The 217590-nt window shown below is 44.6% G+C and overlaps 6 protein-coding genes across 6 annotated transcripts in view; all 6 read right to left on the bottom strand.

Moving 5' to 3' along the window:
• Positions 1–13090: 13090 nt before the first annotated feature.
• On the bottom strand, positions 13091–58324 carry mri1 (methylthioribose-1-phosphate isomerase 1). The gene is given in 8 exon segments (XM_034187818.1): positions 13091–14187; positions 24260–24484; positions 38691–38867; positions 38944–39056; positions 39058–39111; positions 39413–39537; positions 39539–39637; positions 58080–58324. Coding segments are annotated over 8 exon segments (1059 nt in total). The 5' UTR covers positions 58212–58324; the 3' UTR covers positions 13091–14053.
• Positions 58325–58853: 529 nt separating this feature from the next.
• On the bottom strand, positions 58854–135591 carry cc2d1a (coiled-coil and C2 domain containing 1A). Its single transcript, XM_034187729.1, has 28 exons — positions 135405–135591; positions 135022–135073; positions 132467–132599; positions 131963–132078; positions 131561–131803; positions 131142–131466; positions 127727–127836; positions 126088–126160; positions 124285–124377; positions 124063–124190; positions 112322–112394; positions 112108–112241; positions 96261–96348; positions 96090–96166; positions 95926–96021; positions 94747–94869; positions 94547–94605; positions 91808–91924; positions 88861–88934; positions 88730–88788; positions 88502–88653; positions 88322–88412; positions 86974–87129; positions 75844–75975; positions 75424–75550; positions 75268–75344; positions 61105–61152; positions 58854–61016 (listed from the first exon to the last, which is right to left on the bottom strand). The coding sequence occupies exons 2-28, from the start codon at positions 135061–135063 to the stop codon at positions 60984–60986; spliced, it is 2979 nt and encodes a 992-aa protein (XP_034043620.1). The 5' UTR covers positions 135064–135073; positions 135405–135591; the 3' UTR covers positions 58854–60983.
• Positions 135592–149151: 13560 nt separating this feature from the next.
• nanos3 (nanos homolog 3) lies at positions 149152–149979 on the bottom strand. Its single transcript, XM_034188441.1, has one exon. It carries the CDS (start codon positions 149856–149858, stop codon positions 149244–149246), a length of 615 nt encoding a protein of 204 aa, XP_034044332.1. The 5' UTR covers positions 149859–149979; the 3' UTR covers positions 149152–149243.
• Positions 149980–154547: 4568 nt separating this feature from the next.
• On the bottom strand, positions 154548–159330 carry si:ch211-286b5.4 (afadin- and alpha-actinin-binding protein). Its single transcript, XM_034189151.1, has 7 exons — positions 159137–159330; positions 158629–158897; positions 158409–158559; positions 158198–158301; positions 157965–158126; positions 155645–155959; positions 154548–154673 (listed from the first exon to the last, which is right to left on the bottom strand). Exons 2-6 carry the CDS (start codon positions 158782–158784, stop codon positions 155852–155854), a joined length of 681 nt encoding a protein of 226 aa, XP_034045042.1. The 5' UTR covers positions 158785–158897; positions 159137–159330; the 3' UTR covers positions 154548–154673; positions 155645–155851.
• Positions 159331–181917: 22587 nt separating this feature from the next.
• LOC117526694 (sodium-independent sulfate anion transporter-like) lies at positions 181918–197475 on the bottom strand. The gene is made up of 7 exons (XM_034188745.1): positions 197141–197475; positions 195716–195771; positions 183422–183562; positions 183204–183331; positions 182912–183011; positions 182707–182840; positions 181918–182485 (listed from the first exon to the last, which is right to left on the bottom strand). The coding sequence occupies exons 1-7, from the start codon at positions 197473–197475 to the stop codon at positions 182384–182386; spliced, it is 996 nt and encodes a 331-aa protein (XP_034044636.1). The 3' UTR covers positions 181918–182383.
• Positions 197476–217120: 19645 nt separating this feature from the next.
• The window catches only part of LOC117526692 (guanine nucleotide-binding protein G(o) subunit alpha-like), a 21116-nt gene continuing 20646 nt past the window's right edge, over positions 217121–217590 (bottom strand). The window contains exon 4 of the mRNA XM_034188744.1: positions 217121–217306. Within this exon, the coding sequence (XP_034044635.1) occupies positions 217121–217306 (186 nt within the window). The remainder of the gene's footprint in view (positions 217307–217590) is intronic.

Below are 217590 nucleotides of genomic sequence, written 5' to 3'. Positions count from 1 at the left end.
TTCGAAATTCACGCACAAATCATCACGCTGATGGGCAGGCATGCACAAACCCAGTGTGAGTGTTTGTGCATGCACCGGTGTCCATTGAGCAAGAACAGTGCCAGGTGCACCACTTATGTGGAAGAAATAAAAACCAGCTGGTACGTGTGGGACCACATCGCACTGCTTATGTGGAATAATTAAAAAAAAAAAACACCATCCAGGATGCAAATTTGCGAAAAGCATTCAGAGGCTAAAAGGGCGAAACCTTCCCTACCATCCTGGGATTTGCACCTTTCAAAGCTTCTGATTCCCAGACACTTTACCACTGAGTTACGGAGCTGTTCATTAAGAGCTGCAGGAAGCTGCCTCATATCAGGAAGGACATGGAAGTATTACAAAAAAAAATTAAAATCCAACACCATATAAAAACACCACATTTATCATGCGAGCAATACAAATATGATCCGTCTGTTCCTCTGGTGATGACCCATGGTCACAGACATACAGTCAGAAAATGACATGAATGAGAAGTCCACATCTACTGGTCAGGTGCATCCAGTCGGCTGCGCGCGTTCTGCCCGAAACGCATGTCTTGTGGATGGTGCACCATAGCACAGACACCACGTCACGTGGAACAGAGCTCACGTAGGTGACGTGATGGTCAGATCGCCCACTGCGTGTTCTGATCTGACCGTCCGTTTCAACCTGGGGGCTGTCAGTGTCTGCTCTGTGCGCACACTCACTTGCTGCAGCTTGTCGCCACCACGGCAATATATGTTTTTTTTCATGTCCAAGTAAATACAGCAATCAGACACATGGGCCTCACAGTGGACAGTTGTTAGTCCATGACTGTCCAAACACAGTAGGTGTTGTGTAGCTGGAATGTCCAGAATGACAGATCACCACAGATGCTTCTATCGGAAGCCACGCCTCCTGTCAGTGGAGCGCACACACCCACGTGTCAGTGTGTGTGTGTTTGCAAAGTCACACTCGTGGGAAACGTAGACAAATTTCACAACAGTACAACAGTGATTGTCTGCAGTCTGCTGTCGTGTGAAGAGTGAGACTGGCCACACATTTTCTAAGTGCCATGTGAGTGGTCTTAGGTGTTCATGCGTGTCACTTGGAATTTGGCCGACACCTGCCGTCTGAAGAAGAGTCAGAGCTATCTCTACATTGCCATTTCTGTCTAAAATTTTAGAGAGTTTTAAACCAGGCCACAGCAAAGCTGAGAGTTGTTAATGATCCAGTGGTAACTGCTGACTCAGAAAGCCCTGAGTTGTTGGTGCTCCTTCATTTGACAGCTGCTTTTGATACTGTGGATCCTCCTGGCATGAGTGGCACAGTGCGTGGGCATTACAGGCTCCGCTCTCTCATGGTTCCAGTCCTACTTTGCTGATTGGAGTTTTGCTGTGCAGCTGGGTGAATTCATTTCCTCCTCAGCCCCTCTTGCCTCTGGGGTCCCACAAGGTCCCATCCTTGGGCTGATTCTTTTTCTATGGTATATGTTACCATTTTTGAGAAATACAGTCTTGTTATGCAGACGACATCCAGATCTACCTGCCTTTAACATCGCCATGCAATGACTCCATACAGACATTGCTTGATTGCTGGATAACTGTAAGCTTTTTGAATTTAAATGAAAACAAGACTGAAATAATAATGTTTGGACGTGGTCCATCTGAGTTTCCTGCTGGCTCTCTGACACGAAACATCCGGTCGTCAGGGAAAAATCTTGGCGTCATATTTGATGATAAGCTGAAACTTGATCGCCAAGTTAGTTCAGTTGTGAAAATGAGTTTTTTTTTCATCTCCAGATTTTATCTAAAGTAAAAGGATGCCTGCCACATGAAGATTTTGAGACTGTAATCCATCTGCAGCGCCTGCAGCTGGTACAAAATGTGGCTGCCCGTCTCCTTACTGGCAAACGTGAGCGGGGCCACCCTGTCCTAACCTGGCTGCTCTGGCTTCCAGTTGCTTTTAGAATTGATTTTAAATTGTCATCATTTGTTTTTAAAGCTCTTAAGCCCCCCAGTATTTGTCTGAGCTCCTCCGTGTCTACACCACACGCTGGTCTCCCCTAAAATGAGGCTAAAGGTCACATAGCCTTTGTGACAGCGCCCCCTATAGGTTCTGGAACAACCTGCCCTGGCACATCAGTTCTGCAGGACACGTTGAGGTTTTTAAATCTTTCTTAAAGACTCACCTGTTCTCTCTGGCTTTTAATCAAGCTTAGTGGACTTTTGGCAAATTTTAAATTTAATTTTTGTTTGTTTTATAGCACTGTGTTATGTATTTTAGTCTTTGTATTTACTGTTTTGCTGCGTTTTATTAATTATCTTGTTTGACTGTACAGCACTTTAGTCAACTCTGGTTGTTTTAAATGTGATCTATAAATAAAGTTTGAGTTGAGGTTGGAAGGTTGATGGTTTATTCAGACTCAGTATTTTCTTGTTTCAGGGTTTGAAGAAGAGTCAGCTGATACTGACAGGATCATTCATTTGCAAACAATAAATCACAATCAATACTCTGCCCAGTAAAGGAGGCGGGTCCAACAGGGTCCAAGCTGGTCAAAGTCAAACCCGTCACTCGTTTGAGACGTCCGGTTCAAATCAGGCGAAAACCAGATCATTTTGTTCAAGTTTCCATGTTTAGTTGTAATTTGTTCTGTTTGTTTTGTGGCAGGAAAAGTTAAAAATAAACAGTTTGACGATTCCTGACATCACGGACCTTTTAGTCCACGTCTTCTGTCCAGATCCAGAGTCTCTGAGCTGCTCATGACAGAACAGCAAATATTTCCCATCTCCGATAAACTCGGTTTAGGGTTGATGGCTTGACTGTGATTCTGTGAGCAGACATTTGGGTCTCAGGTTCAGTAAATCCTGGTTCACACAGCAGGGTTTTAAAATTATCTGTAGGTTTCCAAAACCCGAGCGACCACACACATGGAGACAAAGAAAATCATAGATCTGACAGGTTTGGTGGTGCAGTGTGTGGTGTTCAGTCACACGGTAAAAACACCACACACCAACAGATTTCACACACCAACATTCTCAGCTCAGACAGGAAATCTCACAAAATCTCTCAAGATTAAACGTGACTTCAGAGTAAACAGACGGAGATAGTCTGTGGACTATTTAAAACGGGGGGAAAAAAATGATACAAAAAGGCGTTCTTTAAAGGAGTGGAGACAGCGCCACCACCAGACTTCTGTAAGTCAGAACAGCTGTTTTGATTTTATTTTCCACTCCGTGTGTCTGTCACCTCGCTTTCTGATTGGCTGCATGTCACATTCATCAGGCTGCTCGTTTGTGGTCGGAGGACAAACACACACTGTGATATCAGGCCAAGACGATCCAACATGTTGAATATCCCCGATTTGTGTTCAGAGCGCTCTGAACACAGCACACACAGCAGGAATATCTGATAAGATTATCTTTAGCGTCATCACGCTAAAGGGGCGTCCTTAAGATTGTCGGAAGGGGAAGATCGGGTCTGATATCGGCCTAATTATCTTGCCGTGTGAACCAGGTTTAAGAAGTGTTCGATCCCGAGTGATCCTGATCTGCCTCCAGACTGAGCATTTAGGATGTTTACTGCCCCCTAGTGGTTGTAAGAAGACTGTGACATTTGGCAGCCCTTCCTGGGCCATTAAAGAGACATCACACACTTTGATTCTTTTTACTGTATTTATGTGAAAAAAAATCACCGATGAACTTCACAGCTTCATGTTCAAACAGATAATTAAAAAAAAATATTTTCAATGTTACAAAATCAAACCAGATCAGTAACAACCAGAAACATGCACTTAAAGAGGCCAACCAACCTTCAAACTGCAGCTCCATCGGCACAAACAGCACTTATTTATTGATTTAACCAGGTTAGTCCCGTTGAGATCGAGACTTTTTTCGTCAGGGAGATCAGGACAGTTCTAAAGTTAACAGTCCACTGAACCTGCATGTCTTTAAATGTGGGAGGAAACCCAGACAAACATGGGGAGAACATGCAAACTCCAACCAGGAAGGCCACAGGTCGGAATCGATCCCACGACCTTCTCGCTGTGAGCCACCAGTCTTCTTCTTTTTCTTTTGGCTGCTCCCGTTAGGGGTCGCCACCAGTGCTAACCACTAAGCCACTGTGCTGCCAGTTGATTGATCTGCAGGAAGCAGTAATTATCAATCAGCTGGAATAAATATCAATCAACAGGAAGTAATAATTATCAATCAGTTGGAATCAATATCTATCAGCCCATTGGAAGCATTAATTATTGATCATCTGAAAGCAATAACTATCAATCAGCTGGAAATAATTATCAACCAGCTGGAAGCAATAATTATCAATGAGCTGGAAGCAGTAATTATCAATGAGCTGGAAGCAATAATTATCAATGAGCTGGAAGCAATAACTGTCAATGAGCTGGAAGTAATAACTGTCAATGAGCTGGAAGTAATAATTATCAATGAGCTGGAAGCAGTAATTATCAATGAGCTGGAAGCAATAATTATCAATGAGGTGGAGGCAATAATTATCAATCAGCTGGAAGTAATAACTGTCAATGAGGTGGAGGCAATAATTATCAATCAGCTGGAAGCAATAATTATCAATGAGCTGGAAGCAATAATTATCAATCAGCTGGAAGTAATAATTATCAATCAGCTGGAAGCAATAATTATCAATGAGCTGGAAGTAATAATTATCAATCAGCTGGAAGCAGTAATTATTAATGAGCTGGAAGTAATAATTATCAATCAGCTGGAAGCAATAATTATAAATGAGCTGGAAGTAATAATTATCAATCAGCTGGAAGCAGTAATTATCAATGAGCTGGAAGTAATAATTATCAATCAGCTGGAAGCAGTAATTATTAATGAGCTGGAAGTAATAATTATCAATGAGCTGGAAGCAATAATTATCAATGAGCTGGAAGTAATAATTATCAATCAGCTGGAAGCAGTAATTATTGAGCTGGAAGCAATAATTATCAATCAGCTGGAAGCAATAATTATCAATGAGCTGGAAGTAATAATTATCAATCAGCTGGAAGCAGTAATTATTAATGAGCTGGAAGTAATAATTATCAATCAGCTGGAAGTAATAATTATCAATCAGCTGGAAGTAATAATTATCAAGCAGCTGGAAGCAGTAATTATTAATGAGCTGGAAGTAATAATTATCAATCAGCTGGAAGCAATAATTATCAATGAGCTGGAAGTAATAATTATCAATGAGCTGGAAGTAATAATTATCAATCAGCTGGAAGCAGTAATTATTAATGAGCTGGAAGTAATAATTATCAATCAGCTGGAAGTAATAATTATCAATCAGCTAGAAGCAGTATTTATCAGTCCGCTGGAAGCAATATTTATCAATCAGCTGGAAGCAATAATTATCAGTCAGCTGGAAGCAATAATTATCAATCAGCTGGAGGTAATAATTATCAGTCAGCTGGAAGCAACAATTATCAATCAGCTGGAAGCAATAATTATCAGTCAGCTGGAAGCAATAATTATCAGTCAGCTGGAAGCAATATTTATCAATCAGCTGGAAGCAATAATTATCAGTCATCTGGAAGCAATAATTATCAATCAGCTAGAAGCAGTATTTATCAGTCCGCTGGAAGCAATATTTATCAATCAGCTGGAAGCAATAATTATCAATCAGCTGGAAGTAATAATTGTCAATCAGCTGGAAGCAATAATTATCAATCAGCTGGAAGTAATAATTATCAATGAGCTGGAAGTAATAATTATCAATGAGCTGGAAGTAATAATTATCAATCAGCTGGAAGCAGTAATTATTAATGAGCTGGAAGTAATAATTATCAATCAGCTGGAAGCAGTAATTATTAATGAGCTAGAAGCAGTATTTATCAGTCTGCTGGAAGCAATATTTAGCAGTCAACTGGAAGCAATAATTATCAATCAGCTGGAATAAATATTTATCAATCAGCTGGAAGCAATAATTGTCAATCAGCTAGAAGCAATAATTATTGATTGGCTGAGAACAGCACCACCATCAGTTTGGAGCTTCATATTTTGTGATGAAGGTTCTTTCAATGCTTTGAAATGTTTTAGCAACTGACAGAACACTCGAGTGTTGCTCGAGCAAACTTTAGCAAACGGAAAAACTCCAGGAGAGCTTCCAGAACCTTCTCAGCCCAAAGGATCTTTGTGGGCGTGTCTTTGTTCTGACATCACACTCTTTAATCTCAAAGTCAAAACAAACCTCTAAAACACGATCTGGACGATCTTCAGCTCCACAAGTCACGTTAGACACGTAAACATCTTGGGACCTCCATCACAAAACCGCGACTGGTGCAGAAACTGACCAACGCTTGAAACCTGGAACTGCTCCAGAGCCGTCACTGCTGTGGCGCGTCGTCTTCACATGCACTGAGCAGAAGTGGGAAAACCCCGACTTCAGCGAGGAAACGCCCTCCCATACATACGTTTGTTCCATCCACTTGATTCCAAACAGTTCAACGCTTCAGGCAGGTGCACAGGTAGAAACTACACGTGGGCGGGGCTTCCTGCTGCTGGACCTTAGCCTGGTGCAGACACATTTACCATTCTGTGTTGAGCTCTTTATATCGCAAAGCCTCAACACTCACCTTGTCGTAGTGATGCCAGGAGCTGTAAGGTCAAAGGTCAAGCACCACCAGTGATTTGGAGCTCAGCGCTCTGGCTCAAGGACACTTTGAAAGGCGTGTGCACAGTAATCCTCCTCCGTTTACATTTACATCCACAGCAAAAAACACGAAGGTGTGACCTTTTTATTAATGGCCACAGTGTTTTAGCGACACACGTTCGTGGTGTTGGCCAGGTGTTTGATTGACACGCTTTTGCAGCATTGGCCAGGTGTTTGAGTGACACGCGTTCACAGCGTTGGCCAGGTGTTTGAGCGACATGCGTTCACAGCGTTGGCCAGGTGTTTGAGCGACACGCGTTCGTGGTGTTGGCCAGGTGTTTGATTGACGTGCTTTTGCAGCATTGGCCAGGTGTTTGAGTGACACACGTTCACAGCATTGGCCAGGTGTTTGAGTGACATGCATTCGTGGTGTTGGCCAGGTATTTGATTGACGCGCTTTTGCAGCATTGGCCAGGTGTTTGACTGACACGCGTTCACAGCGTTGGCCAGGTGTTTGAGCGACACGCGTTCACGGCTTTGGCCAGGTGTTTGAGCGACATGCATTTGTGGTGTTGGCCAGATATTTGATTGACGCGCTTTTGCAGCATTGGCCAGGTGTTTGAGCGACATGCATTTGTGGTGTTGGCCAGGTATTTGATTGACGCGCTTTTGCAGCACTGGCCAGGTGTTTGAGTGACACGCGTTCACAGCGTTGGCCAGGTGTTTGAGCGACACGCGTTCACGGCTTTGGCCAGGTATTTGAGCGACATGCATTCGTGGTGTTGGCCAGGTATTTGATTGACGCGCTTTTGCAGCATTGGCCAGGTGTTTGAGTGACATGCGTTCACAGCGTTGGCCAGGTGTTTGAGCGACATGCATTCGTGGTGTTGGCCAGGTATTTGATTGACGCGCTTTTGCAGCGTTGGCCAGGTGTTTGAGCGACACGCGTTCACAGCGTTGGCCAGGTGTTTGAGCGACACGCGTTCACGGCTTTGGCCAGGTATTTGAGCGACACGCGTTCACGGCTTTGGCCAGGTATTTGAGCGACATGCATTCGTGGTGTTGGCCAGGTGTTTGAGCGACATGCATTCGTGGTGTTGGCCAGGTATTTGATTGACGCGCTTTTGCAGCATTGGCCAGGTGTTTGAGTGACATGCGTTCACAGCGTTGGCCAGGTGTTTGAGCGACATGCATTCGTGGTGTTGGCCAGGTATTTGATTGACGCGCTTTTGCAGCATTGGCCAGGTGTTTGAGTGACACGCGTTCACAGTGTTGGCCAGGTGTTTGAGCGACACGCGTTCACGGCTTTGGCCAGGTGTTTGAGCGACATGCATTCGTGGTGTTGGCCAGGTATTTGATTGACGCGCTTTTGCAGCATTGGCCAGGTGTTTGAGTGACATGCGTTCACAGCGTTGGCCAGGTGTTTGAGCGACATGCATTCGTGGTGTTGGCCAGGTATTTGATTGACGCGCTTTTGCAGCGTTGGCCAGGTGTTTGAGCGACATGAATTCGTGGTGTTGGCCAGGTATTTGATTGACGCGCTTTTGCAGCATTGGCCAGGTGTTTGAGTGACACGCGTTCACAGCGTTGGCCAGGTGTTTGAGCGACACGCGTTCACGGCTTTGGCCAGGTGTTTGAGCGACATGCATTCGTGGTGTTGGCCAGGTATTTGATTGACGTGCTTTTGCAGCATTGGCCAGGTGTTTGAGTGACACGCGTTCACAGCGTTGGCCAGGTGTTTGAGCGACATGCATTCGTGGTGTTGGCCAGGTATTTGATTGACGCGCTTTTGCAGCATTGGCCAGGTGTTTGAGCGACATGCATTTGTGGTGTTGGCCAGGTATTTGATTGACGCGCTTTTGCAGCATTGGCCAGGTGTTTGAGTGACATGCGTTCACAGCGTTGGCCAGGTGTTTGAGCGACATGCATTCGTGGTGTTGGCCAGGTATTTGATTGACGCGCTTTTGCAGCATTGGCCAGGTGTTTGAGTGACACGCGTTCACAGCGTTGGCCAGGTGTTTGAGCGACACGCGTTCACGGCTTTGGCCAGGTGTTTGAGCGACATGCATTCGTGGTGTTGGCCAGGTATTTGATTGACGCGCTTTTGCAGCATTGGCCAGGTGTTTGAGTGACACGCGTTCACAGCGTTGGCCAGGTGTTTGAGCGACATGCATTCGTGGTGTTGGCCAGGTATTTGATTGACGCGCTTTTGCAGCATTGGCCAGGTGTTTGAGTGACACACGTTCACAGCATTGGCCAGGTGTTTGAGTGACATGCATTCGTGGTGTTGGCCAGGTATTTGATTGACACGCTTTTGCAGCATTGGCCAGGTGTTTGACTGACATGCGTTCACAGCGTTGGCCAGGTGTTTGAGCGACATGCATTTGTGGTGTTGGCCAGGTATTTGATTGACGCGCTTTTGCAGCATTGGCCAGGTGTTTGAGCGACATGCATTCGTGGTGTTGGCCAGGTATTTGATTGACGCGCTTTTGCAGCACTGGCCAGGTGTTTGAGTGACACGCGTTCACAGCGTTGGCCAGGTGTTTGAGCGACACGCGTTCACGGCTTTGGCCAGGTATTTGAGCGACATGCATTCGTGGTGTTGGCCAGGTATTTGATTGACGTGCTTTTGCAGCATTGGCCAGGTGTTTGAGTGACACGCGTTCACAGCGTTGGCCAGGTGTTTGAGCGACACGCGTTCACGGCTTTGGCCAGGTATTTGAGCGACACGCGTTCGTGGTGTTGGCCAGGTGTTTGAGTGACATGCGTTCACAGCATTGGCCAGCTGTTTGAGTGACATGCATTCGTGGTGTTGGCCAGGTATTTGATTGACACGCTTTTGCAGCATTGGCCAGGTGTTTGAGCGACATGCATTCGTGGTGTTGGCCAGGTATTTGATTGACGCGCTTTTGCAGCACTGGCCAGGTGTTTGAGTGACACGCGTTCACAGCGTTGGCCAGGTGTTTGAGCGACACGCGTTCACGGCTTTGGCCAGGTATTTGAGCGACATGCATTCATGGTGTTGGCCAGGTATTTGATTGACGCGCTTTTGCAGCATTGGCCAGGTGTTTGAGTGACACGCGTTCACGGCTTTGGCCAGGTATTTGAGCGACATGCATTCGTGGTGTTGGCCAGGTGTTTGAGTGACATGCGTTCACAGCATTGGCCAGGTGTTTGAGTGACATGCATTTGTGGTGTTGGCCAGGTATTTGATTGATGCGCTTTGCAGCATTGGCCAGGTGTTTGAGTGACACGCGTTCACAGCGTTGGCCAGGTGTTTGAGCGACACGCGTTCACGGCTTTGGCCAGGTGTTTGAGCGACATGCATTCGTGGTGTTGGCCAGGTATTTGATTGACGCGCTTTTGCAGCATTGGCCAGGTGTTTGAGTGACATGCGTTCACAGCGTTGGCCAGGTGTTTGAGCGACATGCATTCGTGGTGTTGGCCAGGTATTTGATTGACGCGCTTTTGCAGCATTGGCCAGGTGTTTGACTGACACGCGTTCACAGCGTTGGCCAGGTGTTTGAGCGACACGCGTTCACGGCTTTGGCCAGGTGTTTGAGCGACACGCGTTCACGGCTTTGGCCAGGTGTTTGAGCGACATGCATTTGTGGTGTTGGCCAGATATTTGATTGACGCGCTTTTGCAGCATTGGCCAGGTGTTTGAGCGACATGCATTTGTGGTGTTGGCCAGGTATTTGATTGACGCGCTTTTGCAGCACTGGCCAGGTGTTTGAGTGACACGCGTTCACAGCGTTGGCCAGGTGTTTGAGCGACACGCGTTCACGGCTTTGGCCAGGTATTTGAGCGACATGCATTCGTGGTGTTGGCCAGGTATTTGATTGACGCGCTTTTGCAGCATTGGCCAGGTGTTTGAGTGACACGCGTTCACAGCGTTGGCCAGGTGTTTGAGCGACACGCGTTCACGGCTTTGGCCAGGTGTTTGAGCGACACGCGTTCACGGCTTTGGCCAGGTATTTGAGCGACGCGTTCACGGCTTTGGCCAGGTATTTGAGCGACATGCATTCGTGGTGTTGGCCAGGTGTTTGAGTGACATGCATTCGTGGTGTTGGCCAGGTATTTGATTGATGCGCTTTTGCAGCATTGGCCAGGTGTTTGAGTGACACGCGTTCACAGCGTTGGCCAGGTGTTTGAGTGACACGCGTTCACGGCTTTGGCCAGGTGTTTGAGCGACATGCATTCGTGGTGTTGGCCAGGTATTTGATTGACGCGCTTTTGCAGCAATGGCCAGGTGTTTGAGTGACATGCGTTCACAGCGTTGGCCAGGTGTTTGAGCGACATGCATTCGTGGTGTTGGCCAGGTATTTGATTGACGCGCTTTTGCAGCGTTGGCCAGGTGTTTGAGCGACATGCATTCGTGGTGTTGGCCAGGTATTTGATTGACGCGCTTTTGCAGCACTGGCCAGGTGTTTGAGTGACACGCGTTCACAGCGTTGGCCAGGTGTTTGAGCGACACGCGTTCACGGCTTTGGCCAGGTGTTTGAGCGACACGCGTTCACGGCTTTGGCCAGGTATTTGAGCGACATGCATTCGTGGTGTTGGCCAGGTATTTGATTGACGCGCTTTTGCAGCATTGGCCAGGTGTTTGAGTGACACGTGTTCACAGCGTTGGCCAGGTGTTTGAGCGACACGCGTTCACGGCTTTGGCCAGGTATTTGAGCGACATGCATTCGTGGTGTTGGCCAGGTGTTTGAGTGACATGCGTTCACAGCATTGGCCAGGTGTTTGAGTGACATGCATTCGTGGTGTTGGCCAGGTATTTGATTGATGCGCTTTGCAGCATTGGCCAGGTGTTTGAGTGACACGCGTTCACAGCGTTGGCCAGGTGTTTGAGCGACACGCGTTCACGGCTTTGGCCAGGTATTTGAGCGACATGCATTCGTCGTGTTGGCCAGGTGTTTGATTGACGCGCTTTTGCAGCATTGGCCAGGTGTTTGAGCGACATGCATTCATGGTGTTGGCCAGGTGTTTGAGCGACATGCATTCATGGTGTTGGCCAGGTGTTTGATTGATGCGCTTTTGCAGCATTGGCCAGGTGTTTGAGCGACACGCGTTCACGGCTTTGGCCAGGTGTTTGAGTGACACGCGTTCGCAGCGTTGGCCAGGTGTTTGAGCGACATGCATTCGTGGTGTTGGCCAGGTGTTTGATTGATGCACTTTTGCAGCATTGGCCAGGTGTTTGAGTGACACATGTTCACAGCGTTGGCCAGGTGTTTGAGCGACATGCATTCATGGTGTTGGCCAGGTGTTTGATTGATGCGCTTTTGCAGCATTGGCCAGGTGTTTGAGCGACACGCGTTCGCGGCTTTGGCCAGGTGTTTGAGTGACACGCGTTCGCAGCGTTGGCCAGGTGTTTGAGCGACACGTGTTCACAGCGTTGGCCAGGTGTTTGAGCGACATGCATTCGTGGTGTTGGCCAGGTGTTTGAGCGACATGCATTCGTGGTGTTGGCCAGGTGTTTGATTGATGCGCTTTTGCAGCATTGGCCAGGTGTTTGAGCGACACGCGTTCGCTGCTTTGGCCAGGTGTTTGAGTGACACGTGTTCACAGCGTTGGCCAGGTGTTTGAGCGACATGCATTCGTGGTGTTGGCCAAGTGTTTGATTGATGCGCTTTTGCAGCATTGGCCAGGTGTTTGAGCGACACGCGTTCGCTGCTTTGGCCAGGTGTTTGACTGACACGCGTTCGCAGCATTGGCCAGGTGTTTGAGCGACATGCATTCGTGGTGTTGGCCAGGTATTTGAGCGACACATTGTGTTTGTGCATGTAGCAGAGTGCACGTGAAGCAGTGTGTTGGGTTATTGCCGGACTGACGGCCTGATCACATGACAAACTACAAAGAAACATCCTCAGAGTAAACACAAAGTTGCTACATCAGTCTGCAGAACGAAGGCTGTGACATCACAAATCATCACTGTGGTCGTCCAGAGGTCAAAAGGTCAGCTGTCACTGAACCAACAGGAAAATATTTATCATGAAACAGGCCAATAATCTACAAAGACACACCTCCTTCAGGCATTTACAAACTGTGACTGATTCATCTGAAAAAGCTGATTTTGTGTTTTACTTTTATAAAGATCAATATGACAATAGTTTTTGTTTGTTTTTGCGTTGTGCGGCGTGACGGATGGGAGCGCACACGGCGAGGACGACATGTGACTGTTCAACATAAATTAGAATCAGGAGGCAGGAACCAGTGCGCAGTCAAAGGTGTCAGCTGACTGCCACCGACCCATCAGGAGTCCCGCCTCCTTCACATCACAGTAATGTTCTGATTGGCTACGAGCTACATCGTTATTCTACAAAAAACATCTTAAATGTTAATATAACATTTGTGGTGCCGGATTTCACTGTAAATAACCAGTTATTTGGTTAAAGTTCTACATATTTACACACTAACGATGAGGTGATGATTATTTACAGGAACTGAGCAGCACGCAGGAACCAAACAGAGAACTTCCTGTTGGTAATGAAAAATCATTTAACAACAAATGTATGGATCAACTTTTAGTATTTAGACTAAGAAAAGAAAAATGACATCAGATATATGAGTTCTCACCACAGGAACCTCCCAGAGGACCCTCCTAAAACCCTGGAACCTTCAAAGAGGGCGCTCCTAAAACCCTGGAACCTTCTCGGAGGACCCTCTTAAGACAGGCAAAAACCATATTTGAGCTTCCAGCACAGGAACCAGGGCCAAAATGACAACATGCCATGACACTGTTGTTTTTTGAGTTCATACACCACAGTGGTACTTCTCTGTGGAGCAGGAACTAAAGGGGCAGAGTCTGCAGCTGTAAGGAGCAGTGACTGGTTCAGGCATGATGTGTAAGAATGCAGGACTGGAACACAGAGTTATCATTACTCAGAACACAGCGACGGTGCCACATGGTACTGCTGAGGTACTGCTGGTACTTTGTCCTCGGTCACTAAGTGAACAGTCCAAAGAGAAAATAAGGTTCTACTCATTAATATGATCAAGGTTCGGATGATCTCTGCAGACTGGGATTACATGCAGCCATCGTTTTGGGGTTCTGAGTCGCTGCCAGAACTGGTACCATTTATGATCTGTGAGAACCAAACTTAAAAAACAAAAACCATTATTGGACTGATTTCAGTGTCCGTGTGACTCCTGCATCTGCGCTCAACATTCACATAAAGATAAGGATCCGTCCAGACTGGAAACACAAACAGGATCTCAACCTGCAGCTCAGGATCTGGTTCCTGTGGTGGAAACAGGAAGTGGGTTCTGCAGTTCAGCTGTATGTGGGGGTGAAAGGTCAAAGATCAGCTTTCTGTGTACAACACAAACATTTAACACTGTCTGCAGTGTCAAAAATGAAAGTCAATCACAACCATGTGTGCCGTGATGAGGTGGTGTGGCGGTAAGGTGCAGTGGTGCACTTGGACCAGCAGGACAGCATCTAGAGGGCGGTGAGGCGTCCAGTGAGCGCTGCCTGCAGCTCGGACGGGAGGAAGACTCCGAGCTCTGTGATGATGCCTCCTGTGATGAGGTGGTGAGGGGTCACATCGAACGCCGGGTTCCACACGTCAATTCCTGAAGACAAAGATTTGGACTAAGTCAGACAAGAAGAGGATGGATGCCCGATGAGAACTTTACAGCCTGATGTTCCCTGACACGTGAACATTTCACTGCTGGTTTTCTTCTGTGTTCAACATGTGACCACAGCAGGAAGTCACAGTTTGACCTTCAGTCCTTCATCATCAGTCAAAACCACACAACAAACCAACCGAGAGAAACCCGATATCCCTGTGAGCGGAAAACAACACTCACAACAACAGTGACGCAGCAACACCAACATGATTTTAAAAACCCACACCACGAGAACCGTTTGTTGTTTGTGTGTCTGCTGTTTGTCTTTGTAGTTTTGGTGTTTTTTTGGGGTGAATCCACCTGGTTTTCCCCAGTGGTGGGCACAGCTAACCAAAAAGTTAGTTTTGATAACCATTAACTGAAAAGTTATATTTTATGACGCTAAACAGATCGTAAAAAAGTAAGTCCCTTCGGCTGCTCCCTTGTTTGCACTCGGGGTCGCCACAGCAAATCCAAGGTGGATCTGCATGTTGAATTGGCACAAGTTTTACGCCGGCTGTCCTTCCTGACGCAACTCCACATTACATGGAGAAATGTGGCAGGGGTGGGATTTGAACCCGGAACCTTCTGCACTGAAACCAAGCGCAGTAACCACTTGGTCACCACCCGTGATAGACGCTAAACAGATAAACTGCTAAAACATTTATCTTTATTACAGATAACCGATAACTTTTATTCAGACGCGGCCACATCAGATTACACTGTCAGCTTCTGATAAACCAGTTTCACTTTAAGCGCCGCAGGGGCTGCTGGGTAAATTCAAGGATCACAAACACAAAGAACACATGAAAAACAAATGAATACATAAATAAAACCCCAAAAACTGTCATTACATGCATTTTAAAAACAGTAAAACACAGTATTAGAAGTCACAGTTTATCTCGGTATTAGATACACCGTCATGTACGAACTAAAAGCTGCTGCTTTTTTCACACACTTTGAACCCTGCGGCTTAAACAACTGAAATACATCCATTAATGCATTGAATGGCAGAGTAAAATACACATAGTAAATATAAATTCTTACTTGTTAGTTTCAGTGGGATTCATTAAATTCTGAAGAAAATATTCCACATAAAACGTCCTGATTATCCAAACGGTGTCTAAATGGTGAAGAGAAGTCCTTGCAGCCGTGCCGTGAGAGCTCCTCTCCCCCACCGAGTCTTGGTGATTAAATTATCCCATGCCACAAAGAAATAAAATAAAACAATGTTAAAATTAGTCCGCTTTGTTTTTGTGTTGAGTGGACGGTAACAGTGTAACATCCAAACTGAGCCTATACTACACTACCCACAATGCTTGCTGCGTCAACCGGCCAATCACGTCTTGCGCTTAATGATGAAGTCATCAACAAACCATGGCCAGTCTGCAATAAACCACTGATCTACACATGACAGGGATTAAAATGTTTGATTTTAGGGTTTACAAATGTTTTTGACTGTTAAACTTTGCTCACTTTACCAGCAAAAAAAAAAAAAAAAAAAAAACGTTAACGGACTGAAAGTTATTGGAACTAAATTTAGCAGAAGATAATTGGTCCGATGATGGTTTTAAAACTTATCTGAAAAGCTAATCCACTGACAAAAACATTAGCTTTGATAATTATTGGCTATTGGATTAGCTGAACTGTGCCCACCACTGGTTTTCCCTGTGTGCATCCACCTGGTTTTCCCTGTGTGCATCCACCTGGTTTTCCATGTGTGCATCCACCTGGTTTTCCATGTGTGCATCCACCTGGTTTTCCCTGTGTGCATCCACCTGGTTTTCCCTGTGTGCATCCACCTGGTTTTCCATGTGTGCATCCACCTGGTTTTCCCTGTGTGCATCCACCTGGTTTTCCATGTGTGCATCCACCTGGTTTTGTTGGGGTTGGGTTTGTGTGGGATTTTGAATTATCTCTGTGCATGAACATAGGAAGCAGACTCTGACCATCATCCTTTCATTTCTAAACAAGACGGCTCTGAGAGCATAATATCCCCTGCTGGCAAATACTGCTTTGGTACAACTGCTTACTAAATTCTGGTAACATTTCAAGGTATGTGAGAGTTGATTTAAGAATGCAGACACTGACTCATGAAATTGGCAGTGTTTACGCTTGTTACTCAAAGTCTGCCAAAATGTTTCAATGTTGTAGAGTATTACAAGATGCGTGTTACCAACCTATAACAAAGACTTGTACCAAGCTTACTAAAATTCATATTAAAAATGTGAGAGGAGTTGACTTCAGAACACTTAGACATTTTTCAGGATGGAAAGACAGACAGACAGACAGACAGACAGACAGACATCGCCACAACATAATCCCCCTTCAGGCTTTCAGCCAGCGAGGAATAATGATGTGTGTGATTTGACCAAACTTGTGTTTAGTTCTCAAGATCCTGCTAGTTTCTCCCCTCATACAGCAAAATACACAGCATCCAGAAAGTAGTCACAGCACTTCACTTTTTACACATCTTGTTATGTTACAGTTTTAGTCCAAAATGGAGTAAATTAATTTTTTCCCCTCAAAATGTTACTCACAACACCCCATAATGACAACATGAAAAAAGAGAAAATGCAAAAAATAAATTTGTGCAAATTTATTAAAAATAAAAACCTAACAAACCATGTGTCTGTAAGTATTCACAGATTTTGTTCAATACTTTGTTGATGCACCTTTGGCAGCAATTCCAGCCTCAAGTCTTCTTGAATATGATGTCACAAGCTTGGTGCACCTATCTTTGGACAGTCTGGTCCATTCCTCTTTGCAGCACCTCTCAAGCTCCATCAGGTTGGATGGGGAGCGTCGGTGCACAGACATTTTCAGATCTTTCCAGAGATGTTCAGTCAGATTCAGGTCTGGGCTCTGGCTGGACCACTCAAGGACATCCACAGAGTTGTCCTGAAGCCACTCCTTTGATATCTTGGCTGTGTGTTTAGGGTCATTGTCCTGCTGAAAGATGAACCGTCGCCCCAGTCTGAGGTCAAGAGCGCTCTGGAGCAGGTTTTCATCCAGGGTGTCTCTGTATGTTGTTGCATTCATCTTTCCCTCAATCCTGACTAGTCTCCCAGTTCCTGCTGCTGAAAAACATCCCCACAGCATGATGCTGCCACCACCATCCTTCACTGTAGGGATGGTGCCTGGTTTCCTCCAAACATGACGCCTGGTATTCACCCCAAAGAGTTCAATCTTTGTCTCATCAGACCAGAGAATTTTGTTTCTCCTGGTCTGACAGTCCTTCAGGTGCCTTTTGTCAAACTCCAGGTGGGCTGCCATGTGCCTTTTACTAAGGAGTGGCTTCTGTCTGGACACTCTACCATACAGACCTGATTGGTGGATTGCTGCAGAGATGGTTGTCCTTCTGGAAGGTTCTCCTCTCTCCACAAACGGATGCTGGAGCTCTGACAGAGTGACCATCAGGTTCTTGGTCACCTCCCTGACTAAGGTCCTTCTCCCCCATCGCTCAGTTTAGACGGGAGTCCTGGTGGATCTGAACTTCTTCCATTTACAGATGATGGAGTCCACTGTCGTCATTGGGACCTTCAAAGCAGCAGAAATGTTTCTGTTCCCTTCCCCAGATTTGTGCCTCCAGACAATCCTGTCTCAGAGGTCTACAGACAATTCCTTTGACTTCATGCTTGGTTTGTGCTCTGACTGTCAACTGTGAGACCTTATATGTAGAGGTGTGTGTCTTTCCAAATCATGTCCAGTCAACTGAATTTACTCCAGGTGGACTCCAACTAAGCTGTAGAAACATCTCAAGGATGATCAGTGGAAACAGGAGGCACCTGAGCTCAATTTTGACCTTCATGGCAAAGGCTGTGAATACTTATGTACACGTGATTTCTTAGTTTTTCATTTTGTTTTCTTTTCTTGCAACCAAATTTTTATTTATTTAACTTTGCAACAAATAAAACACCAAGAACTATCCATATCAAACAAAAATAAACATACACAGACCCAGGACACCTCCTCCTGAAACAGAACTCAAATCTTGCCAACATGTTGTGGTTTGCCCCTGGTCTGCTGGCCTCTGTCTGTCTGTGTTTTCAGGTGAAGCTGAGGTGGAGCTGCTGGTGTTTTGTCTGGGTGCTTTTCGCTGTGTGACATCAGGGCTCTGCTCCCCGCTGCCAGAGGGCACGTGGGCCCCGCTCCATCTGTCAAGACAGCACATGGAATTGACAGAGCGGCGTCTCGCAGCTGAACTGGAGCTACACTGAGGGGGTGCTCACAGTGGGTTCCTCACACCACCTGAAGAACCTCCGCGTTTCTCCTGGTCAGAACCAGGTTGCCATGGGTTCCCAGGTGTGCCAAGCCATCGCACCCAGCCAGTAACTCAAGCCTCTGTTTTTCTCTTTGTGTATGTTGTTCGTGTTCCGTCACCACATTGGAGCTAATGTCACTCTTCTGTTTTCCTGACGCGAGCCCCTGAGCTCCTGGACTTTTTTCCCTGCTGTGTTTTTTGGACTGAAGTCTCTGCTCTTGTTGCAGCTCCACCTCTGTGGGCTCTCATGTCCACAACAGTAACTGTCTGTGTTTTTTCACTGGCGCTTTCAGGTGCAGTCTGTAACCCGCCGTGTGTTACATGTCGTGTTTTTCCTGCCGTGTCACTCCAAGTTTCGAATGATGCTGTTATCAATCGTTTCTTTTCCTGCAGTGTGAGCTTCAGCTCTTAACTTCAGTAATGTAAAACGGTTCATACGAGGTCTATTAGAAAAGTATCTGACCTTATTATTTTTTTCAAAAACCATATGGATTTGAATCACGTGTGATTGCATCAGACAAGCTTGAACCCTTGTGCACATGCGTGAGTTTTTCCATGCCTGTCGGTTGCGTCATTCGCCGGTGAGTAGGCTTTGAGTGAGGAGTGGTTCACCCCCTCGTCGGATTTTCATTGTCAGGAAGTGGCGGAATGATTTGGGCTTTTTTCCATCAGAATGTTTTCAGAAACTGTTAGAGACTGGCAGCTGGAAACCATTTGAAAAATTTATCTGGCTTTCGGTGAAAATTTTACGGGCTTCACCGAGAATAAGGACTGTTACTACAGCTTTAAGGACGGCTTTAAGGACGGCTTTAAGGACGCTTGGCGCGCCGCGCTCCGTGCCGCCATCGAGAGCCACAAACCACCGGATCATTTCTAAACGGATGGCTCTGTGGAGCCGGACCGTCGTGTGCACTTTCTCTGGTTATCACAAGAGCTGGACATCAACCATTTTCCGGCAGATTTCACTTTTAACAAAAGATTTTGTCATGGAAAGCCGAGCGGAGGCTTCACGCGTCACGATGGATTCACGACTGGAGCGAGACAAAACCACCTCCGTTTTGGTCTCACAGGACGGCTTTGAGATGGCGTTCAGACAGCCGTCGGTGGTTTTTCCATCGAGTGATTATCCAAGAAATTGTGGATGTGTCTGGACATGCCAGAACATGTCCCGTGAGGCTTCATCACGGCGTTGCTTTGCGCCATGTGGCACCGCCGCGACGTGCGGAATTCCTCTGCACGTCTGTCTCAATGTGCTGAAAAAGTGCTGATGTCCATGTCTTTTCACAATTCCTGTGCTAGTCAGACGACGTCCCGGATAAAACACAGCATCCAGTTTGGAAATGAACGGTACATTCCACTGTTACAGGAGTTTTTGTCATGGAAAGAGGAGCGGAGGCTTTGCGCGTCGCGGCAGTGCCGCATGGTGCACAGCAACGCCGTGATGAAGCCTCACGGGACATTTTCTGGCATGTCCAGGCACATCCACAATTTCTCGGATAATCACTCGATGGAAAAACCACCGACAGCTGTCTGAACGCCATCTCAAAGCCGTCCTGTGAGACCAAAATGGAGGTGTTCCTTTGTCTCGCTCCAGTAGCGAATCCATCGTGACGCGCGAAGCCTCCGCTCGGCTTTCCATGACAAAATCTCTTGTTAAAAGTGAAATCTGCCAGAAAATGGTTGATGTCCAGCTCTTGTGATAACCAGAGAAAGTGCACACGACGGTCACGGATCCACAGAGCCATCCGTTTAGAAATGATCCGGTGGTTTGTGGCTCTCGATGGCGGCACGGAGCGCGGCGCGCCAAGCGTCCTTAAAGCCGTCCTTAAAGCCGTCCTTAAAGCTGTAGTAACAGTCCTTATTCTCTGTGAAGCCCGTAAAATTTTCACCGAAAGCCAGATAAATTTTTCGAATGGTTTCCAGCTGCCAGTCTGTAACAGTTTCTGAAAAAATTCTGATGGAAAAAAAGCCCAAATCATTCCGCCATTTCCTGACAATGAAAATCCGCCGAGGGGGCTGGACCACTCCTCACTCAAAGCCTGCTCACAGGCGAATGACGCAACCGACAGGTGTGGAAAAACTCACGCATGCGCACGAGGGTTCAAGCTTGTCTGACGCAATCACACGTGATTCAAATCCATATGGTTTTTGAAAAAATAATAAGGTCGGATACTTTTCTAATAGACCTTGTACGGTTTTCCACGTCACGCTTTTGTTTCTGGCTTTAACATGAACATATTCTGTAACTCTGTCTGGTGTTTAATCACACGCAGCTGTTACTGATCAGAGTCCGTTCATCTCCACGTTGCGTTGTGTTCAGCAGGTTTACTGCTCTGAGTTCATCCTCTTCATGGAGTTCTGTATCTGTAGTTCGGGTTGGCGCACTTCTGCGCTGTTTAGGTCCCGTGTGCAGTCATTTTGTTATTCCACGGGCTGAACCATTCAGTTACAGTATGATGTAATCCGCTGACAGGCGGGAGTGATCAACACGCAGCCGCTAAGTTCTGAGTTAATGTAACTGTGGTTCTCTGAGTGCAGTTTCCCAGAGAATGTGAGCTGCCAAATTGCTGAATACATTTAAGCCTGGAACTTGGAGCTGTCATCTGACTCTATCAGTCTGCCACATGCGCCCACCTTTAGGGTGTGTCATGCCAAACTAAGATCCTGAATGAACTGCACTTTTGATTCAACTCCAACCTGGAATGAACTGAGACTCGCTTCTGAACTAAAAACCTGAATGAACTGAACCTCTAAACTATTTAGTTTAGATTTATTTTCACTTCCAGATGTGTGCCCATATGCACGCCATAATCTCACCTGCCCTCTCACTTTCCCCCCACAGTCCCAGCAGCACCACAGGCTCACTTCTCTGGTTCCTGTCTTGTGGTCCTGTCAGTCTCGTCCATCCTCCTTTGTCCCTCCACTGCGCAGTCTCTTGTTTGGTTCAATAAACTCTTGGTTACTCCTCCTGTGTCTGCCTTACTGCTCCTGCTCTTGGGTCTAACACGCAACCCGATTCCAGACCGTAACACAACACATCAGTTTTTTTATTTTTAATGAATTTGCAGAAATGCGGCCGGTCTGCTCTGTGTCAGTCTGATCCCATCAGATCTCAGAAGCTAAGCAGTGTGGGATCTGGTTACTACTTGGATGGGAGACCTCTTTGGAACACCAGCGGCTGTGTGTGTTTCTCCAGGTAAAACTGGAGCTGCGTCAGGAAGGGCAACCGGTGTAAAACTTGTGCCAAATACCAATGTGGATCTGGCTGTATCCTCTGTGGCGACCCCAAACACAAAACTGGAGCAGCCAAATGGACAACAACAACAATAAATTTGCAAAAATCTAAAAACTTTTTCACATTGTCATTATGGGGTATTGTGTGTAGAATGTTGAGGAAATTTTTTTTTTTATCCATTTTGGAATAACAGTGTAACATAACAAAATGTGGAAAAAGTGAAGCACTTTGACAACTTTCTGGATGCTCTGGAGTTCCATCTCTGATGGTCTGTTCAAAAAATCTGAGGTGAGGCTGACAAAATTTAAAAAAATGCATACTATAAGAATGTAATAATTTCATATTTATGTTTTTTGTTGTTGTTGCTGGGTTTTTTTTTGGGGGGGGGGGTGGTAGGTTTCTGGGTTTAGGTCTCTATTTGTTCTGTGAGGTTCAGATGCTGAGACCTCACAGTTGGTGGCGCTGTTGCCACTCAGCTGTGCGTTCAGACACTTTGACTTTTGTTGGCGTCGGTGGCAATAAAAGTTTGGCTGTTTAATAATTGCTGGAGTTTCATCAGGATGATCTGTCCTGGTCGTCTCTTTGTGTAGATTGTGGCAGCAGGCACTTTGTCTGCATTGTCTCAGTCCACCCGGCTGCAAAGAGCCGCCGCTAACCTGCACTGCCCCCAGAGGGAGTCGTAGAGTCTCACCCACTTAACACTGCAGAATCCTGACATAAGCACTGGAACCAACAGACCTCAGGACCTGGACAGGACTTATAATAAGAATTTAAAAAGTTCAAGTGTCACAGAAATCTCAGTGTGAATGAAAAAAAACTTTGTGGGGCATTTCTGCCCATTTTCTCTGACATCATATTTCAAAATTACGAGATCCAAACACAGACTAAGAAGATGACATTGATTCAGAATCTTTCACTGTTATTTCTTAAACTTTCAGGGCTGTAACTGGTCCTGCTGGAACTCTGAATTAACTACGTTAAGGACCTTAGTTCTTGGAACAAGAGTATGTAAAGTTCTGTAACCTGATTTGAGCGTCAGACACACTGAGAACTTGGTTTAGGACTTCAGATTCCTGGACGGACACAGACAGAATAAATTCACCTTTTACATCATTTCTACTTGGCTCCCAACTGGACCAGAATCCAGCAGGATCAGTGGTGGGCAGAGCTAACCAAAAACTTAGCATTGATAACCACTAATCTGCTAACTGAAAAGTTAATTTTTGTAACACTCAAACGATAAACCGCTAATTTTTTTTACAGAAATTACAGCTAACCGCTAACGTTTAGTACTGTACTACTGATGAGCCAGTTCCGAGTTTAAGCACCGCCGAGGATTCTGAGTAAAATCAATAATGATCACAAACCCAAAAAACAGACAACGAGCCAGAGCTTCTGTCTTATATAGTCAGACGGCTGTGAGCCCAGTCCTCCCCCAGCAGAAGAGAGCGCTGCAGGCCGGCTGCTGTTGCCTCCAAAACCCCCCACCAAAAAAAACAGTCATTTACTTTCCACATGCAAAAAGAGAGACAGCGGGCAGCAGACATGAAAAGCAACGCACTTTTCACTCATGGTGTTACTCATAAACAACTATTCCAGACAGTTTATTGACATTAACGGTAATGCTGTCATTTTTACAAAGTGAAAATATTGCATATATCTTTTAAAGCAATGCGCTAATTCTGAAGGTTTGAGCTTTAACAGCTACACTTGCCGACAGGCATTATGGGAAAAATGAGTCTCCTTCACTGGTTACTGTAACGTGTGTTGGTTTTTACAAATTTGTAAAGATGTCATCGTTTTCATTTGAAAAAAAAGGTATTTGCAAAACTGAAAATTCTGTTTGTGAAGCATAATTCACGACCAACACAGGCTGCTATTCACACTCCCATCCAGCAAGTGGCAGTGTTCTATGCATTTTTTTTTGGGGGGGGGGGGGGTGATGGAAAGAGATATTTAAATTTTCCATAATGCCTTTTAGCGCATGTGTCTGTTAAAAGCTCCAACCTTCAGAATTTGGCGCATTTTTTAAAAGATATGTCATATGTGTAATATGTTCTCCCTGTAAAAATGGCAGAGGCGCCGTTATATTGATAAACTGTATGGAATTAGTTGTTTATGAGTAAAAGCATGAGTGAAAAGTGTTTTGCTTTTCATGTCTCTTCCCCACTGTCTGTCTTTTTGCATGTGGGAAACAGGTGACAGGCTTCTTTTTTCTGAGACAACAGCAGCCGACTCGCTCCGCTCTCTTCTGCTGGGGGAGGACTGAGCTCACAGCTGTCTGACTATTGCAAAACACGCAACAGGTAAATACCAAAATGTATGATTTTGATTCGCTATGCCAGCAAAAAAAAAAAGTTAGCGCACTGAAAGTTTGCGGAACTAAATTTAGCGGATGTGTTCCGCTGATGGTTTTCAAAATTAGCTGAAGAGCTAATCTGCTAACAAAAAAGTTAGCTTTGCTAACTGGGGGTTAGCGAATTAGCAGAACTATGCCCAGCACTGACCAGGATCCAATCCTGGACCAGAAGTCTTACCCGGGGCAGCAATGGGCACTCCATTTACACTGGTGAGTTCTTCAGGGGGGCGCACTTCAATAATGATGTCTCTGCCGCTTTCCAGACTCAGGTCACATGACGTGCTTGGTGCAGCCACATAGAATGGAATCCCATGATGCTTAGCGGCGATGGCGAGTTGGTATGTTCCCACCTTATTGGCTGTGTCACCATTGGCAACCACCCTGTCAGCACCAACAACCACCGCTAAGAGGGAAAACAAGAAGAAGAAGGGCCTTTATTTTCACTGCACACACACACACACACACACACACACACACACACACACACACACACACACACACACACACACACACACACACACACACACACACACACACACAGTGCCTTGCAAAAGTATTCAGCCCCTTGTTATTTACAAAAAGTAAGTCAGGTTTTTCAGTATAAAGATTTCTAAAATTATTTTTCTCAACTCAAACTGAAAGTAAATCTCTATAACTTTATATAAATTCCCTTCCAAGATGGCGCCACGTGAAGGCGCCCTGGTATTCTGGTGCTCCCTGCTTTGTCTGTTTTTGTGCGTGAATCGTGTGTCATCGTGCTCCTACACCCTCGAGGACCTTCTAAACATCAAATCATCAACACCCACGGTCATTACGCCAGTTTTTTTAGTGCCTGCAGCTGAACTGGTTCACTTTTTGGCCAAAAAAGTGAGACGCCGGCGGAGAGGAAAACGAGCTGGAGCTCTCGTGCGCCTCAGACAAAGGAGCACGCGCACGCCCCTACCTGGGATATTTCTCTCCAACGTCCGCTCACTCCACAACAAGATGGATGAGCTGGCACTGCTGATGAAGAAGAATAGAGATTTCTCCTCATCTTGTGTACTGTGCTTCACGGAGACGTGGTTAAATGCACAGACACCAGACTGCGCGCTCCAACTAGAGGGATTCCAACTCCTCCGCGCAGACAGAGACCGAGCACTCTCTATATCAACAACGCCTGGTGCTCCGATGTGACTGTGATCTCCCAACACTGCTGTCCCTCTCTGGAATATCTCCTCATAAACTGCAGACCGTTCTACTCTCCACGTGAGTTTAACTCTTTCATACTTTGCTCTGTATATATTCCACCAATCGCGGACGTGCACGAGGCCGAGCGCGCGCTCGCGGATCAGATTATGAGCGTGGAGAGAGACTTTCCGGACTCTCTTGTTATAATTCTCGGTGATTTTAACAAAGGGAATCTCAGTCAGGAATTACCAAAATACAAACAGTTTGTTAAATACCCGACCAGAGAAGGGAGCACGTTAGATCATTGTTACACGACAGCGAGCGGCGCCTACCGCGCGGTGGCCCGTGCAGCTTTGGGACTCTCAGATCACGTGATGGTCCACTTGATCCCCGCATACAGACAGAGACTTAAACTCTCTAAACCTGTTGTGAGGACATCTAAAGTGGGGAGCAATGAAGCTGTAGAGGAGCTACGCGCGTGCTTGGCCACCACGGATTGGGATATGTTTGAGGCTTCAACAGACAGTCTAGATGACTACACGGACACTGTGACGTCATATATTAATTTCTGTGAAGACAGCATCATCCCACAGCGTACCAGGGTGAGATATAACAATGACAAGCCCTGGTTCACACCTAAACTCCAGCAGCTCCGTCAGCAGAGGTGGCTTTCAGAGAAGGAGACAGAGACAGCTATAGAGGTGCAAAGTACAGATTTAGCAAGGAGGTGGCAAAGGCTAAATCCATGTACAGTTCACGTCTGCAGCAAAGGTTCTCTGCCAACGACTCGGCCTCTGTATGGAGGGGGTTGAAAGAGATCACCAACTACAAGCCCAAAGCACCTCGTTCTATTGACGACCTGAAGCTGGCCAACGACCTGAACGTCTTCTATTCACGCTTTGAAGACAAGGACTCACACCTCCCCACCCCCCACACAACTGGATATTCAAACACTCTGGACCTCCCACCTCTCACTGCTGCCCTCCCCACTCCCCCTGTTGCCCTCTCGGTCCAAGAGGAGGACGTGAGGAGACATTTCAAAAGGCTGAATCCACGTAAGGCCCTGGGCCCAGACTGTGTCTCTCCTGCCACCCTGAGACACTGCACTGATGAGCTGGCCCCAGTCTTCACGGGGATCTTCAACACCTCCCTGGAGTCATGCCATGTTCCAGTCTGTTTCAAGTCCTCAATCATAGTTCCAGTCCCCAAGAAACCACACATCACTGGACTTAATGACTACAGGCCTGTGGCTCTCATGTCTGTAGTCATGAAGACCTTCGAACGCCTGGTTTTATCCCACCTGAAGTCCATCACCGACCCCCTCCTGGACCCCCTGCAGTTTGCCTACAGAGCCAACAGGTCTGTAGATGACGCCATAAACCTGGCCCTGCACTCCATCCTGCAGCACCTGGGCTCCCCAGGAACCTACGCTAGGATCCTGTTTGTGGACTTCAGTTCTGCATTCAACACCATCCTTCCAGCTTTGCTCCAGGACAAGCTTTCTCTGCTCCACGTGCCCGACTCCACCTGCAGGTGGATCACAGACTTCCTGACGGACCGGAGTCAGCGTGTGAGGCTGGGAAAAAATGTCTCGAACACGACTCTGTAAAGCTCATCAAGTTTGCGGACGACACCACCCTCATCGGACTCATTTCGGATGGGGATGAGGCTGCCTACAGGAGGGAGGTGGACCGGCTGGTGACCTGGTGCAGCAGCAACAACTTGGAGCTCAACGCCCAGAAAACAGTGGAGATGATCGTGGACTTCAGGAAAGCCACAGCCCCCCCGCCCTCCCTCGCCCTCACCAACAGCCCCATCACCACTGTGGTCTGTCACCGCTTCCTCGGCACCACCATCACCCAGGATCTCAAGTGGGAGTCAACCATCAGCTCCCTCATCAAGAAGGCCCAGCAGAGGATGTACTTCCTGCGGCAGCTGAAGAAGGCCAAGCTGCCTGTCCAGCTGATGGTGCAGTTCTACACGGCCGTCATCGAGTCCATCCTCTGCTCCTCCATCACGGTGTGGTACGCCGGGGCCACAGCCAGGGACAGACACAGACTGCAGCGCATTGTGGCCTCTGCTGAGAAGGTGATCGGCTGTAGCCTTCCATCTCTCCACGACCTGCACGTCTCCAGGACTCTGGGCCGAGCAGGTCGGATCACAGCTGACCCTTTTTACCCTGCACACGGTCTGTTCAAACCACTCCCCTCGGGCAGGAGGCTACGGTCCATCCAGACCAGAACCTCCCGCCATAAGAACAGTTTCTTCCCCTCTGCCGTTAGACTCATGAACTCCTCATAACTCAGTCACCTTAAGCTTAACTCTGTCACTTTATCATTTTATCACGGGTCACTTTAGACAGTGTACTTTGGTTTTTAATTGCACTCCTCCCACTGCACTGTTGTTCTGTTGCACACAGCCTTTCATATTTCATATTTCTTTTTTTAATCTTATATTTTATCTTATTTTGACACATATGTTATATTTTATCTTAGCATTTTATCTCTTCTTAATGTTGCACCATTGTACCGAAGCAAATTCCTAGTCTGTGAATCCTGTTCACTGGCAATGGCAATAAACTTCTTCTGATTCTGATTAATTAAAAATATAAAAGCCAAGATGATGGGTTGCATAAGTAATCAGCCCCTTTGGTATACAGTGGTCCCTCGCTATAACGCGGTTCACCTTTTGCGGCCTCGCAGTTTCGCAGATTTTTTTTAGTGCAATTTTGCATGCTTTTTGTTTTTTTTAAACAGCGCATTGTGTTCTGCGTCCTTATCAGGCGGGCCGGTCGCGGCACTGGTTGGCATCACTGCAATTGCTCTCACTGCCTCCGATGCTCTTACTGAGTCTGCGGGCTGGGTAAACGCAGCAGCGGGCCACTCACACCGCCATCCTGTCTGCTGTGCAGAGCTGCGCCAAATCTGGCAACAGGTCCAGAGACTACGCTCAGTGTTTTGATCTGGATGTTGACCGCAGCCGCAGAGCTCCGTGGCCACCAAGAGAGGACTTGGATTCTTTGCGGGTCCCGCATCCGTACCTCCGAAGGCAGTGAGCGAAGGGAGAGTTCTGAGTGTGTCTGTTTATAATCTTCTCGCACAGAAGAAAAAAGAGAGTACACACAGTATGACACTCTGTGGTAAATCTGTGTGGAGTAGACACTTCTCAAAAACTGAGTGACTGTGCAAGAAGGAGAAGAGTGAGGAAAGCCACCCAGACACCCAGACAACCCAGAAGAAGTTACAGGCTTCTGTGGTTGTGACTGGAGAAATTGTGCACAGTGCAAGTTTTGCATTTTGTATCTCCAGTTATACAGCTTCACGATGAAGTGGTACAGAGGAGGGTTTCCTTTCACCAAACATCAAATCTAGGCTTCATCTCAGATGTACCTTCTGGAAAATTGTAGCTGAACTTTTAGGTATTCTTTTTAAGAAAACCATACTGTTTGTATTTCTTCATAACTGATGTAAATAAAGTTCAAGACATATTCAGTGACTTGGAAATGTTCATGTATCCATCCCCTGACTTGTCTGAAGAAAACTGGCAATAAAACTGATTATTTACAGGTATTATACCAAAGGGGCTGATTACTTATGCAACCCATCAGCTTGGCTTTTATATTTTTAATTAATTTATATCTATCAAACTTAGTAGACAGAGACGGCTGTACACAAATGCAGGACTTGAACAAAAAGCTCTGTGTGCAAAAATAGTTGTCAGAGAGAGTGAAACACCCACCACCAAGAATCAAGAGACAGACAAGAGAGACAGGGACAGACAGAACCAAGCAGGAAAAAGCCCAGCAAAGCAAACCAAAACATAAAATAAAACCAAACAAAAACTCACATCCTGACAGTACCCCACCCCCACCCCCCACAAGGGCCGACTCCAGACGGCCCAGGAGCAGCAGGATCAGACACATGAAAGTCCCGGATAACAGAGGGTTCCAGTATGAAGCGAGAGTGAATCCACGACCGCTCTGACCAAATACTGAAACCCACAGTCCCTTCAACGAGAAGCCATGAGCCGCCGCACAGAAAAAAAAGTCCTCTCCGCACGCACTGGGCGGGAGGCAAGGGAATGGCTGGAGGGCACAAAGGGCTAGACTTAAAAGGTCTAACGTGACTGACATGGAATGTGGGATGTACTCGCATAGACCTGAGTAAATGGAGACAGACAGAGACGGGGTTAATGACTCTGGACATGGGAAAGGGACCAACGAACCTAGGAGCAAGTTTCTGAGGAACACCACGTAGCGGCAAATGACGAGTGGACAGCCAAACCTTTTGACCTGCCATGTAGGCAGGAGCTGAGGACCGTTTACAGTCCGCAGCAGTCTTATGGTAAATGGACTGCATTTATATAGCGCTTTTCCATCTGCATCAGACTCTCAAAGCACTTTACAATTATGCCTCACATTCACCTCGATGTCAGGGTGCTGCCATACAAGGCGCTCACTACACACTGGGAGCAATAGGGGATTAAAGGCCTTGTCCAAGGGCCCTTGATCTTCTGGACTCAAGCCCAACACCTTAACCACTAGACCATCACCTCCCCTTGGCCTTATATTAGGCCAAGGATCGAAAAAAGGTTCGCAGAGCCCACACCCCAGTTCGCTGGCACCTGACGATGAGGCTGAGGGCTGATGGAACCGGGGACCGAAGAACTGTGGAGGAAAACAGAGAGGGTTGATGACCAAAGACAACATAAAAAGGGGAAAAACCGGATGACGCAGATGGCAGACTGTTATGGGCTAGTTCTAGCCAAAACAACTGTGCAGACCAGGTAGATGGATGCGGAGAACATAAAATTCTGAGACATTTTTCCAATTCTTGATTAAATTTTTCGGTCTGACCGTTAGCTTGGGGATGATATCTGGACGTGAAACTGGAGGTGGCCCTAAGTAAGCGGCAGAATTCCCTCCAAAATCCCGAGACGAACTGTGGACCCCGGTCAGAGACGATATCCTGAGGGAAACCATGGAGATGAAACACAAGTTAACATTATCTCAGCCATTTCCTTGGCAGAAGGCAACTTAGGCAGAGGTACAACATGACACATTTTGGACAATTGGTCCACAACAGCCAGGATAACTGTGTTTCCCTTTGAAGGAAAAAGTCCAGTGACAAAATCCATAGCGATATGAGTCCATAGCTGCCTAGGAATCAGCAGAGGCTGTAAAGAACCAGGGACTGCAAAACAGAATGGACGTGCTGAGTGTGTGTCTTAAGGTAAGGAGAAAAGATAAGGATATCATCTAAATAAACAAAAAAGAACTTTTACAAATACTCCCGCAAGACGCTGTTCACCAAATTTTGGAATTTTGGAGACGGCAGGAGCATTAGTGAGCCCGAAAGGCATCACCAGATATTCGTAGTGCGCCATCAGAGTATTAAATGCTCTCTTCCATTCTTCCCCGTTTGACGTTGTGGACGGTTGAAGTAACCGTTTACACAGACAGTCAATATGCATTCTCAACAGTCTTTTTCTTCGCTAAACAATGGGAGCGAAGAGGAATGGTGACGTCTACAGGCAAGCCCGTAACACACGCTGCTCTGCTAAAAAAGCCTTTTATCTGCTATATGTTTACCCACTTCATTGGCTCTGTGTAAATGTGTAGCACACACCAAAGGTACAGACATGGTGTCTATTGGTAATAGATTCGCCGACGAGACTGCTAAAACCGCTGCCTCAGGCACATTTGGAATATCTGACATCTATTCCGCAGAAGTTGACCCCACCTTGATTGATGTTGAGGATACTGAGGAGCTGCCAACAGGGGGCTCCATTAACAGAGAAAAGACTTTGTGTTGGGAAGGTGTCGTAGCACGGACCCACAACAGGGGACGCAAATGAACGGACAATGAGTAAGCCAAAAGGTAACAATTTAATGTTGTGACAACACACAACGAAACACACAAAATTTGTAAAGTCAATTAACACCAGGTGACGTGTGGGCAGGCTCGAAGATAGGAGACCCCGACGAGAGAGAGGCCGCGTCCCACACGGCTTCCACCACCAACGGTCTGAAGAACACCGGAGCCGCCAGAGTCCCCGTATCCCCAGGTGACCTCTGTCTTCGGCTGTCGACCCTGGTACTGCTGGCAAAAAGCAGAGACAAGATGAATGAGTGTAAGTCCTTACACTCAGTGGTCCACAGTCTGTACACAGTCAGGAGGGGAACCTCCACCTCCGAATCACACACTCGTGCAGCTCTTGTCTAACCACTTATCTGTTCAGCGAGTGAGGCGCAGTCGTCGTCGTCACGCCAAACGCCGAAGTCCCAGATAAGGCAACGTCCACAAGAATAAGGCTGCAAATGAGATCTGGCTTAGTACACACAAAGTGTCAGTTAGCAGAGAAATACCTCTCGGTAGTCGATTCTCGGCGGGGAGGTGGAGTTGCAGTCCGGCTTAAGTAATGGTGTAGATGAGTGACAGCTGGTGTGATGAGTGACAGCTGTCACTTCCTCTGGGTCTGGCGCCCTCTCGTGCTTGGAGCCCGCACTCCAAGCAGGGCGCCCTCTGGTGGTAGTGGGGCCAGCAGTACCTCCTCTTCAGCGGCCCACACAACACTTTGGACAGATAAAGGAGCTGTGCTCAACACGAAGCAACTTTATTGCATTACTGACAAGCCGGTCCTACCCCGTAGATTGTTCAAAGCAGCAGCCATTTTGTCGCACGGGCCGAGTCATGTATCCACAGGAGGGATGGTAGCCCTCATTAGCAAACATTTCGCAACATTTGGGTTTAATACTTACTCAAAACACTATTGTAGAATGTGTCCAACATGTATTAGGCACAATCCACAGGGGAACGTGAGACCAAAACTAGGCCAGTTTCCACAGCCAAAATATCTATTCCACACACTTCACATGGATTTCATTGAACTCAATCAGAGTGGACCAGGCCACATTACCTGTTGGCAGGTAATTTGCAAATAACTTTGAAAAACCATTGTGCCTATCACCCACAAAGTGAAGGGTTGGTTGAGAGAACCAATGGAACTTTTAAAAACAGACTCAAAAAATGCATGGAGATCCATGGCCAGAATGTTTGGACCTGGTTAAATTCTATATGCGTATTACACCAGCAGGAACAGGCCTCACACCATTTACCAGTGTTACCAGTGTTCCCAAAAGCCTTAGAAATTGCTGACGAAGAGACCACATTAGCCGATTATATGAGAAAATTACTACAAGAGAAAGATGTGTCAAAAGCGAATTTACTGCCATCTGATTCTTTTTCCCCACAGGACAGTCCACTGGTTCAGCCCGGTGACTGGGTGTTCGTAAAGGTCATCAAAAGAAAGTGCTGGTCCAGCCCACGCTGGGAGGGGCCATACCAAGTGCTGCTGACGACACCCACCGCTGTGAAAATCACCAAGCGACCCAGTTGGATCCACCTAAGCCACTGTAAGCTACAGCGTGTGCCAGACTGTCCAACGAGTAGTGGGGAAGTCTGACTACAAAGGGGTTTCACCGTTTAGGGGTGATTCGTCTCAACGTCAGTGAAGCAACCACCTGATCCCTACTCATTTAGTGTGAGGTGTTTTGGTGACACTGTAAGCTGAGCAACAATGTTACTGGAGGATGCTCCGATGGGACAGCGTGTTCCGGCTGGACAACAGCAGCAAGAACGTCGTCACTAGCATCGCAAAAGTAACTGTTGTGTTGTGGTCTTAGTATGTGGGATAGTGATTGGGTTTCTCACGTTGATTGGTCTTCTCACGTGGTGGCTGACCCCAGAGTGGGTGAGAAGAGGAACACCCCACGACAGGACACCGCGATCTGAAGTACTTTCTGGTGATGCTCGATGCATCGCTACAAAGGCAATATCTGGTGGCGCTTTATCAACTACACCGCCACCTCCAACAACATGACCAACTGCTATGTTTGTGCTCGTATGCCAACATCGACATCTCACCACAACGCTACACGGACTACCCCCAAGGCCGTGGAGATAGGATGCCTGATGCGATGGCTACGTACCCCGGCAGGGGTTAAGACAATGACACAAGCAGACTACTCACAGCCATGAGACAAAGGACCCTCTACTCAACCTCGAGTGCAAGAACCACGTCCCACTGTTACCAGGCTTGGCCACAAGCGACCTCACCTCAGGTGATGGAGGGTGTGTCGCCCACTATGGCTTCTATGAAGGGTGTGTAATAGACGTGGAAACAAACAATGTAGGAAAAATACCACCCTTTCTCTGTAACTTTACTTACCGTATTGTGCATACGTTAATGAGACGGCCTGCTCTATACTGGCAAGATCTCGCCTTGTTCAACAAGGTCAGCAGGGTTCGGATGTCAGACAGAGCGTGGTGTAAAGACAGCCCGTATAGACGTTTTTTGCTCATACCACTGTTCCATCATCAAAAGGTACCAGAGTCCTGTTGAACCACAATTGGCAGGTGGCATGAACATATACACCAGTCTACCTCCGAAATCTGGTCTGGAGTCTGCAGTTTGGTGATATTGCATCAGGCTCTGGTGTACATCCGAGAAACCGTCTTCTCAAACTACCCGACCAGCTCCAACCAACTCACCGGACTACCTGAGTGAACCCGAGACCCCAGCTCATTGCCGGACCAAGCGAAGTTATGAAGAAATTCCGAAGGACCACCACATCTTCTCCACAGGACAAGACATCGCCATGGCACTCTTTCCTACACTTTGAGAGAAGTGGAATTCACCAGATACAAATTCATGCAGTTCATGAATTCATCCTTGACCTTCGCAAAGGCCACTTCGGAGGAACTCACCGCTCTACGACTGATGGTGCTCCAGAATCGCATGGTTCTCGACCTTCTGACCGCACCACAGGGAGGTGTGTGCGTACTATGGGAACTGCATGCTGCACCTTCATACTGGACAACACTGCAGACAGTGGAACCATCCAAAGGGCCGTCGCTGAAATGACCACCACCAGGAACGCTGTGCTGACTACCATGAGCTCAAAAAGCTGGGACTTCTGGTCTTGGTTCACATCAGGAACTGGTGGCAACTCCCTTTTGAAAACGTGTATACCACTCATTGTTGTTTTGGTTATGTTTTGTGTTCTAATGCTCTGTGTGCTTCCATGTATTCGTAGCATGTTCTCTCAAGTGATGACTCGTTCCTTCCTACAGCACCAAGTCCTAAAGCAACAACAGCAAGAAGAACCCCGTGAACCTGAACCTGTGCAGCTTGTCGGTATCAGTGCGGTATATGAAAATGTGTGATGCTTTAATGATGTGCTTATTGAAAATGTGTCAAATACAAGTGATAAGCATCTGATGTTCTGCATTCACATACGATAAACAGGAGGGAAATGTTAGAGTAATTATGCGCCTGACTGTGTATCACAATATAATCATAATATCATTGTATTATCACCAGCGCAACTTATATGTATTATATCGTTTGTTCTGCATCACATGTCACATGCATGCATGTATCTTTTGCACCATGTAGTTTTGCATGTCTCTGTTGGGATTACGGCCTTGAAGCAAGGACAGTGTCTGTGGGAGGACAGCGAAACAATGGAATTGATGTGCACCGGCTGGCTTCACGTCATGTCGGGTGACATGATGTTTGATGGGGGAAAAGGAGTACAGGGAGACAGCAGCAAACCCACGGAAACACATATTAGCTTGCAATAGCTCACCAGCTGCACAGGATGTTTTGCTCCTATTCATTGCTTTTATTCATGATATTCACAATAACCGACAATGTCATCACGCCCAGCTTGTATGCCACTTTTGCTTAATAAAAACGCTGTGCACAGGAAGACAGTTCGACGAGAGTCGAGAGAGAGGTGGTGACTGCTCTGAGACTGCTCTTCCCGCTGCATGCAGCTGACAAAAGATTTGCTGGTCTCGTGTTCACTCATTTATAGATGTCCGTAAGGGGTGATGTGTTTTGACCCTGACACGGTTGAAGAGAGGGCATGGTGGAGTGTCACGACAGGAAGCAAGGCTCATGGCGGGGGCGTTTAGCCAGACGACGGTCGATCTGGAAGGCCAGAGTTATGAGCTCATCAAGGTCTTCAGGAAGATCAATGGCGATGAGTTGATTTCAGGTTGTCCTAAAAGTTCCCTAAAAAGCCTTCAGTTAATTCAAAATGCTGCAGCTAGAGTACTAACGGAGACTAGAAGGAGAGAGCATATCTCACCCATATTGGCCTCTCTTCATTGGCTTCCTGTTAATTCTAGAATAGAATTTAAAATTCTTCTTCTTACTTATAAGGTTTTGAATAATCAGGTCCCTTCTTATCTTAGGGACCTCATAGTACCATATCACCCCAATAGAGCGCTTCGCTCTCAGACTGCAGGCTTACTTGTAGTTCCTAGGGTTTGTAAGAGTAGAATGGGAGGCAGAGCCTTCAGCTTTCAGGCTCCTCTCCTGTGGAACCAGCTCCCAATTCAGATCAGGGAGACAGACACCCTCTCTACTTTTAAGATTAGGCTTAAAACTTTCCTTTTTGCTAAAGCTTATAGTTAGGGCTGGATCAGGTGACCCTGAACCATCCCTTAGTTATGCTGCTATAGACTTAGACTGCTGGGGGGTTCCCATGATGCACTGAGTGTTTTCTTTTGCTCTGTATGCACCACTCTGCATTTAATCATTAGTGATTGATCTCTGCTCCCCTCCACAGCATGTCTTTTTCCTGGTTCTCTCCCTCAGCCCCAACCAGTCCCAGCAGAAGACTGCCCCTCCCTGAGCCTGGTTCTGCTGGAGGTTTCTTCCTGTTAAAAGGGAGTTTTTCCTTCCCACTGTAGCCAAGTGCTTGCTCACAGGGGGTCGTTTTGACCGTTGGGGTTTTACATAATTATTGTATGGCTTTTGCCTTACAATATAAAGCGTCTTGGGGCAACTGTTTGTTGTGATTTGGCACTATATAAAAAAAATTGATTGATTGATTGATTGATCCTGGACGTCGTTAGCCAGCCCCTGGAAGAATACTTCAAGAAGGGCGGTTGTGTTCCACTCACTCTTGGTGGTGAAGATGCGGAAGTCAACAGCATAGTCGGCCACATGATGAGTGCCCTCCTTCAGCCTCAGGAGAGAGCGTGCCCAGGTGATGAGCTGCAAATAGGAAACAGGTGTGCGTGGAAAGCACCAGAACAAGGGTGTGGTCAGAGAGAGTGAAACGCCCACCACCAAGAACCAAGAGTCAGACAAGAGAGAAAAAGACGACTTCCGGTTATGGCAGCTTGCTGAATGGACGCATGTTAATTTACTCTGCTATTGCGCAATTAAATCCTGTCTAAAAGTCCTTTTTCTGGGAGTGCTGCATGCCTACAACCACCAGAAGAGCCAAGGGTAATGCCTTTGTCACAAAGAAAAGCCAGCCAAAGCTGTAACAAAACGCTACAATCCAAGCTGTCGAACTTTGTGTCGCCTGGCGCTCATTACAAGACTCCTGTTAGCACCATAGCTATGGCAGAAGCGGTGGATGCTAACATAACTCCTGAAGACACAACATCAGAGAGGGACAACCCGACAGCTAATGAGGAACCGGCTGCTACAGCTCAAACCATACTGGCAGCTATTAATAACATGAAAGCTGAATTCTCCACCAAATTCGATACTATCATATCGACAATTGATGCAGGTGGCCAAGTGGTTAATGCGCTTGGTTTCAGTTCAGAAGGCTCCGGGTTCAAATCCCACCCCTGCCACATTTCTCCATGTAATGTGGAGTTGTGTCAGGAAGGGCACCCGGCGTAAAACTTGTGCCAATTCAACATGCAGATCCACCTTGGATTTGCTGTGGCGACCCTGAGTGCAAACAAGGGAGCAGCCGAAGGGACTTACTATATCGGCAATTGATGATGTGCAGAAAGACGTTGTTGACTGTGCAGTGCGGTGGAGAGGGTGCACAGACTCGGCCTGCGAATGGAGACCAGTGCTGCTCCGAGGACAATTATTATGACGTTTCTGAACTACAGAGACATAGAAACTGTGATGAAAGCAGCCAAGGCTAAGAGGCAAGTCCTTTTTAAGAACCAGCCAGTCAGGTTTTACCACGACATGGCGGCGAGTGCGCACAAGAAGCAGAAAGAATTTGACAAGGCGAAGAGATAGCTCCGAGCTCTGGGGCTTTGGGTACAGGATGACTCCTCCTCCTCGACTCCTGGTCACGTACAAAGGATGACTGCACATTTTTTACAATCTTGGTGATGCCGAAGAGTTCATTAAGTAAGTAAAACAGGAGACTGGATCGGACTGACTGATATGTTATGAAACAAACGCTAAAGCTGCTAAAACAATCTGAAGTTAATTGTAAATAGTTTTGTTAAAGAACAGGTCATGCTAATTGTTGTATGTGGTGAGCCCCCTCAGTGCTAATTTAATATGGTACTTTTGTTTATTTATTCATTTTAAAGAGAGAAAGAGACAAACAGACCCAAGCAGGAAAAAAACCCAGAAAGAGAATACAAGAAAACAACTGAACACGCAAAGCAAACCAAAACATACAACCCCAATTCCAATGAAGTCGGGACATTGTATAAAATGTAAATAAAAACAGAATACAATGATTTTCAAATCCTCTTCAACCTATATTCAACTGAATACACCACAAAGACAAGATATTTAATGTTCAAACTGATAAACTTTATTGTTTTTGTACAAATATTTGCTCATTTTGAAATGGATGCCTGCAACACGTTTGAAAAAATATTAATTTAATATTGAGTACTGAGAAGTTATTTTGGAAATAAAGAGAACTGCACTGACAAATTCTGAATTATTGTTCATTTTGGAGGGGGGGGGGGGGGGGCACCACAAAGCATTTGTGCTTAGGAAACCCAAATGGCTGGCACCAGCCCTGTGCACTAATCCTGCTGTCTAATCAGCATCTTGATGCATGACAGCTGTGAGGTGTGATGGATCATCTCAGCAGGAGAAGTGCTCACTAAGACAGATTTAGACAGATGTGTCAAGAAGATTTGAGAGAAACAGGTCTTTTATGTAAATAGAAAATATTTTAGATCTTTGAGTTCAGATCATGAAAAATGGGAGCAAAAACAAAAGTGATGAGTTTATATTTTTGTTCAGTGAGGACACACACACACACACACACACACACACAGACATATACACACAAAATTTGTCCTCAGCATTGAACCACCCCAGTTACAGTTAAACACAATCCAACCACTAGGGGGCAGCGGGCAGCCACTGTTCCTTGTGGGTAGCAAAGGTTAAAGGTTATGAAATTCACACTCCTCGCAGCCAAAGGAAACATCCAACAATCAGGAAGTGCAGCGGGTTGTGAGGATGGAAAGAGGACGTGTGTGTGCAGGTTCTGATTTTTGTGCAGTGCTGCAGGAACCACAGAGACGAAAAATACAAAGTGACATAAACAGTCGCTGCGGAAATCAACAAAATATGAACTAGAAGCTTCCTGTTTGTGGGAGACGTGAGGAGAAGGTGAAACCGTCACACACCTGTGATGTCCATTTCTCTCATGGTCAGCGCCGCCATGCTGTCTGTGATGAGCGTGGCGGGGATTCCCTCGGAGACCGCCTCATACGCCGTCAGTCTGGAGCCCTGGTTGTACGGCCGCGTCTCCGTGCAGTAGACCCGCTTCAGCCGACCCAGCCCGTGGAGGCTACGCACCACGCCTACAACACAACAGCCAGAGTCGTCGCTACGGCAACGCCACCACAAACATTCCAGCAGTGTGTTCTGTTCACTTACCCAGTGCGGTTCCATATCCAGCGGTTGCCAGCGACCCCGTGTTACAGTGCGTCAGGATGGTCACCAGATCTCGTGGGACTCCAGACAGGATGTGCTGGGCACCGTAGTTACCATCTCCTGTTGTCATTAACATCGCGCTCCAGCATGTCCTCGATCCAGCCAATCACACTGTAGGAGGAGGAGCCAAAGGAGGTGGGATTGAGAAAAGTCTGTGTAGACTTAGGGACCCGGCCCGACCCGTTCTGCTGGCCGAGCCCGTCTCATTACCATAAATTACAACCAAACGTTGACTGAAGATGGAAGGAGGGGAAAACTGTTTTTCTCCTGAGTCTGGAACCATGAAGCACCAGAACCTGGAGACTTTGACCTTTGACCTCGTGACTCCGCAAGCTCAGTGCTGAACTGCCACATAATTACAAACCCGCGTTGTCCAAATACTTATGGACTGACGTTGCACACTTTGCCCCACCTTCCTCGTAGCTGCTCAGAGTTTTTTTCCATGCTCTCGTTCTCGGCAAACTCTATCAGCTCGCGGGCAGCGCGGCCCATGTTGACAGCGGTGGGCCGGGCTGAGGTCAGGTGACACAGTGACTCCCCTGATGAAGGTCACGGGGTCATCGTCTCCGGCTCCTGCGTGCAGTTCCACCGCCAGGCTGAGGCAGCCCACAATGGCGATGGCGGGGGCACCACGAACCTGGGAAAAGGCAGAATCACTCATCCAATCACAGTGCTCCAAACATGGGCCAAAAATATGCTTTATTTTTATAATCAACCCCAGAATTGAAAAAAACACACATCATCATTTTCAGCAGTAAAATGCAACACTCATCTGTGTTTGTCGGCGGTCACGCTGCTGTGCGTGAAAAGAAAAATGAAGTTAAAACTCAACGAGCTGAAAATCTACCGCCTTTTTGCATTTGGCGGCTGCAGGTTGTCAATGAAACATGGAACGCGTGAAAGTGTAATAAGGTCAGAGGTCAGCAGGTTGTTGGTGAAGGACACAGGGATCATTTGGATTGTTAAGGTCACACTGAGGCTCTAATGAAGAGGCGTAAACATAATTAATGAGATAAACACAATGAAAACAACAACCTGCACATCCAGAACATTTCTGTGCATTTTAGATTCGTTTGATTCTTTCAATCCAGTGTACAGGAGAGAAACCACAGGGGGCGCGGTGTGCTGACGCTGGTGGTGGATGACTGAAAACTTCCTGTCTGAGACTTCTGAATCTGCTTTATCATCATTTCTATTAAAATGATTCACAGGAAACAACTTATTAAAAGTATTAAGTTCTCTAGTTTAACAAATTGAAATATTACGACAAAAAACCCTAAAGCTGGGTTTCTATTTTCAAAAACTGCGGGTTGAAATTGTTTTTGTTGTAACTGAAATGTTTTTTAGAGTTTCTGCCTGTGTCCGGGGGCGGGGTGTCTGTGTGTGTGTGGGGACGGGGCATCTGTGTGCGGGGACGTGGCGTCTGTGTATGTGTGGGGACGTGGCGTCTGTGTGTGTGCGGGGACGGGGCGTCTGTGTCTGGGGACGGGGCGTCTGTGTCTGTGTGCGGGGACGGGGTGTCTGTGTCTGTGTGCGGGGACGGGGCGTCTGTGTGTGTGTGTGGGGACGGGGCGTCTGTGTGCGGGGATGCGGCGTCTGTGTGTGTGTGGGGACGTGGCGTCTGTGTGTGCGTGCGGGGACGGGGCGTCTGTGTGCGGGGACGCGGCGTCTGTGTGTGTGTGGGGACGTGGCGTCTGTGTGTGCGTGCGGGGACGGGGCGTCTGTGTGCGGGGACGTGGCATCTGTGTGTGTGTGGGGACGGGGCGTCTGTGTCTGTGTGCGGGGACGGGGCGTCTGTGTGCGTGGGGACAGGGCGTCCGTGTCTGTGTGCGGGGACAGGGAGTCCGTGTCTGTGTGCGGGGACGGGGCGTCTGTGTGTGCGGGGACGGGGCATCTGTGTGTGCGGGGACGGGGCATCTGTGTGTGAGGGGCGTCTGTGTGTGTGCGGACGGGGCGTCTGTGTGTGTGCGGGGGCGGGGCGTCTGTCTCTGTGTGCGGGGACGGGGCGTCTGTCTCTGTGTGCGGGGACGGGGCGTCTGTCTCTGTGTGCGGGGACGGGGGTGGGGCGTCTCTGTGTGCGGGGACGGGGCGTCTGTGTGTGCAGGGCGTCTGTGTGTGTGGGGCGTCTCTGTGTGCGGGGACGGGGCGTCTGTGTGTGCGGGGACGGGGCGTCTGTGTGTGCGGGGACGGGGAGTCTGTGTGTGCGGGAACGGGGCGTCTGTGGTCTGTGTGTGCAGAGACGGGGCGTCTGTGTCTGTGTGCAGGTGTCTGTGTGTGCGGGGACGGGGCATCTGTGTGTGCGGGAACGGGGCGTCTGTGTGTGTGGGGATGAGGCATCTGTGTCTGTGTGCAGGGCGTCTGTGTGTGTGGGGATGGGGCATCTGTGTGTGTGGGGATGGGGAATCTGTGTCTGTGTGCAGGGCGTCTGTGTGTGTGGGGAACGGGGCATCTGTGTGTGCGGGGACGCGGCGTCTTTGTCTGTGTGCAGGGCGTCTGTGTGTGTGGGGACAGGGCGTCTTTGTCTGTGTGCAGGGCGTCTGTGTGTGTGGGGATGGGGCGTCTGTGTCTGTGTGCAGGGCGTCTGTGTGTGCGGGAACGGGGCGTCTGTGTGTGCAGGGCGTCTGTGTGTGTAGGGCGTCTGTGTGTGCAGGGCGTCTGTGTGTGTGGGGATGGGGCATCTGTGTCTGTGTGCAGGGCGTCTGTGTGTGTGGGAACGGGGCGTCTGTGTGTGTGGGGACGGGTGTCTTTGTCTGTGTGCAGGGCGTCTGTGTGTGCGGAACGGGGCGTCTGTGTGTGTGGGGACGGGACGTCTTTGTCTGTGTGCAGGGCGTCTGTGTGTGTGGGGACGGGGCGTCTTTGTCTGTGTGCAGGGCGTCTGTGTGTGTGGGGACGGGGCGTCTGTGTGCAGGGCGTCTGTGTGTGCGGGAACGGGGCGTCTGTGTGTGCAGGGCGTCTGTGTGTGTAGGGCGTCTGTGGTGCAGGGCGTCTGTGTGTGTGGGGATGGGGCATCTGTGTCTGTGTGCAGGGCGTCTGTGTGTGTGGGAACGGGGAGTCTGTGTGTGTGGGGACGGGGTGTCTTTGTCTGTGTGCAGGGCGTCTGTGTGTGCGGAACGGGGCGTCTGTGTGTGTGGGGACGGGACGTCTTTGTCTGTGTGCAGGGCGTCTGTGTGTGTGGGGACGGGGCGTCTTTGTCTGTGTGCAGGGCGTCTGTGTGTGTGGGGACGGGGCGTCTTTGTCTGTGTGCAGGGCGTCTGTGTGTGTGGGGACGGGGCGTCTTTGTCTGTGTGCAGGGCGTCTGTGTGTGTGGGGATGGGGCGTCTTTGTCTGTGTGCAGGGCGTCTGAGTGTGTGGGGACGGGGCGTCTGTGTGTGTGGGACGGGGCGTCTTTGTCTGTGTGCAGGGCGTCTGTGTGTGTGGGAACAGGGCGTCTGTGTGTGTGGGGATGGGGCATCTGTGTCTGTGTGCAGGGCGTTTGTGTGTGCGGGGACAGGGCGTCTGTGTGTGTGGGGACGGGGCGTCTGTGTGTGTGGGAACGGGGCATCTGTGTGTGCGGGAACGGGGCGTCTGTGTGTGCGGGGACGGGGCATCTGTGTCTGTGTGCAGCGTGTCTGTGTGTGTGGGGATGGGGCATGGGTGTCTGTGTGCAGGGCGTCTGTGTGTGTGGGAACCGGGCGTCTGTGTGTGCGGGGATGGGGCGTCTTTGTCTGTGTGCAGGGCGTCTTTGTCTGTGTGCAGGGCGTCTGTGTGTGCGGGAACGGGGCGTCTGTGTGTGCGGTGATGGGGCGTCTTTGTCTGTGTGCAGGGCGTCTGTGTGTGTGGGGACGGGGCGTCTGTGTGTGTGGGAACGGGGAGTCTTTGTCTGTGTGCAGGGCGTCTGTGTGTGTGGGGACGGGGCGTCTGTGTGTGTGGGAACGGGGCGTCTTTGTCTGTGTGCAGGGCGTCTGTGTGTGTGGGGACGGGGCGTCTTTGTCTGTGTGCAGGGCGTCTGTGTGTGTGGGGACGGGGCGTCTGTGTGTGTGGGGACGGGGCGTCTTTGTCTGTGTGCAGGGCGTCTGTGTGTGTGGGGACGGGGCGTCTGTGTGTGTGGGAACGGGGCGTCTGTGTGTGTGGGAACGGGGCGTCTGTGTGTGTGGGGATGGGGCATCTGTGTCTGTGTGCAGGGCGTTTGTGTGTGCGGGGACAGGGCGTTTGTGTGTGCGGGGACAGGGCGTTTGTGTGTGCGGGAACGGGGCGTCTGTGTGTGCGGGAACGGGGCGTCTGTGTGTGGGGAACGGGGCGTCTGTGTGTGTGGGAACGGGGCGTCTGTGTGTGCGGGGACAGAGCATCTGTGTCTGTGTGCAGCGTGTCTGTGTGTGTGGGGATGGGGCATCTGTGTCTGTGTGCAGGGCGTCTGTGTGTGTGGGAACGGGGCGTCTGTGTGTGCGGGGATGGGGCGTCTTTGTCTGTGTGCAGGGTGTCTGTGTCTGTGTGCAGGGCGTCTGTGTCTGTGTGCAGGGCGTCTGTGTGTGTGGGAATGGGGCGTCTTTGTCTGTGTGCAGGGCGTCTGTGTGTGTGGGGACGGGGCGTCTTTGTCTGTGTGCAGGGCGTCTGTGTGTGTGGGGACGGGGCGTCTTTGTCTGTGTGCAGGGCGTCTGTGTGTGCGGGAACGGGGTGTCTGTGTGTGCGGTGATGGGGCGTCTGTCTGTGTGCAGGGCGTCTGTGTGTGTGGGGACGGGGCGTCTTTGTCTGTGTGTGGGAACGGGGCGTCTTTGTCTGTGTGCAGGGAGTCTGTGTGTGTGAGGACGGGGCGTCTTTGTCTGTGTGCAGGGCGTCTGTGTGTGTGGGGACGGGGCGTCTTTGTCTGTGTGCAGGGCGTCTCTGTGTGTGTGCGGGGCGTTTCCTTTTTTTATATATAAACTGTTTAGTTTCTTTATATTTAAAGAAATATTTTTATTTGTCCCAATCAGGAACATTTGCTGTGCAGACAACCAAACTTCCATTGATGAGCTGAACACCACGAAGTCCAGTCGAAAGAAAACATCTCTGCTCTTCAGCAACACCACCAGAGGTCAAAACTGCAGAAGAGACCTTCATCTGGTCCAGAGAATCCAGCAGAACATCACCTGCTTCTAAATAAAAGGCTCTTTAAACAGCAACTATTTTATTATTTTTTAAAAGCTGTTTCATTTTATATTTTAACAATAAATGAATGGATCATTAAAAATGTCCACAAATCAAAGTCCAAAGACATTTGCACAGGTAGAAGCTCTCCACTTATTGGGCCTCATGTATCAATGTGCGTACGGTGATATTTGAGCGTATATGGGGTGTACGCCAAAACGGCTGTGCTACTTGGCATTTATCAATGTGGTCGTTGGTGTACGCTGCGCTGAAAATATACACCAGGTCGAGAGGTGGCGTAAATTATACACCAAAATGAACCAGCGCTGGAATCCACATAAAAATGAAAATGATCAACATGATAAACAGTGCCATTATACAAATCAATGCATATGTTACATAAATAACACTTTCTTGATTATACTACATAATAATCAATACAAATCCCACCTTTGCGGGATTGTTATGGAGCACGATCCGTGGTCACAGCGCTGACTGCAAAGAAAGCGCTGCTCGCCTTTTTCTCCAGACTTCGAGCCTGGAGCCAGAGCAGCACTGAGCTTAACTTCATGTGGTGTGATCGTTTTAGACAATGAAATTGATAATTACAATTGTAATGTCATTCCCATTCGCCCGTGCTGCAACCAGGTTGTGTCGTCTCCATTCGTTTGTCACAATAAAATAAATAAATACATTTTAAAAATAAAGAAATCTGAAAAATTAGGCGTGTCTTATTAACTGAGCGAGCAAATATCCACATGTCAAGAATTATTGACGTGAAAAGAGAATACAGTGGTCCCTCGCTATAACGCCGTTCACCTTTCGCGGCCTCGGAGTTTCCCGGATTTTTTTAGTCCAATTTTGCATGCTTTTTTTTTTTTTTACAGTGCATTGTGTTCTGCGTGTCAGTTTATAAGAATCTTCTCGTCCAGAAGAAAAAAGAGCGCCAACAACTACTCATAACTGTGTTTGTCACTCAGAAAAAGACACCTGCAGTGAGGTTTGACTCAGTGGAAAAAGGCGCGGCGTCAGGACACAGAGGCGCGATCAGAGGAACTGTGAAATACTGGTCAGTCACTATTAATAATTCCTTATGTATCCAACCTCGTACGTTGATCGTTAAAATTAAATTCGTTAGTTCTAAAAGCCATCATAATTATTTATAGGAAAACGTTCTATTTTTATTTCTCAAACAAATGTTTGGGCCTGAAAACAGTTTGGCATTATTTTCCTACTAAGGTTTGAACTTTGAGAGTGTTTACACACGAGAGAAAAGTGAGAAAATGTTCATGCCTGATTGAGAAAGTGTATAAACTGTGTAGTGAGGGGTTTTACAGCTTTGAAACATTTATAATAATTGTAAAAAATAACGCTGACTACGTCGCAGTTTCGCGTATTATGGGCTATTTTTTAGAACATAACTCCCGCGATAAATGAGGGACCACTGTAACACTTTATTGATTATATACTACAAAACAATTAATACGACGGCCGCTTTTGACGCTCTATTGGCACGCATCGTGATTGGTGGAGTTCTTTTTCTTTGCCGTCTTCCTGGCTTCCATGTCGTAAAATGAGGGTGTGTCTGAAGCAGAGTCTGAATATTTATGGGCGTGTTTATAATAATTACGATTGTTTTCACCCGCTGTATTTATCAAGGTCAATCAATCAATTTTTTTATATAGCGCCAAATCACAACAAACAGTTGCCCCAAGGCGCTTTATATTGTAAGGCAAGGCCATACAATAATTATGTAAAACCCCAACGGTCAAAACGACCCCCTGTGAGCAAGCACTTGGCTACAGTGGGAAGGAAAAACTCCCTTTTAACAGGAAGAAACCTCCAGCAGAACCAGGCTCAGGGAGGGGCAGTCTTCTGCTGGGACTGGTTGGGGCTGAGGGAGAGAACCAGGAAAAAGACATGCTGTGGAGGGGAGCAGAGATCGATCACTAATGATTAAATGCAGAGTGGTGCATACAGAGCAAAGGTCACGTCGGGCGTACGCCGGAAATGGGCAGGTGCGCACTGCTTGATACATGTCACGGCGACTTTGGTGTACTTCAAATTTACATGGTAAATTTACGCCACAAGTGCGCAACATTGATACATGAGGCCCACTGTGCTCAAATTCATATTTTAGAAATTACTCTGTCCTGATAACAACATTAAAGGCAATTACATATTTTGACGTAATTACAAGTTTAAATGACTATAAAAAAATTCATCATGAGGTTTATGTCACAGAAATCCTACTTTACAATCACACTGCAGTCATTGTTAAATTATTTCCTGTTGCATTTATAATAAACATTTGTATTTATGTAGTGTCTGTTTTTCTGGATGAAATGAGATATAATAATCTACCAGACTTAAAAAATGTACAAATTTCCATGTTATTTTGTCTAAAAATAAATGTCTAAGGTTCCTTATGTTAAACAAGAAATTATCTAATTTGAAATAACAGGTGGTTTTAATTTACAGATGAAAGGTTTATAAAGAACCATTTATTGATTTATTTAGCTATTTTAATTACAAGTGTTCTAAACTTTTTTTTTTAACAGTAATCAGAAATTATGAGGTAACAAACAACAACAAAAAAACATTTCCAAGGATTTTTCTTCAGAAAACTGCTCTATAAATGAACAGTCCTGTGACACGTTAATGTTTTGTACAGATCAGTGGTTTCTGCACCGATCCGCTTTGTACAAATCAGTGGTTTCTGCACCGATCCGCTTTGTACAGATTAGTGGTTTCTGCACCGATCCGTTTTATACAGATCAGTAGTTTCTGCACCAATCACCGATTTCTGCCACTAGTCTTCCGTGTTTTGGCCTGACGCATTGTTCCTATTGGACAGTGCGAAGCTACGTCACAGCTCAGCGTGTCGAAAGTTGGATTAGACTGAACTTTGACCGCATCAGCCTGCCGGCAAGCTGCAATGTATGCTCCCGTCAGAAGCGTTGCTTTAACTCGGCTTTTGACGCAACGCTTCTGACGCCTCTAAAAAGCAACGCGTCTCACTGAAAATAATGCTTTTTAGACCGATTTTTGACGCTTCTGATGCTTTCAGTGTGAAAGGCCCTTTAAACTTGAACTTGTATCTAGATTGGAAAAACGTCTTCATGATGTATCTTGTCAATATTCCTGTCAGCTTTTGAAGTGTCATCGTTATTGCGAATTCTTGCTGTGCCAAATTGCAAATCATTGCAACATTTTTTTTTTTGTGACTGATTTTGCAAATATGCACATGGCGGAAATTTGTGTTTCCACTCCAGAGAACTAATTTCCTTTACAACCCAGCTGTATTCCATGTAAAACCCAGAGATCTTCCAGGGTACATTTTGCTCTGATGGTACCAATGTGGGCCCCATATGGGGTACATGGGGACCATGGACCATATATCAGATATTTAACTGGGTGACGTGTTGTCAGACTAAGCAAATATTTACAAGATTTTTAAAATAATAATAATAATTATGTAATCTGTATTTTCATTTATCATGAAGCTTGTGAATTATACTGTATATTCCCACCAGCAGACCAACCATGTTATTTGTGTAATCTATCTATAAAGCAAGAAGCGTGTGTGTGTGTGTGTCTGTGTGTGTGTATTTGGCTCACATATCTCTCTGACTGTGTGTCAAATCGGCCTCAGCTTTCGGATATGGCTTGCGCATGGCACGATAATGTGCATCCTTTATTATGAAAAACCTTTATTTTGAAACCTTTATTTTCATTACAATTAATATCACTTTGAGCAGATGGAATCAGTTAATCAGTGAAATCACCTGGTGGAGTCAGTGGCTGCAAAGAAAACCTGCACCCTCTTGGCCCTTTTTCAATTTTTTTTCAGTTTATTTTCATTATATAGCGCCAAATCACAAGAGAGTTGTCTCAAGGCACTTCACACAGGTAAGGTTTAACCTTACTAACCCCCAGAGCAACAGTGGTAAGAAAAAACTCCCTCTGAGGAAGAAACCTCAAGCAGACCAGACTCAAAGGGGTGACCCTCTGTTTGGGCCATGATACAGACATAAATTACAGAATAATTCACAAAACAAATATACAGGAAATGCTGTTGGTGCACAGGACAGGAGGGTCTCCAGCACAAATACCACACCCATCTCTGGATGGAGCTGCACCTTAAACAGAGAGAAAAAAACAGAATCAGGCATCAGAAAAACAAAAAATACTGTATAATTTGTCAGCATTAAACAACAAGAAAAACAGAGAAAATACTAAGGTATCGCCGGCCATAGCCCTAACTCACTAAAAGACCCAGAATTTAGGTGAAGTTGAGGCCCGCGCACGCTCCAATTACTAATAAAATGAACTGAGTAATGAGTAAAAAGAGTAAAATGAGGTAAAAAGCGTTAAAACAGAACTGTACCAGTATGCTGCCATACGAAAGGGAAATAAGTGCATCTTAAGTCTTGACTTGAAAATCTCCACAGAATCTGACTGTTTATTGATGCAGGGAGATCATTCCACAGAACAGGGGCACGATAAGAGAAAGCTCTGTGACCCACAGACTTCTTTTTCACCTTAGGGAACAAAGTAGTCCTGAACCCTGAGAACGTAAAGCCCGGGCGCGGTACGTTAAGGTTTAATTCAGGTCAGCTAGGTAGGGAGGTGCCAGTCCATGAACAATTTTATAGGTTAGTAGCAGAACCTTAAAATCTGATCTCACTGGGACAGGAAGCCAGTGAGAGACGCCCCAAAATGGGTGTAATGTGGTAAAACTTTCTGCTTCTTGTCAAAAGTCTGGCAGCAGCATTTTGAAACAATTGGAGAGCCCATAATGCTGGACTGCGGTTAAACCAGAAATAGAACACTGCAGCAGTCCAATCTACGTAGAAGAGACAATAGTATGAATCAGGGTCTCAGCATCAAGCCATAGACGGATGGGACGAATCTTCGCTATATTTCGCAGGTGGAAGAAAGCAGTCCTCGTAATATTTCTAATGTGGAGGTCAAAGGACAACGTAGGATCAAAAATTATCCCAAGGTTCCTCACTTTATCAGTGTGATGTATGACACACGAGCCGAGGCTGAGCGTTAACTGGTCAAATTGATGCCGATGTCTCACTGGACCAAGAACCATCATTTCAGTCTTATCAGAGTTTAAAAGTAGGAAGTTTTTAGACATCCAGCTTCTCACTGATGCAAGGCAATCTTCTAAGGATTTTATGTGAACGAGATTACCAGCAGTTATCAGCATGTATAACTGAGTATCATCTGCATAGCAGTGAAGGTAATCCCAAAACGCCACAATATGTGTCCAAGGGGTGCTATATAAAGGGAGAAAAGCAGGGGGCCTAAGACAGACCCCTGTGGAACCCCAAATTTCATGTCTCTAAGGTTAGAGGTAGTGTTACTGTACAAAACACAGTGAGAACGACTGGTCAAGTATGACGTCAGCCATGCAAGGGCACTCCTAGTAATCCCAAAATGATTTTCCAGCCTATCAAGTAGAATATGATGATCCACTGTATCAAATGCAGCACTGAGATCTAACAGCAGCAGAACCATAGTGGTGTCCAAATCCATTGCAAACAGAAGATCATTCACCACTTTAGTGAGAGCCATCTCTGTGGAATGATAGTTTCTTTTTTTTTTTTTTCAATCTTTTTATTTGGGGCTGTAATGTATATTACATTCACATATATATGTTAAACCCCCCCCCCCCTTTTTTTTTTACAAGAACAAACTTAGAATCAAACCAATACTCAGCAGAGATGGAATAATAATAATAATAATAATAATAACATAAAATAAAATAGAATATCATATACATTGTACAGTACTATCACAACTCGGTCCACAGTCCAAAATCAGAGGAACAGAAACGAGTCAGAGGGCATTTCAGTTTATGTGAGATTTGTTTTGCTTAAAACCGGCTGCCAAATGTCCAAAAATCCATCAATGTTGTTGTGAAGAATATATGTGATTCTCTCAAGCAGGATTATCTTCAGTCCCTCTGTGTACCAGTCTTCAATTGTCGGACAGTCACAGGAAATCCAAAATTTCAAAATGGTCTTTCTCGTTACATAAAGAAGAATTTCTGTCAGTTTAGAGTTGTAGAGGTGTATTTGATGAGAACACTTTATATATTTGGGAAATGAATCTTTTTGGTTTATTATTTATTAGAATGCGCTCTAAGAAATTCAAATTTGGGGATGTATTGAATTTGGGATATAGTGTCTGATTTGTAAGTATTGGAAGACGTGGGATGAATGTAATGAATATCTATTCTTTAAAGCCTCAAATGACACCAATGATTCACCTTGATACAGTTTGACAAGCTGATCTAAGCCCCTCTCATTCCAGAATTTGAACACAGAATCTTGATATGATGAAGTCAGAATTCCAAAATGTGGGAGCGAGTAAAGAAAAATGATCTTTTAACTTAAAATATCATAGCATTTTATACCATGTGTTAAAAGTGTTTAGTACAATGAAACTGTTCTGCAGTTGTAATTGTGTCGTCTTATAATGTGTAAAGGGGCAATATTTTAACAATACCATACCAGAAGTTGCAGATTCCATATCAATGCATGTGGTAGATACATCAGGGTTCACCTATTCATAAATATAATACATTTGTGCAGCCCAGTAATAGAGACGGATATTTGGAACTGATAAACCTGCCTGATCTTTGTTTCTCTGTAATTTGCTCATTTTCATTCGCACTGTCTGGAATGATATTTTCTAAAAGCAGACTGCAGCGGCTCAAAGAGATTATTCTCAGTAAGACTTTTTCCAGAATTTTAGAGCAAAATGATAGATTCGATATCGGCCGATAGTTTTTCAATACACTAGGGTCAAGATTAGGTTTCTTAAGTAATGGTTTAATCACTGCAGATTTGAAACATTTAGGAACAGATCCAGAAGTTAATGAGAGATTAATAATTTCCAGCACAGTCGGCCCAAGAGTGGGCCACAGGTCCTTAAACAGTTTTGTTGGTATAGGATCAAATAAACAGGTTGTGCTTTTTGTAGACGTTACGAGTTTTGTCAGCATGCCTAGTGAGATACTATCAAATTCTGTAAATCTAGGTAATACCTCAGTAATGGCACCCACCTCAATAGCAGGGTGTAGTAGCTGGATTAAGGCATGCTGGGATATGTTTAACCTGATGTCTATTTTCTTCTCAAAGTAATCCAGGAAATCTTGTGCTGTAAAGGAGAGCGAACTACAGGTGGTTGTCCATGAATAAGTGTTGCCACCGTGTTGAACAAGAACTTTGAGTTATGCTTGTTTTTGTTGATCAAATCAGAGTAATAGGTCCACTTTGTAGCCAATAATGCATGATTATAGTCTAAGATAGCATCACGACACACAAGGTGGAATACAAGGTCTGTCCATAAAGTAACGGTCCTTTTTATTTTTTTAAAAACTATATGGATTTCATTCATATGTTTTTACGTCAGACATCCTTGAACCCTCGTGCGCATGTGTGAGTTTTTCCACGCCTGTCGGTGACGTCATTTGCCTGTGAGCACGCCTTGTGGAAGGAGTGGTCCCACCCCTTCGTCGGATTTTCACTGTCTGAAAATGGCGGAATGAAAAGGACTTTTTTTCCATCAGAATTTTTTCAGAAGCTGTTAGAGACTGGCACCTTGAAACCATTCGAAAAAGTTATCTGGCTTTCAGTGAAAATTTTACAGGCTTCACAGAGAATAAGGACTTTAACTACAGCTTTAAGGACGGTCGGTGCGCTGCGCTCCAAGCTGCGACGTCGCTTCACAAACCACTGGATCATTTCTAAACTGATGGCTCTGTGGATACGAGACCGTCGTGTGCTCTTTCTCTGGTTATCACAAGACCTGGACATCAGCCATTTTCCGGCAGATTTCACTTTTAACAAGAGAGTTTGTCATGGAAAGCCGCACGGAGGCTTTGCGCATCACGACCGATTCACCGATGAAGCGAGACAAAGGAACACCTCCGTTTCGGAGTGTTAGAGGACAAGTTTGGACATGTCCAACTCTCCACAAGTTCTCTTATACTCACTTGACTGGTAAGCACTGAAAGCCGAGATAGACATGCCAGGTGCCAATCTCTAACAGCTTCTGAAAAAGTTCTGATGGAAAAAAGTCCTTTTCATTCCACCATTTCCAGACAATGAAAATCCGACGAGGGGGCGGGACCACTCCTTCCACAAGGCGTGCTCACAGGCGAATGACGTCACCGACAGGCGTGGAAAAACTCACGCATGCGCACGAGGGTTCAAGCATGTTTGACGTGAAAACATATGAATGAAATCCATATAGTTTTAAAAAAAAATAAAAAGGACCGTTACTTTATGGACAGACCACGTACTTCTAATTTTGAACGACGCCATTTCCGTTCTAGACCTCTTGCTTTATGCTTGAGGTCACGCAGATAATCAATGAACCAAGGTGACTGTGATTTGGGGGAGCGCAGTTTTAACACAGGTGGCGCAATCATGTCGAGTGTAATTTTGAGCACTGAGTTTAAACTATCCACAAGTCTGTCTACTGACTGGGTATTTGTCAAATGTGTGAAGCTAAGACATCAGGCAGTCTAGCTTCTAGTTCAGTCTTAGTTGAGGAGTTGATGCATCACTGCAGTGATATATAAGGTTGTTGTACCACGTGAACGAGAGCCAGGGTATACCCACTAATGTGTGTCAAGTCCCGAATGCATTGCCGAAATCCTAATGCATCCATAATTTCCATAAATGATTTGCAGAGGGGACTCAGAAGGCTATTTATATGAAAGTTAAAGTCACCAATGATCAGAATGTTATCTACACTAGCTGACAAGTTAGAGATGAACGCACCAAATTCATCTAAGAATTCAGAATATGGGCCAGGAGGCCTATATACAGTGACAAAGTAATACGGCTGATTTTTATTCTTCACATCACAAGGGATGTGACTAAATGTATATGCTGGTGGGCAGGCCTCATTTAAGGGGAGGACAGTTGCAGGTTTAAGCCAGATTTCACATAATCCAATCATATCTAATGCCGCATTCACACCGGGCGCGGCACGAGCAACAGCAGCGACAGTTTGCCATGTAATCCCTATGGAACGACGCGTTTTGGCACCAAGCCACGCAGCGCGAGCGATGGACGTGAATGAAGCGAAGCGGGGAAGCAATTTTGAGCGATTTGCACGTTTGTGGCGCTATATTGCGTCACGTCACATCGCGTTGCCCTCCTCCCCAAGTTGAAAAATCTGAACTTTTTCGTCTTGTCGCCCCACAATGACCAATCAGGGACTGAATATGTAGTGACGTGGAGATGTCTGGAGTTTGACTGAGTTGGATGTGAACATGTCCTGTCTCTGGTAGCCAGCATGTGAGCAGGACTTATGTCCCCTTTTGTCCTTTGTTTCACATTATGGACAGAGTTTTTGGAGCGAGCAGCAGCCTCACAGCAGGGGGAGCGGAGTTTTATTTTTTTACGTGGGCGCAGCGAGCGAATCGTCCGTGAAGATTATTTTATTAATTACTACATAGATGTATAATGAAGCAAATGGTGACTGGTTTCTAAACACAATTATGACAGAGTTTTTGGAGCGAGCAGCAGCCCCGCAGCAGGGGGCGCGGAGGTTTTTTTTTTATTGTTTACATGTGTGCGCGTGAACGGGATAGGAGTAGACCCGACCATTATATCGGCCGGCCAATATTATTGACTGATATAAGCCCTTTTCAAAGTACTCACTATCGGCCGAAATTTTGCCGATAGAATGCCAATAATTTCTCATAAACAGAACAGTTACTGAAATAATGTTTGTGTCGGCAATGTAAAATGTCCTTGCACCGTTTGTCCAGTAGATGGAGCTCTGACTCCATTCAACTGAGAGCTGCTTACACCCCTGTTTAAATGTGTTCATTACCCGCCCCCGCAGTTCCCCGTCACACTGCACTGATCGTCTGACAAAAGCATACAAGTAAGTTTATAAGGATGTTGTTTGTAACAACTGTGCGATTACATTCACCCCACATTTCTCCCGTTTCAGTTCACTCAGTTGATTAACTCAGTTTATGTAGTAATGTGCTTCATTGCGTCGGTCACGCTTTTTATTAAGCCCACGTTGTGTAGACCTTATTTCTAGCATGAAAAACCTTCGTTTACTGCTAAGAGGTTGAAACATTCTGATTCACTGGTCGTCCGGAAGGGAATTACTGCCGTTCGCCATTAACCCTCTGGGGCCAACACTGTCGTATACGATGGCTGGGACCAAGCTTTACTAAATAGTAAATAACTTTTTAATGATATGAGATAGAAACTTACTCTTTTTTTTTTGCTGAAAAGTTAACTCTGCGGACTTTTGATCCAACGTCGGCCATCTTGGTACTCCTCATAGAAGATGTGTGATGACGTGCGCAATGTAAAAGAATACTGAAAGTTGCCTTTATTTTTTTCCTTATTTGTGGCGGATGTGTGGATGGTGCCCTTAGCAATTACCTATCAGCTGTGCCGGCACCAAGCGGCTCCCTCCTGGATAGTTGAGTTTCTCATGCTGTCCAGAAGTGTAAGACCAGATACCGGACACTCATCACTCATCTTCAACCACTTATCCCAGATCGGGTCGCGGGGCAACAGTGCCAGCAGGGGAACCCAGACTTCCCTTTCCAGGGCCACATTGACCACCTCTGACTAGGGGATCCCGAGGCGTCCCCAGGCCAGTGTGGAGATATAATCTCTCCACCTAGTCCTGGGTCACCCCGGGGTCACCTCCCAGATGGACGTGCCTGGAACGCCTCCTTAGGGAGGCGCCCAGGGGGCATCCTTACCAGATGCCCGAACCACCCCAGCTGGCTCATTTCAATGTGAAGGAGCAGCGACTCTACTCCGAGCTCCCCACAGATGACCGAGCTTCTCACCCTATCTCTAAAGGAGACACCAGCCACCCTCCTAAGGAAGCCCATTTTGGCCGCTCGTACCCGCGATCTAGTTCTTTTGGTCATGACCCAACCCTGATGACCATAGGTGAGAGTAGAAACGAAGATTGAGCAGTAGGTCGAGAGCTTCACCTTTTGGCTCAGCTCCCTTTTCGTCACAACAGTACGGTAGAGCGAATGCAACACCGCCCCTGCTGCGCCGATTCTCCAGCCAATCTCACGTTCCATTGTCCCCTCACTCATGAACAAGTCCCCGAGGTAGTTGAACTCCTACACTTGGGGCAAGACCTCATTCCCTACCCGGAGTAGGCAATCCATTGGTTTCCTACTGAGAACAATGGCCTCAGATTTAGAGGTGCTGATCCTCATCCCAGCTGCTTCACACTCGGCTGTGAACCGATCCACTGAGTGTTGGAGGTCACAGGCCGATGAAGACAACAGGACCACATCATCTGCAAAAAGCAGTAATGAGACGCTGAGCCCACCAAACTGGAAACCCTCCTCCCCCCGACTACGCCTCAATATCCTGTCCATGAATATCACAAACAGGACTGGTGACAAGGCACAGCCCTGGATGAGGCCAACCACCACCAGAAACAAGTCTGACTTACTGCCGAGCATCCAAACACAGCTCTCACTTTGTGAGTACAGAGATTGGATGGCCCTGAGAAGGGACCCCCTCACTCCATACTCCCGCAACACCTCCCACAGTATCTCTCGGGGTACCCAATCATATGCCTTCTCCAAGTCCATAAAACACATGTAGCCTGGGTGGGCATACTCCCAGGCCCCCTCCAGGATCCTTGTGAGAGTGAAGAGCTGGTTGGTTGTTCCACGACCAGGATGGAATCCGCATTGTTCCTCTTCAATCAGAGGTTTGACTATCGGCCGAACCCTCCTTTCCAGCACCCTGAAGTAGACTTTACCAGGGAGGCTGATTAGTGTGATGCCCCTGTAGTTGGCACACTCTCTGGTTCCCTTTTTAAATATGGGGACCACCACCCCACTTTGCCACCCCTTAGGCACTGTCCCAGACCTCAGTGCAATGTTCATTTCTGTTGTTTGTATCTGTGTTCTTATTCTTTCAGTCATTACCAAAAGCTCATGACCATAAGTGAGGACAGGAGAGTAACTCGATGGGTACATTGAGTCTCATCTTCCGGTTCAGCTCCATCTTCACCAAGATGGTCCGGTGCAGTGTCTGAAAAACATCAGACTCTGCCCCAATCCATCTATTGAGCTTACGCTCCAATTTACTCCCACTTGTGAACAAGACCCCAAGATACTTCATCTTGGCGGCACAGTGGCTTAGTGGTTAGCACCGATGCCTCACAAAATTCACCAGCGGGTTTCCTCCTTTCTCTGCCCCTGAGCAAGGCAGTGTCTCCACATCTGGAGTTGGTCCCCAGGTGCCAGACTGTGGCTGCACACTGCCCCTGGTGGTTGGATTGTGTCTAACTGTAATTTGGACTATTAAATACAGAGGACAGATTTCATTGTATATATGTACAATGACAATAAAGGCTCTATTCATTCATTCATTATTAACTCCTCCACTTGGGGCAGTAACCCTCCGCTGACCCTGAGGGGACAATCCACCGTTTTCCAACAGAGGACCGTGGTCTCAGATTTGGTGGTGCTGATTCTCATTCAAGTTGCTTCACACTCGGCCTCAAAGCTGCTCAGTGCACATCAGAGGTCACTGCCTGATGAAGCCAAAGGAACCACATCATCTGCAAAAAAAAAAAAAAAAAAATACAGCTGCAACTCTGAGGTCACCAAACCTCCGCTCCATGACTGGGCTTTGAAATCTCATCCATGAACATTACCAACAGGATTGGTGACATGGAACAGGTCTGATGTAATGCCAAGGATGTGGACTTGGCTCCTACTTTGTTCGTATAGAGACCCGATTGTGCGTTCCAGTGGTTCTGGTACCCTGTACTTCCACAGTGCCCCCACAGGACACTGCAAGAGAGCCAGTCATACACCTTTTCCAAGTCCACAAAAACACATGTAGATTGGTTGGTCACAGTCTGACAGTTTAATAGACTTTAACTGTTATTCAACGACAATAATTTATGATAAATTTTGTCCAAATATAAGCGCCATCTTTGATCCACATCAGCTCCACACTTTACATTAAACACTCACAACCTTCAGTTTGCCATCAAGGTCACATAAGGTCAAAGGTCATGGGACCAATAGAAAAGTAATAAATGTTTTAATATTAGTAAATAGTGACTATGTCCATTCACATGCCCCATAAGCAGACCCTAAAACTGACCTTGACCTGTGGACTCAATTTCAAACATTTTTTTTTTCAAAATTGACTGATGTTCTTGGTGGGCACTCGGTCAGCCCACCAAGTTTAGCCCAAACCAGATTAAAACTGTCTGGAAATGGACACACAGGACCAAAAGTGGTCCTAAGGAAGCTAACGGGACGATTACGATACAAATAAGACATTTTTCATATTTTTGTTCTGTAATTACGACCTGACAGAGTCGATGGTGTGATTCCCGGTGCCTACGTGCTGCACATTTAGCACCGGTAGTGTCCGTCTGGACCTAGATCTCAGCCTCGTCACAACAATCAGAAAGATGTTATTATCTACAGAAACTCTCCTTTTCAAAAACAACAAAAAGCTGTGCATTAAACTGCAAAACATCTGAAATACACAAAGAAGAGTATCTGTTTTTTTTCCCAATATATATTTTTCTTGCTGTCAGACCAAAAACTTTGTGGCCATTAAACCAGCGCCCCCTGTTGGTTGCATGTAGTCCGGCGCCCTCATGTGGTGCGTTGGTGGAGTTACACCTCAAACACTCAAGGATGCATTTTATTTTTTGATCATGTTTCCAAATCCTGTTCTGATCCAGGTCAGATCTAATCTAATGAGATAATCAATTGATCCAGCGATCGATGAAGAATTTGACATCAGATCAAAGCAGAAAATGAAAAAGTGTTTCAGAACAAAAACCTCATTAATAATTCAACAAAACCAGCAGGGGGCGCTGTCCGCCGGCGGGTTCTGAAGGTGGATTTCAGAAACGGGCTCGGAGCGGAACCGGTCCAGCTGCAGGCGGCTCGGTACCTTCATGGACTTGATGGCCTGGAACGCGTCCTGAACCGAGCGGATCTCGTCGTAAACCGTCTGTTGAGGCAGAAGCAGCTGGTTCAGGACCTGCAGGGAACCGGACCGGTATCGGATCGCTTCCAGCGTCATGACCGAAACCAAAGCCGGGATCTGGATAATGTGGATCGTCTGGACCGGGTTCGGGGTGCGCGCACACGCACTCTCACTCCTTTCTCTGCCGTAAAGAAAAGGCAGGGGGAGGAGCTATCCAGGCGGAAGTGATCGCCCTGTAGGCCACGCCTACTCATTACGAAGGCGAGGACTGTATCCCATGATGCTTCACTCCCAGCAAGGTTTTTTTTTTTTTTTTTAAACAAAGAAACATTTAAAAAAAAAAAATCTGCTTCAGAATTCTGTTTCTTTAAAAGGTTTAAGATTTATTCTACAGCAGTTAAAAGATAAAAATCCATAATATTCAGTTTTAATTTCTGGTTATATTTGATCAAAAATCGCATAAAACTGAATAAAAAAATGATTTTCAAATGTGAAATTACACATACCACCACTTTAGTTTAAAAATGTATATTATCCCAGCATCTTTAACCAATAAACTAAAGTTGGAAACATCTCTCTCTCTCTCTCTCTCACACACACACACACACACACACACACACACACACACACACACACACACACACACACACACACACACACACACACACACACACACACACACACACACACACACACACACACACACACACACACTCTTCAGGCGATGACGTCACAGAACACAGATGAAATCACTTTATTTCGTAAAATATGATGATCCCAGTAAACACTTAAATTAACATCCCGTTGTTTATGTTTGCTGTCAAAACAAACAACGTTCACATCACGTGATTCTTAACACCAGAAAACAACTACCTTTCACAATAAAGCTCTTTACACTGATTAAATGTTTTATTCTGGAAGTCCTCGCTGCAGTTTATTCATGTCATCAGTTCGCCCAGAAAAACATATTTAACACAAAAGAAGAAAGTCCACAGAGAGTCTCCAATCCTGGTCCAACCCTGGTCCTCAGGGATCCAACCTGCAGGTTTTCCATCCGCCCCCCCGGCACAAGAGCTGATTTAGTGTTGTGCTCCAGAGGCCATCAGCTGTGAGGGAGCAGGTGGACGGACGCTGTGCAGGTCAGGGGTTCCGACCCACACCCAAAATAAAGAAGACAAACCCTTCAACAAACAATTCCACAAATGAAGCCAGTCAGCAAACACAGCAAAGTGTCTGAAGGAAAAATAGAGTGGGCACAAAAGTGACACCTGAGGGACGCCACCCAGAGCCCTGAAGCAGCTCAAAGCCTTGGTGGCTGTGACTGAAGAGGTTTTCTACACCAGTCACAGTTTGACAGTAGAATGGAACACAAAGACAAGAAACACCAAAGCTTTTCAGACTTTGGACAAGACTACAGGTTGTTCTGCGTCTCCTCAGTCACAGTACACCCCCCACCCATATACACACAAATACCTAAACCGCACCCTGCGGTCTGCCATGCTGAGTCAATATGATTGTGTTTAATTCAAATCACAAACTGGAGCCGCATGATTAAGATGCAGAAACTGAAGATCTTCGGGTGATATGACATCAAAGGAAGGAACTGTAACCAGGAACCGTGACCCCGGAACCGCACGGTGAGGGACATTTGCTGTGATGACTTTATTCATGGAGCTGTGACATTCAGCAGACAATCCAGTTGGACCACTGAGCAGTTTCAAACCAGAACCAAGGACACTTCCAGAAGTTAGATGTTCCGTAGCAGCACATCCTCTTCCAAGTGATGCGATCCAGTATTTTGGATTTTATACATTTATTTCATTTTCCTCATGTTTTAAAGACTTTCTGATCTTAAATCCAAAAGATATCTGAAACTTCAGTTTAATCTGATCTCAAAATAGGAGAAGCGGTTTGAACCAAACCACCACAGTGCTCCGTGTTGCCATGTCTGCTCATTATAAGCCACCTGAGTTTCTGATTTGTAAAGTTCGGAACATTTTGAGAGTTGTGGGTTTTTTTCCTGTCACTCCTGCACCTCATTAACATTCTGATATTTGGCAGAAACCTTCAGCCTCAAACTGCACACGTAGGTTTCTATTTAATGCTGAAGACAAAACTTTAAAGAACAATGTTCAAATCAGTTTAGAGGGAAAAACTTGAAGTACGCAAAGAAATGTGAAACCTGGGCTCCTGGAGTCATTTAGAAACATCACTGATTGGATTCATTTAATTATTGCCCACCAGAAAATGCCGCTGTCACAGCAGGTGAAAGGTCAATGCAGTCACATGACCAGGGGCACGTGACTGTGACACCATCATCAGTTCCATCGGGCTGTCAGATCGAGGCCTCTAACTTCCAGCAAACATTTGAGCAATGATGCCTTAAAGGTCTTGTTTTTTAATTCCTGTATCACAGCCCTCCAAATGAGCAGATTACTGTAATCTGGGAATGCTGGAGCAGAGAGATTCCATTAATCTTATTACATGCATACAATGTGGGAAAAGGATTAAAAATGCCTCAGCGGGCCGTGAGCCAGACTTTACAGGCACATCTGTGGTCATCTGTGGACACCAAGCAACCGAGTCAGTGTCCAGCAGCAGGGACATAATCCTACAGATCTCAATTGACAAAGTGGGAATGACGGGAATAACGATAACAAGGCAATTTCCTTTAGTGTTTGTTTCTCAGTGCAAATAATCACGGCTCACCTCGTCACATCACACCGTTTCTTAATTAGCGTCTAACACAGCATGCAGGCGTCACAGCCGTGACCACGCAGATTCATGATAAAGCTGCCTATAGACGGCGCTGTAGTGTTTTTGTGCATGTTTATTCAAGATGTGATGGAGCTCCAGCACGTCACTCTGTCATCCAGTGCGTTTCCTTTTCAACGATTCCATCTGCAGCAGAGACGAAGAAATGTTTAAACAGGTGAACATGAAACGTGCAGAGAAAAAAAACATGTGTGTGAATCTTTTCAAACTTCACCTCATTCTCCACCATCTTCAGTCTGCCCAGAGCATCCTTAGCAGCTTCCTACCAAACACAGACACACACAAAACAAGAGCTCAATGTGCACCATGGAACCGCCTCAGGCCTGGATGACAACCACACAGGCAGACAATGGCTCTGCCCCCACTTCCCCAAAGGAACCACCTATCTGCTGAAGCCAGGTGGAATGTGGACGTGTCCTTGGTCTTCTTCACCTGCTGAGGTCCTTCACACTGAGGCACCTGTGTCCTGGATCATGTCTGGAGAAACTCACCACGTGCACTAAATGTGGTATCTGATGTTCCCTGAACATGTTGGTGATCTTCCTCATCTGAGTCTCACTAAGTAACTGTTCACTGGACACAAACTCTTGGGCAGTAAACATTTCCTCACCAACAAAAACACCTCAGCTGCTGGTTTCCACAACCAAACCCAACACCCAGTCCATGAAACATGGTGCGTGTTATAACCAGAGCACATCCCTGAGGAACACCAGACTTCGCACAGCACTCACAGCACTGTGCACAGGCTGGATGTGATGTCCAGAGGTCTGTTGGGGATCCTGCAAAAATTCTGAGGATGTTCCAGAGAGCACATCAAATGTTTCTGAAACTCAAAGCCTAGTGGTCCAAGAAATCAGATCCAAGTCCATCCTGTGCTTCAAATGTAGAGCTGTCCGCCTGTGGTCAGACCTCCTAGCATGTTAATGTCGGGTATGAATGGAGCCGAGTTCACTGATCTGTATATATTACTGGATCTCTCATTGGTCCACACCACTGATCTGTATATATTACTGGATCTCTCATTGGTCCACACCAGTGATCTGTATATATTACTGGATCTCTCACTGGTCCACACCACTGATCTGTATATATTACTGGATCTCTCATTGGTCCACACCACTGATCTGTATATATTACTGGATCTCTCATTGGTCCACACCAGTGATCTGTATATATTACTGGATCTCTCATTGGTCCACACCAGTGATCTGTATATATTACTGGATCTCTCATTGGTCCACACCAGTGATCTGTATATATTACTGGATCTCTCACTGGTCCACACCAGTGATCTGTATATATTACTGGATCGCTCATTGGTCCACACCACTGATCTGTATATATTACTGGATCTCTCATTGGTCCACACCAGTGATCTGTATATATTACTGGATCTCTCACTGGTCCACACCACTGATCTGTATATATTACTGGATCTCTCATTGGTCCACACCACTGATCTGTATATATTACTGGATCTCTCACTGGTCCACACCACTGATCTGTATATATTACTGGATCTCTCATTGGTCCACACCAGTGATCTGTATATATTACTGGATCACTCATTGGTCCACACCACTGATCTGTATATATTACTGGATCTCTCACTGGTCCACACCACTGATCTGTATATATTACTGGATCTCTCATTGGTCCACACCACTGATCTGTATATATTACTGGATCTCTCACTGGTCCACACCACTGATCTGTATATATTACTGGATCACTCATTGGTCCACACCACTGATCTGTATATATTACTGGATCTCTCACTGGTCCACACCACTGATCTGTATATATTACTGGATCTCTCATTGGTCCACACCACTGATCTGTATATATTACTGGATCTCTCACTGGTCCACACCACTGATCTGTATATATTACTGGATCTCTCATTGGTCCACACCAGTGATCTGTATATATTACTGGATCTCTCATTGGTCCACACCACTGATCTGTATATATTACTGGATCTCTCATTGGTCCACACCACTGATCTGTATATATTACTGGATCTCTCATTGGTCCACACCACTGATCTGTATATATTACTGGATCTCTCACTGGTCCACACCACTGATCTGTATATATTACTGGATCTCTCATTGGTCCACACCACTGATCTGTATATATTACTGGATCTCTCACTGGTCCACACCACTGATCTGTATATATTACTGGATCGCTCATTGGTCCACACCACTGATCTGTATATATTACTGGATCTCTCATTGGTCCACACCACTGAGCTGTATATATTACTGGATCTCTCATTGGTCCACACCACTGATCTGTATATATTACTGGATCTCTCACTGGTCCACACCACTGATCTGTATATATTACTGGATCTCTCATTGGTCCACACCACTGATCTGTATATATTACTGGATCTCTCATTGGTCCACACCACTGATCTGTATATATTACTGGATCTCTCATTGGTCCACACCACTGATCTGTATATATTACTGGATCTCTCATTGGTCCACACCACTGATCTGTATATATTACTGGATCGCTCATTGGTCCACACCACTGATCTGTATATATTACTGGATCTCTCACTGGTCCACACCACTGATCTGTATATATTACTGGATCTCTCATTGGTCCAACCACTGATCTGTATATATTACTGGATCTCTCATTGGTCCACACCACTGATCTGTATATATTACTGGATCGCTCATTGGTCCAACCACTGATCTGTATATATTACTGGATCTCTCATTGGTCCACACCACTGATCTGTATATATTACTGGATCGCTCATTGGTCCAACCACTGATCTGTATATATTACTGGATCTCTCATTGGTCCAACCACTGATCTGTATATATTACTGGATCTCTCATTGGTCCACACCACTGATCTGTATATATTACTGGATCGCTCATTGGTCCAACCACTGATCTGTATATATTACTGGATCACTCATTGGTCCAACCACTGATCTGTATATATTACTGGATCTCTCATTGGTCCACACCACTGATCTGTATATATTACTGGATCTCTCATTGGTCCACACCACTGATCTGTATATATTACTGGATCGCTCATTGGTCCAACCACTGATCTGTATATATTACTGGATCGCTCATTGGTCCAACCACTGATCTGTATATATTACTGGATCTCTCAATGGTCCACACCACTGATCTGTATATATACTCAACAAAAATCTAAACGCAACACTTTTGGTTTTGCTCCCATTTTGTATGAGATGAACTCAAAGATCTAAAACTTTTTCCACATACACAATATCACCATTTCCTCAAATATTGTTCACAAACCAGTCTAAATCTGTGATAGTGAGCACTTCTCCTTTGCTGAGATAATCCATCCCACCTCACAGGTGTGCCATACCAAGATGCTGATTACACACCATGATTAGTGCACAGGTGTGCCTTAGACTGCCCACAATAAAAGGCCACTCTGAAAGGTGCAGTTTTGTTTTATTGGGGGGGATACCAGTCAGTATCTGGTGTGACCACCATTTGCCTCATGCAGTGCAACACATCTCCTTCGCATAGAGTTGATCAGGTTGTCAATTGTGGCCTGTGGAATGTTGGTCCACTCCTCTTTAATGGCTGTGCGAAGTTGCTGGATATTGGCAGGAACTGGTACACGCTGTCGTATACGCCGGTCCAGAGCATCCCAAACATGCTCAATGGGTGACATGTCCGGTGAGTATGCCGGCCATGCAAGAACTGGGACATTTTCAGCTTCCAAGAATTGTGTACAGATCCTTGCAACATGGGGCCGTGCATTATCCTGCTGCAACATGAGGTGATGTTCTTGGATGTATGGCACAACAATGGGCCTCAGGATCTCGTCACGGTATCTCTGTGCACGGTATCTGATGTTCCCTGAACATGTTGGTGATCTTCCTCATCTGAGTCTCACTACGTAACTGTTCACTGGACACAAACTCTTGGGCAGTAAACATTTCCTCACCAACAAAAACACCTCAGCTGCTGGTTTCCACAACCAAACCCAACACCCAGTCCATGAAACATGGTGCGTGTTATAACCAGAGCACATCCCTGAGGAACACCAGACTCCGCACAGCACTCACAGCACTGTGCACAGGCTGGATGTGATGTCCAGAGGTCTGTTGGGGATCCTGCAAAAATTCTGAGGATGTTCCAGAGAGCACATCAAATGTTTCTGAAACTCAAAGCCTAGTGGTCCAAGAAATCAGATCCAAGTCCATCCTGTGCTTCAAATGTAGAGCTGTCCGCCTGTGGTCAGACCTCCTAGCATGTTAATGTCGGGTATGAATGGAGCCGAGTTCACTGATCTGTATATATTACTGGATCGCTCATTGGTCCACACCACTGATCTGTATATATTACTGGATCGCTCATTGGTCCACACCACTGATCTGTATATATTACTGGATCTCTCATTGGTCCACACCACTGATCTGTATATATTACTGGATCTCTCATTGGTCCACACCACTGATCTGTATATATTACTGGATCTCTCATTGGTCCACACCACTGATCTGTATATATTACTGGATCTCTCATTGGTCCACACCACTGATCTGTATATATTACTGGATCTCTCATTGGTCCACACCACTGATCTGTATATATTACTGGATCTCTCATTGGTCCACACCACTGATCTGTATATATTACTGGATCTCTCATTGGTCCACACCACTGATCTGTATATATTACTGGATCTCTCATTGGTCCACACCACTGATCTGTATATATTACTGGATCTCTCATTGGTCCACACCACTGATCTGTATATATTACTGGATCTCTCACTGGTCCACACCACTGATCTGTATATATTACTGGATCTCTCATTGGTCCACACCACTGATCTGTATATATTACTGGATCTCTCATTGGTCCACACCACTGATCTGTATATATTACTGGATCTCTCACTGGTCCACACCACTGATCTGTATATATTACTGGATCTCTCATTGGTCCACACCACTGATCTGTATATATTACTGGATCTCTCATTGGTCCACACCACTGATCTGTATATATTACTGGATCTCTCACTGGTCCAACCACTGATCTGTATATATTACTGGATCTCCCACTGGTCCACACCACTGATCTGTATATATTACTGGATCTCTCATTGGTCCAACCACTGATCTGTATATATTACTGGATCGCTCATTGGTCCAACCACTGATCTGTATATATTACTGGATCTCTCATTGGTCCACACCACTGATCTGTATATATTACTGGATCGCTCATTGGTCCAACCACTGATCTGTATATATTACTGGATCTCTCACTGGTCCACACCACTGATCTGTATATATTACTGGATCGCTCATTGGTCCACACCACTGATCTGTATATATTACTGGATCTCTCATTGGTCCACACCACTGATCTGTATATATTACTGGATCTCTCACTGGTCCAACCACTGATCTGTATATATTACTGGATCTCTCATTGGTCCAACCACTGATCTGTATATATTACTGGATCGCTCATTGGTCCAACCACTGATCTGTATATATTACTGGATCTCTCAATGGTCCACACCACTGATCTGTATATATACTCAACAAAAATCTAAACGCAACACTTTTGGTTTTGCTCCCATTTTGTATGAGATGAACTCAAAGATCTAAAACTTTTTCCACATACACAATATCACCATTTCCTCAAATATTGTTCACAAACCAGTCTAAATCTGTGATAGTGAGCACTTCTCCTTTGCTGAGATAATCCATCCCACCTCACAGGTGTGCCATACCAAGATGCTGATTACACACCATGATTAGTGCACAGGTGTGCCTTAGACTGCCCACAATAAAAGGCCACTCTGAAAGGTGCAGTTTGTTTTATTGGGGGGGGATACCAGTCAGTATCTGGTGTGACCACCATTTGCCTCATGCAGTGCAACACATCTCCTTTGCATAGAGTTGATCAGGTTGTCAATTGTGGCCTGTGGAATGTTGGTCCACTCCTCTTCAATGGCTGTGCGAAGTTGCTGGATATTGGCAGGAACTGGTACATGCTGTCGTATATGCCGGTCCAGAGCATCCCAAACATGCTCAATGGGTGACATGTCCGGTGAGTATGCCGGCCATGCAAGAACTGGGACATTTTCAGCTTCCAAGAATTGTGTACAGATCCTTGCAACATGGAGCCGTGCATTATCCTGCTGCAACATGAGGTGATGTTCTTGGATGTATGGCACAACAATGGGCCTCAGGATCTCGTCACGGTATCTCTGTGCATTCAAAATGCCATCAATAAAATGCACCTGTGTTCTTCGTCCATAACAGACGCCTGCCCATACCATAACTCCACTGCCACCATGGGCCACTCGATCCACAACATTGACATCAGAAAACCGCTCACCCACACGACGCCACACACACTGTCTTCCATCTGCCCTGAACAGTGTGAACCGGGATTCATCCATGAAGAGAACTCCTCTCCAATGTGCCAAACGCCAGCGAATGTGAGCATTTGCTCACTCAAGTCGGTTACGACGACGAACTGGAGTCAGGTCGAGACCCCGATGAGGACGACGAGCATGCAGATGAGCTTCCCTGACACGGTTTCTGACAGTTTGTGCAGAAATTCTTTGGTTATGCAAACCGATTGTTTCAGCAGCTGTCCGAGTGGCTGGTCTCAGACGATCTTGGAGGTGAACATGCTGGATGTGAAGGTCCTGGGCTGGTGTGGTTACACGTGGTCTGCGGTTGTGAGGCTGGTTGGATGTACTGCCAAATTCTCTGAAACGCCTTTGGAGACGGCTTATGGTAGAGACATGAACATTCAATACACGAGCAACAGCTCTGGTTGACATTCCTGCTGTCAGCATGCCAATTACACGCTCCCTGAAATCTTGCGACATCTGTGGCATTGTGCTGTGTGATAAAACTGCACCTTTCAGAGTGGCCTTTTATTGTGGGCAGTCTAAGGCACACCTGTGCACTAATCATGGTGTCTAATCAGCATCTTGATATGGCACACCTGTGAGGTGGGATGGATTATCTCAGCAAAGGAGAAGTGCTCACTATCACAGATTTAGACTGGTTTGTGAACAATATTTGATGGAAATGGTGATATTGTGTATGTGGAAAAAGTTTTAGATCTTTGAGTTCATCTCATACAAAATGGGAGCGAAACCAAAAGTGTTGCGTTTATATTTTTGTTGAGTATATTACTGGATCTCTCATTGGTCCACACCACTGATCTGTATATATTACTGGATCTCTCATTGGTCCACACCACTGATCTGTATATATTACTGGATCGCTCATTGGTCCACAACACTGATCTGTATATATTACTGGATCTCTCATTGGTCCACACCACTGATCTGTATATATTACTGGATCGCTCATTGGTCCACACCACTGATCTGTATATATTACTGGATCTCTCATTGGTCCACACCACTGATCTGTATATATTACTGGATCTCTCATTGGTCCACACCACTGATCTGTATATATTACTGGATCTCTCATTGGTCCACACCACTGATCTGTATATATTACTGGATCGCTCATTGGTCCACAACACTGATCTGTATATATTACTGGACAGCTCATTGGGCCACACATACTCCGTACAATCCACTGAAGCAAACTGGTGGCCATCTTACCACTCCCAACTTATGCAGACCACACATAGACAGCTTATTAGAAGGTGAAGAATTTCAAGTAATAACTGAGCTGATTCACTCATTTCCTTATTTTTGTTCTTCAGATAATGTAAGATTGATCCCTCCTAATCTATGTCTGTCATGATTAGCTATTTGATTTATTTTCTTTCTTTCTTTTATTACTCATATCTCAATGGGACAAATACTCAATTCTAAAAATGATCATTCTTTAATCAAAGTTCATACAAGTGCTGTGGAATCATTAGCAAGCTTATATATATATATATATATATATATATATATATATATATATATATATATATATATATATATATATATGAAATCCCACACAGTACATGGGAAAATCAGCAATTAATCACCAGAAATCTGCACACTTTTCTCAGCTCAGTAGATGAAAGATAAATTAGTAACATAGTTAGTACATGTAAAAGTAAAATGTCAACGGATCATAATGAGGTACATATGTCCTTAGTAAAGTGAATAATTACTGAAATCGCAAAACCATTATCATATATTTTTAACAAATCATTTCAAACTGGGATTGTTCCTAACAGTATGAAAGTGGCAAAAGTGATACCTTTATTCAAATCTGGTAGCAAGCATCTTTTTACTAACTACAGGCCCGTGTCTCTACTGTCACAATTCTCAAAGATACTGGAAAAACTTTACAACAGCAGAGTGGATAAATTTATAGAACAACACAACTTGCTTGATGAAAGTCAATATGGTTTTAGAGCAAAAAGGTCCACGACACTGGCATTGCTCGATTCCATAGAAGAGATCAATAAACATGTGGACCAAAGGGTAATAGTTGCAGGTTTATTTATTGACTTAAGAAATGCTTTTGACACAATTGATCACAATATATTATTTCAAAATTTGGAACTGTATGGGATCAGAGGAGTTGCTCTGAGTTGGATTAAAAGCTACTTACAAAATTGAAAGCAGTTTGTTAAACTTGGGGAATACTGTTCTTCATGTCTGGACATCATTTGTGGGCTACCACAGGGTTCTGTGTTGGGCCCAAAATTATTTATTTTATACATTAATGATTTATGTAAAGTCTCAGATCTGGTTAAAACTGTGCAGATGACACAAACCTGTTTTGCTCAGGGGAAAATCTGCAACAATTATTAACTGATTTAGGAACTGAAATGATCAAGTTAAAGAGATGGTTTGATATTAAATTATCATTAAATTTGTCTAAAACTAAACTGATGTTATTTGGAAATTATAAAAAAGACATACAAATTCAGTTAAATATACATGGGGTAAACACAGAACGTGTCAAAGAGAATAAGTTTTTAGGTGTCATTATTGATGAAAAAATTAATTGGAAAGCTCATATTCAGCATATTCAAATGAAGGTATCAAAAAGTATTGCAGTATTAAATAAAGTAAAGCATGTTCTTGATTGCAGAGCACTACATACTCTCTATTGTTCTTTGGTTGCACCCTACTTGACTTACCGCGCTGAAGTTTGGGGCAACAACTACAAAACTACATTGCAACCATTATTCATTCTTCAAAAAAGAGCATTAAGGACAATTCAGAATGCAGGTTATCGAGAACCACTGTTCATTAAATCTAAAATATTAAAACTTAATGATATGATTTCATTCAAGACTGTTCAATTAATGCACAAAGTGAAAAATAAAGAAGTGCCATTTAGAATTCAAGAATATTTTACTGAGAGAGAAGGAAAATATAATTTACGGGGCCTGTATCATTTTAAAATTGCTGGCGCTCGGACGACCAGGAAAGGTTTCTGTGTCTCCATGTGTGGCCCTAGATTATGGAATAACCTGACGGATGAACTCAAACGATGTCCAAACATCAATCAGTTTAAAAATCAATATAAAAAAAATGATGTTTTCAAGATATGTATCTAATAAAGTACAATGAGTTTTGTGTTGTCAGTTGTAATTGTGAACTTGTACAGTAACATTCATTTGTGTATGTGCATGTATGTATATGTGTATGTGTATCTATGTATATGTATATATATATGTATGTGTGTATGTGTATATATGTGTGTGTAATTACGTATGTGTAGGTGTACGTAGTGTGTGTATACATGTATACTGTATATGTATGTAAATATGTATGTAGACGAAGACACGGTGTTCACTAGATAAGTTTATGATACTGGGATTTGAGTTTGTGTTGTTAAATGTGTTTGTAGCTTGGCCCAAGCAGAGGGTCACCCCTTAGAGTCTGGTCTGCTTGAGGTTTCTTCCTCAATACATCAGAGGAAGTTTTTCGCCTGTGTGTATGTATGTATGTATATATATATGGGGTGGGCATTTATAAGCTTTGCTTCTGCTCACCCCCTTTTTGGTCACACGTGTCACTGTGGAATTGTCTTGTATATCAGTTTTTGTTATTGACGAGTTTGTGTGCCAAAATAAATAATTTCAAGTTAATATATATTATATATATATATACGAGGTCTGTCCAAAAAGTATCGGACCTTTTTATTTTTTTCAAAAACCATATGGATTTGAATCACGTGTGATTGCATCAGCCAAGCTTGAACCTTCGTGCGCATGCGTGAGTTTTTCATGCCTGTCGGTTGCATCATTCGCCTGTGAACAGGCTTTGTGTGAGCAGTGGTCCACCCCTTTCATCGGATTTTTATTGCGAATAAATGTCTGAACAATTTGGAGCTTTGCTGCATCAATTTTTTTCCAGAAACTGTGAGAGACCTCCAGGTGGACACCATTCGGAAAATTTAGATGGCTTTCAGCGACGATTTTATGGGGATTACACAGATTAAGGAGTGCTCCAGCCAGTTTAAAGACCGCCCACAGCGTCTGAGAGCGCGGCGCGCTCCGAACTCCACCGCGACGCGCGGAGTTCCTCCGCTCCTCTTTCCATGACAAAAACTCCTGTAACAGTGGAATGTGCCGTTCATTTCTAAACTGGACACTGTCTTGATCCGGTATGTCGTCTGACTAGCACAGGAATTGCGGAAGACGTGGACATCAGCGCTTTTTTGGCACATTGAGACAGACGTGCGGAGGAACTCCGCGCGTCGCGGCGGAGCCGCATGGCGCAAAGCAACGCCATGATGAAGCCTCACAGGACATGTTCGGGCATGTCCAGCTCATGCACAATTTCTCGGATAGTCACACGACTGAAAAGCAACCCGAAGCCGTCTGAAAGCCATCTGAAAGCTGTCCTGTGAGACCAACACGGAGGTGGTTTTGTCCCGCGCCATGAGCGGCATGGTGGTGCAATCCTCCGCTTCTCTTTCCATGAAAAAAACTCCTGCAACAGTAAAATGTGCTGATGTCCACGCCTTCTGGCTTTTTTGTGAAAGTTAGACGACATCCCGGATCAACAAAGCCTTCACGTTGGAAATGATCTGGTTGTTTGAGCGGGGTTTGAGCCTGTCGATCGGTGCTCGGAGCATGCTGCGCTCTCAGACGCTGTGGGTGGTCTTTAAACCGGCTGGAGCACTCCTTAATCTGTATAATCCCCATAAAATCGTCCCTGAAAGCCATATTAATTTTCCAAACGGTGTCCACCTGGAGGTCTCTCAGTTTCTGGAAAAATTTGATGCAGCAAAGCTCCAAATCGTTCAGACATTTATTCGTAATAAAAATCCGACGAGAGGGGTGGACCACCGCTCACACAAAGCGTGCTCACAGGCGAATGACGCAACCGACAGGCTTGAAAAAAACTCATGCATGCGCACGAAGGATCAAGCTTGGCTGATGCAATCACATGTGATTCAAATCCATATGGTTTTGAAAAAAATAAAAAGGTCCGATACTTTTTGGACAGACCTCGTGTATATATATATATACACAACCCCTGGCAAAAATTATGGAATCACCGGCCTCGGAGGATGTTCATTCAGTTGTTTAATTTTGTAGAAAAAAAGCAGATCACAGACATGACACAAAACTAAAGTCATTTCAAATGGCAACTTTCTGGCTTTAAGAAACACTATACGAAATCAAGAAAAAAAGATTGTGGCAGTCAGTAACGGTTACTTTTTTAGACCAAGCAGAGGAAAAAAATATGGAATCACCCTGTAAATTTTCATCCCCAAAACTAACACCTGCATCATATCAGATCTGCTCGTTAGTCTGCATCTAAAAAGGAGTGAACACACCTTGGAGAGCTGTTGCACCAAGTGGACTGACATGAATCATGGCTCCAACATGAGAGATGTCAATTGAAACAAAGGAGAGGATTATCAAACTCTTAAAAGAGAGTAAATCATCACGCAATGTTGCAAAAGATGTTGGTTGTTCACAGTCAGCTGTGTCTAAACTCTGGACCAAATACAAACAACATGGGAAGGTTGTTAAAGGCAAACATACTGGTAGACCAAGGAAGACATCAAAGCGTCAAGACAGAAAACTTAAAGCAATATGTCTCAAAAATCGAAAAATGCACAACAAAACAAATGAGGAACGAATGGGAGGAAACTGGAGTCAACATCTGTGACCGAACTGTAAGAAACCGCCTAAAGGAAATGGGATTTACATACAGAAAAGCTAAACGAAAGCCATCATTAACACCTAAACAGAAAAAAACAAGGTTACAATGGGCTAAGGAAAAGCAATCGTGGACTGTGGATGACTGGATGAAAGTCATATTCAGTGATGAATCTCGAATCTGCATTGGGCAAGGTGATGATGCTGGAACTTTTGTTTGGTGCCTTTCCAATGAGATTTATAAAGATGACTGCCTGAAGAGAACATGTAAATTTCCACAGTCATTGATGATATGGGGCTGCATGTCAGGTAAAGGCACTGGGGAGATGGCTGTCATTACATCATCAATAAATGCACAAGTTTATGTTGATATTTTGGACAATTGAAAGGATGTTTGGGGATGATGAAATCATTTTTCAAGATGATAATGCATCTTGCCATAGAGCAAAAACTGCAAAAACATTCCTTGCAAAAAGACACATAGGGTCAATGTCATGGCATAGGGTCAATGTCAATGAGCAGATCTGATTTGATGCAGGTGTTAATTTGGGGGATGAAAATTTACAGGGTGATTCCATAATTTTTTCCTCAGAATTGAGTGATTCCATATTTTTTTCCCTCTGCTTGGTCTAAAAAAGTAACCATTACTGACTGCCACAATCTTTTTTTCTTGATTTCTTATATTGTTTCTTAAAGCCAGAAAGTTGCCATTTGAAATGACTTTAGTTTTGTGTCATGTCTGTGATCTGCTTCTTTTCTACAAAATTAAACAACTGAATGAACATCCTCTGAGGCCGGTGAGTCCATAATTTTTGCCAGGGGTTGTATATACATTAACGCTTCTCCGATTGTCTGGGACAAGTGTAAAATGTGATCAGACAAGCAATATGCTCTAATCATTATGTCTCCACCACCACCACATTTTGAAAAACTATAAGACCACAGGCCATGCATTATTTATGTTTTGTATCTTTTAGTGACTTTTTTTTTATTTGGATTAAGGCAATAAGTGCCTCCCTGTATTACCACAGATGAACTGTTTCTGTTGCCACATCTTCTGTAACAAAACTGCAAAATTTTACCACCCACACAGGAGAGTGACAGTATTTTTTCATGAAGTGATATGTCACAGCAAAGTAGACGTGATAAATATTTAATCTGAATCTCAGTCCCAGAAAATGTTGAAATGTAATGATTTTTCTATTTCAGCTGCAATTCTTATACAAACAAAAGAAGTATGACAGGTTTTTATTAAGTGACAAGTCAGAGCAAGTATATGTAATAAATATTTAATTTGAATCTCACTCACGGTTTGTCCGGACAACCAGCTTTTCCTATAGGACAAGTAAACTGCCAGGGTTATTTGTCCTATGGACAAGTACACTAAAAAGCTGTACTTGTCACTAAAAAAAAAAAAAAAAAAAATATATATATATATATATATATATATATATATATATATATATGTGTGTGTGTGTGTGTGTGTGTACTGGTACTATATGATGAACAAAAGTGGATGGATAACAAAAGTCATGATGGATAATACAGAAATAGTGGGGTTTTTTTTAAATAGTTGCACTAAAAGGATAAAACGCCACTTAACTAGCTACAGGAGAGTTTTCCCTGTAATGACAACATTTATTACATACAGCTCTATGAGCTTCAGTCTAATATAAGTAACAAAGCTCATAGCAACAACGCCTAAAGCTCCAAAACTATGCACAAGTAGACCTAATAAATGTCTTAAAAGAGTTTGTCCAACACAAAACATATGGCTACACATGTTGAGTCAATAAGTGACTTATTATTACTGTTATTATTATTATTATTTTTGCCTATATGCTGTTAATTACATCCCATTTCAATCATACTCACAGGTGAAATGTTCGTCCACAGCCTGTCATCTGGCGATTTGTGCAGTTTATAGCTGCACACGAAGGTATTTTTTAACAAAATTACAAAGAATAAAGTTGTGTGCGCCTCATTAAAGATCAATAGAAAAGAGAGTTCAGGAGCGGGACATGGGAGTGGTAATATGGCGGCCAGTTTGCTTCAGGAATATTGGTCAATGAGCGATCCAGTGTTATATAGAGGTCAGAGGGCCGAGTTAAATATCAAAGCGGTCAAACTGTTAAAAACTTGCATCCAGCTCTGTGTCGGCGCTTCAGTGGGTTTTATGTTCTGCCTCCAGGTTGGACTGTGTGCGGGTTCAGAACTGGACCCTCACAGGAAGGGAACTTCAAAACTGGACTCACCCTATTGCCTTGACTGGAGAATTTCTTCACCGAGTCAGCCAGCCCTTGAACAAAGCGGCATAACACATTCTCGTACTCTACACAAGAGGACACATATTTTGGTTAGATGCAGAAGTGAAGCTGTGTGGAGGACATTCAGGAAGCACAGAGACTCACCCGTCAGCTGCCCAGAAGACGCCCCTTCCAGCTGTGACTTCTGCCACTGAAGCCGATGACAAATCTCTTTGTGTTGATGGACCAGGTCAGAGGGCGGATCCCGCCGGTTCTTACGGTAATCTGCAATCTGACAGACAGGTACACGTCACATGGACTGGCGTTAGGATGTCTCCGTGTCCCTCGTGTCCTATCAGGTCTAACACACAATGGAACGGATGTTGACTGCATCAGAGCTGATATCTTATTATTTTGGGATTCAAACAGACATTTGTTTCAGCGTTCGTTTGAAGCTAATCTGCCACCTTAGGACTCCACCAGTAGATCCGAATCCATCATCTTCTGCCAAATTTATTCAGCAATTTTAAAAAAGCTGTTAGGCTTTGAGGGTTTAGCAGAAGCAGAGAAGTCGGGTTTGGGTACCTTTCTCTCCATCCTGTCCTTGTCGTAGTTGAGGAGGCTGAAGCTGTGGAGTTTGTACTGTGGGGGAGCGCTGCTGAGGCGACCGGTCCTGCTGCTGGTTTCGTGTCTTGGTTTGGACCGAGGAGACAGAGCCTGTTTCAGACAAACATGCAGATGTCAGTGTACAGACTCAAGGTTATTTTCAGTGTGATGAGACCTGGACAGCTGGAAGACTTCAGACAAAAGGTAAAATCTGAGCTGTGCTCGGGCTTCAAATTCAAATTTATCAATTTCTATAGCGCCAACTCATGATGACATCACCTCAAGGTGCTTTACACAACACAATACCAAAAACAGAAAAAAATTAATAAAAAGTTAAAAACAATAAAAAGACAAAACATAAAGGAGCACAAGAATAAAAACACATAATAACAATAAAACTAATGATAAAACCAGGAAAACAAATGGGTTTTCAGTCTCAATTTACAAGTCTCCACATAATCCGACTGCTGTATGTGTGCCGGGAGATCATTCCACAGAACAGGGGCACGGTAGGAGAAAGCTCTGTGACTGGCAGACTCTATTCACTCTAGGAACACAGAAAAGTCCTGCACCCTGAGAATTCAGGGCCTGAGCCGGTACGTAGGGCCCGGCCAGGTCAGCCAGATAGGGAGGTGCATGTCTGTGAACAATTTTGTAGGCTAGTAGCAGAACCTTAAAATCTGATCTCACTGGGACAGGAAGCCAGTGAAGAGATGCCAAAATGGGTGTAATGTGGTCGAACTTTCTGCTTCTTGTCAAAAGTCTGGCAGCAGCATTTTGAAACAATTGGAGAGCCCTAATGCTGGACTGCGGTAAACCAGAAAATAGAATATTGCAGTAGTCCAATCTAGAAGAGACAAACACATGAATCAGGGTCTCAGCATCAGCCATAGACAGGATGGGACAAATCTTCACTATATTTCGCAGGTGGAAGAAAGCAGTCCTCGTAATATTTCTAATGTAGAGGTCAAAGGACAATGTAGGATCAAAAATTATCCCAAGGTTCCTCACTTTGTCACTGTGATGTATGACACACGAGCCTAGGCTGAGCGTTAACTGGTCAAATTGATGCCGATGTCTCAGTGGACCAAGAACCATCATTTCAGTCTTATCAGAGTTTAAAAGTAGGAAGATTCTAGACATCCAGCTTCTCACTGATGCATGGCAATCTTCTAAGGATTTTATGTGGATGAGATTACCAGCAGTTATCAGCATGTATAACTGAGTATCATCAGCATAGCAGTGAAAGGTAATCCCAAAACACCACAATATGTGCCCAAGGGGTGCTATATAAAGGGAGAAAAGCAGGGGACCTAAGCCGGACCGCTGTGGAACCTCAAATTTCACGTCACTAAGGTTAGAGGTAGTGTTACTGTACAAAACACAGTGAGAACGACTCAAGTATGACGTCAACCACACAAGGGCACTCCCAGTAATCCCAAAATGATTTTTTCAGCCTATCAAGTAGAATATGATGATCCACTGTATCAAATGCAGCACTGAGATCTAACAGCAACAGAACCACAGTGGTGTCCAAATCCATTGTAAGCAGAAGATCATTCACCACTTTAGTGAGAGCCGTCTCTGTGGAATGATATTTTCTAAAAACAGACTGCAGTGGCTCAAAGAGATTATTCTCAGTAAGATAGTCCACGAGCTGCCCTGAAACCACTTTTTCCAGAATTTTAGAGCAAAATGATAGATTTGATATCGGACGATAGTTTTTCAATACACTAGGGTCAAGATTAGGTTTCTTAAGTAATGGTTTAATTAATTATTATTAATTATTAATTTCCAACACAGTCAGCCCAAGAGTGGGCCAAATAAACAGGTTATGCTTTTTGTCAACATTACGAGCTTCGTCAGTGCCCCTAGTGTGATACCATCAAAAACTGTAAATCTAGGTAACACCTCAGTGGTAATATCCATCCACCTCTATAGTAGGATGCAGTGGTTGGACCATGGCGTGCTGAGATATGCTCAACCTAATATCTTCAATTTTCTTCTCGAAATAATTCAAGTCCTATGCTGAAAAGGCAGAGCGACTAACAGGTGGCCATCCATGAATGAGAACAGTGGTGGGCACAGCTAACCAAAAAGTTAACTTCGATAACAGATAATCAGCTAACTGGAAAATTATCTTTTATAAAGCTAAACCGATAAACCACCCAAAAATGTATTGGAAGCTACAGATAATCAATAACTTTCAGTACTGTCTCCAGTACACTTACAACTACTAACAAGCTGATTTTGAGTTTTAACACCACGATCGCTTCTGGTAGTATCAAAGGTGACTACAGACCCAAACAATGAGTCAGCACTTCTGTTTTTGAGCGTCCCTGCCGGAAGCTCCTGTGTATTGCAGTTGAGAGGAGCAGCGAAGCTCAACTCTACTCAATAACAGCGTTGCCATGAGGCAGAGGTCTTGGAAAGTAAAGCAGTGCTGACTTATGGTTTGGTGTAAATAAAATTAATACAGATAGAACAGATAGAATAACTCCATTAATGTCAATTCTGTCATTTGTACAAAGTTAAAATATAACATATCTTTTAATGTTGAATAATGCACTAATTCTGAAGTTTTGTAACAAACACAGACAGACACCAAAAGGATTATGGGTCAAATGTGCCTCTGCTAACACTGATTGGTTGACTCATTCACTCTATGTAAACCAACACGTTAATGTGAGGTGTGTCGTGTGATGGTGTTTACAAATAAATGTGCTTTTGTAAAATATGCCATTTTTTATTTGTAAAAAAAAAAAAGGCATTTTCAAAAAACAAACAAACAAAAAAAGCCAAGTTGTAATTAGATAACCGTCTGATATAACCGGTGTCACTTCACTTCACTTTTACTTCCCTTTATTTATTCAATGTCTCCAAAGGAGCAATGAGCTGTACAGCAATGGGTATACAGAAAAGTACAAAATAAAAATAAAAGAAAAACACACCAGACATTCAGTACACAATGGGTACACAGTACAGACCTGAATCGATGGAAATGGAACCGAGTTACCTAACGCGATTTACCATCAACCCTAAGTACCTGCTTCTCTCCTCTGGTCAGCATTCAGAACAGAGACAGCCACAGGTACAAAGCAGTGCTTATATCTGTTACTCTTCACTGTAGGAAACCTAAGCCTCACTCCAGATGGCAAATAACAAAATTCACCATGGAGAGGGTGGGCCAGATCAGGTAAGATTCTCTGAGCCTTCCTCCTCACCTGTCTGGAAAACAAGTCAGACAGTGAGGTCTGCTGGGCCCCCAAGATCTTGCTGCACAATTTTACAATGTTGTGACGTGGCTTCCTTGCTTTAATGCTGAGGTTTCTGTACCAGCACATCATCGAAAAAGTTAAAACCGATTCAACACAAGATTTATAAATAGGGTCATTATTGTTCTGTCCACTTGAAAACATGACAACTTACGAAGACAAAACAGATGCTGCTGACCCTTCTTATACAGCAGGTCTGCATTGTCATTAAAGTTCAGCTTGCTATCTATCAGGGTTCCCAGGTATTTATAGTTGTCCACATGCTCCACCTGTTGGCCTTTGATTGTAGTGGTTTTGGGTGAGATCATCCCTTTCCGAAAATCAATAACCATATCTTTTGTCTTGACAACATTCAGCAAGAAGGAGGTGTCAAAATAAATAGAACACTGCCATGATCTACTGGCGCCCAGACACTCAGTATTTAAGCTGGTTTTACACTGTGCGAGTTTTGGCTCTTTTTCAGCTGATTTTTCACTCGTGTGAGAATTTTTTGGATTGCACTGTTTTTCAGCTTAATCCCGCGTCCTGCATCGTATAGTATACATGGAGTAACGAGGTGCGTTTAACCTCTCACGACCACCTCCTGATCGCCAATCGTATGGTCGGATGAAAATCAAACCTGTTTGATATTCTGGTCGGCCGTCGTGAGGGTATCCCGCTGCTGAGGAGCTACAAGTGTCCAACCTCCCACACTGTGCCTGTGCAAACACCAGAGAGCATAAACAGTGATCATCTCTTTGGGAGAGCAGCTTCTGTTTCTTTTTCCCCCCTTTCTTCAACTCATGTAAAGTCTTGTATTGTTTGTTTTTTAAACTTTGATGTCTCCCATCGAGAGTTTTTTTTTATTATTATCTTTTTGCTCAAAAAAGGCAACATCACAGTTGTATTCTGCATTTACAATTACAGTTAGTCCTTTTTCAGTTTTACACAATACAAAACAAGCAAATTAAGAACAGTAACAAACATGAACATTGTATCCGAACTAAGCACTCACAGTCATGGAACACTCATTAGAAAAGGGAAATAAAATGGCGATCAACATGAGAAATTCCTGGATGAGTCATGAAAATTCTGCATGCATAGGAGATATGAAGGCAATCCATTTGTTCCAAATTTCACAGAAACAATCCTTTTGAATTCTCAGAGAGTATGTTAATTTTTCCATTCTATAAATTTCAAATATGGCCTGAAACCAGTTTTCTAACTTTGGAGGTGCTGGGTTCAACCAGTTTCTCATAATTGCTTTCTTACTGGCTGCTAAAAGGGCCTGTAACAGTTTCACATCTCTCCTCCTTTGTATTGTTGACACAAGACCCAAGTACAAATGTTTAAAATCACCGGTCACTTGAGTTTTAAACACTGAAGTTAACACCTTATGAACGTCAACCCAATATTGCTTCAGTTTGGGGCAGTCCCAGAATATGTGCTAATGGTTTGCTTCTGTTGAGCCACATTGTGTCCAACACACAGGGTTTGTATCTTTATATTTGCCCTGGTAGGGTGACCTAAAATATCGAATGACATTTTTCCGACAGTGTTCCCTCCACATCAGGGAGTTGGTGCCGCTGGTCGGCTCTGAGGACTGTCGGCCCGGCCGTCCACGTCTTCGCCGGATTGATGTGTGCCAGTGGTGCTCTCGGAACCTGGGCTTGCTTCGCTGGGTTCCGGACAGTGAGACTGTCATCCCCACTGAGGTTCTTACCCTGGGTCTCCTGAACATCAGATCATTGTCCTCGAAATCATTGTTGATTAATGATTTAATCATGGATCATCATTTAGATATGATTGGCTTGTGTGAAACCTGGCTCAAACCCACAACTCTCCTTCCTCTGAATGAGGCCTGTCCACCAGCATACACATTTAGTCACGTCTCGTGGTGTGAAGCAAGGTGGGGGTGTGGCTTTTATTTACAAATCTAGGTTTTCTTTATTAGCTGTTGGGGGTCACAAATATAATTCCTTTGAGCATCTGACTCTCCGTTACGCCCGTGATGCTAAGTACTGTCAGGGTCATAAAACTGGAGCTCAGCTATGTTATTTTGTCACTGTTTATAGGCCCCCTGGTCCATATTCTGATTTCTTAGATGAATTTGGTGCATTCATCTCTAGTTTGTCAACTAGTGCAGATAACATTTTGATTATTGGTGACTTTAGCATTCATATAAATAAGCCCTCTGATCCCCTTAGTAAATCATTTATGCAAATTGTGGATGCTTTAGGATTCCAGCAATGCACTCCGGATCCAACACACATTAGTGGAAATACCCTGGATCTGGTTCTTGCACGTGGGTTTGCTGTCACAAATATTGACATTTTGCCTCTCGCATCTATAGTCTCTGACCATTCACTTATCAGGTTTACATTTACGCTGCCACATTTAGTGGAACAACAACCTTGTCTACTACTGCGGTGTCATATTAAACCCTCAACTATGACTGAACTTGAGGCCAGACTACCTGATATTTTAGCTTTGAATCTGGAGAATGCTAAATCAGTGGACAGCCTTGCGGATAGTCTAAATTTAACGCTTAAAACTACACTTGATAACATTGCGCCTCCTCTTTTAAGGTCACGCCCTGCTAAGTCACAGTCACCTTGGTTCAATGGTTATTTGCGTGACCTCAGGCAGAAGGCTAGAGGTTTGGAACGGAAATGGCGTTATTCCAAATTAGAGGTGTGTGGCGGGATGCTATTTTAGATTATAATCATGCACTACTGGCCACAAAGTGGACCTACTACTCTGATTTGATCAGTAAAAACAAACATAACTCAAAGTTTTTGTTTGACACAGTCACATTTCTTATTCACGGGCAGCCACCTGTTAGTTGTTCTCCCTTTTCAGCACAGGATTTCTTGGATTATTTTGAGAAGAAAATAGAAGATATTAGGCTGAGCATATCTCAGCACACCTCGGCCCAGCCATTAAAACCTGCTATGGAGGTGGGCGCTACCATTGAGTTGTTACCTAGATTGACAGAATTTAATAGTATTTCATTGGGCGTGCTGACGAAACTTGTGGTGTCTACAAAAAGTATAACCTGTTTATTTGATCCCATACCAACAAAATTGTTTAAGAACCTGTGGCCCACTCTTGGGCCGACTGTGCTGGAAATTATTAATCTGTCATTAACCTCTGGATCTGTTCCTAAATGTTGTAAATCAGCAGTGATTAAACCGTTACTTAAGAAATCTAATCTTGACCCTAGTGTATTGAAAAATTACAGGCCGATATAAAATCTATCATTCTGTTCCAAAATTTTAGAAAAGGTGGTTTCACGGCAGCTCATAGACCACCTCACTGAGAATGATCTTTTTGAGCCGCTGCAGTCTGCTTTTAGGAAATATCACTCCACAGAGACAGCGCTCACTAAAGTTATGAATGATCTTCTGCGAGCAATGGACTCAGACACTACAGTTTTGGTGTTGTTAGATCTCAGTGCTGCGTTTGATACCGTGGATCATCATATTTTGCTCAATAGGTTGGAGAATTTTTTTGGGATTACTGGAAGTGCCCTTGCCTGGTTGACGTCATATCTGTCCAGTCGTTCTCAATGTGTCTTGTATAATGGCACTACCTCTGACCTTGCTGACATGAGATTTGGGGTTCCACAGGGATCTGTTTTAGGCCCCTTGCTTTTCTCCCTGTATGTGGCACCCCTTGGGTATATACTGCAGGGTTTTGAGATTGCCTTTCATTGTTATGCTGATGATACTCAGTTATACATGCCGATAACTGTGGGAAATCTCACTCCCATAAAATCCCTGGAGGACTGTCTTCTATCATTGAGAAGTTGGATGTCTAGTAACTTCCTACTTTTAAACTTTGATAAGACTGAAATGATGGTTCTTGGTCCAGCGAGACATCGGCATCAGCTTGACCAGCTGGTGCTCAGCCTGGGTTTGTGTGTCATACATCATACGGACAAAATGAGGAACCTTGGGGTAATTTTTGATCCCACGTTGTCTTTTGACCTCCACATCAGGGATGTTACTAGGACTGCTTTTTTCCATTTGAGAAATATAGCGAGGATCCGCCCCATCCTGTCCATGGCTGATGCTGAGACCCTGATTCATGCTTTTGTTCCTTCTAGACTAGATTATTGTAATGTTCTATTTTCAGGGTTACCACAGTCCAGCATTAGGGGTCTTCAGCTGGTTCAGAACGCTGCCACCAGACTTCTGACACGTAGTAGAAGGTCTGAACATATCACACCCATTTTGGCATCTTTGCACTGGCTCCCTGTCTCTGTGAGAGCAGATTTTAAGGTTTTGTTATTGACTTATAAGGTTGTTCATGGACTGGCGCCATCTTATCTGGCTGATCTGGTGGAACGCTACGTGCCGGCCCGGGCTTTGCGGTCGCAGGATGCGGGACTTCTCTGTGTTCCCAGGGTGAAGAAGAAGTCAGCAGGTCAAAGAGCCTTTTTGTATTGTGCACCCACCCTGTGGAACAGTCTTCCTGCGACCGTGAGGCAGTCTGAGTCTGTGGACATTTTTAAGTCAAGACTCAAAACCTATTTTTATTCTCTTTCTTATGGATAGTTTTTATTTTTTATTTGTTTTATTCTTTTACTTCTGTTTTTATTTATGTATTTGAATTTTTTTTATTCATTTTTAATTATTTATTCAATTTTATGTTGACTTGTTTTATGTAAGGTGCCTTGAGATGGCTTTTGCTGTGATTTGGCGCATTATAAGCTAATTAAATTAAATTAATTAAATTATGTTCACACATCTTTGTCCTTTCTTCTCTCCACCTTGTGTTCTCTTCCCTCACTGTCTTGCACGACATAGTATCTTTGTTCATTAGCCATACCCCTTTTCTGGATCCTTTCTCTCATGTGCACCTTGTTAAAACCACCTGTTCCTAATTAGTCCACATGCATATAAACCCTCACAGTCTCACAGTCCCTCGCCAGATTGTAGTTGCTTCCAGCACACTATCCAGCCTTCTTGTTCTCTGTCTCTGTCCTGATTAGTCTTGCCATGTACCAGTACTTTGCTCTGAGTTTCTTGACCGCGCCTTTTTGCCTCAGCCTATATGCCAGTGTTTGCTCGTGCCTCAGACCCCTGCCTGGAAATTACATTTGTGCCTTGCCCTGCTTGTACCTCTGCTCCACTATATGACCACCTTTGTACCGAACCTCTGCCTGTAATAAACATGACGACTTCTTACACCTCAAAGCCTGTTTTGGGAGTTTGTACCATGGGTCCACCCACTCCTGGTGTCGGGCAGCTGCCCGTCATGACAATCAAGTGTTTTTGTAAAACTAAGAAATGTAAATAAAGTTTGAAAAAAACGGCTTCTGTTTACGTTTTGCTTCTGGAAACATGATTCCAGCATGTGATTTTTGAATGTACAATGTGAGCAGTCAGATCGCATCAGAGCATCGGGCCGTAAAGTGTGAGAACATAAATCGTGCGCTCTGAACTTTAAACCGTGCGGTTTTGTACAGTTTGAGCTGGAGCCGAATACAACGATTGAAAATATCGTACAGTGTCTGCCCAGCTTTAGGGTGAATACTGCCATGAACATTACTGGCCAGTAGATGGCAGTAGAGACCATGAAAACTTGCCAAAACAAAATTCCAGATAATCCGTGTCTGCTATGTTTAAGCTGCGTGGCATTTAATAAACGCAAACTGAATTTCAGACATTTTATATATATATATTACTCTGGAACAAAGACGAGAGACAGTGTTTGACATAAGCAGGACTCTAAATAGCAAACAGGAATCGATTGCAATGATTCCAATTGAAAATAATGGAGAAGCAACCTGAGCTGCTTCTGGCATTTTTACATACAGTGAGGAAAATAAGTATTTGAACACCCTGCAATTTTGCATGTTCTCTCACTTAGAAATCATGGAGGGGTCTGAAATTTTCGTCTTAGGTTTATGTCCGCTGTGAGAGACATAATCCAAAAAAAAAAATCTAGAAGTCACAATGTATCATTTTTTTAATAATTTATTTGTTTGTTACTGCTGCAAATAAGTATTTGAACACCTGTGAAAATCAATGTTAATATTTGGTACAGTAGCCTTTGTTTGCAATTACAGAGGTCAAACGTTTCCTGTAGTTTTTCAGCAGGTTTTCACACACTGCAGCAGGGATTTTGGTCCACTCCTCCATACAGATCTCCAGATCTTTCAGGTTTGGAGTTTCAGCTCCCTCCAAAGATTTTCTATTGAGTTCAGTCTGCAGACTGGCCAGGCCACTCCAGGACCTTGAAATGTTTCTTACGGAGCCCCTCCTTAGTTGCCCTGGCTGTGTGTTTGGGGTCATTGTCATGCTGAAGACCCAGCCATGACCCATCTTCAATGCTCTTACTGAGGGAAGGAGGTTGTTTGCCAAAATCTCACAATACATGACCCCATCCATCCTCCCTTCAATACGGTGCAGTCGTCCTGTCCCTTTTGCAGAAGAGCACCCCCAGAGTATGATGTTTCCACCCCCATGCTTCATGGTTGGGATGGTTTTCTTGGGGTTGTTGTCATCCTCTCCGAGGGAGATTGACAGTCATCTTGTGTTTCTTCCACTTTCTAATAAATAATCATAACAGTTGTTGTCTTCTACCAAGCTGCTTGCCTGTTGTCCTGTAGTCCATCCCAGCCTTGTGCAGGTCTACAGTTTTGTCCCTGGTGTCCTTAGACAGCTCTTTGGTCTTGGCTATGGTGGACAGGTTGGAGTGTGATTGATTGAGTGTGTGAACAGGTGTCTTTTATACAGGTAACAAGTTCAAACAGGTGCAATTAATACAGGTAAAGAGTGCAGAATAAGAGGGCTTCTTAAAGAAAAATTAACAGGTCTGTGAGAGAGAGAATTCTTGCTGGTTGGTAGGGGGTCAAATACGTATTTGCAGCAGTAACATACAAATAAATTATTAAAAAAATCATACACTGTGATTTCCAGATTTTTTTGTTTTTTAGATTATGTCTCTCACAGTGGACATGCACGTAAGATGAAAATTTCAGACCCCTCCATGATTTCTAAGTGGGAGAACTTGCAAAATTGCAGGGTGTTCAAATACTTATTTTCTTCACTGTAAAACAAACACAATAACGTCTATAAACCCAGAGAATATATTCAAAAGAGTTTTAGGCACGATATACAAAGAGTTTAATGCTGTTGTCCATGTGGAGCCTGATCAGAGCGTCTCAAATGCATTTCTTCTGTCATGACTGTACTGAGGTTACCCATAATGCACTGCTGGGCACAGCATGTCCACCATAAAACCTTCAAAATTAGTGCATTACTTTAAAACTAAAACATATATCTGATATTTTCACTTTATAAAACTTCAGATGTGACGTTAATTTAAATAACTTGTCCAAAATTAGCCTCTGGATGACTTGGGTGATATTGCCAGCACTTCAGTATGGGGTCAAAAGAAATGAGTTTTTTTTTTTCTTTTCTGTGACCAGTTCTCCTTTGCCTGCAGAGGACAGAGTGGTTTCTTTTAGAACCAGCTCTCCTCTGTTTACGGAAGATAGAACTACTACAAAACATTTAACAGGTAGGTACTCAACTGATTTTAGATTTCATAAATGTTTGTAACTATTCAGCTTTGTTTACCTTGTCTGCAAAAATACGTTAGCGGTCTTAAAATTATCGGACCAAAACTTATCAGAATTAGTCCGATAATGGCTTTCAAAGTTATCTGAAAAACTAATTTGATAATGAAAACATTATCTTCGATAATTAGCAGTTAGTGGATTAGCAGAACTGTGTCCACCACTGAATGAGAAATGCTACCATGTCAAACAAAAACTTCTGAGTTATGCTTGTTTTTACTTGATGATGGACCTGGATTACTGATCTGAAGCACTGCTCACCTGTTCCTTCTGTCTCTCTGGAGGAGACATATAGGTGACTGGATCCAGAACCCGCCACATTTCTTTCACAGACTGAAGATCACTTCCTGACAAAGGCTCTCTGATCTTCACCTGAACCTCCAACTTGCCTCCGGTGGGTTTGCGGCCATCCATCACCTGAGAAGACAAGGGTCTCAGCCCTGAAGGGAAAACGATGCTCACACACAGAAGACAAACATGAAAACTCCGTCTATAACTTGTGGGAGATTATCTGGTAATGTCTACATGTGACCACAAAACTGCTGATCTGTGATCAGTTCATTAGTAAGACTTTCTGCCTCACTGTGATTTTCCGGATTTTACATGTCCAGACTCTGCCCCTTTATGAGGGCAGTCTGAGACATGACAGATATTTCCACAAAGTTCATTCTAAAGTCCTTTGGACAAAGAAAGAGTCATTTTGGAGAAAGTGGCATTAGGTCGTTGATATGAACTCGCCTTTGTCTTTGTGTAAGTTGAATCTATATGCAGAATTACTGAAGAAGCAGTTTTTCCAGCAGCAAACTGAGAAGTGTGAAAAACGTGACTTCAGAACGATTCAAAGAGCAACATTCTTCTCATCTGCAGGAAGCCTCCAAAGAATCTCTCCGTAAAATTAAAGAAAAGCAGCACAAAGGATTTTCTACAATTTAATTAATTCAATTTATTTTCATTTATATAGTGCCAAATCATAACAAAGTTGCCCCAAGGTGCTTCACACAGTAAGGTCTAACCTTACTAATCCCCAGAGCAAGAACACAGGCGACAGTGGTAAGAAAAAAACTCCCTCTGATGATTTAAGTACAACAAATTTAAGTGTGAAAAATGATTTTTTTTTTTTTGCCCCTTTTGGGGACTAGATCACAGAGTCCAACAAGCAGACAGTCCCCCAGACGGTTTGTATCATAAGCGCCTTGGGGCAACTGTTTGTTGTGATTTGGCGCTATATAAAAAAATTGATTGATTGATTGATTGATTGAAATGTCAGAAAGTCAGACTTTGCCCTGCGTGTGAATGTTGATGACATTCCTCCCGTGGACCTTCATCCAAGTGGATAAAACTGGCTGAATAAAATGTCTCGTAATTTAATTCCCCCACTAAAACCCAGTATTATCCATAACTTCAGTAGTTTTCCAGTAATCAGAAACACGAGTTGTCGGAGACTGTGTTCCAGAACAATCAAGCGATGGAAGCTGAGCTTGTTGGTCAAGGTGTGAGGAGAAATCAGATTTGTGATGCGTCAGAAACACAGCTCCTGGAGTTTGTTCTATGGTGGACTTCTGGACGACACCGTTTTATATTTCATGTCTGTGCTTTGGTCATCACTCACCTCGACCAGTTCTCGGATCTCGCAGTGGTTTTCTAGAGAATCTAGTTTGAGTTGAGCCGTGCCCACGATTTTGTCCGTCTTAAAAAAGCCTCTGTGAAAACAGTAAATATGAAGACACAAAAGGATTCCATCATGTGTCTCACAGACTGACAGGGGGACTGTGTCCTCCTCTGGGTTTACCCTTTGTGAATAATTTCAAACTTAATGCCTTTGGACTGAACCACTCGTCTGAAGCCGCGGTGGGAGCGGTTGATATTCAGTCTGAACTGCTCCTTGAACTCTGGATTATTGGTGTCCTTGACTGTACTGGTTTTGTCCCTCTGAGCGTCCTCCTGCACACACACCCCCCCATAAAAACCATGTCCGAATATCAACACACAGTCCTTCCACACCTCGACACATCCTTACCACACTGGGAAAAGGAAACTCAAACTTCACACTGGCATCCAGATCGTCAGGTGAGACACCTGCAGGAGACACAGAGGACGATGTGAAGTGTGCAAGCATGCTGAATCTGACAGACAACCTCAAAGACGAACCTGAAGGAGCTGGCAGGTTGACGCCCCTTATGATGTAGAGCATCAAGTCGTTGGGCGCCAGTTTGGGGTTGTTCCTACCAAAGACATTGGTCAGTGTGACTAAGAGCCAAACAGCCTGTCCAGTGAGACACATTGTTGACATCGTACCAGAGCCACTGTGACCCTGACAACCAACATCTCTGCAGCTCAAGAAGCAGTTTTCAAAAATCAGACTTACTGCTTCTGATAAAACATGATCTACCTCAGTGATTTGTTATTTACAGTGTTACTGATTATTCTTGTTTTTATGTTTTTAACATGTCTGAATAAAGACAGACTATGTAACATTCAGTTTATTGAGATGAGCCAAGAAGAACATCTTATTTACTGTCCAGACTATAAATTGCAGAGTTTATTTGTTGTTGTTTTTAAACTGCAACTTGCATTTCAAAGAGGTTTGCATTCTCTCTCTCCATTCATCAGCTCCTCAAAATACTCCCTCCACCTTCTCAACACACTCCTTCCTTAGTGTTTATCTTCTTGTACAGCTCACTGTATAACTTTCCTTCCCCTTTGCCACTTGTCTTTTCCCCTTACGGGTGTTTATTAAACAGTCTTGTATAAAGTACCTCAAAGTGAAACTTGAGTTAAAATACAAGTATGTTACCATAAAATTACTTTAGTAAAAGTTAAAGTCTCTTTTAAGAATATTACTTGAGTAAAACATATGCACTTTAAGTTAAGCACTGAGTAAATGTAAAATCCAAAACAAGTGCAGAGTGAAACAGCGACACGAAAAGAAACTCAGTGTGGTGTCTGGATAAACCAGGAGGGGGCCTCAGCCTCCATAAACAGCTGGAGCAGTTAGTGCTGGTGACAGGATGAGTGAGCAACAGGTGGATGTATATAGCTTCCTTTTTCCTGGAAGAGCCACACACACTTTTCTGTTAAACACAACAGCCAGGCTCTTGTGAAACAGAACAGTCATTTATAGCTACACAGTTGTGCCAAATTTAAGGAAAAACAAAACAAAACAAACAATGCAAGCATCACCATCACCAACCACTGCGAAGCCACCAACCATGGTGCTCTTTGTGCTCTTGAATCTAAAATGCAGCGCCGCATTTACGCAGTGATTCTCTGCAAAAATTTCAAATAAAATAAGTAAAATGAAACAGCCACATAGGCCAGTTTTGTCGGTACTGAAGTTTTCCCCTTAACTCTGAACGTGCGCTGGACTCCACCAGGAGCTAATCCATGTGTATGTGTGTGCGTCAGTGTGCACATTTGGAGTCCAGAGTGCAGATGGTTTTCACCCTCCAGTCTCCTCTTCCTCAGCAGGGGCACAGATTCAACCTTCATCTTTTATTTTTTTGCCTTTTAAACTTGTTTTATGTCAAACACAGCACTTGATGCTGCAAGGGTGAAAGGTGTACTGCTGCGCTCAGCCCGCAGAGGACTGTATCTCTTCCCGGTACAGCGTACCGCTGCGCTACGCCCGTAGAGGACTGTATCTCTTCCCGGTACAGCGTACCGCTGCGCTCAGCCCGTAGAGGACTGTATCTCTTCCCGGTACAGCGTACCGCTGCGCTCCGCCCGTAGAGGACTGTATCTCTTCCCGGTACAGCGTACCGCTGCGCTCCGCCCGTCGAGGACTGTATCTCTTCCCGGTACAGCGTACCGCTGCGCTCCGCCCATAGAGGACTGTATCTCTTCCTGGTACAGCCCGTAGAGGACTGTATCTCTTCCCGGTACAGCCCGTAGAGGACTGTATCTCTTCCCGGTACAGCGTACCGCTGCGCTCCGCCCGTAGGACTGTATCTCTTCCCGGTACAGCGTACCGCTACGCTCCGCCCGTAGAGGACTGTATCTCTTCCCGGTACAGCCCGTAGAGGACTGTATCTCTTCCCGGTACAGCGTACCGCTGCGCTCCGCCCGTCGAGGACTGTATCTCTTCCCGGTACAGCATACCGCTGTGCTCCGCCCGTAGAGGACTGTATCTCTTCCTGGTACAATGTACCGTCGTGTCGGTAAGTGTTTGCCTGCACAGCTAACTAGAGTAGCTCCGTTCTCTCACCTGCAAAACCACCTCGACACGTTTGTGCTCCGGGTCATAAACCAGCTTTCAACCACATTGTCACTTTTTCTTTGCATTTTCACTTTATTTATGTGTAATTTGCCCAAAACCCCATTGAAAATACTGTGGTTTTCCCCCCAGAAGTAGCGAAATTACTTCATATGCATCATATTTTACCCCTTTTGTGCCCGCCCTCAAACAAGACTGCGGTGCCCTATTATGCATACATTTATGGCCTAAAACATCTTAAACTAAGAGGTTAGAAAGAAATGCACCCCTCGTACAGTTGTCATTGAGAAGGAAACTATCTACAGACATCAAAACTGGTTTTTGCACCTGGATTTAAACATGTTTATTTTTACTGGACATTTTAAAATGGATTTGAATGGGAACCTGCTCATCTTTGGAGCCTCAAGTGGCCAGTCAAGGAAGTGCAACTTTTTCGTCTGGGTGGAACTTCATCTGAGACCATCCAAGCTTACCGCTTGGTTTGCGCCAAATGAGTTAAAAAAAAAAAAGTCTTTCCATGCAAAACGGAAAATAAGGTGAACCAATAGATAAAAATGCGCAATCAAATGAACAGAAAGTCTGTTTTACTGTATTATGCCTTCTCTAGAATTAAAGTGACAAAACAAGAAGCAAAACATGAGCTGGATTAGTTCCACTCTCACTAACATTATGAGTGTTTTATGTTAAATTAAACTGACTACAAATAAAGTGGTCTAGAGGTAAGAGCAGTTGGCTTGTGATCAGAGTGCCCTTGAGCAAGGCACTTAATCCACAAAAATTGCTCCCAGTGTGCAGCTGAGACTTTGAGTGTTGAAATGAAGTTTATTTACTTTAGAAGTAAAACACATTCAATCCTGTGAGCTGGGACATGCTGCTTCTGACCTGATGGTGGTGAACTTTCTCTCCTCGGTGCGGCACTTTGGGACCGGATGGCCCTGAGCGTACGCATTCTTCAGTATGTCCAAGTTCTTCATGCATTCATTCAGCAGCTTCTCAAACCTGCAGAGGACAGACGTGGGTTCATCTGACAGAATGTCACATGTCAGAACAACAACATCCAAAGCCCACTCAGGAACATGACGCTGACACGCCTACTCACTTTATGAGGGCACGTGTGAGTAAACAGGACATGGTACAGGTCACGTGACATGGAAATGCTTGGAGTATATGAAAAGCTTAAGGAAAAAAATGCACGATGACAGCGTTCCACTGATGAAGTTTTCTGCACAAACGGCTGAACTCATGAACAGGAATGATTCTTTATTCTGATTTCCTCCTCACGGAGGTTTCCAGAAAGAACATCATCCTGTTTTCCAGGCCGCCACATTCCATCATGTAAGTTCTGTGCCTTCAGGGAGTGTCGCTGGGCACATGGTTACGCTAGAGTGGCGACATGATGAGTCGGGGGGAAAAAAAAACAAAACAGTCACGTGACTTGTGGTGCCATCTTGGTCCCAAAATAGCGTTGGCTGTTAATGTGTCTGTATGTAATTCCAGCTATTTTATTTATTTATTCTCTGAAAATGCCGGGTTGTTGTGCATATGGAGGCACAAATAGACACAAATAGGGCTTCAACATGTACAGATTCCCTTCAGATCCAAACAGAAGAAACATTTGGGAAAATAAAGTCAGTCGTGTGGGATGGAAGCGACTTCATCATCAAAGCTTTGAGAGGTAAATTTATTGTTCAGTCCCATGTCCAGTAAAACTCACCTAAACCGTCATCGTATAAACTGGATATTCACAGTCACCAGACACAAAAAAGTCCCAAAGTTTTTGTGTTGTTTTCCATGTAATAAACACCATATATAATGGATTTTCACTCACACTGGATAAAATGTCCCGTCTGATCACAACGTATTTCCATTGAAAACCCCGAGCATGTGGGACCGGAGTCATTTCAGTGATTAAAAGTCCGACCGTTTATTTTTTCAAACAGCCTGACGTGCACCTGTTAAATCAGACACAAAAGACTGTGATATGACACTTTGCTGCTTTTAATCCTTCGTGTCTCATCATATTATAACAGTTTTTACAGTGCGCACACTGATAAATGGATCAGAAAAGTCTGCAACTTTACAGCAGGAAGACGGTAAAAGAGGAAAATGTTCAGCACAACTGGAACCAAAATGGCGACATGTTCTGAGTTGACGCCACTCTCTGAATTAAGGCACTCTAGGTTAGGCCAACTGTGTGCACGTTGCTGCACCCAAACATTAAAGCATTAAAGTTTACCATCACCGATGGTTCACAGTGGGAGTGGAACTTCAGCTGGTCTGATTAATGTGTGTATTTGTATTTTCTTTCGCACATTTTCACCTTTTCTTTGCCTTTGACCAAAATGAATATCACAACCTACATGTTTGTTTGATTACAAACCACAAGAGCTGTAACTGGGTTCATATTTTTGGCTTCCCTCATCCAGAGGACCTGATTAACGGCCCCAGTGATGCTGAGCTCAGACATTACATGAAACAAGAGTTATCAGGAGATCACATGTCCCCCCGGTCCCCACAAATCACTCATGCAAAGTGTCGGGGGATCACCCAAGTACACACTGATGATAAATATGAATGAAACTGGTCAACTGGTTCTTGAGATATCACACCACTGAGCAAACACGGACGGACAGACAGACTGATATGCTGAGTGCTACATCCCCCTGTATTTTATACTGAGGGATAAAAAAAAACATTGCTTCACATCCCACTTTAGTTATGCTGAAAAGTTAAAAGAATTAAACTTATTTTTATATGACTCATCAATTAAACGTAGTCCAGAACTAAAATTTAGGCCCAGAGGAAAACTGATTTAAACCATTTAGATGTTATAGTAATAATGAAGCCGTCTGCTCTGTATCAGTCTGATCCCATCAGATCTCTGAAGCTAAGCAGTGCAGGATCTGGTTAGTACTTGGATGGGAGACCTCTTTAGAACACCAGTGGCTGTGTGTGTTTCTCCAGGTGATGCTGGAGTTGTGTCAAGGAAGGACATCCGGAGTAAAAAAAAAGAACACTGTGATAAACATTTTACAAACTCAGTGACAATCATGATTACAGAGTTCAACACTAATACCACAACACCCCCCAATGATGAAATCTGCGGAATTCCTCGGATCCGCGGAGTTTTCACTGCCCTGTTATCAGCGCATTTTACATCATATCATCCTCAGAAAGAGATTTTAGGCATAATTTGGGGGAAAAAATGGGTCTGCATTTGTGTTTTTAGTTTAACCACAGTGAGGACACTCACAGAGACACTCAGAGCAGACAGAAAATAAAATTTTAAAAATATGTCTATAAAACTCTGCTCTTTTCTCACTGTGTCGTCACCGCGGCACTGTGAGACACTCAGACACAGAGGGACAGATACAGAGGGACACACATGGGGACAGACACGGAGGGACACACACAGGGAGACAGACACAGAGGGACACAGACACAGAGGGAACAGACACAGGAACTTGCTGCGAGAAGAAAAAATACAGAGACGTTATTCTAAAAATTGATTTTTGAATGTGATAAATTTTATATTGTGTTTCCAGCCTTGATTTTGATAATCATGCTGATATTTTCACATCAACCATGTCGACAACATTTACACCCAAAGATGTTCCTTACTTTAGAGCTTCTGCCACGTTACCCAATTCTATGAACTGCTGAGAGAAGCCCAGACATTTCTGCACATGAAGACAAAAGAGGACAGTGTGAGACCAAAGGGAAAAGCAGGAACCATACAAGTATCTTTATTTTCCAGGCTACACGGCATCCTGAACACTGGGGTGGGAGCTTCCACACAAAGACAGAAGGTGTGTGCCAACCTCATGCTGCTTCCTCAAAAGTTCCATGAGGCCATGATACTGCTCGCTGGAGCGTGCAGAGCGAGGTGACGTCCGAGAATGAGACAGGGAATAATCCTCCTCACTGATGGGAATGCTGGGAATCTGGATTAGAAACACAAAGAACAATGGAAATAAAACCCTGAAATAAGAGGAACCTGATCTGCTGTCTGTTGACTCATCAGCACTTAGCAGGTTTTAATGAATACGCTGTCATACCCGTGGAGCTAACAAATATAGAACTGTGCGTAGGTTTAAGACACATTAAGACAAGTCCAATAAGTCCCCTACAGATTCTGAAGCCCGTTGGTACCACCGCTCCTCTGGATTCTGGACCGTGAAGCAGATGAGTATCTGCAACTTGCAGTGTACCACACTCCAGGCTGACGCAGGTCACTTCCCCGGCTGTGACCTGGACCCACTTTCAGCTGAGTGGACTGAGACAATAGAAATTAAGCGTCTTGTCCAAGAAAAGACAGGTGGCACAAGCAGGATTTGAACCCTGGTCTACATACAGGCAGACTGGCTCCTGATCCACCATCCACCATGTAAAAATACTGTTTTTAATCTGCTGTTAAAAAGTTAGTGAAAACACACACACACACACACAGTGTGTGGTTTTGGTCCATGCTAGTTTATGCGTGACATGACTCCACCACTAAGATGAAGAGGGTGACACTGGACATGAATGAAGGTGTTAATGTTTGTGTTGTTAAGTCCATGTGACACAGTAAGTCTGAGGCAGACAGGAAACAAGACATTTCAAATTAACGTCAGAGTAGGCGGAGTGGGGTCAGAGGTCAGTCATCAAATGACATCAAAAGGAGTTTCCTTCTTCCCATCCATTCAGTAACACTTGGGGAGGTGATGGTCTAGTGGTTAAGGTCTTGGGCTTGAGACCAGAGGATCTTCGGTTCAAATCCCAGCCTAACCAGAAAATGACTAAGGGCCCTTGGGCAAGGTCCTTAATCCCCTAGCTGCTCCCAGTGTATAGTGGGTGTGTTGCATGGCAGCACCCTCAAATCGGGGTGAATGTAAGGCACTATTGTAAAGTGCTTTGAGTGTCAGGTGCAGATGGAAAAGCGTGATATAAATACAGTCCATTTACCACCATGTTTTCTGATAAACATCTCACAGATAAAATGAAAACAAACGAGCTACCTTAGAGATGTCAACAGGTAGCCCAGCGGTAGCAGCGGTGATCATGGTGTCCAGTCCTTTGGCATGTCTGAGGTGCTGCGCTGCTGCCGTCATGTCCTACAGACGAGACAGCGGGTGAGAGCGGGTGTACAAGAAGAACAGGTCAAGCTGTGGTCAGACTTTACCTTCATGTGTTTGGAGTGCAGCGCTGCGCGCATAAATGACTGTCGCCTCAGCAACAGGAAGTCCAGCTGCTGCTGAGCTGCAGAGAGAACGAAGCAGAGGACAGGTGAGAGCTGGTCCCAGAAACAGTCAAACACGGTGTGGAAGAAAGACGCTGTGAAGGGGTCTCACACCTTTAGGTCCCAGTTTAACGGCTGCAGAGTCGCCAGGAGCCGGAGCAGCAGGAGATTTTGCTTTGTGTGTGTGTGGAGGTGCGGCTGGCTGCAGAAACACAAAGTACAAGATCGGGATCACACAAGTAAACCGACCGAACACACAGAAGGTTCATCTGCAACTCCGACACACCTCAAGAGCTCCACGACACTCACACTCCATCCGTTTAAAGGAAATAATTACTTCTGCAAATCAGTAGAATAAAGGTTTAAAAAAAAAAAATCTTATTAGTAAACGGAGCGGGTCGCGGGCTCAACTTTATCTAAAGTCTGGGTCTTTTAGTGAAGCTTAGGGCTAGTGGCCGGCGATCACCTTAGTACAGTAATGTTCAGAATAATAGTAGTGCCATGTGACTAAAAAGATTAATCCAGGTTTTGAGTATATTTCTTATTGTTACATGGGAAACAAGGTACCAGTAGATTCAGTAGATTCTCACAAATCCAACAAGACCAAGCATTCATGATATGCACACTCTTAAGGCTATGAAATTGGGCTATTAGTAAAAAAAAAAGTAGAAAAGGGGGTGTTCACAATAATAGTAGCATCTGCTGTTGACGCTACAAACTCAGAACTATTATGTTCAAACTTTTTTTTTAGCAGAACACCCCCTTTTCTACTTTTTTTTTTACTAATAGCCCAATTTCATAGCCTTAAGAGTGTGCATATCATGAATGCTTGGTCTTGTTGGATTTGTGAGAATCTACTGAATCTACTGGTACCTTGTTTCCCATGTAACAATAAGAAATATACTCAAAACCTGGATTAATCTTTTTAGTCACATAGCACTGGTCAATAACAAAAATTCATCTCAATACTTTGTAACATAATCTTTGTTGGCAGTGACAGAGGTCAAACGTTTCCTGTAAGTCTTCACCAGGTTTGCACTCACTGTAGCTGGTATTTTGGTCCATTCCTCCATGCAGATCTCCTCTAGAGCAGTGATGTTTTGAGGCTGTCGCTGGGCAACATGGACTTTCAACACCCTCAACAAATATTCTATGGGGTTGAGGTCTGGAGACTGGCTCGGCCACTCCAGGACCTTGAAATGCTTTTTACAAAGCCACTCCTTTGTTACCTGAGTGGTGTGTTTGGAATCATTGTCATGCTGGAAGACCCAGCTACGTTGCATCTTCAATGCTCTCACTGAAGGAAGGAGGTCTTGTCTTAAAATCTCACGATACATGGCCACGTTCATTCTTCCCTTAACACGGATCAGTCGTCCTGCCCCCTTTGAAGAAAAACAGCCCCAAAGCATGATGTTTCCACCCCCATGCTTCACAGTAGGTATGGTGTTCTTGGAATGCAACTCAGTATTCTTCTTCTTCCAAACACGACAAGTTGAGTTTTTACCAAAATGTTCTATTTTGGTTTCATCTGACCACATGATATTCACCCAGTCCTCTTCTGGATCATCCATATGCTCTCTGGCAAACTTCATATGGACCTGGACACGTACTGTCTTAAGCAGGGGGACACGCCTGGCACTGCAGGATTTGAGTCCCTCTCTGCGTAGCGTGTAGCCTTTGTTACTTTGGTCCCAGCTCTCTGCAGGTCATTCATCAGGTCCCTCCGTGTAGTTCTGGGATTTTTGTTCACCATTCTCATGATCATTTTGACCTCACGGGATGACATCTTGCGTGGAGCCCCAGATCGAGGGAGATTATCAATGGTCTTGTATGTCTTCCATTTTATTACATTTGCGCCCACAGTTGATTTATTCACAACAACCTGCTTGACTATTGTAGATTCACTCTTCCCAGCCTGGTGTACATCTACAATGTTCTTCCTGGTGTCCTTCGACAGCTCTTTGTTCTTGGCCGTGGTTGAGTTTGGAGTCTGACTGTATGAGGCTGTGGACAGGTGTCTTTTATACAGATAATGAGTTCCAACAGGTGCCATTAATACAGGTAACAGGTGGAGGACAGAAGAGCTTCTTAAAGAAGAAGTTACAGGTCTGTGAGAGCCAGAAATCTTTCTTGTTTGTGGGTGAGCAAATACTTATTTTCCACTATAATTTACAAATAAGTTCTTTAAAAATCCTACAATGTGATTTCCTGGATTTTTTTCTCATTTTGTCTCTCATAGTTGAAGTGTACCTATGATGAAAATTACAGACCTCTCTCATCTTTCTAAGTAGGAGAACTTGTACAATCAGAGGCTGACTAAATACTTTTTTACCCCACTGTACACACACACACACACACACACACACACACACACACACACACACACACACACACACACACACATATATATATATATATATACACACATACAGTGAGGAAAATAAGTATTTGAACACCCTGCAGTTTTGCAAGTTCTCCCACTTAGAAATCACGGAGGGATCTGAAATTTTCATCTTAGGTGCATGTCCACTGTGAGAGACATAATCTAAAAAACAGAAATCACAATGTATGATTTTTTAATAATTTATTTGTATGTTACTGCTGCAAATAAGTATTTGATCACCTACCAACCAGCAAGAATTCTGTCTCACACAGACCTGTTAATTTTTCTTTAAGAAGTCCTCCTATTCTGCACTCTTTACCTGTATTAATTGCACCTGTTTGAACTTGTTACCTGTATAAAAGACACCTGTTCACACACTCAATCAATCACACTCCAACCTGTCCACCATAGCCAAGACCAGAGAGCTGTCTAAGGACACCAGGGACAAAACTGTAGACCTGCACAAGACTGGGATGGACTACAGGACAACAGGCAAGCAGCTTGGTAGAAGACAACAACTGTTATGATTATTTATTAGAAAGTGGAAGAAACACAAGATGACTGTCAGTCTCCCTCGGTCTTGGATTCCATGCAAGATCTGACTTTGTGGGGTAAGGATGATTCTGAGAAAGCTCAGAACTACACAGGAGGACCTGGTCAGTGACCTGAAGAGAGCTGGGACCACAGTCACAAAGATTACATTAGTAACACATGATGCTGTCATGGTTTAAAATCCTGCAGGGCAGCAAGGTCCCCCTGCTCAAGCCAGCACATGTCCAGGCCCGTTTGAAGTTCACCAGTGACCATCTGGATGATCCTGAGGAGGCATGGGAGAAGGTCATGTGGTCAGATGAGACCAGAATAGAGCTTTTTGGAATCAATTCCACTTACCATGTTTAGAGGATGCGAACAACCCCAAGAAAACCATCCCAACCGTGAAGCATGGGGGCGGAAACATCATACTCTGGGGGTACTCGTCTGCAAAGGGGACAGGACGACTGCACCGTATTGAAGGGAGGATGGATGGGGTCATGTATTGCGAGATTTTGGCAAACAACCTCCTACCGACTACCAGAAATCTTAACTTCAAGCTTGATGAATTTTCAGTCGGTAGACAGTCTTGCAGATAGCCTGAATTTAGTGCTAAAAACCACACTTGATAAGACTGCGCCTCCTCTATTAAGGTCATGCCTTCCCAAGGCACAGACACCTTGGTTCAACTGTTATTTGCGTGACCTTAGGCAGAAGGCTAGAGGGCTGGAACGGAAATGGCGTAGTTCCAAACTAGAGGTGTTCCACCTTGTGTGTCGTGAAGCTATTTTAGATTATAAGCATGCTTTATTATCTATGAAGCAGGCCTATTACTCTGAATTGATAAACAAAAACAAGCATAACTCAAAGTTTTTGTTTGATACGGTGGCATTTCTTATTCGGGGACAGCCACCTGTTGGTCATTCTCCCTTTTCAGCACAGGACTTTCTGGACTATCTCGAAAAGAAAATAGAAGATATTAGGTTGAGCACATCTCACCATACTTTGGTTCAGTCACTGTATCCAGCTACTGAGCTGGGGACTACTACCTAGGTGCTACCTAGATTCACAGAATTTAATAGTATTTCACGAGGTGTGCTGACGAAACTCGTGATGTCTACTAAAAACACAACTTGTTCATTTGATCCTATACCAACAAAATTGTTTAAGGATCTTTGGCCCATTCTTGGGCCGACTGTGTTGGAAATTGTTAACCTTTCACTAAACTATGGATCTGTTCCAAATTGTTTTAAATCTGCAGTGGTTAAACCACTACTCAAGAAATCTAATCTTGATCCTGGTGTACTGAAAAATTATAGGCCGATATCAAATCTATCATTCTGCTCTAAAATTCTGGAAAAGGTGGTTTCAAGGCAGCTTGTGGACTATCTTACTGAGAATGACCTTTTTGAGCCACTGCAGTCTGCTTTTAGAAAACATCAAGAAACAGCACTTATTAAAGTAGTTAATGATCTTCTGCGAGCAATGGACTCGGCTACTACTACAGTATTGGTGTTGCTGGATCTCAGTGCTGCGTCTGACACCGTTGATCACCATATTCTACTTGACAGGCTAGAAAACTGTTTCGGGATTACTGGAACTGCTCTTGCGTGGTTGACGTCTTATCTGTCTGGTCATTCCCACTGTGTTTTGTGCAATGACACTACCTCTGATTTCCGTTCTGGGTCCCCTGCTTTTTTCCCTGTATATGGCACCCCTTGGGAAGATTTTGCGGCGTTTTGGGGTTGCTTTTCATTGCTATGCTGATGACACTCAGTTGTATATACCGATAGCTGCTGGAAATCCTGTCCACATAAAATCTTTACAGGACTGTCTCGCAGCAGTGAGAAGTTGGATGTCTAGCAACTTTCTACTTTTGAACTCTGATAAGACTGAAATGATGGTTCTTGGTCCAGCAAGACATCAGCATCAATTTGATCAGCTAGTGCTTAGCCTAGGTTCATGTGTTATACATCATACTGACCAAGTGAGGAACCTTGGGGTAATTTTTGATCCTACGTTGTCTTTTGACCTCCACATTAGGGACATTACGAGGACTGCTTTCTTCCATCTAAGAAATATAGCAAAGATTCATCCCATCCTGTCTATGGCTGATGCTGAGACTCTGATTCATGCTTTTGTTTCTTCTAGATTGGACTACTGTAATGCTTTGTTTTCTGGTTTACCACAGTCCAGCATCAGGGGTCTTCAACTAGTTCAAAATGCTGCTGCCAGACTTCTGACATGAAGCAGAAGGTTGACTATATGACGTCGGTTCTGGCATCCCTTCACTGGCTTCCGGTCTCTCTGAGATCGGGTTTTAAGGTGTTATTATTGGCCTATAAAATTGTTCACGGACTGGCACCCCCTTATCTGGCCGGCCTGGTTGAGTCCTATGTGCCGACTAGGGCTCTACGTTCACAGGGTGCAGGACTATTGTGTGTCCAGAGGGTGAAGAAAAAGTCAGCGGGCTACAGAGCTTTCTATCACTGCACCCCAGCTCTGGGGAATGATCTGCCTGCGCAGATATGACAGTCGGACTCTGTGGAAACTTTTAAAGCCAGGCTGAAGACACATTTGTTCTCCCTGTTTTATCATTAGTATTTTATATGATTGTGTCTTTTTTTATTCCTTTTATTTTATTTCTTTTACCTTTTTATGGTTAAATTTTTTTTTATTGTGTTTTAATCTTATTTCATTTTATTCTGCTTTTAAATGATGTTTGTGAAGCACCTTGAGGCAATTAGTAGTGATTTGGCGCTATATAAATTATTATTATTATTAAATTATTCCCACAGTAAGAGCATTGAAGATGGGTCGTGGCTGGGTCTTCCAGCATGACAATGACCCCAAACACACAGCCAGGGGAACTAAAGAGGGGCTCCGTAAGAAGCATTTCAAAGTCCTGGAGTGGCCTGGCCAGTCTCCAGACCTGAACTCAATAGAAAATCTTTGGAAGGAGCTAAAACTCCAAACCTGAAAGATCTAGAGAAGATCTGTATGGAGGACTGGACCAAAATCCCTGCTGCAGTGTGTGAAAACCTGATGAAAAACTACAGGAAACATTTGATCTCTGTAATTGCAAACAAATGCTACTGTACCAAATATTAACACTGATTTTCACAGGTGTTCAAATACTTATTTGCAGCAGAAACATACAAATAAATTATTAAAAAATCATAGATTGTGATTGCAGGATTTTTTTTTTTTTAGATTATGTCTCTCACAGTGGACATGCACCTAAGATGAAAATTTCAGACCCCTCCATGATTTCTAAGTGGGAGAACTTGCAAAACCGCAGGCTGTTCAAATACTTATTTTCTTCACTGTAAAACAAACACAATAACAACAATATATATATATATATATATATATATATATATATATATATATATATATATATATATATATATATATACACATACATACATACGAGGTCTATTAGAAAAGTATCCGACCTTATTATTTTTTTCAAAAACCTAATGGATTTGAATCACGTGTGATTGCATCAGATAAGCTTGAACCCTCATGCGCATGCGTGAGTTTTTCCACGCCTGTCGGTTGCGTCATTCGCCTGTGAGCAGGCTTTGAGTGAGGAGTGGTCCACCCCCTCGGCGGATTTTCATTGTCAGGAAATGGCGGAATGATTTGGGCTTTTTTTCCCATCAGAATTTTTTCAGAAACTGTTAGAGCCTGGCAGCTGGAAACCATTAGAAAAATCTATCTGGCTTTCGGTGAAAATGTTTCGGGCTTGGTAGAGAATAAGGAGTGTTACTGTCGCTTTAAGGACGGCCCCCAGCGGCTGTGGGGCGCGCCGCGCTCCGAAGTCGCCATCGACAGGCTGAACGACCATTTCATTTCTAAACGGATGGCTGTCTGGATCCGTGACCATCGTGTGCCATTTCTCTGGTTATCACAAGAGCTGGACATCAACCATTTTCCGGCAGATTTCACTTTTAACAAGAGATTTTGTCATGGAAAGCCGCGCTGAGGCTTCGGGCGTCACGATGGATTAGCTACTGGAGCGAGACAAAACCACCTCCGTTTTGGTCTCACAGGACGGCTTTGAGATGGCGTTCAGAAAGCTGTCGGTGGTTTTTCCATCGAATGATTATCCAAGAAATTGTGGATGTGTCTGGACATGCCAGAACATGTCCCGTGAGGCTTCATCACGGCGTTGCTTTGCGCCATGCGGCACCGCCGCGACGCGCGGAATTCCTCAGCACGTCTGTCTCAATGTGCCGAAAAAGTGCTGATGTACACGTCTTTTTACAATTCCTGTGCTAGTCAGACGACATCCCGGATAAAACACAGCGTCCAGTTTGGAAATGAACGGCACATTCCACTGTTACAGGAGTTTTTGTCATAGAAAGAGGAGCGGAGGCTTCGCGCAGTGCCGCATGGCGCAAAGCAACGCCGTGATGAAGCCTCACGGGACATGTTCTGGCATGTCCAGGCACATCCACAATTTCTCGGATAATCACTCGATGGAAAAACCACCGACAGCTGTCTGAACGCCATCTCAAAGCCGTCCTGTGAGACCAAAACGGAGGTGGTTTTGTCTCGCTCCAGTAGCGAATCCATCGTGAAATTTTTCTAATGGTTTCCAGCTGCCAGTCTCTAACAGTTTCTGAAAAAATTGTGATGGAAAAAAAGCCCAAATCATTCCGCCATTTCCTGGCAATGAAACAACGACGAGGGGGCTGGACCACTCCTCACTCAAAGCCTACTCACAGGCGAATGACGCAACCGACAGGCGTGGAAAAACTCACGCATGCGCACGAGGGTTCAATCTTGTCTGACGCAATCACACGTGATTCAAATCCATATGGTTTTTGAAAAAAATAATAAGGTCGGATACTTTTCTAATAGACCTCGTAGAAAAGTATCCGACCTTTTTATTTTATGCAAAAAATATATGGATTTGATTCATATGTTTTTATATCAGCCAAGCTTGAACCTTCGTGCGCATGCGTGAGTTTTTTCATGCCTGTCGGTTGCGTCATTCGCCTGTGGGCAGGCTTTGAGTGAGCACTGGTCCACCCCTCTCATCGTTTTTTCATTGCGAGGAAATGGCGGAATGATTTGGGCTTTGTTCCATCAGAATTTTTTCAGAAACTGTTAGAGACAGGCAGCTGGAAACCATTAGAAAAATTTACCTGGCTTTCGGTGAAAATTTTATGGGTTTCACAGAGATTAAGGAGTGTTACTACCACTTTAAGGACGGCCCACAATGGCGCACGGCGCGCCGCGCTCTGAGCCGCGATCGACAGACAGAAACCACCAGATCATTTCTAAACGGATGGCTGTGTGGATCCGGGACCATCGTGTGCAATTTCTCTGGTTATCACAAGAGCTGGACATCAGCCATTTTCGGGCAGATTTCACTTTTAACAAGAGATTTTGTCATGGAAAGCCGCGAGGAGGCTTCGCGTGTCACAACTGATTCGCTGATGGAGCGAGACAAAGAACACCTCCGTTTGAAGTGTCAGAGGACAAGTTGGGACATGCCCAGCTCTCCACAATTTCTCTTATACTCAATCGACTGGTAAGCCACTGAAAGCCGAGATAGGCATGTCCCATTGTGGGCCGTCCTTAAAGTGGTAGTAACACTCCTTAATCTCTGTGAAGCCCATAAAATTTTCACCGAAAGCCATCTGAATTTTCCCAATGGTTTCCAGCTGCCTGTCTGTAACAGTTTCTGAAAAAATTCTGATGGAAAAAAAGCCCAAATCATTCCGCTATTTCCTCGCAATGAAAAAACGGTGGACCAGTGCTCACTCAAAGCCTGCCCACAGGCGAATGATGCAACCGACAGGCGTGAAAAACCTCACGCATGCGCACGAAGGTTCAAGCTTGGCTGACGTAAAAACATATGAATCAAATCCATATATTTTTTGCATAAAATAAAAAGGTCGGATACTTTTCTCACAGACATATTTATATATATATATATATATATATATATATATATATATTCTCCCACACATTCTCCCACTCCTCCATACACTCCTCCATACAGATCTTCTCTAGATCTTTCAGGTTTGGAGTTTCAGCTCCCTCCAAAGATTTTCTATTGAGTTCAGGTCTGGAGACTGGCCAGGCCACTCCAGGACCTTGAAATGCTTCTTACAGAGCCCCTCCTTAGTTGCCCTGGCTGTGTGTTTGGGGTCATTGTCATGCTGGAAGACCCAGCCAAGACCCATCTTCAATGCTCTTACTGAGGGAAGGAGGTTGTTTGCCAAAATCTCACAATACATGACCCCATCCATCCTCCCTTCAATACGGCGCAGTCGTCCTGTCCCCTTTGCAGAAGAGCACCCCCAGAGTATGATGTTTCCACCCCCATGCTTCACGGTTGGGATGGTTTTCTTGGGGTTGTTCTCATCCTCTAAACATGGTAAGTGGAGTTGATTCCAAAAAGCTCTATTCTGGTCTCATCTGACCACATGACCTTCTCCCATGCCTCCTCTGGATCGTCCAGATGGTCACTGGTGAACTTCAAACGGGCCTGGACATGTGCTGGCTTGAGCAGGGGGACCTTGCTGCCCTGCAGGATTTTAAACCATGACAGCATCATGTGTTACTAATGTAATCTTTGTGACTGTGGTTCCAGCTCTCTTCAGGTCATTGACCAGGTCCTCCTGTGTAGTTCTGAGCTTTCTCAGAATCATCCTTACCCCACAAAGTGAGATCTTGCATGGAATCCCAGACCGAGGGAGATTAACAGTCATCTTTTGTTTTTCCACTTTCTAATAAATAATTATAACAGTTGTTGTCTTCTACCAAGCTGCTTGCCTGTTGTCCTGTAGTCCATCCCAGCCTTGTGCAGGTCTACAGTTTTGTCCCTGGTGTCTTTTATACAGGTAACAAGTGAAACAGGTGCAATTAATACAGGTAAAGAGTGCAGAGTAAGAGGGCGTCTTAAAGAAACATTAATAGGTCTGTGAGAGACAGAATTCTTACTGGTTGGTAGGGGGTCAAATACTTATTTTCCCCACTGTACATATGATTGTAAACATATGAATAAAGTACAGTTTAAAAAGTGGATGTAAAAAATGGAATAGGGTAGTGATTGAACACTGGGGGCACTGTCTGTTCTTCCTGAAGTCCATGATGAGTTCTTCTGTCTTATGAACATTCAGGGCCAGGTTGTTCTCTGAGCACCAGAGTAACAGTTTCTCCACCTCGACCCTGCACGCTGTCCGTCCCCGTCACAGATGAGTCCAACCCCTGTGGTATAATCTGCATTTTTTTTTTTTTCCAAATTCTTTGTTTATTTGGAGAAGCAAATGTTAAAACGCATCCCTTTCGGGTACAATAGAATGACCACACCTCGATTGGGGTAAGGAAAAAGAAAATGTATTGCTAATCCAGGTTTTTGTATCATGGAAAAAATTATAATAATAAAGAAAGAAAACAAACAAACAAACAAACAAAAAAAAATCAATAGAACAGGTTAGCGGGAGGAGGAGGCTTACCACAGTCATCCCTGCATCAGGGAAAGGACACTTCTGAGTGTGCAAGTTAACAACTGAACTGGAATGGATGTTTACATAATGCACACAATCTCACTAAACGGCTTTCCTTCAATTTACAGTGAGAACAGGTTTTACATATTCTGTCCATTTGGACTAAATCCTGAAAAAAGATTCCTTTTGGCCCTTCATTGAAAATGTCAACCTCCCCAGAATGTAAATGCTCTGAACAATTTCAACCCATTGTTCAACTGTGGGTGCTTCTGCTTTTAACCACTTAGCTAGTGATCATCTTTTTGCTTGCTGCCAACAGATTCCTGTCTTTCAGACTCCAGCTGTCCAATGGTATGTCTCCAAAGCACAGGGCTTCACAGCTGCTAGGAATGTCTTTGTCAGAACGTGTGGGAGCCCGTCTGCCATGGTGGCTGGACCCGCAATGCAAACTCCTAGACTAGGCTTAGGTGTGGGAGAAAACATGGTCTTTATTCCAGGCTCTGGTTCGGTACACATGTGATCAAGCAGCGGAGGAGAGGTACAATCAGGATCAGGCAAAAACGCAGTCATGGTTGCGTAGGGGTCAGAGGCACGAGCAAACACAGACATCCGGGATGAGGCAAGAGGCATGGTCGAGGAAAACAGAGCAGAGGTACGATACACAGCAAGGCAAAAATCAGGACTGACAAAGTGAGCTGGAATGTGTACGAGACAACAAACTGGCACTGGTGTGGTGACTGGGAGGAGATTAAATAAGTAGGGGTTAACAAGGTGCATAAGAGAAGGATCTAGAAAGGGGGCGCAGTTTATGGACAAAGAGTATGGATGGGGCAAGATTGGGAGGAAAGGAGTGTGCAAACTGGAGTGAAGTAATAGACAAAGGCGCGTGAGCTGGTGCAAGAGTGGGAGTGAAAGGAAACACAAAGCAGACAGAGGCAAAGTGAGGGAAACAACATGATGGCAGGTACAAGGGGTGGAGTGAACATAATTAACAGGGCATGAGGGCTAACAGGGAAACAATGAACAGGCTAAACATACGACAGAATAAAATAGAACAGAACAGGAAATCAATACTAGAGCAAAAACTAACCAGGAACAGACTAAGAAATCGAAACCCGATATAAAAGTACAACCGAAACGAAAACAGCAAAAATAAGCAGATGATAACTGAAAGATAAACAATGAAAACACAGACTGGCTGAACAAAACAAGAATGGAACTGAAACATGGGTGAAATATAAAAGTAACAAAGAAAGAAAGTGACAAAGCAAAAATAGAACATAGAATAAACACATGATGAAAATAACAACTAATAAAACAAAGCTGGGTCAGATGAAGATGCACTAAAGGAGCCTTGATCAGGGCGGGGCATGACAGTCTTTGGGAAAGATGTTCTTTAGGTGCTCACCAAGCTGCACCCAGAAGGGTCTGATCACTTGACAACTCCAAAAAATATTTCAATTTCAATTTATTTTCATTTATATAGCACCAAATCACAACAGAGTTGCCTCAAGGCGCTTCACACAAGTAAGGTTTAACCTTACTAACCCCCAGAGTAACAGTGGTCAGGAAAACCTCCCTCTGAGGAAGAAACCTCAAGCAGACCAGACTCAAAGGGGTAACCCTCTGCTTGGGCCATGATACAGACATAAATTACAGAACAATTCACAAAACAAATATACAAGAAATGCTGTTGGTGCACAGGACAGGAGGGTCTCCAACACAAATACCACACCCACCTCTGGATGGAGCTGCACCTTAAACAGAATCAGGCATCAGAAAGACAAAAAACACTGTATAATTTGTTAGGATTAAACAACAAGAAAAACAGAAGAAATACTAAGTTGATCGCCGGCCACTATCCCTAAACTTCACTAAAAGACCCAGAATTTAGGTAGATGAGTTGAGGCCGCGACCCGCTCCAATTACTAATAAAATGACTTGAAAATCTCCACAGAATCTGACTGTTTTATTGATGCAGGGAGATCATTCCACAGAACAGGGGCACGATAAGAGAAAGCTCTGTGACTCACAGACTTCTTACTCACCTTAGGGACACAAAGTAATCCTGCACCCTGAGAACGCAAAGCCCGGGCCGGTACGTAGGGTTTATTTAGGTCAGCTATGTAGGGAGGTGCCAGTCCATGAACAATTTTATAGGTTAGTAGCAGAACCTTAAAACTGATCTCACTGGGACAAGAAGCCAGTGAAGAGACGCCTAAATGGGTGTAATGTGGTCGAACTTTCTGGTTCCTGTCAAAAGTCTGGCTGCAGGATTTTGAACCAGTTGGAGACCCCTAATGCTGGACTGCAGTAAACCAGAAAATAGAACATTGCAGTAGTCCAATCTAGAAGAGACAAACACATGGATCAGGGTCTCAGTATCAGCCATAGACAGGATGGGACAATATTTCGCAGGTGGAAGAAAACAGTCCTCATAATATCTCTAATGTGGAGGTCAAAGGACAATGTAGGGTCAAAAATTACCCCAAAGTTCCTCATTTTGTCAGTGTGATGTATGACACACGAGCCTAGGCTGAGCGTTAACTGGTCAAATTGATGCTGATGTCTCACTGGACAAAGAACCATCATTTCAGTCTTATCACAGTTTAAAAGTAGGAGGTTTCTAGACATCCAACTTCTCACTGATGCAAGGCGATCTTCTAAGGATTTTATGTGAACGAGATTACCAGCAGTTATGAAAACGATTTGCATTATTTGTGCCACAAAGTCTCCAGCAGGTGTCTCCATTATCCTGATATTTTTTCTGGGCAGGACTTACAAACAGTTCCAACAGAACTCCCTCCGTGTGTTGGAGCTTGAGGTCATCCATCGCAATCTGTGTATCTTTTCCCACCTTTCAACTGAAATAGAGAGATTTCCTTCTTTCTCCTACTTAAGCCTTATGTAATCTGTGTCACACCATTTAAATAATTGAATACCATTATATAGCCAAGAAACAACTTCAGTGCATGAATCTGATTTCAACACAGACAGAAAGACAATGAAAAATCCTGAGTCAACTGTTTCCTGGGTTTGTCATAGATTTTGATCAAAATAGGTTCTAACCTGCAGGTATCTGTAGAAATCATCATTTTCCAACCCATAAGACCTCTGCAGTTCCTCAAAACTCTGGAACACCTCTCCTTCGATAAATGTACAGGTGTTGGTCATAAAATTAGAATATCATGAAAAAGTTGATTTATTTCAGTAATTCCATTCAAAAAGTGAAACTTGTATATTATATTCATTCATTCCACAGACTGATATATTTCAAGTGTTTATTTCTTTGAATTTTGATAATTATAACTGACAACTAATGAAAACCCCAAATTCAGTATCTCAGAAAATGAGAATCTTGTGAAAAGGTTGAATATTGAAGACACCTGGTGTCAGACTCTAATCAGCTGATTAACTCCAAACACCTGCAAAGGTCTTTAACTGGTCTCTCAGTCTGGTTCTGTGGGCTACACAGTCATGGTGCAGACTGCTGACTTGATGTCTTGTCTGGACTAAAGACAAAAAGGACTCTGGACTGCTGCTGAGTGCTCCAAAGTTATGTTCTCTGATCATTTCCTTTGGAACTCAAGGTCCCAGAGTCTGGAGGAAGAAAGAAGAGGCACAGAATCCACGTTGCTTGAGGTCCAGTGTAAAGTTTCCACAGTCAGTGATGGTTTGGGTGCCGTGTCATCTGCTGGTGTCGGTCCACTGTGTTTTCTGAGGTCCAAGATCAATGTGGCCGTCTATCAGGAAGTTGTAGAGCACTTCATGCTTCATGCTGCTGACCAACTTTGTGGAGATGCAGATTTCATTTTCCTACAGGACTTGGCACCTGCACACAGTGCCAAAGCTACCAGTACCTGGTTTAAGGACCATGGTATTCCTGTACTTAATTGGCCAGCAAACTCACCTGACCTTTAACCCCGTAGAAAATCTATGGGGTATTGTGAAGAGGAAGATGCCACATGCCAGACCCAACAATGCAGAAGAGCTGAAGGCCACCATCAGAGCAGCCTGGGCTCTCGTACCACCTGAGCAGTGCCACAGACTGATCGACTCCGTGCACAGTATTGATTACGGGGGGTCGGGGGGGGGGGGCGCTTTAAAAGAACAAGTCAAATTTTGCATGCGCACTGAGAAACTTGAAACTGGCTTATTCACATTTAAACGGTAAAATGCTCTCACTCGTAAAACAAACGTAGTGCACTGCAAGTAAACGTCATCAAAGCCATTTAAAGATCTCAATCGTGAGTCACCTTTTTGTGGATTAAAGTTACTAACCAGGACTTTGGTGCGATCAATAAACGAGGCTCGTCCACTGTGTCCCACCGGAGTTTTTATTCGTTCCTCATTAACGTGGCTTTTCTGAGGAGCAGCCAACCCTCAGACCCAGACTGGATCATTAATATCTGACACTTCACCACTTCATCAACTGAAGTTAAAGATAATGTCCTCCCTTATGTGAAACGTGACTCCTTCCTTCAAATGCGCGCGGTGTTACGGGTGTCACGTGGGCTCACCGACAAGCTGAAGTTACAGCCCCTCGTGTAAAAAAGGAGAGAAGAAAAAAAATATATATATATAAATCCTTCATGTGTGGTTTTTGTGTAACTTCACTGATTAAGCACTTTTCTTCCAAGTGACTCATTCTCTGCTGGTGCCACCGTCTGTTAGCAGCTGGGTGCAGGTCCGACAGATAAAGAAACTCTACCTTCATGTGTAATTTAAGCAGCTCTGCTCCCACTTCCTCCATATTTTGAGTCGTCTCCTCATTTTTTTCCAGCCGCTCCTCTACTTCATTAATTCTTGCATTCATTTTACTAATTTCCTCCTTAAATGTCGTTAGTTGTTCCTTGTTTTCTTTGCAGAATTCTCTCAGTTCTTCTAGCAACACCTCTAAGTTAGCCATCTTTTCTGTTAGCTTGTTGCTACTTAGCATTTGCTTGAACTGTCGTCTCTGTAACTAACTCTGTCCTTTATTTTACAGAGTGTTAAATAGTAGTAAGGGCTTCGTTCTCTGTCTTACCCCTTCTTAAGGCTTTTCGTGGTGTTATACTACTCGGATGAATGGGAGTATTTCTGTAATTTCTCTGGTTACCGAGCTGTCATCACTACGATCTTCCGACCGGAAGTCCTCCTCTACATATTTTATGATGTGGTTGGTTGGACTGACAGGTCGAAGCTGGCACAGAGAGGTTGGAGAGTTTTTGGTGGAGAATGTTGGTGATGATGGTGTTTAACAGATGGAGAACCAAAAACCCCTTCACTAAAACATCACGTAAGCCCTGATGACCCAGACATGCACGACTGGACAGACCCCGACAGCATGGACCAGCTGCTCTGACGCAATGAGGTTCAGTTACTTCAACCCAAGTTTAACAACCCATTTCAAGTTCAAAGAAGGAGAGACCTGGTTTTGACGGTGGTGGAGTCAAGTCCTGTTGAGTTTAACCAGCATCATCACATCAGTCTGAATGATGAGTAACTGTTGATTTGTGGTGACAATTTTCTCAAAGAAGAAGAGCAGATTCGAACAAGAGGCAAGATGAACTGTACGTGTGCTTTGTTTACGCACCTTCGCGACCTGTGGACCATCAGCGTTTTCATCTTCTGCATCTGCATCCTGATGGGCAATTTTTATTGCCGTTTCCAAGACACCGATGAAGCTTTGCTGTTGAACCTGCTCTGAGCCCTGGAGCGGTGGACAGCCTTGAGAAACAACACATCCGTTACACAATTACACAGAAAACTCAGACACAGTGCTGACACACAGCAAAACTCAAAGTTACCTGGTGGCACCGGCAGTTCTGACAAGCTAATGGGTCGGCCAGCCTTATGAGCTTTAATGGCATCCTGGTATTGCTGTTAAGCAAAGAAAAGCCAATCAATATTCTGACATCAGCTGCAGGTAGCGTCCCTGACGTCACGCACCCACGCCCACTGCTGATGGCTGCATCAGATTCAGACTGTCGGAAAGTTGTGGAAAAGCTGCATACAAAAGCAAAACAGTGAGTTTGAAATGCAGAGGCAGAGAGCGAGAACGAGACCGAGAGTGAGATCGAGAGACAGAGAGTGATACAGAGTGAGAGACAGAGACAGACAGACAGAGACCACCTGGGCTGCAGGACAGGTGTTGAATGAAGCCAAATGAAACAGCAAAAATTCTGGCTGCTGCTAAGTTTCAGAGATCACCTGCAGACACGTGACGGTGCAGGAACGTGAGCAGCAGACACCCCTCTGCACACTTATTCAGACTCACACTCGGGGCCTGAGGTGACACGAGGGTTTTTGTGACCTCTGGCGTTGTTCCCATAAGCTTTAAACATGCAGTAGTACAACCTCTGTTGAAGAAGTCTGGCCTTAAAAGCACCATTTTAGCAAATTTCAGGCCCATCTCTAAGCTGCCATTTGTCTCTAAAATCCTGGCAAGAACTGTCTATGCACAACTAAAAACACTCCTCGAGGAACACAGCATCATGAAGGTTTTTCAGTCTGGTTTTAAAGTGTCCCTGCCACGTTATGACGTTTTTACATATTCTTGAAGAATAAAAAAAAGCTTTTTCCACATGTTGTCTTTGGTTTTTTTACCATAAAATTACACTGAACAAGTATTTAGATGTTTCGTTACCCATCTGAGAATTTGAATTTTCCGCCTCCGAGTTGACCTACTTTTCCGCAGAGACGGATGTGACGTCATTCGAGTAGATGTCTCGCAGCGCTGCTGTTTACCAATACGGCAGACATGGACAGCGAAGGCATAGTGCGCAATTACAGCGAAGATTTAAGTGACATATCGATTGTTTTTGAAGATGAGGAAGTTTCTGATGAAGATATTAACAGCGTAAATAATGAGCGGCTCCAAACCGTGTATGTTCCAGCCAAACGCGACAGAGGATGGAGCGCAGCTGTCAGCTGACAGCAGCAGCGCTGAGGAGGACGATATAAGCTGCTGAATGGTTTGTTCACTCACCACTTTCTTATAAATGATCATTTATTCCTGGCACGGTGTGTTTGTGTATGAAAAAATAATTTCAGCAGCACAGTGTGCTTAAATTCAGGAGTTTGTTCTAAAATCACTGAAAAAGTTTCTGTACATTCTGTATATATTTAATCATTTATAAGTCAGTTTCTTGTGATAGCTCATTCTTCACTTTTTATTCAAAGCTGATGATTGCAAATCTTTATCTGAAAAGCTGTCGACCCAAATGGGATGAGAAAAAAAGATTTCTAAATAAAAGAAAATTTTATTTCTATATCTGTTGTCAAATTTTATCAGGATAATATTGTAGAAAAATGTTTATGCTAAATGGAGACTTTCCTGTCTAAAATACACATACAGAACATCTGTAATCATAAATTGTATCACATCTAATCTACTTTGAATGAACAGACGTCTGAACAAAAAACAGGCTGTTCAGTTTACATGCATATGTATATTTGGAAAACACAAAAATGTCAATGTTCTGTTTTTTTCAGGTGTTCATGTGAACACAGTCAGCCGATGCCACTCGTGATCGAGTCTCCTCATATCAGGATCAGCTTTGCAGGTAAGTTGTCTGTTATCTCAGTAACACCCTAACTTTCAAACAGCATTTTGTTATGTATATAAGCAATGTTTTTATTAATTTTAACTTCTGTTTTTGGACTTTGGTGGCAACCCTTCATTTGAATGAAAATGCGGGGAGACAACAAAAGCAGACAAAGCAAGAGAGACCAAGGTTCAGAATATACTTTCCTTAGTGGAAAAGAGGAGGATTCACAGTGAGAAAGTTAGCCACAGATCCAACATGTGATATGTGAAAAATTAAAAAAAGAAAAAAAAACAAACATTATTTGTATATTTTATATAGCATGATAAAATGAATAAAAATACAATTTCACGTTTCACATTGTTTCATTCAAATGGGAAGTGTTTTACAATTTGTTAAAAAACATTTTATTCAGTCTATGTGAGCGACAACAAAAGAGGTTCTTCAGATCTACAAAACACCAAACCGAGCAGAAATCCCCACCAATGATCCTCCTCCACTGAACAGCCAACGTGAACGGACAAAGCTGAAGCTGATGCTGCCAAGCGGACCAGGTACCACCGCTGAGCCCGACCCCTCACTCCAGAGCAGGAAACTGGAACCCAGTGTAGTCAGATGATGGTGATGGAAAAGTCCTCCTTATTTTGAATACAACACAAGCTGGTAGTGGCAACCTTCTGTGCCTTCCCAAGTGTCCCCAGCACAACCGCACAAATTGCCAACATGTGATATGACGATACTTTCTGCAACAAAAAATAGCATGGATTGACGTTCAAAACAACAGTTCATTCTTTTTGTATTTGAATATTTTTTACTTTTTTCTATAAACCATGTAAATGAAACTTTCTATTTCATGTGCTGACTCGTACTGTGGAGCATCATGTGGGCATAGTGTGCCACTCTGAGGGCATCTGCATCCAAACACACAATCGAGAAACTAGCCAGCTGTGTGACACATTGAGGATTTTCACCACCACGTTGCATCTCTGTCAGGACTGCAGAAATTTCCCTGCGACAGCGAGACTCGATCACGAGTGGCATCGGCTGACTGTGTTCACATGAGCACCTAAAAAAGAAAAGAGATCATTGACATTTTTGTGTTTTCCAAATACACATATGCATGTAAACTGAACAGCCTGTTTTTTGTTCAGACGTCTGTTCATTCAAAGTAGATTAGATGTGATACAATTTATGATTACAGATGTTCTGTATGTGTATTTTAGACAGGTAAGTCTCCATTTAGCATAAACATTTTTCTACAATATTATCCTGATAAAATTTGACAACAGATATAGAAGTAAAATTTTCTTTTATTTAGAAATCTTTTTTTCCCATCCCATGTGGGTCTACAGCTTTTCAGATAAAGATTTGCAATAATTTGCTTTGAATAAAAAGTGAAGAATTAGCAATCACAAGAAACTGACTTATAAATGATTAAATATATACAGAATGTACAGAAACCTTATTTTCAGTGATTTTAGAACAAACTCCTGAATTTAAGCACGCTGTGCTGCTGAAATATTTTTTTCATACACAAACACACCATGCCAGGAATAAATGATCATTTATAAGAAAGTGGTGAGTGAACAAACCATTCAGCAGCTTATATCATCCTCCTCAGTGCTGTTGCTGTCAGCTGTCGCGTTCGGCTGGAACATACACGGTTTGGAGCCGCTCATTATTTACACCATTAATATCTTCATCAGAAACTTCCTCATCTTCTTCAAAAACAATCGATATGTCACTTAAATCTTCGCTATAATTGCACACTATGCCTTCGCTGTCTGTGTCTACCGTGTTGGTAAACAGAGCGGTGCTGCGAGACATCTACTCGAATGACGTCACATCCATCGCAGCAAAAAAGTAGGTCAACTCGGAGGTGGAAAATTCAAAATCTCAGATGGGCAACGAAACGTCTAAATACTTGTTCAGTGTAATTTATGGTAAAAAAAAACAAACAAAGACAACATGTGGAAAAAACTTTTTTATTCAAGAATATGTAAAAACGTCATAGCGTGGCAGGGACACTTTAAGACGTTGCATAGCACTGAGATTTTAAAATGCCCCTTTAAAATTTTTAATGATATTATAATGGCAAATGATAGTGACAACTATGTTGTTTTTGTCCTGCTTGTCTTGACCGCTGCCTTTTACTTTGTAGACCACAGCATCTTGTTACTTCATCTGCAGCAGCTAGTGGGCATTAGTGGAAGCGCCCTGGACTGGTTCAGTCCTACTTAGCAGACATGACTATGTGCGTTGGCCTTGCGGTTTGTGAATCCTCCTCCACTCCGCTTTTACACGGGGTACCACAGGGTTCTATTTTAGGACCCCTGCTTTTCTCCCTGTAGATGCTTACCTGAGGCTCTATCCTCAGAAAACATGGTGTCGCTTTTCATTGCTATGCTGATGATAGCCAGATATATGTGCCCCTGAGAAAAAGTGATGCCTTCAGACAGTAGAGCAGATAGAAATGAATCCATGGAGGCTAGGTGGACTCCAGGAGCGGGACTGGAGATGATCCCACTCTCACTCCAGAATTAAGTCAGGTCATTATAAATAGCTGTATTATAGTAGGTGTTTAAGACCTGGTCTTGTCATCTGGTCGGCATCTCGCCCTGTTGCACAGTGGAGACATCATTGGAGCACTTCCTGCACAGCTCCTGATGACACTGGGTTGGAGCGTCGACAAGGATGGCAAGACAGAAAACCCAGAGTGGATTTCAGCGTCCTGTGGACTTTCTCAAAATCACCTCCCTCCACCATCTATAAAGTTGAACCGTTTAATGCCCAGTCACTTGCAAATAAAGCGGCCCTGATTCATAGCCACATTTTGGACTCTCTGATTGACTTGATGTGCCTTATTGAGACCTGGCATAAGCCAGAGGAGTATATAGCGCTTAACAAGGCTTGTCTGGCGGTGTATGTATACGTGGAGAAGGCATGAACTTCAGGACGCGGGGGAGGTGTGGCTATCATTCACCCCACGATCTCCAATTGGCTCCTGTTCCTGTGCCAACAGTGTTCACTTTTGAATGCCTGGCACTCAGATGTGGTCATCCAATCATAACAGCAATTCTCCTTGTATACAGACCACCAAAACCGCACCCTAGTTTCATCACAGAAATATATGACATGCTTATGGTCCTCTGTACGACCTTTTCAAATGTTACTATTTTGGGAGACTTTAACATACATGTGGATTCCCCTTTTTCCCCCCTGGGAGTTGAATTCCTCCAAATGTCAGACTGTCTTGGTCTGAAGCAGCACATTGGGGTTCCCAGATATACGAGGTCTATTAGAAAAGTATCCGACCTTATTATTTTTTTCAAAAACCATATGGATTTGAATCACGTGTGATTACATCAGACATGCTTGAACCCTCGTGGGCATGCGAGAGTTTTTTCACGCCTGTCGGTTACGTCATTCGCCTGTGGGCAGTCTTTGAGTGAGGAGTCGTCCACCCGCTCGTCGATTTTTTTCATTGTTTAGGAATGGCTCAGAGACTGTTGCTTTGTTTGATAAAAATTTTTTTCAAAACTGTAAGGCACAACTGAGTGGACACCATTCAATAAATTCAGCTGGTTTTTGGTAAAAAATTTTAACGGCTGATGAGAGATTTTGGTCTGGTAGTGTCACCGTAAGGACGGCCCACGGCGCCTGACGGCGATCTGCGCTTCGAGGCGGCAGCGTCTCGCCGTTTCAAGTTGAAAACTTCCACATTTCAGGCTCTGTTGACGCAGTAAGTCGTCAGAGAACAGAGAACTTTCAGAAGAAGTCGGCATGAGGAGTTTATTCGGACATTCCATTGTTAACGCTCATTTTGTAATGAAAGAACGTGCGGGCAGAGTCGCATGTCGGGCTGGACCCGACCGCGGGGGGTCGCGGCAGGAAAAACACCTCCGTTGGAAATCTTAACGGGCAAGTTGGAACATGCCCAAGCTGTTAAACAATTTCTCAGTTACTCACTTGTTGAAAGCCATTAAAAGCCGCCTGAATTCTACAAATGGTTTTCAACACGGAGGTGTTTTTCCTGTCGCAGCGCACACAGATTTGCCGAGTCGTCACGGAAACGACTCGGCGAATTTGCGCGTACGTTTTTCATTAAAAAAAATGTCCTTAAACAGTGGAATGTCCGCATAAATTCCTCATGCCGGCCTCTTCTGAATCTTCTCTGTTCTCTCACGATGTCCTGGGTGAATTAAGCCTTAAATTAGGATGTTTTAAGCTCGAAACAGGCCGACGACAGCGCCTGGAAGCGCTGCATGACGTCCCGCTCCGTGGGAAGTCCTTACACCGACAGAAACACCCCATAATCTCTCATCAGCCGTTAAACTTTTCACAGAAAACCAGCTTAATTTCTCGAATAGTGTCCACTCGGATATTCCTCACAGGTCCAGAAAAAATTTTGATAAAGCAACGCGCGCCGTCTCGAGCAGCGTGTGAAACAAAGGAATTCAGCCGAGAGGGCGGGACCACATCTCACTCAAGGCCTGCCCACAGGGAAATGACGTCACCGACGCGTGAAAAAACTCACGCATGCGCACGAGGGTTCAAGCATGATTGGTGTAATCGCATGTCATTCAAATCCATATAGTTAAAAAAAAAAAATAAAAGGGTCGGTTTATTATCTAAGAGACCTCGTATAAAGGGACATACACTGGACTTAGTCATTACTGACTCCATTTCCATACACAATCTGCAGCTATATGAGATGGGTGTGTCAGATCATAAGGTCATTGCACTGTGCTCTTGAGTGGCGCTTTGTAACATCTGCTCTGTTTGTTCATAAAATTGAATACTGTGACCATCAAAAACTCTATGTAAAATCACTAAAAACAGCTCGAGCTCAATATTACTCAAATCTACTCAATAAAACTCCTGGGGACTCAAAACGTCTTTTTCCCACAATAAGCCACCTCTTGAAATCAAATGTGCCTTGTAACACATTTGACTCAGAGGAACACTGCAATCAATCAATCAATCAATTTTTTATATAGCGCCAAATCACAACAAACAGTTGCCCCAAGGCGCTTTATATTGTAAGGCAAGGCCATACAATAATTATGTAAAACCCCAACGGTCAAAACGACCCCCTGTGAGCAAGCACTTGGCTACAGTGGGAAGGAAAAACTCCCTTTTAACAGGAAGAAACCTCCAGCAGAACCAGGCTCAGGGAGGGGCAGTCTTCTGCTGGGACTGGTTGGGGCTGAGGGAGAGAACCAGGAAAAAGACATGCTGTGGAGGGGAGCAGAGATCGATCACTAATGATTAAATGCAGAGTGGTGCATACAGAGCAAAAAGAGAAAGAAACAGTGCATCATGGGAACCCCCCAGCAGTCTACGTCTATAGCAGCATAACTAAGGGATGGTTCAGGGTCACCTGATCCAGCCCTAACTATAAGCTTTAGCAAAAAGGAAAGTTTTAAGCCTAATCTTAAAAGTAGAGAGGGTGTCTGTCTCCCTGATCTGAATTGGGAGCTGGTTCCACAGGAGAGGAGCCTGAAAGCTGAAGGCTCTGCCTCCCATTCTACTCTTACAAACCCTAGGAACTACAAGTAAGCCTGCAGTCTGAGAGCGAAGCGCTCTATTGGGGTGATATGGTACTACGAGGTCCCTAAGATAAGATGGGACCTGATTATTCAAAACCTTATAAGTAAGAAGAAGAATTTTAAATTCTATTCTAGAATTAACAGGAAGCCAATGAAGAGAGGCCAATATGGGTGAGATATGCTCTCTCCTTCTAGTCCCCGTCAGTACTCTAGCTGCAGCATTTTGAATTAACTGAAGGCTTTTTAGGGAACTTTTAGGACAACCTGATAATAATGAATTACAATAGTCCAGCCTAGAGGAAATAAATGCATGAATTAGTTTTTCAGCATCACTCTGAGACAAGACCTTTCTGATTTTAGAGATATTGCGTAAATGCAAAAAAGCAGTCCTACATATTTGTATAATATGCGCTTTGAATGACATATCCTGATCAAAAATGACTCCAAGATTTCTCACAGTATTACTAGAGGTCAGGGTAATGCCATCCAGAGTAAGGATCTGGTTAGACACCATGTTTCTAAGATTTGTGGGGCCAAGTACAATAACTTCAGTTTTATCTGAGTTTAAAAGCAGGAAATTAGAGGTCATCCATGTCTTTATGTCTGTAAGACAATCCTGCAGTTTAGCTAATTGGTGTGTGTCCTCTGGCTTCATGGATAGATAAAGCTGGGTATCATCTGCGTAACAATGAAAATTTAAGCAATACCGTCTAATAATACTGCCTAAGGGAAGCATGTATAAAGTGAATAAAATTGGTCCTAGCACAGAACCTTGTGGAACTCCATAATTAACTTTAGTCTGTGAAGAAGATTCCCCATTTACATGAACAAATTGTAATCTATTAGACAAATATGATTCAAACCACCGCAGTGCAGTGCCTTTAATACCTATGGCATGCTCTAATCTCTGTAATAAAATTTTATGGTCAACAGTATCAAAAGCAGCACTGAGGTCTAACAGAACAAGCACAGAGATGAGTCCACTGTCCGAGGCCATAAGAAGATCATTTGTAACCTTCACTAATGCTGTTTCTGTACTATGATGAATTCTAAAACCTGACTGAAACTCTTCAAATAGACCATTCCTCTGCAGATGATCAGTTAGCTGTTTTACAACTACCCTTTCAAGAATTTTTGAGAGAAAAGGAAGGTTGGAGATTGGCCTATAATTAGCTAAGATAGCTGGGTCAAGTGATGGCTTTTTAAGTAATGGTTTAATTACTGCCACCTTAAAAGCCTGTGGTACATAGCCAACTAACAAAGATAGATTGATCATATTTAAGATCGAAGCATTAAATAATGGTAGGGCTTCCTTGAGCAGCCTGGTAGGAATGGGGTCTAATAAACATGTTGATGGTTTGGATGAAGTAACTAATGAAAATAACTCAGACAGAACAATCGGAGAGAAAGAGTTTAACCAAATACCGGCATCACTGAAAGCAGCCAAAGATAACGATACGTCTTTGGGATGGTTATGAGTAATTTTTTCTCTAATAGTTAAAATTTTGTTAGCAAAGAAAGTCATGAAGTCATTACTAGTTAAAGTTAATGGAATACTCAGCTCAATAGAGCTCTGACTCTTTGTCAGCCTGGCTACAGTGCTGAAAAGAAACCTGGGGTTGTTCTTATTTTCTTCAATTAGTGATGAGTAGAAAGATGTCCTAGCTTTACGGAGGGCTTTTTTATAGAGCAACAGACTCTTTTTCCAGGCTAAGTGAAGATCTTCTAAATTAGTGAGACGCCATTTCCTCTCCAACTTACGGGTTATCTGCTTTAAGCTACGAGTTTCAATCAATTCAGTGATTTTTTTTTGCTACCAAAGTCAATAACATCCACACTTCTCTGGCCCATTTCACCCCAAATTTCCCTGTTGACACTCTCAAACCTGTAAACAACCTTGTGGAGTTTGAGGAAATCTTGGTGAAGCAGGTGGCCAGCTGGACCCTCTCCCCACTGCTCTGTTAAAACAAAACCTCTGCCATCAGTCCTCTTATAACTTCAGTAATAAACTCCTCACTTCACTCTGGTCTCGCCCCATTACCTCTAAAATCAGCCCTCATTAAGCTGCTCCTGAGAAAACCTGGTCTGGACCCAAACACCCTGGCAAACTACAGGCCCATTTCTAACCTGCCTTTTATTTCAAAGGTTTTGGAAAAGATTGTGGCTAGCCAGCTGGAGCAACATCTGCAAACCTGTGGACTTTATGAAAAATTTCAGTCTGGCTTTCGTGCAGCGCACAGCACTGAGACAGCCCTGAACAGAGTCACTAACGACCTGCTGGTGGCGGCTGACCAGGGCTTTCCATCTGTCCTGGTACTGTTAGACCTGACTGCCTCTTTCGACACTGTGGACCACCAGATCCTCCTCCACCGTTTGCAGCATACAGTTGGTCTGACTGGAGCTGTCCTTCAGTAGTTCTAGTCCTTTCTCACAGGTATGGCTGAGTATGTGGCTCTGGGGGACGCAAGGTCGAGGCCCCCCACACTGTCACCTGTGGGGTTCCTCAGGGGTCCATTCTTGGCCCCACCTTATTCACCATCTACATGGTCCCCCTGGGTCACATCATGGGCAAGTATGGAATTTCCTTCCACTGCTAAGCCGATGATACTCAGCTCTACCTGTGAACTGACCCCACAAGCCTGCCGGGAGGAGATAAAGGCATGGATGATTGGAAATTTCCTAAAGCTAAACAGCACCAAAACAAAAGCCATCCTTGTTGGCACACCAGATGAGCTCCACTCTTCCCCCATTACAGCACTCTCATTTTCAGGCCACTTCAACCCCTTCTCCTCCTCTGTAACAAACCTCAGGGTCAGGTTTGACCCCATCCTCTGCTTTGATCATCATATCCACCACCTCTAAAATCTCATTCTTCCACCTTAGAAACATTTCTAAGCTCCGCCCCTCCCTCTCCTTCAGTGATGCTGAAAGGCTGGTCCATGCCTTTGTCTCCTCCAGGTTAGACTATTGTAATGCCCTCCTTGTTGGGATCTCGTGCAGGAGCATGTAGAAGCTCCAGCACATCCAGAACGTGGTGACGACCCTCTGGAGACCTTTCCTGTCTGCGGCTGTGCAGCTGGAAAGCCACACACACGGACAGCAGGTCAGAATGCTCTACGGAGCAGCAGCAGCAGGCCACCAGCAGTCTCTGTGGGAGGTGGTTGTTCCTGACAATGCTCAGGAAATAGTGTCTCTGCTGCGCCTTCTTGATGGTGGCCATGGTGTTGGTGCTCCAAGTCAGGTCATCCCTCAGGTACACACCCATAAACCGAAGTCAGAGACCCTCTCCACACAGTCCCCGCCAAGACCAGTGGCTGAATGTCCGTTTTCCTCCTCCTGTAGTCCACCACCATCTCCTTTGTCTTGGAGGAGCCCAGGATCACGTTGTTCTTCCTGCACCATACTGACAGCTGCTGCACCTCCTCCATAAATGAGATCTACCAGAGTGGCATCATTAGCAAACTTGATGATGTCATTGCTGGGGTGAGAGGGGGTGCAGTAGAGGGTGTAGCATGAAGGGCTCAGCACACAGCCCCTGAGGATAGCTGGTGCTGAGGCTGATGTTCAAGGAGATGTGGGGGCCCACTCTCACCCTCTGGGAGTGGTCCGTCAGGAAGTCCAGGATCCACAGGGAGATGGAGTGGGACACCCTCCCAGGTCCAACAACTTGGTCGCCAGTCTGCTGGGGAGGATGGTGCTAAACATTGAGCTAAAGTCCATGAAGAGCAGCCTGGCATAGCTCCCCTGCTGCTCCAGGTGGGATAGAGCAACATGGAAAGCCGTGATGATGGCGTCCTCTGTGGACCTGCTGGCACGGTGGGTAAACTGGTGAGGGTTGAACACGGGGGGAGGAAGGAGATGACGTAGGCCCAGACTAGCTTTTCAAAGCACTTCATAATGACTGGAGTTAGTGCCACCGGGTGTTAGTCATTCAGACCACTGATCTTGGTCTTCTTGGGGAGGGTGACGATGGTGGAGGACTTCAGACAGGGGTGGACAGCAGCCTGGCTCAGGAACTGGTTGCAAAGGTTCATGAAGACCCCAGCTAGCTGAGCCGCACATTCCCTCAGTGCCTGACCCGAGATGCCGCCTGGACCCCCTCAGCACCCGCTTCACCTGCTGTTTCTCCAGCATGAGGACGTGGCTGCTGTGGACAGGTGGGTGGAGGATGGCTCTCTCTGATGGCTGCACCTTGAAACGGGCAAAGAAGATGTTGTGGTTCTTTGCCAGCGAGGTGTTGCTGTGATCTACCAACAGGGTGCTGGGTCTGTGGTTGGTGATGTGCTGGATGCTCGTGCTACATTCTGCTACATTCATCATTGATGTGATTGATGCATGTTGGGGTGGAGAAGAAGCCTACAGCAGCTCTCCAAACACACTGCTGAGGCCTTCTAACTGCTAAGTCACACAGGGTTTATTTCTAATATTTAAATGGCAGAAATCGAGTACCTTGACAATGCGCTGGTGCATGCGGGCCTTACGGTCATCTCCTGTGCTCTTGGCGCCCTCTGCTGCTGACTTGTATATCTCCATCCTCTGCTGCAGGGCCTCTGCTAAACTGCTGGGGGCAGGCAGCTCTTTGCACAGCACAGACAAATGTTGGACCTCAACATTCCTTCAGCACCTAAACTGTGCTGACGAGTCAGTGAGCTGAATACGCTGAAGTCTTACCAGCAGCAGACACCGGGGTTTGAGCAGGTGGATCAGGTTTGGAGCAAGACTGAGAAGGAGTAACAGCACGATGCTCTGATTCTTCTTCATGCCCTGCAGGTGATCCAACACAAGGATTTGATTCAGGAAGGAAAATTATGCACCATTCCAATTTACCTCGAATGCCACAAACTGCAACGGGGAATGATGTCACAGCCGAGGTAAATATGTTCCAGTTTCCACACAACACAGTAAGTCTGAAAACAAGCTGCACTGCTGCCAGGTTTTGGAGTCTTCACTGCTATAAAAATATTCAGCCCACCAAAGAGACCTCATGGGAGAAGACAGACGGAGCAGACACTAGCAACATGTGTCCACATTCGTGGCACCTGCTGATAAAAACCACATGATGATTTACATATATGTATGTATATGTATATGTATTTACATACATATGATTTACATATAAAAATACTGCAGCAACATGTCCACAGTCAGCAGGAGGACAGCATTGTGTCCACAATGTATTAAAGTGGACACAAAAAAGACAAAATGCTTTAAAATATAAAACACAATGCTAAAATACCCTCGTCCATATGAGCATTGCCTTCTTTATCATTTGCAGTTGTTTAATTTGTATCCCAGTGCAAAGTGTGTGTGTGTGTGTGTGTGTGTGTGTGTCTGTAAGTGTAATCTGTCTTTCAGGGAGGAACAATTAGCTCTTATTAAGGTGCATATTTGGGTTTATTATTTATCTAAATATTTAGCTTGGGGTCAGAAATCCAGTCAGTATCTGGTGTGGCCACCATTTGCCTCACACAGGGCAACACATTTCCTTCACATAAAGTTCATCAGCAGCTAGACACCATCGAAGTCGATTATGACACAGGTGATTTCACTGATGAACATGTTCCATCTGCATCAGTGAAATCGCCTGCTGGAGTCAGTGGCTGCAAAGAAAACCTGCCCCCTTTTGGCCCTTTCTGGAATACTTTGGACACCACTGTTTTACATAATATATTTACACACAAACAAAATGGAGTTTGCAGCTAGCTACACCAGCCACTGACATCACGGTGCCACTCTACTCTGATTGGCTGTCACTCCTGCCCCTCAAAAAAAAAAAAAAAAAAAAAAAAAAAAACAAACAGATTGAAACAAAATGTGACTTTTTAACCTCTTAAAATAGGTCAAGGTTGGCCATTTCTGAACTTGCCCAAGGTCTATGTTCCAAAAATGTTCCCTCTGAATTTGAAGACTGACAGTAAAAGGACTGGACTTATACTGAGCACAGACAGAGGGACAAACAGACGGATGCAAAGTCTTCGCAATATCTGATGTCCATATTTGATGGCCTTGGGTAAAAATAAATAAATCAACTTCCACTCCTGCTGAAGCCTGGACTGTGAACTCCGTGTATGTGGGGAGCTGAAGTCCCGCTTCATGGAGCAAATGGTAAATGGACTGCATTTATATTGCGCCTTTCCATCAGCACCAGACGCTCAAAGCACTTTACAATAATGCCTCACATTCACCCTGATGTCAGGCTGCTGCCACACAAGGCGCCCACTACACACCGGGAGCAACTCAGGAATTAAGGACCTTGCCCAGGGGCCCTTAGTGATTTTCCGTCAAGCCCAACGCTTAACCACTAGACCATCACCTCCCCAATATCGACATCATCACTTCACTCCAGTATCTAAACTCTGTGCACATTACCAGACTGGCAGGATGCTGACCATCAGCTTCTGACAATCTGGAGTCATTTAAGTCTCAAAGTTACCCTGGCCTGATTTTTGCCATCAATTTGACATTTACACTTACCAGGAGAGGGCGGTAGTGAACTAAGGTTGACTGGTTCATCTGCGTCCAGCGCCTCCACCAGTTTGTCCAGCTTCTGTATGATTACAGGTCATCTAGGTTAGGCCACGGTCAAACAGGCAGTCATGAAATCTGGGGGTTCTCCCCCAGGAAAATTAGTAAATCTCCAAAAACCAAAAATATCTGTTGGGTCAGGTCAGTTTTTCCAGCCCAGAGAAGATGCTTTTCACACAACTTGTATTGTCACAATACAAGTTGTGTGAAAAGACTCACACTGGCAAGATGACAAAACTATAATCCACAGTCTGTAACATGGATTAGAACATGGTGTTATTACTATTCAATAAGACCACATATTCACAATGGACCGGTACTGTTCTTCTACATTTATCTAAACATTTGACTTTAGCAAATTGGGCTTTTAGAACAACTGATGGTCTCTTAAAATAAACTAACAAAAAATTTGAAAGAAATAAAAAGCTGCATCTCCTGTTTATTAAGTCCTCAGAAACACTGATTTGGGTTTATATGAGCTTCTTATTCACTTCTATAAATGGGAAACACAGTAACGCAGATTTTTCCATCCGGTGCTGACATCAGCATTTCTGAGATGCTCACAACTTAAGTGTTACAAAACAGAAACATTTTTCACATCACTATCTGACTTCTATGAGTGTGTTAAATATTCATCATATTTTAATTCACATCCATGTAACAGAAGAAACCATAAAATGCAGATTTAGTAGACAAACCTATTACGTTTCCATGGACACCGTTTGATGCAAATTCATCCCGAAGACAGAGTCTGATTTGTGTGTAATAACTTGATTAATGTCAACTGATAACGAATTCTGTCAAAAACATGATTTAAAAAGATCAAAGACTGACCGGACGTGTTAATGTTTCTGTATAAATGATGATTTAAAAAAAGTCAGGTCGGCTGAATTTATTCATAATGAACTTTAAATCATCTCTCTGCAACAGAACAACATTTCATCCATTTCTTTGTAGTTTCAAAACAAAACAACATTTGAAAATCTGTAACAACATCTCTGATTGGCTATTGTGTGGACGAGCAAAGACATGTTACTTAATGTCCACTGTGACGTGACGTCTCATCGGAGACGCTTCCAAACAATTTTACAATACAAACATGGTGAATACAGACCAGAGACTAAATCCAACGAGCGCCAGGAAAACTAAAATAACCCTTGTTCTGCTTCTTCCTTTGAGTTTATTGGCAGTTTGAAAACCAACACAGTGCACTACCGCCACCTACTGTTTGGGTGTGGCGCATTAATGGATTCTGATGTATGCTATTAAAAATAACCCAGAAATGTTCACCACCTAAGTAAAAACCAGAATTTCTGGGAATTTCAGGAAAATTATCATCACTGCATGATAGCCACAAGGACGCCAAACTGAGATGTGGACCCACGGCCACTTCAGGTGCCACAGCACCCACTCACTCACAGCAGAAGACATACAAGGTTAGGACCAGTACTCCAGAACACTGCAGACCAGCCATCCAACCAACCAAACAGGAAGGACACTTTGGTATCAGAAATACCTGAGCTACAAAACAACATCCATACCAGCACAGGTGTCAGTGCACGTCATCACCTGGAGAATGTGGATTTACCTTGGCTGTGAGGTAATGCTGTTTGGCCTGGTCCATGTCTCCACACTGCTTGGCCTGTAGGGCAGCAATTTTATACTCCCTCTGCCTGGATAATACTGCCTGTTTCAACTCTGGAGCCATGTAGGAAAATGGATCAGAAGACAAGAAAGTTCAAGAGGATCACAAAGACAATCAATCATTTTCTATAAACCCTTACTGGGGTCGCTCAATATGGATTTTTAAGGGCCAATACCAATCAGCAAGGTTTGGAGGCTGATAGATATTTCCGGGCGATATTTGCCTGCAGTAAACAGTGCCAAAAAGGTGTCAAAATTGAGCATAACACACTCTTAATTCTTTCAATGTTTTCAGCATATGCTTAATGCAAAGAACCTTTCAACATGACCTTCACCCAAAACATGTAGGGAGCTAGAAATAACATTATGAAGGTGAACAAATGAACAAATAAATAAATACAACCGGCACAGCTCCAGTCTGCACACTGCTGTCTTCTTCTATGTCTGTCTGTGGGACGGCAGCCTTCAGCACTGACAGGCTGCACTTGTGATGTCTAATAAATCAAGTAGTGCTGTGGGAGGGACTTTGTTACAAACCAGAAAGCAGGGATTAATATTTTCAAAGAGCAGTATGGGCAAACAGGTCATATGCGCAGGTCATAAATAATGTTTAAAAACATAAAAACACATAGCATTTGTTCCTCTTCAAAAAAAATTTCCCTTCAACATTTTTTGACTGGGATTGCCTTTTTATTTATTTATTTTTACAATATAATCCCTTTAACAATTGTGTTATTTGAACAAGAGCTGAACCTGGACTGATTTTCATTGTCCAACCTGCATTTTAAAGGATAAAACCTGGATGAAAACCTTTCTGAATCATAGTTTTCCTACTTTCATGTTTCATAAACACAAAGCTGTATGCTGAAGATAATCATTTATGATCGTTAGCTCCTTTAACACGTATTAAATTTTGTTTTGTGAAAATGAGTGACCCCCCCCCCCCCCCCCTTTTAGTTCAAATCCAGGATGACCGACTCTCTCTGCTTTTCTCTTCCTGGATCATATGGAAACACGAAGCCTTTAAGCTGTGAACACAGGAGGAGCTCTGGATTGTTTAATGAAGGATTTGGGTGAAGTTTTTTCTTTCTGCGACTCTGAAATGAAACTCGACACAGAGACCTGCAGAGGAGAGAGACACAGCTTTCAGCTATGCAACGGAGAGAGAGCTGCAGTGGAAAGAGGCTCTCTCTCCACCGCAGCGCACAGCGTGGAACACTAAAGCCGCTGAAAGGTGATCTCTTTTCAAAAATGAACTCGTGAAGGTGGATCTTGGTGACCAGTGAGTCACTGCATCCATTGTTGAGAAGAATAAATGTCGTATCGCCCGCTATAAATGGCCAATACCCATATCTGCAAAAATGCTGACTATTGGCCTGGCCAATAATCAGTCAACACCTGCCGCTTACTTCAGTCAAGGGTCACAGAGGGGCTGGAGCCTATCCTAGCAGTCATAGGAAGAGAGGTAGGGTTCACTCTGGACAGGACCTCAGTCCACCGCAAGGCTACATATAGACAGAAACTCAACCACACTTGCATGCACACCTATGGTCAATTTAGTTTCTAATTCACAAAAGACTTACTCTATGTCAAAAATGCATCACCTTCCCAAGCAACCAAAGTCAGGATACAAGGCTAGAGGCTACAAGGCTAATAGGACATTGATAAACTTAATCAGGAACTCAATGGGACTATGGAAGATGTGACTGGAGGCCAACTCCAACACAACTGCACAAATGACCATCAAGTGCAGAATATACCAAGGTGATGCACTGTCTCCACTGCTGTTCTGCATCAACCCCTCAGCCAGCTCATTACAAAGAGCGGATAAGGACATCAATTCAGGAGTGGAGTAACCATCAGCCACTTCCTGTACATGGATGACATCAACCTGTATGCCAAGAGTCAGCAAGACACTGACTTACTGATCCACCTCACCAAGATCTACAGTGAGGATATCGAGATGTCATTTGGATTGGAGAAGTGAGGCCAAATGGTGACAAAGAGAGCGAAGGTGATCTGGACTGATGGGGTGGAATTTACAGAAGGCAGGATAGTGGACTTACAGGACAGCTACAAGTACCTGGGAATCCCACAAGCCAACGGGAACCATGACGAAGAGGCAAGAAGGTCAGCCACAGTCAAATACCTCCAGAAGGTGAGACAGGTGCTGAGAAGCCAGCTCAATAGTAGGTATAATATCCGAGCCATCAATACACACACACTACCAGTCATCAGATACCGAGCTGGGATAGTAAGTTGGCCAGAGGAGGAGATGAATGCCACTGATTTCAGACACAAAAACTCCTCACAATGCAAGAAGGGTTCCACCCAAAGTCCAGCACTCAGACTCTGTGAGCAACAGAAGGAAGGAGGGCAAGGATTAGTGAGTGTCAGAGCCACAATCCAGGATGAGACGAGGAGCATCCATGAATACAGCAGAAAGATGGCCTCCCGGGATCAGCTGCTAAAATAATGCCTCAGACAGCTGAAGACAGATGGTGATAAAGAACAGGAGAGAGAGAGAGAGAGAGAAATGCACTTGAGACATAGCCTCTCATAATGTATAACCAACTGTAAAAAGAAGGAAAATAATAACAACTAGACAGTCAAAAACAAACGTCTTTGTTGAAATAGAAATCAACCCGATGCCACTAAAACTGAACAAGGACATCAGTGACATACTGCTGCCCCTCGCTTCTGTACATGGAGTTTAATGAAAGATGTAACCCCTCCTCCGCACCACCTCCATCCCAAAATGTGGGTTTGGGTTTTGTCTGCCTACACTTGCAGACATAAGGACTTCTGCCAAGTGGAGGGAATGTTCTTCTAATGGTTGATATTCAACTTAGCGCTGGGTGGGGCATATGCGCATGCACAATGACATCACATCTACATCCGCTTAGGGAAACAAGCAACATGCCAAGCAAACTCATGTTTGCTCATGTGTGGTCGCCGTTTGGGGTTCTGAAAGGTACGAACTGCTTTTAACATGTTCCTCTTGGTGACAACAGAGATGCTGTTATTGTGTCTTGAGGATGCCAAACACGTGACAGAGCGCCCCCTAATCAGAGGTCTTGGTGGCAGCGCGTCTTGAAAATCTCCCATTTTATACAGACTTCTTCTTTTACACACACCTGTCAAATCAAATACACTCCCTGTCTGAAACATGCACATTTTTGTCAGTTTGTTTTTTCTTGTCATTTGGATGAGGTGCTGACAGTCCAGTGCAGTTCTGTATGTGAATGTTGTGGCTGTTTATCTTCTCAATAAGAATATCAGGAAAAACTGATAACTTTGAGGACTACTAATCTGAGAACATTTTTGAATGTGTGTCTGTGGGTTGTGTGTGCACGTACGTAAGTGCTGTACGTTCAGCTGGTTTGGGGTGAGCGGGGATGCAGCAGGTGTCTCTGGACTGATGTCAACAGCAGGCTTTTGTGTCTTGGTCTGAAGGAGGGGCTTAGGATTAGGAGCCATTGGTGCTGCCTCCTGTAGAGGTTTCTGGTTGGTCTGAGGGGAGGGCGTCAGTGTTGGCGACGGTGTCGGCTCCAGGTTTTGCTCCCTGTTTGGTTCAGACTCAGCCGGAAGGCTGGATTTTCCACCCAGAGCCACAGGAGGTGGGATCTCATCCTCATTTATTGGTCTTCCTTTCATGACAGATGCCATCATGGACTGCAGGGTCTAAGGATGTCAATGAGAAAAACAGTATAACCACACAGGCGGCAGTAAATTAAAACCTCAGTAAAATATGATGAGTTTAAATCAGATGCTTCACCTTGAATCCGCGGTCATATCTTCGAGCTTTGCTCATCTCTCCGGCAGCCTTGGCATTGGATATAGCTGTTTCATACATTTCGAGGCGCTCTTGTAAGCGGGACTCCAATCCAGTTCCACCCATAGGAGCAGCAGCAGTAGAATGGGGTGGGACGCTCACTTTGGGGAGAGTTGGAGTGACAGCAGGCGGGACAGAAGCTGGACTTTGGTTGTCATCGTCTTCCAAAACCTCAATGAGTTCTGCCTGCATATGCAAAAATCTTTATTAACATCTGTTAAGAGTTAATAACATTTTTATTAACTATCAACATTACAAATGTTGATAGTTTGAACAATTCAAATTTAGCTGGAGCCAGTTTTTTTTTATTTGTGAAATAAGGGGGGGGGGGGGGGGGTCTGTTACCAACAGGTCTTCATCATCATCATCATCATCCACATTGTCACCTCCCATCTCCTCATCATCCAGGTCTTTCATACAGAGAGCTGCCATTCGCTCGATTTCAGCCATGGCAACAGGAGCTGAACCAATGACAACAAGGATTCCTCAATTAAAGGCAGCGCTGAAATCACTAATCAATCAGACTGATCAGGTCAGGGAGGATGTGATGGTGCTGCACATGGCAGCACTCACAAGAACTGACAATCAGTTCATGATATACATATGGTGACTCTGCACAAACAGTCATCATTATTTATAACTCCACTGAGGCAAAAGAGCAGCATTTAAAGCCCCATCTGTTGCCATGGTGAATACTGTTACCTGTGATCCATTGATAGGAACTTTTTTTTTTTTTTTACTCTGGATTAACTGGATTCAGAGTTGAGCAATCTGAAGGTTTGAGGTTTCCAGCTCAGAGTCCAGGCTTACACTTGGGCTTTGTTGAACCTGTTTTCTGAACACTCTCACCTCTGCCTTCAAATTTCTTCCCTGGTGATCTTCCTCCTCCCCCCACCAGTTTCATGAGTTCTGCTTCCAGCTCTTCATCATTCCCATCATCATCCATCTCCCCATCAGGGGGCAGGTCCAGGAGCAGCCCTAACTGAGACAGGTAAAGACACGCCGTCAGAGTTGTTATTAACCACCAGACAGAGAGAGGTGAAGGCTCGCCGAGTCACAGTTATTAACCACCAGACAGAGAGAGGTGAAGGCTCGCCGAGTCACAGTTATTAACCACCAGACAGAGAGAGGTGAAGGCTCGCCGAGTCACAGTTATTAACCACCAGACAGAGAGAGGTGAAGGCTCGCCGAGTCACAGTTATTAACCACCAGACAGAGAGAGGTGAAGGCTCGCCGAGTCACAGTTATTAACCACCAGACAGAGAGAGGTGAAGGCTCGCCGAGTCACAGTTATTAACCACCAGACAGAGAGAGGTGAAGGCTCGCCGAGTCACAGTTATTAACCACCAGACAGAGAGAGGTGAAGGCTCGCCGAGTCACAGTTATTAACCACCAGACAGAGAGAGGTGAAGGCTCGCCGAGTCACAGTTATTAACCACCAGACAGAGAGAGGTGAAGGCTCGCCGAGTCACAGTTATTAACCACCAGACAGAGAGAGGTGAAGGCTCGCCGAGTCACAGTTATTAACTACCAGACAGAGACAGGTGAAGGCACACCGAGTCACAGTTATTAACCACCAGACAGAGACAGGTGAAGACACGCTGAGTCAGAGTTATTAACCACCAGACAGAGACAGGTGAAGACACGCTGAGTCAGAGTTATTAACCACCAGACAGAGACAGGTGAAGACACGCCGAGTCACAGTTATTAACCACCAGACATAGACAGGTGAAGGCACGCCGAGTCACAGTTATTAACCACCAGACAGAGACAGGTAAAGACACGCAGAGTCACAGTTGTTATTAACCACCAGACAGAGACAGGTGAAGACACGCCGAGTCACAGTTATTAACCACCAGACATAGACAGGTGAAGGCACGCCGAGTCACAGTTATTAACCACCAGACAGAGACAGGTGAAGACACGCCGAGTCACTGTTGTTATTAACCACCAGAGAGACAGGTGAAGACACGCTGAGTCAGCTATTAACCACCAGACAGAGACAGGTGAAGACACGCCGAGTCACAGTTATTAACCACCAGACATAGACAGGTGAAGGCACGCCGAGTCACAGTTGTTATTAACCACCAGAGAGACAGGTGAAGACACGCTGAGTCAGAGTTATTAACCACCAGACAGAGACAGGTGAAGACACGCCGAGTCACAGTTGTTATTAACCACCAGAGAGACAGGTGAAGACACGCTGAGTCAGAGTTATTAACCACCAGACAGAGACAGGTGAAGGCACGCCGAGTCACTGTTGTTATTAACCACCAGAGAGACAGGTGAAGACACGCTGAGTCAGAGTTATTAACCACCAGACAGAGACAGGTGAAGACACGCCGAGTCACAGTTATTAACCACCAGACAGAGACAGGTGAAGACACGCCGAGTCACAGTTGTTATTAACCACCAGACAGAGACAGGTGAAGGCACGCCGAGTCACTGTTGTTATTAACCACCAGAGAGACAGGTGAAGACACGCTGAGTCAGAGTTATTAACCACCAGACAGAGACAGGTGAAGGCACGCCGAGTCACTGTTGTTATTAACCACCAGAGAGACAGGTGAAGACACGCTGAGTCAGAGTTATTAACCACCAGACAGAGACAGGTGAAGACACGCTGAGTCAGAGTTATTAACCACCAGACAGAGACAGGTGAAGACACGCCGAGTCACAGTTATTAACCACCAGACATAGACAGGTGAAGACACGCCGAGTCACAGTTGTTATTAACCACCAGACAGAGACAGGTGAAGACACGCCGAGTCACAGTTGTTATTAACCACCAGAGAGAGACAGGTGAAGACACGCTGAGTCACAGTTGTTATTAACCACCAGACAGAGACAGGTGAAGGCACGCCGAGTCACTGTTGTTATTAACCACCAGAGAGACAGGTGAAGACACGCTGAGTCAGAGTTATTAACCACCAGACAGAGACAGGTGAAGGCACGCCGAGTCACTGTTGTTATTAACCACCAGAGAGACAGGTGAAGACACGCTGAGTCAGAGTTATTAACCACCAGACAGAGACAGGTGAAGACACGCTGAGTCAGAGTTATTAACCACCAGACAGAGACAGGTGAAGACACGCCGAGTCACAGTTATTAACCACCAGACATAGACAGGTGAAGACACGCCGAGTCACAGTTGTTATTAACCACCAGACATAGACAGGTGAAGACACGCCGAGTCACAGTTGTTATTAACCACCAGACAGAGACAGGTGAAGACACGCCGAGTCACAGTTGTTATTAACCACCAGACAGAGACAGGTGAAGACACGCCGAGTCACAGTTGTTATTAACCACCAGACAGAGACAGGTGAAGGCACGCCGAGTCACAGTTGTTATTAACCACCAGAGAGACAGGTAAAGAGTCATGTGCTTAAAATGGGCGGTACCTGTTTGGCTCGGGCTGCCCCCTGACCTTGGCTTCGATTCATAGATTAAAACCTAAAAGATGCATTTTAAGTTGTAAATTCACTTAGTAAAGTCAAACAGTGCAGACAATAAGTTTTCCAACTCCACCTTTATGTACAAACGAACTTTTAAGATATGAAAAACCCAGAAAAATGGCTAAAACACGAATAGATATCTTTAACATGGTCATTATAACATCAGGATTCTCAACAGAACGCCACAAAGCTCTTTAAAGGCCCGATTCTAAACTGTGTCAGTGAAACTAAATATAAACTGAAGACTTTAAATCTCATTATTTGACGTCACAATGCTAACGCGAGCTAAATGAAAATATTTACGCAGTTAGTGTGGCGCAGCTACTCACTGATCGGAGCCTAAAGGTTAAAAAGTAAGAAATTCGAGAAGTCAAAAGTTCAATTCGAGCACAAAAAGAGCTAAACAAAAACAGCTGCTCCTGGCAAATTTACTTCCTACATGGCGTTTCCAGGGGCAACGACCACTGCATTTTACGGCTCTACGAAAACGTCCGTCACTAACGTAAAACGTCGAGTCGACGTAATCCAGTGTTTTGCACCATAGACATAAAGAGTCGACGCCCGTTTGATTCTGCTGCTTATAGGACGCCATCTTAGAGCGGTCATCGACCAGTGCTGTTTGAAGTGTCAGCGCATTTAATCCTTAATTCTGAATAGTAAACTGATTTTCACGCAATTTGTATTTTGCAAACTCTGTAAATACATACATTATACATATTTGCACACACTAATATATGATAGAGAAGCAGATCGAGGCAGTACATTTTTTTCAATTTATTTTCATTGATACAGCGCCAAATCACAAAAGAGTTGCCTCAAGGTGCCTAAAGTATAAGGTCTAAGTTTACTAAACTCCCTCCGAGGAAGAAACCTCAAGCAGACCAGACTCAAAGGGGTGACCCTCTGCTTGGTCCATGATACAGACACAAATTACAGAACAATTCACAAAACAAATATACAAGAAATGCTGTTGGTGCACAGGACAGGAGGATCGCCAACACGAACACAACTCCCATCTCTGGATGGAGCTGCACCTTAAACAGAGAAAAAAAAAAAAACAGAATCAGGCATCAGAAAGACAACAAATACAGTATAATTTGTCAGCATTAAACAAGAAAAACAGAAGAAATACTAAGGTGATCCCCGGCCACTAGCCCTAAACTTCACTAACAGACCCAGAATTTAGGTAAAGTTGAGGCCGCGGCCCACTCCAATTACTAATAAATGAATTAAAAGAGTAAAGAGCATAGAACTATCCTATGCCAGTATGCTAGCCATATGAAAGGGAAAATAAGTGTGTCTTAAGTCTGGACTTGAAAGTCTCCACAGAATCTGACTGTTTTATTGATGCAGGGAGATCATTCCACAGAACAGGGGCACGATAAGAGAAAGATCTGTGACCCACAGACTTCTTATTCACCTTAGGGACACAAAGTAGTCCTGCACCCTGAGAACACAAAGCCCGGGCCGGTACGTAAGGTTTAATTAGGTCAGCTATGTAGGGAGGTGCCAGTCCATGAACAATTTTATAGGTTAGTAGCAGAACCTTAAAATCTGATCTCACTGGGACAGGAAGCCAGTGAAGAGACACCAAAATGGGTGTAATGTGGTCAAACTTTCTGCTTCATGTCAAAAGTCTGGCAGCAACATTTTGAACCAATTGGAGAGCCCTAATGCTGGACTGCAGTAAACCAGAAAATAGAACATTGCAGAAGTCCAATCTAGAAGAGACAAATGTATGAATCAGGGTCTCAGCATCATCCATTGTCAGGATGGGACGAATCTTCACTATATTTCGCAGGTGGGAGAAAACAGTCCTCGTAATATTTCTAATGTGGAGGCCAAAGGACAACGTAGGATCAAAAATTACCCCAAGATTCCTCACTTTGTCAAATGCAGCACTGAGATCTAACAGCAACAGAACCGTAGTGGTGTCTGAATCCATTGCACACACACATGTGTGTGTGTGTGTGTATATATATATATATATATATATATATATATGCATGCATTTGATACAGTGGATCATCATATTCTACTCGATAGGCTGGAAAATCATTTTGGGATTACTGGGAGTGCCCTTGCATGGCTGACGTCATACTTGACCAGTCGTTCTCACTGTGTTTTGTACAGTAACACTACTTCATGTCACCTTAGTGACATGAAATTTGGGGTTACACAGGGGTCTGTCTTAGGCCCCCTGCTTTTCTCACTTTATATAGCACCCGTTGGGCACATGTTGCGACGTTTTGGGATTACCTTTAACTGCTATGCAGATGATACTCAGTTATACATGCCGATAACTGCTGGTAATCTCATTCACATAAAATCCTTAGAAGATTGCCTTGCAGCAGTGAAAAGCTGGATGTCTAGAAACTTCCTACTTTTAAACTCTGATAAGACTGAATGATGGTTCTTGGTCCAGTGAGACATCAGCATCAATTTGACCAGTTAATGCTCAGCCTAGGCTCGTGTGTCATACATCACACTGACAAAGTGAGGAACCTTGGGGTAATTTTTGATCCTATATTGTCCTTTGACCTCCACATTAATTTCAATTCAATTTCAATTTATTTTAATTTATATAGCGCCAAATCACAACAGAGTTGCCTCAAAGCTTATAAGGTTTTGAATAATCAGGTCCCATCTTATCTGAGGGACCTCGTAGTACCATATCACCCCAATAGAGTGCTTCGCTCTCAGACTGCAGGCTTACTTGTAGTTCCTAGGGTTTGTAAGAGTAGAATGGGAGGCAGAGCCTTCAGCTTTCAGGCTCCTCTCCTGTGGAACCAGCTCCCAATTCAGATCAGGGAGACAGACACCCTCTCTACTTTTAAGATTAGGCTTAAAACTTTCCTTTTTACTAAAGCTTATAGTTAGGGCTGGATCAGGTGACCCTGAACCATCCCTTAGTTAGTTAGACTGCTGGGGGGTTCCCATGATGCACTGAGTGTTTCTTTCTCTTTTTGCTCTGTATGCACCACTCTGCATTTAATCATTAGTGATTGATCTCTGCTCCCCTCCACAGCATGTCTTTTTCCTGGTTCTCTCCCTCAGCCCCAACCAGTCCCAGCAGAAGACTGCCCCTCCCTGAGCCTGGTTCTGCTGGAGGTTTCTTCCTGTTAAAAGGGAGCTTTTCCTTCCCACTGTAGCCAAGTGCTTGCTCACAGGGGGTCGTTTTGACCGTTGGGGTTTTTCTGTAATTATTGTATGGCCTTGCCTTACAATATAAAGCGCCTTGGGGCAACTCTTTGTTGTGATTTGGCACTATATAAATAAAATTGATTGATTGAAAGCGTTAGAAATATTACTAGGACTGCTTTCTTCCACCTGCGAAATATAGCGAAGATTCGTCCCATTCTGTCTATGGATGATGCTGAGACCCTGATCCATGCATTTATCTCTTCTAGATTGGACTACTGCAGTGTTCTAATTTTTTATAATTCTGGGTCTTTTAGTGAAGTTTAGGGCTAGTGGCCGGCGATCACCTTAGTATTTCTCTGTTTTTCTTGTTGTTTAATGCTGACAAATTATACAGTATTTTTTTGTTGTCTTTCTGATGCCTGATTCTGTTTTTTTTTCTCTGTTTAAGGTGCAGCTCCATCCAGAGATGGGAGTTGTATTCCTGTTGGCGATCCTCCTGTCCTGTGCACCAACAGCAATTCTTGTATATTCGTCCGTGAATTGTTCTGTAATTTGTGTCTGTATCATGGCCCAAGCAGAGGGTCACCGCTTTGAGTCTGGTCTGCTTAAGGTTTCTTCCTCAGAGGGAGTTTTTCCTTACCACTGTTGCTCTGGGGGTTGGTAAGGTTAGACCTTACCTGTGTGAAGCACTTTGAGGCAACTCTGTTGTGATTTGGCGCTATATAAATGAAAATATATATATATATATATATATATATATATATATATATATATATATATATATATATATATATATATATATACATACGAGGGCTGTCCATAAAGTATAGGTCCTTTTTATTTTTTTCAAAAACTATATGGATTTCATTCATATGTTTTTATGTCAGACATGCTTGAACCCTCGTGCGCATGCGTGAGTTTTTCCACGCCTGTCGGTGACGTCATTCGCCTGTGAGCACTCCTTGTGGGAGGAGTCGTCCAGCCCCTCGTCGGAATTCCTTTGTCTGAGAAGTTGCTGAGAGACTGGCGCTTTGTTTGATCAAAATTTTTTCTAAACCTGTGAGACACATCGAAGTGGACATGGTTCGAAAAATTAAGCTGGTTTTCAGTGAAAATTTTAACGGCTGATGAGAGATTTTGAGGTGATACTGTCGCTTTAAGGACTTCCCACGGTGCGAGACGTCGCTCAGCGCTCTCAGGCGCCGTCGTCAGCCTGTTTCAAGCTGAAAACCTCCACATTTCAGGCTCTATTGATCCAGGACGTCGTGAGAGAACAGAGATGTTTCAGAAGAAGTCGGTTTCAGCATTTTATCTGGATATTCCACTGTTAAAGGAGATTTTTTTAATGAAAGACGTGCGGACGGGTCCGCGCGTCGGGACGCAGCCGGCGCGGAGCGGCAGCACAGGAAAAACACCTCCGTGTTGATAACCATTTGTAAAATCCAGGCGGCTTTTGATGGCTTTCAGTGGAGTGAGTATATGAGAAATTGTTTAACAGCTGGACATGTTCCAACTTGTCCTTAAGGCTTTCAACAGAGGTGTTTTTCCTGTGGCGGAGCGTCGCGGCGGCTGCGAGCCGACGCGCGGCCCCGTCCGCACGTCTTTCATTAAAAAAATCTCCTTTAACAGTGGAATATCCGGATAAAATGCTGAAACCGACTTCTTCTGAAACTTCTCTGTTCTTTCACGACGTCCTGGATCAATAGAGCCTGAAATGTGGAGGTTTTCAGCTTGAAACAGGCTGACGACGGCGGCTGAGAGCGCTGAGCGACGTCTCGCACCGTGGGAAGTCCTTAAAGCGACAGAATCACCTCAAAATCTCTCATCAGCCGTTAAAATTTTCACTGAAAACCAGCTTAATTTTTCGAACCGTGTCCACTTCGATGTGTCTCACAGGTTTAGAAAAAATTTTGATCAAACAAAGCGCCAGTCTCTCAGCAACTTCTCAGACAAAGGAATTCCGACGAGGGGCTGGACGACTCCTCCCACAAGGAGTGCTCACAGGCGAATGACGTCACCGACAGGCGTGGAAAAACTCACGCATGCGCACGAGGGTTCAAGCATGTCTGACGTAAAAACATATGAATGAAATCCATATAGTTTTTGAAATAAATAAAAAGGACCGTTACTTTATGGACAGACCTCGTGTATATATACATATATATATATATGTATATATATATACATATATATATATATATGTATATATATATACATACATATATATATATGTATATATATATATATACATATATATATATATATATATATATATATATATATATATATAAGTATATATATATACATACATATATATATATATACATACATATATATATGTATACATATATATATATATGTATACATATATATATATATGTATACATATATATATATATATATATATATATATATATATATATATATATATATATACTCAACAAAAATATAAACGCAACACTTTTGGTTTTGCTCCCATTTTGTATGAGATGAACTCAAAGATCTAAAACTTTTTCCACATACACAATATCACCATTTCCCTCAAATATTGTTCACAAACTAGTCTAAATCTGTGATAGTGAGCACTTCTCCTTTGCTGAGATAATCCATCCCATCTCACAGGTGTGCCATATCAAGATGCTGATTAGACACCATGATTAGTGCACAGGTGTGCCTTAGACTGCCCACAATAAAAGGCCACTCTGAAAGGTGCAGTTTTATCACACAGCACAATGCCACAAATGTTGCAAGATTTGAGGGAGCGTGCAATTGGCATGCTGACAGCAGGAATGTCAACCAGAGCTGTTGCTCGTGTATTGAATGTTCATTTCTCTACCATAAGCCGCCTCCAAAGGCGTTTCAGAGAATTTGGCAGTACATCCAACCAGCCTCACAACCGCAGACCACGTGTAACCACACCAGCCCAGGACCTCCACATCCAGCATGTTCACCTCCAAGATCGTCTGAGACCAGCCACTCGGACAGCTGCTGAAACAGTCGGTTTGCATAACCAAAGAATTTCTGTACAAACTGTCAGAAACCATCTCAGGGAAGCTCATCTGCATGCTCATCGTCCTCATCGGGGTCTCGACCTGACTCCAGTTCGTCGTCGTAACCGACTTGAGTGGGCAAATGCTCACATTCGCTGGCATTTGGCACGTTGGAGAGGTGTTCTCTTCAATTCTATGCGAAGGAGATGTGTTGCACTGCATGAGGCAAATGATGGTCACATCAGATACTGACTGGTATCCCCCCCCAGTAAAACAAAACTGCACCTTTCAGAGTGGCCTTTTATTGTGGGCAGTCTAAGGCACACCTGTGCACTAATCATGGTGTCTAATCAGCATCTTGGTATGGCACACCTGTGAGGTGGGATGGATTATCTCAGCAAAGGAGAAGTGCTCACTATCACAGATTTAGACTGGTTTGTGAACAATATTTGAGGGAAATGGTAATATTGTGTATGTGGAAAAAGTTTTAGATCTTTGCGTTCATCTCATACAAAATGGAAGCAAAACCAAAAGTGTTGCGTTTATATTTTTGTTGAGTGTATATATATATACACACACACACCACATATTGCAACAAAAATCTGCCCTATACTTGTAAACCAGCCCCCATGAGATAGAAGAAAAATAGGGCTGATAAATCACATACTTTTCCAATCAGTTTTACTGCCCTGGAAACTGTGGCAATAAAATCAGGGAGATACAAATGAAGACACTGGAAAAAGCAGGCTTTGTATTGCCCCGCTTTTCATCCAATCAGGAGCCCCCATTTCTCTGCTTCACCAATGACACATACCCTATTTTGTGTTATCCAGGTGACAAGTGCAGGATTCTGATATAGGATCCAGATCACTTCATTCAACCAAGATGTCTGATCAAGGTGAGAGAGTTTTAGCCTCCCCAACAGGGAGAATTCTACAACTTGAGTCTCAGACTGAAGTTAATGAGCAGAGGTGTCAAATCTGGCTTCAGAAAGTTAAAAACCCTCCCATGTGTTGCTTCTACCTGTGCACTCATCTTCAACCGCTTAATCCAATCAAGGGTCGCGGGGGGTTGGAGACTATCCCAGCAGTCATAGAGTGTGAGTCGAGGTACACCCAGGACAGGATGCCAGTCTGTCACAGGGCCACAAACAGACAAACACATTCACACCCACTCACACACCTATGGACAATTTAAAGATTCCAATCCACCTAACCTGCATGTCTTTGGATGTGGGAGGAAACCCATGCAAACATGGGGAGAACATGCAAACTCCACACAGAAAGGCCACAGGCGGGAAGTGAACCCATCACCTTCTCGCTGTGAGGCAACAGTGCTAACCACTTAGCCACTGTGCTGCCCATCTAAAACAGGTGATCTCAATAATTAGCTCATCCACCTGCCTGAAGAGCTGAACTAATTACAATCAGCTGGTTTATTGGGAAGATGGAAAAAATACGAGGTCTGTGATAAAAGTAACGGACCTTATTATTTTTTTCAAAAACCATATGGATTTGAATCGCGTGTGATTATATCAGACATGCTTGAACCCTCGTGGGCATGCAAGAGTTTTAAGGACGGCCCACGGCGCCTGACGGCGATCTGCGCTTCGAGGCGGCAGCGTCTCACCGTTTCAAGTTGAAAACTTCCACATTTCAGGCTCTGTTGACCCAGTAAGTCGTCAGAGAACAGAGAACTTTCAGACGAAGTCGGCATGAGGAGTTTATTCGGACATTCCATTGTTAACAGACATTTTGTAATGAAAGAACGTGCGGGCAGAGTCGCATGTCAGGCCGGACCCGACCGCGGGGGGTCGCGACAGGAAAAACACCTCCGTTGAAAACCTTAACAAGCAAGTTGGAACATGCCCAAGCTGTTAAACAATTTCTCAGTTACTTACTTGTTGAAAGCCATCAAAAGCCGCCTGAATTTTACAAATGGTTTTCAACACGGAGGTGTTTTTCCTGTCGCGACGCACACAGATTCGCCGAGTCGTCACGGAAACGACTCGGCAAATTTGCGCACACGTCTTTCATTACAAAATGTCCTTAAACAGTGGAATGTCCGCATAAAGTCCTCATGCCGGCCTCTTCTGAATCTTCTCTGTTCTCTCATGACGTCCTGGGTGAATTAAGCCTTAAATTAGAATGTTTTCAGGTCGAAACAGGCCGATGATGGCGCCTGGAAGCGCTGCGCGACGTCCCGCTCCATGGGAAGTCCTTACAGCGACAGAAACACCCATAATCTCTCATCAGCCGTTAAACTTTTCACCAAAAAGCATCTTAATTTCTCGAATAGTGTCCACTCGGATATCCCTCACAGGTCCAGAAAAAATGTTAATAAAGCAACGCACGCCGTCCGCAGCAGTTATTCAGACAAAGAGATTCCGACGGGCGGGGTGGAGCACTCCTCACTCAAGGCCTGCCCACAGGCGAATGACGTCACCGACACGTATGAAAAAACTCAAGCATGCGCACGAGGGTTCAAGCTTGTCTGACGTAAAAACATATGAATCAAATCCATTTATTTTTTGAAAAAATAAAAAGGACTGCTTTTTTCATCACAGACCTCGTATGTGGCTGGAGTTTTACTTTCTGAAGCTGGATTTGACACCTCTGTTAGTGAGATACCAAGAAGTTAGTGAAGAAGACACTCATGACTTTATAGAGAGACATAAGAACAAGAACACCACCAGGAAAATGGAGAGTGATGTGAACTTGTTCACTGAATGGCTGAGTGGAACCAAGTAGGAGAAGAGAGGGCTCCTTGTTCTGTTTCAAGGTGGACCTTGACAAATGAAGTTGACGATAATTACATGGTTTTTGTTCTTTATTTTTCTTGTAATATGTGATAAATAGCTTATCACACGTCTGTTTATGTATCACACCCTGCATCATACCCCTTGTATCTGTATCAGCCCGAGTCCAAATGGCTGATACAGATACGATGTGGTACAGTTGCCGTTGCCATGAGTGTTGATGCAACTGAAAACCAGCTTAATTTTTCGAACCGTGTCCACTTCGATGTGTCTCACAGGTTTAGAAAAAATTTTGATCAAACAAAGCGCCAGTCTCTCAGCAACTTCTCAGACAAAGGAATTCCGACGAGGGGCTGGATGACTCCTCCCACAAGGAGTGCTCACAGGCGAATGATGTCACCGACAGGCGTGGAAAAACTCACGCATGCACACGAGGGTTCAAGCATGTCTGACGTAAAAACATATGAATGAAATCCATATAGTTTTTGAAAAAAATAAAAAGGACCGTTGCTTTATTGACAGCCCTCGTATATGTGTGTGTCAAGATTCTCAGGGGAGCTGGACACAGCAGGAGGCACAATGCAGACTCACAAACAGGTGGTAGGATGTAAAAGGCTTTATTGTAAATTCTGGCAGAGGGTCTGGTACACAAAAAGGCAGTCAGTGAGGCGAAGGTACAGGCAGCTGTAATACAAAGGCGTCGTCAAAAATACAGGCTGAGAACCCGAACTGTAGACCAAAGCATAAATGAACAGAAACAAACTAGGACTGAAGTGACTAAGTGAACATGAATGACAAATACCAGGATAACAGAAACAAAACTAATGATAACATAAGCATGACAACCTGACATGAACATGAAACAAGACCAGACATAACCTAAGTGGGACTATACATGACTAAAAGACAAAAGGCTCAAAACATGAAAGAGGAAAAAACAAAGTCCAGAATCAGAACAGCTGACCCAAATGGGCCAGATCATGACACTCATTTTCTTATTTTATTGTACTGTTACAAGTATCATTATTATTGCTTATCCTTGCACACACTGTTTGATGCACATTTTCCTCTACTCGCACCCATCTTGTGTGTTTTTTAAGAGCTGACGTAACGTGTGAATTTCTCCTCTGTGAGATCAATAAAGTCTTATCTTATGGAACACCTTGGCATTATCCGTCGCTCCAGCAGCCCATGGGAATCGCCCCTTCACATGTGTGGAAACTAAAATGATAAATATTGCTTTTCTATTAAAGTAAATGTTCCTTTTTTAGTAAATGTTTGACCAAATGTTTAAAGTTCTGTTTGTCTGACCGACTATAACCCTTCTGTTACTTAAATGCTAAAGACTCGCTTGGTGTGAAAGATACTGATCAAACAGCCTTTTATGACACATATGATGAAACCATTCCTCGTCACACAAATGGCTCCGTGTCACCCTGCTAAAACCCTGATCAGTCACAATGCAGTCCCCGCCCCACAGCTCTGCATATTTATGAAGATGAGGTGCGGAAGCAGTTTAGGAACGTAAAAGCTCACAAAGCTCCTGGGCCAGACGGTGTCTCACCTGCAACTCTGAGACACTGTGCTAATGAGCTTGCCCCAGTGTTTACAGACATATTCAGCTCCTCACTGGAGGCTTGCCATGTGCCTGACTGTTTAAAACCTCCTGTTCTCAAGAAACCGAGGATCACTGGACTCAGTGACTACAGACCGGTGGCACTGACTTCTGTTAATCCATTTTCTTTCTTTGTTGTAAGTTTTTTGTTGTTTTGGACTGTGTGTACTGAATAAATAAATAAATTCATTAATTCATTCATTATGTTCAAGATTTTCCTTTACAAATCATTGGTTGTTTGGATTAGAAATTTTGGCTAAATATATCATATAGCAGACAAACAGTGATATTTGAGAAGTGAAATGAAGTTTATAGGATTTACAGAAAGTGTGCAAAAATTCTTTAAACAAAATTAGGCAGGTGCATAAATTTGGGCACCCCAACAGAAAAATATACATAATTATTTAGTAGATCCTCCTTTTGCAGAAATAACAGCCTCAAAATGCTTCCTATAGGTTCCAATGAGAGTGTGGATTTTGGTTGAAGGTATTTTCGACCATTCTTGTTTACAAAACATCTCAGGTTTGTTGGTTTCCAAGCACAGACAGCCCGCTTAACATCACACCACAGATTTTCAATAATATTCAGGTCTGTGGACTGAGATGGCCATTCCAGAACATTGTACTTGTTCCTCTGCATGAATGCCTTAGTTGATTTTGAGCAGTGTTTAGGGTCATTGTCTTGTTGAAAGATCCAGCCCCGGCGCAACTTCAACTTTGTCACTGATTCATGAACATTGTTCTCAAGAATCTGCTGATACTGACAGGAATCCATGTGACCCTCAACTTTAACAAGATTCCCAGTACCTGCACTGGCCACACAGCCCCACAGCATGATGGAACCACCTCCAAATTTTACTGTAGGTAGAAAGTGTTTTTCTTGGAATGCTGTGTTCTTTTTCAGCCATGCATACTGCCCCTTGTTATGTCCAAATAACTCAATTTTAGTTTCATCAGTCCATAGCACCTTATTCCAAAATGAAGCTGGCATGTCCAAATGTGCTTTAACATATCTCAAGAGACTCTGTTTGTGGTGTGTACACAGAAAAGGCTTCCTCTGCATTACAGCATCATACAGCATCTCTTTGTGCAAAGTGCGCTGTATAGTTGAATGATGCACAGAGACACTATCTGCAGCAAGATCATGTTGTATGTCTTTGGAGCAGGTCTGTGGGTTGACTATGACTGTTCTCACCATCCTTCACTTCAGCTTATTTGAGATTTTTCTTGGCCTGCCACTTCGGCCCTTAACTAGTACTGTGCCTGTGGTCTTCCATTTCCTCACTATGTTCCTCACAGTGGAAACTGACAGCTGAAATCTCTGAGATAGCTTTTTGTATCCTTCCCCTAAACCATGATGTTGAACAATCTTTGTTTTCAGGTCATTTGAGAGTTGTTTAGAGGCTCCCATGTTGCCACTCATTAGAAGAGATGCAAAGAGGGGAAACATTTGCAAATGACCACCTTAAATACTTTTTCTGATGATTGGATTCACCTGTGTAAGGTCAAGAGTCAATGAGCTTACCAAACCAATTTGTGTTCCAATAATTAGTGCTAAATGTATTCAAATCAAAAAATGACAAGGGTGCCCAAATTTATGCAACTGCCCAATTTTATTTAAAGAATTATTGCACACTTTCTGTAAACCCTATAAACTTCATTTCACTTCTCAAATATCACTGTGTTTGTCTGCTATACGATATATTTAACTGAAATTTTTGATCAAGACAACCAATGATTTGTAAAGGAAAATCATGAACATTATGAATGAATGAATGAAAACAACAAAAAACTTACAACGAAGAAAAAAAATGGATTAACAGTGCATCCGTATGCCTGAAAGGGTATAGGCAGAAGCAAAGCTTATTAATGCCGACCCAACTGGCAACACACAAAACTCAACCTTCTTCAGCAGATACATATCTTAAAAACATCATGTCTTTATATTGATTTTTAAACTGGTTGATATTTGGACATCATTTGAGTTCCTCCGTCAGGTTATTCCATATCCTCTCCAATCAACTTTTTAATCAAACTACGCTTTTCTTCTGAACAATGTCTTGAACGTCCCATTTTCCTCAGGCTTTCAAAGAGAAAAGCACGTTCAACAGGTGCTGGCTTCATCCTTAAATAGGGGACACCTGATTCACACCTGTTTGTTCCACAAAACTGACGAACTCACTGACTGAATGTCACACTACTATTATTGTGAACACCCCCTTTTCTTTTTTTACTAATAGCCCAATTTCATAGCCTTAAGAGTGTGCATATCATGAATGCTTGGTCTTGTTGGATTTGTGAGAATCTACTGAATCTACTGGTACCTTGTTTCCCATGTAACAATAAGAAATATACTCAAAACCTGGATTAATCTTTTTAGTCACATAGCACTACTATTATTCTGAACACTACTGTAAGTCTACATGAGTCCTTGGGTGTTATGCTCATAAGAGTCCAGCAGAGGGGGATGTAAGACCATTGATTTCCCAAGTGTACATGTTAAGGTCATGTTAAGGTTACCAATGAAGTTGTGTGAGCCGTTATCAGTAGATTTCTTTTTGGGAAACTAGTTCATGAGTGGACATTAATCATTTATGAAGATGCCACACTGTTTATATAACAGCCAGACAGGTAGCTAACATAAACATTCGAAGGCCTAATTTATCCTCTGTAAATTATGACGTACTACTCTCCTATTTTTTTTCTTTTCTTCCTTTCTCTTCTTTCTTTTCTGGCTTCCTGACAGATAACTATGCTTCATGATTGCTGAAGTTTTATATTTTGCCGGTGTCCCACATCCTGTCAAGATGAGCTCCATTGCGGAACTGCACTGTGCACGCGCATGGACTTTACATCTCATCTGTCAAGTTGAGCTACGTCACCTGGCTGGCTACTGTGGGAGGGGCCCCCTAGAGGGGGATTGTGATAACAGTGTTGCTGCACTTTCCTGCATTGACACTCACAAGACCTAAAGGGGCGCTCATGCAGTTTGTTGTCTGGGGGCCCCAGGCCAGGTCGGGCCGAGACAATTGATTGGTTTGCTTGCCTTGTTGCAACGGGCCTGCACCTGTGGTTAGAGTGTGTTCTGTGTTCTGCATGTGATAACATGCTGAGATGTGCAAAGTGCATATCAAAGTGTCTCGGGCCCTTTGTTGTTTTCCCATCAGGACCCCTGTGTTGTTAATGGGCGTGGTGGGGCTGTTCTATAAAGGCTGTGTGTTGTTTGAATGGAAAAAATGACACGCCATTGCGTTGTCAAAATGGGAAATTGTTGCTCCCTCTTTCATCCATTGCAGTCTTATACACCCTGTGGGACACGCATGGGCGTGGAAGGACAGGTTGAAGCTTGTACCCCAGAAGAACATTCTGATCAAGATCAGAATCTTTTTTTTTTTAATACCTCCCTGGTGATGAAACTTGCCCATCTCAGTCACGTGACCTGATGTGGACTCTGAGTTCTTGTCTCGGGAGTAAAATCGGACCCAGAACACAATGACACTGATGCAGCTGGAGTCAGGAAACATTTATAACTAAAGATCACAATTAAAACAATTAAAAACATCATGCAGGGTTTTTTGTTTTTTTTTCAAACAAACACACACAAACAAATAAATAAAATCACAGCAAACTTAAAGCACGCCGGGGGTTCGAGTCCGTGCGCGTCACTTGGCGTACACGGAGCTGTAGGCGCTGTCCACTTTGGGGCAGAAGCGCTTCGTGTGCGCTTTGGCGCCGGTTGCGCCGCACAGTGGACACACGTAGTGGCGCAGGTAGGGACACAGGATGTCCCCGTCCTTGTCCTTCAGCCAGTGGGAGCTGAACACAGCCTCCGACTCCCCGTTATGTTTGCAGAAGCTGCAGAACATCCGTGGCGCGGCCGCCGCGGGGCTCCTCCTGCGCTCTTTGGCTCTGCGGGGGCCCCCCGCTCTCAGCCCGGGCCCCGAGTGCGGCTTTGAGCTCAGCGCGCCCCACGGGTCATCGAGAGGGCGCTGATGAGCAAAACAACCCGTCATTTTCGGATCAGCGGGGAGATATGGCGCAGAGTTTGCGTCGACAGTATGAATGCGCAGAGAACCGAGAGCAGCGCACAGATGTTCAGGTTCGGAGCGCGGAGGAGGAGGAGGAGGAGGAGGAGAGCCCGCGGCGGGGCTCCCACCCACAATCTCTTTCATAATGTCCGACAGGCCCATGTAGTCCCGCCAGGGCTGGAAGCTGGTTCCGTCCGAGTCCATGAGTCGCAGCAGACGCTGGGAAAGTCCGCAAAACAAACCGCTCATCCTGGCACAAAGTCTGCGACTGTTCGGGCGCAGCGAGTGCGCTCACTTTTGATTGGTAATTACCTACAAGCTGTAAAGTCGCCGACCAATCACAGAACACCTGCAGCACGTGCATAGCGCTGTCACTCATCCTCTCACGCACATGCACGCGCGCTTCTTCCACGTTTAAACCGTTTACAAAGAAAAGTGTTTTCAGACTGAGACCAGAACCAAAGATCCAGATGAATCCAGAAAATCATCTCAACCTTTCATCACTGCCATGAAAAAAAACTTCAAATATATAACAGAGAATCACGAAATTTAATGACGAGATTATGGAGGTTTATCTCGTTAGAATAAAAAACGTGTAAATCTTACAAATTCAGTTTAAATAAGTCCCCCAAACCTTCCCCCCAGCCGCTGAGCAAAGTACACTGATGACAGCAGTCAGGAAGAAACCTGAAGAAGAACAGACAGCGGGGTGACCATCTGCTCTGACAACATTGTAACGCAATGTTAAAATACCTTCAGCAACATCAGCTCAGTCTTGCAGTTGTTTAATTGGTATCCCAGTGCAAAGTATATATATATATATATATATATATAAATTATAGATTTATTGTTGTTTACATTAATTATTAAGATCGTATTCTCTTACATACAATTTGTACATGTTCAATAAAGCCCCTATCAATCAATCAATCATAAACAATATCTATGTTTTAATGGCATCTGCAGGAGGGCGTGCACGTGAGCATACATGAGCTTTTGTCAATGGCGGAAGTTAGCTTGTGATGCACGTCGGTGAAATGTCTTGTGAATGACTCCAGAGGTGTTTTCAGTTTTACAAGAGTTTATTTCTCACTAACTTTTACATCATAGATGACAAAGAGGTTATATTTACACACAAATAAAACAGAGTTTGCAGTCAGCTACCAGCCTGTGATGTCATGGTGCTGCTCTACTCTGATTGGCTGTCACACCCACCCCTCAAAAAAACAAAAATAAAAACACCAACAACAACAGAACAGATTGAAATAGAATGTAACTTTTAAACCTCTTAAAATATGTCCAGGGGCCTGTACTACAAAGCGGGGTTAACTTATTCAGATGTAACCCAGGGTCAACCTCTTAAACCGGGGTTGACAAAACCTGGTTTCCTCAAGTGCTGTTAATCGGTACTACGACGCTGAATAAGATGTTGATTTGTTGAACCTGTGTTAACCTAATTGGAGTTTGTAAAAGGGGCGGGTTGCAGCGCACATCATTTTTCAATGATGGCGCGGTCACCTTACTTTACCGAAGAAGAATCCACGATTATTATGCAGAGCTACGAGGAATTTAAATTAATGTTAAGGGGGAAATCGAACACATCGTCTGCCAATAAAGCAAGACAGGCTTATTGGCAACATATTGCTGATCGGGTAAATGCGTACGTACAATTCAATTGTTCTCCAAATCTGTTACAGATGATTAACCTGTGGAATGTCTAATATGTGTTAAAAAATGACCCTCTTTCATTAATTACGCCCAGATGCAACACGATTCAGAAGTGGGCATAGGCCTACTAATAAATGTTAGGTTAATTTAATGTTTCCTAAATAGGCTACCTTGACTGTATGATTGCTATTCCTAATCCTGTCAATATGTCAGATGCAATAGCAGCAGGTGAAGATGAAATATAAAAACATCCTTCAGAACGGTAGGTTTATATTCAGAGCTTGATAAGCCCCACTTTGCCTAATTAATGGACATGCATTAGACCTATTTTGATATTAGTAATTACCCGCGATTGCATAAAACCCTTCTTTGATTTGCATTGTGGATAAATGACCAGGGAAAACGACAAATGCATCCAACAGTTTACATAGAACAAGTACTACTTTGCGAATCATACGACATACAGTATTCTTGCTCAGATATTCAGCATCACCGATGGAATACATAAATTGTCCACTGGCAAAATAGGCACAAGGCACGTTATCTGCTCGATCCTCGGGGCATTGCTACACTGTAAAAAATGACCTTTGTACAGGAAAACGCTGGCAGCTGTGGTTACCAGGGAATTCCTGTAAAACATACAGCAGCACAGTAGATAACATTACAGACATAATATGTATATGGATTTACAGTGAATGAACCACGGCTGACTCACATTAAAGGAACTTAAATCTACAAACAAGAGCTCTTTTTTTGTACATTTAACTGATGTATTTTTTACAGGAATTCCCTGGTAACCACAGCTGCCAGTGTTTTCCTGTAAAAACAACAGTCTTTTTTTACAGTGTACGATGGGTGATGTTACAGACGTCTGGCCCGATCAGCTGACAAAGATGACGAATTCCCTCGGCTGAGAATCTATATCTTTCATAGAGAATATCGTCTGGGTATGTCAGCGGATTCTGGCGGTCTTTAAAAACCCTCGCCCTGCATAGAGAGCCCCTCACAATATCAAACGGATCATCCAGGTAGGCCGGCATTGTCTTCAAAGTGATTGAAGGTGGATGGGCGGTACTTATAAAGGGAGTGGTTAAGAGAAAACTTCAAGCTAACCTAGAACATAACCTGCTCGGAGCAGGTTTGGCACACAGCATAAATTGCCATGGCAGCATACCTCGATCAAAACCTATCCACCTTTCGTAGTACGGGTTAACCGGGAAGTTACTCCACACGTCATCAACTTACTCCCGAAGTTACCCTGATAAGCCAGTAACCCCACTTCGTAGTACAGGCCCCTGGTGTCCAACGTGTGTGTCCCAAGAATGTTCCCTGTGAATTTGAAGACTGGCAGTAAGAGGACTGGACGTATGCAGAAACACAGACAGACAGACAGATGGACAGACAGACAGACGGATGGATGGATGGATAGACGGATGGATGCAAAGTCTTCACAATACTCAGGTAAAAATAAAAATTTAATTAAAAAAGCACTAGGCTGGTCAAACACACAGAAACAGAAATATTACAGCTTAGCATCCAGACAGAGTCCATGACTGTAACGAGGGACAGACCAAAAGACAAATGAGGAGAAGAGTTCCAGTGAAACTTATGAGTCAGTCAGGTGGTTTTATTATTTTTTTCTCGGCCATCAAAATATGGCCATTGGGTATTGTGAAGGCGTCTGTCCATCTGTCCGTCTGCCTGTCTGTGCTCAGAATACACTGTTTTTGGAACCTGAGAACACCTCTGGAGTCATTTACAAGACATTTCACTGACGCGCATCACGCGCCGTCAAAGCTGACTTCTGCTCTTGTCAAAAGCTCATGAAGATTCATTAAGGTATGTCTTCTATCATTCATTCCAATTCTAAGGTAGAACTCTACTAGTGTACACTGAATTATATCTAGCTATCTAATAAAAGAAGGGGTGAGTGGAGCCACGAAGGTGCCTGGTCTTGAGAACCAGGGATGGTAGGTGCATGCACACACACACGCCCTCCTGCAGACGCTGTGAAAACGTAAATACAATATTGTTTAGGATTGATTTTATTCTGCAACATTGATATGAACATCCAGAGGTGAACGTATCAATGAAACACTTCTTTCTACTGTGTCCTTGTGAAATTATCACATGATCAAATAGAGGGGCTGATTGAACAAGTCCAAACTGTAACCAAGACAACGGGACCTTAATCATTAACGTAAATACACACTGCACATTATAAAGAAGACAGACTGCCGAGGGTTTTTTAGTGCGGTGGCTTAGTGGTTAACACTGTTACCTCACAGCAAGAAGGTCATGGGAACAATTCCCACCTGTGTCCTTTCTGTGTGGAGTTTGCATGTTTGTGTGGGTTCCATCCAGCTTCCTCCCACATCCAAAGACACGCAGGTTAGATGGACTGGAGACTTTAAACTGTCCGTAGGTGTGACTGTGCTTGTCTATGTGTGACCCTCTGACAGACTGGTGTCCTGTCCAGGGTGAACCCGCCTCTCACCCTGTGACTGATGGGATTGGCTCCAGGCCCCACGACCCTGAGCCTGAGTGAGCGGTTGAAGATGAGTGAGTGAGTATGTCCACCTCCTGTTGGATGAATGTTGGACGTTGTGAGTGAAAGGTGGAGAACATGCGATGATTTTCTACAAGACTTTTGTCACATAAGATGGATCAAAGCCTTCCTCAGCACCACACAGTAAAAACCAGAAAAATAAACTCATCTTTGACTTTAAACTGACACTGTCACACCGAACTGACACTTAAACCTTCAATAACACTATGTAACAAATTGTTATTTTAGTTTAGTTCCTGGGTACACAGTGTGTTTTCTTAACCTGTTATGCCTTAAATAAATAGAAAATAGCTGTTATTCCACAGAAACTTTGCTTCTGTGATCAGGACAATGATATTTTGAAATCTGTCTGTTTTCAAGAATATTCTCGATTCGCCTTCACTACTACTGAGTAGTCTTCTAGAATATTCTATAACTGCTAGAACTGTCCAGAATTTTCTAGAAATTTCAAGAAACTTTTAGAACTTTCTAGAACATAAAAAAAAAAAAAAAAATCAAAGTTTGTGCTGAATGTAGTCATTTTTCCATAGACTTTAGACATAAGCAGTCGAAATATAACAGAAGCCAGGAACAAAAATTGTTACATAGTGTAATTTACAGACTTTGTCCAAAGTGATGTTTGCTGCCCCCTGGTGGTTGTGAGGTGTCCAGTCTAACATAAATCCAAACTGATTCTTTTAATTTAAAACATAACAGTATCATGTCATTTTAAAGACACGCTGGACTTTATTGAGTTAAAAGGATTAAAAACACAAACAGGTTAAAATGAGCGGTCCTGTGGGGAGCGCAGCATCGTGTCCATGTCCTGAGTGTCCAGCTGTCCAACTCTGTCTCAGAAACAAACAGTTAAGAAGAGATGGAGAAATGTTCAATAGCCATTGTGACACGATCTTTATTGATTACTGGGTAAAGTGTGGATCATTTAATGATCAAATACAGCTAGCCTCTAGGGTGGCGCGGTGGCTTAGTGGTTAGCACTGTTACCTCACAGCAAGAAGGTATGCTGCTCGCAGGATTGTGTCCCACCTGGTCTTTTCTGTGTGGAGTTTGCATGTTCTGGCCGTGTTCCCATGGGTTTCCCCCAACGTCCAAAGACGTGTGGGTCAGTGAAGTGGTGACTTTAAGTTCTCTTAAGGTGTGAATGTGTGTGTCTGTGTCTACATGTGGACCTGTGGCCGACTTGCTGTCCTGTCCAGGATTCAGATTCTGACAACTTTATTGATCCCTAAATGGGCAATTCATTTTACACCCAATGACCTCAGACAAATATACAGCAATTAATCCACAATTATTACTAGTTGAACGTAATAATGGCATCAGAATTAAAACAACCGCACATATACCTTTCATTTGTTTATGTACACTAAACTTTGAAACAGTCCATTATCCAAATTGAGGAAATGTAAGAGTGTGTGTGTGTGTGTGTGTGGGGGGGGGCGGCGGCACAGCAACACATGTTCGTGCCAGGGGCTTGGGGGGGAACAGGGAGCTGTCACAGCTAAAGCTGCGCCGCGCCCCGGAGGGGGAAGTGAGTGGCGTGAACAGGGGCCGGGATGGGGATGGGATAGGAAAACAAAGGAGGGGTAGGGGGTGGTGGGACCCCCCATGACTCCTGATTCGAGGAAGCAGGTATACAACATGAGTGACCTCTGACATACTCAAATGACTCTTTGAAATTTCACCATGAAAGTTTCTGCAAAATCATCTAGTGCACCACATGACCACAAAGACAGGTCATCACATAAGCTCCACCCTCCTCTGTGGGCTGGGTGAGGTATCAAATAGGGTCCTGACATACCTACAGCTCAGCTGCAGCGCAGCGTACAGCTCCGGCGTGCTCGGGCTTCGGAGTCCACTTCCTCCACACAAATCTGGAATCCTGTTGGTCGGCACGTCACTGTGTGACGGCGTCACTGGATGGTACAAAAGTGGCATCAGATACACACACACACACACACACACACTGTGATTCTCAGACAGTTTATTCACACAACCTGCATAATTTCTACTCACCGACAGCCAGACTTTGAGTTCCTTCTTTAGGTGTCGACGGACTCTCACAGAAGTAACATCGCTTCAGCAGACACGCCCTCTGCTGTTCAAAGTCACACCTCTGCACACACACGCGCACACACACCTCTTCCATTTCAATTTGTTTTCATTTAGCACCAAATCACAACAGAGTTGCCTCAAAGAGCTTCACACAGGTAAGGTCTAACCTTACCAACCCCTAGAGCAACAGCGGTAAGAAAAAACTCCCTCTGAAGAAGAAACCTCAAGCAGACCAGACTCAAAGGGGTGACCCTCTGCTTGGGCCATGATACAGATACAAATTACAGAACAATTCACAAAACAAATATACAGGAAATGCTGTTGGTGCACAGGACAGGAGGGTTTCAGAAACAGACACCACACCCATCTCTGGATGGAGCTGCACCTTAAACAGAAAGAAAAAACAGAATCAGGTATCAGAAAGACAAGAAATACTGTATAATTTGTCAGCATTAACAAGAAAAACAGGAAATACTAAGGTGATCACTGACCACTAGCCCTAAACTTCACTAACAGACCCAGAATTTAGATAAAGTTGAGGCCGCGGACGCTCCAATTACTAATAAATGAATTAAAAGAGTAAAAAGTGTCAAACAAAACTGTACCAGTATGCTAGCCATATGAAAGGGAAAATAAGTGCATCTTAAGTCTGGACTTGAAAGTCTCCACAGAATCTGACTGTTTTATTGATGCAGGGAGATCATTCCACAGAACAGGGGCACGATAAGAGAAAGATCTGTGACCCACAGACTTCTTATTCACCTTAGGGACACAAAGTAGTCCTGCACCCTGAGAACGCAAAGCCCGGGCCGGTACGTAAGGTTTAATTAGGTCAGCTAGGTAGGGAGGTGCCAGTCTGTGAACAATTTTATAGGTTAATAGCAGAACCTTAAAATCTGATCTCACTGGGACAGGAAGCCAGTGAAGAGACGCCTAAATGGGTGTAATGTGGTCAAACTTTCTGCTTCCTGTCAAAAGTCTGGCTGCAGCATTTTGAACCAATTGGAGACCCCTAATGCTAGACTGCAGTAAACCAGAAAATAGAACATTGCAGTAGTCCAATCTAGAAGAGACAAACACATGGATCAGGGTCTCAGCATCAGCCATAGACAGGATGGGACGAATCTTCACTATATTTCGCAGGTAGAAGAAAGCAGTCCTAGTAATATTTCTAATGTGGAGGTCAGGATCAAAAATTACCCCAAGGTTCCTCACTTTGTCAGTGTGATGTATGACACACGAGCCTAGGCTGAGCGTTAACTGGTCAAATTGATGCTGATGTCTCAATGGACCAAGAACCATCATTCAGTCTTATCAGAGTTTAAAAGTAGGAAGTTTCTAGATCTCACTGCTGCAAGGCAATCTTCTAAGGATTTTATGTGAATGAGATTACCAGCAGTTATCGGCATGTATAACTGAGTATCATCAGCATAGCAGTGAAAGGTAATCCAAAACGCCGCAATATGTGCCCAAGGGGGGCTATATAAAGGGAGAAAAGCAGGGGGCCTAAGACAGACCCCTGTGGAACCCCAAATTTCATGTCACTAAGGTTAGAGGTAGTGTTACTGTATAAAACACAGTAAGAACGACTGGTCAAGTATGACATCAGCCATGCAAGGGCACTCCCAGTAATCTTAAACTGATTTTCCAGACTATCGAGTAGAATATGATGATCCACTGTATCAAATGCAGCACTGAGATCTAACAGCAGCAGTTATCTGCACACTTCAAAATCCTGTAAAAATGCATTTAAATTCACTTTGTGGTGTAAACGCAACCAAAAAAAGACCGTCAGAGTCAATGCTGGAACCAGCAAAAAACAAAGCCTGCTGCACTCAGGTGGGTGGAGCTTACTTGATGCTGGTCAGCCTGCAGACTTGTTGGAATGCGCATCATTATATGACCATTTGGTGACAGGGTTGCTAAGGGCGTTGCTAAGGAAGTGACATCACACTCCCAGCTTCAATCATCAGACCTGAGCCAGGTGGGAGCATGTGGGCGGTCCCAGCAGCAGAGTAAGCGGGGTTCGGAACCTGAAAGGTACCTGCTGTCGGTTGTCCTCTCACCTCGCGGCTGAGCCGAATGGCAGCCTCAGTGAAGGCCCGCCTCTCGCTGTCAAAAGTCCGCCTCTGACTTTCCAGCTGCGCCCAGCTGACCTGAAGACGTTCCCACTCCTCTAAAAAGTAGGAATCGGTGAGTTCCGAGAGGATGGGTGGGGCGAGGCTGTCCTACGGAAAAAGGACGGTGTTTGGCGGCGAGCCGATGGATGGTTTCGGTGTTCGTGTCCTAACAGTCGTACCTGCAGCATTTGCTGTTGTAGTTTTACAAGCTGTTGACTTTCACTCAGTTCTTGTTCGAGATGAGCGAGGATCTTATCGTGGTTGGTACCACCAGCAGGCGGAGCTAAAACAAAGACCAGAAAGATGGTGGTCACATGATCAGGCTGGAAATGCCAGGAACCCAAAGCTGGCCTGTACTCAGACAGGAACCGGACCGGGATTGAGGTTTACCTTCAGAAAGAACATCCTGTAGTTTCCTCTGCACCTTCATCCAGCTCTGAACCACGCCTCCCGTCACATGGTCACCGAGCTCCGCCTCCACGTGATCCAGCCTACTCATTGCACGAGCGTCCTGGCCACCGGTCTCCACGCCGAGCAGCGTCTGAAAGGTTCGACATGAAACATGAACAGGTGAAGTGAGGGAGCTGGCTCTTGTGCTCGGCGTCCTTACCTGCTCCATGTCCACTCTGAGCGCGTGAAGGAGCGTTGTGAGTCCGTGACGCAGCTTCATGGCCTCCCTCAACTCGGCTTCTCGCCGCTCCAGCATCACACGCAGCAGCACCTCCTCCCACCTGCGAGGCCGCACAGCCGCTGAGGGCGGAGCCATGACAAACACAGGAATGTGCACAATCCTGACTTACTGTGTGGCACACCTGCACGATGTCATCGTTTCTTGCTGTCCTCGCTCGCCAGGCGGTGGAAGGTTCAGCACCTCGAAGTCTGGAGAGAGAAACAATAAAAGCTTCAGAACACCTGCAGATGGATGAGGAGGCAAAAACCCCAGCGAGGACACCTGCACCCACGCCAGGCTCCACCCCCACCTGCGTCTGAATCGATGAATGAGTTTACAAAAAAAAAACAAAAAAAAAAAACAAAGAAACCCAAACGGGACAGAGCTGGTTTAGTCTCAGTGCTCAAGGACACAGCCAGCGGTACCCGAGTGCGGTCCCGAGTCTCACATGGGTCTCGGTTCTGGATCCCGTCAGCGAGCTGGAGCAGTCGTTCCTTCAGCCTGCTGCACTGCTGCTCTCTGCGGCTCAATTCTGCCTCCTGCTGGTTACAGCGCAGCTGCAGACGGACACACTGAAACACACCAACGCTCGCGTCAAGACCGTTACATTTTGACGCTTTACACTCCATCATCATTGCTGCGCTTTACTTTTCCCTGTTCACATTTCAGCGCCTCCTGAAGTCTGGCAGCGTGCCGCTCTGTCTCCTTCAGCCGCTCTGTCTCCTTCAGCCACTCCTACAAAATAAAACATTATTTTTCCAAACAAACAATCAAAATCTCTTGTCATGTGACACGCACCACCAGCGAGTCCACGCCATGCCTTTGGCTCTCTCCACACACCCACCAGGAAGCGTTGTGTCTGAGCTCAGGGTTACTGGGGTCTGCAGGTCAAAGGAAGAATGAAGGAAGCAGAATGAAGCTGTCAAGAATATCCACTGTTTGGAGTGTGTCAGGTCAAAGGTCACATAGTTACCTGTGTCCTTGTCATGTCCTCCTGCTGTCCTCTGAGTGCTGCGTTCACACCACATCATGTCCACGGGGACAAAGAGCCGTTTCTGCAGTTTGGTGACTCTTCAGAATCAGCAGGTGAAAACGCCTCTGCTCATCACCAGCAGGAAGTGTCAAAATAAAAGCACCCAGACTTTTTAAATCTACAGCTTCCTGTCTTCCATCAAAATTAAATATTTCTTATTCCTGTTACAAAAATTAAGATTTTTTTCAGAAATGGCTGAAAAAAAATTAGTTTAACGGCCATAATTAACAAAAACAAAAAAAATAAAATAAAATAAATAAATAATTTTAAATGAAATTACAAAAATGTTCACAGCTTGAGGCTGAGATTAAAAACAAAAGCAAATAACCTATAAATACTTAAAAAACAAAAAGTTTGAGGGAAACAACACAGAAATCCAGCTAGTGAAGAGGAATTCATTTTATAAAAGGATTAAAAAGAAGGTTTTAATCAATGTAAACATGATTCCAGTGTGACAAACAAACATGGGAATGACATCATTAAAGACACACGTGGTTCGATTATGCTTCATCATGGCACTTGAACTTGAACTTATTTATTTGGCACACAAACTCATCAATAACAAAAACTGATATACAAGACAATTCCACAGTGACACGTGTGACCAAAAAGGGGGTGAGCAGAAGCAAAGCTTATAAACGCCCACCACGTATATATATACATACATATATACACATTACCAACCCCCAGAGCGAGCACACAGGCAACAGTGATAAGGAAAAACTTCCTCTGATGTATTGAGGAAGAAACCTCAAGCAGACCAGACTCTAAGGGGTGACCCTCTGCTTGGGCCAAGCTACAAACACATTTAACAACACAAATTCAAATCCCAGTATCATAAACTTATCTAGTGAACATCGTGTCTTCGTCTACATACATATTTACATACATATACAGTATACATGTATACACACACCAACATACACCTACACATACATAATTACACACACACACACACACATATATATATATATATATATATATATATATGTATGTATACACGCATACATATATACATACACATATACATACATGCACATACACAAATGAAGGTTACTGAACTGCAGTCGGCCCAGAGTGCTATACAGTGAGGAGCCGGGGGTTGTCTGTGCCCACACAGGTGCTGACCACGCTGGGCTTCCTGGCAACAGGGGGAGCTGGCTGATCGGTCAGGAGTGTGCCAGTCAACCTTGAGCCGAGCCACCGAATCATCCGAATGTCATCCAGGTACATCACATTCCAGTGCAATTTGCAGCAAGAGCCTGTTTACCGACTGTAATCTGAGCTACTGACTACACACATGTTGCTATAAAGGCGCCATCACATGATCTGTCTGTCCGTCCATCTGTCTGTCTGTGCTCAGCATAAGTCCAGTCCTGTTACTGCCGGACTCTTGAAATTCACAGGAAAAGTTCTTGGTACACAGACCTTGGACAAGTTCAGAGATGGCTACCTTTGGTGTATTTTAAGAAGTTAAAATGTCACATTCCGTTTTGTGTTTGAGTGACACAGGTGACAGCCAATCAGAGGAGAGCTGCACTGTGACATCAGTCGCTGCTCTCTTCAAAACAATTTCGTTTTGTGTTTAGAAACATGTTTGTCACATATTATGTAAAAGCTAGCAAGAAATAAACACTTCTAAAACTGAAAACCCTGTTTTTGGAACCTAATAACACTTTTGGAGTGATTTATAATTCATTTAGCTGATGTTAGCATGCGTGCTAACTTCCTATGGAGTTAAAAACTACAGTTTACACAACTTCTGCTCTTGTCAAAAGCTCATGTACACACAAATGCAAGGCCTCCTGCAGACGCCGTCAAAACACAAATATTATGATTGATAGATTTATTATTATTATTTATTGAACATGTACAAATTGTACATAAGACAATAGGATTAATAATTAATTAAACAAATCAAATCTATTTTATTTATATAGCGCCAAATCACAACAAACAGTTGCCCCAAGGCGCTTTATATTGTAAGGCAAAAGCCATACAATAATTATGTAAAACCCCAACGGTCAAAACGACCCCCTGTGAGCAAGCACTTGGTTACAGTGGGAAGGAAAAACTCCCTTTTAACAGGAAGAAACCTCCAGCAGAACCAGGCTCAGGGAGGGGCAGTCTTCTGCTGGGACTGGTTGGGGCTGAGGGAGAGAACCAGGAAAAAGACATGCTGTGGAGGGGAGCAGAGATCGATCACTAATGATTAAATGCAGAGTGGTGCATACAGAGCAAAAAGAGAAAGAAACACTCAGTGCATCATGGGAACCCCCCAGCAGTCTACGTCTATAGCAGCATAACTAAGGGATGGTTCAGGGTCACCTGATCCAGCCCTAACTATAAGCTTTAGCAAAAAGGAAAGTTTTAAGCCTAATCTTAAAAGTAGAGAGGGTGTCTGTCTCCCTGATCTGAATTGGGAGCTGGTTCCACAGGAGAGGAGCCTGAAAGCTGAAGGCTCTGCCTCCCATTCTACTCTTACAAACCCTAGGAACTACAAGTAAGCCTGCAGTCTGAGAGCGAAGCGCTCTATTGGGGTGATATGGTACTACGAGGTCCCTAAGATAAGATGGGACCTGATTATTCAAAACCTTATAAGTAAGAAGAAGAATTTTAAATTCTATTCTAGAATTAACAGGAAGCCAATGAAGAGAGGCCAATATGGGTGAGATATGCTCTCTCCTTCTAGTCCCTGTCAGTACTCTAGCTGCAGCATTTTGAATTAACTGAAGGCTTTTCAGGGAACTTTTAGGACAACCTGATAATAATGAATTACAATAGTCCAGCCTAGAGGAAATAAATGCATGAATTAGCTTTTCAGCATCACTCTGAAACAAGACCTTTCTAATTTTAGAGATATTGCACAAATGCAAAAAAGCAGTCCTACATATTTGTTTAATATGCGCATTGAATGACATATCCTGATCAAAAATGACTCCAAGATTTCTCACAGTATTACTAGAGGTCAGGGTAATGCCATCCAGAGGAAGGATCTAGTTAGACACCATGATTCTAAGAATTGTGGGGCCAAGTACAATAACTTCAATTTTATCTGAGTTTAAAAGCAGGAAATTAGAGGTCATCCATGTCTTTATGTCTGTAAGACATTCTTGCAGTTTAACTAATTGGTGTGTGTCCTCTGGCTTCATGGATAGATAAAGCTGGGTATCATCTGCATAACAATGAAAGTTTAAGCAATGCTGTCTAAGGGAAGCATGTATAAAGTGAATTAAATTGGTCCTAGCACAGAACCTTGTGGAACTCCATAATTAACCTTAGTCTGTGAAGAAGACTCCCCATTTACATGAACAAATTGTAATCTATTAGATAAATATGATTCAAACCATTGCAGCGCAGTGCCTTTAATACCTATGGCATGCTCTAATCTCTGTAATAAAATTTTATGGTCAACAGTATCAAAAGCTGCACTGAGGTCTAACAGGACGAGCACAGAGATGAGTCCACTGTCTGAGGCCATAAGAAGATCATTTGTAACCTTCACTAATGCTGTTTCTGTACTATGATGAATTCTAAAACCTGACAAACTCTTCAAATAGACCATTCCTCTGCAGATGATCAGTTAGCTGTTATGTGTCGGACACAGCTCGGAGAACCGACCAGCGTTTGAAGGACCCAGTATGAAATAAGCAGAGCACAGTACAAAGGCTAACTGAATTTAATACATAACAGTGATACAAAAATAACAGAAAGTGCGGTCTGGCGTGGTGCGCTCCCAGCAGCGCTAACGGTCCGGAGCCAGAAGCTGTTCGGACCCAAGGACCCCGCCGACACCCCCCAGGTGGCCGCAACAAACCGAGTCTGTGAAAGAAGGAACCATTATGTGAGTCCACACTCTACACACAGAGAGAACACTTAAAGGTGTACAAACAGCAAACACTTCCTGGCTTGATTACTAATCAGCTTCCCAACCTGCAGGCATGGAACATCCAGTTCACAAAACTCCACTGCAGTGGAAGCCGATACATGACTAACATACAGCTCAATATAATAAAGGTGTGAGGGACACCACATTTACTGACTGTATAAATGTTAGTCACAAAATCTAACGTACCTCAGGAAGTGTGCTGACGAGCGTGAGACCTCACCCCCTCCTCTTTCACAGACCGTGCATCAAACCCTGGACGTTCTCTGCAGCCACTGATGATGAGATGGCTCCCGAGACGACGATCTCACCCGTCTGGTCACAAGGTTGAGTCTCTGGCAAATAAACACTGTATACTCCAGTCTTAAATGCCACCATGTTCCAATCCATATAGATGCACCTCAGCTGTGAGTCCTGACGAGCCGCAGGTGATCAGGGTGAGGTCCTGATAACCTCAGCAACACAGCCACTCAGTCCCAAATGCAAGCCACCTGGAAGGAAAAACAAAAGACAGAAACAAAAAGGCAGCCAGGCCCCCCAGCCATACAACATTAGCTGTTTTACAACTACCCTTTCAAGAATTTTTGAGAGAAAAGGAAGGTTGGAGATTGGCCTATAATTAGCTAAGATAGCTGGGTCAAGTGATGGCTTTTTAAGTAATGGTTTAATTACTGCCACCTTAAAAGCCTGTGGTACATAGCCAACTAATAAAGATAGATTGATCATATTTAAGATCGAAGCATTAAATAATGGTAGGGCTTCCTTGAGCAGCCTGGTAGGAATGGGGTCTAATAGACATGTTGATGGTTTGGAGGAAGTAACTAATGAAAATAACTCAGACAGAACAATCAGAGAGAAAGAATCTAACCAAATACCGGCATCACTGAAAGCAGCCAAAGATAACGATACGTCTTTGGGATGGTTATGAGTAATTTTTTCTGTAATAGTTAAAATTTTATTTGCAAAGAAAGTCATGAAGTCATTACTAGTTAAAGTTAAAGGAATACTCGGCTCAATAGAGCTCTGACTCTTTGTCAGCCTGGCTACAGTGCTGAAAAGAAACCTGGGGTTGTTCTTATTTTCTTCAATTAGTGATGAATAGTAAGATGTCCTAGCTTTACGGAGGGCTTTTTTATAGAGCAACAGACTCTTTTTCCAGGCTAAGTGAAGATCTTCTAAATTAGTGATACGCCATTTCCTCTCCAATGTACGGGTTATCTGCTTTAAGCTGCGAGTTTGTGAGTTATACCACAGAGTCAGGCACTTCTGATTTAAGGCTCTCTTTTTCAGAGGAGCTACAGCATCCAAAGTCGTGCTCAATGAGGATGTAAAACTATTGACGAGATAATCTATCTCACTCACAGAGTTTAGGTAGCTACTCTGCACTGTGTTGGTATATGGCATTGAAGAACATAACAAAGAAGGAATCATATCCTTAAACCTAGTTACAGCACTTTCAGAAAGACTTCTACTGTAATGAAACTTATTCCCCACTGCTGGGTAGTCCATTAAAGTAAATGTAAATGTTATTAAGAAATGATCAGACAGAAGGGGGTTTTCAGGGAATACTGTTAAGTCTTCAATTTCCATACCATAAGTCAGAACAAGATCTAAAGCATGGTTAAAGTGGTGGGTGGACTCATTTACATTTTGAGCGAAGCCACCTGAGTCTAATAATAGATAGTCATACAAACACACAGATAAAACAAAAATAAGATACATAAAATACATAGAAGTAAAGGAAGAAGTAAAATAAGACCTAGTAAAATAACTAAAACGTAACATAAGATCTAATAAAATTAAATAAAACAGAAGTAAAGCAGTTCAGGTTTTATCTGTGGAGTGGTCACTTTTTTGAGTTCATTATGGCGACGGCATTTGGTATAAAAGATTGTTTTCCCCCCTCCTGTCTGCATATATAGTGATGGTAAATGCCACACTGGCAGAACCATTTATGAACATTAATACACATATATATATTAATACAGACAATGCAGGAATGTCTGCGTCAGGTGCGCGCAACAGGGGGCAGAGAGGAGGTGAGAACGCAGCCTGCAGGTTCTCTGCACAGAGGAGTCAGAGTGCACAGTTTGGCTGCAGACAGACTGTGCACTCTGACTTCTCTTCTACTTGTTGTTGAGCTGAGTTGCAGGGCTGCGCTCTGAGTTCTGTTATAGTTTATCTTTCCTCCTTTGACTGCGTGATGCGCGCGTGCGTGAACAAACCGTTCTTGAGCAAATGTGGAGATGTCTGGAGTTCTACTCGATGTTGACATGTCATGTTAAAGTAATCATCGAAGTGCTCACACAGGAAGATGAACTTTTGCTCACATGGAGCGTGTGAGAGTGTAGACTATGTTTTTGCTAAGACCATGTTTTTGCTAAGCACAGATGTACATTTTAATTAACAGTCCAGCCTTGAGCAGAGAGCAGTGTGACCTGCACACCAGCTCAGGGTTGATGCTGGAGGCATAAAGCCATAACAATTTTCATATCGATGTGAGAACAGACTTTGAGTCGCCACTGTGTTTTTGTATATTGTCTCTTCCATATGTCTGTATGCAATTTTATTTCAATAAATACAGGAGGCAAGTGGGCAGGACCCTTCAGAGCTGACGGGACGGTCGGTGACGAGGGTCACGTCCGTTTGCTCTCTCCTGATTCAGGAAAAGAAATTCAGTGTCTCCTGCGTGATTATTGTCTGTGTTAATTGAGTTGTTCTCCTTTTCAGGTTTAACTCTGACATTTCATGGTCCTTCGGAGCCAGATGCCAATAGACCGGAGAATCGTCAGCCCGTGACGGACCCCGTTGGAGACCACCGCCGGGATTATATCCAGCTGAGAGACCCTTTCCGGGAATGGGACTCCTCCCTGATGGGTCGGCGCTTACCGGGGTGAAGGCATTCAAATTTCAGCGGCAGAGTTTGATCGCGGGTGAGACCTGTTTTTCTTATGTGAACGTGTGTGACTGAGAGTCACTGCGGAAAAAAAACCCCGTAATGTCTTTTAGGTTCATCTCTTGACTAAAATGTTGCAAGGTGTAAGGTGCGAGGTAAAAGTCAGGCTGTAAAGCATTAAATTCTACTTTCTGAGAGAGAAAGGGAAAAATCAGGTGGCACAGCGGTTAGAGACCATCTGTTACGGAGCCATGCGCTCGCGCTCCATTCCTGCTGTGTCAGACACCTGATGTGAGCTGTCGGCTCCATGTTGAGCCAACAGCGGTTTACAATTGGGAACAAAAATATGCAAGAGACAACTAAAGACCACTTTCGGTCCGGTAAAAGCACGTAAAAACTGTACAGTGTCGGGTTGGTGAAACCTTTGGTGGGCGGGCCGCAAAATTCTGGGATAAATCGTTCCCTTAATATTATCCACAGGAAATATTAATAAAGCGGTTGGAGCAGAAACGTGATAACAGCTGAAGTGCAGCGGGGTGAATGTGTTTGTGTGAATGTGTATGTATGTCTGAGAGCATGCACAACTGAATTGTGGGTTGGCCTGACATCTGTCTAACCAACAGACCTAAACAAAGCCACCCACTGCGAAGTAAGTTGTAAACACTCTATACGCACCACACCTGTTTGCAAGCCTATGAGTCTGGAAAGAAGCATTAAGCAAGGTCACCCACCTCTCAGAGGTCAAAGTGGTGACACTTTTCAGGCTGATCGGCGACCAAACAGTGAAAAAAGAACAACAACCTGTTCGTTTAGATCTCCCTATGAGATAACCCCACGAACAGCTAAAATGGGAAGTTGTTCTCACAATCAACATGACACACAGCCACAGTCTAATGATTTTAGGTACAGTAGTGTTCAGAATAATAGTAGTGTGGCATTCAGTCAGTGAGTTGGTCAATTTTGTGGAACAAACAGGTGTGAATCAGGTGTCCCCTATTTAAGGATGAAGCCAGCACCTGTTGAACATGCTTTTCTCTTTGAAAGCCTGAGGAAAATGGGACGTTCAAGACATTGTTCAGAAGAACAGCGTAGTTTGATTAAAAAGTTGATTGGAGAGGGGAAAACTTATACGCAGGTGCAACAAATTATAGGCTGTTCATCTACAATGATCTCCAATGCTTTAAAATGGACAAAAAAAAAAACAGAGACGTGTGGAAGAAAACGGAAAACAACCATCAAAATGGATAGAAGAATAACCAGAATGGCAAAGGCTCAGCCATTGATCAGCTCCAGGATGATCAAAGACAATCTGGAGTTACCTGTAAGTGCTGTGACAGTTAGAAGACGCCTGTGTGAAGCTAATTTATTTGCAAGAATCCCCCGCAAAGTCCCTCTGTTAAATAAAAGACGTGCAGAAGAGGTTACAATTTGCCAAAGAACACATCAACTGGCCTAAAGAGAAATGGAGGAATATTTTGTGGACTGATGAGAGTAAAATTGTTCTTTTTGGGTCCAAGGGCCGCAGACAGTTTGTGAGACGACCCCCAAACTCTGAATTCAAGCCACAGTTCACAGTGAAGACAGTGAAGCATGGTGGTGCAAGCATCATGATATGGGCATGTTTCTCCTACTATGGTGTTGGGCCTATATATCACATACCAGGTATCATGGATCAGTTTGGATATGTCAAAATACTTGAAGAGGTCATGTTGCCTTATGCTGAAGAGGACATGCCCTTGAAATGGGTGTTTCAACAAGACAATGATCCCAAGCACACTAGTAAATGAGCAAAATCTTGGTTCCAAACCAACAAAATTAATGCCTCGCAGATGTGAAGAAATCATGAAAAACTGTGGTTATACAACTAAATACTAGTTTAGTGATTCACAGGATTGATAAAAAAGCAGTTTGAACATAATAGTTTTGAGTTTGTAGCGTCAACAGCAGATGCTACTATTATTGTGAACACCCCCTTTTCTACTTTTTTTTTTTTACTAATAGCCCAATTTCATAGCCTTAAGAGTGTGCAGATAGCACTACTATTATTCTGAACACTACTGTATGCAAAACATTACTGCAGAGCATGTTTAATTTGTGCAAAACATAACCCGAAGGGGAATGGGAGACCAAGACGAGGGAAATTTCCAACACCTCAATACCCGTTTCAAATAATCCACATGGATTTTATTGAATTAAACCAATGTGAAGGGAAAAAATACTGCTTAATACTGATTGATGCATATAGTAAGTGGGTAGAGGTGTTCCCTGTTAAACATGCAGATGCTCTGACAGTTGCAAAGATTCTTTGTAGAGATATAATCCCAAGACTCTACAATCTACAGCAGGCCATGGAGCAGGTGATTAGAGACCCTGCAAGGCTTATGACAAATGAGGATGTGGAATCCTGTTATGTGTCGGATGCAGCCCGGAGAACCGGCCAGCGTTTGAAGGACCCAGTATAAAATAAGCAGAGCACGGTACAAAGGATAACAGAGTTTAATGAACATAACAGTGCTGTGAAAAATATAAAAGTGCACGGTCTGGCGTGGTGGATTGCGGTGCGCTCCCAGCAGCGCTAACGGTCCGGAGCCAGAACTGGTTCGGACCCAAGGACCCCGCCGACACCCCCCAGGTGGCCGCGACAAACCGAGTCTGTGAAAGAAGGAATCATTATGTGAGTCCACACTCAACACACAGAGAGAACGCTCAAAGGTGTACAAACAGCAAACACTTCCTGGCTTAATTACTAATCAGCTTCCCACCCTGCAGGCATGGAACATCCAGTTCACAAAACTCCACAGCAGTGGAAGCTGATTAAACGACTACATACAGCTCAATATAATAAGGTGTGAGGGACACCATATTTACTGACTGTATAAATGTTAGTCACAAAATCTAACGTACCTCAGGAAGTGTGCTGACGAGCGTGAGACCTCACCCCCTCCTCTTTCACCGACCATGCATCAAACCTGGACGTTCTCTGCATCCACTGATGATGAGATGGCTCTCGAGACGACGATCTCACCCGTCTGGTCACAAGGTCGAGTCTCTGGCAAATACACACTGTGTACTCCAGTCTTAAATGCCACCATGTTCCAATCCATGTAGATGCACCACAGCTGTGAGTCCTGACGAGCCGCAGGTGATCAGGGTGAGGTCCTGATAAACTCAGCTACACAGCCACTCAGTCCCAAATGCAAGCCACCTGGAAGGAAAAACAAAAGACAGAAACAAAAAGGCAGCCAGGCCCCCCAGCCATACAACAGTACCCCACCCTCACGGGAAGCCTCCCGGCGACCACACAAACCTGGCCCAGGAGAAACACCCCCCTCCAGGGACCATGGCTGGAAACCGTATCCGCATTCATCTTCCAACAGAATCTTCATCTACAGAACGGTAGATGTCTTCTCCTCTGGCTGCATCTTTGCCCTTGTTTCTATCAGTCAATTAGCACAGGTGTGGCCAGGAGTTCTTGAACCTGTGCGGTCAGCCTTTGTCCAACCATGTTCACAGTCTGATTAGTCATAAAACAAAAAAGACAAACACAAACAACCAAACCCCCCCCCCCCCCAGAGGACCGTTCCATCAAACCCCGGGAAGGGGAGAAAAGAAAAACAACCCAAACTTAAGCTTGCAAATAAAACTGCTAACACCCCCCCCCCCCCCAACGACATGTAGGGACCAACACCCCCCAGAGGACATCCCGCCAGCTCCAGGAGTAATAACCACAGCCGAGGTCCCTCTGGGATCCAACGTCACCCACGGGGACTCCCAGCGCCTCCCAGAGGACCATTCCATCAACCCCAGGAGACGCCTGCCCTCATGACCAACGGACCCAGCCCCGACCGTCTATGGCTAGATGGACCCACAGCCCTTTCCCCCCCAGAGGACACCACAGTCAAATGCTGAGGGCGGAAACTGGGGGGAAAAACAAAAGGAGAAAAAAAAACATACAAACAAAACAACCCCAACCCCACCCCCTTGGCGCAGTGGAAACTGGAAGCACGTCCAGTGTCACCAACCGTGACTATACCCCAGAAGCCAACCGGGAGGAGTGGAACAGCGGTTATGGCAGACGGCACAAACCGGCGCCACTCCTCCGACTTCTAAACCAGCCACCAGCTGCGGGTATATCCCACTGCCCCAAACCTCAGCCACGCCGATGGCAGACGGCTCAAAGGCGTGCTGAAGCCGGAGGTGGAACAGGGAAACAACAAACAAAAACACCCCCCCCCCCCCCCCCCGGTGCAGAGGTTACCCGGGAAACACCCAGCATAACCAAACTGCACCACTCCAGCATCGCCGACACTACGGCTCACACGGCTGGAGCCAGAGGAGAAGAGAGGGAACAAAAGAAAACCCCCCAAACCCCCCCCCCCTCCCGGGTGCAGAGGTTACCTGGGAAACGCCCAGCATAACCAAACTGCACCACTCCAGCAACACCGACTCTACGACTCACCTGGCTGGAGTCAGAGGAGAAGAGAGGGCATAACAAAAAACAAAACAAAAAAAAAGAAAAAAACAACCCAATTACCCCCCCATGACCCCCCAGGGGACCGTCCCATCAAACCCTGGGAGGTGAAACTGAAAGAAATAAAAAGAAAGACTAACAGACTAACATAAGGTTGCTTGGGTCCTTTTTTTTTTTTTTTTTTTTTTTTTTACAGAACTGCAGGGTCATGACCCCAGACACTAAATAGTGTACAAATAAAAACCCCACACAAAAAACAACTCAAAAAACACCCACACAAAATGAACACACACAAAACTAATAAGTGATTTATACCGTCAAGCTCAAACAAATGGAACACACCTGTTCCAACTTAAGAGCTTGACGGTAATGTGACTCAGTCACCAAAAGAGGGAGCCAAAGTGCTAAAAATGAAAAACCCCCTTTGGTGACAGAAAATAATTCATGCTGCTTTTCCTGTGAGCAGCACACAACCAAAAATGTGATTCAACTAAATAACACCGGAGCTGACACAACAGACGCAGTAGTTATCTTCATCCGGGGAAACGGGGCTACAACTGTCACACGGGAAGCACAGCGACCCGTGCCACAGAGCTCCGCCGTGCGCGTGCACCCATTACAGACACACTCTTGCAGCTCCCGTTTAAACCTCTTATCCGGTCGGAGCGTGACGCGAAGCCGTCGCCAGTCACACTCCACCACGACCCTCGGATAAGGCACAAACACAGGAACACGGCTGCATGAGCGCTCAAATCAGTATTCAGTAATGGGTTCTCCAACGCGCACCATCCGGGCGGAGAGCACCCGCAACTTATCCGGATAACTTCTGAACGTCTGCTGCCGCCTTCCCGGCGCGTTACCGTCTCTGCTACCGCTGGGTCCGTGATGTTTGGCCAGAGACTACTGTTATGTGTCGGACGCAGCCCGGAGAGCCGACCAGCGTTTGAAGGACCCAGTATAAAATAAGCAGAGCACGGTACAAAGGATAACAGAGTTTAATGAACATAACAGTGCTGTGAAAAATATAAAAGTGCACGGTCTGGCGTGGTGGATTGCGGTGCGCTCCCAGCAGCGCTAACGGTCCGGAGCCAGAACTGGTTCGGACCCAAGGACCCCGCCGACACCCCCCAGGTGGCCGCGACAAACCGAGTCTGTGAAAGAAGGAATCATTATGTGAGTCCACACTCAACACACAGAGAGAACGCTCAAAGGTGTACAAACAGCAAACACTTCCTGGCTTAATTACTAATCAGCTTCCCACCCTGCAGGCATAGAACATCCAGTTCACAAAACTCCACAGCAGTGGAAGCTGATTACACGACCAACATACAGCTCAATATAATAAGGTGTGAGGGACACCATATTTACTGACTGTATAAATGTTAGTCACAAAATCTAACGTACCTCAGGAAGTGTGCTGACGAGCGTGAGACCTCACCCCCTCCTCTTTCACAGACCATGCATCAAACCTGGACGTTCTCTGCATCCACTGATGATGAGATGGCTCTCGAGACGACGATCTCACCCGTCTGGTCACAAGGTCGAGTCTCTGGCAAATACACACTGTGTACTCCAGTCTTAAATGCCACCATGTTCCAATCCATGTAGATGCACCACAGCTGTGAGTCCTGACGAGCCGCAGGTGATCAGGGTGAGGTCCTGATAAACTCAGCTACACAGCCACTCAGTCCCAAATGCAAGCCACCTGGAAGGAAAAACAAAAGACAGAAACAAAAAGGCAGCCAGGCCCCCCAGCCATACAACAGTATCCATTAGCTTAACAGGGAATTTAGTGCTGAAAATCCACTATGGTGATAGTGCAGTTTATTTGCCAGGGAGGGAATTTCAACAAGTTGAGACTGTGGCCTGCTTCCGTAGTCGTGTCCATAAAAATCATAGAGGGATATGCTTTCCAAACTTAATACCCATTACTATATTGGATGATGTTGAAATTGAGGATGGCCCAGTGGTTGTTCCAGCAATAGCAAAGATTTTGTGTCTGCTACCTACAACGCGCGTGGAATGTCTTAAACCTAAACCTAGTTCTAGGCATCTTATATATGCTACTCTGGAACCACCCCTAAACCCAAACGGTTCAACTGTCAACCCCACTGAGGTCCTTAGACTGGGTCTCATTAACATAAGATCACTGTCCTCAAAATCATTGTTGATCAATGATCTAATTATTGATCATCACTTAGATATGATCGGGCTATTTGAAACCTGGCTTAAAGCTACAGCTGTCCTCCCCTTAAATGAGGCCTGCCCACCAGCATATACATTTAGTCACGTCCCTCGTGATGCGAAGCAAGGCGGTGGTGTTGCTCTTATTTATAAATCTAGGTTTAGCTTATTAGCTGTTGGGGGTCACAAATATCACTCATTTGAGCATCTGATTCTCCACTCTGCTCAGGATATTACACATTGCCAAGGTCTGAAGAATAAAAATCAGTCGTATTACTTTGTCACTGTATATAGGCCTCCTGGCCCATATTCTGAATTCTTAGATGAATTTGGTGCGTTCATCTCTAACTTGTCAACTAGTGTAGATAACATTCTGATCATTGGTGACTTTAACATTCATATAAATAAGCCTTCTGATCCCCTCTGCAAATCATTTATGGAAATTGTGGATGCATTAGGATTTTGGCAATGCATTTGGGATTCGACGCACATTAGTGGAAATACCCTGGATCTGGTTCTCACACGTGGTATTGCTGTCACGAACATTGACATCATGCCTCTTACATCAGTGGTGTCTGATCACTCACTTATTAAGTTTACAGTTTCGCTGCCGTGTTTAGTGGAACAACAACCTTATATATCATTATGGCGACGCATCAACTCCTCAACTAAGACTGAACTCGAAGCTAGACTGTCTGATGTCTTAGCCTCACATTTGACAAATACCCAGTCAGTAGACAGACTTGTGGATAGTTTAAACTCAGTGCTCAAAACTGCACTCGACATGACTGCACCACCTGTGTTAAAACCACGTGCCCCCAAATCACAGTCACCTTGGTTCAATGATTATCTGCGTGACCTCAAGCATAAAGCAAGAGGTCTAGAACGGAAATGGCGTCGTTCAAAATTAGAAGTATTTCACCTTGTGTGGTGTGATGCTATCTTAGACTATAAGCATGCATTATTGGCTACAAAGCGGACTTACTACTCTGATTTGATCAACAAAAACAAGCATAACTCAAAGTTCTTGTTTGACACGGTGGCAACACTTATTCATGGACAACCACCTGTAGTTCGCTCTCCTTTTACAGCACAAGATTTCCTGGATTACTTTGGGAAGAAAATAGAAGACATCAGGTTAACATATCCCAGCATGCCTTAATCCAGCCACTACACCCTGCTATTGAGGTGGGCGCCACTATTGAGGTATTACCTAGATTTACAGAATTTGGTAGTATCTCTCTAGGCATGTTGACAAAACTCGTAATGTCAACAAAAAGCACAACCTGTTTATTTGATCCTATACCAAGAAAACTGTTTAAGGACCTGTGGTCCACTCTTGGGCCGACTGTGCAGGAAATTATTAATCTTTCTTTAACTTCTGGATCTGTTCCTAAATGTTTCATATCTGCAGTGATTAAACCATTACTTAAGAAACCTAATCTTGACCCTAGTGTATTGACAAACTATCGGCCGATATCAAATCTATAATTTTTCTCTAAAATTCTGGAAAAAGTGGTGTCACGGCAGCTCGTAGACTATCTTACTGAGAATAATCTCTTTGAGCCACTGCACTCTGCTTTTAGAAAATATCATTCCACAGAGACGGCTCTCACTAAAGTGGTGAATGATCTTCTCCTTACAATGGATTCGGACACCACTACGGTTCTGTTGCTGTTAGATCTCAGTGCTGCATTTGATACATGTGGATCATCATATTCTACTTGATAGGCTGGAAAATCATTTTGGGATTACTGTGAGTGCCCTTGCTTTGCTGACAACATACTTGACCAGTCGTTCTCACTGTGTTTTGTACAGTAACACTACCTCTAACCTTAGTGACATGAAATTTGGGGTTCCACAGGGGTCTGTCTTAGGCCCCCTGCTTTGCTCCCTTTATATAGCACCCCTTGGGCACATATTGCGGCGTTCTGGGATTACCTTTCACTGCTATGCAGATGATACTCAGTTATACATGCTGATAACTGCTGGCAATCTTGTTCACATAAAATCCTTAGAAGATTGCCTTGCAGCAGTGAGAAGTTGGATGTCTAAAAACTTCCTACTTTTAAACTCTGATAAGACTGAAATGATGGTTCTTGGTCCAGTGAGACATCAGCATCAATTTGACCAGTTAACGCTCAGCCTCGGCTCGTGTGTCATACATCACACTGACAAAGTGAGGATCCTTGGGGTAATTTTTGATCCTTCGTTGTTCTTTGGCCTCCACATTAGAAATATTACTAGGACTGCTTTCTTCCACCTGCGAAATATAGCGAAGATTCGTCCCATTCTGTCTATGGATGATGCTGAGACCCTGATCCATGCATTTATCTCTTCTAGATTGGACTACTGCAATGTTCTATATTCTGGTTTACTGCAGTCCAGCATTAGGGCTCTCCAATTGGTTCAAAATGCTGCAGCCAGAGTTTTGACACGAAGCAGAAAGTTTGACCACATTACACCCATTTTGGCGTCTCTTCACTGGCTTCCTGTCCCAGTGAGATCAGATTTTAAGGTTCTGCTTCTAGCCTATAAAATTATTCATGGACTGTCACCTCCCTACCTCACTGACCTGATTAAACCTTACGTACCGGCCCGGGCTTTACGTTCTCAGGGTGCAGGACTACTTTGTGTCCCTAAGATGAATAAGAAGTCTGCGGGTCACAGAGCTTTCTCTTATCGTGCACCTGTTCTGTGGAATGATCTCCCTTAAGACGCACTTATTTTCCCTTTCATATGGCTAGCATACTGGTTTTGTTTTACGCTTTTTACTCTTTTAATTCATTTATTAGTAATTGGAGCGGGCCGCGGCCTCAACTTTACCTAAATTCTGGGTCTTTTAGTGAAGTTTAGGGCTAGCGGCCGGCGATCACCTTAGTATTTCTCTGTTTTTCTTGTTGTTTAATGCTGACAAATTATACAGTATTTTTTTTGTCTTTCTGATGCCTGATTCTGTTTTTTCTCTCTGTTTAAGGTGCGGCTCCATCCAGAGATGGGAGTTGTATTCCTGTTGGCGATCCTCCCGTCCTGTGTGCCAATAGCATTTCTTGTATATTCGTCCGTGAATTGTTCTGTAATTTATGTTTGTAGCATGGCCCAAGCAGAGGGTCACCCCTTTGAGTCTGGTCTGCTTGAGGTTTCTTCCTCAGAGGGAGTTTTTCCTTACCACTGTTGCTCTGGGGGTTGGTAAGGTTAGACCTTACTGTGTGAAGCACTTTGAGGCAACTCTGTTGTGATTTGGCGCTATATAAATGAAAAGAAATTGAAATTGAATTGAAAAGACATGGGATACCTGAAACATTGTACAGTGATAATGGCATACACTTTGTAAATAATGTCATCCAGCACTAAACAGATCACCTGAAAATAAATGCAAAAACACACTGTACTTATCACCCTCAAAGTGCAGGTTTAGTGGAGAGAATGAATGGGACAATTGAAAGTAGGCTCAAGAAATGTATGGAAGAAACAGGGAGAAATTGGGTTTATTGTTTGGATTTGGTGAAATTGTACATGCATATAACACCCAACTCAGAGACTGGCCTTACGCCATTTGAAATTTTGTACAGCAGGCCCTATACCAGGGGTGGGCATCGAGGGCCAAGACACTGCAGGTTTTCCGTGTAACCAATCACCTCAGCAGGTGGGTTGCTGATGAGCTTCTGCTCTGAACATAAACACCTGGTTGTCAATGAAATCACCTGCTGAAACAACTGATCTTTAATGAAATCACCTGCTGAGGTGACTGGTTGCATGGAAAACCTGCAGTGTCTCGGCCCTTTATGGCACATGATTGCCCACCCCTGCCCTATACGATACCAGATTTAGAGAAAATAGCTGGGCCTGATAGTGAAGAGGGATTAGTTGATTATATGACACATGTGTTGTCCCATAAGAATGTTATACACGCTAACACAATACCAGACTCTCCTGTTTCTGTGCAGGACCCTGAGAATCAGATCCAGATTGGCGATTGGGTGCTGATAAAGACCATTAAGAGAAAGAAATGGTCACCTCCAAAGTTGGAGGGTCCATTCCAAGTGCTGCTAACCACCCCCACTGCAGTGAAAATTGCAGAGAGGTCATCTTGGGTGCATCTATCCCACTGCAAAAGACAAAGATACCTGAAAGATCCTGAATTCTGAAGGGACACGACGTGTAACAGTGTTGGCTGATGGCCTACAGGTTCAGCGACGGCTGGAGGCACGTCTAACAACAAAGATAAAGATCAAAAGCTGAACCACATATGACACCCAAGCACATCCAGGGTCCTGAAACAGACGAGAAACCAGCTACAGTCGAGGAGAATCCTGTCATCACAAACTAGGATTAGAAGCAGACGGACTACAAGCTTGAAATAGAGCACTGAAACAGACGTGACCAGACCAGGAAAAGAAGCAGACAAATCCAATTCTTTGAGAACAGGCCACAAGAAAATCCTGTTCTATTCCTGTGTACCTGTGTTTAAAGAAACGTCAAGAACAGGACACAGGACAGAGCACATGACATATTATTTTACTTCCAATTGCAGCATGCTTTACACATACTGATGATAGTGCAGATTTATGCACTACATCTGAAGGGAAACAACATAAAAAGAGTTCCAGATTCCCTCAGTCCCTTGCTGAACTGAGACTTTGACCTGTCACCTTCAGTCCCTAAACCCAGATCCGTGAAACTGAACATTTGAACTGTCACCAAAGAAAGAAGACATCTTCAAGACCAGAACTGTTGTCTCTCTCTCCCTAGAAAAAATAAGAGAAAAAACGAGGAGAGAGTGAGAGAGAGACAGACAGAGAGAGAGAGAGAGAGACATATCAACAGGCTGCTCAAAGACTGTTTCAGCTATGGAAAGATTTGCTGCTAGAGCAGGGTGCAAAGTGCGCACTCTGCTGATTTTGACGATTATTGCTGTAATTGTGGCATTTACTGTGTGGTAAAGTAAGTCCCTTCGGCTGCTCCCTTGTTTGCATTCTGGGTCGCCACAGCAAATCCAAGGTGGATCTGCATGTTGAATTGGCACAAGTTTTACGCTGGATACCCTTCCTGACGCAACTCCACATTACATGGAGAAATTTGGCAGGGGTGGGATTTGAACCCGGAACCTTCTGCACTGAAACCAAGCACATTAACCACTTGGCCACCACCGCGGCTGTGGCATTTACTGTGTGGTGGTATGAAAAAAAAAATGAACCAAGTTACAATTCAGACCAGAAGCAAGTGAAACCATGAAGTTTTGAGTGGATGTTTGATACGTCACGTAACCCATATCATATGAACACGTGGTACAGATATGCTATGTTTTTGGCTAATGAGGTGAATGTGAACAATTGTTATGTGTGTTCTTTGATGCCTGTCTCTGCTGCACACCCGCGTGTAAAACCACTGCTGCTCCTGAATGTCAGCCTTTTGTTTCCAAATGTGGTAGCATCAGCAATCGATCCCATGGTACTCAATCACTCAGTTCACAAACATACAGGCTCTTATATAACCACCAAGGCACTGAAAAACATATCGTTTAAAAATTTCTTAGATGCGGAAGGGTCACTTGAAACACCTGTGCACACTAATCTTTTCCTTGATCCCGGAACTCAACTCATGTGTTATGCAAACAACCAGCCTTTGTTTTCTGGTCAAATTATTAATTTGGGTAAGGTAGCTAAGTGTGTGAAGTTATTTTGGGTCTGTGCACTCGCCTGTCGGATGGAAGCTTTAATCATACTCAAGCTCCCTATGGGGGTAAGTGTATAGATTACTTCCAAGCACCGGACAGGATGGGGACTTACGCTCAGGATGGGGACTTACGCTCAGGTGAACATGGCCACAACACCTTCATAGCCCTCCCCGCGGGATGGACAGGCATATGTGCCCCAATAACCATGGCTCAGCACTCCTACGTCGTAGCCGCTCACCTCTCGACCAGTCATCATGTTAAGTGGGAATTGGCTCCCCATGACCCTATATGGGGAGGGTTAGGGTTAGGCACAGATGTGCCCCAGGACGCAAAGCTGTGGTCTACAGACCAGAAGGTCCTGCTGTCACTCTTCCCCTGGGTGGGCATGGGCTTGGTCATGCTACGCGTGGAGATGCTAAATTACCGATTTAGCTATTTTGTGAACGCCACTGTTGAGGCTCTTAGAGGCATAAGGGCGGAGTTGTCAGCTCTGAGGATCATGGAAATGCAGGATCGAATGGTTTAGATCAATTAACTTTGGCCTCAGGAGGGGTGTGTGCCATGGTGGGAGAGAGCTGTCCCTGAGCATTTGTCCCTGATAACGAATACAATGGTGGGTCCATAAGTCTGGCCATCCAGAATTTGACATTATTAAGAAGCACCGTGAGTAAGGATTTTATTTCAGGCAATGGCTGGACCTCATGGGTCTTTTCTGGATCATGGTATCACATTCTGTTAAAACTGCTTACCCCAATTATCGTTCTGTTGGGTGTACTAAGTGTTATGATTTGTTGCATAATTCCTCTCGTTCGATCATTAGATCAACAGATGATTTCCACCACAGTTGACGGTTTGCTGCTAGACCGTGAAAACATTGTTTTACTGCAAGTTTAGGTGGGGGAAAACTGATGGTTAACTACATTGTTTCCTTCCATAAAGATGATGTTGAGAATATGGACATTCATTTTTGATAAACTGGAGGGAAATGATGGAGAATTTTCAAGGTAGTTATCAATTATCTGTATATTGTCTGATTATGTCTTGGATCCTGTCTTATACGATGTGTGATCTCACTTACTATTACTCTTAGTTAATCACTGAACTGCTAAAGTAATCATCAAACTGCTCACACGGGAACCTTCTGCACTGAAACCAAGCGCATTAACCACTTGGCCACCACCCCGGCTGTGGCATTTACTGTGTGGTGGTATGAAAAAAAAATATGAACCAAGTTACAATTCAGACCAGAAGCAAGTGAAACCACGAAGTTTTGAGTGGATGTTTGATACGTTAATCACTCGGGAACAGTGATGCCGGTAACACGTTACTCTAATCTGACCACTTTTTTAGTAACGAGTAATCTAACACGTTAATCTTTCCAAATCAGTAATCAGATTAAATTTACTTCTCCAAGTCACTGTGTGTTACTATTATTTTTACATTGTGGGTCGATAGCAGCATTAAACTTGGTCCGTGGGCAGGGGGTCGGGGTTCGACTGAACTGCCCACATTAAGCGAGCTGTGAGCTTTTCATCCGCGGTTTTCTGCAGCAGCTACAACTCGTCCTCACCTCTTAAAACACGGTGACAACAGCACACCTGCACTGAGCTTTACAAAGACATTTTTATGCTTTTTCTCCTTTATTTAGAATTATGAGCTGAGCCGCTCCATATCTGCTCATTAAAAACAGCTGATCCTCCGCGACGCGTCAACAACTAACACTATTTTCCACTCAAATGCACCTAAACTCTCTTTCTGAGGACCACATGATGTGAAAACACAATAAAACTTTCTTACCTGTAAATCTGGTCATGTTTTCTGCATAAAAAATTGTTATCCATTCTTTGTGCTCAAACGCCAAAGCAGGGGCGAATCCAGATAGAATGGGGGCGTGGGGCAAGGATGTGCCCCCCCACAACACCCCTAGATTAAAGGTCCAGTTTTGAAGCCAGTTTTTACTACAACTACTAATACTACTTAAAATAATAATAATTTCAACAAGTAAAATGTTTAGAGAGAATTTAAATGTTAGAAAAATGTTAGAAAGAATTTAATTATCATTGTGATGTTGAGGTGGCAAAGGGTTGTTGTCGGCAGCTAGAAAAGGGACTAAAAAGTAACTAGTAATCTAACTTAGTTACTTTTACAATTGAGTAATCAGTAAAGTATCTAAGTTACTTTTTCAAGGAGTAATCAGTAATTGGATTACTTTTTCAAAGTAACTGTGGCAACACTGCACGAGAAGATGAACGTTTGCTCACATGGAGCGTGTGAGAGTGTGTTGATTTAAAAATCTCCACCGTGTCGGCAGTCTGACACGGTAGAGATTTTTAAATCAAGACTGAAGACCCACTTTTTTAGACTGTCTTATTCATTTTTTAATCTGTTTGTGTTTGCTTTGTAATTTCTTTTTATTCTACTGTGTTTTATCTTTTAACTGTGTTTTTCTTGCTTTTAATTTTGAATTTAGATTAATTTGTGTTGTTGTGAATTATGTGAAGCGCCTTGGTGCGACTTTGTCGTGATTTGGCGCTATATAAATTAATAAATTAAATTAGACTATGTTTTTGCTAAGACCATGTTTTTGCTAAGCACAGATGTACATTTTAATTAACAGTCCAGCCTTGAGCAGAGAGCAGTGTGACCTGCACACCAGCTCAGGGTTGATGCTGTTTTCTTCATGTTATGAGAAGACCGTGAGACTGGAGGCATAAAGCCATAACAATTTTCATATCGATGTGAGAACAGACTTTGAGTCGCCACTGTGTTTTTGTATATCGTCTCTTCCATATGTCTGTATGCAATTTTATTTCAATAAATACAGGAGGCAAGTGGGCGGGACCCTTCAGAGCTGACGGGACGGTCGGTGACGAGGGTCACGTCTGTTTGTTCTCTCCTGATTCAGGAAAAGAAATTCAGTGTGTCCTGCGTGATTATTTTCTGTGTTAACTGAGTTGTTCTCCTTTTCAGGTTCAACTCTGACAACGTTCTTCTCTTTTGTGTCACGGTCGCGCGGCGGGTTTTCTGAAGATTTCTACACATTTTGTCTGATTTTTGTTATTTGTTTGTTTGATTGTTTTTCAGGAGTCTGTTAAATGTCAGACACCCTGTTTTCTAATCACACTATTTACATTTCAAAGTGTTTTTGTTTACTCACAGGAAGTTAATGCCACACCCACTTCCTGTGATCTTGATGACCCTCGGGCGCCGCATGAAGGCGTTTTTAGTCCAGTTATGTCAAAGTGAATTTCTGCTGATGTCCAGGTTCAGTCTCTGATCCTGTCCATGTGCCAAACACACCGATTATGTTTTGCGGCTGCGCACGCTTGCTGGGGTCGCCATCTTGAATTGTGCGTGCGTTGTCATGTTGTAGTGTAAATCACGAAAGTCAAGTTCTGTCCATAACAATATCTGAAAAGTGCATCAACCCTGGAGTCCCCAAAAACTAGAAAGAGGCCCCCAGGCCTCCAGGCTGTGACCTCACCAACGCACCACAAGCATTAGCTTTGTGCGCCACTGCAGTACGTCCTTTAAATGCTGCTTCAGTCTTATAAAAGGTCATCAGAGGTCATGCGCTGTGCCGTGTCCATGTCGTTTGTGTATCTGAATCCCTGAAGATCAGCTGCTAGAAGAACATCCAGAACGTGAGGCTGCGGAAGATACAGAACCACAGTTGAAACTGATCGCCACAGCAACACTGTCCAACATGTTTACAAAAACCTTCCTCCTTTTTCTCACTTCACCTCACCCGCCAGATCTTAAACAGTTTGACTCCAAACATGAGAAAAAAGTTCATATTCAAAGTGCTGTGGTCCAGTAACTACCAGCTGCAGCCACAGAGTGGCACTGTGTCTCTTTTAGGATTCCATACCTGCAGCCTGCAGAAGACGAGCTGCACGCCGCGCAGTCTGAACTGCCTGAGCAGGTCCCGGAGCTCGTGCACCACCGTGTAATCGATGACGCTGACATGACGACAGTCCAGGACCGCCGAGCGTGGACGAGACGCTGAGAGACAGAGTTTGACACATCAGCGGACACAAAACGGAAAGCGTCATCAGCGTACAGCGGCGTCTCACCCTGCAGAGCTCGAGTGTGGATGAGCCGGGACAGAAAGTCAGTGGCGGGAAAACTAAGTCCACTGTTCGGTTCCATCAGCAGCACACCGCCATCAGAAACCTGCACAGAACACAAACGGTAACCATGAAAACAGACTCAGACTGAAGACCACGCCCCACATCCACACCGACGTCATCAACAAGCAGGGCTTCAGAGTCTTGATGAAGGCACGCTGATAGAAAGAGGCGTGGCTAACAATTGTTTATTTAAATAAAGCGCCCGAGCTCTGTGGTACTGCAGTTTTTCCCGTACCTGTATTTTGGGTCGGGCTGTGTCGTACAGCAGCAGTGCTCCAGACATGGCCACGCCTCCCAAGATGCCCCACTGCACCTGCCAGAAGCTCATCAGAAACGTCACGGAGAACGGCAGCAAGTCCAACCCTGTGGACAACACTGAGACTCGAACTTGCACCAGATAACAACACTGAGACTCGAACTTGCACAGATAAAAAAACTTGCTCAGACACCCACTGTGTATCCGCCACATCTGGACCACCGTGCGGTAATCCAGCAGAGGAGCCACGGCGCAGATGATGACTGCAGCCAGAGAAGCTTTAGGGATGTAGTAGAAGGCCGGCATGAGGAACGCGAGCGACAGCAACACGATGAGACCTGAAGACAAACACACAATCAAACACACGATCAGACCACAATTTCAATTAATTCAATTTATAAAAGCACCAAATCACGACAACATCGCCCCAGGGCGCTTCACACAAAACAGTTCAGAAACAGTTTAAAATGAATTAAAAACGACAAGTTTAACAACACAATTAAAAGCAAAAATTAAAAGAATAAAATTTAAAAAGAAAAGAAAAAACAGAATAACACACTATATTATATTAACCAAAGCACTGATAGAAAAATGAGTCTTCAGTCTTGACTTGAACGTCTCCACAGTGTCAGACTGTCTTACCGACACTGGGAGACCATTCAACAATACTGGGGCACGATAAGACAAGGCCCTTTGACTGACAGACTTTTTCTTAACCCTTGGGACACAAACCAGTCTTGCATCAGATGAGCGCAAAGCCCAGGACGGTACATAGGGCTTAATCACATCAGCTAAGTACGTCGGTACCAGTCCATGAACAACTTTATAGGCTAATAACAGAACCTTAAAGTCAAAAACCACCCCAAGGTTCCTCACCCTGTCCGTGTGATGCACAACACACAAACCTAAGCCAAGCGCCAGCGGATCAAATTGATGGCAATATCTTGCTGGATCAATAACCATCATTTCAGTTTTATCAGAATTTGGCAGTAGGAAGTTACTAGACATCCAGCCTCTCACTGATGCAAGGCAATCTTCTAGTGTTTTTATAGAAATGACATTACTCACAGTTATCGGCATATACAATTTAGTATCATCAGCGTAGCAATGAAAGACAATAGTAGAGAAGCTTGAATCTTCGACTGGATTGGGTTGCTTGATGCAAAGACATTTCGCTTCAAATTGCAAAAGCTTCCTCAGCTAAAATTCTTGCTCTGGTAGTCTGACTTCTGTCTTGACTCTTGTAGAGAAGAATAAACCAGAAGCCAACAAAAGCTGGAGTTTTTTAACCTAACCAGACCCCTCCTACCGAGAGGCCGACTGCTATAGGTTACTGACTAAACAATTGCTCTAATTAGGACCTATTGTGCTCTAGTTAGCACCCTCCTAATGACAGGGCAGCTGTCCCTCCTAACAATGGGAATGACGCCTCTCCTGATCAAATCAAATCAAATCAATTTTATTTATATAGCGCCAAATCACAACAAACAGTTGCCCCAAGGCGCTTTATATTGTAAGGCAAAGCCATACAATAATTACAGAAAAACCCTAACGGTCAAATGACCCCCTGTGAGCAAGCACTTGGCGACAGTGGGAAGGAAAAACTCCCTTTTAACAGGAAGAAACCTCCAGCAGAACCAGGCTCAGGGAGGGGCAGTCTTCTGCTGGGACTGGTTGGGGCTGAGGGAGACAACCAGGAAAAAGACATGCTGTGGAGAGGAGCAGAGATCAATCACTAATGATTAAATGCAGAGTGGTGCATACAGAGCAAAAAGAGAAAGAAACACTCAGTGCATCATGGGAACCCCCCAGCAGTCTACGTCTATAGCAGCATAACTAAGGGATGGTTCAGGGTCACCTGATCCAGCCCTAACTATAAGCTTTAGCAAAAAGGAAAGTTTTAAGCCTAATCTTAAAAGTAGAGAGGGTGTCTGTCTCCCTGATCTGAATTGGGAGCTGGTTCCACAGGAGAGGAGCCTGAAAGCTGAAGGCTCTGCCTCCCATTCTACTCTTACAAACCCTAGGAACTACAAGTAAGCCTGCAGTCTGAGAGCGAAGCGCTCTATTGGGGTGATATGGTACTACGAGGTCCCTAAGATAAGATGGGACCTGATTATTCAAAACCTTATAAGTAAGAAGAAGAATTTTAAATTCTATTCTAGAATTAACAGGAAGCCAATGAAGAGAGGCCAATATGGGTGAGATATGCTGATGACATGAATGACTCATTACCATGAACAAAAGACTGAAACTGCTTTGACCTGAGTACCCCATTGTAAACCGGGGACAAAGTGAGTCTCAGACCTCCTCCCCAGTTAAGGCTGGGTTTCAGCTGTTTCACATACAAAACTTCCTTCACTCCTCTCTCAAACCATTTCTTGTCTCTGGCTAATATTTTAACTTCCTTGTCCTCAAATGTGTGGTTAGTGTCTTTAAGGTGGAGATGAACTACAGACTGAGGTCCACTGGCGCCCTCTCTGCGGTGCTGGTATATCCTTTTGTGTAAAGGTTGCTTAGTCTCACCTATGTAGTGTTCATTACAGTTTTCCTGACATCTGATAGAATACACTATATTGCTCTGTTTGTAACTAGGGATCCTGTCCTTAGGGTGAACTAATTTCTGTCTCAAGGTGTTTGTTATGTGAGGGATGCGGACCGAGGAGCGGCCCAGAGTCCAACAGAACCCAGCACTAATTGACCAGAAGCAGCTCCAGAAAGAAAAACAGATTTATTACTGTCACCCTGTGCTGTACATAAAATCTAAATAATAAAAGTCTGGTGAGGTGGACAAGTGGCGCACTCTCTCAGCGCCACAACAGATCCGAGCCTGAATCTTCTGGACTCAATCGTTCCGTCAACACCCCCCCAGGTGGCTTTCCAGAACAATGCTCTGTGAAGGAGGAGCAGAAGTGAGGTTATTCATACCATCATTATCCACAATTTTCTCCACAGAGGCACACTTATCAGCAACACGTTCAGATCTTACTACGGACCTACTTCACACAAACAGCTGCTCACAGCGAGTGGAAGATCATCAATCCCTTCACCACAGCCGTGAGGAGCAATCAGAACAATTATCTTCAATTCTTTAATTTTAACTGCGTCAAACGCCACAACATATAAACAATTTAGCTTTTAGGAATAATCACCTCTGACGTGTGCTGACAGCGCTTGCCTCTCACCCTCATCCTCCTTCACAGACGTGATGTCAGCTTCTGGAGCAGCTCTCGGCGTCCTCACATACTCGTCACAAGAATGCAACAAAGTTCAATTCTCCGGCAATCCAGTCCAACTCACTGCTGGCTTAAATGCAGCTTCTCATTACCACATAGGTACCAGCTGAAAGCCCTTAGATCTGCACGTGAATATCACAGGTGTCGTAACTTCCTCCTAATGGAGAGCCGCACGAGATCACAGCAGGTGCAGCCAATCATCATAATAAAAGGTGAGAGACTCTTCTGCAGCACAGCTTTCCCAGAGATCAGTTCCAAACCACCTAGGAAGGAAAATAAACACACATCCAAAAAACCATGTCCACCCCAGCCCCCCAGCACACAACAGTGTTAACCGGTTTAAAGTAAACTGGGATTTTGTGATCCAGATCACAAAGATCCTACAGATCCTCTGTAGTTTTTCCCCTACTCCTGCTAAATAAGGGTGAGACACTCCTCTTCTTCTTGTCTCCGTCTCCTGTCTATCTGGTCTCTTTGTTCTCTGGGACTTCTGCACTTTGTCCAGGGACCATCATGGGTACCCACATACTGTGAGGGCTTTCCGGACAAGTTGTTGTTCTTTAGCCCTTCCCTCTGCAGTTGTGGGCACCTGTAGGGCTCTGTGTTGAAGAGTCCTGATCACCCCGAGCTTGTGTTCAAGGGGGGTGGTTTGAGCCAAAGAGCAGATATTGGTCAGTGTGAGTGGGTTTTCTGTAAACCCCTGTCTGGAGCTGCCTGTTCTCTCCAATCGTAACATCACAGTCCAAGAAGACTAAATGGTTGTTTCTTGCATCCTCATGTGTGAACATGATGTTGGAGTCCACTGAGTTGATGTGTTCTGTAAAGTCCTCAACTTCCTGTTTGATTTTAACCCATGTGTCATCAACATATCTGAACCAGTGACTGGGAGAGATGCCCGTGAAAGATGTCAAGGTTGTCTTCTCCACTCGCTCCATGTTTATGGAACATAATGTCTTCCTGCATTAAAAATACAGGGATATGCACGGGCACAGGAAGCTTAAAATTCACATCAGGAAGTGTTCATTTTTTTCTTTAAGAAAAAAAAAAAACAAAACAAACAAAAGAAAAAAAAAACTAAAATTATATAAATAACAAAAAAGACCAGTCCAAAAATACAACTTGCTCTCCCCCCTCAAATTTTTTTTTTTTTTTTTTTTTTTTTTTACAGGTGGAGGAGGATCCGGCCCCAGGACCAAACTGACCCTTTATTTGCACTCAGGTAAGTACAATGACTTTTTCATATAATATCAAATAGACACAATTAACACTATGTAATATTTTCATTTTTACAGGTTCTTTAATCAAAGTTCCACAGAGAAGGTAAGTATTCTACTTCACACAATCTCATTTCAGAGTTCACCGGAGTATGAAGAGCGCTTTACAATGATGGTGAGCATAACATGATTTGTGTCTCCCTCTATTGGTACAGTGGTGTAAGTACAAAACTCAGGGATTTTCTTACATGCACTGAAAACAACACTTCTCTGCACACAAGAACACAAGCTTACTTAATGAAATTAGATTAAAAGTGTTGTTAGTAATTTTATAACACAGCAAACTCACACACCAAGTCCTGACTATAAGAAAATGTTATCACATAATCATTGTAAATCCATTTGAACCTACCATCCCTGGTCCTCAAGACCAGGCACCTAAGTGGCTCTACTCTACTCTTTTCTACTCTCCTATTTTACTCTTCCTTTTTAGATATACCTTTATATACTGGCACAGTTCCACCTTAGAATTGGAATATAACATATAAGATATCCCAGTGTATATTTCTTTATTTTTTAGGTCAGTGTGGTCCTCTAGGTAGCAACATAGGGGCCAGCCCCCTCCCCATTCTGGATGACCAGGACTTCTATAAAAGTAAGTATACTTTTTATATATCCTTGAGGATGCACAGGTCTAGGATCAAGTTGATTTTAACCTCTTTATATTTAATTTAATAAGTAATCCCATTCTGAACCAGACTAAGAGTCCAAGTGTCTCTTTATCCCTTCCCTTAAACCAATGAGGTCGCCAACCCTCCAAATGACATACATCACACAGTTAGTTACTTACAATAAGGCAAACAAATTTAAAGTGCTTCAACCTCTATAGATTTAAAACAATCCCATATACGTTTCAAAAGGACTGTCAAAATCATGAGTCAAAAACACCAGATTAGTACAGGTCATTTTATTTAGATGGAAAACGACATCATATATAGTGCAAGCGTATAAGGTGAACAAAGAGCACACATGCATCAATATGCTTTTTCAAAAAACAGGACCATTCTCATCTAGTATTTAGGCCCACTGGATCAATACAATTCAAGGAGGTAATCCAGTTTCTCTCTGTTGTCCTCCGCTGTACTGTTGTCCACGATTTTTTACTTTCTAATCCAAAAACCTGTACATCCTCAAAGGAATGGATTTGAAAATGAGCATAAAGGAGCTTTTGTGTATTTCTTTTTTTGATGTTATACAAATGTTTAAACCTTATTTCCAGACTGTTTTGTTTCCCCAATATGCAGCTTTTTACAGCGGGTGCTTTGAATCCCATACACCACATTAGGTGTATTTAATGTAAAACTTTGTCAGATGGGGGCGCCCGTTCCTGCCAATGGGTTTTAAATAAATTTCAACGGAACAAAATGTTTACATTTCTGGAAATGTTTACCAAGGTTTGCATGTACCAACATATCTTGGAGGTTTTTATTTCTCCTATAAGCTGAAATAACTCAAAAAGCTCCTACAGCTGGGTTCTCCTCCTGTGCTTGTTCAAAGTTTGTTTTAATTTTGGAACTGAGCCTCACTGTAGTTTGAGAGAAAGTTGAAATAAATGGAATTAAAGGATGAATATCTGTTTTTTTTTTTTTTTTAGATAAGAGCGTCCATTAGAAAATAATTCCTTGACTTCCATTTTAATACACCTCAAGAAACGTTTAGAATAACCTTGCTGTGTTAAGGCTGAAAAGAGGATACATGTAGCTTTCTCCACGTCCTCCGGAAAGGTACAAATTCTGTGAAATCGAATTAACTGTGATTTAATAATTCCCTTAAAGGTATGTTTAGGATGAAAACTGGATTTAAATAATAAAGTCTATCGGTTTCTTTGAACCAGACCCTCATTGCTGATGTTTTATAGTCTACTCCCTCTTTACTATTAAAAAAGAACTGTGTGTCTAGGAACTCTAGTTCCTGACTTTGTACATTGTGTGTAATTTTAATCACGGCATGATGTGTCCCCAGGACTTCTAAAAAGAACTGAAATTCTTCCCTCGTTCCTAAGACAGAACACATCAACTCGGTGGACGCCAATATCAAGTTCACACGTGAAGATGCCAGAAACAACCATTTAGTCTTCTTGGACTGTGATGTTACGATTAGAGAGAACAGGCAGCTCCAGACAGGGGTTTACAGAAAACCCACTCACACTGATAGTGCAGCAGATAACCAAAACAATCGTTCAGTTTGCGAAAAAAGAATGAAATTTGGTACACATATAGCCAAAGGCAAACTGAAAAGATTTGGATATGGAGGCATTATGAATTTTCAACATGCGCCCATGGCAGCTATTTTTCAAAATGGCCACCAGCAACGCCTGTTTTCTTATGAGTGAATGACATAATATGATATTTTAGACATATTTACCATATATTGTACTTGGTAAATGTCTACAGGATAATTGAAAAGTTGTCATTTCATATTCAAGATGGCCGCCATTTCCCAAGATGGCAGCCGTCACTTGTATGACGGTCTGATATGTACGATCTCGGTGTTAAATCAGTCATCAAACTTTCTGAACTTAAAATTGGCCAGAAGCATCCTTCTACCTCACAGCTGAACATGACCACTGTTTCTGTCAAAATGGCAGCCATATGGCCCACAATACAATGTATAATTGCATGTAAATAGAGCTATTACACATTTTATTGGAATTAAAATGTTGAAGAATAAAGTAAAAATCCCCATATCTGCAAGAACTGAACCATTCAATGAATGGAAATGTAATAGAGTGGATGTCAAAGCACAGCCAGGGCACACTGGCGACACCACTGCTGTGAAACTCAGCATGGGGTTCAGTGCCAGCTAAATACACTCCTCTAGTCTTAATAATGCCATATTTCTGTAATGTGCTGGTTGTGGTGATAGTTTAGTGGTAGTGTAGTTTAGTTTCCTAAATGCTATCTAATGTTAGCCCTACATCTACACTCAGCAAAAATATAAACGCAACACTTTTGGTTTTGCTCCCATTTTGTATGAGATGAACTCAAAGATCTAAAACTTTTTCCACATACACAATATCACCATTTCCCTCAAATATTGTTCACAAACCAGTCTAAATCTGTGATAGTGAGCACTTCTCCTTTGCTGAGATAATCCATCCCACCTCACAGGTGTGCCATACCAAGATGCTGATTAGACACCATGATTAGTGCACAGGTGTGCCTTAGACTGCCCACAATAAAAGGCCACTCTGAAAGGTGCAGTTTTATCACACAGCACAATGCCACAGATGTCACAAGATTTGAGGGAGCGTGCAATTGGCATGCTGACAGCAGGAATGTCAACCAGAGCTGTTGCTCGTGTATTGAATGTTCATTTCTCTACCATAAGCCGTCTCCAAAGGCGTTTCAGAGAATTTGGCAGTACATCCAACCAGCCTCACAACCGCAGACCACGTGTAACCACACCAGCCCAGGACCTCCACATCCAGCATGTTCACCTCCAAGATCGTCTGAGACCAGCCACTCGGACAGCTGCTGAAACAATCGGTTTGCATAACCAAAGAATTTCTGCACAAACTGTCAGAAACCGTCTCAGGGAAGCTCATCTGCATGCTCGTCATCCTCATCGGGGTCTCGACCTGACTCCAGTTCATCGTCGTAACCGACTTGAGTGGGCAAATGCTCACATTCGCTGGCGTTTGGCACGTTGGAGAGGTGTTCTCTTCACGGATGAATCCGGGTTCACACTGTCCAGGGCAGATGGCAGACAGCATGTGTGGCGTCGTGTGGGTGAGCGGTTTTCTGATGTCAATGTTGTGGATCGAGTGGCCCATGGTGGCGGTGGGGTTATGGTATGGGCAGGCGTCTGTTATGGACGAAGAACACAGGTGCATTTTATTGATGGCATTTTGAATGCACAGAGATACCGTGACGAGATCCTGAGGCCCATTGTTGTGCCATACATCCAAGAACATCACCTCATGTTGCAGCAGGATAATGCACGGCCCCATGTTGCAAGGATCTGTACACAATTCCTGGAAGCTGAAAATGTCCCAGTTCTTGCATGGCCGGCATACTCACCGGACATGTCACCCATTGAGCATGTTTGGGATGCTCTGGACCGGCGTATACGACAGCGTGTACCAGTTCCTGACAATATCCAGCAACTTCGCACAGCCATTGAAGAGGAGTGGACCAACATTCCACAGGCCACAATTGACAACCTGATCAACTCTATGCGAAGGAGATGTGTTGCACTGCATGAGGCAAATGGTGGTCACACCAGATACTGACTGGTATCCCCCCCCCCAATAAAACAAAACTGCACCTTTCAGAGTGGCCTTTTATTGTGGGCAGTCTAAGGCACACCTGTGCACTAATCATGGTGTCTAATCAGCATCTTGATATGGCACACCTGTGAGGTGGGATGGATTATCTCAGCAAAGGAGAAGTGCTCACTATCACAGATTTAGACTGGTTTGTGAACAATATTTGAGGGAAATGGTGATATTGTGTATGTGGAAAAAGTTTTAGATCTTTGAGTTCATCTCATACAAAATGGGAGCAAAACCAAAAGTGTTGCGTTTATATTTTTGTTGAGTGTACTTAATAGTTTATTAATTTAGATGTAGTTCGATAGCCGCACCTGAATGGACAGGATGTGCCAGCGTGGGAGAGCCAAGCCAAGGGTAATGGGGCTTTATATGACTTTCATATTGTTACCCGGATGGTGTACAGATCGCACAGGAATGAAATGGCATTGGATGAAGGATCGGGCTAGGTGTAGGGCAGTTTTCTTGTCCGAACCTAGTTGTATCCCATACACAAATGTGTTACTGTTGTCCCTGGTAGTACACGGTGGTAAAAGGATAAACCCTCAGCCTTTACTGCAAACATATTTTTTTTGTTGAGAAAATGTCAAAGAAATTACAACTTCTGAATTTTGATGGTCAAGGACCATCAACTTCTTGCGTAGCCAAGACTGACTGGAAGCTCTGTATTATTTGCCAAGAGCACACAACAGAGGCATTGAGATGTCCTTTGCAGTCTAAGCGAGAAGACAAGGGGAGTGGATATACTTCACTTGCAGAGCATTTAATCCAGTTCAATGAACTTGGCCAGCTCCCTTCAACATTTCTTATTGGAAGACTGGATGAGGCTCATGGTATTGAAGCAGCCATGGTTGTGAACAAAGCTCAATATCATCATACATGCAGGCTGAAGTACAATGAAACCATGTTGAAAAGGGCAAAAAAGCAAGCATGCAGTCAAAGTCCTGATCAACAGTCAGAATCCAAACTCAGAAGATCCCAACCAAGTCGGACTCCTGAAATGAGACAGGACATCTGTTTCTTCTGCAGACAGCCTGCTGGCAATGAAGGCCTTCACAAGGCTGCAACATTTCAAGTAGACAATCAGGTGCGTGCTGCTGCAACCCTGCTTCAAGACACAGAATTACTTGGACGACTTAGTGCTGGGGACATGGTGGCAATTGAAGCTAAGTATCACTCCAGATGCCTAGCAGGTCTCTATAATCGTGCCAGAAAGGTTAACCTGGAAGGTCTTGAAGGTAATAGCAAGGGACATGCAGCATCAACCTCTGGTGTTGTTTTTGCTGAGTTGGTGCTTTACATCGAGGAGACCAGACATGATGGGTCAGCACCGGTATTCAAACTAGCGGAACTTTCCCAGCTCTACAAGTCACGAATGGAACAGTTAGGAGTTGAGGTTGAGAGCAGAATTAACTCTACACGGCTGAAAGAGAAACTTCTTGCTGAGTTCCCAGAAATGCAAGCTTACACAAAGGGAAGAGATGTCCTGATGGCCTTTGAAGATGACATCGGCACTGCTCTTGTCAAAGCCTGTGAGCAGGATAACAACGAAGATGCTATGCACATTGCACGTGCTGCACAGATAGTCCGCCGTCACATGTTTAGTGAGGCATAACCATTTAATGGTCCTACTCTATGACCGAACCAGCACTTGCACAGAAATAGATACGGCAAGAAGGAAGTTATTCACCAAGACGCACAATGCAGAATCAATCCCTCCGACCAAGGCTGCCCTGGAAGGGCATGTCAAGAGAGCAGTATACCAAGGAGGTCACGTGTGGGGTCAAGTGCTGGTGTCAACACCAGAACTACCTTCACCGTGCAAATGGGGTTGGGCAAAGACATCTGAGGGAGACTATGAACCCTTCTGGACATGCCTACCAGATGCAGGCCAGTCCAGTTGAACTGAACTTGTCTCTTGAACTTGTCTCTTGCAAATGTAAGAAGGGTTGTGTTGGGCATTGCAAGTGCAAAAAAGCTCAGTTACAATGCACTCCCCTCTGCTTCTGTGAAGGCGAGTGTGAATAGTCTTCCTTGTGATAGACCCTAGATTTGGCCTCACTTAATATATGTCTTGTGAGATAGAACAAAGCTTCTCAGAAATTCTACATTTGCTAATTCAAATTATGCATCATGAAAAATGTATAATTCGACACAGAGTTTATCCGTATCTAACCAGTCTGGAAACAATGGCGACCATTTTGAATTTTTAATGAAAATGTCTAATCCAAAAAAACACATTAGCAAGCACTTATGGTAATTAATTAATCGAATTCTGTGTACAATGTCACATTATATCCATCACTCATAAGAAAACTGTTGTTTCTGGTGGCCATTTTGAAAAATAGCTGCCATGGGCGCCATGTTGCAAATTCATGATGCCTCCATTTCCAAATCTTTTCGATATGCCTTTGGCTATATGTGTACCAAATTTCATGCTTTTATCACAAACTGAATGATTCTTATACATATTGGAGTTAAGCTGCTGGACTATGACCAATATCTGCTCTTTGGCTCAAACCACCCCCTTGAACACAAGCTCGGGGTGATCAGGACTCTTCAACACAGAGCCCTACAGGTGCCCACAACTGCAGAGGGAAGGGCTAAAGAACAACAACATGTCCGGAAAGCCCTCACAGTATGTGGGTACCCACGATGGTCCCTGGACAAGGTGCAGAAGTTCCAGAGAACAAAGAGACCAGACAGACAGGAGACGGAGACAAGAAGAAGAGGAGTGTCTCACCCTTATTTAGCAGGAGTAGGGAAAAACTACAGAGGATCTTCAGACAGCACAAAATCCCAGTTTACTTTAAACCTGTTAACACCTTGAGACAGAAATTAGTTCACCCTAAGGACAGGATCCCTAGTTACAAACAGAGCAATGTAGTGTATTCTATCAGATGTCAGGAAAACTGTAACAAACATTACATAGGTGAGACTAAGCAACCTTTACACAAAAGGCTATACCAGCACCGCAGAGAGGGCGCCAGTGGACCTCAGTCTGCAGTTCATCTCCACCTTAAAGACACTAACCACATGTTTGAGGACAAGGAAGTTAAAATCTTAGCCAGATAAAAGAAATGGTTTGAGAGAGGAGTGAAGGAAGCTTTGTATGTGAAACAGCTGAAACCCAGCCTTAACCATGGAGGGGGTCTGAGACACACTTTGTCCCCTTTTTACAATGGGGTACTCAGGTCAAAGCAGTTTCAGTCTTTTGTTCATGGTAATGAGTCATTCACGTCATCAGGAGAGTCGTCAGGGGAGCCGTCAGGAGAGGCGTCAGTCCCATCATTAGGAGGGACAGCTGCCCTGTCATTAGGAGGGTGCTAACTAGAGCACAATAGGTGCTAATTAGAGCTATTGTTTAGTCACTATCCAATAGCAGTCTGCCTCTCGGTAGGAGGGGTTTGGTTAGGTTTAAAACTCCAGCATTTGTGGCTTCTGTTATTCTTCTCTACAAGAGTCAAGACAGAAGTCAGACCACCAGAGCAAGAATTTTAGCTGAGGAAGCTTCTGCGATTTGAAGCGAAACGTCCTTGCGTCAAGCAACCCAATCCAGTCGAAGATTCAAGCTTCTCTACTATGGAAACCACCTGGACAACTGAGAGCCTTCACAGAAACAATGAAAGACAATCCCAATACGCCACAGTATATGACCAAGGGGTGCTACATAAAGACCTGATTAGACCTGAAGAGAAACACAGGACTCACTGGTGATGATTCCTCCTGCTGGAGTACAAACACCTGTTTGGGAGTTGACAGCTGTTCTGCGTAATGAAACAACACAGGATGATGTAAATGTCACCTGAGCTCTTTGGATCAACAGTTGGGTCCATAAGTATTTGAACAGTATTTTGTGTCTTTAACACCACAGTGGAGTAAAAGTGAAAAATCCAGATGTTGTGACGAGTGTAAACCCTGGATCTTTTGGATCTGTCCTGGATTAGAGAGACTCTGTTATTCAAAAAGACAAACACACAATTAAACACATGATGAAACCTGAAGACAAACACATGATCAAACCTGAAGAGAAAGACACAATCAAACCTGAAGAACACATAAACACAGAGCACAGAAATATTTTATAGACAGTCAGAGACAGTGGGTGGGCCTGGAGTTCTTTTGGCTTTGAGGTAGTCCTCCCATGTGTGTGCTTAATGGGTGATCAAAAAGTATTATGTCATGCTTTTAGGTCATGTGCTAAAAGCTAGTTAAAACTGAAGCACTTGAAAGCAGGACCTTCACCAGCTGACAAAAGAGATGGAGACTTGCTGTCTATGTCTTCTTAGATAAAAGAAAAGGACTTGTTTCAATTGGCCAGACAAAGGGACAGAGCTGGAAAGGATGTGCAGCAGGTTAGGGTAGTAAAAGATGCAGATGGCAATGTGCTGACAAGCAGGGAGCGTGTGTTAAAAAGATGGGAATATTTTGAGGAGCTGATGAATGAAGAAAATGAGAGAGATAAAAGGGTGGATCAAAGTCAAAGTCGGCTTTATTGTCAATTCTTCACATGTACTAGACATACAAGGAATCGAAATTGCGTTTCTCACCTTCCCTCAGTGATGATAGGACAAGACATTTCAACAATAAGGACAGAAAAGTGCACAAGTATTTACAGTGTCGTGTCTGAGGTAATAGTAAAAGTGGAAAGTGCAGTAGTGCCCCACACAGTGATGCAGCTGGACAGGATGCTCTCAATGGTGCCACGGTAGAAAGTGCTCATGATGGTTGGTGGAGCACTTGCCCGCTTGAGTTTGCGCAGGAAGTAGAGACGCCGCTGGGCCTTCTTTGCCAGTGATGCAGTGTTGGTGGTCCAGGACAGGTCTTCACTGATGTGCACCCCCAGGAATTTGGTGCTGCTCACTCTCTCCACAGCAGCACCCTCAATGGTCAGTGGTAGGTGTTGGGTGTGACCTTTCCAGAAGTCAACAACAATCTCCTTGGTCTTGCTGACATTCAGCAGGAGGTTGTTGTTTCTGCACCACATGGTCAGAAGGTTGACCTCTTCCCTGTAGTGAGTTTCATCGCCCTTGGTGATGAGCCCCACCAGAGTTGTGTCATCTGCAAACTTCACTATGTGGTTTGTGCTGTGTGTTGTTGTGCAGTCATGTGTCAGTAATGTGAATAGAAGTGGACCGAGCACACAGCCTTGGGGAGCCAACACTGTTGTTGCCAACACGGACTGCTTGTGGCCTCTGGGTGAGGAAGTCCAACAGCCAGTTGCAAAGGGAGGTGCTGAGCCCCAGTTTGTCTAGTTTGCAGATGAGCTGTTGAGGTGTTATGGTGTTGAACGCTGAACTGAAGTCTATGAACAGCATTCTCACATATGAGTCCTTCTTGTCCAGATGGGTGAGGGCTGGGTGCAGGGCTGAGTAGATTGCGTCCTCTGTAGATCGCTTGGCTCTGTATGCGAACTGGGAGGGGTCTAGGTTGGAGGGAGGATGGATTTGATGTGTGACATGACTAGCCATTCGAAGCGCTTCATGATGATGGGTGTCAGTGCCACAGGACGACAGTCATTGAAGCAGGATGTAGCTGAATTTTTTGGCACAGGTATGATGGTGGCAGCTTTGAAGCATGATGGAACAATGGCATGATGGAACAACGAGGGAGGAGTTATAGAGCAGAGGGAGGAGTTATTGAACAGAGGGAGAAGTTATTGAACAGAGGGAGGAGTTATAGAGGGGAAGGGGAGGAGTTATTGCCTAGAGGGAGGAGTTATAGAGCAGAGGGAGGAGTTATAGAGGGTGAAGGGGAGGAGTTATAGAGCAGAGGGAGGAGTTATAGAGGGGGAAGGGGAGGAGTTATAGAGCAGAGGGAGGAGTTATAGAGGGGAAGGGGAGGAGTTATTGAATAGAGGGAGGAGTTATAGACCAGAGGGAGGAGTTATAGGGGGAAGGTGAGGCGTTATAGAGCAGAGGGAGGAGTTATTGAACAGAGGGAGGAGTTATAGAGGGGAAGGGGAGGAGTTATTAAATAGAGGGAGGAGTTATTTGACTGAGGCAGGAGTTATCGAGCAGAGGGAGGAGTTATACAGCAGAGGGAGGAGTTATAGAGCAGAGGGAGAAGTTACTGAACAGAGGGAAGAGTTATAGAGCAGAGGGAGAAGTTATTGAACAGAGGTAAGAGTTATAGAGCAGAGGGAGAAGTTATTGAACAGAGGGAGGAGTTTGTCAAAGCTTTGCAGTGCCATCAACCACGAGGCAACTTGTGAGTTTGTTACTACACCTTCTCGCAGTCTTTGACTGTTAAGGAATGTCACTGGTTGATGATTGGTTTCTACAATGACTTTTTGTCCGCCCAGATAGTTGGCAAAATGTTTCACAGCCCAGACTGTTGCTAGTAGGGCTTTTTCGCAGTCACTGAATTTAAGTTCCGGTGTTGCAGTGTTTTGCTCGAGTATGCGACCACTTGCCAATCTTTGTCATACATCTGGTACAGTCCCGCGCTTAGGCATTGATTGGAGAATCCCACCTCTAGGTGGAATTCTTTGCTACAATCAGGGTATGCTAGGCATGCGACCTATTAGGAAAAGGGATCATAAGACCGTGCAACAGCACCTATTCAGCCCCTGTATGGCCGGTAATCAAACCAAAAAGTAAATGGAGACTTACCATCGATTACCGCAAACTCAACCAACAGGTGTCGCTATCTCGATTGCTGATGACTCGGTTAGAGCAGGAACTTCCTAAAGTAAAAAATGAAAAATACTTTTCCACCCTCGACGTGGCCTCCGGGTTCTGGACAATCCGTATCCATGAAGACGATCAACACAAACTGGCATTCACCTTCACCAACCGCCACTACACTTTCACCAGGTGCCCATTTGGCTATGCCAACTCACCTGCAAAAGTTAACATCTTCTTGAACAAGGCGTGTCCCGATGCAAACGAGCGAGGCACTCTTATCTATGTTGACGACGTCCTAATGCGAAACCCAACATTAGACACACATTTGGATGAGATAGACCACATCCTGAGCCAACTCACGCATGCTGGTGCAAAAATCTCACTTTCAAAGTGTCAATGGTGTCGGACCAAGGTCAACTATGTGGGCCTCCTTGTCGGACTAGACGGAGTGCAACCACAAGTTGGACGAGTCCAAAGCATCACCAACATCAAAATGCCTACGAACCTAAAAGAACTGCACAGCTTTCTGGGAGTGTGCAACTACTCCCGCCAATTCATTGAAAACTATGCAGATTTGGCAAAACCACTGACAGACCTGCTCAAAAATGATACGCCGTTCCTATGGAGTGAACCCCAAGAACAGGCCATGCAGGCTCTGAAAGACAAACTCTGCTCAGCGCCATGCCTAGCATACCCTGATTGTAGCAAAGAATTCCACCTAGAGGTGGGATTCTCCAATCAATGCCTAAGCACGGGACTGTACCAGGTGTATGACAAAGACAGGCAAATGGTCACATACGCAAGCAAAACGCTACAACCACCAGAACTTAAATTCAGTGACTGCGAAAAAGCCCTACTAGCAATATAGTCTGGGCTGTGAAACATTTCGCCAACTATCTGGGCGGACAAAAAGTCATTGTAGAAACCAATCATCAACCAGTGACATTCCTTAACAGTCAAAGACTGCGAGAAGGTGAAGTAACAAACTCACGAGTTGCCTCGTGGTTGATGGCACTGCAAAGCTTTGACATGGAGGTGCGGTACGCACAAGACCGCAAAACTCCCCTAGGCACAGGGTTAGCTGCATCCCAGCGCTGCACCGAAGACACACTGGCTGCAAACCCGTTAAACAAAGACGTGTCACCACCCGACTCCCCTAATCATCATTACTTCGACCAAAATGCCTGCCAAGGCATGATCACTGTGTACGTGGACGGCTGCTCATTTCACCATGAAACAGTTGCCCGGGCAGGAGTGGGGGTCGCGTGGATTGACAACACACCACATAAGCCACAAAAATTCCAACTGGGACCAGAGTCCTCTCAGTATGCCGAAATTGCAGGCATACTCATAACATGCCAGTTAGCTGTGGCACAAAATGTCAAAACATTTGTGCTATGCACAGATTTGAACTATGCACGCTTAGCTTTTTGTGCCATCTACCCTGCTGGAAACGCAATGGTTTCATGACCTCCAACAAGAAATCGGTCAAACACAAAGAACTGTTTGCGGCTTGTGGTCACCTCATAACTACGCACGACCTCCAGATATACTGGAAAAAGGTCAGAGGTCACTCCCGCACACCAGGCCAAGACAAAGAATTTAATGACTTGGCTGACACACTAGCCAAGCAAGGCGCTCTGGATGGCACGCCGTGTGCATTACCTACAACTGCTCCATGGCATCTTATTCTATGCTTCCAAGAATCTCTCTTCACCTGCGTTAGTGGTTCCTCGTAACCACCGGGGGGTGATGCTGATGCACGGACACGATTCAGCATGTGCAGGTCACAGAGGAACGAAAGCAACATACAATGAGATACGACAGGTTGCATATTGGCCAAAAATGCAGAAGGATGTAAGCGATTACATCAAAGGCTGCTTGGTCTGTTGCCAATTCCAACCTGTGAACCCGATTCACAGAGCTCCCTTACAAAAAAGAGGCATTTCCTTCCCTTGGTCAGATCTACAAATCGACTGAGTAGGACCCCTCACGAAGTCTGCAAGAGGAAACAAATATTTCCTCACTGTCACGTGACTTCACCAAATGGCTGGAATGTCTACCGGCTCCGAACAATACAGCCTTGATGACAGCCTATTTGTTGATGAATCACGTCTTTTCAAGATTTGGACTACCTATCAGCATAAACTCGGATAGAGGCACCCACTTCACCAGTGAAGTCATGCAACAACTCTGGCAAGTGCTGGAGGTGAAGGCGAACTTCCACATCAGCCACCACCCTCAGTCGTCAGGACAGGTGGAAAGGGCCAACCAAACTGTGGTGACCATCCTGCGCAAATATGTGGCAGACAACCACAGCGACTGGGATGTGAAACTTCCCCTGGTCCTCATGGCCATCCGGGCGACCCCTCACAAATCAACGGGGTTCTCCATGTTTCAAATGATGACAGGCCGTCAAATGACGCCCCCCTCCACTTGCTGTACCAGCCAGGTGAGGCAAACATTGCGACAGCGTACACGGCTCAACGATACATGACTGACCTGACTGAACATCTGAAAGCCACCTTCAACTTTGCTCAAAAACACTTGAACAAAAGCGCAGAAGGTCGAAAAGCCTACTATAACCAGAAAGCGTTCCCCCATGAGATACAAGTGGGGGACAAGGTTTGGTACTATTCATTCGGGCAACCCAGCCAGAAAACAACCAGGTTAACTCGCAAGTTGCTACCCCGTTGGACTGGACCGTATTTGGTGACTGACAAACTCTCCGCCGTCGTATACCAAATCAAGGTCAGCAAGGGTCAAAGAGAACCAGTTTTCAAGTGGGTACACCGCAGCCAAATTAAGCCTCACAAAAACCCCATGGGACTCGCCGGGGACGTCACAGTCGCCGATAGAACTTAAAACCACTCATTAGGTCGAGAGGACGCAAAGAAGGAATATCGACACCTGCCGTGTCCCAAACAATCGAATCACACCGATTGAGACAAATTAAGAAAATAATTTTAACTTCCAACAGGACAAACAACTCAGGTGATTTCACCAGCACCACCGTAGCAGGGGTGAACCACCATGTGAATTCCGTCCTTAACATCAAAAAGAAAAAGAGGCGACAGCCTAACACTCTAATTAAGAATCAGTCAGATAGCTTAAACTCTGTGCTATAAGCCAGAAACGCAAAAGAAAATCTCTAACCATTTTAAGACAAATTTCTAACCATGTTTGTTGTGTTTGCCAGGATGACCTGGCTTGTGACCCTGCTGCTCCTCAGTGCAACCATCGCCAACAGCTCCCCAGACGTGGTTGAATTCGGACCAGAATCGGGCATCGTTCTGAAGGACCAGCCCGGCTTATTGATAACAAACTATGGCCTGCGCACACAGAGGGTGTTCGTCAAGCTCGACCCCACAGAGTGTACTGTGCCAATTTCGCCAGCAGTACAGTGAACCTGGTCTCCTAGGCAGGTAGCCGGTGGACCAAGTCTGTCCTGAAGCATGCTGAGGCAGACATAGTCCACATGCTACGCCAGAAGGAGAAGTTCACGGTAACGCAGGCAGAACTGAGTGGACTCAACAAAAGAGAGAAGAGGTTCATTGGAGGTCTGCTAATGGCAGCCTCAGCTGTAGGATCCCTCTTCAGTTCTGGCTTATCAGCAGTTAACACCATCACACTATTAACGGTAAAGAGACACATTAGCGAGCTCCAAGAGGTAATCCCTGAAATACAGGCTCAGCTTAACGTACAGAGAGAAGGTCTTGAGACCATTGGACAAATCATACAAGACACCGTGGTAATCCTTAACACCCATACCAACGTGCTCAAAAAGACAGTGGGCGTAACTGACCAACTAACATCAGTGTTGCAGGAAGACTATGCACACACACAGATGCTGAATATGCTCATGGCAGACATGACCAGGGACGTCGGATCTTCCATTGACAGCCTCGCCATCAGTAGGATTCCACCCTACGTTGTCCCTTTAACCCTGGTCCACCAACTTCTCAAGTCTGCAACCCATAGCCTAGTCACGCTGCTACAAGCTCACCTCGCGTACGCATTGGGAAGCTCAATCCCAATCTATGTAGACCCAGAGGATCTGGAAATTGCGTTTCTAATTAACTTGCCGATCGTCACTACTGAAAACATCTACAGGCTCAAAAGTGTCGTGAACGTAGGTCTCTGGCAAGGAGACAATCACCTTAAGATCCACACACCACCCGTAGTGGCTTACAATGACGCTAATCATTTCCTTTCAGGTATTCAGGAGAATTCAGGAGACTGCACTGGTCGTTGGCTCTCACTGCGGTATTGTATCACTTCCTGTTCCGGAGCACAGCGGTGTTTTGCTGTATCTGTTAGCTGTTTAATCTGCGTAGTTAGATTGATCTAGTTAACTAGATAACGATTTATTTCACAGTGTAATCTTCACGTGCCTTAACAAAAGCACCCTCTCTCTGCTGAAGCACCCCTAAATTATTTTCACATTATTCACTTTGTGTGTTTTTAGGAATCCGCTAGCTTAGTGCAGCTATTAGCTCTTAGCCAGTTTAGCATGGCGGCTTCTCCTGTCTCTCCCGCACTTTTCTGCGCTGGGTGTGAAATGTTTAGTTATTCCTCGGCCTCCTTTAGCAGTAACGATACTTGTAATAAGTGTAGCTTGTTAGTAGCTTTGGAGGCCAGGCTGGGCGAATTGGAGACTCGGCTCCGCACCGTGGAAAATCCTACAGCTAGCCAGGCCCCTGTAGTCGGTGTGGACCAAGGTAGCTTAGCCGCCGTTAGCTGTCCCCCAGCAGATCCCGAGCAGCCGGGAAAGCAGGGCGGCTGAGTGACTGTGAGGAAGAAGCGTAGTCCTAAACAGAAGCCCCCTGTACACCACCAACCCGTTCACATTTCTAACCGTTTTTCCCCACTCGGTGACACACCGGCCGAGGAACAAACTCTGGTTATTGGCGACTCTGTTTTGAGAAATGTGACGTTAGCGACACCAGCAACCATAGTCAACTATCTTCCGGGGGCCAGAGCAGGCGACATTGAAGGAAATTTGAAACTGATGGCTAAGGCTAAGTGTAAATTTGGTAAGATTGTAATTCACGTCGGCAGTAATGACACTCGGTTACGCCAATCGGAGGTCACTAAAATTAATATTGAATCGGTGTTGCAAAAACAATGTCGGACTCTGTAGTTTTCTCTGGGCCCCTCCCCAATCGGACCGGGAGTGACATGTTTAGCCGCATGTTCTCCTTGAATTGCAGTCTGTCTGAGTGGTGTCCAAAAAATGAGGTGGGCTTCATAGATAATTGGCAAAGCTTCTGGGGAAAACCTGGTCTTGTCAGGAGAGACGGCATCCATCCCACTTTGGATGGAGCAGCTCTCATCTCTAGAAATCTGACCAATTTTATTAAACCCTCCAAACCGTGACTATCCAGGGTTGGGACCAGGAAGCAGAGTTGTAGTCTTATACACCTCTCTGCAGCTTCTCTCCCCCTGCCATCCCCTCATTACCCCATCCCCGTAGAGATGGTGCCTGCTCCCAGACCACCAATAACCAGCAAAAATCTATTTAAGCATAAAAATTCCCTAATAATAAGTCCCTGTTAGTAAATGATATAATAATTGATCAACATATTGATTTATTCTGCCTTACAGAAACCTGGTTACAGCAGGATGAATATGTTAGTTTAAATGAGTCAACACCCCCGAGTCACACTAACTGTCAGAATGCTCGTAGCACGGGCCGAGGCGGAGGATTAGCAGCAATCTTCCATTCCAGCTTATTAATTAATCATAGACCCAGACAGAGCTTTAATTCATTTGAAAGCTTGACTCTTAGTCTTGTCCATCCAAATTGGAAGTCTCAAAAACCAGTTTTATTTGTTATCTATCGTCCACCTGGTCGTTACTGTGAGTTTCTCTGTGATTTTTCAGACCATTTGTCTGACTTAGTGCTTAGCTCAGATAAGATAATTATAATAGGTGATTTTAACATCCACATAGATGCTGAGAATGACAGCCTCAACACTGCATTTAATCTATTATTAGACTCAGTTGGCTTTGCTCAAAATGTAAATGAGTCCACCCACCACTTTAAACATACTTTAGATTTTGTTCTGACTTATGGTATGGAAACTGAAGACTTAACAGTATTCCCTGAAAACCCCTTTTTGTCTGATCATTTCTTAATAACATTTACATTTACTTTAATGGACTACCCAGCAGTGGGGAATAGGTTTCATTGATTCCTTCTTTGTTATGTTCTTCAATGCCATATACCAACACAGTGCAGAGTAGCTACCTAAACTCTGTGAGTGAGATAGATTATCTCGTCAATAGCTTTACATCCTCATTGAGCACAACTTTGGATGCTGTAGCTCCTCTGAAAAAGAGAGCCTTAAATCAGAAGTGCCTGACTCCGTGGTTTAACCCACAAACTCGCAGCATAAAGCAGATAACCCGTAAGCTGGAGAGGAAATGGCGTCTCACTAATTTAGAAGATCTTCACTTAGCCTGGAAAAAGAGTCTGTTGCTCTATAAAAAAAGCCCTCCGTAAAGCTAGGACATCTTACTATTTATCACTAACTGAAGAAAATAAGAACAACCCCAGGTTTCTTTTCAGCACTGTAGCCAGGCTGACAAAGAGTCAGAGCTCTATTGAACCGAGTATTCCTTTAACTTTAACTAGTAATGACTTCATGACTTTCTTTGCAAATAAAACTTTAACTATTAGAGAAAAAATTATTCATAACCATCACAAAGACATATCTTTATGTTCGGCTGCTTTCAGTAATGCTGGTATTTGTGTTGTGAAAGTGTAGGAACACGGACCCACAACAGGGGGCGCAATGAACGGACAATGGAGAAGGTAAATAACAAGGTTTACTATTGTGAAACGAGCACAATAAATACAACAATCACAATTTGGGGTCGAATCCGCTGGTGTCGTGTGGGCAGGCTCGAAGGTAGGAGACGTCCGTCTCAGTCGAACCGGAACCACCCAGATCTCCTCTGCCACCGAACCCTAGAAATACTGGAACCGCCAAGTCCCGAATTCCCAGGTGGCCACTGCCTCCGCTCGTCGGATCCGGTACTGCTGGCGGGAGAGAGCAACAACACACAGGTGTGGATGCGACCGCACCCAGTAACGGAGAGGGGAGAAGCCGCCTCCACCTCTTGTCAAAGTACAGCAGGAAGGTGAGTACTTATCCAAGCAATGAAGCTATCAGTAGTCAACAGTCCTGAAAAGGTTTAACAAGTTTAGCTGGTTGTTCAGAATATAAATGCAGAGAATATTACCTCAGTCTTAGGCGATATCTCGGCACTGAGGTGGAGACGCCGTCCTCCTGATATACCTCTGTGCTGAGTGGAACAGCTGTGTCTGGTGATGGGTGACAGCTGTCACCCAGGCTACTCCCATAAGGCTGCAGCGCCCTCTGGTGCCTGGAGCCCGCACTCCAGGCAGGGCGCCCTCTGGTGGTGGTGGGCCAGCAGTACCTCCTCTTCAGCGGCCCACACAACAGGACCCCCCCCTCAACGGGCGCCTCCTGGCGCACGACCGGGCTTGTCCGGATGGCGACGGTAGAAGTCGGCCAGGAGGGCCGGGTCCAGGATGAAACCCTTCTTCACCCAGGAGCGCTCCTCGGGTCCGTACCCCTCCCAGTCCACCAGATACTGAAAACCCCGGCCCATCCGACGGACATCAAGGAGCCGGCGGACAGTCCAAGCCAGTGCTCCGTCGATGATCCGGGCAGGAGGCGGCGCCGGACCCGGGGTGCAGAGGGGTGAGGTGTGAAAGGGCTTGATCCGGGAAACATGAAAAACTGGATGGATCCGCAGTGAGGCCGGAAGCTGGAGCCTCACTGCGGCGGGGTTGATGACCTTGAGGATCTTATACGGTCCGATGTACCGTTCTTGGAGTTTCGGTGAGTCAACCTGTAGAGGAATGTCCTTGGTGGACAACCAGACCTCCTGCCTAGGACGATACTTGGGGGCCGGGGCTCGCCGCCGGTCTGCATGTTTCTTCGCCCTCGTCCGGGCCTGCAACAAGGCAGAGCGGGCGGCACGCCACACCCGACGGCACTTCCGTAGGTGGGCCTGGACCGAGGGCACACCGACCTCTCCCTCAACCACCGGAAACAAGGGGGGCTGATACCCCAAGCACACCTCAAACGGGGAGAGGCCGGTGGCTGATGACACTTGGCTGTTGTGGGCGTACTCGATCCAGGCCAGGTGGGTACTCCAGGCCGTCGGGTGCGCGGCTGTCACACAGCGAAGTGTCTGCTCCAGTTCCTGATTCGCCCGCTCTGCCTGCCCGTTGGTCTGGGGGTGGTACCCAGACGAGAGGCTGACCGTGGCCCCCAGTTCCCGGCAGAAGCTCCTCCAGACGTGTGAGGTGAACTGGGGGCCGCGATCGGAGACGATGTCTGATGGTATGCCATGCAGACGGACGACGTGGTGGACCAGGAGGTCCGCTGTCTCCTGGGCCGTTGGGAGCTTCGGGAGGGCCACGAAGTGGGCCGCCTTGGAGAAACGGTCCACTATCGTGAAGACGACGGTGTTTCCCTGGGACGGCGGGAGACCCGTGACGAAGTCCAGACCGATGTGGGACCAGGGGCGATGAGGCACGGGCAGTGGCTGTAGCTGCCCTGAGGTCTTTCTGTGGTCGGCCTTGCCCCTGGCGCAGGTGGTACAGGCCTGGACGTACTCCCGGACGTCGGCCTCCAGGGATGCCCACCAGAAGCGTTGCCGGACGACTGTCACGGTCCTTCGCACCCCTGGGTGACAGGAGAGCTTAGAACCGTGACAGAAGTCCAGGACTGCAGCCCTAGCCTCTGGTGGGACGTATAGTCTGTTCTTTGGTCCGTTTCCGGGGTCCGGGACACGGGTCAGGGCCTCCCGGACGGTCTTCTCCACGTCCCAGGTGAGGGCGGCCACGATAGCGGACTCCGGGATGATGGGATCCGGGGGATCCGACGGTTCCGTTTTGACTTCGTCTTCGTGCACCCGGGACAATGCATCCGACCTCTGATTCTTGGTCCCGGGACGGTAGGTAATCCGGAAGTCAAAACGGCCAAAGAACAGTGACCAGCGGGCTTGCCTGGGGTTCAGCCGCTTGGCGGTCCTGATATACTCCAGGTTCCGATGGTCAGTGAAAACCGTGAATGGCACGGCTGTTCCCTCCAACAGATGTCTCCACTCTTCGAGGGCCTCTTTCACAGCAAGGAGTTCCCGATTGCCGACGTCATAATTCCGTTCAGCGGGGGTCAACCTGCGAGAAAAATAGGCACACGGGTGAAGGACCTTATCGGTCTTCCCGCTCTGGGAGAGCACCGCTCCTATCCCTGAGTCCGAGGCATCCACTTCAACCACTAACTGGCGGCTAGGATCGGGCTGCACCAGAACTGGTGCAGACGAGAAGCGCCGTTTCAACTCCTTGAACGCGGCTTCGCACCGATCCGACCAGGTGAAGGGGACTTTTGGTGAGGTCGGGGCTGTCAGGGGGCTAACTACCTGACTATAGCCCTTAATGAACCTCCTGTAGAAATTAGCAAAACCGAGGAACTGTTGCAGCTTCCTACGGCTTGTAGGTTGGGGCCAATCTCTCACCGCCGCAACCTTGGCCGGATCAGGGGCGACGGAGTTAGAGGAGATTATAAACCCCAGGAAGGACAAAGAAGTGCGGTGGAATTCACACTTCTCGCCCTTCACAAACAGGCGGTTCTCCAACAACCGCTGCAGAACCTGACGGACATGCCGGACATGAGTCTCAGGATCCGGGGAAAAGATGAGTATATCGTCCAGATACACGAAGACGAACCGGTGCAGGAAGTCCCGCAGGACATCGTTTACCAACGCTTGGAAGGTCGCGGGAGCATTAGTGAGACCGAACGGCATGACCAGGTACTCAAAATGGCCCAACGGGGTGTTAAATGCCGTCTTCCATTCGTCTCCCTTCCGGATCCGAACCAAATGATACGCATTCCTAAGATCAAGTTTGGTGAAGATATTGGCTCCATGCAAGGGGGTGAACACCGAATCCAACAGGGGCAACGGGTATCGATTGCGAACCGTGATTTCGTTCAACCCCCTATAATCAATGCATGGACGAAGCCCGCCATCCTTTTTACCCACAAAAAAGAAACCAGCACCCATCGGAGAGGTGGAATTCCGGATCAACCCGGCAGCTAATGAGTCCCGGATGTAGGTCTCCATTGATTCACGCTCCGGCCGTGAGAGGTTGTACAGCCTACTGGACGGAAACTCACTGCCTGGAACCAAATCAATGGCACAATCATACGGGCGGTGGGGAGGAAGCGTGAGAGCCAGATCCTTGCTGAACACGTCAGCGAGGTCATGGTACTCCGCCGGCACCGCCTTCAGATTGGGCGGGACTCGGACCTCCTCCTTAGCTTGGGAGCCGGGAGGAACCGAGGAACCTAGACACTCCCGATGGCAGGTTTCGCTCCACTGAACCACTACCCCGGACGGCCAATCGATCCGGGGATTGTGCTTTAGCATCCATGGAAACCCCAAAACCACACGGGAGGTGGCCTGAGTCACAAAGAACTCGATCACCTCCCGGTGGTTACCTGACACCACCAGAGTTACTGGAGGTGTCTTATGTGTGATTGGTGGGAGTAGGGAGCCATCTAGCGCCCGAACCTGCACAGGCGAGGTAAGAGCCACCAGAGGGAGCCCTATCTCCCTGGCCCATCTACTGTCAAGCAGATTCCCCTCAGAGCCCGTGTCCATCAGTGCTGGGGCCTTCAGGGTTGAATCCTCAAACAGGATCGTGACTGGGAGTCGTGTAGAAATGTGGGTGTGTCCCACGTGAATATTTTGGCCCACCCCTGGCCCAGTCTCTAGGGGCGGGCGTTGGAGTTTAACCGCTCGGGGCAGTCGTTTGCGAGATGCTCACTCGAGCCACAAACATAACAAGCTCCGTGGGCCCGCCTCCTTTGTGCTCCAGGTGCCCTAAATGTTGCCCTGCTCGTGTCCATAGCTTCGTCAGCAGGGGGAGCCATAGGCGCACGGAGCGCAGGAACAGAGGAGCGTGGGGAGGGCGGAGCTCGATCGGACCCGGAAGGGAGAGGGACGACGCGTGCCTGGCCACGCCCTTCGCCTCGTTCCCGACGGCGTTCTTCTAACCGGTTGTCGAGTCGTATGACTAGATCGATGAGCCCATCTAAATCCCGCGGTTCGTCCTTAGCCACCAGGTGCTCTTTTAGGACCAGTGACAGTCCGTTTACAAAGGCAGCGCGGAGGGCAGTGCTATTCCAGCCGGATCTCGCCGCCGCGATGCGGAAGGCGACTGCATAGGCAGCTGCGCTCCGACGCCCCTGTCTTATTGACAGTAGTGCGGTTGAAGCGGACTCTCCTCTGTTGGGATGATCGAACACCGTTCTGAGCTCCCGTACAAACCCATCGTATGTATGAAGGAGCCGTGAGTTCTGCTCCCAGAGCGCTGTAGCCCAAGCGCGTGCCTCCCCGCGAAGCAGATTTATCACATAAGCTACTTTGCTAGCATCAGTCGCGTACATCACGGGACGCTGTGCGAAGACGAGCGAACACTGCATCAGAAAGTCTGCGCACGTCTCCACACAGCCTCCGTACGGCTCTGGAGGGCTTATGTATGCTTCTGGGGACGGAGGAAGGGACCGTTGAACGACCAGTGGAACGTCACTTTCGCGCGCAGGGTCCTCGGGAGGGAGAGCCGCAGCGGCGCCCGAAGGGCGCGCCTCCACTTGTGCGGCGAGAGCCTCCACCCTGCGGTTTAGGAGAATGTGCTGCTCGGTCATTAAATCGATCTGAGAGGTGAAAGCGGTGAGGATCCGCTGCAACTCACCGATTACCCCTCCCGAAGCCTCCGCCGCGCCTTGGTCTTCCATTGGCCGTTCAACAGCCGGTTGACGCCCCTCGGGGTCCATGACGCTGGCCGAGATATCCTGTTGTGAAAGTGTAGGAACACGGACCCACAACAGGGGGCGCAATGAACGGACAATGGAGAAGGTAAATAACAAGGTTTACTATTGTGAAACGAGCACAATAAATACAACAATCACAATTTGGGGTCGAATCCGCTGGTGTCGTGTGGGCAGGCTCGAAGGTAGGAGACGTCCGTCTCAGTCGAACCGGAACCACCCAGATCTCCTCTGCCACCGAACCCTAGAAATACTGGAACCGCCAAGTCCCGAATTCCCAGGTGGCCACTGCCTCCGCTCGTCGGATCCGGTACTGCTGGCGGGAGAGAGCAACAACACACAGGTGTGGATGCGACTGCACCCAGTAACGGAGAGGGGAGAAGCCGCCTCCACCTCTTGTCAAAGTACAGCAGGAAGGTGAGTACTTATCCAAGCAATGAAGCTATCAGTAGTCAACAGTCCTGAAAAGGTTTAACAAGTTTAGCTGGTTGTTCAGAATATAAATGCAGAGAATATTACCTCAGTCTTAGGCGATATCTCGGCACTGAGGTGGAGACGCCGTCCTCCTGATATACCTCTGTGCTGAGTGGAACAGCTGTGTCTGGTGATGGGTGACAGCTGTCACCCAGGCTACTCCCATAAGGCTGCAGCGCCCTCTGGTGCCTGGAGCCCGCACTCCAGGCAGGGCGCCCTCTGGTGGTGGTGGGCCAGCAGTACCTCCTCTTCAGCGGCCCACACAACAATTTGGTTAGACTCTTTCTCTCCGATTGTTCTGTATGAGTTATTTTCATTAGTTACTTCCTCCAAACCATCAACATGTCTATTAGACCCCATTCCTACCAGGCTGCTCAAGGAAGCCCTACCATTAATTAATGCTTCGATCTTAAATATGATCAATCTATCTTTATTAGTTGGCTATGTACCACAGGCTTTTAAGGTGGCAGTAATTAAACCATTACTTAAAAAGCCATCACTTGACCCAGCTATTTTAGCTAATTATAGGCCAATCTCCAACCTTCCTTTTCTCTCAAAAATTCTTGAAAGGGTAGTTGTAAAACAGCTAACTGATCATCTGCAGAGGAATGGTCTATTTGAAGAGTTTCAGTCAGGTTTTAGAATTCATCATAATACAGAAACAGCATTAGTGAAGGTTACAAATGATCTTCTTATGGCCTCAGACAGTGGACTCATCTCTGTGCTTGTTCTGTTAGACCTCAGTGCAGCTTTTGATACTGTTGACAATAAAATTTTATTACAGAGATTAGAGCATGCCATAGGTATTAAAGGCACTGCGCTGTGGTTTGAATCATATTTATCTAATAGATTACAATTTGTTCATGTAAATGGGGAATCTTCATCACAGACTAAGGTTAATTATGGAGTTCCACAAGGTTCTGTGCTAGGACTGATTTTATTCACTTTATACATGCTTCCCTTAGGTAGTATTATTAGGAAGCATTGCTTAAATTTTCATTGTTACGCAGATGATACCCAGCTTTATCTATCCATGAAGCCAAAGGACACACACCAATTAGTTAAACTGCAGGAATGTCTTACAGACATAAAGACATGGATGACCTCTAATTTCCTGCTTTTAAACTCAGATAAAACTGAAGTTATTGTACTTGGCCCCACAAATCTTAGAAACATGGTGTCTAACCAGATCCTTACTCTGGATGGCATTACCCTGACCTCTAGTAATACTGTGAGAAATCTTGGAGTCATTTTTGATCAGGATATGTCCTTCAATGCACATATTAAGCAAATATGTAGGACTGCTTTTTTGCATTTGCGCAATATCTCTAAAATTAGAAAGGTCTTGTCTCAGAGTGATGCTGAAAAACTAATTCATGCATTTATTTCCTCTAGGCTGGACTATTGTAATTCATTATTATCAGGTTGTCCTAAAAGTTCCCTGAAAAGCCTTCAGTTAATTCAAAATGCTGCAGCTAGAGTACTGACATGGACTAGAAGGAGAGAGCATATCTCACCCATATTGGCCTCTCTTCATTGGCTTCCTGTTAATTCCAGAATAGAATTTAAAATTCTTCTTTTTACTTATAAGGTTTTGAATAATCAGGTCCCATCTTATCTTAGGGACCTCATAGTACCATATCACCCCAATAGAGCGCCTAGCTCTCAGACTGCAGGCTCTCTCCCTCAGTCCCAGCAGAAGACTGCCATTCCCTGAGCCTGGTTCTGCTGGAGGTTTCTTCCTGTTAAAAGGGAGTTTTCCTTTCCACTGTTGCCAAGTGCTTGCTCATAGGGGGTCGTTTTGACTGTTGGGGTTTTTCTGTAATTATTGTATGGCTTTTGCCTTACAATATAATGCGCCTTGGGGCGACTGTTTGTTGTGATTTGGCGCTATATAAATAAAATTGATTTGTTTTAATCCTGAGCTATACTTGGTGCCGAATCTCAAAATGTGCACTGTCACAAAAGACATCCATTATTTGTGTCCCAGCAAACCGTTCATTCGAGATGACACTGCCGGCATCTGCGGTCTCAAAACACTTACTGGGAAAAATCGCTGTCCAATGACCATCACGCCGTTCCGCCAAGTCACGGACACTCAGGTAGAGATAGTAGGACAATGCTGGTTAGTCAACACCCCCGAAAAATCAGCCCTACTAGTGTACGACCGTCATGACACATCAACTCGTACTGAACTTCCATGAAAAACTTTGTGGGTCACGGTACCTGAAAACGCCCTGCTCCGTATTCATGAGGTATCACTCTATCACCTGCATCCTGACGAATACGAAGGAGCCATTGAAGTGTCCGACTTTTACAACCAAACCGCTATCGAAATAGACCAACAAACCCTGGAGAAAATCCAGTATGAGGGTTCTCAAGTCATCGATGTGGCCCCAATAGATAAAACTTTGAAAGAGATTCGAAATCAAGATCTCAAACCCTACCAAACCCTATTGTATGCTTGGTCTACTCCTGACACACTGTTGTTTGTAGCCACAATCGTTGGTTACTTGACTACCCTCGGTTTAGCTCTGTGGGCGCGCAGATACGCCAATACCCTTCAGAACGGTATAACCAGGTGTTCTCGAGCCCTCGCCAGACTAGCCCGAAGAAAACGACGTACGGCCGAACCGTCTGAAGACATCGAAGCTAACCCAAATGTCGACCAAGAATCCGAAACCGACCAGGTATCCAAGCTCCTAAATTTGGATTAGTAAAACCTGCCGCGAATAATGTAAATAAATAGGCAAATGTAAGATGTGGTACCATAGTCGGACCACTTTAGCATGTAGTAGTCACCCTAAGCCACTCTGCTAGTCTGACACTAACCCTCCTCAGCCTCACCGCCAGTGGAAGACATCACCCACCGACCATCACAGCCTTCCTCATCTTGGCAATTCAATGTTGGAGACCCAAAGTTGAATCGAGTGGGGGAATGTAGCAGAAAGCTGTGATCAAACAACCAACATCTTAAGCTTGCATTAAGAAGAGGCCATGGAGTCTCTTCAAACAAAGATCAACTCCATACAGCAAGGCCTGGTATATCTCCAGGTGTCAAAGAGGAGATGCTGTAAGCCAGGCACAGCTTGGATCTGTCAACAAACCCCCACCATATTCAGGATTTAAGATTACCCAAAGAGCATTCCACACAGAGTTGTGAATCCTTATCAGTACCCCAAGCCAGATGTCTCAACTCGCCTCTCACATAAGAAAACCTCCACAGAAAGACACCTTCTTCACCAAAAGTCCTAAAAAGAGGTTTTTCACACTAGACTCAAAAGAAAACAGCTCACTGAAGGAATACCCTTGATCTAATAATTACTGCAAAGGTTTTCTGATTGAAATTAACCCAGTATTACCCTTTCACATTCATGTCAGATAAATACAAAAGCTAACCATGGAACAAGAGTGACCCCTGTGGGACGATTTGGGAAGGACAGGTGATTGACTCCTGCAGACTCAAAATCCTAACCACATTTTAAAAAGGAAATTCTATTGTATTGTTGTAACAAAAGAACAAAACAAAAAGAGAAAAGGAAACATGTCACTCTTTTCTATTTATGCATGAAAGTATTATATTATATATATATATATATATATATATATATATATATATATATATATATATATATATATATATATATATATATATATATATATAGTATTATATTTGATTGGAGCTACGCTGATTTATATATATAAAACAAGACAAAGGAAACTCCAGAAACTACATTACCCAGAATTCTTGGGGGTGGAGCTTGTTAAACCTTTAAAAGAGCTTGTGCCCGGGAATTCGCCCTCTTACGCTCTTACTCTTTTCTCTCTTCGCCATCCGCTTCTTTTCTTTTTCTTGAGTCTAAAAACACTGCATTAGACCTTCTTCTTCAAACTCCAAATTCCTTTCACAAACATTTTTCTTCTAAAGTCAGCTATTTTTGCATTGAGTTCTGATTTGACCAAGCTTCCAAAAAGACGACAACGAAAGACGAATTTTTGATTTTTGATAGAGAATAAAGACGCTCAAACCTTTATTCTGACAAGCCAGACTCCAGAGCGCTGCAGAGAAAAACATCCAGGTCAGCTGAGACATTCAACATCGACTTGAACTGCCGCCGCGAAATCACAGCACAATAACAGAAATCATCCCCGCCACTGACGAAACCGAGCGGGTCGGACCGGCAGAGCCTCTTTGTCTAGGTCCCTGACAAAGCTGTGTGGTCGATAGAGCGTCGACTGAACCAGACAATTCCAGCATCGGACCTCACGGAGACCCGCTGCACTGCGCAAAGTAAGACCGGGCTATGTTGTTAGATAAACAAAATCATTAATCGTCTCTCAAGTTAATAAATTCCAAACTAAATTACCTGTTAAATTAGGACGAACTTTACTCCTAAAACTCCCGCTATGAAACCAAATTATCTGAACATCATATAATCATTGCTCATGGAATGTCCTCATCATTAAATTGCTCACTGTGATATGTCCTGTTATTTAACTCCTGCCAGAGTTAAATATCTTAAAGGTGTGAAGTTGTCTGTGATTTTTGTATGGTTTTACAGAGGGTGTCGGATCTGACCTGCGGCGCTTATCCTTTAGAAATTGAGACTGATTAAATTGAGACTGATCAATTAATGAACGTTTAAACTAAAAGTACCTATACTTAGAAATAGGTGGTGCCCTTTTCGAGGTAAAATTATCCACAAGTGATAATTTTCAATATTCCAAACACATTATTATATTCATCCTGTGCCTTTCTTCCCTACAAGTTATAGAGCAGAGGGAGGAGTTATTGAACAGAGGGAGAAGATATTGAACAGAGGGAGAAGATATTGAACAGAGGAAGGAGTTATAGAGGGGAAGGGGAGAAGTTATTGAATAGAGGGAGGAGTTATAGAGGGGAAGGGGAGAAGTTATTGAATAGAGGGAGGAGTTATAGAGGGGAAGGGGAGAAGTTATTGAATAGAGGGAGGAGTTATAGAGGGGAAGGGGAGAAGTTATTGAATAGAGGGAGGAGTTATAGAGGGGAAGGGGAGAAGTTGTTGAATAGAGGGAGGAGTTATAGAGGGGAAGGGGAGAAGTTATTGAATAGAGGGAGGAGTTATAGAGGGGAAGGGAGAAGTTATTGAATAGAGGGAGCTATAGAGGGAAGGGGAGAAGTTGTTGAATAGAGGGAGGAGTTATAGAGGGGAAGGGGAGAAGTTATTGAATAGAGGGAGGAGTTATAGAGGGGAAGGGGAGAAGTTATTGAATAGAGGGAGTTATAGAGGGGAAGGGGAGAAGTTATTGAATAGAGGGAGGAGCTATAGAGGGAAGGGGAGAAGTTATTGAATAGAGGGAGGAGTTATAGAGGGGAAGGGAGAAGTTATTGAATAGAGGGAGGAGTTATAGAGGGGGGAGAAGTTATTGAATAGAGGGAGGAGTTATAGAGGGGAAGGGAGAAGTTATTGAATAGAGGGAGTTATAAAGGAGAAGGGGAGAAGTTATTGAATAGAGGGAGGAGCTATAGAGGGGAAGGGAGAAGTTGTTGAATAGAGGGAGGAGTTATAGAGGGGAAGGGGAGAAGTTATTGAATAGAGGGGAGTTATAGAGGGGAAGGGGAGAAGTTATTGAATAGGGGAGGAGTTATAGAGGGAAGGGGAGAAGTTATTGAATAGAGGGGAGCTATAGAGGGAAGGGGAGAAGTTGTTGAATAGAGGGAGGAGTTATAGAGGGAAGGGAGAAGTTATTGAATAGAGGGAGGAGTTATAGAGGGGAAGGGGAGAAGTTGTTGAATAGAGGGAGGAGTTATAGAGGGGAAGGGGAGAAGTTGTTGAATAGAGGGAGGAGTTATAGAGGGGAAGGGGAGAAGTTATTGAATAGAGGGAGAAGATATTGAACAGAGGAAGGAGTTATAAAGGAGAAGGGGAGAAGTTATTGAATAGAGGGAGGAGATATAGAGGGAAGGGAGAAGTTATTGAATAGAGGAGGAGTTATAGAGGGAAGGGGAAAGTTATTGAATAGAGGGAGGAGTTATAGAGGGGAAGGGAGAAGTTATTGAATAGAGGGAGGAGTTATAGAGGGGAAGGGGAGAAGTTATTGAATAGAGGGAGGAGTTATAGAGGGGAAGGGGAGAAGTTATTGAATAGAGGGAGGAGTTATAGAGGGGAAGGGGGAGAAGTTGTTGAATAGAGGGAGGAGTTATAGAGGGGCAAGGGGGAGAAGTATTGAATAGCGGAGAAGATATGATACAGAGGAATGCGTATAAGGAGAAGGGAGAAGTTCTTGAATCGAGGGAGGAGTTCTAGAGGGGAAGGGGAGAAGTTATGATAGAGGGAGGAGTTCTAGAGGGGAAGGGGAGAAGGAAGTTTATTGAATAGAGGAGGAGTTATAGAGGGTAAGGGGCAGACGTTCATGAATAGAGGGAGGATTCTATGCGGGGAAGGGGAGAATTTATGAATAGAGGGAGGAGCTTATAGAGGCGGAAGGGGAGAGGAGAGTTCTTGCATAGAGGGAGGAGTTATCCGAGGGGAAAGGGGAAGAAGGTTATTGAATAGAGGGAGGAGTTTATAGAAGGGGAAGGGGAGAAGTTATTGAATAGAGGGAGGAGTTATAGAGGGGAAGGGGA

Source organism: Thalassophryne amazonica, chromosome 15, assembly GCF_902500255.1.
Source record: "Thalassophryne amazonica chromosome 15, fThaAma1.1, whole genome shotgun sequence".
Classification (NCBI taxonomy): domain Eukaryota; kingdom Metazoa; phylum Chordata; class Actinopteri; order Batrachoidiformes; family Batrachoididae; genus Thalassophryne; species Thalassophryne amazonica.
Note: the sequence above shows the minus strand (reverse complement) of the source record. Positions and strands in the feature narration are given on the sequence as shown.

Coding starts and splice junctions, on each gene's coding strand:
- cc2d1a (XM_034187729.1), bottom strand. CDS start 135,063: ATGAATCGAAGCCAAGGTCAGGGGGCAGCCCGAGCCAAACAG. Junction 112,395..124,062: donor TGCACCAGCGCATTGTCAAG/GTACTCGATTTC, acceptor TTTGCTTAACAG/CAATACCAGGATGCCATTAA. Junction 75,976..86,973: donor CAGAGAGACAGAAGGAACAG/GTGAGCAGTGCT, acceptor TGTCTGAAACAG/GCTCTGTCTCCTCGGTCCAA.
- nanos3 (XM_034188441.1), bottom strand. CDS start 149,858: ATGAGCGGTTTGTTTTGCGGACTTTCCCAGCGTCTGCTGCGACTCATG.
- si:ch211-286b5.4 (XM_034189151.1), bottom strand. CDS start 158,784: ATGGCTCCGCCCTCAGCGGCTGTGCGGCCTCGCAGGTGGGAGGAGGTG. Junction 158,560..158,628: donor TCAGAGTGGACATGGAGCAG/GTAAGGACGCCG, acceptor CGAACCTTTCAG/ACGCTGCTCGGCGTGGAGAC. Junction 155,960..157,964: donor CCATTCGGCTCAGCCGCGAG/GTGAGAGGACAA, acceptor GTGTGTGTGCAG/AGGTGTGACTTTGAACAGCA.
- LOC117526694 (XM_034188745.1), bottom strand. CDS start 197,475: ATGGCTAGTCATGTCACACATCAAATCCATCCTCCCTCCAACCTAGAC. Junction 183,563..195,715: donor AGCAGGAGGAATCATCACCA/GTGAGTCCTGTG, acceptor GTTTGTCTTCAG/GTCTCATCGTGTTGCTGTCG. Junction 182,841..182,911: donor CCACACTCGAGCTCTGCAGG/GTGAGACGCCGC, acceptor TCTGTCTCTCAG/CGTCTCGTCCACGCTCGGCG.